The sequence below is a fragment of the Leopardus geoffroyi genome, chromosome C1 (genome assembly GCF_018350155.1).
Source record: "Leopardus geoffroyi isolate Oge1 chromosome C1, O.geoffroyi_Oge1_pat1.0, whole genome shotgun sequence".
NCBI lineage: Eukaryota > Metazoa > Chordata > Mammalia > Carnivora > Felidae > Leopardus > Leopardus geoffroyi.
In genome coordinates this window covers 106,254,005-106,518,006 of record NC_059328.1, presented here as the reverse complement: position 1 = coordinate 106,518,006, position 264,002 = coordinate 106,254,005, and the positions used below count along the sequence as shown (strand labels likewise).

The window sequence follows — 264,002 nt, the reverse complement described above, 5'->3', positions numbered from 1 at the left end:
GACTTTGGAGAAGAGCAAGGTTTTGAGTAGGGCAGGAGTTTAGGGAAAGAGAAGGGGGCAGGGCAGGAGCAGACCATGGAAACCTTCCCAAACCCGGCTAATGCAACTTGAACTTTGTCTTGTAGGCAAAAGGAAGCTTTTAAAGGGTTTAACGTGGAGGCCGGCAGGGGCGGACATAAAGTTTTGTTTTTTAGGAAGACGACTCTGGTGGCAGTAAAGGGGGAGTCAGCAAGCCTGACGGTGGGAACACTGGCTAGGAGGCCCCTGCAAACCCCCCAGCTAGAGATAGGAAGGCTCTGTTGTGAGTCAGAGCTTTGACAATGAGAGAGATGGAAAATGTTACACACACAAGAGTGTGAGACTTTGCCACTTATTATATGTACTGGATTTGTGAAGAAGAATCTTCCAGAATGACTCCAAGTTTCTGGCCTGGGGATGGCGGGTGGCCTTGCTGGGAGAACAGAGGAGCAGTTCTGAGGTGGGGGTAGACAATGAGTTAAGTTTCTCACACATTGAGCCTGCCGTGCCCGTGGTACTTTTGCCACGTGGCAAGGACCAGCAGGAACCTGGATGTTGTGGTCTGGAGCTGAAGACTGGTGAACAACTGACTCGGTTTGTAAGTCATCAATATGAAAACTGACACAGGACAGCTGGGAGAGAAGTCTACAGAGTGATGGGAGGGGAGGGGAAAGAAATGAAGGATAGGGAAGGGCTCAGAGATAGAACCTTTGGTCACACAAAGGGTTAACATTGGGGCAGAGGACCAAAGAGCTACTAGAGGCCTAAGATAGGACAGGAGTGACTATTCTGAAGAGGGAGAGGTCAGCAGTGTCAAATGCTTAAGAGAAAGCAAGACAGATGAGAACTAAAAACAGTCCTTTGCCTTTGGCAGTAAAGAAGGTGAGGTCTTCTTTGCCGGAAGGTGGGCACAAAATCCAAATTATGTTGAATGAAAAATGGATGGAAATGACAAAGTGACTCTAGATGATTCTTTCTAAGAATTTTGTTTGTTGTTGTTGTTGTTGTCAATGTTATTTAAAGAAAGAGGGTTGAGTGTATTTATAAATTGCTTTGGAAGGAGCCAGTGGAGAGAGGCTGAAACTCTAGGAGACAGAGGCATCATCCAACAGAACAGCTGTCTGGTCTTAGAGATGGATCAAGAGCACAAATGGCAACAGCATCAGTGACTCTGATACCAAGCAGGATGGGAGGTTGAGAGGATTCACACCAGAGCACCTCAGCTTCCTCGGTGAAACAGGAGGCAAGGCCATCCGTGGGGAGAGAGGTCTGGAGGAAGGGCAGTGATTGGGATAGGCCACTGTGGGGATCAGGAGAACAAACCAACCAGGCCCATGTGGGCCAAGGCATGCAGAAGGCCCAGGTGCTGATGGAAAACAGGGAAGTGCACTGACCTGAGGTGAGGAGAAGGCATGAGCCAGCTGGCAAGACCACGGGACAATGGCTGATAAATCAGGTGAGGAAACAGTGGTAAAGGAGAAAAGAGAACATGGCCAGAGTAATGGTCTGACATGGAGAAGTTACAGACAGGGGGAGGCACTAGTCATCCAGGAGAAATCAGAACCTCCATCTGAGCTACAGATGAGAGAAGTGGAAAACCGAGCAGCCTCCTCAGGGATAGCAGGATTCTGTTAAGACAACTGGGTGCAGGGGATGCCCAGGAAGAGGTCAAGGACTCGAGAAGTTTTACCAAAGAATGAGAATTCCAAAGGGCATATCACAAATGATTGTTAATTATTAGGTGTGGTGAAGCCAAATACTAAAACAGGTAAACCTTTACAGCTCCATAGCACAACCCATATCTTAAATAGAATGGACTTCTTACGCACATAAAGTCCAGTTGTTGGTGTATAGGAGTCATTCAGGAATCTGGCTGACAAAAGTTCTGCCATATCCAACATATAATTTCCAGACTCATCCTGGGTGTTGATATCCAGTTACCAGATGGGAGAGGAGAGAATCACAAGGGAGGTGTTTGGGGGCCAAGCTTCAAGATATTTCCATTGCCAGAACTCAGTCATGAGGCCCCAATAAACAGCAAAGGGAGGTTGGTTGGAGAATATGGTCTAACTATATGTTGTGGAAGAAAGAGAAAAAGGATTGGTGAGTAGCCAGCAACTACTGTCTCAGTCTGAGAGGAGGATCATCAGAGAAACAAACAGTCTACGCCCAAACCCTTATCCTGGCAAGTGAAGAATTCAAGTTCAGGCCTAGGCTGAGGTTCCAGGATCTGGGTCTGGGGATTCAGGGGATCAGAGAGAATGGACCCTTTTGTGGCATGGAACAGGGCCAGAGAGTTGTACACAAAGTCAGCAGTGGTGGGGAGGTAGGGAAATCAGGTTCTCTTTCTAGTAATTAGACCACACACTTTCTAAGCCACCAATCTTGAATAATGGGTCAAAGATTGGTGGACCTAGATTTGAAGGGCCTTGACCCAGTGGCCCTCAAAAGCTAGAGTCATACCAGAGGCCATAGCCAGAAATCTCGTGGCAGCCAACTTTCCACCCCCCCCCATATATTCACATCAAAACCCTATTTTTCTGTGTTTACAGTTGCCCTGATAATCTACAAACACAGTGCATACCAAAAACTTGATGGACCTGATGGACCTGTATTCACAGTCAAGGAGAGCCTATTTGTCATTAAAACACTTCCAGTCAAGGAAAAGAATAAAAACAAAATAGTTGTACTTAAGTTTCCATCTTAAAATAGATTAGATGCATCTGATACTTCTAAAAGAAACAGGTAGAAATCTACAGAGGTGGGAAGGCCCCACAACCTGTCTGAGAGTGTCAGGCTTCACTGGATAAGACCAGGAGGGTGAGCAGGGACACTGGTAAGTGAAATGTTGTCATTATCTCTAGGCTCTAGGGCTTTGACAAACACCCCTCCCCTCCAGGAGGCCAAGTTGTGCAGCTTTCTAGGCAGAAACAGGGGAGGTGCTGCCTCCACACTTAAAACAAATTTATCTGGAATGCAACTATTCCAGTATTGTAAAAGTAGATGGAGTGGAATCCAACTGGCCATCCAGACAAACGTGGCAGCTTCTCCTGCTTACAGCAGAGGATATGTGTTCTCCAGAAGCCTGAGTCAAGTGTCAAGAGAACTGAAGAGTAAATAAGACAGCTGTAAGAACAACCAGTTCAAGAAGGCAGGAGACATTGGGAGCTCATACCAGCTCTTGAAGAAGGGACCCCTAAGGCCTTCCTGGAACTGCAAAGCTAGATCATTCATCAAAGGTCCTGGGTAAGGAGCCAGAGCTATCAGACACAGTAGATCACCAAGCCCCTCACCTGCCAGCACCCGTAGTGAGCACTGGTGGCCAAATTATGCTACCTGAGGCCACCCCTCAAGGCCATGGGACAGACAGCTTAGCGAGACCCAAAAGCCCAGAGAGTCCTGTAACTGTTGCCTGTCTACCCGGAGGAAAGGCCTGTGCCCTGCCTGCCTCTTCATCAGGCTTCAACCCAGATGAACTCTGTAATGCCCCATCCTCCAGGTGTGCCTCTACAATGGCAGTGGCAGGAAAAAGGAGATGAGGGCCCTCAGTCACATGTAATGTCCCCCAGGAGCAGCAGTGATGGTGCTGGAGGAGGTGAGGAGGTAGCACTCTGGGCCTCATTCAAGGGAGTAGTTCTGCTCAAATCCAAAGACCTCTAGGGTATAAGAAAGAACAATGCTCTTTGAGACAGAAGATCTTGGCTTCTAGTTTCAACTCTGCTACTGTTTGGCAAATCATTTCTTTCCAGGTCTGATATCTTACTGTTCTCATTAAGTCATCTTATGACTACTCAGTGTGCCAGTCATTTGTTTGATGGCTCCCAGATCCCCACTCCTCCCCTACTCTGCCTTAGATTGTGCAGGGCTAGTGCATACAAACTACAGTTCCCAGTCTCCCTTGCCACCTATCTTTGAGAGGCCCTAGTGGCTGACTGGAAGGCGGAAAGTAGAAAGAAGTAAGGGTAGTTCTCCCCTTCTCTTTGCTTTGAAAGGTGACTCAAGTAGTGCCTGTGTCTCCATGGTTCCAGATCCTGGTAGACAGTCCTCACCATCCTATTTGCCTTCTTACCTTCTTCAATACCTTTGTAACAAGTTCCCTGTGTTAAAACTCCCTCTGTTGAACTACCCAGCAAGTGCTGTTTTCCTCACCAGACCCTGACGGATACAGCCAGGCTGTGGATTATTTGTAATCAGTTCTCAGTCCCCGCACTGTGCAGCCCAGGTGGTGTGCACTCTTATATGCACCCCTGATTTCATCCACCAAGAGAAGGAAATGGAAGGAGAGAGGGAGCCGGAAACTGAATCGTCAACCACTGAGCAACAGTCCTAAACCAAATCTCTGCCCATTTTCCCCCTACATCTGTACAGCTGAGCACAGCTAGAGAAAAATCTTGCAGCCATGCTGCCCAGTCTCAGCATAAAGTCACGGTTGCTCTCCTAAAGGCGAGCCTGCAGTACTACCCAGGACCCATCTTGCATTTTCCCTAGAGCATCCAGTCCCCTGTCCTCCTGGGTGACTGTTCCTTTCCTGGTCCCCTCTACTCAAACCCTAAAGCCACCTTCTCCTCCATCAATCATCACTCTCAGCTGGTGACCTGAGTAATTAGAAGCATTCAGAGTAAACAAGTTCCCACTACCCACTCCTCCACCTTCTACCTCTATCCAGTTACTCTATGTTCTCCCCAGTAGCTGGGTGAACTGTTTACACAGCAGGCAAAGGACAATTCCCAGAAAGATTTCTCACACACGACATCTATTTCTTCAGCAATATTGCTGCACCAATTCTCCTCTGTCTCTTCTACATTACCAATTTTCCCCTTCCTATGGGATCTTTCCCATCGGCATACAAACACACCACTATTTCTGTCATTTAAAATTTTTTCTCTTGATTCCACTCCCTCCCACCCCCAGCCACTACCCCATTCCCCCGTGCTCTTCTAGTAAATCCTTCAAGAGAATTGTTTTTGCTCTCTCTTTCCCCTAACCTTTCAGCAGCCCACTCCAACCAGGCTTTTGCTTCCGCCACCCCATTGAAACTGGTCTTCTCAAAGTCACCAGTGACTTTGCATTGCTAAATCCAGTGATCAATTCTCAGTCCTCACCTTACTGGATCTTGTCACAGCATCTGGCACAGCTGGTTCTCCTCCTCTCCCCTCTAAATATCGGCATGCCCAGGACTCAGTTTGAGTCTCAAGCCTCAGATCCTTACTCTTTTCTACCTACACTTCAAGTCTTGTGACTTTAAATTCCGTCTTCATTTCTCTTGGTGCCCACATTTATATTTCCAGTCTGGAACTCTCCTCTGAGTTCCAGGTTCATAAATCCAATTGCTAACCCAGCGTCTCCATTTAGATGTCTGGCATGCATCTCAAACTTAATAGATCCAAAGCTGAGCTCCTAAACTTTCTCTCTTCTCAGCAAATGATAACTCCATTCCTCCAGTTGTTCAGACCAAAAACTTTGTATCATTCTCTTTCTCTTCAGATGGGGATGGGTCCATTTATTGGCTTTAGCTTCAGAATAGATCCAGATCCTGAGTCATGCCCCAATCATCTTGAACAAAGATTATTTCAATAGTCTCCCATCTGGTTTCTCTAATTATGCCTTTATTCCCTTCATTTCGTTCTCAACACAGCTGCCAGAGCAACTCTTTTAATACATGTCAAGTCATGTCACTCCTCAGCTCATTATAAGTAAAAGCTAAAATTGTCACAGTGGCTATAAGCCCCAACAGCATCTGTCCCTGTTATCCCTCTGACTCCCTCTCTTCTTCACTCATTCTGTACCAGCTATGCTGGCTGCTTTGCCTCCTTGAACACTCTAGGCATACCTCCGCCTCAGAGCCTCTCACTGGTAATTCCTTCTGCCCAGAATGCTTTTCCCTCAGATAACCTTCCTCTCTCCTTCATGTCATTTCTAAAATGTTCTCTTCTCAAGATGGCCATCCCTGACCACCCCATTTAAAATTGAGTGCTCCTCTATAATCCTTTCCTACTTTTACTTTCTCCCCAAACACTGATTTCCTTCTAATAAACTATACTATTTTTACTTTTTTTTTTTTTTTTTTGTCTATTATCTTCCTCCACTAAAGCATCAACTTCAGCTGGCTAGGAGATGTATCTCTTTTTTCACTGCTATATCCTCAAGTCCAACACAGTGCCTGGCACATGGTAGGTAGTCAAAGACTGAATGAATGAATGAATGAAGCCACAGAATCAAACTTGTCTGAATCCTACCCCACATCTGGACTTCTTATTATAGAAGCAAAAAATGTCTTATTGTCAAGTCCAGATTGAGTTGGGTTTTCTGTTTTCTTGTACTTTTAGCAGAAGTGAGCTGAACTGATGCCCATGTATTATCTGACTTAGTCCTCATACTAACTCTGAGGATTAGGTATGTTCTCTCTGTCTTCCAGATGGGAAAAGTGAACCCTGGACAGATTAAGTTATATGCCAGAGATCACACAGCTAGTAAATCGCAGAGCTAAGATCCTCAACCCATCTGACTGATGCCAAAGCCATGAGTTCTTGGCTGCAGCACTCCATGCAGACCACCCTCCCGAGAAAGGACACCAGGGCTGAGCTGAGTGAGGAGCTAAAAGGTCTGGGTCAGTACTAAAGGGTCTGGGGCCACCAGGGACCTCCATAAAAGAAACACTTGCTCTTTCAAAACTCTCAAGTATCAGATGTTAAAATACCATCGTGTTTCCTGCATTTCACCATTTGTCTTGTTGTTGTTGCTTGCATCTTTATTGTCTGTCTCTCCCCTTAGACTGCCCCCCATTCTATATATCCCCAGCACATAACACAGTGAATGGAAGACTGAATTGATTCAGGTATAATTCTGCTTAATGTCATTAATTCATTCAACAAATCCTGATTGAGAACTTGCCTGTACTAAGCACTGTCCTCATGATGCTTACAGTCTAGTAAGACACTAAATAATCACATACAAAAATCACAGAGAAAAAAAAAAACCTGTGACCAATGCCAGAAAGGAAAGGTATGGGGCACTGTGAAAGTATACAAGAGAAGTCCCTAATTTATTTTTTTAAGTTTATTTTGAGAGAGAGACAGAAAGCCAGCACAGGAGGGTCAGAGAGGGGGAGACAGAGAATCCCAAGCAGGCTCCACACTGTCAGTGCAGAGCCTGATGCGGGGCTCTAACTCATGTACCAGGAGATCATAACTTGAGCTAAACCAGAGTCAGAGGCTCAACCAACTGAGCCACGCAGAAGTCCCTAATTTAGATGGAAGGCTGTCAGATCTGAAGGATGAAAGGGGGGTGTGGTCCTAGGGGAGGAAATAGCCTATGCAAAGATCCTAGGTAGGGAAAGAGCCCTGACGCCTTAGAGAGACTGAAGGATGGTGGGTGAAACTGAGGGTCGCATCTTGCCAGTGGTGGCCTGTGCTTGCTAGGATCTGCTTGCAGGAGAGGGGAAGGAAAGGCGAGGCAGCCTCCATGTTCACAGTTTAACAGCCTTCTGCCAAAGACAGGGAGCACAGGCCCAGCTTGAGCTTGGCCCAAGGATAGAAGGAGCTTTGTCCTCAGTGTCTCTATGTTCAGACATTTGGATCCTGGTCACTTTTCCTTGGGCCAGTGTAATTCAGAGAACTAGTCACAGAAAGTCACTCTGTCTGGGAAGCTATTGTGATGGCTCCAGAACTGCACAGGGTGTTGGGGGGAAGGGGAGGGGGTGGTCAAAGGATTCCAGCAAGGAAGGCTTTGCAGAATATGTGGTTTGTGTGATCAAGGCGATGGGTTTCACCTGGCAGGGCTAGGGTGTGGCCAGTGCAGCACACAGGGTGGTGGAGGCCACTGCCCGATGATAACGACCTCCTCACTGCAGCCCTCCCAGGGGCGGGGGGAGCAGAGGAGGCTGGGGTCCCAGGACTGGCTTGCTGCTAGAAAGCTGGAGGAAGGAGTTAAGAAGGACGGGCTGATGACCGTGGAGACAGAGCTCTGTTTATCCAGGAAAAGAGGTCGTACGTAGGCAGCGGAGGCCCCTGCCAGCTCCTCCCAGAAGGACTGGGCTGGGGGAGCAAGCCAGAGAGGAAGCTACTCCCCTCCTGGCTCTGAATGCCTGCTGATCAGAGGCCAGGAACCGGCGGCGGCCTACAGGTGAGGCCTGCACCCCGGACGTCCGACGGAGCCTGCCATGGGCTCGGACTCCCAGGCGGACTGCCCGAACGCCGCGGTCCGCGGGTGGGGCGCGGGGGTGCGGTGAGCCAGCGGCAGCGTAGCCTCTGAGAGAGCCGCTCTGGGGGTGGCGGAGAATCAATACCGCCTTTGTGCTCAGTGGTTTCCTGGGGAGAAAAGGAGTGGAGAGTGGGAGTGGCGGCCCAACGGCCCGGCCCTGCCCGGCAGACTCGGGATGCGGCGGGGCGGGGAGGCTGGGAACGGGACAGTCAGGGCTTGGGGTGGAGGGGATTCTGTGTCCCCGAGAGGTGCATCTCCTTGGACGGCCCTGAGTGCTCGCAGGACAGCGGCCAGGTGTGCAGCGAGTCCGCTTCTGGCCTCGAACCGCTCGGAAAGGAGAGGGAGGAGCAAGAGGAGGCAGGTGGGGCTGGGGCCAAAGGATGGCTCAGTCTTAGGAGGATTGAGCCGAGGATTGAGCCGAGGCGCGGGGAAGGCAGCCAAAGGGGACGCCGGACAAGATCTTGGAGGAGAGTGTGCGTCTTTAGGACGCGCGAGGGAGAACGGGATGAGCTTGCCCAGGGCCTCTATGCCTCTTCAGGGGAGCAAGATGTACAAGCGGAGTTTGGGATCTCGGTCCGTGTTTGTGACTACAGACCTTTTGGTGATTCGAGAATGTCCCTCTAATTCTCCTAACAGTAGCTAGAGTTCTTTCTAGTGGGTATGTTGGGCCTTCTTCTCTTTAGAGTGAACACCATTAGCACTAACTGCGGAGTCTGCATTTGCCGAGGCCTGCATCTGAAAATGTAACTGTCCGGTATCCTCCATTTCTCCCCAGGCCTCCAGGCTTCACAGCCCCGTTTTTCCCGCCCAGAGAGGGGCCCGCGCGCTGGGGGCAAAGTGCTCGGCCCACCTGGTGTATGTTCGGAGCGTCACCCACCTCAAGCCCTCTTCTCTCCTCCGAAGGCCTTCCCTCCCCGAACGCTGAAATTGCACCTTCTCGGCCTCGCGGAATTCGGACTTCCGCCATCCTCACCCCACTTCATGTGGCTCTTGGAGAAAGCCGGCTACAGGCTGGGGGCCCCGGAGTCCGGGCCCCGATGGGCGCCGTCCAACCTGCTCCCCAAGCGCCGAGCCCGGGGCCCGCCCGCGCGCGCCTGTCCTAACGTCCTCACCCCCGACCGCATTCCGCAGTTCTGCATCCCGCCCCGGCTCCGAGACCCCGGCGGCGCCCAGCCCCCGGCTGGGCGCGGCCTCCCCGCGGCCTGTTCGCTGCCGCACCTGGCGGGCCGCGAAGGCTGGGCCTTCCTGCCTGAGAGCCCGCACACTCGCCGGCGCGAGTCCCTGTTCCACCCGCCGCCCCCCGCCGCCGCCAGGGGGCTGTCCCCGGCGCACGCCCGGCTGCACGTATCCGCCCCGGACCTGCGCCTCTGCCGGGCCCCCGACAGCGACACGGCCTCGTCGCCCGAGTCGTCGCCCTTGGGCTCGCCGCGGCCAGACCCCGGCCGGCCCCGGCCGCATTCGGCGGCCCCGGAGGAGGCGAGTTCCGCCCGCACCAGCCCGCACGCGCCGCGCCGTGCGGGGCCGCCGCTCTTCCACCCGGACTTCCCGTGCTGCCGGCTGCGGCTCACCAAGGAGAGCGTGCTGCGCTTCGCGCCCCGAGGCGGCCAGCTGCGGCTCTCCGCCGAGTACCTGGCCGGGCCCGGGCGGCTGCGCCTGCGCCTGGTGAGCGTCGAGGGCCTGCCGCGGTCGCGGGCCGGGCCCGGGAGCGGCGGCGGCGGCTGTTGCGTGGTGCTGAGGCTGTGGCCGCGCGTCCGGCCGCGGGGCCAACAGAGCCGCGTGGTCAAGTGCAGCGCCAACCCCATCTTCAACGAGGACTTCTTCTTCGACGGGCTGGGGCCGCCAGACCTGGTGGCCCGCAGTCTGAGGGCCAAGGTGCTAGACCGGGGCGCGGGCTTCCGCCGAGATATCCTGCTGGGAGAGTGTGAGACGCCTCTTATGGCCCTGCTGCCCCCCTTGGGTGGGGAGCTGGGTCCGGGGGCCTCCCTGGCGCCTGGCCATCTCAGTCCATAGGCTGAGAACCTGTCTTTTCCTCAGGAGACCTCCACTCGATCTGCAGTATTCGTTCTTTTCAGGCTGCCTGGCCGGTATTTATTTTTGCTAATAAAGTGTCTGCTTCTAGCAGGGTTTCTCCCCTGTTGGCACCCTATATTCTCAGATCTGCAGCCTACTCTCTTCCCTCTGCCATGGCTGTACCAAGGATGGAAGAAGCGCGTTCACACTGAGTTGGAGCAGACCTCAAGTGGTGGTTCTCAAACTTGAATAAGCATTAGAATATCAGACATCAGCAATGCTGAATGAGTGTGTTAAATATGCAGACTCCTGGGCTCCATCCCCAAGAGACCCTGAAGCTAGTTTAATAGGTCTGGGCTGCGTAGGTCCTAAGATCCTGTCCAAAAAGGCCTCCACCCCTCCTGGGGGCCCTCCAATCACTGAGTCACTCCAGAAAAAAGCTCTGTGACTGAAACAAACATCAGCCACACTCTCCCTGCCCCCCACCAGTCCCCCTATCTCCGGGGATTCCAGCAATCCTCCACTCATCTACTCCCCACTTGTACCCACATCTGTCATGAAAAGAGATGAAATTTCTGTATCTTGATGAGTGAGTCAGGAGACATCAGACACAGTGCTGAGTTAGGTGTCCTGTCTCTTGCTTATTCCTGTGCCATCCTAGGAGGCAAAGCAGGAACCGAGAGTCAGACCAGCACATGGGGACTGAATGATGGAGATAAAATGTCCCAGGGATTCATATGGGGAGGGAGTCCCACCTGAGTGTGAGAGCACTTTTTTTTTAATGTTTTTTAATTTATTTTTGAAGGAGAGAGAGAGACAGAGCATGAGTGGGGGAGGAGCAGAGAGAGAGGGAGACACAGAATTCGAAGCAGGCTCCAGGCTTGATGCTGTCAGCATAGACCCCGACATGTGTCTCGAACTCATGAACCGCGAGATCATGACCTAAGCAGAAGTTGGATGCTCAACCAACTGAGCCACCCAGACGCCCCGAGAGCACTTCTTAAGGATGCCCAGTGAATAGGGGGAGGGTGGGGATGATGGATAAATGTAGGTCAGATTCTGTCTACCTCCTACCTAAATGTCCCGATGTCAGCAGTGACCTTCTTCTCTCTCCACCTTCCCTGGAGTAGGTTCCTCTTGGCTCAGGCCAGGCTTCAGAAAGGAAGGAGGGAGGAGGGGAAGAAAGGGAGGAAGGAAGGGAAGGAGGGGGGGGCGGAGAAGACACTGGGCCAACCAGCTTCTTTCCCCCTCCCCCTTGGGCCCTTTCTCAGTTTCCATGGTGCCCTGAATGGGGGCAGGGAGGGGCGGGAAGAGCCTGCTGGATCCTGATAGCCCTCAGTATGTGTGTGTAATGCTAACACAACACACACATACCTCCATTCAGATCGCCCAGATTCCTTCTCCATCCTCTGATTAGGTACCCCCACCTGTTGCCCCAGCCCAAGACCAGTAAAATCTTGCTCCAGATGTCCACCAGGTGGTAGCATTGACCAAGCAATAATAAGTGCTAACAGCTACCAGGATTATCACCAAGCAAGGAACTGTTCAACAACTTGTCGACTCAGTTTCTTCTTCCCAGCAATTCTCAGGAGAGTTAAGTACTATTGTTATCCAATATGACCTTGGTCTTTACTCATCTACTGAGGAGTAAAGCTAGGATTTGAACCCAGAGAGTATGGCTTGAGTCTGGGCTCTTAATCCCCTCATTATCTAATATATAGGTGCCAGCTGCAAGTTCCCAACCAGGTCACTCTGAAAGGGGTCTCCTCCTGCCCTAGGATGACAGCAGTCCAATTTTTTCAATCTGTGAAGTCACCCATGGGTCTAGCTCTGTCCTTAGAACTGTCCTACTTCAACCCCACCCCACCCCTGCCCCCATAATAACCTTTGGTAAGCAACTGCATTTGATGCCCAATTGAAAGTCCCTGGAAAGAAATGTAGAGGACCTTTAACTTTCATTCCTGCATTCCTGCAATACAAGGTAGGGAGGCCCCACGAGGTGCCAGGCAGTGATCAAAACAGACATGAGGTTCAAACAAGTTACAAAATGAGTAAGTAAAATGTAAAAAAAAAAAAAAAAAAAAAAAAGTTATTTGGTAAGATAGAGAAAAAGAAAGCAGGAAAGGGGCATAGAAAAGGGGAGTCACTGGGGCACCTGGGTGGCTCAGTCGGTTGAGTGTCCGACTTCGGCTCAAGTCAGGATCTCACAGTTTGTGAGTTCGAGTTCGAGCTCCGTGTCGGGGTCTATGCTGACAGCTCAGAGCCTGGAGCCTATTTCAGATTCTGTGTCTCCCTCTCTCTGCCCCTTCGCTGCTCATGCTCTGTCTCCCTCTGTCAAAAATGAATAAACGTTAAAAAAAATTTTTTTAATTAAAAAAAAAGTGGGAGTCAGATAAAGAGAAGGGAGGACTATAGGAATGGAAAGAGAGAGGGATGGACCAAAACATCTTTTGTTAACCACAGTACTTTGTACCAGGTCTCGTGCCTTACCTGTGTTATCCCAGTAATCATCACAACCGCTCAGTAAGGTAGTTATTGTTTGTTAGTCCCATTTTCCTGACAGGCAGGTCGGGGAAAAGCCAGGCTGCAGGGAAGGTTTAGGACCCTGGCTCCACCAGATGCCCCACCCCACCCTGCTGCTCAGAGGCGGCTGTGAGGTGGGAATTCACAGAGCAATTCACTCAGTTCAAAGCTGTCAGCTGGCCCCTGTGATGGGGGCCACAATGTCCCTGGAGAAACTTCCTGGCCAGCTAAAGCCACAGAAACATGCCCTAGGACAAATCAGGTCCTAAGAACCCCTCTTGTGTGCACACAGCTGGGGCCTCAAAGCCTCCAGGACAGTTATTGTTGTCCCCTTTTTACTGATGTGGTAACTGGAGACCAATAAATGGCAGGCCACCTTCTTATCCAAGTCTTTTGGCTCTAAAAACCAGAGCTCCTGCCTTTCAACCCTCCTTGCTGCATCCAAACCTAAGTGACCACAAATGTTAACTGACAGATGAGTGATACAGGCAGGGTCACCATAGAAAGTTCAGGGCCAGGAGCTGGGGTCAAACTCCTGCTGTTCCTTCCACCCACAGTGGCCTTTGTGACAGGAAAGGGGAGGGGTGGAGGCTGTGAGATCTACAGATGTTTATAGAGCACTGGTTGTGCTTCTTCTAATGGTTTGGGGAGGAGGAGGGACAACCCCCTCCTCGGGTCACTGCAGTGGGTTGGTGGGTTGAGGTCTCCCTCCCCACCCCACCCCCTGCCCCGCATGGACCTCCTAGAGAAGACCCAGGAAAGGTTGTCCTAATCAATGAATCAGGCTTCCCAGAGGGGTGGCCCTTGGAGGATGGGGCTGGGGTAGTATGTGGTCCGCAGCCTGCCCAGGCCCCACATATACTTTCCACCTCCACACCCCCAGGCACCCCCTTGGAAGGGCAGGCTTCAACTGAGCTTCAAGTGGTTTCTGTGGCTTAGGGGGTGGGGGGGGGGAGGGAAAACAAGTTGGTGACTGCTCTCCAGTTCCAAGCCACCACCACCACCCTCCACCCTCTCCAGGCTGCTTGCTGGCCCCGAGTTGAGATTCCCCAGCCTGATAAGGGAACTTGGGCACGTGGGGGGTGAAATGATTCTCAGATCCCTATCAGCCTCTTCCTTGCATAAGAATGTAAGAATGCATCGGAGGAAAAAACCACTGCCTGATTTGAAAGGACTGATTCCTCCAGAAAAGGGGCTGTGATTGGAGCAGGAGGGAGGAAGGTTAGGCATGGGGGGAGGGGGGGTACTTCCAAAAGGATGACCATGGTACCTTCTTGCCCTAGGGAGAAAGAGCCCCAGGCATGTATGCTTAGGGCAGGGAAGGAGTAGAGAACTGAGAGTGTCCAGGAGGCTCGTGACTCACAAAGACCCAGAGGCCAGGACCCTGTCTTCCCAACCCCCGACCCCCGGCACTTCGTCCTCACCCCGCACAGTGGCACAATTAGCATGGCTAGGAGAGACAGCCATGCCTGTAGTATCTGGGGTGGGCAGGACCACCTGGCACAGTGCCAGGGCCTCCACTCTGTACCCACAACTGGGATGTCAGAAAAGACCCTGGGAGACCCAGAGTCACAGAGGAAGAGAGGCTGAAAGAGGAGAAAAGATGGAGAGGTACAGAAGACAGACCCATAGACAGGGAGGAGCTGGCAGGGAGAGACACAGATAGAGGATCCTGAGTGGAAGCAAAGCCAATCACTGGGCTAGGAAGTGGGGAGCAGTCCAACACGACCCCAGCCCTCCCCTGCAGCCCTGTCCCTCAGCCTCAGGCTGGCTCCTCCTGTCTGCCAGGGGGCACTGGGTGCTTTGGAGAGTTTTGCCTCCCACTCCAAGCCTGCCCAAGGGGGAGAGCCCCCAAAGCAGACCAGCATCCTGTTCTGTGCAAAGAAGTATATTTAGAGGCATGGACCATGCATTTACCAAAAGGACACGGGCTACTCAGAGGCACAGGCGCACACAGTCAGACTCTCGGCATGAGAAGGTCCCCAGAAGGGTCCACTCCATTCCTCCTCTCTCCCTATCCCCTTGCCCACTATCCTAGGAGTTGGGAAGTCCTCTATTTTTAACCTTTGTCCCTCAAGCTGCAGCCATTGGGAGACACTGGGGGGCTACCCAGGAATGGAGGTGCTGATGGTGGCAAGAGCGTGAAGCCTCCAGAGTGGGGCAGGAGTGGAGAAGGGCACGGTGGGGGGGCAGGAGAGGGAAAAGACAGCTGCCTGCCCTCTCCACGCCAGGTGCCACGTGCTGCGGCATGGCTGGCCCCCACTCTGCTGTTTACCAGCTGGGAGTGAGAGCAGGGGGAGGTGCCAGGGAGCCGCCCCACTGCAGCCTGGCCCCTGGCCAGCCGGCTTGTTGGGTAACCAGGAGAGCCAGGCCCAGCTAATCAAACTCTGGAGAGAAGTGGCATCCAGGACCTGCTCTGCCCCGAGGCCCCTCTGCAGGGCCCTTCCTCAGTGCCGGCCCTGGTGCAGGCCAACCCAGTCTAGGGGCTCTGCTTCCTCCAACTGGTGCAGAGCGCGGCATCTCTCCTCTCCTCATCTCTCCCCTCCCATCTTCCTCTGCCCCTGCACACTCCCCTAGCCCTGCCCTGTGGCCCACCAACAGACCTGTGGAGGCATCAGGGAGTCAGAGAATTCTAGGGAAGGACAGCCAGGTGCAGGAGCTAAGCAGTCAGAGGCCTCAAGGAACTGAAGAACCATGGGAGGAGTCTGACCTCATCCTGGAGAAGAGTCACAGTCCGCGCTCCCCCACCCCACAGAGAAGCCACCCCTTTCCCATCTCCCCTTTGCACGTCACCTATCTTGGTTCAGATAGAAAACACACCATTCCAAAGTCACAAAGTCCTGGGTTCAAATCACAGTGCAGCCACTTATTGTTCTTGGGCAAGTCAGTAATATCTTTGAGCATCACATAGCTTATGGGTAAATCTGGAATAATGGCGGATGCTATGAGAATCATGGGTTTCTAAAGTGACTGGCAAAGGGCCTGGCACACAGTAGGTGATCAATAAATGCTGGCCTCCTTCCCTTCACTTATCCTGTTTCTCTCCAAAGCTCCAAACTCTGTTCCTCAGATCTCTCTCCTTGTCCCCTCCTGGTGCCAGGCCACTCTGCCAGCCACTCCTTTCCCCTGCCTGCTGACAGGCCAGGTGCTCCCTCCCTGCTCCCTCCTCCCTCCCCTGGGCCCTGCTCCCTGCCCTCCTGGGCAGCCGGGGCAGCAAGGACGGCACCAAGGGAGCTGCCCCATGGACAGGGCCCCACAGAGACAGCACCGAGCCTCTCAGGGTAAGAGGCCCATGGCCCTGCAGGCAGGTGGAAAGGACTTGTCAGGAGGTTCAGGAGAGAGAAAAAGAGAGAGAGAGAGAGAGAGGAAGACTCTGGTCAAGAAGAGAGGAGGAGGAGGAGGACAAGACAAGAGAGAAGGAGAGAGATGGATTGGCAGGGGATGCAGGCCAGTCCTGATGGAAACTGAAGGAGAAGCAGGAGGAGGGGCTGGGGACACTGCAGAGGAAGAGACTGTAGAAAGGGGGATAAGCAGGAAACACAGGGAGGGGAAAGAAAGGGAGCAGCGGGGAAGGAAGACAGGTGTGGGTGGTGGGGGGTGGGGGGAGAACAGAGTGAAGGAAGCTAGATCCAGTGAAGGGCCAGAATGTGGGCAGACCCTCCCAATGTCAGCGCCCCCTGCGATGAGGTGGGGACACTGCTTTACTCAGCTGGCAAACAGCAGCAGTAGATGGAAGGCTGGCCACCCCACCTTCTGTTCATTCACCAATGGAGGAGCCCCTCCTGCCTTTAAGGGTGACAGACAAAGGGTGGGGGGAGGAAGCAACCACACCCTGTTCGCTGCCCATGCCCACTAGCCTGGCACTTTTCTCCCCACTGGCCCAGGGGTGCGAGGTTTCATTTGTGCAGAGAACGTGGGGAACCAGGACGGGGGCAGTGGAATGCACAGAGTCAGGCAGTCCTTGTCCCCACCCACAGTCTATAACTCAGAGACCCTCTCAGAGCAGAATCCACGGCCACCTGCTTGGTCAGCTGTGAGCACCCAGGGGAGTGAGTGCCAGCAAGCTCCGGGGCCACCTGGTGGAGGAAGAACACCACCACCTTGGCAGGGAAGCACCCCCACCCCAGGAGGCCAGAGAGAGGGTGCCACGTCAGGGAGGAAGCTGGGTGGGGCCAGGCAGGATCAGTGGGAGGGGGAGGGGCCGGATGGAGTCACTCCCTCTCTGGGCAGTCCTCCCCCACCCCACCCCAGCAGAGCCCAGCCCTTCTAGTGCATTCCCCCCCCCCACCCCCACCCCGCCCCATGAAGGAAACCTGCCTGTGGGGAGCATCTCCTGGGCAAAGGGACAGTGTGAGGGGGATGGTGGAGAGGTGTCCGGGAATGGCCAGCAGAAAGAAAACTCCAGCAGCAGAGCAGATTCAGAGGTTAGGGAGCAAGCCTGTAGGGGGCCTAAGGTAGGGCTACAGGCTTTTCTGGTACAAAAGGCTAGCCTTGTGCTCTATGAGGAGCTGTTGTGTGGTTGTAGGAAATCAACCAACACCTGGCAGGGGAAGCCTCCTCCCAGGGTCTCCCTCGGTAGGTGTTCAATAAATGCCAAAGTGAATGACCATCGCCACCACCAGGTCGCCACAATGCTCTAGCAAAGGCTTGCTCCTCAGCAGCTGCCCCTCCAAGGTGTGTGCATCCCTGCCCACCCCACGTCAAGCCGCTGGGCACCCTACTGTCTGCTCTCTGCCCAGACCTGCCACAGGAAGGGACCCCCTCCTCTGCAGGCTGGTATGCCACAGGAGCCAGGGCTCAGAGGACAAAGTCTGTGTTCCCAGTCTCCATCCTCTTCCTCCAAACATCCTCACGGCCTTACTCTCAACCTCCATACCTCTGGCACTCCCAGGTGCTTTCGGGCACGAAGGAGAGACCACAGAGATGTCACTCTGGCTGCAGCATATTTATTGTGCACCTCTAATGGGCCAGGCGCCACAGAAGGCTCTGGGAATAGCAAGGTCAACGAGACAGACACAGTCCCTTCCTCCACAGGGTTTACCGACCAGCAGGAAAGCGTCATTTCACGGATAGTGACACAATGATAGCAGTTAGGGAACAACGTGGTGAGTGTCAGGAAATCAAATACAAGGTGCCGAGTGTCAGCATGAGGGGAGGGGAGAGGGGCATGTACAGCTTCTCCAACTGGAAACTTGAGGGATGAGGGGAAGTTGGCTACACTGACTAGGATGTCAGGGAAGGGCATTCTGAGAGAAGGGAGAAGGAAGAGCTTGGGGAACTCCCAGAGGCAGTGAGAAGCCCAGCACTTCTGAGGACCTGAAGGGCATAGAGCGAAGAGAGGGGTGTGTGCAGGATGGTCTCACCTTTTGCTCAGACACCAGGTTCAGGAGAAAGGAATGGGGTGGGATAAGGCCAGTGATGGGGTGGTGTTCCTGGTGCCTGTGGTCTTCAACTTTTGGCCCCGACCCCCTCTCTTCTCTTTCCAGAGCTGCTGGCCACAAAGAAGACCCACAGCTGTGAGTAGAGGGTTGGGGCTGCACCTGGTGCTGGGTGTGGAGAGATGGCAGGAGCTCAGCAAGGCTCCGGAGCTGGCCCAGAGACAGAGGAGCCAGGCAGAGGTGGCACCTAGGGAAACAGGGAGATGGGGAGCCGGGGGTGGGGTGTGAAGAAACCTCAAGATCAGGGTGATGGGAGGTCAGGAGGAAGCCTGTGGAGTCAGAGGGAGCACCACAGGCTGAAGGAGAGAGGGATTAGAAGAGACCTGTGGGAGAAGAAGAGGAGGGGTGCTGGACAGAGGCACAGGAGCTGGCAGCTGGAGGGAGGGAGACAGAGAGCAGGGGGAGGCAGGGTTGGCCTTCGGGACTCAGGGAGCCTGCACCGGGCTTTGCGACAGCTGAGCCACATTTGGTGTTCATCTTGGTGGTTAACACATCCTGAGGTGTGAACAAGCCAGGCCGTGCAGAGCTGGAGAGCAGGAAAACCTTCACCTCTGTAGGAAACATGATACACAGGGACACTCTGGACCCCGAAAGACTGAGGCCACAGCATGTAGGAAGGCTAGAGCTCAGGAAGGACTTCCCAATGGACACTGGTGAGGAAGCATCCCCTCTAGGGACCTCTCAGCACATGGGATCTAACCCCTTAGTTTGTGGAGGTCACTCCCCCAGAAAATGCACCCACCCAATCTCAGTCCCAAAGCTTATATCCCATCAGGTCCAGGCGCACCCTTAACCGCCTGAGGGTACTCTGGGAAAGGCCTCCTCCAGAAGCACAGTCCGCGCATTAATGAGAACCACTCTGGTGCCAGAGAGACCACCTGCCTTTCTCCATGCCACTCCCCTGGATTGCCTACCAGTTCCTCCTGAGAACTCACTGACCTTGCTCCGGCTGCCAAGATTGCCTAGAGCCTCCCTGTTCTAAGCAGGGACATCTCAGAGGGCAACAGCGTCCCCTCGTCCTTGAGCTGGGCGGACAGGCGCCAGGGGGCTATCCAGGATGCTGCGTCCTCCTGGGTGGGGGGTTGCTTGGCTCAGCACAATCCAGATCTGTGCCTCGCCTGCCCCTAGCCACAGGGCCCCACGGAAATGCTGAGCAGGGCCCTGGGAGGAAAGCAGGTCAAGGAGTGACGTGCTCAAGAACCGGGGGATGGGAACCAGGGACCATATGTGGGTGGGGGGGGGGGGAAGAAGGGGGACTTTCGGAGCAGCTGGAACTGGAGGAGCCTATACTCCATCCCGACCTTAACCTCTTACCACAGAAACCTTGACCAAGACCACGCTCCTTTCCCCTCTCCCAGCCCCACTGGGCCTGTGCAACCAAGCCCTCACCCCCACCCCAGAGTGTCCTATGAGAAGCCAGGGTGACAGGCCTTCCGTGCATGTGCATTCTGCTGCCCCGAGAGCCAGAGGAAGGCCAACATGGAAAGGTACTGTGCTGAGGAGCTATTAGAGGCCCGGCAAGACCAGAGACCTCTTAGAGGATCAGAGAATCCGGAAGAGATGAGGGACTCCCCCAGGCTGAGAGCCTCAGAAAAATAGGTTCTGAACTGAGACAACCCAAGGAGGAGATCCAGGACAGTCCCAAGAAGGGAGGAGCCCAGGAGGGATTCCCAGACCAAGAGAGGGCCTAATCACTAAAGGGCCCTGAAGAGGGAACCCTCAGGCCCAGGTACCCCACAGAGCAGATCTGAGGCTGAGAGGGACCCTCAGAAGGACCCCCAGGCCAATAAACTTTAGTCTCAAGTGCCAGGAAACCTCCCAAGCTGAGACATCCTCAAGAGCTAGAGGATGGACCAGAGAAGCTCTCCCATCCCTCAGGTGGGATCTGGGGCCAAACTACCTGAGTTTGAATACTGACCCCACCACTAACTAGCTGTGTGACCTTGGGCAAGTTACTTAACCTCTCTGTGTCTCACTTTCTTCAAAATGGGGATAATGGTGCCTACTTCATAAAGTATTTTGTGAGTATTAGATAATCCACATAAGAAATTAATAACCGTTTCTGGCACATAGTAAACATTATTATTATTTTATTACCACCACCACCACCATCATCATCATCATCGTCGTTGCCAACATTATCTGCATTCCAGTTTCAGTAGTTTTGGTCCTGAGGAAATAACCCTACCTGCGGATAATGGATATTTGTCTGATGATTATTACTGCTGCTATTATCTTTAGTCCCTAGCCGAGGGCATATGCCATGTCTGGAGGGAGGTCATGAGCATGGCGGGTGGGGTGGTGGGGCGGCCTCTCAGACTGCACCCCATGGGCGGCAGTTGACAGTCCACAGGGTCTCTGGTGGCACCAGCCACTGCCCCCCCGGGGGCAGACATCCTGTGACTTACCTCTAGAAACATCCCTGTCCCTGGAGTCGCCTGGCAAAGAGGGTCAGGCTCTGGTCCTCAGCGGGAGGGGGAGTAGGAACCTGGCCCCAGGCTCCCGTGAGCTCCATTCTGGCTCCCCAGCCAGAACTACCTTGACGGGTGGAAACAGCTTTTACCGCGTGTGGCTGTCGCATGTGGTTTTGGAATTTTCCAACGCCCCCTGCAATTGGCTGCCCCGCCCCTCACACCCTGCCCCAGGCCCAGATTGGCCACGTGCAGCGCCTGTCATCCTACTCGCTGCACCCCAGAGGGGGTGGGGATGGAGTGGGGGGGTTGTCACTCGGCCACCTGTGTGGTGGTGGCTTCAACCCCCCTGGCCCAGAAGAACTGGGAGGGAGCTAGGTGAGGAGCTACAGGCTGAAGCTCGGCAGAGAGGGCCTCACCCCCAACCCAGCTGCCAGCTGTGCCCCATCCCCGGACCACCCCCCACTGAGGACAGAAAGCCAAGGCAGCAAAGCCCAAGGCTCAATCATGAGAAGTAAGTGAATGGGGCCACCTGGGAGTGGGGAAGCCTAGATGCCACTGTCATCCCTGGGCCTCTGGAACAGAGAGGTGTCTTGGGAACAGCGTGAGCAAAGCTGAGGGCTCTTCCCCCCACCACAGGGTGTGTCCCAGTCAAGGCCAAGTTCTGTTGGGAGATGGGTGGAGTAGCTGTGGAGTCTCACTCCCCAGGCAATTTTCTTAGGGCAGGGTAATAGAGGGGGCTGTGGAGGACCACGTATGTCATGAGCCCTGGAAAGGGTCTGCAGGAGTGTCTGAGGTGCTCTGCCCCGCGTTTAACAAGAAAGGACTGAGCCCCAGCGAGGCCAGTGCTTCACCCCAGATCACAGGGCTGCAGCAGAGGGAGGCTGGTGACTGACAGGCACACTCTCCCACTGCAGCAACTCCCTCCATGCTGCCAACCTGCCTCAGAGTGGGTTCAAAGAGGAGCCAGAGGGGTTGTTGTGCCCTGAAGCAGCAGGACAGGGAGAGGAAAGCCAGATCGGCAGATAGAGAGGGTCAGAACCCAACATCCAGGTCTCAGCATGTGTGTGTGTGTGTGTGTGTGTGTGTGTGTGTGTGTGTCCCCAGTTTCCCTCATTCATTTGATGAGGGGGGATCAGGCAGGGGAGACAGAGCAGAAAGCCTTCAGTTTCACCCCTTCCTGGTGTGAAGCCATGGGCCAACAGCTTGTGGGCAGATGTGTACAGTCCCTGTGCCTTCTAGCAGAGCAAGCACAAGTAAATCAGACAATCCCTCTGTTCGCATCCGGAAAGCTGGAGGGCCTCTCGGAGCACAGGGCAAACGAGGAAAAGGGAAGCCCCATGTCCCTGTGGCCTGAGGCCTGAGGCAGGCCCAGCCTCAACCTGGGGTCTTCCCACAAACCACAGAAGGGAGGCCATATTGGGTCCTGGAAAGACCCATGGGCTGAGAATCTAAAGACCAGATTCTGTTGCCAGCTCTGTCACCAACTAGCCACGTAGTCTTAAACAAGTCACTGGGCTCTGGTCTCCTCATAAGCAAAATAAGAGCTAAATTTAAAAACAAAACTAACTCTGGAGAGGGTCCCAGTTCTTGAGGACCCACGACCAAGGAGAGAGCCCTGGTCCCCAAGGTGAGCACCCCCAAAGCTAGTGAAGGCATCTCAACTCTCCCAGGACACAGACAGAGAGGCCATAGAAGAGAAGGAGCTTGGGACAGAGATTCCAGTGTGGGTGTATGAGCTGGGATGGGTCAGGAGGGGCAAGGAAAAGAGTCAAAGATTTCCACAGGAAGAGGGGCCCTTTGGAGCTTCAGTTTCCTTCTAGCTTCTTCAGACTAGCAGCAAAAGTTAGCAAACCAGTCTTCCCAGAAATGGTCCCCAGTCAGTAAATCCACCCTGGGAAGCAAGGATTGGGTGTGTTTCAGAGCCTGGCAGGAGAACAGGAGTCCCCAGGACTGGAGGAGGGAGCCACTAGGCAGTTCTACATAATTTCCCCCCAACAGCTCCATCCAGGCTGGTAGATAAGAGAAGGGGGTCCCCTCCGATCTGGGGGTAGATGCCACTAGTCCTTCTCACCTGGACATCTCTGGGTATCTCATAGCCCCAGGTTACCTGGCTGCCCCCATCCCCGCCCACACACACACCTAGTGAGTGCCAGCCACCTCTGCTAGGGAGAGTCTACACACTGGGGGCTGGGGACTATGACACACCCAGAGACTGAGGGGCAGACAAACAAGGAGCAGAAACACACCAGGAAACAGAGAGAGGTGCAGAGGCCAAACCCAAAGGACAGAGTCATGAAATACTTGGGGAAAGAATGATGCCCTGATGGAGCTGTAAGTGGAGAACTACCACCCAAACAGCACCGCGTGAAGCCCGACACAGAGCTGGAGCACAGACAATGGAAAGGCACACAGACACAGGGAGAGATGGGGAGGAAAGAGGACGGGCCGCAGAGAGGAGACGCTGAGTACTGAGTGGGTCTAGGAAGGCAGGAAGGGGGAGGCATGGATTTTATGGAGGTTCTGGAAGGGTGATAGGGGCTTCCTGCCATGGCGAGCTGCAGCTAAGCAAAGAGGAAATGTCCATTAGCTAGAAAGACTCCCAGCCAGCCAGAGGGATGGTGGCCCTAGTCATCTCTCTCTGAGGGCACGGCCAGTGTGGAGGCAATAGGCATGAGCTCCCCCCACCAACCACTGAGTGTGCATGGGGCAGTAGGGGGAAGGGGAAGGGGAGGTGTGAGGTAGCATGCCAGTCTTTGCTGTGCCCTGATCTTTCCAAGTCTGGTCATGATAATGAGGAGCCGTGGGCTAGAAGTAGTCCAGGTCCCCAAGGGTGCCACAGCTATTATCCTGGGAGCCCTGGACCACCTGAAGACTTTACAAAGGGCCCCCTCCTTCCCTGCATCACCCCAGAACCTTTGCCTTTTCTTCTCTTCCCATCCCTAACTGGAATCCCAAATACCCCTAGCCCAAGGTCCTAGAGGCCGCGGCGCTGCAGCCTGTCTCATCACACTGAAGCAGTATTGCTGCCCTCCTGGGGGCCCCCTCATCTCCCCTGCCTCTGTGCCCCTGACTCAGACAGGGAACAGGGACTTTCCTATGCTAAGAGCCCTCTAAGGAAGGCAGCTCTGGGGTCTCCTCTTGTCCTCCACGGCCAGTCCTTTCTGAGATCTAATCTCTACTCTTCCTGCTACTGCAATGCTGTCCTGGGACTCTGGGCTCAGAAAAGATGGGGATGTGTGTTCGGGGGAGGGTCGGTTACAGGGCAGGGCGTCAGCACCCCAGCCAGAGTCTCTCTGGGTTCCTGGTCTCCTGGAACAGCAGAGCCCTGTGGAAAGGACGTACAAGCCTGGCGGCAGGGAAGGCCGCTGACTGTGTCTTGGGGCTCCCACTCCTCAGAGCTTCCTCCTGGTGATTCATCCCCTCCCCCCATTCACTGGTTGTTTTCACTCAATTCTTTTGTTTCCCCTCCTTTCTCCTGTCCCAGACTGCGGGGGTGGCGGGGGCACCCGGAGGGGTTTCAGGTGGCTGGCTGTCTTTCGTGGCTTTTCAGAACCCCAGACTCTCCCTCGCCCACCTGAGTTTTAGCTTCACTACTTTCTCAGCCCTGGGATCTGGGTGTATCAGCAGAAAACCCTCGCCCTACCTTGGGAGCAGTGTTCAGCAGATAGAAGTGCTTCTCTCCTGGCCCCCGCCACCCCTCCCCCTCCCGCTCCCTTGTGGGGGCACACACCAAAGTGGTTTCCAGCTTTGCAGAAGCTGCGGGAAGGAGAGCTGAGAAAGGAGGGAGGCTGGTGACAGGCTAGGGTACACTGGGACCCCTGGCCAGAGCTGTGGTCTCCATGGGGGTGGGGGTGGGGGAGCTAAGCTAAGAAAAGAGGTGCATTCCTCTTTCCTGTCCACTCATTCATCCCTGCAGAGGCCTACTACGTTGTATGAAAGCCAGCCCACACCCCCAGAGGAGCTCTGTTGGGTCAGGCGAGCTGGCCTCGGACACCTTGGCCCCAAGACATGAATACAGGCAGGAGGAGGTGGCACGGCAGATGAAAAGCAGGGAGCGAGGGGACCATGTCCCTGGGCGTCCTTACACCAGGCATGAGTCCCGGCTTTAGTTCCCCGGGGGTCCTCTCTGAATTCTGTTCCCAGCCCACCTTTCCTCTGTGGCCAGTAACCTTGTCCCGTATCCCATTTGCTTGGTTCACTTGGGCATCTCATCCTTACAGGGTGTATAGCTTAATTGTTGGGGACATGGGTTACAGAATTACAGAGACCTGGGTTCAAATGTCAGATCTGCCACTTCAGGCCGTATGACCTTAGTCAAGCCACTTACTCTCTCCTAGACTGTTTTCTCATCTGTAAAATGGGGACACTACAAGCAATGCCTGGTCCCTAGGGTTGTTGTAATCATTAATGAAACACGTATGCAAAGCCTGGCACCAAGGAAAATTCAGCCACGGTTTATGTCTATCATTATCATCGCCCTTGAACCCCTGTCGGCTGGAGAAAAGGGGAGAGAAAGAGAAGGAAGGCCCATCTGGAGACTGACAAAGCACCAAGAGAAGATAAGGACCCCAGGGCGCCTCTGGCTGCATCCACTCTACCAGGGCTGGCGGGGCGGCAGAGGGGGGGGGTGGGGGAGTGGTTCTGGGGTTTGAGGGGAGAGATCCCCCTGGGCTAGAGCCCCTCCTTCACTCCTACCACTTCCTCTCTGTGGCATAGGGCACCTGGACAAGGCCCAGAGCTGGCTTCCTAAGAGCCAGGCTCTGGATGCATTCAGAGAGCGCTATCAATGAATCTCACAGCTGTGGGAAGGGTGAGATTAGAGGGGTTGGAGGGAGGGAAAGACCACCTCCTCACTACCGGATTTCCCCCACATCAGAGGTGCACACAGCAAGCTCCCTGGGGATGCTTCAGTCTCTGAAGCAATCAAGAAGGGGTTCATTTTCTTTTCCCAGTGTCCTATCAGAATGCAGCTTTAGAGTCCTCACAGGCTGAGGAGAAGAAATGAAAATGAGCTGGGGGAAAGATGGCCAACCCCACCCTTGTCCCCCAGGGAGGAGCAGCCCTGCACAAAAGCTTCAAGAGGGACTCAATTCTTGCTACTCAAAAATACAGACTGAGGACCAGCAAGCTTGGGCACCAAGCAGAGCTTGTCCATATGCAGGATCTGGGCCCTCAGACCTGAGCAGGGACCTGCTCACAAAATTTTCACAAGATCCCTTGATGGGGGGCTAGAGCCATGTAATCACTAGCTGATTTCAGGAGCATTTGTAAGTGGACACCTCTCTCTCCTGGGAGTGTGAGGGTTTCCTTTGATGGGCCCTGGGAGAGAGCAGCAGTGAGGTGCAAAGATCTTCCTGAAGCAGCGGGGGCCACAGGGGCTGGCCTAGACAGTCCTGACCTTTGCTTGGTTCAAGTTCCTGGCACCATCAGGCCCTTAGACGCTAAGTTCCTGGCAGGCCAGGCTCCAGGGCAACCGTTTGAGTAATCCCGTGATTACTCAGCTCCCCCTCCCCAACCTGGGTTCCCATCACCTGCTGCTGCAGGCAAGGGCTCGGGGGTAGGTTGTGAAGGTGAGGGGTGCGGGGTGCTTTCAGCTCCTGTTCACCTCACTGCCACCTCTGCCGGTTCTTCCCGTTCTCTCCCCTCTCTCTCCACTCCCCGCCTCCACAAGTCCCCCTCGCGCGCGCAACGGGACTTTCTCTTTGAGGTTTCAAGCAGATGGCATTGAAAGGGGTACAGGTGGCAGGGGAAGGAGGGAGCAGGGAGAGCAGGGGCCTGGTGGTGCAGACAGGGCCAGGGGCAGGGCACTGGGGCCAGAACATCGGTGTGGGTCTTTCTGTGTTTCTGCACCTGCATCTCCAGCTCAGGTTCTAAGTCTCTGTTGTCTGCTAGTCCTGAATCTCTTGGTCTCTCTAGCTCAGAAGCTACAAGAGTCTGAGCCTCCCAGCTCGGAACTTCTGACTCTGTGTTCCTTCTCACTGTGTACCTCTGTCTTGGGACTGTGGTTGGGGAGCCCTGAGGAGTGGCTGGCCTGGTGGCTGGGGTCTAAACTCCAGCGTCCCCCTCAAGAATAGGTATTTGTGAAGGGGGTCCATGGCTGGCCACATCAGCCTATGAGAAGAATAAGGTCTTGGTTATAGTGCCGCGAGGCTCCTGGGGCCAGGACCAGCAGTGGGTCAGGCATAGGGCAGGGAGATGTGTCTGGGTCACCTGTGTGGTTGGTGCACACACGCACACGGATGTGGCTCTTGGAGAAGGGAAGAGGCAGGGAGGCCTGTGGTTGACTGCTGGGCTGGAGTCCGAGTTCCCACTGTGGCTTGGCCTAATCTCCCTGCCGCTTACTTTTTTGGGTGACCCAAGGTGGTTTCTCCCCTCTCTGGGCTGAGGGCAACTACAGAGGGAGACCCACACTGTTGAAGGGGAAGGTGTTGATGCAAGCACAGACTCCATGGGGCACGGGTGTTTCCATCAGGCCTCAAATGCCCACTGGCCTTCTTCACCTTTGGCCCTGCTCTGTAGTAACAGCATACGTAGAGTTTTGCCTCTTACACAGTGCTTCCCACAGGTAATGTCATTGCGCCTGCGAAACTACCTACAATCCCCCCATGGACAAACAGTGTTATTTGTACCCCGGCCTCACCGGCAAGGGAACTGAGGCCTAGAGAAGCTAAGTGACTTGACATGCAGTGTCTCCATGTTTTCTGTCCCTTTTCCAGCTACCAATCCCCTGTCTTGTTCTCTCTTCCCCTCCATGCATTCCAATCTACTCCTAATTTACTGGAAAAAATCTGAAAGGCTCACTTTCTGTCACCGCCCCCCCCCCCCCCCCGGCCGCCGGTGATCACAGCCTCTTGCGTGGGGTTTGGGCAGTCGGATGGGGGCTGGGGTGGGGAAGAGAACAGACTTCTCACGGAGGGGTTTCAGATACTCATGGGCCCAGTCCCCCATGAGGAGGTGGCTGCTTATTCTGACTCAGCTCAAAGCTGGCTTGAGGGTCAGTGGTGTAAAGGCGCCCACTTCACATTGGGAGGCCCTACGCATATGTGTGACCAGGGCCCAGGCCAGAGCCAGAGGTAAGCTCACTGGAATATAGGTTTGCCCTATAGACAAGCTGCTGCTTCCACTGACCCTCAGAGTAGGACACGGATGGGGGACACGTCACCGATGAGCAGGGGCTGCAGTCCTAGACCACTTTTCTGGTCTGCTCCACCCCAGCCTCCCTGCTCAAAGGGGAGGCAGCAGGACACCAAAGGCACACAAGAGACCCCTGTCCCTTGGGAGGGACGGAGTCCCCCTGACATAGTGGGAATCCCAACTCCTCTTCAACGACGAGCTGGGAGAAGGCCAACTGCTGGTCCCTGAAATTCAGGAGAGAGCTGTGGGCATTGACGGGCCAGGGCAAAGGAGAGAAGAATCTGGAGCCAGGTATAGGTCAGGGGCCCTGTGGCCCAGAGAACAAACACTAACACGCCAACATGCAGGTGAGACTGCTGGCTCAAGCAGACATGCCCACTGGCTCACAATTATGTGTACCTTCCATGTGTACACACACCCTCAAACATGCCCACTGGTGTGTGTACCCCAAAAGCCATGTACACAGAAGAGCATAATGGAAAGCAGGGGAGCTAGGATGTAGACCGGGCCCTGGGGCAAACTTACCTCATCTGGTCTATTCCCTCACCTGTAAAGGAAAGGAAAAAGTTTAAATGAGATGGTCCCTAGTCCCAGCCAAAGTTAGCATTCATGATGCGTGGACATACGATGGGACCCAGAGGCCCTCATGCACACGTAAACATCCACACTCTCATGTACTGATACACACAGAGCTGCCCACTCTCTGCTCCGGGGCCAGGGGCCTCAGCACCCTATTTGATTCTCTCCCTGGGTCCCCGGCATCTGACAGACCCGGCTTGTTGAACCCTCTCCTGGGCTCTAACTAACTCACTTCTCCATACCCCCTGGGCCCTCCTCTGTGGACCCTGTCTGCTTGGCCCCGGGGCCTCTGCTCAACCCACCCCCCGAGCCTTCACTGCCTTGCCAAGGATGGCTGGCATCTGTACCTGGCCCCCAGTGCCTCCCGGCTGGTTCACCACATCTCCCCCCTCCCCGCCCCCACGCTTCACACTCTTCCCATGGAAGCAGAGCCCTGGTAGGGGAGGGGGGCCTAGAGGAAGCCCCCTGCGCGGGAAGCAGGTGTTGTAAAGCAGCGAGGACTCTTAGGTCCCCAGGCGGGAGGGAGGCAACTGGAGCTTTTCCACTTGAAGGGCTGAACAGGTGGCCTCTCGGCAGCTGCATTCTTGCCCCCTTGGGGCTGCAACAGCCCCCGGCTGCCCCACCGAACCAAACACGGCCCCCCTAGGCCTGTTGTGGAGCAGTGTTTGGCACTTTTTCCTTTCCTTCCATCTTGCAAGAGGGGAACAAGCTGGAGCAGGGCGAGTGAGGGGGCAGGAGGCAGATAAGGCTCCTGGGCTGACCTCCCGTTCTTTCTTTCTTCCAGCACAAATTGAAGTGATTCCTTGCAAAATCTGTGGGGACAGGTCGTCTGGGATCCACTACGGGGTTATCACCTGTGAGGGGTGCAAGGTGAGCACGTGCGCGCGTACAGTCTCTTCCGAGGTGAGGAGAAGGGGTTCTGTGGCCTTTATTCCGGGATGGTCTACTGAAGCAGCTAGGGAGCTGCTTGGGAGGTGCCTTACCTGGGAGGCCCTGTGCACAGGAGGGCCTTGTCCTGAGCTGGGAACATGATGGCAGGGCAAACTGTCATCATGCTAAGACATGGAGGAGAGAAAACTGATGGGGGTTCGAATCTGGGAAAGCTGGGGCCAGAGCTGGGGCTGGAAGCACTGGGGACTGAGCTGGGCCTGGCCAGGAGAGACAGCCAAGGTCTCCTCGCCTGCCTTCCCCAGGGTTTCTTCCGCCGGAGCCAGCAGTGTAACGTGGTCTACTCCTGCACCCGCCAGCAGAACTGCCCCATCGACCGTACCAGCCGAAACCGGTGCCAGCACTGCCGGCTGCAGAAATGCCTGGCACTGGGCATGTCCCGAGATGGTGAGGCCAAGCAGGGAGCCCCCTGGGGTTTCCCTGGAGTCTCCAAAGAGGCAGCCTGGCCTGCTGTGCTAGGCAGAGGTTACCCTGTAGAAATGTCCTTCTGTGGGGCATGGGCTGGCCATGCACAACGGGGATGCCCGGTGGGGTAGGCCCACCACCCTCACCAAAGGACTTTGCCGTCCCCAGTTTTAGGGTCTGCTAGAACAGTCCTCCATTCCCCAACATCCCCGACTCCTCCCTTTCCTCTTCCTGTGATGGATTCTCCTCAGTCCCCTCACCTGTGGCCCAGATACCATCCAGCTTCCACATCCTCCCTGCTGCCCTGCTGCCCCATGGCTCCAGTACTAGCTCATCTCCCTTCCTGGTCTGCCAGCCCTATGATAGGACACAGGATGGTGGCTAGGAAGGGAGCCAGAGTGGGCCTGAGAACAACCCAGAAGTCATGAGCGTGGGGAGGGCTGCTGTCCCTGGCGCTTTCTCGTGTCCTCGCCCCCGCCTCAGCACAGCCCCCCATCACCACCCAGAGGGAGCCCAGGGAGGGGCTGGGGGAGGCATGAGGTGATGAGGAGCCAGAAAGAGTCCGTCAGCACTTTTCAGCGCCCAAAATAACAAAGTGAAAGGAAACACGCTGGGGTGCAAAGGGGCAGGCGGGGCGAGGGGCTGTGCCCCCACACCTGGGAGGGGTGTGGGGGGGGGGAGTGAAAAGGCAGGAAAGAGAGAGCAGAAGAGGATGTTCAGAAACAAGCCGCGGAGCCTGGGTTGGGCTGTGGTGAGTATCTAGGTCACCAGGGAGCCTGCAGGCCTGACCACAGGGAGACCTGTGTTTTCAGCTCTCCTCTTCCTCCGACCCTCCTAGACAGGCGAGGTGACCCCAATACAGCTCGAGGCCCCCGACGTGACCACCCCCAGCCCCAGCATCAGGAGGCCAGAGTCCTCAGTCCAGATTCATGCCATTAGCAGAAGCCAGTTTCTAGCCGGGAGAGTTTGCCTGGGAGACCAAAACGCCTGGGCTGGACCAGCCCTGCAGCAAACACCTAAGAGGTGGCAGAGGTCTCAAGCAACAGTGCGGGCCCCTGAGGAAGCTGTGCTCGGTGCTAGCTATTCAGGGGACAGCAAGTGAATTTGTAATGATCAAAATGCATGTTGGTGCCGCCCAGCACCCAAGTCCTCCTGCCTTGAACACTCTTGGTCCCCGACCTCTTTCAGCTGTCAAGTTTGGCCGCATGTCCAAGAAGCAGAGGGACAGCCTGCACGCCGAGGTGCAGAAACAACTACAGCGGCAGCAACAGCAGCAGCGGGGACAAGTGGCCAAGACCCCGCCAGTGGGGGGCCAGGGAGCAGATGCCCTCGCATGCCCTGTGGGACTCCCAGATGGGCAGCTGCCCCTGGGCTCTTCGCCTGACCTGCCCGAGGCCTCGGCCTGCCCCCCCGGCCTCCTGAGAGCCCCAGGCTCTGGGCCCTCCTGCCCCAGCAGCCTGGCCAAGGCGGGGCCCAACGGGGCCTCATACCACCTGGGACACAGCCCCGAGCGGGGCAAGGCCGAGGCCAGAGACGGCTTCTATGGCACAGGCAGCCAGCTGCCCCCTGACACATGTGGGCTTCATTTCGAGGACCCCAGGCATCCTGGGCTTGAGGAACCAGGACAGGGCCCGGACAGCTACTGCAGCCCCAGCTTCCACAGCACCCCAGAGGTGCCCTATGCCTCCCTGACAGAGACTGGTGAGCAGCTGGGAGGTGGAGAGGGCAGGGACCATGAGGGAGGGGCTTCCAAGAGAGGGGCCCGAGCCAGCACTCCATGTACACCGAACCTGAGCCCAAGGGAGCCGAGGGGTCAAAGGGGGGAGGGAGGCAGAGCAGGGGTAGGCCAGGCCAGGAGTGCCCTTTGTGTGGGTAGGGTGGCAGCTGGCTGACACGGAGCCTGTGCCTTCCTCCTCTGGCCCCAGAGCACCTGGTGCAGAACGTTTGTAAGTCCTACCGAGAGACATGTCAGCTGCGACTGGAGGACCTGCTACGACAGCGCCCTAACATCTTCTCCCGGGAGGAGGTGGCTGGCTACCAGAGGAAGGTGAGGCCAGGAGAGCCCGTGGGAAGGGGGGACATCCCGCCTCCACTGGGGGAGTGCAGAGATGGCCACCTGCACAGGCGAGCGGGCTGGAGCAATGCACAAGGGTGTCCCCGCTTTGAAACATGGGGTGTGTGCGTGCGTGCGTGCGTGTGTGTGTGTGTGTGTGTGTGTGCGTGTGTCTAGCCAATGGATGAGAGCTCTTCCTTGGCCCCTGCTGGTTAACATTTTGCCTGCCCTTCATCCTACCGCCTCCAGCACCCACACCTTGGCGTACAGACCTCGGCATACTCTCCTTCCTCGTCCTCTGATGGTAACAGTAGTCAGAACCCTTATGTTACACACCCCTTCTCTGCCGGGCACTGTGCTGGACGCTTCACATGAATTATCTTCCATTCTTACGACAGCCACCTGGGAGCCTGGCATTTATTTCGGTTCTTAGCAGACCGGGAAACTGGGCTCAGAGAGGTTCACAGATTTTCCTGGGCCACAAAGTCGTGGAGCCAAAGGCACGTTCGGATCTACCGGGCTCCAAAGTTTACACTCTTTTGCATCACACTCTAACAATACAACCTGTTCTAAAAACTTGTTTGGTATTCAGCCTTCACTTCTCTAGGTTATCAAGACCTTTGGGTGTGTCTTTTTGGGAGAGGGATCAGTGTGTCCTTTTCACCCCTACAAAATGCAAACTCTTTGAGGGCAAAGCTGCATCTCAGATGGGTTTTGTTTCCCCATGGACAGCTAACCGGGTGCCAGCTGCTGGTGGGGGCTCAGTGAGTGCAACCACGTGACAGGCATTGACCCCAAGTGTGCATCTGGGCTGAGAATAGGCTAAAAATGCCAGAGCAGACAGTGTGGAAGTTCTGAACCTCACTCCTGATGTTTATCAGTCGGGCTCCTGGGGGCTTGGGAGGGTGACAGGGTCATAAACCGGGCTACAGTGGGACCTCCTCCTTCCTTGCAGTCAATGTGGGAGATGTGGGAACGCTGTGCCCACCGCCTCACTGAGGCCATTCAGTACGTGGTGGAGTTCGCTAAGAGGCTCTCAGGCTTTATGGAGCTCTGCCAGAATGACCAGATTGTGCTTCTCAAAGCAGGTGCCCAGGGAGGGTGGGCAGGCCTGGGGGGAGGGGGACAGAGCTGGCTTCCTGCTTTGCCTGACTCCTGCCTGCATGTCCCTGCCCTCTCCAGGAGCAATGGAAGTGGTCCTGGTCAGGATGTGCCGGGCCTACAACGCTGACAACCACACAGTCTTTTTCGAAGGCAAATACGGAGGCACGGAGCTGTTCCGAGCCTTGGGTGAGGGGCAGGGGGAAATGGAGAGGGAGGGGTGGGATGGCAAGCCCCCTAGAGCTTCAAGAACCAGGGTATCCTCTTTTCAGGTCAGATCACCCCCTCTGCTCCAAACATCAAGAGGGTGGGTGTCCCCGGGCACCGTGGCCTCGTTCACCCGGCAAATCCTTTGGTTTTCCATCCCTTAGGCTGTGGGGAGCTCATCAGCTCCATCTTTGACTTCTCCCACTCCCTGAGCACATTGCGCTTTTCTGAGGATGAGATTGCTCTCTACACAGCCCTCGTGCTCATCAACGCCAGTGAGTGTTGCTGGGCCTGCCTAAGGGACATTCGGGTGGCAGGGGGGCAAGGGATAGTGAAGGGTCTGGACCTTCAAATGTGGTTAAGTCTGGAAAACTGCTTTAAAGAGCAGAATGAAGGGTCAGAGGAGCCTGAGAAGGGGAAACAGCTCCCAAGGTGGAGTTGGGACAAGTGAGGGGCCAGGGAGCCGTGGGGATGAAAGGAAGTGAGCCACATTCCAGAGAGAAATTAGCTGGCCTGTGAACTCACGCCAGAGTGTCCAGTGTGACCATGACCACACACTGTGATCACCCGGAAGCTCTAAAAGTGATTCTTCTCCAGGCTCCACTCCCAGAGACTCTAAGGTCATTGATCTGGGGTGCAGCCTGGAGCACCAGGATTTTTAACAGCCTCCCACAGGTAATTGTCGTGTGCCACCAAATCTGAGAATCACTGCTCTGCGTGAGCTAATTTTAAAACTTTTTTTTATGTTTATTCATTTTTTAAAAGACAGAGAGAGACAGAGCACAAGTAGGGGTGGGGCGGAGAGAGAGGGGGACACAGAATCTGAAGCAGGCTCCGGGTTCCGAGCTGTCAGCATGGAGCCCGACGCAGGGGCTTGAACTCACGAACCGGAAGATCGTGACCTGAGCTGAAGTCGGATGTTCAACCAACTGAGCCACCCAGGCACCCCATGCGTGAGCTAATTTTAAGACTGTGTGCCGTCACAATGGAACTCTGGACACCCTCTCCACTGGAATGGAGTGGGCTGGGCTGAGCCAGGGAATGCTAAGTATTTGGAGAACCTGGGCTAATGAGCTGAGCTACTAACCTGAGTTTGCAGATGAAGACGATCTGTTGTCTGGCTCTGCCAATGAGCAGAGACCTAATCATTTGAACTAGAAATAAAGACTTAAAAGATGACTTCTGGTGGGGTGCCTGGGTGGCTCAGTGGGTTAAGCGTTTGACTTTGGCTCAGGTCATGATCTCGCAGTCTGTGAGTTCAAGCCCCATGTTGGGCTCTGTGCTGACAGCCCGGAGCCTCCTTCCGATTCTGTGTCTTCCTCTCTCTCTGCCCCTCCCCAAGTCACGCTCTGTCTCTCTCAACAATAACTTAACATTTAGAAAAAAAAAAAGATGACTTCTGGCTATCTGATGGAGCCAGGGCAAAAGGTGCTTTGTCTGTTGAAGTTAGCCACCAATTGATGCAGAGGCCTTGATGCTGGCCTAGGAGGCTTCACCAAGGCAATCTCCCATCTGGTCTCAGCCTTGGCCAGGGGGCAGGGCTCTCTTCCATTTCATCCTCCCATAGTGGAATCCCAGCATCGAAGGGCCCATGTGAAATATCAGGGTATCAGGGAGAAGGCAGCTTGGGCATCAGGAAATTGGGTGTTCTTATCCGCCTTATCTCTCCCCAGTTTGCCTTGTAGACAGCTAGCCCAGCCCCAGGCCCTAGAGCTCTTCTTTTAAAAAAAAAATTTTTTTTTTTTTTAAGATTTATTCATTTTTCAGAGACAGAAAGTGAGCGGGGAAGGGGCAGAGAGAGAGAGAGGGAGACACAGAATGTGAAGCAGGCTCCAGGCTCTGAGCTGTCAGCACACAGCCCGATGTGGAGCTTGAACTCATGAACTGTGAGATCATGACTTGAGCCAAGCCTGACACTTAACCGACTGAGCCACCCAGGCGCCACCCCCCACCCCCCAGAGCTTTTCATTATCAAGCCAGGACACATGCGCATGTGCACGCGCACTGGAGGCCGTGCTCCAGCACAGATACCCAACACGACACACCCTGTTGGGGGAATTTGACGTCCATGTTCTTTCTTCTTCTCGCCATGGTGCCGCCCTCCTTCAGACCGGCCAGGGCTCCAAGAGAAGAGGAAAGTAGAGCAGCTGCAGCACAACCTGGAGCTGGCTTTCCATCACCATCTCTACAAGACCCACCGCCAAGGTATCCTGGCCAAGGTAGGAGCAGTCCCCAAGGTGGAGGAGGTCAGGCCTGGCACGAGATCTGGGACCCCGGGGCTCTGTGGGGACAGAGTGCCATATGGTGTTAGAGAGCTTGCAGCAGCAGCACGGAAACCAAGGGGACAAGCAATCGCTGCCATTTGCGTACAGATGGAACATGAGAGAGCCTGGAATTGGCGGGGGGGGGGGGGGGGCCTCCAGGAATCAGTTCAGTTTAATATAGCCATCGCTTACCGGGTATCTGTTTGTGCAAGGCACCATGGAATGGAAAGCTACAGAGAAGCGATCCTTGCCCCCACTGAGGGTTCGTAGTGCGGTAGGAAGAGGCTCGTACTGGTACTCTGGTACAGAGTAGCATATGGTACGTGATAACGATAGTAGTACGATTAACAAGGTGCTGTCACAGACATGCTGTCATCCTCAGGGCAACTCAGTAATAGGACAGGTATTCAAATATCCCTTTAGCGGTGAGGAGACTTAAGTGACTTGCCGACGTTTGCATGATTGGCGAGTAATAAATACAAGATTGAATCCCAGTGCTCTCCCACTGTGTCCCCACGCCCCTGATGAGTTCCTTCGGTAAGAGACATTGGGGAAATGTTATGAGCATAGAATAGGGATTAAAAATAATCTGGGGTAAAAAGAGTGGGTCATCAATGCTTCCTAGGGAAGGTGGCATTTAAGGTAGGCCATGAAGTATGACAGATTTTAACAGACATTCGTGGTGGTAGGACAGGCATGCCAGACTATGGGAACAATATCAGCAAAAATAAGGAGGCAAAATAGTACATATATGGGGAATAGCTCATAGTACATTTTGACTGAAGCATAAGATTGGGAGCTGGCACTGACTTATGAGGGCAGGGAAGTAGCAGAAGACAAGAAGAAGCTGGAAATCAGGTCAGGTAGCAAATCAGAGAGGACTTTGAGTGCCATATTAAGGAGTGAAGGCTTTATTTCCAGGCAATGGAGAGCCATGAGGGCTGGAGGAATGATATCATCAGAGCTATTATTTAGGCAATTTAATTTGGAACCAGTGTAAAAGAACCTTTTATGTAATCATTCAAGCAATGGACCCTTGCTATGTGCCAGGCACAGTGAGTGCTAGGTGCCAAGGATACAGAAATGACTTACACAACGGTCTAGGCCCTAAAGAACTTCAAGTCCAGTTGGACGGGCTGGAAGGAGAGACTGACTGGACCCTGGGGGGGGCAGCTGGAAAGCAGGTCTGACTCCACCTTCAGAATCACCCCCTCCACCATCACCCCCCACCTCCCCCAGCTATCAGTTCTCACTTGGCCTGTTACAGTGGCCCCTGCTCCTCCCTCCTCTGCCCTGCAGTAGCCACACAGCGTAAGTCTCAGCCCTCCTATAGCCACCCATCCTGCTGAGACTCACCTGTAGGGTCTGTCATGGCTGACTGGCCTCACGTACAATATGACCCTGAATTTTTCTCACCTCCTCTCCTCTCCCTGCCCTCTCAGTTGCCTCCCGGCTATTCCTTCAACACATCACACACAGTTGCACCCCAGGCTTTTTGTATCTGCTGTTCCTGCTGCCTAGAAGGTTCCTCCCCTAGTTTTCCAAATGGCTTGCCCCATCCCTCCATTCTGGAGGTTTTCTGATGCAAAAAGCCCTCCACCCCACCCTGCATTACTGCTCTTTAAGAAATGTTCAGGCATATTATATTTTCTGGCTCCCTCACTAGAATATGCATTTAATAAAGCCAGATATTTTATTCTACCTTATTTTATCCATTGATCTATCCCCACACCCCATCACAGTGCCTAGCTGAGTAGGTTCTCAACAAACATTTATTGAATGGAAGGATGGATGGATGGATGGATGGATGGATGGAAGGATGGATGGAAGGAAGGAAGGAAGGAAGGAAGGAAGGAAGGAAGGAAGGAAGGAAGGAAGGATGGAGGTACTGTGACAGTCCAGGCAAACTCAAAGTAAAGCAGTGGAAATGAAAAAAGAATGAATCTAAAAGATATCAAGGGATCCATGTTGCCTGGTCCTCTCTGACTGCCCCTTTCCTTGGAAACTAAGATGGTGGTGGGAGAGGAAGTGGTAGCTGGAGAGCGGTCTTTTCAAGCCTACTTTGGCTATACAGGAAGCTGCAGAAGATGAATGGTTTTCTTGGCCTTTCTTCAATAAGGTCTCCCTACCTCTGTCTCCTCCTGGGTCTCTAGGCCTTTTTTATTCCCCTCCAACTGAGTATTGGTAGCGTTGGGTACCTGCTTCGAAACTAGTTCAAATAGTTACTGAGCAACTGTCATGTGCCAAGCACTCTGATAGGAACAAAAGGTACAGAGAGAGAGGGAGACAGGGAGAGAACCTACCTAAGGAGATTAGACCTAGGGTGGAAAGGCAGACAAATGAGACCGTTTTCCTACAATCAGGTTTAAGTGCTACTACACAGAGAGAAGCCCAAAGGAAATGCCCTTAATCCAGGGAGGGGTAGTCAGGGAAATATTCCCAGAGGCGGTGACACTTGAAAGTGAGGAAGAATTAGCCAAGCAAAGAACTGGAAAGGCATTCCACGTGAGAACAGCATCAATGAAGGCCAGTGATAGTACATAACAGAGTCGCAGGATCCAACCATCCTAAGAGCAGAAAGTGGGAGTTGGAGCACTTAACCAGGTGAGTAGCGGGAATGTGATTGGGGGTTCACTCAGAAAACACACACCTGTCCTGCAGCAGCCCTCGCTTGCCTCCGGCTTCCTGAACACATACTTCCCCTGTGATGGGATCGAATCCGGCCACCCCTCCAATGCCAAGTGCAGAGGGGAAAGCAAGGAGGGTTGCCCTAGCCCGGGAGGGCCGAGAGGACATCTTGGCTCTGGGGAGGAGGCTGGCGTACTGACCCTCCCCCCCTGTTAACCCATGTCCAGCTGCCACCCAAGGGGAAGCTTCGGAGCCTGTGTAGCCAGCACGTGGAAAAGCTGCAAACCTTCCAGCATCTGCACCCCATCGTGGTCCAGGCTGCTTTCCCTCCACTCTACAAGGAACTCTTCAGCACTGAAATTGAGTCACCTGAGGGGCTGTCCGAGTGACCCAGAGTTGGGACTGCTTTTTCCCTTCTCTGGAGCCCGCTGGCCCTCGCCCCAGCCCTCCTCCTACCCTCACCTTTTTCTTTCCTGTGCTCTGAGAGGGTGGACCCTGCCTGTTCTTTGGGGGTGAGCGATTGCTCAGACTGGCTTTCTGCCCACAGGCATGCCCAGCGGTGGGCCAAGAGCCAGAGAGGGTAGGGATGAAGGAACACCGTCTCCAGCCTCAGCTTGGTCGCGTCTCCTTCACCATGACTCTTCACCCCCAGCTTCTGAGAGGCCCAGGGTGGCACATAGGGACCTCTAGGAGGACCACAGTGTCCTCAGGACACCAGGGGGATCCAGGACACCCTGGATGAATGGAACTCAACTCTGAGCTCAGAAGCTAAGAACAGGACTTTAAAATACCTCATTGCATTTCCCTGTGGGCTTTGGCTGGGGAGGTATGTCAAGCTCAGAGACTGGCAGCTGGAGCCCAGAAGGACCTGTATGTAACATGAACACAGATCTTTAGATTTTCTGCCTTCCCTCTTCCTCTCAGCTCAGCAAGGAAGTGGTTGGGCACGCTTCCCTTTACCCAGGGTCTAAAAAAAAACTGGATATGTGGAGGGTAAGGATGAGATGGGGGTAAGGGGCTGGGATAATCTTTTACGGGATTTTATGGGATTTTTAGGGATAAGGTACAATGGAGGCCAAGAGCATCATAGATTGAGTTAGAACTCAAACCTCTTATGTGCACTTTAGAAATAGACTTTAGGGGTCAACACAAACCTGATGAGAGACACACACCCATGCACAGGTGAAACACATACTCACAAACTCAACCTGCAATTATGCACCTCTGCAGTACATTTAATCTGACACAGTCCCTGTCTTCCTTGAGGTCACAGCTCAGAGGTGCATAGTGGCCTCAGGAAAAGAGTCCCAACCCTGAGGGACCCCAGAACATTTTCATGGTGCTCCAGTCCACCAACCTTACACCTGGGGTGGCCCAAACGCCATCCCAGCCCCAGATGTCTTCTAGCACAAGAAATCCCAGGAGAAGAAGAGATGGCTGGACACTGGTCAGTCAGATGGTCCCAGACAGACGTTGGAGGAGTCCTGCTGTCATTATGGAGAAAGGAAACAGACACAATTTCATCACTTTGTGATGGGGCACTACTGACTCTAGCAGGGAGGAGACCAGGGAACAGGGCAGACACCTGCCTCTCAGGCTGCCCCAAAACTTCTCTTGCTTGGCTTTACAAATCGCTATGAGCCATCCTCTGAGGGATAAACAGCAGGTGATGCGGGGGAGGGGGTTGTATTGCTCTCAGGGGAGGGTTTAATAGGCTAGACATAAATCCTAACTTGTGCTATTCTTTATAAAATGATTTTAAAGGCCAGGGGCATGTGTGGTGGGGGCCGGGAGGGGAGAGGGTCTTAAATCAGACCACCGACCAGCTGCTCTCTCCTGTCTCATTCCTGTGTGGAGACCCAGGTTTTCAGCCCAGCAACCCATGAGCATCAAAAGGATCGCAGCCCCCACTCTGAGCAGCCCCCAGGGAGGCTTGGGAGTTGCTCCTCAGAAACCCCCACAGGAGTCTCAAACTAAGCTCCACAGCAGATGTTCTGGATGGAGAACTTTCCCCACAAAATGATACCCATGGGGGGCATTTAGATTGAAAGGCCGCATCTGGGAGAAGAAGGTGCTTGTCCCTGAGCTCCCCAGAGGGGAGTCAGCATGTCCACCAGAGACCCTTTCAGAGCTGCTGGCTGCCTCCACTTCCTGACCCCTCCTAGACCCCAAAGTCTCCGTCTGCGCTCCCTCCCCTTCTCCATCCTGTAGTGGCGCTTGCTGCAGCCCTCCCTGGTTGCTTTATTTATTTATTTTGCACCAACAGGGTTGCTGCAGACTCATTCTCGCCTGGTTTAAAAAGAGAGAGAGGAAAAAAAAAAAAAAAAAAAGGAGAAATGCTTTCTGGCTCTTTTCTCTACCTCGGTCTTGGCAGCAGCGGCCACAGCAGCAACAGCAGCCCCAGCAGGCAGGCAGGCGGGAGGGCGGCGGGGCAGCGGGCAGCGGGCAGTGAGGGGAGTGAGGCCCGGCGGCCCGGGGTGCAGCTTGAATGGGACGGCCCCCAGCCCTGGACAGAGGCAGTGTCCAACTTGATGCCGCCCTCCAGCTTCTCCGGTAAGTGCCCCCACCTCCTGTCCCAAAGCTGCAGCTGTCCTTCTCTACAATATTCTCAGAGACAAGGCCAGACCAGCGTCCCTTTCAGGCTAGAGGGTTTGCGCTCCTCCTGCCCCTCCCCCCTGCCCCACGCCACCCCACCCCAACCAGCCATTGATCCTGGCCCCACCGGACTTTGATGGGAAAACTAAAATGTCCCAGACACCTCTATGGGGAAGGACTCTAAAGAGACCTCCCTCCGTCTCCCCAGGGCTTCGTCTACCTCTGGGAAGGGTTTCTCCACCATCAGTATGGAAATTCCAGAAATCTTTCCCCTAAAAGCCCCCTCCCCACGCAAGTCCCCATGTCTCCAGTCAGGTCTGCTTTAAAGGTTCATATGTGTCTCTGGATTGCCACATAGAGACAAGAAGAAGAAAGCTTCCTACTCCTTGAAGGGTTGATGCCCGAGACCCCACCCCATCTAAAGAAAGAAGTGGTTCTGACACCCATTTCTTCCGGCAAAGTGGCTGGAAGCCAGTCTTGTAGCCATGGAGACTGGCGAGGGAAGTTTGGGATTAAATTAGCCACGTTATAAATAAAGAAAAGGGGTTGTCCCTAGATCCCCCAGCCCCTGGGCCAGCAGGCTTTGGGGACTAAGAGGAAACTGACAGAAGGGGGAGGGAGGGAAGCTGGGTTACATGCTTCAGTGCACTTTTGCTGAGTGCGGAGCACAAAGGAGGAGCAGTAGCTGCAGCGGTAGTGATAAAGAGCTAGCTGTCGAGTGGACTTCCCAGAACAGGAGTAGGGACAACGAGGGAGACTGGGACACGTCTGTCCCTGGAGAACTCTCAGCATGCCAGAGATACCTGCCAGGTCGGTCTAGGGACAAGAGGAGCCTGGTCAGCTGCCTTTGCCTGCCCCGCACCATTCTCTCTCCTCCCAAGCCTCAGGATGGTGTCCTACATCCCTCTGCTCTCCGGGCCTCTTTGCTCTCTGGTTTCCCGCTACTACAGCGGGAGAGGCGCCAGAACAACTCTTCTAGAGGAGGGGTGCAGATCCTCACTCCAATCAGGATCCAGGGATGTGATCCCCCTCCCCCGACCCCCGCAATGGGAAGAAGTCACACCACCTCGTAAAGTTCCACGTGGGAGAAAATGGGGCGTGTGACAGAAAGCTGACCCTTCAGGGCACAGACAGCCTGAAGCCCCAAAGGCCATCTGGATCTGCAGCTAGAAAGAAACCCAGGCATCCTGCCTCCTAGGGAGCATCACTTACCTCTTGGTCCCAACACCTCCCCTCCATGGTTCAATGCCCTGTTGACATTTAACACGGTGAGGTGAGAGTGAGTTCACCATCTATGGGGCCCCTTCTCCTCTGTCACCTCCACCAGTCCCCAGTGGCCATGATACCTGCCATTATCCTGATTCTGCCCAGGCCCTTGGTTCCCAGAAACCCACTTGCAGTCTACATGCTTTGCACACGGCCTGTGCCCAGAGATCAGCTGTGCCAGCCAAGGGCTCCCTTGCTCCCCACCCACACCATCTGGCCAGGTGCTGTCTCTCCTCCTTGTCTATGCCTCCCTGACTCACAGTCTGTCTCTTGTGTATTGTTTGGGGACAAGAGATCTCCCTCAGATTCCCACGTTGGACTAAATCAAAACACTATCGAGGAGGGATATAACAGGAGCCTGAGCCTGAGGACCAAGCAACAACACTCAAAACCCAGGCATCCCTTGGGTCCCTCACACACCACAGTGTCATCTATAGGGGCTGCGCGTAGGGTTCTCATGAGGGACTCGGGTGCCCCCCGGTAGCCTGTGCCATGGCTAACGTGTTGCTTGGCTGTCATCCACACAGGCATTCAGGGAGATTGGGTCTTGCTAATTCAGGGCCCCAGGCCCTGGGCCAGGCTCCAGAAGGGCAGAGGGGCAGTAGGTGGAGTCCAGGGGCACAGAGCTGAGCATACTTCCCAGCCCTGGAGGACTTCGTCAAGGTGAGGACCACGCTCCCATCAGAATCCAAGCATGTGATTCCCCCTGAGCTATGACAGACAAAGCTATGGATAGATAACATGGGAGAACAGGGTGGGCAGAGAGCGGAGGGCAGAGCTTGGGGAAGACAAGTGTCAGGGAGAAGGGACCTGCGGTATTCCTGGATCTCACAGACATAGGAAAATGGGGAGACTCAACATTACTTCCCCGCTTCCTGTCCATTCACATACAACTTTCCCGGCTGAAGTCAGGCTTCACTCACGTTCCATGAGCCAGGAGGCACTCGGCCTGTTACCCAGGGCTGGGAGGGAGAGCAAAGCAGAGATTCCCCAGAGAGGAGGCCTAGGAGCCCCCCAAGGAGGCAGTCCCCCAGAACTGTTCCTGGGTCTGCCCTACTTGCTGGTGATGCTGACACAGGTAGCTCAATCTCCCTCTCCTCTACGGAAGCCCAGGAGGTCCAGGGTCACCATCGTCTGAAGTCACTTTCCAAACAGGACCATGTCATCATCTATTCCAGGACTGAAGAGGGGAAGGCTATGGGTCCAGCTCCAAAGCAAGCCTGGCCCCCATGGCCCCCTCTCCTGTTCCTGCTCCTCCTGTCTGGAGGCAGTTGTGGTGGGTGCCCTGCCGTGTGTGACTGTGCCTCCCAGCCCCGGGCAGTGCTTTGCCCCCTTCGGCGACTGGAGGCTGTGCCTGGGGGACTCCCGGCAGACACTGAGCTCCTGGACCTGAGTGGAAATCGTCTGTGGGGGCTTCAGCGTGGAATGCTCTCCCGCCTGGGCCTGCTCCAGGAACTGGACCTCAGCTACAACCAGCTGTCCACCCTTGAGCCTGGGGCCTTCTATGGCCTCCAAAGCCTCCTGACCCTGAGGCTGCAGGGCAACCGGCTGCGAATCATGGGGCCCGGGGTCTTTTCAGGCCTGTCTGCCCTCACGCTGCTCGACCTCCGCCTCAACCACATTGTCCTCTTCCTTGACGGAGCCTTTGGGGAGCTGGGCAGCCTCCGGCAGCTGGAGGTGGGGGACAACCACCTGGTGTTCGTGGCTCCAGGGGCGTTGGCAGGGCTGGCCCAGCTGAGCACCCTCACCCTGGAACGCTGCAACCTCAGCACAGTGCCTGGCCTGGCCCTGGCCCGCCTCCCAGCACTAGTGGCCCTGAGGCTTCGAGAACTGGATATTGGGAGGCTGCCAGCTGGGGCACTACGGGGGCTGGGGCAGCTAAAGGAGCTGGAGATCCACTCCTGGCCATCTCTGGGGGCTCTGGAGCCTGGGAGCCTGGCTGGGCTCAATCTCAGCAACCTGGCTATCACCCGCTGCAATCTGAGCACAGTACCCTGCCAAGCGCTCCGCCACCTGAGCTTCCTCAGGGTCCTGGATCTGTCTCAGAACCCCATCTCAGCCATCCCCGCCCGAAGCCTCAGTCCCCTGGTCCGGCTGCAGGAGCTCCGGCTGGCAGGAGCGTGCCTCACCTCCATCGCCGCCCACGCCTTCCACGGCCTGACCGCTTTCCACCTCCTGGACGTGGCAGATAATGCCCTTCAGACGCTGGAGGAAACGGCCTTCCCTTCCCCAGACCAACTAGTCACCCTGCGGCTGTCGGGTAACCCCCTGACATGTGACTGCCGCCTCCTCTGGCTGCTCCGGATGCGCAGGCGCCTGGACTTCGGTGCGGCACCCCCTGCCTGTGCCAGCCCCCGGCACATGCAGGGCAAGAGCCTGAGGGAGTTCTCAGACATCCTGCCTCCAGGGCACTTCACTTGCCAACCGGCCCTGATCCGAAAGTCTGGGCCGCGATGGGTCATCGCAGAGGAGGGGGGGCAGGCCGTTTTCTCCTGCTCCGGAGACGGAGACCCAGCGCCCAAGGTCTCTTGGAGGAGGCCTCAGGGCCCTTGGCTGGGAAGGGCTGGGCGAGTGAGGGTCCTGGAGGATGGGACGCTGGAGATCCGCTCGGTGCAGCTGCAGGACAGAGGGGCCTATGTCTGCGTGGTCAGCAATGTTGCTGGGAATGACTCCCTGAGGACCTGGCTCGAAGTACTCCAAGTTGAACCACCAAATGGCACTCTCTCTGACCCTAACATCACCACGCCAGGGATCCCAGGGCCCTTCTTCCTGGATAGCAGAGGCGTAGCTATGGTGCTAGCAGTTGGCTTCCTCCCCTTCCTCACCTCGGTGACCCTCTGCTTTGGCCTCATTGCCCTCTGGAGCAAGGGCAAAGGCCGGGTCAAACATCACATGACCTTTGACTTTGTGGCACCTCGGCCCTCAGGGGATAAGAACTCGGGGGGTAACCGGGTCACCGCCAAGCTCTTCTGACCTTTACTTCCACATCGGAGCTCCAGCCAAGACAGCTTCAGATACCAAAAGGGAAGAAAACCAAGGTTGCTTGAACCAGAACCTAGGCCCACCCCCGCCTGCATCGTGCCAACAGCTAATGACGCCTCTCAAGAAGGTCTGCCTCCCCCCTGCTTTTGCAGTTTGAGGATGGGAGCAGAAGCTGTAGACCTGTAGTCAGTCTAGCCCTCCCCGCACCCCCCTCCACCAAGCAGGAAACATCCCCAAGGCTCCAGTCTACTCGTTCACACACACTGACACCCTTTAACAACCAGTACCAATTGCTAACCACAGCTACGAGATTATTGCAGAGGTGAGGCTGAGAAGCGCCACTTGCTTCTCAACCATGCAGTCTACCTCTCTTTTCTGGTCTCTTTTCTGCTCCTCCCCAGGAGCAAGGAACTAGGGCCAAGGATCTCAGGCTCAGAAGATGTGAGTGTACAATGCAGGGGGGTGGGGTGGGGGGGGGGGGAGACTGCACACTGGCTGTGTCTGCATGAGGCCTCCAGCACCTGCCCCATCTGTCACATCATTAAACTTGCTGCCAAAAGGCCATGACAGCAGCAGTCTAAATTAATGTGATATCCGGAGTTTTCTTTACTTCATTCTTTCTCCCCCCTCATTTTTATCAAATCTCTCCCTTCCTACCCTTTCTGCCTGCCCACTGAGCATGTACCCCAGCAGCCTCCCCGACATATAAGCTTAACACCAAAGGAGGCCCAGAGATGTTCTGGAGAAACTCTCAGTCTGTTTCCATTTCGGCCCTTTCCCTGTACTCTGGAGTTAGAGAAGGAGGGATCCTCCACCTTCCAAGGGATCCCTCTGAAGAAATTCCAGCCTGGGGTACCTGGCTCCTTCCCTACTTTCCAGTTCTTGTTGGGATCCCCCAATCACAGATCCCTAATACCCTAGGGGGAAAGTACAAAGGGAACTCCTAGAAAATGCCTAACAAAAGCACAGATCTGCAGTTGTCCCAGCAGGCAGACCGACAACCCAGCAGGACCAGGCTTGGAGGAACCAGGCAGGAAGGGCACTGCACACTGTAGGGAGAGCAGAGGGAAGGGGCCGCAGCAGGATCTGGCTGCCTAGTTAATTTCCACTGCCCTTCTGCAGGGGCCTCTTGTTCCCTGTTCAGCACAGCCCCGGTGGGAAGCTGTCTCTGGATAGAGGCTACTGTCTAACGGAGACCCCAGACGCAGAGGCAGGCTGAGAGGAGACGCTGACTGCTCTGAGAGTGCTTCAAATAGGTGGCAAAGCCAAGCCAGGGAAAAGGAGAGATTCAAGAGGCAGCAGCTTCAGCATCTCAGAAGGGGAGGAGTGAAGGGACAGGAGGGGCAGGGAGGAAGGACTGAGAAGTGGGGAGTCACGAGGCCCTGGGTCTCTCTGCAGCAGCATCTGCTCCGTGTCCTTAGCTCCCCTCCACCCTCAAGGGCCCCCACCCACCCCTCAGTATGCAAGCATCATCAGCCTCCTGCTGATTCCTGCTGCTCTCGTCCTTGCTCCTTGCTCCGAGGAGACTCTACTCATTAGAAGATTCCCAGCTCAAACTATCCCCACAGGGGAGAGAAGCAGCCGCCATCCAGGAGGCAGCCAGACTTGACCAGCAGGCAAGCTCTTCAGTGGGGCCCTGGTGGGCTTCTGGGGGTGGATCAGAGATGAGAACAGGAGGTTGGGAGAGGGAGGCTGGAGAATCCAACAATCTAGAGAAAAGCGTACCCCTGAGCCTCCAACCCTGCCCCCGCCACACACTCACAATTCTCTTGGCATCCTGACAACCTCCCCTCTCCAGTTTATAAGGCACCGGAAAGATTCCACCACGCTTCCCCCCAGCCCCCACACAGCCCTTTCTCTCCTCTCCAAAACCCTCCATCCACGGCTTACTAGGTTGGGACTTGGGGGACAAGTACTAGAGGTTCTCACTCTCATTGCCCACCCTGCAATGCAGAAGACAGCAAAAACAGCAATATTGTGCAGAGAAATCTCAGGGAAGCCCCCAGAGACAGTGGGGCACAGGTGACGCAGGGAGCAGGGGCCACAGCTGCCGAGTCCCAAAGTCTCCCGAGCAGCTCTGCCCAGAAATCGAACGTGAGGCACCCATGTCATCTCAAATTTTCTAGTATCACGTTTAAAAAGCAAAAAAACCCAGATACAATGAACTTTGATACTATATTTTATTTAACCCAAGGTACCCAAACTATTATCATTTCAGCATGTTATCAATATGAAAATTACTATTGAAATATTTTACATTATTTTTTCATATTAGGTCTCTAAAATCCAGTGTATATTTTACATTTATAGCACATCTCACTGAATTTTCACCAGAAAGATCTGATCTGTTCTTAGATTTCATAAAATTCATTGTTGAAAAAGTAGGTTCACACAAGTTGTTCCAAACATGTTAAAAAGTTTTCCACCAAATCAAGTATCAGTTTTAACATTTCAATTAACTTAACTGAAATAAACTTAAAATTCCACTCCTCAGGGACACCAGCCATCTTTCAAGTGCTCAAAAGCCACACGTGGCCAGTGCCAATCTCCTGGACAGCACAGCTGCAGACACACCACCTCTGGGCACAACAGGGCCTTCTCAGCAGAGGTGGGCGTGGCATCCCTTGAGAGGCACATTCCTGGGGCAGGGCGGGGTGCGGGACGCCAGTGGACTTACCCCCAATTGCCACCCCTTGTTTCCTTAACACGGTTTTTCCTAAAGCCTTTTGATGTGACAGGTCACTGTGATGGGCACTTCCACAGCTTGTCCAATCATCAGCAAGCCAGGTCCCTATCTGACCTGCTGGGGAAGGCTGCCCTTAGCCAAGTGCGACTGTACAGGCTGGGTGTGTGTGTGTGTGTGTGTGTGTGTGTGTGTGTAAACCAGCATGTAAATGCAACCAGAGACATGTGCTAGTGGTGTGTGTTCACGTTCAGGGATGTTACAGGTCACATTGTGGGGAAATCCCCAGGGCTGTGCAGGAGTGGAGAGAGAAGACACTTATCCAGAGTCTATGCTGTGTCGGTGGCTTTGTATTTGTTTTCTTATTTAATCCTTCCACGAACTCTGTAACACAGGACACTTTAACTGATGCCACTGAAGGTCAAATAGATTCACTTGCTTGAGGACACACAGCTAGTTAGTGAGGGAGCTGCTTTTGAACTCGGGGTTGTCAGACTCAAAATCCAAATGCCTGGGGCACCTGGGTGGCTCAGTGGGTTAAGCATCCGACTGCGGCTCAGGTCATGATCTTGCTGCTCATGCGTTCGAGCTCGCGTCGGGCTCTGTGTTTCATATTCTGTCTCCATGTCTCTGCCCTTCCCCTGCTCACATTCTGTCTCTCAAATATAAAATAAAACATTAAAAAATCAAATTAAATTAAAAGCCCAAATGCCTTCCACCACCTGTGCTGTCCTAGTCACTGCCTGCTCTTTCAGCCCATCTGCAGGGCCTCTCAGCCATGGGGCCCTGACCCAGGTGCTCTTCCACTTGCCACTCTGAGCCAGCCCCTTAGGGGGACGAAGCCAGTTGCTGGTGGTGCCCCACCTTCAGGACCCCTGAGGCACCTGACTCAGGAAGCTGAGGGTTGTTTGGCTGGTGGCTACCCTTTCTTCTCAGTGCCCTCTGCTGCCTCTGCCCCAGGGACTGGCCAGAAAGGGGCAGCAATTCCCGGGATCGGATGGGCCGAATTGAAATCCTGGCTGCCACGATTTGGGGGCTTCACATTTCTAGGTCCTTTTCTGGGTTCTAATCTCAGCAAGCTCTTAGGGTACAGGAAGCTGATCAGGAATCTAGTACAGCAGGACAGTCTACAGGCTTTGTCCGCTCCGGAAGAGTGTGCCCACCCCTCCCTGACAGAACCTTCCTGAAGTCACCCCACCCTGCCCTCTCCACCCCCTCTCTTCCATTTCAGAGACAGTCTCACCTCAGCTAAGAGAAGCTTGGACCCCAAGATACTCTGGCAGCATTTGGGAACTCCCCACCATTTTGGTCCCTAATATATTCCTTTTTTTTTTTTTTTTTCTTGAGAGGGAGAGTGTGAGCAGGGGAGGGGCAGAGAGAGAGGGAGACACAGGATCTGAAGCGGGCTCCAGGCTCTGAGCTGTCAGCACAGAGCCTGACACGGGGCTTGAACCCACGAACCGTGAGATCATGACCTGAGCCCAAGTCGGACACTTAACTGACTGAGCCACCCAGGAGCCCCGGTCCCTGATATATTCTAATTTCTCTATTTCCTTTGCTGTGCTGGATCCCTGATTCAAGGATGAAAGCCTTGCGAGCATTTTTGAGTCACAGACCCCTCTGCGAATGCCTGGTGTGAGCTATGAACAAAAATGTGCATGGATTGTTCTCAGTCACCCTGAAGCCACTGCAGCCTGGATGGAAAGCAGGTGAAGAAGGTCTACTGTGAGAAGCATCGGGTGGGGAGGGGAGGCTGAGCACCGGCCTGTCCGCACTCTCCAGGTCCATCACACACAAGGAGAAAAGGCTGGCAAGGACTATAGCACAAAGCACACACTAGCATGGGTCATAGCAGGTCCCTAGGGCCTCCAGCTTCTCCCCTCCCCTGCTCTCCTCCTAGAGCCAGGAGGAGGCAGAAGACTTCGGGGTGGGGGCACTTTTGCTTAAAGAAGTGAGTGTGGTGGTGATTCAGGATGGACAGCACTTGAGACCAGGGATCCTGAGTCCTTCTTCTCCAAACTACTCTAAGGGGAAATAAGTAGGAAGACTAGAGTTGAGTGGTGGAGGCCAGAGAAGCAGCTCTCTCTTATGATGCCCACCACAATCCATCAGCCAGAGCTAAAGAGCAAGGCCAGGGTAATTGCTGATACTAATGCCCACCCTCTGGGTTGCTGCTTTCTGATGCAGAACCTTGAGTCATGGGGAAGAAGGGCTCTGTAAGAACTCTTACAGAGATATGAGTGCTGTTTTCCAAAAACCCAAGTGGCTCAATGTTGTTTGACTGGACTGTTTGCCTGCTGTCCAGGAAGGGAACTCTGGGAGCAGCAAAGGCTCTGGAACCAGCCTACTGCCTTTGAGAACCTCTCACTGCCTGGCCCTCTAGCTGAAGTCTGCTCTCCTGCTTGGCTTATTGAATGGAAACACCTGTTCACTGAATGCTCTGGAAAACACAGACCTTTAACTGGTATCACCTACTCCCACACCCTGTTCAGAACACCCTTCGAGGAAAGAGGACTCTTCAGAACTGGAGATGAGAACACAAAAATTGCAATTTACCCAATCCCGTCCTCATAACCCAATCTTTCAATCCTGACTTGGGCTCTTGGGGGATGCGTGAGATGACAGATCCCAGATAGGATTGGAATCATCCCTTCTACTCCCCAACCTCCCTGCCCAGCCAGTTAGAAGTCAACCCTCTTTCAAAGTGTTTCTGGGAAAAGTGATTACACCTGGCTCTTTGCTGCTCTGATTAAGAAATTCCTCCTGTGGTTTGTTAATTTGTAATCCTTCTTGGACTTTCACTTCATTACTTTTTGCCCACCAAGTCCTGTTGGAGCTAAAAGATAATGGTTTCATAAAGCAGGCCTACACTTTTTATTGTAATAATGGGTCTGAACTACTCGTTTACCTTTTTAAAAGTAAAAATGGATATTGCAATCAAGGCACTCAAATACTTAGGAATAATTTTAACAAGAAATAAAGTCTATAAGACAAAAACGTTAATATGCTACTGATGGGACACCAATGGCTTAAATGTGTATATAATAAGAAGAATCTGTATCATAAATACAATTCTCCCTTGGGTAATCTAACAATATGAGGCTCCAATCAAAATTAAATTAACAGCACAATCAAAAAGTAAATTGTGGTATATTTCCACAATATACTATGTAGTAATGAGAACAAATGGACTAAAACCACACACAACAGGGACACCTGGGTGGCTCAGTTGGTTAAGCGTCCCACTGCGGCTCAGGTCACAATCCCGAGGTTCACAAGTTCGAGCCTCACATTGGGCTCTGTACTCTCTCTCTTTCAAAAATAAATAAAACATGAAAAAAATTGTTTTAAACTACACACAACAATATGGCTGAATCTCACAAAAATAACGTCAAACAAAAAAAGCCAGACCCCAAAAAAGTACATACCGTGTGATTCTCTTTATATAAAAAAACAAAAACAGGCAAAACTAGTTTGTGCCATTAGAAGTCAGAAGAGTGGTTTACCCTTGAGGGGAGTATGACTACCCCCTTGTGTAGAGTGGTTTTGGGTGCAGTGGTAATGTTCTGTTTCTTGATCTGGGTGTTGGTTACATTTTTGAAAATTCATCAAGATGTATTCTTTTCATCTGTGCACTTTTCTGTTATATTGTACATTAGTTTTTTTTATTTTTTTTAATGTTTATTTATTTTTGAGAGAGAGAGATTGAGACGGAGAGAGAGAATGAGCGGGGGAAGGGCAGAGACAGAGGGAGACACAGAATCAGAAGCAGGCTCCAGGTTCTGGGCTCGAACTCCCCCACCACGAGATCATGGCCTGAGCCAAAATTGGACGCTTAACTGACTAAGCCACCCAGATGCCCCATGTACATCACTTTTTAAAGGTGTGTTGAAAAAACACATAAAGTACATTAATTTTTTAAAACAGTATGGAATTACAATGTGAATAGACAGATCAATGGAACATGAAAAGTCCAGAAACAGGTCTGAATACAATTCAGGCAATTGGGTCTTATAAAGGTAGCATTCAAAAATAATGGAGGAAATATGGGTTTATGCAATAAGTAGGAATGGATAAAACAAAGTTGTTGGATCTCTATCTCACACTTTTACACCAAAATAAATGCCAGGAGAATACTTACATATACAAAAAGACACTATTAAAGTATTTTTAAAAACATACACACATAGGAGAATTTCTGGGGCACCTGGGTGGTTCAGTCAGTTAAGCCTAGGATTCTTGGTTTTGGCTCAGGTCATGATCTCATGGTTGCCAGATTAAGCCCCATATTGGGAGCTGTTTTAAGATTCTCCCTCTCCCTCTGCCTCCTCCAACCCCGCCCAGCAAACGTACACGTGTGCTCTCAAAAAAAAAAAAAGTGAAATAAAAACTGAAAAAATAAAAAACAGAATTTCTTAATAATCTTAGTAGGAGATTTTTCTAAATATCATAGGAAACCCAGAAGTTATTTTTTAAATGGTGACAAATTTGGGGTGCCTGGGTGGCTCAGTGGGTTAAAGCCCCCCACTTTGGCTCAGGTCATGATCTCGTGGTTCCTGATGTTCGAGCCCCGAATCAGGCTCTGTTTCAGATTCTGTGTTTCCCTCTCTCTCTGCCCCTCCCTTCCTTTCTCTCTCTCTCTCCCTCTCTCTCTCAAAAATAAACATTTAAAAAATTATATAAAAAATAAAATGGTGACAAATTCAAATACATAAAAAATAAAAAAGATTTGCACAGCAAAACTATCACCATAAGCAAAAGTAAAAAGACATAGGACAAACTGAGAAAAGGGAAAACCATTTTTAACTTATATACGAACAAGGAGCAAATATTAAGACAAAATAACCAATACAAATATGAACAAAGTATATGAACAATTTACCAACAAAATACAACAGCCACTTAAACATTAAAAGATGTTCAACCTGACTTAAAAGAAATGGAAATTAAAATTACAATGAAATAACATTTACACTACGAGACTGTCAAAAATCAGAAAGCATACGTTATCAAACAGGTCCCTTGCATACACGGCTGATGGGAGAGAGAATTTAAAGCTTCTGTGGAAGGCAGTTTGGCAACACATACTATACTTACCAATTGTTTTTTTTTTTTCAAACATTGCCGATGGAACGAAAATGAGAAGAGTCTTTGCAAGGGAGGGATTTTGCAAAATTGTATCTATCCAATTAAAAAACAATGCACACATTTCTTTGACCTAGTATTTGCAGTCCTAAGCATTTATTATACAGATATACAAGAGCCAAATGACATATATTTGGCATCAACATGTGAAAGGATTGACTAAACATATGTTAATATATCCCTTAGGCTTACCGTGAAACATACTATGAAGCAAATACATGTGCTACTATGGTAAGCTATCTAGGCTACATAAAAGGAAATTGCAAAAACAGTATGGACAGTAAGTTATCGACTAATAAATATATATAAATACATAAAATATGTATATATTTACTATAGAATATCTCGTGAAAATTTTACAAGAATCTGGTAAAACTGGTTGCCTCTTGAGGGAAAGGAGACGGTATTCACTGTAATCACCCGTTATGCTTACGAATTTTGTAGAATGTGTGTTACTTATTCAAAATACACATTTAAAAAATTAATACAAAACGAAAACCTGAGGCCCCAAGGCATAGATCTCTTTATTTCACCAAAGAGACAATCTCGCGTTCATTAAACATTCAGAGTGCTTATCGTGTGCCCGGCACAGCAATAGAAGCTAAAGCAAAAGCCCTCCGCGCGTTACCAGGAGCGCCCAACCCAGCGTCCCAGGGTGAGCCCGGGTGCGGAGCGGGGAGGGGTGGGGTGCAGGGTCCGGCTTCGAGGCTTGCGCAGAGGCGGTAGTAGGGCCCAACCGTCCTTAACGGTCGAGGGTCCTGGACCGCGTCTGGAATGCCCGCTTCCAAAGAAAACTCCGCCCCTCCCCTCCCCCCCCCCCCCCCCCGCCGAGAAATGACCCCCGACTTGTGCGTTTGCGCTGATCCCCCGACCCGTTCCCCTCCATCCCTAGGGAAAGGGGAACCCCTGACGCCGGCACCACCCGCAGCTCCCTTACCACGGGGCGCTCGAACTCGGGTCCTCTCCATCTCTCCTGCTGCCTTGTCCGTCCACATCGTCTCTTCACTCCTCCGCGTAGCTCCTTCCCCTCAACCTCTCCAACTCTACGCCGCCTGTTTTAGGTTTTCCCCCAAAAATGTTTCCCATACCACCTGAGTCACTGCCACAGTAGATATAGGGCCAATCAAGGCAAAAGATCGCAGAGGAAACAAGTGGCAGAGCATCGCCCATCATAAGGCTGCTTTCTCCATGGTCACTGGGCTGTGGAGTGACACTGGCTCTGCACAAAGGCACTAATTTTTTGCGAACGATGACACACATGAGTGATTCCACGCTCTCGCACTTCGGTCCCAGCTTCGGGAGCGCTGATTTTCTCCGAGGTTAGGGGAGGTGGAAGCTTCTTCGGTAATTGGCCTAGAGGGAGCCTGGAAGGATTCCATGAAGCCTCTAATTGGCTGTTTAATTCTCAGCAGGTGCAATCTCAATTAACAACGTCTGGTTTCCCGGGCTCCTATTGGCTGACGCGGTGGCCGGCTTTGAATTCCATCCGGGTAATTGGGTCTGAGCAGGCAGCAGCCCCGTCGCTCAGGGGCAGCCCGCTGAAGGATTGGTTGCGGCTCGGCAGACGATTGGTCGGACTGTGAGCCGGGCGTTGATTGGTGCAGGCGGGCTGCGGGGGTGGGGAAGAGGCGGCTGAAGCGGGGCAGGCGGGGCTTGGAGTCGCGGTGCAAGAGGGAGGAGGTGACGGCCGCTGGGGTGAGGTGCGAGGCGGAGCGCGCGACGGCTGAGTCGAGGAGCGGTAAAGGCGGGGACGCGGCGCGGAGGCTTGGGGAGTGCGAGAGGCTGAGCCTGGGGTGCCCGGGCCGCCAGCAGGCGGGAAAGTGGGGCCGAGCGAAGGGAGGCGTCCGAGGGCGTGGTCAGCGGAACGCCGGGGCTACTAACGGAATCCAAAGGAAGTGCTCTGGCCCCACCACTAACCCCCAGGCCAGTTTGGACTCCGCGACTGGTGTTTTTGGTCTTTTTTGACACTGAGAACCGCCATCAGTTTATCGGTTTGCCTTTGATTTTTCTCCAGTGTTTTCTTTATCTCTAATAGGATGACTGTTTCCAGTTGTCAGAAAATAGTAAATTGGGGTTTTTGTTTGTTTTTCCAGTTTCCCTCATTACTAATGCTGAAGACTCCCGTGTCAAAGTTACATTTTTACTCTTTTCACAGCTTGAAGTGGGTTGATGCTTTTTTTTTTTTTTTTTTTTTTTTTTCTCCACTCACTCGTTAAAGATAAATGTAGCAAGGATGGGAAAAACTGAGCTGTTTCAGTTCCACAAGCCTATCCCCATGTTTTAGCCACTTTGTAGGTTCTGGTTATCAGGAGATACTGGGGATGAGAAATCTCCCCACCCCGCCCCCGTGGAGCTTGCAGTGATTTGCTAACGATGTTTTTGAAATGATAATGTAAAAGTAAGTCATAGTTATGCATATCAGGTAGTTAGCAACTGTTTCATGTAAATGTCAAATTTCAAAATCAGTATTTACTGAAAACCGTTATTTAGTTGAATTTCTTCCCTTGAAATGAGCCACATGTCTCCTCTTCTTCACTCTGCTTCCCCTGGGAACTATGGTTCTCAGTTCCAACCTCCTTTTCCCGTTCATTTTTGAAGTTCTAAAATCAAACACAAGCTGGCATTCAGTACATACAGTTACATCTCCGTTGGTGTCGTGTTATTTCCCACTTAAAGAGACACCGTATGAAATATGTATATTATAAATAAAATCATAATTAATCAAGTTGCTACTCCTTCTTTGAGACCGCTAACTCAATTAGCGCAAACTTCATTTGTAATATGTGAAAAGGAGTTAAGTGGAAATTAGCTTTGGATTCAAAGAAAAGCCGTGCAATAAATTTATCCTCGTCGCGGACATTCATCTTCCCATCACGCACATTCCTTCCACCACCAGATCATTAACATTCTCTCTCAAGCACTACACCAGGTGCTCAGATGAAAAACCTGATAGCTCCCTGGCTCACCCTCTAACCTTTCCCTGAATCAGTTGCTAGGTCTTGTGTATTCTACCTGTCAAAACTACTCTCTGTCTCCATCATTAACACCTGGACTAGCCTGTGAATTGGTCTCCTTACCCCCACAGTTGCTGCCTTCAATTCATTCTCCTATAGACCGTCATTAGTCAAGAATTGCAAGCAATGCATGTGTTATGAAGGGATGTTTGGAGAACTATGGAAGCCCATAGTGATAAAACCCCAAGCACAGAAGTTCGGGATTAAGGGGGGTTTGGCTGCAGAGCCAGAGGAATATCATATATTTTTGCCTTGATCTTGATAGTTTCTGAATTGGAGGGGAAATGCTCTTGGGGTTTTTGTTTTGTTTTGTTTGAGTCTCCTTAAAGAGGTGCCATTGTGACTGGTCTTCCAACCACTTTGCATACCGCATTGTATGGAAATGACTGTGTAACCTTAGGGAAATCTCTATTTCCCTGGGCCTTGGTTTCCCCAGTGGGAACATTATTAGTAGAATCAGATCATCTCTTTGGTCCTTCCAATTCCAAAATTCTGTGATTTTTTTTTTTTTTAGGCATGAATTATAGCCAGAAAAGTGGTGTTAAAAGGCAGACAGCACTCCAGTGGAGATTAAGTTACTGCTCTGGTTCACAGGCCTAGATTTGTTTCCCAAAACCTTCAACACCTACAGACTCCTGCTTGTCAAGATAAAACCTTCCCTGCCTAATAGGAAGTCCCGTGAAGGAGCTACCAAGTCTGTCTGGACTGTTGTATCCCCAGGGCCAAGTACACGTTGGATACTCAATGTTTATTGGTTTGAATACAGAAGATAAATTCGTATTTTAATGAAGTGGTTTTCAACTCTGTGCCATCTAAGAAACATTTTAAGTTCTCCTCCAGGCTGCTCCATTAACCAAGTATTTATATTGTCTTTGCATTGCCTGTAATTAGTTGTTTTGGTGTTTATCTTTCCTCCTAGACTTTATTTCAGGGCAAGAATTCTTATTCCTGCTTGTGTCCCCAGCATGTTCAGCCCATAACAAGGAGCCAGCACTCTTTCAGTGAGGCACATAAATAGTGAAGACAAGCTTTGCACTTTAGAGACTGTATGAGAAAATACATGCAGTAACCACTAGATAAAAGAAGGTGAATCTTTTCCAAATACCCAGAATAAACCATCTCGTAATATAAGAAAATAGTTTGAGGTTCAAAAGCTCAAAAATGTAAGCAAAAATCCTTGTGAAACAGTTTGTTTCCTTTCTTTTAGTATATGCAAATATGATCCCACCCAAACTTTTATAGAGAGCAGTGAAAGGGTCTATTTACAGCCTAGGAAAAAAAAAAAATTTTTTTTTTAATTCAGTTAGGAAAGGAATCTCCTAACTCAAACCCATACTAAACTCCATTCTTCCTACCCACTAAAGAAGAAAAAAATTCCCTCATGTCTGTACTGAATCTCCAAGTGATACACTATATATATTGGACCTACTTACTAAATAATTAATTGCCTGGAATAACGACACTCGAAAAGGGTCACTCACCCAGGTAATACAAGGTTTTTTCTCTTCAGGGCATGAGTAGGCAAGAGAGTGAATTAAATTTGTTTAAAACTGTTGGTTGAAAACATAGATCTGGCAAACTTCTGGTGGTTGTTTAAAGAACTTTGTTTATTTCTACTGGTCAGTAAAGCTCTATGAGGCCACATGCAAAAATTCGGTCCTCTGTTTAATAGTAGGAAATCCACCTGTGGTCTTGACATGACTTTTATCTGCTCCTTGGAAGGAGATTTCTGTGCAAAGACTTCTCTTTTCCTTCACTCTTCCTGAAAGGCTTTCAGGAAAAGCCCATTTAAAACCAAAGTTTTATTCCTAAGTAGGTCTTTTATTAACGAGTGTTTAGCCTTCCTACGATACAACTAGTTTTTTTAAGGTAAAAAAAAAAACACATTATTTTCTTGGATATTATAATCATTTGGGTTGAATTTTTGTACCTGGAGGCAAATCATAGCATAAATTATATTTCCTCACTCATTTTAAGGCAAGTTTCATTAAAAGCCATGCTGTGTTATACTAGATTGTACTACCTGGAAATAGACACTGTCTTTAGTTTTTTACCAGCTACGGTGTTTTCAGTGTTAAACAAGTATTTGTTAATTTTGAATTGCCAAAGTAAAGACACCCAAGTACTGTTCTGCTGAAAGTTTATGTGAAAGAAAAGGGGGAGGGGCTCCTAAAGTTACTTTGTAAGGTTCTTAATATCCAAATAATACCCCAGACTCTGGGTAAGAGATTAGGTGACCTCTCTAAGCATATATACTCCTTCCTACCTTATAGGATTGCATGAAGATCAATTAAAATAATGTATGGAAAGGGCCTAGTGGCATAGTAGCTACTCAGTACATTTATCTCTTCATCTTTGTCATCCTTAGTGCCACAATAGCATTTAGGTTTAGCACATAGAAGTGCTTAATAAATGTGGTTGAATGGCACTGCTGAATCCATTAGTCTAGAAGACACAGGCATAACAGGTACACAGTTGCATACAGTGTGAACTAGTGCCATCAGGGAAGTACCATTTACGGGGCAGTATGAACTAAGAAGAAACCCTAAGCCAGCCAGGGGAAATCCTACAGGCCTTAGAAGGAGTGTACCAGTAGAGCTGAGACTTGAGGAAGGAGTAGGGTTTTGCCAGGGAGATCAGATGGGCTAGGGAGTATAAGGAAGACAAGTGACACATGGGTCAAAGTAAGGATATACAGGAGAGCATGTCCTTTTCCCCTAGTAGCAGTGGGGTTAGAATAGAAGGCTGCGAAGGTAGTAGGCAGAGATCAGGTGATAAAGAACTTTCATGCCATTAATGACTTTTCATGAAAGCAACAGTTGTTGAAGTTTATTCATTCAACAAATGATTATTGACTGGCTACTGTGTGCTAGGCACTGAAGAATGAAAACATTCCTGCCCTATAGAATTTACATTCCAGTGGATATACAATCAAAACGAAGACCTCGCAAGTCATTATAATAACTTTGGCTTAGAATCACGGTGAGATTGAAAACCACTGGAAGGTTTTCAGTGGAAGAGCAACATTATCTGACTTACTCCAGCTGTTGAGAATAAACTGGACAATGGCAAATGCTGGGATATAATTGATTGCGATTTGGGCAAGAGATAGTGATGTTTAAAGCAAATGGTGGTCATAGCAGTGGAGTGGTAAAATGTCAGATTCTGGATAATTTGAGGGTAGAACGAATAGGATTTGCTGATAGCCTGGAGGTGCTATTTGAGGGCAACCTGAGCAAGAGAATGGAGTTGCCATTTACTGAGTCAGCCAAGACTACAGACAAGTGTTGCACCTGTTGAGTTTGAGTTTGAGATGCCTATTAGACATCCAGTGGAGATGTTGTCTCCCAGACATTTACGTATACAAATCTGGAGTTCAGGAGAATGGCCCTAATTGGATCTATGAATTTGGGAGTTCTCAGCGTAGATGGGATTTAAAGCCAAGCTGTGAATGAAATTTGGCAAGATCACCAAGGAAGTGAGGAGAGGAGAGGGCAAAGGACAGAGCCCTGGGGCACTGCGGTATTTAGAGGTTACAAGAAGGAGAAGGAAACTGACCAGTAGAGCAGCCAGAAAGGAGAAAGAAAAACCAGGAGAGTGCTGTCGTGGAAGCCAAGTGAAGAAAGGGTCTCCGAGCAGGGGGGATCCCCAGCTGTGCCAGATGTGGGGGCAAGGGCAGGTAGAGTGAAGACCTTAGCAATGTGATGTCACTGGTGACCTTGGCAAGAGCAGCGGGAGTGGGTTCAAGAAGAGAAATTGAGCACAGAAGTATTGGCACTTGTGAGTTTTCCTGTAAAAGGAAGGGAAGAAATGAGAAGTATTTGGAGGAATAAGTGGAATCAAGAGTTTTAAAGAAACTAGAAACAGTGGTATGTTTGCTGATGGAAAGATCCAGTAGAGAGGAAAACCTTAACAATGTATGAGAAGGAAGGAGAGCGACGCTTTTATGAGAGACTTCAGTGCCCAGAACAGAAACGGTTCATCCATGGTTACAGGAGAGAAGGTAGGGATTTGGGCATAGATAGAAGTAGATGGGTAAATGTGGTGGAACTTGGCTAATGTTTTCTCTGAATGCTCTACTTTCTCAGTGGCGTAGGAAGTGAAGAGAACATGATTTGAGAGTGAGGATGGAGAAGGAGGCACTAGCGGCTTGAGAAGAGACCGTATGAATTGCCTGGGAGGGTGAGAAAGACTAGAGAATAAGGAAATATAGTGAAGATGTTAAGATTAGCTAGGCAGCAAAATGAAGGTACAGAGTCAGACTAAGCAAGAAGGCTGTTGCAGTGGTCTGAATGAGATTCAATGAGCTTCTGAATCAGGTGCTGTGTTGTTGGAGTTACTAGCATATAGGTAGTAGTTGAGGCTGCAGGTGTGGATGAAATTGCCCAAAGACAGCAGAGTGACAGTAGCAGTGGATAGAGGCCACAGGAAAACAAGACCAAAACCACAAAGGCACCTCCAGGGCAAGAGAAGGAGAAGCCAAGAGAAGAAGGGCACATAGGGGAGATTAGGTAGGGCTTATACGTGCCATCTCTGTTGGCTACCTGGGAGGTTGTCATTTCAGTAAAGGAGTAGGGCAGACCTCCTTCCAGTGTTCGCTGAGGAATGACTAGAAATCAGGAGTATAGATAAAAGAAAATGAAGTGGAAGCAGCGGAGTCTAGAAGTCGAAGGGAGGAGAGCCTGAAAGGCCTAGAAAGCTATTCCTTGCAGAGACAACAGCTTCTGGAAAGGCCTAGAGACATGGAAGAGCACAGATAAGGAATTTGAAGCAGTCTGATGTGAAATTTAAAGGTGTATTTTTGTAATGTTTGATTCATATAATAATTTTTTTATTCCTTTGTCCTATAAAGTCGTGATCAACGTATAGTTCTCCCTAGGAGGGGGGAAGGAATGAAGTGTGCCTCTGTTGTGTATGTCTCTTAGCAACTTTTAAAAAATACCGAGACCTTTTTACATGAAATAGATTTTGGGAAAAAAAGATTTTGATACTGCTCAAGCTCTTGATATGGGAAGGTAGGCAGTATTCTTTTCAATAATATTGAAGTAGTATTCTTTTCAATAATATTGTCATATGTTCCCATGCTTCTCTGCCAATTGTAAAGGTTGGGATGAAATTGCTTCTTTTCCCTCATTTGCTTATTTCAGGATGTAAGTCAGAATACAGCAGAAAATGTCCACTGAACGAACTTCTTGGACAAGTTTGTCCACTATTCAGAAAATAGCGCTGGGCCTCGGGATCCCAGCCAGTGCAACAGTTGCCTATATCCTATACCGCAGGTACAGGGAGAGCAGAGGTATGTGGACCCCCGGCTGTAAATACGGAAATGTTCAGGCTGTGCTCTGGCCTTGTTAGATTGAAATGAAAATTTTCCTTGTTGGACTGGGTATGTCTATTGGGATGTAATTGGCTTTCTGTGAGGGGGTCTTTGAAACTGTTTGGTTTCTTCTTTTCTATGTTTTTAATGTGAAGCTAGTCTGTGGAATGAAGAACTCCTAATTCTATTCTCTGTTCCCTTCAGCAACAGCAGCACTACAATGGGTTCTTTTTCTTTTTTAGTATCTATAGATAGTAAAGAGTATAATCTCTTTTTTTACAATAGTTTTTTTTTTAATGTTTATTTTTGAGAGAGAGAGCATGTGCCCCCAAGCGGGGGAGGAGCAGAGAGCGAGAGACAGAATCTGAAGCAGGCTCCAGGCTCTGAGCTGTCAGCTCAGAGCCCAGCATGGGGCTTGAACCCACGAACCGTAAGATCATGACCTGAGTCGAAGTCAGACATTTAACCAACTGAGCCTCCCAGGCGCCCCATATACTCTTATCTTTTTTATATGCTTTTTGCATTTAGTTGTTAGAAAGCTAACCATGGGGTCCAGCTTCCACACAGGCTGAACCTAGAGAAAGGATTTAGGTACAAGCAGAAATTCTGAGCCCAGTGTATTCATTGGGCAATTTAGCCTTTGTTCTTCTCCAGGAGTCCTATCTTGGGAGACACAGCTTACCCAAAATCCAGCACCCCTTTCTTGCAGAGCCAAATGCTTTTCCCATTTTAGCATCTGAAACAGTATCCCAGAGACAATGCCTATCTTCTGGGACCCTCTAATTCCTACTCAGGTGCTACTTTTCTTTGTCATTATGGTTGAGATCCTTAGTCTGTCTTGTGGATCAGTCTCTTTGACACCTAGTTTCAGGGGAGGGCTGGGGTACTTGGATGCTATCTGAGTCTGATCTGATGAGCCATGATCTATGCAGAAGAACGGTTGACATTTGTTGGGGAGGACGACATCGAAATAGAGATGCGAGTTCCCCAGGAGGCCGTAAAGCTCATCATTGGCCGGCAAGGAGCCAATATTAAACAGGTAAGTGTGTAAGCAAGCAATTGGCTTTCCCAGGGATTGATTCTGCTTAATAACTTCTTCCCTCCTCTGCCCCCATCCCACAAAAGCCACCTGCACTATGTAGGTCTTTAAAAGAAAAAAAAAAAGGAACATTTAGCTAACCATGCTCTTTTCCTTCTAAAGAAGAGTACTTCCCCCCAGAGCATGCATGACTTAGCTTGAAATGGGGATTTTTTTTTAAATGTTTATTTTAGAGAGGCAGAGAGAGTGAGCATGCACGCGTGAGCAGGGGAGCAGCAGAGAGGGGAACAGCAGATCCTAAGTGGGCTCTGCGCCGACAGCAGAGAGCCTGCTGTGGGGCCCGAACTCACAAAATGGGAGAGCATGATCTGAGCCGAAGTCAAGACACTTAACTGGCTGAGCTACCCAGGTGCTGTTGAATTTTTTTTTTTTTAATGTTTATTTATTTTTGAGAGAGACAGAGTGCGAGCAGGAGAGGGGCAGAGAGAGAGAGAGACACACACACAGAATCTGAAGCAGGCTCCAGGTTCCGATCTGTCAGCACAGAGCCTGACCATGAGATCATGACCTAAGCTGAAATCGGACACTCAACTGACTGAGCAACCCAGATGCCCTGAAATGGGAATTTTTGATTGTGTGATTCTAAACTTGGTGCAGTCTGAACCATTCTTTTCTACTGTGGAATTAATTAGCTCTCATTAATTGATAGTAAATATTGAATTGGCCTAATTTTTCTTATTATCTATTCAGTTTGTTAAGAAAACAAAATACTGGATTCTCTGATCCAAATAAAATGAGAGGGAAAGAGGGTTCTAAATACAAAGAGAGTGGCGCCTGGTTGGTTAGTTAGTTAGTTAGAAGCTTAGTTGGTTAAGCTTCTGACTTTGGCTCGGGTCATGATATTGCAGTTTGGTGAGTTCAAGCCCTGCATCGGACTCTGTGCTTGACAGCTCAGAGCCTGGAGCCTGCTTCAGATTCTGTGTCTCCCTCTCTCTCTGCTCCTCTCCCGTTTGCACTCGTGCACACTCTCTCAAAAATAAATAAGCATCTAAAAATTTTTTAAAAAATATAAAGAGAAACTGTTTTGAATGAACTATTATTTGGGGTTACCTTTGTCACTAATCGCCTTTCATCAGTACAGATAGTTGAGGACAGCTTATAGCATCTTGATTTAACTGATAACTGTCCAGTTCCATCTACTTCCAGGATTAAGTTGAAAGTATACCTAGCTGACCCAAATGGGAGCTATTCCAGAGCGGACTGCCACGTATCCTTTTCTCTGCAGCTGCGGAAACAGACAGGTGCTCGGATTGATGTGGACACAGAGGATGTAGGCGATGAACGGGTGCTGCTTATCAGTGGGTTTCCTGTGCAGGTGTGCAAGGCCAAAGCAGCCATCCATCAGATCCTGACAGAGAATACCCCTGTGTCTGAGCAGCTTTCTGTTCCGCAGAGATCTGTGGGCAGGATCATAGGTACCACTGGACAGCTTCTTCTGCTGGTTCCTTTTTCTTTCACCTTTGCCTTCCTTTCATACCTTCCCAAGGGTTTTTCCTGGCCTTCTTCCCCATCACCTTCCTGAGGGAGCGTGGGGAGACAGGAACATTGAGACCAGAGCTGTACGTTTTTACAGAAGCAGTGGTAAACCCAAACCCCATTACCCCAAGAAGCTATATGGTCTGAACTTTACAAATAGGCTCCAGAAGGGTTCAGGTAAATGTATTTACCTCACAACAGATTTTTAAAGGAGAGCTAAGCCTGCTCATATTTATCCCAGATCTTTCAAGACTGTGCTCTTCCAGAGAGCACCTGCTATGCCTTCCCCTAGAGCAGTCCTTATGCTTCTCCTAGAGTCAGAGAATTGTCCATTCTTGCCTCAGTGCCTCTCACACTGTGTAGGATATCTTCTAATAAAGTGCAGATATAAAGTGCGCTGAGTGGCCAAAAAATGGGAATGACGTGAAGTACACTAAATGTTTAGAGTTTAAGTAAAGCAGAAAGAGAAGATTTTCCCTGTTCCCCTTCATATAGTAAGGATTGCAATAGTTCCTGCTTTCTAGTCAGTATCTTACATTCTGTTCACTTTGAAAATAAAAGACTCTCCTCTCCTAGTATATACAAAATAGTGATTTTTCTGGTGGTTAAAGCTGGCCAAGAGGGAAGGACAGGTTTTTATGTGTTTTTCAATGCAGGGAGGGGTGGCGAGACAATTCGTTCTATCTGTAAAGCCTCTGGAGCCAAAATTACCTGTGACAAAGAATCAGAGGGGACGCTACTACTATCAAGGCTTATAAAAATCTCAGGAACACAGAAGGAAGTGGCAGCAGCCAAGGCAAGTAGTTAATAGACTTGAATTGTGTCTAAGAATGAGAAGAATCCTTTACTCCACCCTGGGTCAAAATATGTGGCCAAATCGATCTCCTCTCTTATTTTCCACAGCATTTGATACTAGAGAAAGTTTCAGAAGATGAAGAACTTCGGAAGAGAATTGCTCATTCTGCAGAAACCAGAGTCCCACGCAAGCAGCCAATCAGTGTAAGAAGAGAGGAAGCGATAGAGTCTGGTGGAGCTGGAGAGCCAGCTTTGTGGAAGAGCACTGATACTGGTGCCGGGCCGGAGCCGGCTACACCACTGAGAGTTCCTCCCCGAAAAGGAAGCGGTGACATGGCTGTCGAAGGGCCAGAAGGTGCTTGGGAGAAACCTAATGGGGACAGCTTTCAGAAATCTGGAGCCCAGACCAGTCCAGAGATGTCCATGTTTGAAAGTATGTAACAAATGGGAACCCATTTACCATATGAAAGGTAGAAATACTGGCTTAGACAACCCAAAAAAGGAACCAGTAAAAATAATTTCTGTTTTCTTGACTGCACTTATGAGCCTCTTCACAGAAGTCCTTTTGTGTGGTGATATTTTACTTGGGTTACTACTAACCATGAATAATTTTCGGAACACAAACCAGACTAGTGATGGAGAATGATAATATACTAGTGAAATATACTAGTTCACTGGAAACTAGTCTGAGTAATATATCAAGTAATTGAATTTACATGGTATTCATTTCTAAACAGATTTATTAAACAAGTAAAATACTCAGCCTGATTTTTTTTTTGCTTATCTCATTACTGCTTTTAAAAATCATCACCATTCAAGGAGGATGAAAAGATTGTGAGCATTCTCTTCTGTGCATAGGTTTGGGGGTGGACGGGGAAGACCAGGCCCCCTAAGAGGTTCATAGACTTGTTTGGGGGTCACACAATGAGTCAGTGATAGAGTAGGATCTGGAACAGGCCCACATCTTTCCTTTGGTCCATGTTGCAGTTATAATTGATGTCTGATTTGAATACATGGTAGATGACTAGAAGTGTAAACTTATTACTCAGTTACATAGAACGGTACACAGCTCAGCTTAGCACCTTTCTTCAGGATGTTCTTATATGAATCATTCAGTTGTCCCTCCAGCCATTTTTTAAATGGTGATAGCCACTTGGTTATTTTTGTAACTCTCGCTTCTGATGCAGTCTGCCTTTTTTTTTTTTTTTTTTTTTTTAATTTTAGAGCACAAGCAGGGGAGAGGGGCAGAGAGAGAGAGAGAGAGGGAGAGAGAATCCTAAGTAGGCCCTGTGCTGTGTGTGGAGCCTGATGCAGGGCTCAATCCCACAACCCTGGGATCATGACCTGAGCTGAAATGAAGAATGGGATACTCAACCCACTGAGCCATCCAGGCACCTCCAGTCTCCCCATTTCAACCATAGTTTTAATATGGTCACCAGGTTAGATGGTGAGGATTCTGTAGCTTAACTTGCTTATCCCTGTGTTTAGTCCCTAGTCCTGACTTCAGTTTCCATGCCGATGAGTTCCTGGAAGTCTACGTGTCTGCCTCTGAACACCCTAACCACTTCTGGATCCAGATCATTGGCTCCCGCAGTCTGCAGCTGGATAAGCTTGTCAGTGAGATGACCCAGCACTATGAGAACAGTCTAGTGAGTTACTGTAGGGACAGGGTTGGGTTTGATGAAAAGGGGGCCTTTTTTATTGTGATATGTTCTCTTCTTTTCCTAGGGAACAACTACTTGTTCTTTCTCCTCCTCGTATTTACTGCTTATCTGTTTTTTAGCCTGCCCATCCTAACTCTCCCAATCCTGATCCCCCTCCTCATGTGCAGCCTGAAGACTTGACTGTGCATGTGGGAGACATTGTAGCAGCACCTCTACCTACAAATGGCTCCTGGTACCGAGCTCGGGTCCTTGGCACTTTGGAGAATGGGAACCTGGACCTGTACTTCGTTGACTTTGGAGATAATGGCGATTGCCCACTGAAGGACCTCCGGGCACTCAGGTCAGTTTGGAGGCCGGGGTGGAGTCCCAGCTGTTAACTCAGCCCTGGCCATCGCAGGTGGTGTGCTCTTGGCACTCATCACTGGGGGGTTGGGAAGAGAGCCTGCTGACAGAGAGCAGATGATTATCTTCTCCCTTGGGTTCATTGGTGATGTCTAGAAACACAGACTGTAAGAGGCCCTTCTGGCACTGGGATTCTAATTTGTTTCTTTCCTTTAGGAGTGACTTCCTAAGTCTTCCATTTCAAGCAATAGAATGTAGTCTGGCACGGATCGCCCCCTCAGGTAAATTGGTCACAATACCTATTGACCTTGCCTCCAAATAAAATAACTTCCTTATAGCACTTGGCAGGATTTCTCACATTCCCAGGCTTTTTGAGTTCTGGGCACTCAGTTGTCTTTTCCCTCCCAGCAGTAGAAAGCAGTAACCAGGAACACGCCTGGCAGGCAGACATAGGTGTCTTTTGGAGTAGTAGAAATAGGTGGGTATAATCTCATCCCATCAGTAGGGACCCCTTCTTAGGTTCTCCCTGCAATCTTTTGCCAGGTGAACAGTGGGAAGAGGAAGCTTTGGATGAGTTTGACAGACTCACTCACTGTGCTGACTGGAAGCCCCTGGTGGCTAAGATCTCCAGCTATGTCCAGACTGGGATCTCAACTTGGCCCAAGATTTACTTATATGATACTAGCAATGGGAAGGTATGACTGGGGTCCACTCATTGCTCACCGTCTCGTCAGTATATTTATATCCTCATTCACTTTTTCTTTCCCAGAAGCCCTTATCTGATATTTGATATTATTCCTGCCTCCTAAGATCCTGCTTACTGAAGGAATGTCTTTAATTTTTTTTAATGTTTGTTTATTTTTGAGAGACAGTGTGAGCGGGGGAGGGGCAGAGAGAGAGAAAGACACAGAATCTGAAGAGGCTCCAGGCTCTGAGCTGTCAGCACAGAGCCCGACACGGGGCTTGAACTCACAAGCTACAAGATCATGACCTGAGCTGAAGTCGGACGCTCAACCGACTGAGCCACCCAGGCACCCCTGAAGGAATGTCTTTAAAGTATCACTCCTAACCCTGCTGTCCTGGTTCCTCAGATATGCCCCTCTCTACAGAGAACATCATTCCCTTTGCATTTTTCTTCTCAGAAACTTGATATTGGGTTAGAATTAGTTCGTAAAGGATATGCAGTTGAACTTCCTGAAGACATGGAAGAAAACAGAGCCATCCCAGACATGTTGCACGATGTGGTGAGTACATGTAATGTGCTGCCCGGGGCGAGTCTGCCCCGGGAGACGGGAGGGCTTCTGGTCACACGTGACGTGCTATGGAGGGCTTTCCTAAGGGGGCATCCTTGTTCCTCTCAGCTATCTGACTCCACTGCCTTAACCAGAGCCTGAGGACAAAATGAGAGGGCGGCCTCTCCTTTCTCACCAGCCACTACAGTCTTCTTCTCTTGTCTTCATCCCTACAGGCCACAGAAACAGAGGTCTCTCTCGGCAGCATGCTCGCTGAGACCAGGAAGAGCCCTGGAGAAATAGCAAATACCCTGTCCTGCCTCAGCTTGTCAGGTACAAACCGCATTTCCTCCCCAGAGCATCTTTGGGAATTACTGGTTTTCAGTGAGTCTCTCCAAACTAGGGACAATGTTAAGACTTAGCTCTTAAAAAGCGGCCATGGGGCACCAAGAAGTCCGTATTCCCTGAGTCTCAGTGGCCATGCCTAACTTCCTCCCCTTTCTGCTAAGCAGAAGCTGCCTCTGTGTCTGGTGATGATAATCTTGAAGAGGACTACTTACTGTGAAGTCAGCTGACGCCGTCTGCTGTGCCGTGTGAGTGCACCTCTCCTCTGTCTAGCAACAGGAAAGTAACCAGGGGGACAGCTGGGGCTTGCTCTGTCCTCCCTTCCCTAGCCCATCTTAGCATGACTACAGCTGCTTTCCTGCAGTTTCACTCGTTCTCAGGTTGAGCCTATTCAGACTTTTGTGTCTATGTGTTTGTGTCTTGGCAGGATTTGGTGCCTGGAGAGAGGAGCCTATGATAAAGGGATCTATGCAGTCCTTCCTCCATTACCTACATGATCTGGCTTGCTGTGGACCAAATGCATGCTCTCCTTCTGTTGGACTACCACAAAGTGTGGGGTGGAGAAGAGGACAAGTACATGTCCCTTCTCCACCTGCCCGACCCCATCTTCTTCGAGTTTGCTTCCAGGCTGCTCAGCCTCTGGTCCGCTGCTCTCTGCCAGGCGATTATTGTATGCTTCTGCAAGGCTGTGTCCTTTTTGAGGCTGGAAAGCAGCCAGGTTTTGGTCAGTGGAAGTGATGATTCTGCAGACTTCTGACTCACCTCCTCAGGTGACTCTGTTAATTAAAGGAGGTTTTTGAGTGGTTAGCTCAAAGACCGCAGTTGAGTTGGGAGGCACAGGCACAAATCAGCATGATTATATTAAAAAAGCCTCAGGAAATGGGAAGAGAACACTGCCTCCCAGCCTCAACTGCTGAAATGTTATTGGAGGTAGGTTTTTTGAAACAGTGCTCCAGCTATTTCCCTGTTAACTTTGGTTAAAATACAAGTTAGACAAAGAGAGGGCATTTCAGGAAATACTCTAAAGTGCTAGTGTAGTATCTATATGTATACACACACACACCTCCATGAAGTCAAAGAGAACTTCCATAGTCGTTTAAATCATTTGGGGGATTCTTTGATGAATAAAGTTCTCAAGAAAGATCTAAAACTAAATGTTGGTTGAATCAAGGTAGAAGCAGGACTATGGGTCCTGGAATTTGTCGCACACCTTACGTGGAGGGCCCATCTTTGAAGCGAGTGTCCATCCCATGCACAGATCCTATCCTTTCCCTAAAGGTATTTCAGAATTAAAACGTTCACTAAGAACCAAACCAGTTTAGGTTTGGGCTTTGTGAATAAGGACCCCACCCAAACTAGGTATTTGGAAGAGGCCTGGGTTCTGGTAGGTCTCCACTATGACCTTACTGTAAGCTTTCCTGGAGGCCATGTCTTCACGCACCCCTGCATCGTGGCCAGTAGCACTCAGCCAGTGAGAGCTGTGAAAGGGACTTGGCAGCAAGTGTAAGTGTGTAGTAATGCGAGTGGTGGGGTAATGGCAGATGAACAGGGAGGGCTTTTTAAGGATCTGTAAGATGAACTACAAAACTTAAAACTAGCACATGAGGATGCTTTATGCAGGGTTTTGTTTTTTTAATCTAGTAATTAGGCCTACCCATATACCGCATGGGTTTTCCCATAGCCAAAATTTTCAAAATTTATTTTCTCAGAAAACTCTCAGTACCATGTGTTAGAGAAAGGCTCCAGTGAAGGAGCATCTCTGATGAGTTTGTGGGATCTTGGAAGAATCCTTGGAGGGCTGCCATTGATTTGACAAGGTTTCGGACCTTGGCTGCAGTGAACTACCGCGGTCTCCCCCCCTCCCCCCCGAAGCAGGCTCAGCCCTGGGGTTGGCAACTGCTCCACAACAGGGTCACGAGGCCCACTAGTCAGTCACCAGGCTCCTCGGCCCCTTGGCCTTCACTCTTAAAGGAGGCCCTGATGTAATTCATTGGTAGGACTTCTTGCTGAGGAGAACAAGCAGTGCCTCATTCTTAGCCATGGCTTCTTCCCGTGAGTACAAGTCTGTTCCATTTATGTGGCCTTTATGTCTCATCAGTTCATGTCCCAGTTGGATGGGCTCCAACACACCCTGTCCTTGTCTGGAACACCCTCTTCTATTCCATATTTCTTATTTTGTCTTTTGAAATCCTCCCCTTGAGCCAAAGCTGTGGGGTCCAGCTACCTTCTTGGATTTTCTCCACATCCAAAGAGAAGGAATTCATACTTGTCTCTAATCCAATCTGAAATATGTGAAGGAAAAATCCCAACAAGGCTTGTCTTTCTGAATTCCCTAGCCCCTGGCTTTTGCTCTTGGCAAGTACACAGTTACTGGTTAGAATAAGTAAATGGATTTTGGAGTAGAGGGGAAAGCAAAGGAACCTAAAATCCTTGGCTCTCTTCCCTCTCTGACTTTTCCATCATTAAACGTTTATTCTATAGTGAATTCAGTTCTGTAAGGCTAATGTTCCACTACAGCCAACCCTGCCTTCCCCCACACCCCCAAGAAATAGTGAACACTTGAGGATTGCACTACCCTTTATTTCTAGGATGAAAGGTGTCCTGAATCACATCCTGGTTTCCACTGGTCAAGGCTCCCAGCCCCTCAACAGGAATAGGCATGTTCAGGGAGGCTCACTGGGCAGGTGGCCAAGTTCCCTTTCAAGGGGATACACCATAAAGATGACATTGTCCCAGGGAGGGAGGACAGGGTGATCTGGTCTGACCACCTCAAAGCCCATGTAGCTGAAGGCCCGTAGCAGGGCACCTGTGAAAAAAAAATTAGAACATTTTTTGAGGCTCTATACAACTTTCCCTGGATTTGGCTTCTTTAGGGAGTGGCTGAAGGGAAGCCATGTAGTGCAAGCATTAGGGTGATCTGCTTTGGACTAACAAACCTACAGTCCACCCCTGGCTCTAAGGCTTGCTAAGCTTTGTGACACTGTACAAGTTACCCTTTCGGAGCTTTAGTTTTCCCATTTATAAGATGGTGATCTTCCTCAGAATTTGATTAAGATGATCATGAAATGCCTAACAATGATGGTGTACTAAGCTCTTGACCATCTTCTGTCCCACAGAAGCGGGGGAGGAGGAGGGAGGAGGTCGTAGTTTTTGGAACGTGTGCTCCAAGCATCCGGATAAACCCATTCCTATCTTCCTGGCCCTATACCCAACACTTTCACACTGTAGGTGCTTAATACATTTGAGGTCCTTTCTGTCCTACCAGCTACATGCCTTGAATAGTTCTGTTAATGTCACCAGTGCTTCCTCGGTCTGGCTTCTGAAATCTACCTTCGAGGCTTTCCTCATAATACAAGTGTAATCTGAGAACAGAGTGCTAGTTGCCTTCATTTCCTTGGAACGGGGGTGGGGATGATGGTGGTTAAATCCCTGAAATGTGTATGAGTGTGATCTTTTTTAAAAAGTCGGGGAAGAGGGTCTCCTACAAAGGAAAAGTTGCTGTCAGCTACTTCAGCACCAGGGGCCAGGAAGGACTGCCAATCCCTACCTCTGTCATTCCGGTTATTTTGGAAGCTTACAAACACCAAGTCCACGTTGGTCTTCTCCTCCACATACTCCAGTGTTGCAGTCAAACTAGGGGCCAGAAAGAGGAATCCTAGTTGATGAAATATTTAGTGAATTCAAAATCCAAACACCTACTTGAGTAGAAGAAACCTCATGGCTCAATTTTTTCCTGACCCAAGCCAGGAAATGAAAGTTGATAAGCTGGTGTTGGTAAATGTTTCTCCAAAGCCCAGGGATTACAACAGGACTGACCTCCATATCCTAGAGGGGCCTGGGGAGAAGGAGCCACTCTAGAAAGACAGTCCGAAGACACATCCTGTTGTTGATCCTCACTTCTGTGTTTCTGAATCGGGGTCCATCAATCTCCCTGGGGGCTCTTCTCCCTTGAAGCCCAGATCCTGGCTCAGCTCACGGGCTTGCCTGCATGCCAGTTCGGTGGTGTGAAAGTATCTAGCTCCTGAATCCACCCTCATGGGTTAGCACGCCCACCACCTGATTATGACATGATGAAAGAAGGGACCCTCCTGCCTCTTCCCCCGCTCACCCACCCCACTTTCCTATCAGGGCTCAGTCACCTTTCCCAGTTGCCTTGATCCAAGGCCTGATATGGGATATCCAGGAAGAGTCGATGATCACAGAGAAGGCCGTGCCAATGGGTAGAGGTTTGGGGGGTGCAGCGGAAGTGGAAGTCTAACTGTACTGGATCCTGGTGAAGCAGGGGGTCAGTAGCCAGCACCGTCAGGTTCCCAGCCTGGAAAGGGAACAAAAGAGTAACACAGTCTCCTGTTCTCATCTAGTCCTCAGGTCAGATCTCAGGCCAATTTGGCTGTGTCTGAGGAAGCAAATTTGGGGCTGACCGAATTGGAGCCAAATCCTCACTCTGTCCCTTAGTCCTAGGACCTAATTCTCTATTGTGGAGTTTTCCTTGATACCAATCTGGAAAGCAGTCAATGCAGTTGCAGTATCACTGCCTGCTAACCTCACCCGAGGGGTGCACCAACACTTCAGAAACATATTTACATCACAGAGCTTTGTTTTTGTTTTGTTTTTAAGATTTTTAATCACACCCAACATGGGGTTCAAACTCACAATCCCGAGATCAAGAGTCGCATGTTCCAACAACTGAACCAGCCAGGCATCCCTAGGGATGCTTATTCTTTAAACAATACCATGTCATCTGTTTACGGACTCACTGACCGTGCTCTTCCACTTTTTTTACATCATGGGGGTTTTCTCTGAATTCTCGGATTTCTCAGTTAAAATGCAGAGGTCACCCACAGGCATGTTATTGTAGTATGGTACAGGGCCAAGTCGAGGAGTTCTAGGTTCTAGTCCCCTCTTGGCATCTAAACAAGTTTCCGTCCCAGAACTCTTAATTCGTTCTGCTCTTTGTTCCAACCTCCTCTTTCCCCATCCTGCTTCTCACCACCAGCTCTGTGATCTTGACTTAATATCTCTGGGCCAGAATCCTTGTTTCCAAAGCAAGTAGCTGTTCTGCGTGAGCCTCGAGATCTAAAATTTGTTCTCCAGTTAGCTAATTATGCCCCTTCTCCCTAAGGTGTCATTACAGCAAGCCAGGGGCTGCCCCCGGACAGCATCAGTGTGCAGTCCACTTACCGAGTATAATTCTTTAAGCTGGTCGTGGTCACCCTGCTCGGTGCTTCTGACCCCCTGGAGGCCTGCTGGGGACTCAGGAGCACTGAAGGCAGTAACGGGGCCGGAGTGTCAAGTCCTCCCGTTCCTTATATATGATGCTGGTTAGGAAAAGGGGGCCCAAATTAGTTTACCTCTGCATCTGAGAAGGGGAGGGGTTCATAACTTCCAGGTACATAGGACCAGGCTCTGGCACTATCTTTTGTGGATGAGCCTATCTGCTTCCATTCTCCCAGGCCAGCCAGGTGGGAAAATTTTAAGTTCCATGCCAGCCTTCCATCCTATTTTGCTATTATTATCTCTTGCCACTTGGGAAGTTCCTTCAAATTCTCTTATTTTTCCTGACAGTTTATGTAAACAACTACAAGTAGAGAGGAAAACAAGTACCTTTTATAACAAGGCAGCATCTTCTCCCGGAGGGTGATCCGGTATTTGTAACAGTAAAGGTAATAGGCGTATGGTGACCAGATCGGGTAGAGGTAGTTCCGTGTTTTTCCCCTCTTGATATAAGAAAGGGAGAAGATAGAAGGGCGCAACCTGTTACAAGGCAGTTTCTCAGTTCAGTGCCTCCCTGCGGCAAAGTGAGGTTCAGAGATGAGTGGCAGGGGTTCAGGCAGCCTGGTGTCATTGTGACCCGGTGGGCACTATGACATGGGCAAAGGGTCAGCCCTATGTCACTTCAAGACTCCACTCTGCTGCTCCTCCACCCCACCCAACCCCCTTAACTAAGCCTCCTACTCACCTAGTATGTACTTCATGGCTGTACCAGTGATTTTTTTTTTTTTAATTGTACCAGTACTTTAGCTTCTGTACTGATTGGTGAATAGCCCTGCCTGAACACTTGTTGAGTGCCCTCAACCTGGCCCCTTATTCCAGCGGCACGCGTGCATGTGAGCACACTCATGTAACACACACCACACACATCCCACTTCAGCAACTAAATGGTTGGTGTCTGACACTGTAAGTTTCCAAAGCCCTGATCCAATGCCTGACTTGATTCATTGGTTCTCAGTTCCTATCCAATATTTTTATTGTCATCCCTACCTTTAATAATCCAGAGGTGCTACACATTGTTGAACTTTCTCATTGCCCTGGAGGGTAGAAATTGCAAACTATAAATGCCTTTAGGAGCCAAGACAGCTAATGGAAATTAATGGAGCTGCTGGGTGGGGCTGTAGCAAAATGGAAAGCTCATATACTGTCTAAAATAAGCTGACAACTCAGTTTCATCCAGTTGCAGAAATGCAGACTCAGTGCTTCCAGATGATATGATTTTTCAACATAAAATGGAAAGATAGATTTTTGTGCTAAATTCCTCCAAATTTTTAAAAGGAGTGGTTATTAAAAAATAAAAGCTGTTGATTAAAAAAATCAACATTGTGAGCAAAATTTGATTCTGGGGCCACCAGTTTGAGACCTCTGCATATTCATTCACTCATTTCATTCAACAAATATTTATTGAAGGCCTACTGAAAGCCAGGCAGAATTCTAGGTGCCGAGATCCACCAATAAACAAAGATCCCTGCCTAATGGAACTTAGCTTCTAACAGTGAGAAGACAAAAGAAAACAGTAAACATTGTAAGAAAACTTAGGATGTTCAATGAGAACTGCTATGGAGAAAAGAGCAGGATAAAGGAAGGTCAGGAGGTGAAGGGGGTGGGGCAGGCTGGGGAAACAAATACAGTGATCCAAGTAGGCCTCATTGAAAAGATGGCATTTAATCGAAGACTTAAAGGAAGTGAGGGAGTCAGCCAAGCCAGCATCTGAGGATAAGAGGATTCCGTGCCTACGCAACAGTGGATGTAAAAGCCCTGAAGAGAGTGCCCGGTGTTTTCAAGAAACAGCAGGGAGGCTGTGGTGTAAGTTCTGAGGAAAGCAGGAGGTGAGGTCAGAGAGCTAATGGGCCAGATTTGGGAAAGCCTTGTAGACTACAGTGTGAGGGAAGTCACTGTGAAGTTTTGAGTAGAGGAGTGATATGATATTATCTATGTTTTTTAAAAGATCCTGACTGTTGTGTTGTAAATAAACTGGGGAGCATTAAAGGAGATTTGCCAAGAGACTAACTACTACAGTGATCCAGGAGAAAGATGGTGTCTTATTCCAGGCTGAAGCACTGAAGGTGGTGTGAAGTGGTTGGATTCTGGAAATCGTTTAAAGATAGAACCCACAGGATTTCCTGGAGCATGAGAGAAAGAAGTTGAGTCCAAGAACTGAAAGAAGTTTCCATCAACTGAGATGGGTAAGGTTGCAAGGTGAGACAGTTTGAAGCAGGCTCTAGAGACGGGTTTAGTTTGGAGCATATTAACTTTGAAGTGTCCACTAGACACACAAGAAGAGGAGTAAGCAGCAGGCTATTCGAGTTGGGCGAAGTTAGGAGAAGTCTAGGATGGAGAACTTTGGAAGTGATCAAGACTGAAGGAGATCAAAGCGGGGGTGTATACTGAGAAGAGTAAAGATCCAAAGACTGTCCTAGGCGGCACCCTAAGAAGTTCGGAGAAAAGGAGAAACCAGGCAAGGAGACTGTGAAAACTGGTGAAGTAGGAAGAAAACAAAAACAAAACTGGTGTCCTGGAAGCTAAGCGAGGAAAGCGCAATTAGGAGGAGGGACAACGTTTACCGGTCAAACAAGTAAAACAACACGATGCTGAGAGCGCCCTTACACAATCTCCGCTGCCAAAACAGACCCTGCTCATCCCATCTAGATGGTCTTCTCTCGAGGGCTTGAGACTCTCGAACGGTCCAGACTCTACCACAGTTTCCTTTTTCTGTGGCTCATCTCCCTTGTGATTTTGAATTCTGCTTTAAACACGAGCTTAAATACCGCAGGTGTAAAGATTAAGGGTTAGCCTCCTCCCGGGGCTGCCAGAGTTTTCCAGAGGATCCCATCCCTCCCCCACTTTTAGGCAGATCTGCAGTAAGCAAAAGGGAAAGCAGCGTCCCTCTTCCCTCAGCATCCGGTTATCACAGAATGCCAGAGCTGGAACCCTCAGAGCTGCTGCAGCTAAACCGAAGCCCTCATTTTAAAGCGAAGCCAAGAGGGACACGGTGCCTTTTCCAGCTCCCTCCATGATCTGCCAATAACTACGGGCGTCCCTGCCCCGAGAAGAAACAGTGAAGAGGGGATGAGGCAACGCTGAAGCACGGAGCGTCGACCCAGACCTTGGCTGGGAGGCCAGGCCGGTCAGACCCGGGCCGGGCCTGCCCCTCGGCTTCGCCGGCGGGAGCAGCGGCGGCTCAGGCGCGCCGCGGGCAGACGCTGGGGCCTTTCCTGCGCCGGCGCCGGGGGCCTCCTCCGCTCTCCCTCGGCGCCGGGAACATGGCGGTGGCTGGGGCGTGGGGGCTGCTGCGAGGAGCCGTCCGGGAGCTGCTGCGGCTGCCGCTCGCGGGGGCCGCCCCCGGCCCGGAGCGCGGCTTCAGCCTCTCTCACAGTCGGGTGAGGCCCAGCTCTGAGCCGTGGCGGTCCTCGCCTCCGGCGGGGCTCTTTACGCCCGAGTATTGCTTCCGAGGGGTTCCGGCCTGAGGGTGGCGGGTTCACATTGTGCCGGCGCCCGAGGGCGCCAGGAGTTTCCCCGGGAGACTCGCTCACCCCCGCTCCCCGACTGCCAGGGCACGGTCATCGTGGAGCGCTGGTGGAAGGTACCGTTGGCTGGAGACGGCCGGAAGCCGCGCCTGCACCGGCGACACCGCGTTTACAAGCTGGTAGAGGACACGAAACACGGGCCCAAAGGCAACCTGGAGCTCATCCTTACCCAGTCGGTGGTTGGTAAGGCCCGGCAGAGGTATCTCCTACCTCAGGCTGGCCCCGTTTGGCGTCAGCTCTTTCCTGCCCTCCCCGTTTAGCTATTTCTCGCCGTTTGTAGAAATGATCTGCTCTGTATTTGAGGAGAGGAAGCCATAAAAAGTACTGTGATTGTGCCTTGGCCTCTTGCATAGAAAAAGGAACGCGAATGGGGCAACTGTGTAGAGGGGAAAGGAGGCCCAACAGCATGTGCTACAATGACTGAAACCCTGTGATGAGACAACTCTCACTTTGTACAGGGAATGTGAAACTTCTAAATCAGGCCGTAAAAAAACTAATTAGAAGTCCTTTAAGTGTTGTTCTTAGTATTAATATTTTTTCTAGGAGGAATAAGTACTGTGAGAGAATAAGAGGTGCATCTTTGATCATCACCTCTTTAGGAGGTCATCTGATCCAGTGTCTGTTCTCCTTGGCAGGACTTGGAGTCCGGGGTGACCTGGTCTCAGTGAAGAAATCTTTGGGCCGGAATCGACTGTTGCCTCGAGGTCTGGCTGTATATGCATCCCCTGAAAACAAGAAACTCTTTGAAGAAGAGAAATTGGTGAGCAGAGGGACTTGAAAGAATAAAACCTTAAGATTTCTTCTAGCAACTTCCTTCCCTTTGATATTTAACTTAAAAACGAAATAGGGATTAGAAGAATAGGAATCCAGAAACCCAGCCTATGTCCAGCATAATAAGAGTTTGATATTTATCATGGACTCATTTTTCTTTTCATTTTTTTCACCTTTAACTTTCTTTTTCTAGCTGAGACAAGAAGGAAAATTAGAGAGGATCCAGACCAGGGCGGGTGAGATGGTGAGTAAAAACATGGAAAGTTCTTACTTCTTTGTCACTTAAGGAGTTACCAGCCTCTTCCTGAGAGGCTCCTTGATTTCCTTGAAGTATCTTGATTGCAGACACACGTGTAGGAGAAAGGGGAAATGCTTGGCTGCCAAAACTGGTTTTGAGACCTCCTGGGAGATCCTGACTTGTTGGGTGAAGTGCCCTAGCTTATTGAGTAAAGCCCCAACCCAGGTAGTAGGGGACCCATGGAAAAGTGTGAGATGAGGGCTCTGCCTCCATAGATGTTTACAGACAAGTCACAAAAAAACATGAGACACATGAGAAAGTGATCAGTAACTTCAAGGCAGTAGATTAGAAGAATAACATGGACCAAAAAGGATTAGAGTGATGGAGAGGGCTTTTCTTCAGATGGGATTAGATTGGCCCCTGTGGGATTAGTAGGCTTTGGATAGGCCAGGAGGGTGGGAAAGGTATTCTTAAGGAAGAAAAAGTGTACGTAGATAATTAAGGCACGCTTTAACATAAAAGGTAGACCAGTCTAGCAAAAACAGAGGACTCATACAGGATAATACTTATGGCTGTAAAGGGAGTTAGGGTGAGATTTGTAAAACATTTTGAATCCTTGGCTGATGAATTTATATTTCATTCTATAAGCAGAAAGGAATTGTTAATGGGATAGAGGTGGGACTGAAGGGCCAGAAGTATTGGGTTAAAATGGTCTACGAAAGCCATTCTATCCTGGGGTGTGTATCAGTGGTCCCCATTGATAAGTCTAACTTTGACATGGCCTGTTTCTCCTTGCTTAGGAACAACCAGGAATAGGTGACATTCTCCTTCTTTGTACAGAATCAGCCTTGAGGCAATAGAAATATTCGCTTTCCTATTCATCTTCTCACCTGTATGCTTGTGAGGCAGACATTGTGCCTCTTTCCTGAATTCAGACCTTGTGCCTTTTGCTAACATGTTTCTTCTCCTTTGATTCCAACTCTAACCTAGCCCCTGTTTATATTTCCTATCAGACAGTGACGTTTCTCAAAAGCTGTCACCTGGAGGTGGGGATGAAAAACAACGTCAAATGGGAACTAAACCCTGAAATAGTTGCCCGCCATTTCTTCAAAAATGTGAGTGTTCCCAAGCACCAAGCACCACTATCCCTCTGAGGGCAGAAGCTACCCCTGGGAAGGAGGCCCAGCATCGATCCCTTCATTAGGAAAGGGTGTGATCGTCCAGCTGGAGTTAGGGAAAGTGTTCTTGGTTGCAGGGTTGAGGAAGGGAAATGACTAAAGAGTAAGGGTGGTCAAAATTTGAAGACTGATAGGAAAAGATGGTGGCATCATTTATTTCCTCTCTAGGAAAAACCTGGGAAATGTGACCCACTGTGGAGTTTCTACTCTTGTGTGGAGGAAGTGATTTTGGTCTCAAGCCCTGTTTCTCTTTGGTGGATCCTCCTCTCTGAGAAATTGGGACTGAGTTTCTCTGCCACTATCTGTGGAGGGTAAACATGGTATCAGCCAGGGTAAACTCAGTTTTATTCATTCCTGTACAGGAAATTCCAGAACCTTCTTTGAGGTTGCCTAGAGTTACATCAACATAAACAGAGCTCCTTTTGGCTTTGACTTTTTTGCAGCTTGGTGTTGTGGTCGCCCCACATGCGTTAAAGTTACCAGAAGAACCCATTACACAGTGGGGCAAGTACTGGTGTGAGGTGACGGTGAGTATTTCACGTCCTGTCTCCTTTTTTCTGGCTGGGTAAAAAGCTTGGTATTAGCTCTTATCTGCCCAACTAACCTCTGAGGATTCCTTTGGTTCTGTGTACAGGTAAATGGACTTGACACTGTGAGGGTACCTATGTCTGTGGTGAACTTTGAGAGGCCCAAGACCAAAAGATACAAGTACTGGTTAGCCCAACAAGCTGCCAAGGGAATGGCCCCCACCGGCTCCCAGACTTTCTGAATCTACTCTCCCTCAAAATCAGACAAGCAGAATCAGGGGCCCCTGGAGGACACAGTCAGTTGAGCATCTGACTTTAGCTCAGGTCATGGTCTCTTCGGTTGGTGAGTTCGAGCCCCACATTGAGCTCTGTGCTGTCGGTGCAGAGCCTCCTTTGGATCCTCTGTCCTCCTCTCTCCCTGCCCCTCCCCCACTCACACTCTCTCCCCAAAATGAATAAGCAAAAAAGAAGAGCCGAATCAGGAGCAGTGGAGCAACGATGGGCCATCACCCTGATCAACTCCCAGCTCTGATGAAATAGTGGAATTTTACAGAGCATATGGAGACAACAGCCGAAACTGCATGTACACGTTGAATCCTCTGTATTTCCCACCTCTGTCTTGGACTGTTACCACATCTGGCCTTACTGGGGTAGTCCTGCTCAAGGAGTACCAGGCTGTAGATTTGATAAGCTGAATATTAACAGATTTTGGAAACAGTCTGGATATTATTTAGCCTGAAATTCACTGGAACAAATGGAAGAGCTAGTCACTGTCTCCGTCACTAGGCTCATTCTCATACAAACTGAACATTTGTATCTCAAGAGGAAATAAAGAGATTGTGTTTTTACTTATTTTTTAGTTTATTACAGTCTTTACAGTTAATTTTATGCAGTTATGATTTACTACTGCACCTTTATGTCTATTTACATTTCTTTCAAGCAAATGGCACCATGTATGGTCTTTACGTGTGTGCGTAAGTTTTGATAAATTTTACCTTTTTAATTTTTAGTTTTTTTTTAATGTATAGTTGACAACACCATGTTACATCCTCAGGTGTACAGCGTAGTAATTAGATAATTCTATACATTATGCTGTATAGCTACCGTTTGTCACCATGCACTGCTATTACAAAACCATTGACTAGAGAGATTGTGTTCTTAGATGCTGTTTACTGGGCATGAGTAGACTGGGGGCAGAACTTCCAAGTAGGTTGTACTCTTGAGCTACTGGGGTTTGGTGCTAAAAAGGAAGGGAAAATAAAATTCATTTATAGGCTATATCCCGTGGGTGCTATGGGCAAATTACTTAACAAGCTGATATGTGTTAGGTCTTAAAAGTCATTTTTGTTAGGTATATTTATAAAGCTATAAATATGAATAAGCACAATGGATTCTACTTTTCTAAAGGGATCCAAATAAGGCCTAAGGGTAATTGTTGGAGAAAATGAAGCTGCAATGAAAAAAGCTTAAAAAGGGAACTTACTTTGTTTCTGTAACCCTGAAATTTTGAAAAAGATGGCATCTTGGTTTCCAGAGCAAGGTTAAGATAGAGGGCTAGTCATTGGGTAATTATGGAACAGGTATCTTGATAGGAGATAAGGGAAGTAGATAATTCTGCCTAAGTTCAAGGTCTACTAGTGGAAAAAAGATCCAACTGCTGACAAATGGATTGTGCTAGTCACTCCAATACAATGTGAGGTCACACAATTTATGACTCTTTGCTGTCTTTATCAGAAGCTCAGAGAGACTAGTTTCTAACCTAATGTTTGAGCTCACCTACCACTATGAGTCCGTTAAGCACTTTGATTCACATGAGGCCATCCCAACTGATAGAAATCTATCATCAGTTGCGCTGAAAACTAGCCAGCAGACTCCATAACTCAAGGTGTGTTGAAACGTACGACTGGTGTTGTTTGAAATCTGCCATTTCAATGATCTTCATCCCTACTGTTACTGGTGAAAAGCTCATTTAACACATCTTTCCACACCACCATGTCCCCATCAGAACATCTCTGAAATTGCCTGAGCAACAACCACAACATTCCACACAGCTCGTCTCAAAAGTGTTTAAATATTTGTCATAGTGTAAGTTCCTGGCGAAACAGACTGAATTGGAAATTTGTGTGCAGGAAGTTTATGATGAAGGGATCTTAGACTGGGTCGACACCTGTGGGGGAGTCCAGGAAGCAGGATTCGGTAGAGGAGGAGGTTAAGCTGGTCTCAACAAAGACCTCCGTCAGTCCCTCACACTCAAGCTAGGATGGCTGTGTGGAAATGTGTACTCTATTGAGGCAAGTGGCCACATACGTACCCCCACATTGGCTAAAAAGGGGCCATGTCCTTGGGTGAGTTGTCTGACTTCGGGAAAAGGCAGCTCCCAAGGGGACTCAGAAGAGCACCGTCCGCATTCTCAGCAGCTTGGGAAATGAGTGCTTCAGTCCTGAAGCGGGGAATCTGGGCAGCACACTAGGTCTTCACTATAGTCCACCTTTCGTGCTGTTCGGATCCATTGTTTCTTGAGTTCTAGAGTGATCCCTTCAGGATTTGATGGGCCTCTTTTCCTGGGAAAACTGGTTAACAGAGGAAGGTCTGGGACAGACCGTAGCCCCTGCTGCTGTAACTTACCCTGTCTGCACTGGTACTCGTCTCCCTTCTCTACTCCCCATCTAGATTCCTACCCACACCCCCTCAACTTGTACTTCTGGTCCAAATAGGTTACCTGATAAGGTACCTGGTCATTATGCCCTTGCAGGCCATGACTGCATCTGTCCATTATCAGAATTGATACATGTGTCAGAACAGTATTCCCAAGTGTGGAATATGCTGTCTGTAGACCCCAGTGAGGTTTGTCAGGCACTGTGTTCCCTTCTTGGGAGTGAGATGTGAGAAGTAAAATTTCTCCTTTACTTTGGAGGGAACATCCTGGCATGGTCCAGACCACTGGACCTCTAAAAACATTACTGGGTATTTGCAGTTTTATGTACCCCTACTTGAAGGATGTTTATCCTATCAAGGCCTCTAGTGTACTTGCCATTTCTTGCTCATCCTGTACAATTACCATGATGTCATCAATGAAGTAACGCGATGATCTGTGGAATGTCCATATGGTCCAGGACATATTATGACAGGGTGGGAGGTTTTACATGGTCCAGGTGCAAGACTATTCCTGCTCATCCCAGTAGTGAAAGTACTTTTTATGGTCCTTTCTTACAGAGATGGAAAAGAATATATTGCTCAGATTAATGGCCACCTATCGTGTACCTGCGGCTGTGTTAATCTCTAGCAAAGACACCACATTTAGCATTTAGCACAGCAGATACAATTGAAATGACTTGAGATGGCTGTCATCCACTGTCATCTTCCAAGAACTTTCTGATTTTACCAGGGACCAGACTAGTGAATTAAATAGTGTTTTAATGGGCCCACCATCCCTGCATCCTTTAGATCTGCAAGAGGGCCACTACTGTGATAGTTTTTATTATCTTGGCCTGAGATGGTAGCAGCAACTTCAGGAGCTTCGTGCTGGCCTTTCTAACCCTATCATGGTTAGTGTAGTTCTGCCAACTATCAAATATATCCATCTCAGTTACCCATTAAGGACCAGTGAAATGACCGCTGGGTGGATCTACGAACCCAGTAGGACCACTGAGAGCTAGACCTGGGTCTGGAATACATTTGTCACCCCATCCCCATACACTGCCACTCTACCAGGGGGCCATGACGATGCTTCAGATCCATGGACATCAGTATCAGATAAGACCCTGTATACAACAGTTTCTCAAATGGTTGTGCCTCTTTCTCCAGCATGTATTAAGCAAATGGTCGTGAGTCCTTATAGGACCAGGGGAATTATTACCTTGAATGAAGTAATGTGATGATCTGTGGAATGTCCATATGGTCCAGGACATATTATGCTGGACCTGCAAGAGGGTCATGCTGTTCTAGGGGCCTAGCCTCTTACATCAGTTGTTTCCAGCTGAAAAACTGGTTCGGGAAGGCTTCTACTTCCACCAACAGAAATCACCTTCCCATTATAAACAACTAAAAAACCAGACAAAATTATAAAAAATGTTTATGGATATTGAAAAGCAAGTAGTACGGAACTTCATTAAATGAGAAAAGGGAAATAAATGAGATGAGCCCTATGATAGCCTCAGTTTACTGAGAGTTGTACCCAACTCTTTTTTTTTTTTTTTTTTGACAAAGATACCAAAACAATTCAATGGAGGAAAGACAGCCTTTTCAACAAACGCTAGAGCAATAGGCACAAAATAAAATTTAACCTACATCTAACACCTTATACAAAAATTAACTCAGAATGGCCACAAACCTAGAGATAGTTTCCTGCACTGTGCTGTAGGGAGCATTGCAGAGGGGGGAATCTTAAAGCCAGAGATTAGAGCTGGTGGAGGAGGGTCATGAAGTCCCACCTCCCCTTCCCATGCCAAAGCAGTTCACAGAAAGTTAAAACAAAAGTTTAAATTTTGATTCAATCTCATAACACAAAAATATCTAGGTTCCAATGAAAAGTCATCATGGGTTGCCTGACTGGCTGTCAGAAGAGCACACGACTCTTGATCTTGGGGTGGTGAGTTCAAACCCCATGTTGGGTGTAGAGATTACTTAAAAAAAATAAAGTTTTGAGGCACCTGGGTGGCTCAGTCGGTTGGGCATCCTACTTCGGCTCAGATCATATCACAGTTTGTGGGTTCGAGCCCCACATCAGGCTCTGTGCTGACAGCTCAGAGCCTGGATCCTGCTTTGGATTGTGTGTCTCCCTCTTTCTCTCTGCCCCTTCCCTGCTTGTGCGTTCTCTCTCTCTCTCTCTCAAATATAAATAAACATTAAAATAAATAAAGTCATTATATATGGGGAGGGGGTCTCTCATCATACCAAGAACCAAGAAGATCTCAAACTGAATGAAAAAAGACAATCATTGGTGCCAATACTGAAATGACAACACAGCAGGGCCTAATCGACATTTATAGAACACTCCACCCAACAGCAGCGGAATAGACCTTTATTATGCTCCAGCAGAACATGTACCAAGATAGACCGTAACCTGGACCATAAGACAAATATCAACTGATTTAAAAATGGAGTCATACAGAACATGTTCTCTGATGACCATGGACATAAGATAGAAACCAACAGTAGAAAGAAAGGAGGAAAATCTTATAATACTTCAAAGCTAAATGCACTTCTAAATAATTCATGGGTCAATAAGGAATTCTCAAGGGAAATAAATTTTAAATACATTGAACTGAATAAAAATGAAAACATACCAAACATTGTTGCACACAGCTAAAGCAGTGCTGAGGAAAAATCAAAGCACTAAATGCATACATTTTATCTAAAGTCCCACCTCAAGAACTTAGAAAAAGAAGACCAAAGTAAACTCAAAACAAGCATGAGCAAGGAAATAACAAAAAAAAAAAAAATAATAATAATAAGGAACAGAAAGCAAAGGAATTTATAAAAGAAAAAAAGAGAAAATCAATGAAAGAGCTAGTTCTTTGAAAAACACCAATAAAATCGACAAACCACTAGCAAGACTGACTAAAAAACGACACAAACTACAAATATCGGGAATGAAACAGCATATCACTAGAAACTTCACAAATATCAAAAAAATGATAAGGGAACACTATAAACTCTACATGCATAAATTTGACAAAATGGACCAAATCCTTCGAAAAGCACAAACTACCACAACTGACCCAGGGTGAAACAGATCGTTTGAATAGCCCTATAACAATTAAGGAGAATTAATTCATAATTTAAAGATGTGCCCCCCATGTCCCCCCAAAAAGCTCTCAGGTCCAGATGGTTTCTCTGGAGAATTCTACCAGATGTTTAAAGAGGAAGTAATGCTAACTTTGTATGATTTCTTCCACAAAATAGGAGGGAATATTTCCCAATTCCTAGTATTACCATGAAAACAAACAAAACAATAGTACAAAAGAAAGTACAGGCCAATATTTCTCATGAATATAACTGCAAAACTCCTTAACAAAGTATCAGCACATAGATTGTATCAAATTGTGGTAAGATTTATATACCATGCTCAACTGGGGTTTATTCCAGGGATGCAAATGTGGCTCAATATTCAAAAGTCAATCTGTGTAATCTACCACAGTAACCCTCCAAAGAAGAAAATTACATGATCATCAATTGATGGAGAGGAATCATTTGGTAAAAGTCTGCACCCATTCATGATTAAAAATATATATATTCTCAGAAAAATGGGAGTATGGGGAAACTTCTTCAACTTGACAAAAGCACCTACAAAACGTCTACAGTTAATATTCTACTTAATGGTGAAAGTCTGAGCACTTTTCTCCTAAGATCAGGAAAAAGGCAAGTATATCTGTTCTCACTCCTCTTCAACATACTGCTAGTAGTTCTAGACAGTGCAATAAGGCAAGACAAGGAACTAAAAAGCATACAGATGAAAAAAGAAAACTGTCCCCATTTACTGATGACATGATTGTCTATGTAGAAAATCTTACAAAAAAGGAATCTACAAAAAAACTCCTAAAAATAAATTCACACACACACACACACACACACACACACACACACACTCATGTGGACACCAAAATTAAAAATACAATACACTTTAAAATTGTTCAAAAATACATAGGTATAAATCTAACAAAACATACAAGATATATATGGTAAAAACTACATGATGTCGATGAAAAAATCAAAGATCTAAATAAATGGAGAGACATACTGTGTTCATGGATCAAAAGACTTGACATAGTAAAGATGTCACTTCTTCCCTATACTGATATGCAGGTTTAATGTAATTACTACCAAAATCCCAATTTTTTTTTGTAAACATATACAAGATTGTCCTAAAGTTTATGTGGAAGGCAAAGGAACTAGCATAACTTAAAGAATTTTGAAAAAGAAGAATAAAGAGTGAGAAATCAGTCTACCCAAATTTTAGATTTATTATATAGCTATAATAATCAATGCTGGGTATCCCTGTAGGTGGAGAGATAAACACATAGATCAATGGAACAGAATTCAGATCCCAGAAACAGACTCACAAATGTGCCCAACTTTTTTTTTTTTTTTGACAAAGATACCAAAACAATAAAATGGAGGAAAGACAACCTTTTCAACAAAGCTAGAGCAATAGGCACAAAATAAAACTTAACCTACATCTAACACCCTATACAAAATTTAACTCAGAATGGCCACAGACCTAAATATAAACTAAAACTATAAAACTTTTTTTTAAAAAAAATAATCTTCAAGATCTATGAATAGACAAATAGTACTTTTTTTTTTTTTTTTTTTTTTTTAAGATTTTTATTTCTAAGTAATCTCTACACCCAATGCAGGGCTCAAACTTACAATGCTGAGATCAAGAGTTGCATGGTCTACCGACTGAGCAGCCCGGCACCCCAAAGAGTTCTTACATTTGATGCCAAATGATCCATAAGAGGGAAAATCAAGAATGTGGACCTCATTAAAATTTAAATATGCTCTTGGAAAGCCCATGTGAAGAGGATGAAAAGACAAGCTACTGGGACACAATATTTGCAAATCATGGATCTAACAAAGGAGCAGTATCTTGAATGTAAAAAGAACTCTCAAACTCAAAGTGAAAAAAATTACAAACAATCTGACCAGAAAATGGGCAAAAGACCTGAACATGTTTTATCAAAAAGGGTATATAGAGGGAAAATAAGCACATGAAAAGATATTCAACATAATTAGCCATGAGAGAAATGCAAATTAAAACCACAAATGAGATCTTACTATACACCTATCAAAATGGCTAAAATTAGGGGTGCCTCAGTCAGTTAAGCATCCAGGTTTGGCTCAGGTCATAATCTCACGATTCTGGGTTTGATCCCTGCCTCGGGCTCTGTGCTGACAGCTCAGAGCCTGGAGCCTGCTTCAGATTCTATGTCTCCTTCTCTCTCTGCCCCTCCCCTGCTCACGCTCTGCCTCTGTCTCTCAAAAATGAATAAAACATTTTTAAAAAATTTTTAATGGCTAAAATTAAAAACTGATAACACCAAATGCTGGTGAGGATTCAGAGAAACTGGTCAGATGTTCCTGGTAGGAATGCAGGATGCGATAGCCTTTGGAAAAGGCTTTGGCAATTCCTTACAAAGTTACACATGCCCTTACCATTTAACTTAGGAGCCCTGTTCCCAGGCATTTACTAAAGAGAAATGAAAAATTACTAATGATATATTAATGTTCATAGGAACTTTATGACCCCAAATGGAAACATGGCCATCAGCATTACATAAACAATGGAATACTGCTCATCAAGGTAAAGGAACTAATGATACACACCGCACTGATAAATCTAAAAATACACTATGTGAGGGGCACCTGGGTGGCTGGGTCAGTCAAGCGTCCGACTCTTGATTTCACCTCAGGTCACGATCTCCCAATTTTGTGAGTTCGAGCCCCACTCGCACTATGTCTCTCTCAAACTAAATAAATTAATTAAAAATAAATATATAAAGATACACTATGTGAAAGAAGACAAACACAAAGAACTACATGCTATATGATTCCATTCACGCAAAACTCTTGTGACAAAGTATCAGCGGTGGCTAGGAGCCAGACTTTGGACGGGGATTGGACTGCAAAGGGGCATGAGCAGTGGTGGGCTAGTAAATGTTTAACAACCTGCTTTCAGTGGGAAGGAAGCCCTGGTTTGTAGCATCTGCCAATTTCTGTGGTGTAAATACCCCTTCCACTGACAATTTCATGTATCCAGTGTGATGTCATTGAACACTGCGTATGCAAGAGGTGTTAGCTAACAATCAGATCTCATTAGACGTTATAAGTTGGCTCTTCTAGTACCTCACTGGGCATAAGGGAATGTTGTGGGATGATGGAAATGTTACCTATCTTGTGGTGATGGTTAATTTGAAAAACTTACTAAAATGTACGTTTTAAATTGGTGAGTTTTAATGTAAATAAATTATACTTCAATAAAAAAAAAACTTTTAATGTTTATTTATTTTGAGAGAGAGAGAGAGAAAGAGAGAGAACAAGTGGGCAGAGAGGGAAAGAGAGAGAGAAAGACAGAATCTGAAGCAGGCTCCAGACTCTGAGCTGTCAGCGCAGAGCCCAATGAAGAGCTTGAACCCACAAACCATGAGATCATGATCTGAGCCGAAGTCGGACGTTTAACTGACTGAGCCACCCAGGCACCCCAATAAAGGATGATTTTTTAAAGCTGGCTCAGGTGTAGAAACAGGAAGGAACTATAAGGTTTTCTCTTTTAATGAATTGTAACTTTTTATCAGGTGGCTGTCCTCAGCCTCCTGATCGTCCATCCTTGATTTCTTTTTATGGTACAGATTGGGCAATAATAGCCTTGTTGAGAGGTGCCTGGGTGGCTCAGTCGGTTAAGTGTCCAACTTTGGCTCAGGTGATGACCTCACAGTTCGTGAGTTCGAGCCCCGTGTCTCTGTGCTGACAGCTCAGAGCCTGGAGCCTGCTTCAGATTCTGTGTCTCCCTCTCTCTCTGCCCCTCCGCCACTTGCTCTATCTCTCTCAAAAATAAACATTAAAAAAAAAATAGCCTTGTTGAGTGCCATCTATCTCGTTCCTAGGAAAGCCATGTTCTGTGAATCATCTCCAGCAATCTGCCAATCAGATTCAGACCCTGGATGCCTGTCCAACCTTCCTGCCCAGTGCAGTAATTCAGTTACTTTGATTCCAACAGTTAGGCACCCACCACCTGCCTGTTCCAGTGCCCTGCCATCCCCACTGCTACCAGTGAGCCCAGTTCTGTGACAGTTCAGCACTAGCCTTTAGGGAGAGGCCATCCCTGAGCTTCTCAATGAAACTGGTGCCTGTCTCACCAGGACATTCTTCATCGCTTCAGTAGATGAACTACCCTTGGGCCCTCTCATGGAACATAATCATTTGGTGACTTTTCTGGCTTTACTTAGCATATTTACTCTAAGATGCCCACGTTTTTTAGCCCTTTGATGTTTTCTTCCACCATCTACCATGACTGTTCTGGCATTTTTGTAAAATTTTTTATTGTTTATTTATTTTTGAGAGAGAGAGAGAGAGAGAGAGAGAGAGACAGAGAGAGAGACAGAGACAGAGCACGAACAGGGGAGGGGCAGAGCCAGGGGGAGACACAGAATCTGAAGCAGGCTCCAGGCTCTGAGCTGTCAGCACAGAGCCCGACACGGGGCTCGAACTCACAAACTGAGATCATGACCTGAGCCAAAGTCAGACGCTTAACTGACTGAGCCACCCAAGCACCCTGTTCTGGCATTTCTGCTTCACTTAATGTGGGCCATGGCTTCCTCTGACTTTCTAAGAGGCACCTAATCCAAGTATTAGCAACATCTCTTGGGGGCCTTGTTAGAGCATTAAGTCCTGTATCACGGGAAGTTACTTCCATATCCATCTTCCTTATCAAACTTTATATCCCACCCTCCTTGATCCAACACTTCATAACCCAGCCCAACACATCTTCAACCATCTGCAGCCAGTACATGCTGGCCAGGCCCACTGGTGTCTGCAGGGCAGTCTTCTATGAGGGGGCACCCAGCTGGGTAAGGGAGGAGGGATGGCCTCTGACAGGAAGAAGTAGGTACTTTCGCAGGCCAGAGGGATGCAGGAGAATGGGGGATTCAGGATGTTCAAAAGCATCGACCCAGATGTCCCAGTCCGTGTCTCCTTCCAAACAGACCTGCCAGAGTTAAGAATTCAAACTTCTCGGGAGCTCTCCTACTCTCATAATTAAATCTTGGAGCTTATTCTCAGGGTCCTGAAGATGCAGGAGGTAAAAGTCTCTTTATAAGTTGCCAAGGAGGGCCTCGGGCTTTACAGTCGGCCTTTAGCTGGTGATTAATTACCCTCAGCCCTTCATCACCTTTTCCCCGAGGTATCAAGAGCCTCCAGCAGAGCAGCCGCCCAATCCCACGGTCTTTATAACTTCTCAGACACGGTGTATTTCCCCCACCGATGCGTTGCCTTTCCCCAGGATCCCATCCTACTTCACGGCCAGTGAGGGTTTCAACAATTGCACTGATCCAGTGTGCGGGGGCCACGCATGCTCTACCTACCACCGGGGATGGGGGGGCCTCACTGCCAGCTGGCCAACAGGTGATTCGGCTTTGAAATCCTTTGAAATCCCCATTTGTTTTCCCATAGTGCGAGGCTGCGTGAGGTGTGCCCACTGCCTTGTCCGGTCGTGTGGCGCTGCTCCAGCTTCCTGATCAAGAGGAAGAAGAAGACACCCAGCACCCAGCCAGATAACCCGAAGGCTCACAACTCCTTCTGCTACAACAGGCTTGTTTCACCGCAAGACTGTGGGCATGGGTGGGCACGGGTGGGCACCGAGCTGCTGACCAAAGGCATGGTGCAGCGGAGATCCGGCCAGCGAAACCCTGCCACCTCCAGCGTGAGGACTGCTGTCAACAAGAATGCCCGGGCCACCCTCAGTAGCACCAGGCACACGACCCGCAAGAGCAAGTACCGCCCAGATGTGTACATGGCTGCCAGAAGCCTGTGCTGGTGAAGAGGGAGCCGCCCCCACCAAGAGCTCCTGAGCACCTGCCCCCACCTCCAAAGCAATAAAGATGTCAACCACACCAATCTATCAGTAAAATATAAAAAATAAAACAAAATCACAGTTTAGATTCAGCTCTCCTTGGTAGTCTTGGCACCGATTCTTGGCAGGTTGAGTTTCCGGGCAAACACATTTTGAGACCGAAATTTGAGTAAAGGGTGCCACTGGCTGGCTCAGTCGGTGGAGGGTGGGACTCTCCATCTCAGGGTTGTGAGTTCCAGCCCCATGCTGGGTGTAGAGATTACTTAAAAACAATAAATAAAATGTGTTTTGTTTTGTTTTTTAAAGAAATCTGAGTAAAGACTTATGAAGCTTGTGTTGGTATCAGTACCACCTGTGAGAGCGAGAAGGCCACAGAATTGGACACAGGAACTCTGGAGCTCTTGTGACCCTTCAGAGTTTTCCCCTCAGCGGCAAGAGAATCAGACCTCTGTCCTCCCACACTGACCAACCGCTACAGGCTGTCTCAGGAGAGGGTGTGGACTTGGATGATTTTTCAATGGAGGGCAATCCCTAGATGGGTCTCAGCTGAGAACTGTTAGCCACCAAAATTCCCAGCAGCATGGACAGGAGAGGGCACAGGGGTGAGTGTGTCAGTCCTGAAGAGGGGTGTCCAGATGGATGGCACAGCATAGCATCCACTACAGCACCTTTAAGCACCGAGGACAGCCACAGACAACTTCTCTTCCCTCCTAGGTGGTCTGGGGTGGGCAGGCAGGGCCATCAGCTGAGGGAAAAAAATCAGAAAGTGGCATAGTCCAAAACCAAACAATGTGTTTGGATTGTATAGATGAGTCCTAACACCACTATGACCTCTTCAGTACATGTGATCAAGAATACACTGGGCAGCTCACCTTCCTAGAGGCGGGGGACTTCCCTTCTTTACACTCAATAGATGTTCCCATATCTCGTTCAAGACGAAGTGCAGAACAGTGAATTCACGAAACTCATGGAGCCGGAAATGGTTTTGAGTGAGATATAGCTAGCACTCAATGTTAGCCGAAGGGATGACTGGATTTTGTCCTCACCTACAGTTAGAAGGCTGGTTAACTACCCAGAGGTATAACACTTCCGTGTTCCTGAACTGTCATGTAGCCGTGCTTTGTTCTCCCAGCTAAATAATTCTAGGTGTATTTTTTCTAGCATGAAATACTGTAATCACATTAGATGGGAAATCAGGGGGTTGCCAGCCCCTCTGCCACTCATCAGTGGGCAAGTTTCTTCATCTGTCACTAAGATCGGACTTGTGGATCTAAGGCAATTTCCACTTGGAGAAGGTCTACAATTCAGTCCTCTTTGGCATTTGGTTTTCTTTTCTCTAGTCATGAAGTGTGGAAATGAATCACAGTAATCAACTGAGCCTCGTTCCATCAGATTCTGTTTTCAGGTACTTGTTAATTGGACAATGAAGCCACCCTACAGCTATCAGACACCTACTAGCATTTTGTTCTCCCCACCCCCAGAGATCCTCACGTCTCTGTACTTCTTTGAGGGCTCTGTGTTGTCACTTCTCCACCCTGATGACGCAAGAATAGGGTACGTTGTGAAGTCCTGCTTCTGAAGGATCTCCGATTCCAGTCCCCCTGGGGCCTGTGAGAGATGGGGTCAGATGTGTGATTACTGAAGCACTGTGTTGGGCCCGGAAGAAGCTTTCTTGAGAAAGCTCTACATCATCAGTCTCACAGTAAATAGTCCTAAACTCCAACATGTTAACTTGCATTTAGTTTACTCACTTTCTTCACCAGGGCACCCACTGTGACCTGTCCTCGGTAGCCAATCCTGGCCCTGGAGAGAGAATGCACTGAGTTCTGCTCCTTCGTTGAAATAATACCACGGGCCAGACATGGGTATGGGTGCCTGGGTGCTTAATGACAGCCCTCACAACAAATCCACAAGGGAATGTTATTCCCCTTGAGAGATGAAGAAACTCAGCAACCCAAGGGAACAAAAAGGGCTGGTTTAAGAACGCTGAGGGCCTGGGTGCCTGAGTTGGTTAAGCATCCAACTCTGGACTTGGGCTCAGCTTCTCTCGGTTCATGAGTTTGGGGCCTCCATCAGGCTCTGCACTCAGAGTGCAGAGCCTGCCTGGGATTCCCTCGCTCTCTGTCCCTCCCCCACTCACACACTCTCTCAAAATAAGTAAAAATAAATAAACTTAAAAAAAAAAAAGAACACTGAGAGTCTATTGTTTTTCAACAAGCATTTAGGGAGAGGCAATGGTACGTAAGGCACATTTGGTTCTTTTGGATCAAAGCTGAATTTTCCCAAGGATGTCCATAGGCACAGGCCGACCTGCTCCCAGGGAGATGTTTTTGTGCATCGAATATTAGCATCCCTAGAGTTCGGTCATGTCAGTGATGCTCAAACGTAACATCTAGTAGCATGCCCCTCTGTGAAAAGCAAGGCCCTGACGGACTGTGTTAAACACAGACATAAAAGTGAGGCAAGACTTCAGCAAGAACTTCCCTTGGAGGAAATGAGAACTGCTCTTCAGAGCTAACAATGGGGAGATGTGGTGTTAGTAACTTGGGCCCACAATCCTGGTCCATCTGGTGGTGTTCTATTCCCACACTGGGACACATTGTCTGCTCACCCCCTTTGCATGCCCATCACGAGTTGCATGTTTCTCTTCCTTCACCTTTGAAACTGTATTATAATTATCTATCTATGCATCTGTCTTCCCTCACTAGACTGTGAGTTCCACGAGGGAAGAGTATTTTATTCCCCAAACTTTGCATCCTGGCTACATAGTATACCTCAATATTTGATGAATGAATGAATGATCAACCTTCCAAGGTTTTTTTCTTCCAGCACTTTTAAGAAGGAAACATTCAGGGGCATCTGGGTGGCTCAGTCAGTTAAGCATCTGACTTTAGCTCAGGTCATGATCTTATGGTCCATGAGTTCAAGCCCTACGTCGGGCTCTGTGCTGACACCTCAGAGCCTTGGAGCCTGCTTCGGATTCTGTGTCTCCCTCTCTTTCTGCCCCTCCCCCAGTCACACTCTGTCTTACTCTCAAAAATAAACAAACGTTAAACTTAAAAAAAAAAAAAAAAGAAACATCCAGGAGTTCATGGAACAGGACTGCTAGAGACGAGGCCCTGGGTGTTGTAACTTCTGAAGAAACTTCCTTCTACAGGAATCTGTGAATTTGTGACTATTTCCCCATTCCTAAGCCCTGTTTCTCTTGAGCTGACCGTTTCACTCAGGCCTGGAACGGGCGGTCTCCAGGGGCGTCCCGGCTCCGCAGCCATGCCCAGGAGAGGGCGGTAGAAGCCCGTCTGGCTGGAAGGAGAGCACCTCACCCTCTAGATGCTGCCCTTTCTCCTTGCCACCCTGTGCCTCAAGCCTGGGGCGATCCAGGGGCGCCTGGGTGGCTCAGAGCCTGCTGCGGATTCTGGGTCTCCCTCTCTCTCTGCCCCTTCCCCACTTGTGCTCTCTCTCTCTCTCAAGAATAAAATATTAGAAAAAAAAAAAAAAGACTGGGTCGATTCTTCCTGCAGGCCTGTGAGAGCCACTGCCCCAAGTGTGAGGAGGAAGAGCTGACACAGGTCATTCCGGGTCACAAGGTGGCATAGTTAGGTATGCCTGTTAGTCCCCATTACCTCCGATATCAGGTCCAACCTGTGCAACATTTCCAAGAGGCTCCTACTGTTTTTAGCCCGAAGGTAAACCAGATCTCAAGAGATGAAAAATGCCAGATAGCTGGATGCCCAACCAGCTCCCCTTACAAGAGCCCACCCTTGACCCGGCTGCCACGGCTGACTACCGCCCTTCCTCAGCGGCAGCGTCCACCGCCACGCTAGGTGCATCACACCCACCTCCCCAGTTCACATCCGCTAGGAAGTCCGCTCAGCCGGACCCCCATCAACCCCGCTGCAGCGGTTCACACTAACTTCTCCCACAGCCCAGTTGTAAACCCAGTGGACACCTCCGGGTCTGAATCCATCTCCGTTTCCCCTGCCCCCTGCTTCCCTTCTGTGTGAGTGATCCCGTCACTTCTCCCTCTGCCCATACAAGAAGCCAGGAAGTCATTCTAGAGCCTGTGCCTTCCCTTAGAACTCCACCACATTCAAACTGCATCCCGCCAACTCCTCCTCCTAACACTAGACTTCATCTATTTCCAGGCCCCTGCCCAGATCAGCACCCGCCCCCCACCCCGAGCCGCAGCCTTGGCCGGGCGGGACAATTAAAAATGTCTGGGGAAGGCTGGACAGTTGGATCCCTAGGAAAGAACTCGGAGAAAGTGCCTATCTCAGGCGTCATGGGTTGACTAAACACTGGACTTCCCAGCCTCCCTTGAGGAGGAGGCCATGTACACAGGTCTGGTCGATGAGATGGTAGTGGGAGCTGGCGGTGGGGGGCAGAGTGTTCTGGGGAAGACCCACTTTCCAGAAAAGAAAGACAAGTATCCCTGGTATAGTCCCTTCCTGCTGATGCTTCAGCCTTGCGGGAAGGGGGAAACTGCAGAGGCAGGTCCTGAGACTACTCTGGACCCAACATGTGTGAGAAGCAAGGCCTGCGCCCTAAATAGAGGCTTCCTCTCAGAGCAGGTGATCCCAGCTGGACCGCCAGCCCCATGAAGGCCTGGAGAAGAGAATCCAAGCAGAGTTCAAAGGTCTTGGCTTGGGAGCTCCTCTGGCACGTGTGAAGGAGAAAAGACCTGTGTGTCTGGAACACGGACAGGCAGGAGTCAGGGGGCCCGAAAAGTCCGAGAGGGGGAGGGGGTCTTGCAAGGCTCCAAGGCTTCTGGAGAGCCATCTGGATTTTAAGTGCCTGGAAGACCACGGGAGGGTTTCAGGCAGGAGAGTGACAGTCTGACTCAGGTTTCTTAGAGGATCATCCTAGCCAGGACATGGAGGAGGAACCATGGAGACCAGACACTGCTTTGGGGCTGACCCAACAGCAATTCCCACTCTTCTCTGGACACGTTCTTCTCTAGAAGCTAGAGGAATTAAAGGTTCCCTTTCCTGGTCGCTAGAGCACCTGGGTAGACCTCACAACCCTGATCTGGCCTGTGAGAGGAAGGTGACGGGGACTTCCAGGAAAACTTCTCTTCTCCTTCCTTCTCCCCGCCTGGAGTACAGAAGCAGCCCCTCCCAACAGTGAGGCCCCAGGCTAAGGCAGAAGACACGGAAGCCCGTCTGGGTGCTGGTTGACACCACTGAAATTTTGGATCTTGCCTACAGCCTGGGGTTCTATTGGGTGAGAAGAATAACGCCCCACTGGCGAGAGCGGCTGTAAATTGATTTTCTCTTCCACGCAGAGCAGCTCACAAAGCGGGCAGGAGTCGGCACAGACCTGCTAAAATGCGGGTGGGGAGGTGGTGTGGACTACGGGGCTCTCCATTTCTAGTCCGAGTTTCCCCTAGTTGGTCTTCACACTCTGACACTTCCTAAATGCACATCTCTTCATGAACTGTTGGTTTAAAATCTTTTGCTGGCTCTTCATTGCCTGCACGATACAAATCCCCCTCCCGTGCCCAGCAGGCAGTGCCCTTTGTGACTTGTCCCACCTTCCCATCTGGCATCTTCTCCCACCACTCCCGCCCCTGCACTGTGCCCACCTCCAGTCAGACCCCCTCGTGAACACTGCCCACGTGCCAGGCACTGTCCCTGCTTTGTCCCTAACCCAGCAGCCCCAAGAGGAACAAATTACATGTTTTGGTTTATAGGTGAGAAAGCTAACCTCACGGAAGTTAAGTGCCTTGGCCAAGGCCACACATCTAGTAAGTGCTGGGTCGGGACTTAAACTCTGGTGGCCTTTCAAAACCACTGCTGCCCTCAACAAAGCTGATGCTCCATTAGCAAGAAAGGGGCAAGGATGGGGCACCTGGGTGGCTCAGTCGGTTAAGTATCCGACTTCAGCTCAGGTCATGATCCCACAGTCCGTGAGTTCAAGCCCCACTTCCAGCTCTTTGCTGACAGCTCAGAGCCTGGAGCCTGCTTCGGATTCTGTGTCTCCCTCTCTCTGCCCCTCCCCTGCTCATGCCCTGTCTCTGTCTCAAAAATAAATACATTAAGAAAAAGGGGGGGGGGGCAAGGATGAGCCAGCAACAAACAGGGTCTGCCACCACCACCCTCAGCAAAATGGAAGCACCTGTGGCACCCTGACTCCCCCACCCCCACATCTCCCTGGCAAATCCCTTCCCACCTAGCACATGTCAGTCCCCCTGAGGCTTCCCTCACTCCTGCAGACTGACAACGTATTCTCTTCCCTCCTCCTTTATATGTACCTACTTCTGTCACCAGTGTCTAACTTTACAGTCTGTGTTTGTGGTGTTGTTTAGAGAAAGAGAGAGAGTGAATGAGTGGGGGAGAGGGACAGAGAGCACGAGAGTCCCAAGCAGGCTCCACGCTCATCTGAGCCCGATGCAGGGCTTGATCCCACCACCCTGGGATCATGACCTGAGCCAAAATCAAGAGTTGGACGCTCAAACGACTGAGCCACCAAGGGGCCCTACATTCTAGCCTTTATAGTGGCTGATGTAACACGACTGCTCACTCAGTTATGCAAGCATTCATTCTTTCCACAGATGGTCACTGAGCACTAGCTGTGTGCCAGACACTGGGCCGGAAGTCAGAAACTCAGCACTGAACAAGTCCGGTTTATAGATTTGGTCCCTGCTCTGATGGAGCTTTCAGTCTAAAAGGCGAGAGATCCAAACGGTTAAGGTTTGGGGAGAAAACCTGCACATCTCCTCCCAGATTTTAAGCCATCACGTGGCAGGATGGCCTCCCCATCGCACCCAGTGGACCTGGCAGACTGTGTCCCACAGAGCAGGTGCACTGTGACCACGTGCCAAACACATCCTTTCCTTGGCTCGCAAATACATGCTAATCAAAATGCATTTCTTCTTCCTGCCAGGAAACCCCCCAGGAATGAGCCACTGTACCCTCACAGGATCGCATCATACACTCAAGCATCTGAAAAACACCTCGTTCTCTCCCCACCTTGCTGCAGGCCTCTCCTCCCAGGAAAGTTTCTGAGTGTCTAATTTAACACTTCACATCAGAGGTCCTCAGCACACGTGTGTTTTCTGCTGAAGACTTCGTTCAGATTTTCTAAACAGGGACACCTCACTGTCGGAGCCACAGCTGCTGAAGTGTGATTCTGAAAGTACCCAAATAACTCCTCAGGTTCCTGTTCTATAGCTTATCATGCATAGTTTTAATAGTTCTCGAGATGCTCTTCTACTACGGCAGGTGCTGGCAGCTGGGAACAAGATGGACGAGACTGCTTGTGGCTGTGCCTGTTGCTATGGTGATGTGGACACAAGACACACAGGTGAGAGGTCCTTCAAACAGTGGGATGTGGAGGTCAGAGAGGTGGGGCATAAACACAGGAAACGTCTATGCCTTCTGGGCCTGGAAAGGACCTCTCAAGGCCAACTGGCCCACTCCCCTGCCTGTTAGATGAAAACCAAATGGACGGGTAAATCCTCAAGAACAAATTCCACCACCTCGAGTCACCTGTTAGAGTCATATTTCACAAGACACATTACCTTAAATAGGCTTTCTCGGTCCCATCTTGTTTTCTCACCGTCCTTCAAGCGGGTTCTGGTGTCACTGCTAAAGAGGTTTGTCATCGCCCGCACACTCTGTACAGTAACCCAGTAGGGAAGATGAAGGAAAAAACCCCAAAGAGCCCCGCTGAAGCGTGGGCTCAGCTTGTTTCCACCCCAATCAGTTGTCTACAGGGTCCCCACAGGACCCCCCCCGCAGTCTCCACAGGGTCCCCATCCCTGTTCTGTCCAGCCCTGGCTCTGGGAGCAAGAGGCGGGCTGGCCTAGTGGGTCAGAGTGGGAGCAGAGCTACCCCCACGCAGAAGGACTTCCTCCTTTGGAGTGAAATACAGCGGAAACATCTGTTTTTAATGAGTAGCTTTGCAAGCCTTTGTAACAGCGGACCAGGCCCGAGGCGGCCTGGAAACCCACACTGATGGCACCAGGGCTCTCCTGCTTCCAGGCAGTCCTGCAAAACACAAACGGTGCTGTTAAATCAGGAACGTGGCCCTGTCCCACCTCACACCAAACAATTCCAGCCCACAAAATCACTTCAGAAATCATCCTGCCTGAAACATGTGAGATGGCCCTCATGGCAGAGCCTGGTATAAAGATGTCCCCCCTCCACCAAGCAGGAAAGCCCCCAGCCCAAGATGCAAGGAGGGAAACTGCTCCTGCCCCTTCCAGAAGCAATGGGAAGCCCCCGCACCAGGGGCTTAAAGAAAAGGGCACTGTGGGAGCACTCGGGGCCCTGCAGTCCCACAGCAGGGTGCGGGCAGAGCGGGCCCTACCCCATTTCCCTGGCTCTCTTCACTCCCTTCACTCCCACACGCCTGCATTTCACTAGGCTCAGAAGACAGATGTCTCTTCCTGCCATGGACATGCCAGACAAACCCTGGGCCGCTCTTCACAGTCCCTAATTCCCCAAAATAGTGTCAAGAAAACTAAACACTGTGTGAAACTTCTCTGCAGCTTCTCCCTTTGGTTTCCTTCCCACCCAGCCGAGAACACGGGAACACGGTGCTTATTTTGACAGGAGTAAAGAAGCCTCTGTCTGTAAGTGAGGTTAACACCCACCCTGAGGCTGTGTTCTTGCTGGTCTCTCTCAGCAGCTGAGCATCAAGATTCTGCTAATTAAGCTGCTTTCTTCTCCTTAATTAGCTGCATGTGAATCTTGTTGGGAAGTCTTGGATCCGTGAAATACTCTGGGATAAGAATCGAAAAGAGAAAATTATCTAAACCCAAGGGGAAAAGGCAGGGAGGGAGACGGCTTACTCGGCTCAAAAGCCAGCATGGCTCGGCCTCAGTAGGGCTGTTCCCGGCAGCCCAGCTTTCCGAGGTACAGGGAGAGGTCACAGCAGATCCTGAGGTCGCTGTCCCTGCCCGAGCCTGCCAGCTCAGGCCTTCCCAGGAAGGGCTTACACAGGATGGCTCCGGTCCATTCCCCGCTGCCCGGCAGCCTGTCGGTGTGCTGAAACACAGGGAGCCATCAGAGGGCTAAGGGATCTCGGGGTTTTCTGCTCCCGGCCCATCCTGGGGCCCAAACAAATGCCAAGTGTTATTCTTGCCTCAGCTTAGCTTGCCAGCTCGTCTAGGAGACATCACGCCCTCTCCTCTCTGAGAATATCCTCTCCGAGGAGAGCCAGGCTCTCACACGATGACGCCAGAGGAGGGTTTTCATACACCCGGCATGATGTGAATCAGAGGCGGCATCTGCTGTGGCAGCAAAGACACACTAGACTCACTCAGAAATGGTGCGAGGCCAAAACCACTCCCTGGGCTAACAGGACCCAAGAAAGTGTCCAACCCAGCCCTTCCTTCTAAATACCTTTGACCTTAAGCCAGCGGCTGGGGAGTGGGAGGTAGTGGAGCCCATTAGGATAACCTGGGGAGCCTTTACAACTGCGGGGCTGGGCCCCAACCCTGGGCTAATTAAATAATCACCTCAGGGAGTATGCCTAGGCATCAGCATTTCTTAAAAAGCATGTCTTAAAACCTCCCCAGGTGATTCTAATGCGTAGCCAGGGGGGAGAACCCTGCTTTAGGATTCCTGGGGTGGGGAAAGAGCTGCCAGTATGCTCAGTCCATTAAGCGTCCGCTTAAATACAGGTTAAGCCTTCTTGAGTTCGAGCCCCATGTCGGGCTCCCTGCTGACAGCTCAGAGCCTGGAACCTGCTTCGGATTCTGTGTCTCCCTCTCTTTCTGCCCCTCCCCTGCTCATGCTCTGTGTGTGTGTGTGTGTGTGTGTGTCTTTCTCAAAAATAAATAAACATTAAAAAAAAAAAGAGCTGCCAGTATGTTTCTCTGGGAATCTCAAAATTCTTCATGGTTCTCACCAGGAGGAAGCTCCGCCTCCTTTCTGATCTGTCCTCATTTTGAGGAAGTGACAGTGGAAGAAAGGGCCTTCTGAACAAAGCTCCCTGGGGGGACATCAGGTGAATAGGTACCCAGACTCCCAGGGAGAATCGTGGGCTCGTCCGGAGTCCAAATCTGCGATAATACAAACGTGCTGGTTTCTCAGACACCAAAACCGACGCTGCCTTACCTGCAGCAAATTCTTGGATGTCGTCCGGTCTTTTCAAAAACATTTCTCTAGAAAACATGAGGGATAAGGGCAGGAGTAAAGCTGGCTTGAAGGCAGGCTGTGCTCGGGCTGGGCTGTGGGTCCCGCACTTTCAGGGAATGGACACGCCCAGGGGTCAGTCAGCCGGAGGGCTCCTGACAAAGACCCTCCCACTGGTGACTGTCCTTTGGGTCCTGCTCAGAGGCAGGGGGCAAAGTGTTCCAGATGGCACTAAGCCCGGGCATTGCTTGCCCCCCCAGGACAGCTGCGTCACAGCCCAGCGAGGCTTGTCATTCATTCAACAAACATTTTCACAGAACCGGAGGCCAAGCCACAGGTGGGCGGTGAAGGCCCGCTGCCTAGTCCTCGAGGCACAGATACACAACCCCACAGCCCGAGGATCACGTTCAACCATGGATTCCCACAGGGGCCAGGGGACAATACCATCAACAAAGCCGAGAAGATGAACTTGAGCTGCCGGTGGGGCCTGGTCCCTCACAGAGTTTTATGGTTCATAAAGAATGTTCACAAATGTTATCTCACTTTACAATCCTGGGAAACAGCAATGAGCCCACTCCATTTTACATATGAAAGAAATCAAACCTTCAAAAGGTTAATCATTTGCCCAAGTTCATAAAGTGAGTAAATACAGGGCCAAGGGCCCAGGTCTTGTGGTGCCAAGGTCAGTGCTCTCTACATCACATCTCGTCGGCCACAGATGCCCTTGCCCACCAGCCTGGAAGAAGGCCTCCCCACCCAGAAAGCCCTGCCTCCCAAGCTTTAAGAATTTGGCCTCCCTCCTCCTTGAATTCCATTTGAGAATTACTGAGCACAGATTTTGTGTAAGTAACTATACTGGATACGAGGGAATGATTTTTTTTTTTAAAGATAAAATACAGCACCCCCTCAAAGAAATTAGTCAAGTAAAAGAGAAGGGGTAAGGTTTTTTGTTTTTTTTTTTTTTTTAAACGTTTATTTATTTTTGAGACAGGGAGAGATAGCATGAACGGGGGAGGGTCAGAGAGAGAGGGAGACACAGAATCTGAAACAGGCTCCAGGCTCTGAGCTGTCAGCATAGAGCCTGACGCGGGGCTCGAACTCATGGACCGCGAGATCATGACCTGAGCCAAAGTCGGATGCCTAACCAACTGAGCCACCCAGGCACCCCGAGAAGGGGTAAGTTCTCAAATGTCCAAAAGGCCAAGCAACCTCCAGGAAGGGCTATAAGAGGGTGTTAACAGTGTGCTGCAGACAGGGAGAAAGTTACTGAGAGTGGCAGGGGGAATCTTCACAGAGCAGCTGGCACCCCTTGAGGTGCACGTGAGATTTCAGTAGACAGGACAAGGGCATCCCACACCGAGGGGGGCAGCAAAGGCCCAGACATGAAAGGAAACAGCTCGTGTTCTGTGGATGGTGAACTCCTCAGGGTAGGGACTGGGTCTTGTCCACCTTTGAAACCCCAGGGTCAGAAGAGCACTTGGAGTGTCAGCACCCTCGACAATGTCAATGGGGTCAGTGGAATGATGACGTTCCGTCTGGCTGGGTTGGGGGCCAGGCACATACAGCAGGGGAAAGCAAAGGGGCCGTATTATGGAGAGCTGGAAGGCCAGGGAGAGACGATTACACTCAGTTCAGGAGGCGAGGGGGTGGGTGAATAACACTCAGACTAGTCCCAAAGTGGAACATACCCGGCATGAGAATGGGGTGGGGGGGGGATCTAGGAGATACCATTGAGCAACTGTCACAAAAGAGCATGTACTGTAGAATTCCACTTACTAAAGTGCAAAAAAGGCAAAACAAATCTGTGCTAAGACAAGTCAGGATCCTGGCTACATTTTGGGGGGGGATGTGCTTGGAAGGGGCCAAGGGCCCCTTGGAAGGGTCTGAGGGGCTAGTCAGGTTCTATTTCTTGATCTGGACCCTAGTACCATGTATATTCTACATCTTGTGAAAGTTCACTCAGGTTAGGGTATGCTACTTTTTATTACATTTCAACAGAATGTTAAAAAAAAAAAAGGCAGAGGGGGCAATACTGTGGAGTCACTGAAGATTTTTCCAGCCAAGGAATGACATTATCACTTCTAAATTTTGGGAAGATTCATTTGCCTAGCTATATACTAAAATATTTAATAATGCCTTTCTACAATTTCCCTACTCTTCCCATTTTTCAGGTCCAAATTTCAAGATATTAAGAGTTCCATACAGTGTGTACAAGTATACCCTGGAAAGCTGTGACTGAATGACCATAAATCATTAGGATCTGGAAAACCCAAGTGGAGATCTTGCTTCCCAACAAAAACACTTTGGAGCTTCTCGTGGGTTAGAGTGAGTCTAGAACAGAGACCTGAAGAACAGGTGAGGGCAGGTATGCTGTCCAATTCCATCCCCTCCTCTCCCTTCCTCTTTTCCCAAGGGGACAACCATCTGAAGTATCCAGTACACTTCCTCTCCTCCTCCCACCTCCACCTCAGAAAGAGAAAGGCCTAAAATGGACCAGGAGAATTTCCTGTAGGTAGCTTCAAGATCAGCAAAGGGAAAATCCTGGCGGCTTCCCTGGCCTGGAAGGTAGGAATAATAAGGAAGAGAAGGGGCTATTCTTGAAGCAGCCAGGCAGACACCCAGTTCTTCCTAGAAACTTCCTGGACAGAGAAGTTGGGCCATCCCTGACATGTGACTAAAACACCACCCTTTTCATTCACCATCACCTCCCAACACCTTGTGTTTGTGAACAATGCAAATGATTTAATTCAGGCTTTTAACATCTCTCCCTAACCTCCCTGCTGGAGTCATTCCTAATGTGGACTGCAAGCTCCCTGGATATGAATGATGTCAACCTTTACTTCCCTTTAGAAGAAAAAGTACAAAGGGGCGCCTGGGCAGCTCTGTCGGTTAAGCACACAACTCTTAATCTCGGCTCAGGTCGTGATCTCACGGTTCGTGATCGAGCCCCACGTGGGGCTCTGCATTGACAGCACGAAGCCTGCTTGGGATTCTCTCTCTCTCCCTCACTGTCTGTACCCCACCCCCACCTCCTCTTATGCAGGTACACACACACTCTAATGATTAAACTTTAAAAAAAAGAAAAAGAAAAAGTGCAAAAGTGATGGCCTGCTCCCCAGGACTGACATTGACAAAAGACCCCTAAACTATTTTTTGCCCAAGCCTTATGCCTGGCCCAAATAAACCAACCTTCACAGAGAAGTTTCTATTTTCCTTTTCTCCATCTCCTATCTGCCCTGTGAGAATCTGCTGCCATTGGAGAAATGACTAGGATATGAAGAACAAACGGTAAGATCCAGGAAAGACAAAGGAGTGTCAAAAATAACAAAATAGTGTCCTACACCCAATGGCTGCCTGTTGAGTTTCTCAATGCCAAATTACCTCTTCCAAGTGTCAGAAGATACGTACTTACCCTTACAGCTAAAATGACTGAATATTCATATTTTTGAGAATTGAGAGATAACTGAAGAAAACCTCTAGAGATAACTTAAGAACCCTCTGGGTGCCACAAATCCCAGAGTTAGAAAAAACTCAATTTTAAAATATTCTCTAACTTTTGAGGCGCCTGGGTGGCTCAGCCAGTTAAGCGTCCAGCTTTGGCTCAGGTCGTGATCTCATGGTTCATGAGTTTGAGCCCCAGGCAAAGGGCTCTGTGCTGACAGGTCAGAGCCTGGAACCTGCTTCAGATTCTGTGTCTCCCTCTCTCTGTCCCTCCCGCTCATGCTCTGTCTCTCTCAAAAATAAACATTAAAAAAAAAACTTTTAATAAAAAATAAAATATTCTCAACCTTTAAAATATATTTATATGTGTACACACACACACACACACACACACACACACACACACACACAATACCTTTCTGACCCTAAAGGCAGCAATAAGGAGTGCTTAAAGAAAGAAGCGGTCAGTCACACTCATGTCTCCGCAGCCAAGATCTGGTCATATTTCCCAATAGTTGTGGCCGGCTGGGAAAACCACCTACCTGAAGAAACCACTTATGAGCAACTCCACTTCTTTGTGCGTCCTTAGGTATTTTTCGTTAGCAATCCGAGTCTGAATCTGGGGGTACGAGAGCAAAAAGGTCACGCTCCATGAGGAGCCAGATTTCAGGGTTCAAGACCTGCGGGGGTGAGGCCTTGGGGAAACAAGATGAGCCTCTGACCTGGGTCTCTCCCCGGGATGTGTGACATTTTAAGCCGCCTGCTTTCTTACAGATCAACACCCCCACGCCGCCGCCTGCTCGGGCTCAGGGGCCATTACTAAGGCCGGGTCTCCACCGCCCGGAAGTTCTTGTCTGGATCGAAGGTACTGTCTCCGGCAATAACTTCGATCCACTTCCCCGTCTAAATGCCCGCTGTAGTTCTTCCTGCAGGCGCCTGTCGGGCTCGGTTTAGGGCCCCCGAGCCCAGGGGTCCGCCGGGGGCCCCCCAGCCGTCCGCCCCTTTACCCGGGAACTGGCCCTCGCGCTCCTCCTCCTGGACCTCCCCCCGTTTGCGGCCCCCGTCCTGGGGGAGCGGCCCTTTGACGGAGGCGGGAGTGGGGGGCGCACCCACCTTGAAGCGGCTTAGCTGCTCCTGCTGCGCGGGGCTCAGCGCCCCGGGGTCCGGCCCCAGAAACCCGCCCTGCAGCGTCGCCATCTTGTCCGGGTCGTCAAGGCGACGGGCCAAGCGGCCGAAGAGGCCCCGCCCCCCCAAATCCGCTCTCTGCCGCGCGCGGGGCGTGGTTGGGGCAAGCAGTGTGGGGGCCGCTCCGAGGCCGAGTAGTAACTTCGGGCCGCTGTCCGCGAGATCTGCTTCCCCAGAGTGGGGGGCTCATTTCCCGTCGTGGTTGTATATGGAATGGGCCCTTCTGGACCCCACCCAGCCTCACATAGTGTTTTTTCTAGGCTCTAGAGGAAAACTGGAAAAGGGATTCCTAAGTTAGCAGTCTCCCAGAATCTGGCTCCTGACCCTCTCCCTTGTTTGGCAACTGTTGAAACCTAATAGTAGGGAGAGAGGATTCAAGCTTCTTCCCCTTCCGCTGAACCCCTCCATCAGTCCTGTAGACACTTGACACTTAGCAGCCTGAAAGCATCCCAGAGACACTGGAAAGGATGGGGGGGGGGGGGGGGCTCTTGCCAGATGTTTCCCCTCTTGGACTTTCTTGTGGTGACAACGTGCTCCTCCTAAATTCTAAATTATCCCTCCCACTCCCAGTTGAACAGAGGAGGGGAAAGCCAGTTGGTCTTCAAGGTGGGTTCTTCTAGTGTCTAAGAAAAGAAAGTGAAACCTAAAGCCAGAGAGCTGGAAATAGGCCTGGAAAGGGCAGGAGCCTTGTCAACACACACCATGCTGGTTTCTGCACACCCAGAGATCATGCCCAGGAAAGGCCTTCTGGAGAACAGGGAAAAGAGCTCAGAAGGAAGGCTGGTCTTTCAGATTTGGGAACCACTGCCCAAGGAGAAACAAGCCCACCATTGGGCCATGGCCTCTGAGGGGGTCTTTCTGTGGTCTGCCTCTATCCTTCTCAGCAAAGATGGAGGAGAAGAAGTGAAAATGTTGGCAGTTCCCAAGACAGGGAAAAATCACTGAAGGTAGATTAGGTAGTGAGCTACAGGCCTCTTCCCAGGAATCTCATTCAGGTTAGCAATCATTGTGGTTGTTTGTCTGGTTTTTAGGAGAAAGAGTTAACAGAGAAGTAGATAAGCTGCCATCTGTCACAAGTGATTTTTTTCAAGCAGGAGCAGAGGTTAATCAGAGGTGGTGGTTCTTGTTGGCCAAGACCTGTCTCTTCCTGCCCCTGCACCCCCAAGAGGAGCTAGTGAGGGAAACCCTTAAGCTGCATCACCTGATATGGTCACCACGAGACACCGGTGGCTGTTGGGCACTCAAAATGTTTCTGTATCAGATGTGTTATCAAGTGTAAAATACACACTGGATTTTGAACACATACTTTGTTTTAAACTTATTTTTAGAGAAAGAAAGAGAGCATGAGTGGGGGAGAGGGGCAGAGAGAGAGAGAGAGAGAGAATCTTAAGCAGGCTCCATGCTCAGTGTGGAGCCTGACACTGGGCTCTGTCCCACAACCCTGAGATCATGATCTGAGCCAAAATCAAGAGTCGGATGCACAACCAACTGAGCCACCCAGGTGCCCCTTGAACATGTAGTTTTTGAAGAAGTCAAACCTCTTAACAATCTTTATATGGATGACATGTTGGATAGTTTAGATATATAAACGCTTGGAATAATATTTAGGATGTATCAGTTAAGTATAATCTATTATTAAAAGTGATTTTGGGACACCTGGGTGGCTTAGTCTGTTAAGCGTCTGACTATTGGTTTGGGCTCGGGTCATGATCTCTTGGGTTCATGATTTCAAGACCCGCATCAGGCTCTGCACTGACAGCACAGAGCCTGCTTGGGATACTCTCTCTCCCCCTCTTTCCCTTTCCCTCTCTCTCTCTCTCTCTCAATAAATAATAAAAACTTAAAGTAAAAGTAATTTCAGTTGTTTCTTTAACTTTCTTAATGTGGCCACTAGAAATGTTTGAATTACATATATGGCTCACATTGTATTAAACAGCGCTTGTCCAGGGGCGCCCGGGTGGCTCAGTCGGTTGGGCGTCCGACTTCAGCTCAGGTCATGATCTCGCGGTCTGTGGGTTCGAGCCCCGCGTCGGGCTCTGTGCTGGCAGCTCAGAGCCTGGAGCCTGTTTCAGATTCTGTGTCTCCCTCTCTCTCTGGCCTTCCCCCATTCATGCTCTATCTCTCTCTATCTCAAAAATGAATAAACGTTAAAAAGAATTTTAAAAAATAAATAAACAGCGCTTGTCTGGACTGGGAAGTGCGTGCGCACACACACATGCATGTGTAAGCATGTAAAAATTTCTCCATCTTCACACCCCATGCATAAAATAAGTACTATCCTCCTTCTGCTAGTCTGGGGTCTCCTTGTGCTTTGAGAAGCAATCCAGCTTTCTTGACTGATCACATCCCATGGCCCAAATACCCTCTTGTGTACACAAGACAGGCTACTTCTAACTACTTCTGCTTTCTTACAGCATCTCAGTCCTCGCCGTTGCACCTGATGTTGGCCTGTCTTCCCTCTCCATTTGAGACAGAAGCCCCTTGACGGACGGAAGATTATATAATAGGTTGCTAGTACGGGCTCATGGTTTCTGTTGCAGATGGCCTCCGCTTTCAGTTGTTGAGGGCAGCAAGTGACTAGCAGCTCTGCCCACCATTTCCACCACCACATTTTGCCCTTTCTGAAAAACATCTCAATTATTCAGCATTTCTCATTTTCTAAGAATCTAAAATCAGTAGTGGAACTCTCCCTTTATAAAGTCAATCATCCTTTTTATGTAGGGCAGCTTAGCATCCAGTGCAGAATAAGAAGGAGGGTGAGCCTGGGGATGGCAGGTAGAGAAAGAACCTTGGAAGACCGAGGGCTGGGAAGCCTCATTTCCTCCTGGAGAGCAGCTCCCCAGAATAGCCTCCGAGTGGTAGGATTTACTCCCCGCCAGAGTTAACTCCCAGGGCAGAGATATGCCCACAGTCACCCAGCAAGCATAGCCTGAGGCAAGCTCCCACCTCTTCTCCCCTTACCCCTGCTTCTCCTTTCAGATGGAAACCTTCCAAATGGGAACCACAAGCTAAGCAAAGGATTGGAGGCATTCTGCTGCCTGCGGCTGTCTCCCCAATTGCTGACTGGGAGGAGGAGTGAGGGGAGTTCATTATAATTCATTTTTGTAAATGTTGAATATTTCAATTAATGTGATTAGCCCCAAGCCCAAACGGGAGGCAGGGCAGCAGACCTGCTGACAAGACATCCTCAGAGGGTGTGATCTATTTAGCATCTCCATAAATACCAAGATCAGATTAAGAGGCAAGAAAAGGAGCAGTGAGGGTGGAGTGTGGGAAGTTACTTTCCAGATGTGTCTGTACTCTTGGTTCCCTGGCACTGTCATCAGGTGTTCTGACCACGCAGAACTGGGTCCTCTACCAGCTCCCCTCAATATGCCCATCTTAGGGGCCCAACTGGGAGGAACTGAGCATCAATATGACGAAGTGTAATCGTTTCTTCACACACACACACACACACACACACACACACACACTTCAAACCCAGGCCAAGGAAGAATGAGAGGTGGTCAACAGAGAATCAAGCAGTAGAAAGAAGGCCATCTCTCAGGGCTGAAATGAAGACCAGAGGAAGAAAGACCAGGGTTAACCACTGTCCCCACTCCCACAGGGAGCATTTGATATGGAGGTTAAACTCAGGACTGAGGAGCCAGACCGCCTGGGCTCCACCCTCACTGAGTTCTCTTTCTAGCTGTGCAACATTGGGTAAGCAATTTTATCTCTCAGTGCCTCGGTTCCCTCATCTTTATTTGGAGATAATGGTAGAAGCTTTCTCATAGGGCCATGCTGAGATTTAAGCAAATTAGTAAATGTAGAGCACTTGGAACAATGCCCGGGACACCATAAGTGTCATCTAAGCACTGGCTATTACTATTACTTCCTGTCCAGAGGAGAAGCCTGCCTGCTGTGGTAGCTGAATAATGGGGGCTGCTGGGACTGAGTCGGGACATATTTCAGAGACATCAGTGCCATTGTGGGGACATCAGCCACACTCTGGGGTGAAGAAGGGAATGACGGGAGACAGGGTGTTGCACAAGAGTTGCAGGCAAGGGCTGCCCTGTCCAGAAGAGTCCATGTCAGCAGGTACTCCCTGCACCTAGTGGTGCTACGAGTGGCCCCAGTGCATGGAGAGGTTAAGCTCCATGGAGATTATGGGGCAAATAGATCACCCACAGAATAGTTGTTAAGAGAGTAATGGCCCACAAGTGTGCTGCCCCTGCCCGTTTTTGCTACCAGACTCACTTTGAGAGTCCCACTCAAGGAACCTAACTGGGAGAAGGAGGCAAAAGGAGGAGAAATTGGGTTTCTTCGGCCCTACAGGGGAGCTTGCCAGCTGTGGTTCTTCCCCCTAAAGGAATCAGGAATCTCCTCTTACCAGAGGTGCTTTGTATCAACTGTTTACTCGAGAAATAACCGTTAAGCAACTAGGTATGAGCCACACACTGTGATAGACACCAAACAGTAAAATGCTGAATTAAACAGTGTCCTGGTCTTCAAGGAGCTTCCAAGCAATAGCTCTCCAAGTGGTCACCACTGCCGCCTCCCTGCCCACGCACTTAAACACACAAACCACCAAGAGGGAGAGAAGGGGGCGTTGGCAAATGCCAGCAAGACATAGTTTTTCTTGGATCCTTTTCTGGAAATTGCACAGCTCTCTCTTTGCGCTCATTTCACCCTGGCTCTCCCCTTCCCCACCCCCCTTTCCATCTTTCCTCTCTGGGTGCCCTTCTGCCCTTTCCTTCAGGCTCTGAGACCTGCTTCCCGCCCCATCTACACCTCCCTCCTCCCCCCACCCCCAACCTGCCCAACTGTTCCCAAGCCATTTTCGGTTCCCTGGATTCTTTCCTTGGATCCCCACACTCGGTATCCCCAGATGCCGGCTTCCCTCTCCTCCTCCCCACTGCGCCCCTCTCCTGGGTCTTCGCCTCCAGCACCGGGGACAGCTCCAGCCCCCGGAACAATGGACCCCACTTAGGGCTCCTCTATAAATTCTCCATCTTAGTGTCTTGCCCAACTCGTGATTGGGGAGTAAGATGGGGGAAGGGTTATTATCAACAGGACCAGCTGCTCTTCTGGGGGCGGGAAGGGAGTCAGAGAGGAAGGAGATAGAAAGAGGGCGTGGCTCTTGTCTGGATTGTGCGTCCCTCTCCAGGGTAGAGAATTTGTATTCCACCCCTGAGACTGACATCACTGATGTCAGGGGAAAGGAGGTGGGAGTGGGGAGGGGGGTGTGGAGGGGGGAGGTTTTTGTTGAGGAGAGCGCGGCCGGAGAGCAGAGCTCCGGGACCCAGGTGACCGGGAAAGCAGGCAGCCCCAGCAGCGGGAGCAGCCGGCAGCAGCCCAGGCCCGGGGACCAGGGTGGGGGTGGGAGGGGGGCTGAGGGGAGGAGCTGAAGGGGGGCGGCAGGGCAAAAGGGACCCCCGGAGCCCTGCCGCCATCAGAGATCCAGCATCTGGCATCAGGGATCTTCGGACCCAGCAGAAGGATCAGCCACAGGGGAGGTGTCCTCCCGGGAAAGCCAACGAGAGCTCCACCTGCCCCACATCAGGAGTGCCCCCACCCCTGAAGCTGCTGGCAACCTACCAGGCCCCTCCCCCCTAAGCCTCCTTCTCCATCACCCTCTGCAGGCCCTTTCCCCCCTCCAGCTCTTAGCCCCCAGTCCCCAGCGCCCCTGATACCACCCTGATCCTCCAGGTCCTGAGCACACTGACCCTCATCCTGGGATATCTGCCAGATCTCTGGGAGGGAGGTCATTTGTCTGGGCTATGCCCCCTGGTGGCATGACAGTGTCTGCCTAGACCCCTGACCCCTAGCCCTCAACTCCCTGGGCCTCCTTTGTGTGAAGACCTGCCCCTCTGCTCAGCACTGTGGTTGGGGGCCAAAGGGAAAGCCAGCTCCGGCTGGGCCCCGGCCCCCACCACTTGCCTCCTTGCTGGGCAGCTCCCCTTGGCCTTTGGGCCTCTCCCTGATCCCTTCGGCCCCTTCTCCTGGGCCGCCCCAATGAAGGAGCCGGATGCCATCAAGCTGTTTGTGGGGCAGATCCCGAGGCATCTGGAGGAAAAGGACCTGAAGCCCATCTTCGAACAGTTCGGTCGGATCTTCGAGCTGACTGTCATCAAGGACAAGTACACCGGGCTGCACAAGGGTGAGGGGTCAGGCCAGGCTGGAGAGGTGTCAGGGGTGGGAGGGGAGGCTAGGAGGAGGGGAAGCCAGCCTGGAGGGCCTGAGTGGCTGGAAAAGACGAATGTGGAAGGAAAGAGTTCAGGGGCTAAGGAGTCGATGGAAGGGCTGGAAAAGAACAGCCAGGGTGAGCAGGGACTCAGATGCAGGCCCGAGGAGGGCCTCTTTGGGGGAAGAGTTGTGGAGGGGGATGCAGAGATGTGGATCCTAGAGATGGGGGGGGGGGTGGAGGGGTGGGGGTGGTGGTGGTGGTGGTGGTGGTGGTGTGGATGAACTCAAAGAAGGATGAAGGACCAAGAGATCTGGTTTGGGAAATAAGGAACCCAGCAGGTGCACGCGCGCGCGCGCACAAGTGTGTATGTGTGTGTGTGTGTGTGTGTGTGTGTCTGCGTGTATGTGTGCACACGGGGCTGCGAATGTTAGTGACCTCAGACATTATTGGGGTGGGGGTCAACGTAGTAAGAGTGGACAGGGACTGGGCAGGGCAGCTCCAGGACCCAAGAGAGGGACCTGAGAAGCAGGGTATGATGGACAGAGACTGGTACAGGTCTGGGAAGTATGGGGGCAGGAAGTTAAGAGCGCTGGGCCAAGAGGCACTCCTCTGGCCTGTCCAGGGCTGTGCACTCTCACTAAGCAGGGTCAGGCCCCGGTCAGGACTTGGAGAGCTCCAGGCACTGGGGGTGGTGGTGGGGGTGGGGGCCGCTGTCTCCCCCTCCACCTGCCTAGAGACTTGTAGGGAACTGCTCTCCCCTTTTCTTCTCCTCTATCTCACTCTCCACCCTCCACCTGCCTCCCTCAGAGTTGGAGAGAGATGAGGAATTGGGAAAATGGAGAGGAGAGGGGTGATAGGGACCAAGATGGAGGGAGGTGGAGGCGAAGGAGAAGGGGAAAATAGGCCAGCTGTAAGGAAGAGAGGAACACATTGCACACTTGTCTGGCCAGCACATGCTCCTTCTACCCCAACACCAAGCCCCCTCTCTGGATATCACCACCATATAAACCTCCCAGGCTCTGGGGCTCTGCCCCGAGACTCCCTGGGGCGAAATGTCTGGGCCCTCAGACAGGTCCCCACTCCCGCAGGCAGAAGGTGGAAAGAAGAGACAAGCCTCCCAGTCCTTAGTCTCACGGTGCGGGGAGACTTTTAGGGAGAGGAGACCAGGGACTCACCCCCACCCGGTCTCTTTGCCCCTGCCCCTCCTCAGGATGTGCCTTCCTGACATACTGTGCCCGCGATTCAGCCCTGAAGGCCCAGAGCGCCCTGCACGAACAGAAGACGCTTCCAGGGGTGAGTCCCGTATTTGCAGGGCCAGGGGGCTGAGAAGGGCCCTAGAAGGGACAGGGGGCTCACCACCTTCCTGAGACATGGAGCTCATTTTCTACCTCCTCTCAACACCAGGAAGCACCCCTCTCCTTCTAACACCCCTCTTTATTGCTGAAGATGCATGCATTTTTCTACCTGGAGAGAAGACAGACAGCAATTAGCAGAGCAAATGTGACCTTTGTAAGGAGGAGATGCAGCCCTGTCCCCACTTCCCAACCTGCTCTTGGGGCAACACTTAGAGAGAGAATTCAGCTGGTTGGGAAGCGTGGGGATAGACTTTGATTACCAAGTGTGCAACAAAATGAGCAGGAGGCACCCAGGCACTCTTGTGGCTCTGCAGGGGCAGCTGGTGCCTGCTGGACTTCCATCTTTGTCTGTGCTGGCTTCTGAACTCTAACAGACTCCCCCATGTCTCCTAGGAAGAGCCTCGGGCATCAGAGTGGAGTAGGGCCCCGGTGGGCCCCGGGCTGGGGGTCAAGCAGGGGCAGGGGCAGGCCTCATTGCGGACGATGCCCAAAGTGTGCCCAGGGTAGCAGGGGTGCCTGCCCTCCGCCATTGCCTCTCTCCTGCAAGGTCAGAGCTCTTTTTCTCTTCTTCTGAGACAGGCTTGCAGATTGCCCCAGGCCTGGGCTGGCAGGGATGGAGAATCTTGGGCTGTCCCCAGTCATGCGCCTGGGGGGGAAGGATATACCATTCCATGCTGCTGTCTGTCCGCTTCCGCTGTCTTCCGCCCTGTGAGCTCAGGATGTAGTACTGAGAGCTAACCCCACCCCTACCCTCCGCAAACATTTGCTGAGCACAACCTGGGTGCTGGAGACACACGTGTCGCAGCCTCTGCCCCTTCCCCCATGTGGGAAATGGAGAAAAAGGCTGATTCCCCATCTCTTCCTGGGAGGGAAATAGACAGATGGGCAAAGAGGGTGGGGGCATCCAGGAAAGTTAGAACTGCTTCAACCACTCCCAACTTCAAACCTTCAGTAGGCCTGTGCCCCACCCCCTCCCCGTGGCCCTCAACCCTTGAATGCACAGGAGAGCAAATCTTGCAGCCAAGCCGGCTTTCAGCCCACCGCCTCATCCTAGCTGGTGGCCAGGCAGCCAGGACAGCCATTGCCCATGGAATCAAGGACCTGGGCGAGTGTGTGAGAAGGCTTGGGATCCAGGGAGCCCACAGGTGTGGGTGTGCATGCACGTGCGTGCGCCCTGCCAGGCTGGGTGTGTGGGTGTAGGTACACACGTCCCCGGGCAGCCTGGTTTCCATCACGTCACATCCCAACTTTCCTTTCCTTCCTTTTCTCTGTGGACACCCTGACAGATCAGTAGTTTTCATCTCTATCACCGTGTCTCCGGCTCTTTCTGTTGTCTTGCTCTCGGAGCCCCCCACCACGGGAACCAGAAGGGGCCAGGGAGAAGGCAGAGAGAAGAAGGGAGCCTAGAGTGCGGACTTGGTGACAGGGATGACCTGGGGGTGGACATAAGCCCCCAGGGCCTTCTGTGCCAGCCGGGGCACCTGTCATGGGTCTGCCCCCTCCAGCTGCCTGTGTGCTCAGGCAGGGCTCCAGCTGCCCAGGGTGTAGAAAGGCGCCACCTCCCCTTCCAGAAAAAATAGGCCCAGGGTGGGAGGTAAGGGAGAAGAGCGACTGGTTAATGATTGTCTAGCCCTGCCCCTGCGTGAGCTCTCAGGTGACACTGAGGCCTCCGCTTTGGCCCTTGCCTCAGGGGACAGAATCCAGGTTGTCCTGACAGAGCCTTATCTAATAGGAAATGGGGGACTCCGTCCTCTATAGGGCCCCGCATTCTGGGGGTTGGGGGGAGCAGATCAGGGCAGTCTAGGGGAACAGATGTCTGTGACCAGGCTCTGCCTACCCCTTTGTACCCCCCCAGGTCTTTTCTCTGCCACCTGCCATCCTGGCAGTGTTGTTTGTGCATGTGTGTGCACGCAAGTGTGTATAGTGTGCCAGCTCTGTGGGAAGTTCTTCCTGCTGTCTAACCTCTACACCCTCCTAATATGGGCTCTTTCTGTTTTTGTTTTTTTTAAGAGATTTTATTTTTAAGTAATCTCTACACCCAGCGCAGGGCTCGAACTCACAACCCCGAGATCAAGAGTTGCATGCCCCACTGACTGAGCCAGCCAGGCGCCCCAGTACAGGCTCTCTTTTACTGGGAGCATTTAGCTCTCTCTCCTTTCTCCTCATCTTTGTCACCCCAGAATCTGGAAGGTGCCACCATATTAGGGTGATGCTTAAGCTGCAAAGAGGAAGAATGGAGGCTGGGCCTGTGGCTGTCAAGCCCCATTTCCTTTTCTCTCTCCTGAGTATTCCCAGGAGGGGCTCTGCCAGAAGCCCCTGGATTCCTCCTGCCAGCAGGGTGTGGCCTCCTGGGGAGGGACTCTTCCTGCCTAGCCTGCCCTACCCCCTTTCCTTGGGCCCAAATCCCACTCTGGAGACATGGGCCCTCACTGTCGGCTCATTGTGGGGCCAGTGGACTCTGCCCCCATGGAGAGGACCCGTGTGCAGTCCTGGACACTTGGAGGAAGGAAGTCTGGAGCCAGGGATGGTAGAGCAGCAGGCCTGTGCCCTTGGGAGAATCAGATTTGCTGGAAATAATGAGCTCTTCCTGGAAGTGGGGTCTTTGCTACTGGGGATGAGGATGAGGGTCTTATGAGTGACCAAGCTGGTGGGGGCCTGAGTGATACTTGAAGTATAAATAGCTTCTTCTTCTTTGGGAGGCCCTTGGGAGGGCTTATCACCTGGCTGGCGGTGGCTAGGGAAGAGAGGCGCCCGGCTCCTGGTTGCCAGGTAAACAGGGCCCAGCTGGACTCAAGGGAGGGGGCAGGTGTGCCCGAGCTGAGCTAACAAAGAGTGAGCTTCCCACAGGAAGTGCCAGGCCAAGAAGGAGAGGCTGGGCATGGGGCAGCTGCCTGTGAGCGAGTGAGGGGACCCTTCCATTCAGTGTGGTCTGTGCTGTGGCCTGTGCGCTTGCGTGTGTCTTTGTGTGAATCTATATCAGCTGATATTTATTGAGGTGCTATTTTTGTGCCTGGGAGCCTGTGCAGCAAGGGAATGGCATCCTTTCTCTCTGGGTCTCAGCCCCCCTCCCCCCAACTGGAACAGCAAATCCTCGGGGGCTTTTGGGAAGGGGTTAGTGTCAAGGAAAGAATTCCCTGATGCTGTGAAAGCACCCTGGTTAGGATTCTACCTCTTCTGTAGGGGGGTGGCTGGTGCTGAGGAGCACAGCGAGGGGGAGGGTACATGACTGAGAGCCCTGAGCATCTGACACCCCCCCACACACCTCTCTGTCACACGCGCGCGCGCGCACACACACACACACACACACACACACTCCTGAAGAGATTGAGTCTCTCGATGGGATAATCCCAGATTGCTGGAGGATAAAGCTGGGGGCAGATTGGCTGGAGGATTTGGGGGACTGTGACCCACCTCCCCCAACCAGCTGCTCTCAGATCTATACATGGGGGTAGGGCAGGGCAGGAGTGTCAGCTGAGGTGGGACTTAGATTGGATCCAGGGCTGGGGATACCTCACCAGCAGAGTCCAGTCAGGCTGTCTGGGATGACCTGATGCTGGGGAAGAGGGTCCAGGATGAGAAGGGGCAGGAGGCAATGATCATTCCTGCCCTTCTTTGTGTGAGGCACACAAGATCTCCAAAAGGCTACAACACTAGAGCTGAGGGGAACCTGACTCACCACCACCGGATCTGCCCCCACTGTTTTAGATGAGGAAATTGAGGCCTTGAGGAGAAAAGTGACTTATCCAAGGTCACCCAGCTAGTGAGTGGTGGGGCCAGTCCTGAGCCCCAGGCCAGTGCCTTTCCTGCAGATACCTGTAGCCCCCCGAGAATGTAGATAAATGGTTTCTTTTGTTAATATTTATTTTTGGTCGCTGGAGCTAGGACTGCCCCACCATCCGATGAGCGGGGTGGGGTGACCAGGTGTGGCCCCGATGGTCCTAGTCCGCAATAGCAAAGTATTTTCAGACGTGAAACACTGACTCCTTCCCCTCCCTCCAGTTCCGAAGGTGCTTCCCACCCTAGTTAAGGAAGTCAACCTGCAGGAGTCATTGCTAAGTCCTCTCACCAGACAAGAACATGGAGAGTGGAACTGGGGGGTGTCTGCATTTCCACGGGAGACTGAACAAAGGGAGTGAGAAGGCAGAGCTCTGGAGGACTTCAGAGTACAGGGAGGGTCTCACACAAGCACGGGACAGCGGTTCCTCCTTCAGAGCCCTCTCAGCCGGGAGACACCAAGGATTTGATCTAGAGGAGGAAGGCAGGGGAAGGGACAGTGTGGCCCAGCAGAGCCTTCTGGGCACACAGATCAGGAAGCTTGTCCTGGCCCCTCCCCCACCTCCCAGCCCCCACTGAATCTTCCACCCCCAGCACACCCTGTTCCCACCCCCCCACACACAGGCTCCTTCTCCGGGTGTGTGGAGCAGCAGAAGTGATGACGTCACCACGGTCGCCAGGGCGACGGGAGGGATAAATCAGGCTGAGTGGGCGGTTGCCATGGCGCGCATTCTCCCGTTGCCACGGAGACTGGGCATCTGCTCCCTTTGTGCTGCCCGAGTGCCTTCCCCCTGGGGTCAAGGGGTGTAAGGGGGCAGAAAGAGAGGCAGACACACCTCTAGGGGTCAGAAGGAAGTCGGGGCATCTGTGGGGTGTCCTTGGTCTTGTCTTCTTCGGGGCTGCTTGATGGAGTGGCCTCTGTGGCTCCTACTTTGTAAAATCGAGGCAGCTCTTGCCGAATAGCCCTTTGGTTGGGCTCTGACTCCGAACCCAGGTCCTATGGGCAGTTCCATTCTCCCCCCAAAGAGAGCATCACTTATCCCTGGCCGTGTCACCTGAGGCCTCGCCGGAGCCTGGAGCCAGCCCCAGGAGCAGCCTCCTCTACATCCTCGCCTTCCACTGCCTCTAATCCGCTCAGGTCCTAATCCTAAACAAGATTAGGCCCATCCCTTTCTTCCCATCAGCAATTTAGGGCCTGGGGTTTACTCCCTCTAGCCTCTCTGCAGGTCCTGGCCTGGGGAGGGCTCTTGGGGGTGTGGGGGGGAGCTCCGAGCGGGTCCCCAGCAGTTGCCTTCTCTTCTCCCCTTTTAGATGAACAGGCCGATCCAGGTCAAGCCAGCCGACAGCGAGAGCCGAGGAGGTAGGTTCTGGACCTTTAGACTTTGGATTCAGTCGTTCCCCGCCAACCTGCAGGCCCCGAGGCTTGGAGAAGCTGAGGGACAGCCTCTCTGGAGGAAGAAAATCTGAGAATTCCAAAGGGTTCCCAGGCACGGTGGGGACTGGAGGCAGTGTGGCCGGAGGGGATGTGATCCAGCCCACTGTCGAGATGCCAAAACCGAAGCCTGGGGAAAAGTACAAGTCCTTCAGAACTGGGCTGAGCGCTCAGTGGAACTGGGCCCCATTGCCCCAGACATCACCAGTGTCACACGCTAGAAGCATTAGTCCCATGGTGAGGGGAGCCTCTGCAGCTCCAGGGAGTTGCTGAAGTTCATGAAAAGGCTGGATGTCTACCTGTCCCGAGAGGAAGTAGCCAGAAGGCCCTGAACATGCCCCTCCTCCTGTGCCCTACCCCCCAGAAGACCGGAAGCTCTTTGTGGGGATGCTAGGGAAGCAGCAGACAGATGAGGACGTCAGAAAGATGTTCGAGCCTTTTGGGACCATAGACGAGTGCACTGTGCTCCGGGGGCCAGATGGCACCAGCAAAGGTACCCAGTCGCTACCCCTTCCCCAACTGGGCCCTCTGGCCTTCCTGCCCCTCCCCCATCGACTCCCCCGGGGCAACGGGGATGGTGGGGACCCATGAGGGTGGGCACTCACCCTTTTCCTCATTGCTCTTGAATCCTGTAGGCTGCGCCTTTGTGAAGTTCCAGACCCACGCTGAGGCCCAGGCAGCCATCAACACCCTTCACAGCAGCCGGACCCTGCCAGTGAGCACCCCCACTTACATTCACATTTCAGATGGCATCTTCCCACTGTGACCCCTAGCCCTGTCCCTTACCTCCTAGCCTTGCCATCCTCTCTGGCCTCCTCCACCACTCCGCCTCTCCATCTCCCGTCTCTTCTCCCACCTTCCCGTACCCTCATCCCCACCGGCTGGGCATCTGAACACTTGCTTAGAGGCCCCACGTGCCCTCTGCACATTAGCAGAGGGTCAACCCAAGGCACCTGTGGAGGGCTCTCCAGCAGAGCACACATCTCAAATGGAACTAGCTGACTCCGAAGCTTCCTCGGCAGAGGCAGGACAAGGCTTTAGCAAGAACTTGGTCCAGACGATGCAACACTGGGGAGAGCACTGCATTCCAGATTCTAAGATTCTACAACAGTTCTTGCAAATGTTCTTGGGCTGGGTTTTTATTTATTGCAGGGTGGTATTAAAATGTGAGGCTTCATCCTCCGAGCACACCGCGAGGACTGGGGTGTGGGGGTAGGAGTCACGGTGAGGGGCTGCGGCAGCTATAGGCATGACCAGCCTGAGATTAAACATTTGCTGTGGTTGATCCACCCTGGGGATAACTTCTGGCCCAGATGCCTCAGGGAGAGGCCAGGGATGCCCTTTGGATTCTAGTCAGCCTTTCCCTTTTCAAGCACATGCCTTCAAGTTCCTCAACTTTTTCTAGTGTCTGGCACACCCTGGCACAGGGGGAGAGTGGGATTAAAATCTCCGCCTTTGCCGGAGGCACAGTGATGGCTGCTCTCCCAAAGAGGCCAAGCCTTCATGGGCGGAACTGAGGCTGGGTCCTGAGGGCTCTGGGAAGGAAAGACCCCAACCCTGTCCCTCTGACCACACATGCGGCCCACGCCCAGGGTGCCTCGTCCAGCCTGGTGGTGAAGTTTGCTGACACAGAGAAGGAGCGAGGTCTCCGCCGAATGCAGCAGGTGGCCACCCAGCTGGGCATGTTCAGCCCCATCGCCCTGCAGTTTGGAGCCTACAGCGCCTACACCCAGGCCGTGAGCACTGACCCCTGGTGCTGGGCACAGCCTGTCCCCAGCTCCTCCTGGCCTCCGTGACCCACCCCCATCCTCCCCGTGTCAAGGCCCAGGGTTGGGAGGGGAGCCGGGCCAGGCACAGGGGACCCAGCCCCGCTGTCCTCTCTTCCCCACCCCCCAGCTGATGCAGCAGCAGGCAGCCCTGGTAGCGGCTCACAGTGCCTACCTCAGCCCCATGGCCACCATGGCTGCCGTGCAGATGCAGCACATGGCTGCCATCAATGCCAATGGCCTCATCGCCACCCCCATCACCCCATCCTCAGGTAAGGCCCGGGCAAGGCAGGCTGGGCTGGTGTGAATGGGACGAGTCGGATGAACTACCACATGGTGTGGGGGGCAGTGGGGGGTGGGACACAGGGCACTCCTCGAGGGGAGGCCATGGATAGGGTCTGGAAGGGACTTCGGGGCTGAGAGCAGCCTGCTTCCTCCCTTCTGCCCTCAGACTTGCTGACTGGTTCTCTGCGTGTGTGTGTGTGTGTGTGTGTGTGTGTGTGTCTGCGTCTCTGCTCTGCTCTGTCCCTCCCTCCTCCCCCAGGAACCAGCACCCCTCCTGCCATGGCCGCCACGCCCGTCTCTGCGATCCCTGCCGCCCTGGGTGTCAACGGCTACAGCCCGGTGCCCACCCAGCCCACCGGGCAGCCTGCCCCCGATGCTCTGTATCCCAACGGGGTTCACCCCTACCCAGGTGGGGGTCTCCGCCTGCCCACCCCTCTCCCCAGCAACCATCCAAGCCACCACTCCCCCTGCCGGCAGACAGCTGTGACACACCTTCCGGCCCCAGGCCTCGGGGTTAGAGGGTGCTTTCTCCTGCTCTGTCCTCCCTGGGCCGGGATGCTCCCTCCTGTCGCCAGCCAGAGAAGCTGAGGCTTCGGCCAGGGTTGCACAACCAGTCACAGACTCCAGGCTCTGTGTGTTGGCGCGCTGTCCTGTCATGCCCGGGCCTGCGTGGCCATCCCCCCCTGCTGTCCCCCCCCCCGCCGTCCCCCCCCCCACCCACTGCCATCCTGCCCCTCCGGCCGTCTCCCCCCCTGCACCCCCCCCCCCTGCTCTGCACCCCGCCCCACCCTCACAGTGGGTGCCACCCTCCCCAGCCCAGAGCCCCGCGGCCCCCGTGGACCCCCTGCAGCAGGCCTACGCGGGGATGCAGCACTACACAGGTGAGGAGCCCCGGGCCCCTGACAGAAGGAACCAAGCGGGACGGGGGCTGGGCTTTGAGGCACCCTGCCAGCCACCCCGCCAGCCACCCCTTCAGGCTTCCTGACCACGGGTCCCACCTTTAGGGGCAGGGCACCCAGAGTCACAGGCAGCCCCTTTCCTGCCTCCTCTCGGCCCTGTCGACCTCACTGGCCTGGGCTATCGGGGAGGGAGATGGGGTGGCCAGAGCGCACTGGAGGCCAGGGGGATCCCGGGACCCCCATTAGCTCTGTCTGTTTTCCTACCCCAGCAGCCTACCCAGCAGCCTACAGCCTGGTTGCGCCCGCGTTCCCACAGCCTCCCGCCCTGGTCGCCCAGCAGCCCCCCCCTCCTCCCCAGCAGCAGCAGCAACAGCAGCAGCAGCAGCAGCAGCAAAGGGAAGGTGCGGCCTGGGCGGGTCCCCCTGGCTGCCAGCCTTCAGGGATGGAAAGTGCCCTTGTCCTGGGCTGGGGACTCCCTGTCGCCTGCTCCAAGCCTGGCTCTGTCCCCTCGTGTGGGAAGAAATCGAGTGGGGATGAGGTGTCTGGCACCACACGTTCGCAGGGGGCTGGGACTGGAGGGTCCTTCAGGGCCTGCTTTCCCTGGGGCCAGTCACCGAGCTCTTCCTCTGTCTCTGCTGCTGCCACCTAGGCCCTGACGGCTGCAACATCTTCATCTACCACCTGCCCCAGGAGTTCACGGACTCAGAGATCCTCCAGATGTTTGTCCCCTTTGGCCATGTCATCTCAGCCAAAGTCTTTGTTGACCGGGCCACCAACCAGAGCAAGTGTTTTGGTAAGAATAGGACGATCCCAAACCCGAAATATGGCACGTGTTGGCCACACTCCAGATGAGGACAAGGTCTGAGACGTTGGAAGGCATTTAGGGTCGTGGTGGGCCCAAACTTTGAAACCCAGATTGTCCCAGAGTTGGAAAGAACCATTCCTTACGCCCGCGACATCCCATACCAGCTGCTGTCCGGGCTCAGCCCGTCCTCCAAATGCCACAGCTTCGCCCTTTCTCCTTGAGCACTGGTCACGTTCATGCTCCGTGAGGTCTGGAAGAGGCTCAGCAAGTGGAGTTTTTTGCCTTCGAGTCTTTGAAAGGTTGCTTCAGGGGAGAAAGGGCTTTGTCCTCCTTGCTTGAAGGGTCACATAGGGCCAGAAGGGGTGTTTGCAAAAGGCAGGTTCAGAGTTATCCAGGCTAAGGCAGGGGCTGCCCTTCAAAGAGTGCCAGAAAGACTGTCCTAGTGCATGTGACCGGCTGGACTGCATTCATTCACTCAACCCATCGATCAGCAGCTATCCATCAAATGCCTACCATGTGCCAGGCAGCTCTCCAGGCATCCAGGATCCCTGGAGGAAGTAGGGTGGTGCCCGGGAACCAAAGAGCACGTTCTGGCCCTAAGCACAGGCGAGTGAGGCGAGCTTGGGCCGGGCCTTATGCCCCTCTCACCTCAGGCTTTGTGAGTTTCGACAATCCGGCCAGCGCTCAGGCTGCCATCCAGGCCATGAACGGTTTCCAGATTGGCATGAAGCGCCTCAAAGTCCAGCTAAAGCGGCCTAAGGATGCCAACAGGCCCTACTGAGGGCCCCCAGGTGGGTCTTGCTCCCGTCCTGTGACCTCTCCAGCTCCCGCACACTGAAGCCAGGCCCCTCACTCGGACTGCCCCACCCCCTATTCCCTCAGCCTCGGGGATGCCCACTCCCACCCCGCCCCTGATGCTGGGCACTTGAAGCAGGGATCTGGTATCACTCCCTCCACTACTGTGTTTCAACCACCTGAGTTATTCTCTCTCTCTCTCTCTCTCTCTCTTACACACACACACACACACACATACACACACACTGTGACCCCAGAGGGAGCCAAGTCTGTCTATATCTGTGTCTACTCCCCAGATCTTCCTCAGTATCTGGTCTCGTTTGTCTGGTCAGTGTCCATGTGTTCGTGCGTCTCTCTCTGGTTTTCCTTTGGGTCAGAGTGGAATTAGGGGAGTAGAGTTGGGGGGGGGGGCAAGGGGGCTGGCTGAGGATACTGGAGGGTCCTAGAATCATGGCTCCTGGAATATACATTCTCCTGAGAGTGGGGACATCAGACCTTCGGTGCCCTGGACTCCAGGTAGTATAGACTCTGGATTCTTATGTAATACAGACCCATGGGACAGTGGAGAGTTCACAGAATAGACTGGGGGGAGTCCAAGCTTCAGGCCTCCCAGGAGCAGCTTCAGTTCAGGTGGAGGAGGCCAAATAGAATGCCGGACTGCCTGAATTTTACTGAATGGGTCCTCTTCCCCACACTGCCCATCACCATCCCACAGCCTCATGGCCTCAGAGCTGTGAACTTTGGTGACTTTTGTGTTTAATTTCCTTTGGGCCAAACCCCTGAAAAAACACAACCCAAGAACAATACCCACATTTTCTGTTTCTCCCCCTTTCCCCCCAATCCTGGCTGCTTAACTCCCCCCACCCTGGGGGCCCCCCAGCCCAGGGCCCGTGTCCATTGTCGGCCGAAGCCCCCATCCCCGGACCCCTGCTCCGGGCCCCTGTAAGTTGCATGGAACGAGCGTGTTGTCTTTGGAGCCGATTGTTTGTTATTTGGGGAGGGGGCCGTGGAGGGAAAGCGCCCTTCAGCCCAGGGTCAGGGCCGGGGGCAGCTCGCGGGATGTGCTTGGTCAACAGTGGTTGGTGACTGTGGTCTGTGTTCTGTGCATTTCTCTCTCGCTTTCTTTGTTCCTTTCTGGAAAGGAATGAGAGCGCTCTCCAGGGGCTGGGGGGGTCTCAGCCCTCAAGTCTGCAGCCCCAAGCCCAGCCCCAGGCCCTCACCTGGCCGCCTTGCTCTTTCTCCAGGTGTCTGTCCGCTGCCCCTTCTCCTCCTTTCTCTTAGCTGTCTCTGCCTGCCTGCCTGTTGTCTTACTCCTTTGCTTTGTTCCCTCCAGTCTCTGTCGCCGTGTCTTCCAGCCTTTCTCTCATGGGCTGTGTGAATATCTCTTTCTGAATGTCCTTTGGTTTCTTGTATCCTGGGCCCTCTCCCTCCTGTCTCCTCAGTCCCTGCCCCTTGTCCAACAGCTGGGGGGCTCCGTTTGGACTGAAGCCTTCCCGATGACCTGCCCCAGGCGGCCCCATCCTGTACTGCGTCGGCCAGCCCAGCTACCTCTTCCCCCGCAGGGCCTGCAGTGCACTGGCTCTGTCTTCCCCGCAGCTTCACCCACGTCTCCTTCCTTCGCAGGTCTGGAGACACCAGAGGAAGGGGCGCCACACCCCGCTCCCCACGACTGGCCCCAGCCCTCTCTGCACACCTGCCCAGGGCCTCCATGGGGCTCTGGGGCAAAAGCTGCTTCATAGCCCTGGGGGAGCAGGACACCGGCCCATCCCAGCACCCCGCCCCTCCTGAAGGGCCTGTTTCCTCCCAGGTGCCCCTTTGGCCTTTGTGAGGGACCAAGGGACAGGCTCGAAGGCTCCGGGGGATCTGCCTTCTGCTGGGGCTCCTGTGGTGACCTTCTGGCCCAGCTTTCGCACTTGCGTCCCCCACCAGCGGGCCTGTGGCCCCGGGAGGGCAGCGGGGGCCTCCCACAAGCTCCCCACCTCACCATTGCCCCAGCCTCTTCCCCACCTTAGGGGTTTCTCAGAAGCTGGTTCTCACACTCCCTGCCACCCTCAGCTAGAGGTAGAATATCCCTGGACCCTGGACCCTGGGCCCCCGGCCCTAAAACTCACTGCCTCCCCCATGGGCCCCTCTAAGGAGGGTGTGGGGGAGCCCTGAGGGCTGCCTCTCCACCAGTCAGCCACAGAGACCCTCCTCCTTTCACGAGGAAAAGACTTCCCGCGAACCCCTAAGAATGTTTACAGTCTCTGCTGGTCCCTCCGTGTAAATACCACTACCACCGTGCGTTATCCAGCCCGGCCCGGCCCGGATGCTGCCACCTCTCTTTCTGGGAGTTTAGACAATGTTTCCCTTGGATTTTTTTCTCTCTCTTGATTTCTCCCTTTGCTTTGGGGGTAATTGGGTGTTTGGGAGGAGGGGTGTGGGGAGGGTGACAGGGGTTTATTACCTGATCATTTTCTTTAGAAAGAGGTTTTAGGGGAAAGAAACGGGTGGGGGGAGGGAGTGGTAAGGGGAGACTGGGGAGTCCATTTCAGACACTTCTCTATGCTTAACTTATTTATTTATTGCATTTTACTTTTAAAGAGTTGGTCTTTTCTGTCTAAATAAAGAAAACAGTTTAAAAGCATCAAGTGAGAGTCTTGGAAGATTGAGGGTAGGGGATTTTGTGCACTGGGGAGGGGAGGAAGGGAGGCGTAGGAGAGAAGCTTGTCAGGAGGGTCCAAGACCTTTGAGCAGGCCCAGGCCTTGGCTGGCTTCACGATCCCATTCTTCCACCTTTCTTTAGGGCTTAATTCTAGAATGCTCTGTGGCAAGAAAGCAGGTCAACAGGCCTCTTGTGTCCAGTCCTGCCCCTCTGAAGGCTGTGGACTTGAGTCTCACGTTCCCGATCCCCATTTCTCCCTTGTTCACGGGGGTGAGCTGTTACTGCACCCACCAGTGGGCATATAGGGAGCTAAGCCTTTGCTCTGTGAATTCTGTGGAAGGCCCTTCACGTGCATTTCCTCATCTAACCTCCCAACAGCCCTGTGAGGCAGGATATAATTTTACAGACAGGTTAAAAAGGGCTTTGGAGGGCAATTAACTGACTTCCCCAGAGTCACAAAGCTACTAAGGGTGGCTGCAGGAAGGAGGCCCAGTCTGTCAGACTCCAAAGCCCACTTACTCTCACAAGTAGCAGGCTCAACCACAACCACCTGTTCTTTGACCCAAGGCAAATATCCCAACAAACATCAAGCAGGCTGCTGCAGGGACTCCCATCAAGCCGAAGTGGATTGCATAAGCCCTAAGGTCCTCCGCTTTGGTTCTTAGATCCTTCTCCGTGAACTACCTTAGGGCTGGGTTCAGGGCACTCACACAGGTGCTGTAGTCTGACTTCACAGCACCTGCACCCTGCTCCCCCGCCTCGTTATGCCCCCGGCTTTAAACTTGTTTACTTACCTTCCAGCCCAGCCAGCCTTAGGCCAGAGCTGTTCCATCAGGATGTGTAAATCCCCACCAAGTCCCCCCACCTCTCCCCCACACATTCACTTTCTCTTAAACCGCCCCAAACTGAGAGCAACATGTGAAGTATTATAGAAACATACCTATGGACATTGTTTCAGGAAGAAAAGTTTCTTAGATTGGCAGAGATGAGGGATGGGGCCTTAGAAGGAAGAGAATCCAGCCAGGAGCATCCAAAATCTCAAATATAGGTGTGTGTGTACGTATGTGTGGTCACAGGCAGGCAGAAGTGTATGTAGGGTATCAACACTAGAACTTTTCCCTGGGGCTGTCTCGCCTAGGCCTCACAACAGTTTCTGGGTCAGGACAGAAAGATGGAAGGTGAATTGTAGACCAAAGGGCATGTCTCAGAGTGACATGCTGACTGCTGGGTTCTCCCGGGATTTGGGCTGTGGGACCTGGGAGGCAATGGGACTGGGAAGCTTCCCACTCCCAGCATGTCCCCTGATGTCAGGCAGCCCCTCACCAAACACTGAAGACCACTGTCCCTGCTCACCGCTGTGCCCCTCCCTGCAAGGCTGCAGCCAGATTTTCTCAGAGAAGCAGTAAATATAAGTTGAATGAAGGAGACACAAGAGAGGTCTTTGGGGAGGAAACAAAACATTTTGGGGCAGGGATTCTCCAGGTTCTTCTTATTATTTTAATTCCAGTATAGTTAACATATAGTGTTATATTAGTTCCCAGTGTACAATATAGTGATGCAGCAATTCCATACATCACCCAGTGCTCATCATCTCCAGGTATTTTTTTTTTAATGTTTATTTTTGAGAGAGAGAGAGAGGGCACACAAGCAGGGGAGGGGCAGAGAGAGAGGGAGACACAGAATCCGAAGCAGGCTCCAGGCTCTGAGCTGTGGGCATACAGCCAGATGCGGGGCTCGAACCCACGAACGAGGAGTCCATGACCTGAGCCGAGGTCAGATGGACACTTAATGGGCTGAGCCACCCAGGCACCCCTTCTCCAGGTATTCTGATGGCAAAACAGGACGCTCAGAGACAGAAAGGAAGCTCTGAGCTGTTTCTTGTATAAACAGATTCCTCGGGCATCACATGGGCTTCAGATAGAGTAGGAAGGGTGCACAGGAGGGATAGTTCTGTGAGCTCCTGGAGTTCACTACCACCTCTTCTGAGCAGAAGAGGCTGGCAGTAATAAAATGGGACCATAGAAGAGATAAGAAATGAGGACAATGGGATACCCTAATTCAGACCAAGCAGGATGAAACTCCACTTCTTTGAAAATAATCAAGTTACTGTTCAAACGTTAATGGCAACATAAAAAGGAGGGAGAAGGGAATGAACCTCTTGAGGCAGAAGAGTGGAGCTGACAGGTTAATAGCAGGGATTGGGAGAAGCCTTCCATTTATAGAAATGAAAACAGACATTTAGAAAAATATCCTGAGCTAGGGGGGCTCCAGGGATGGGAGTGTGGCAGGGACAAGCCAGATAATTCCTCCAATGCATCCGTGTGCCCCGGCCATATTTTTAGAGCTTAGAAATGTACAAATGGCAGGCGAGGGGTCTCCCTTTCCCCCACCGCAGACCCTGCACAGCCTGTCCGACCTGCAGGGTGCCCTTTGTCTTTTCATTCTCCAGCTAAAAGTTCAAAGCCTTCACAGCCTTGGCTTCTAGTATTTATGACTGCAGGAATTCCCACTCACGACCAAGACTTACGCTCTTCTCCAAGTCTGACAACCTGAGCCAAATGTCTGGTCCTTTGAAGATTCTCGTTCTCTGGACCTTATCTTGGTCTACTTCCCTGAGTAATCAGGCAGCTTCCTCTTGCCCCCCACAAATGGAGTCTCCCTCCAATATATTGCATTCATCCGCTCAATGATAAGGACTCCCAGGTGTGTGTTTCTAAGTGAACTTTTGTCCTGAACTCAGTCTAGGTACGGCCTTCCTCACAAGCACCACTGTTTACCCTCTCACGCCTCCTAGCCAATCCAACTGCAAAGTCCCACTCGTCCCCTCTCTCAAATCTATTGTTGACCTAGGCACACGTGCCTCTCCTCTCCATTGCCACCAAGTCCAGGCCACCCTCGTCCCACCAGCACCCCCTGATATCTTCATCTGTCTCTGCATTTCCCCTTCTATAACCACCGACCTACAAATTCATTCACAGGCGGATGTTGAGTACATATTCCACTTTGTTCACCACTGTTTCCCCATCACCCTCAACAGTGCCCAGAACATTGGAAGGTGCTTAACAAATAAGAAGTAACTGCTACAGGGCGCCTGGGTGGCTCAGTCAGTCAAGGGTCCGACTCTTGACTTTGGCTCAGGTTATGATCTTATGGTTTATGAGTTCGAGCCCCAGCCAACAGCCTGACAGCACAAAGCCTGCTTGGGATTCTCTCTCTCCCTATCTCTTTGTCCCCTCCCCAACTCGCACACACATATGCTCTTACTCAAAATAAATAAACTAAGAAGAAAAAAAAAAGTAACTGCTGGACATCTATATACCTAGATTTCTTATTCACGCCTAAATCATAATAGGTCCAAAGCTAAAACATTTTCTCCCTGTTTCAACTCTGAAGTATTTCTATTTTCTAGCCACCTAGACATGAAACCTTGGGAGTCTTTTACTCCTGATACATGCATTCAATGTTATTCAATCACAAAAGATTTTACTTCCATAATTTTTTTCTCACACCTATGTTCTTCCTTTCAATCAGCACTGACCAACTAATCAGAACAGGGTCTTAATGGATTCTTCTGCATGTATTCTGAAACAGCAATGTTTCTAAACTGCAGCTGATGAAAAAAACCACAAACTACTTTGGCTCTTTTTTTTTTTTTTTTTTTTTTTAATGTAGAACGCTTCATCCTGGCGTCCGTGGCTCTCCAAAGGCTCCCCTTCCATCTTATTCCTACACATTCCTGATTTCTAATCAAATGGGACTATTCACTGTTCATCTGGACAGGTTTGATCCTCCCCCTCCCATGGTTTTTCATTCCCAATTATAAACATCAGGCACATATGGGCTCAGTAAAGTTTGCTGAACACCTTGTTGAAATCCTGCTCATCCTGGATGATTCACCTCAAACGCCACTTTCTTCATGAAGATTTCCTTAACTGCTCCCCTGCAGAGGTCCCCCCCTTTTCCCAGTCCTTATGGCACTCCCACCTTCCACTGCCACACACGGTGTCATCGGTTCGTCTCTCATTCCTCTGCTGGACTGAAAGCTGACACAGTGGCTCTTATGTCTCCTTTGTTCTGCTGCCGTATCAGACACGATGTCCTGCATGTGGCAGGGAGCCAATAAATGTTTGTGGACTTAAGCTTCTGTAATTCAACTCCGCAATTCTATTTCTCTACAGATTCTTTCCTTGTTAAAGGAAACAAATTCTGCATCATCAGGTTCCACAGATTCCAATTATTCAATGCTGATGGCCAAGTGAAGGAGACCCAGAACAAATGTCTTTTCCCAGACTGTCAAAATAAATGTCAACCTAGTCCTTGCTTTCATGGTCTTCAATCAAGGAGCAAAAACCCCTTCAATCAGGGGTAAAAAAAAATAAAAAATAAAAAGGTTTACAAATATATCCAGCCTAATACCAACACTGAGATTTTGAGAACAGATTTGGCCTAGGAGCTCATATACAGAGAGGAGGGGGCCAAACAGGCCACAGCACCTGAGATTCCTTGGTAACAACAGAGGACATCCAGGGCTACCCTGTCGGGGCTGTGGGCAGAGGAGGGGCACAACCACCCAGCGTGCCTGTCACTGTGCTGGCACTCATTAGGTCCCAGACCCCAGTTTCCTACTGAACTTGAACAATGAAACAGTGCATCACGTGGCTGGGGCTGGGGACAGTGGCGGGCTCTATTGGCAGAGGCCAACGAGCTCTGTAAGCCTTGCCCGTGGCCCAGGGCCAGCCGGCACAACTAATACAGACACACCTGAGGGAGGAGAAGGCATTTTCATAGGAGTCACTGGAAATGGAACTTTAGGCAAAGGGCCTTCCGGCTTCTCCTCTTCCTGCCTGACTCTATCTCCTGCCCTCATAGGAGGACCAGCCAGGTGTTCCTTCCCATCTTCAGACGGATCTTTCTAACCCCAATCTCAAAGGCCCCTCCTTCACTCCTTCCCACACAACCCAAAGGATTGGTAGTCTAGGAAGGCATAGACTAGTTTCATCAATAAATCAATTTATTTAAAAGAATATGTTACAATTAATTACACTAAGTGACATTACCAAACAATTTTAGAGTGGTTAGCTGTAGAACAAGGAATGAAAGAAACACTGTTAGCCATTATGTGTCTGTGTATTTTCTCTTCACATTTCTTAAATCACAAATAAAAAATACAAGATACTGCAGTGAAAATACAATTAGAGTTTGTCAAATAAATTAAAAGTGTGCATGGCCTGGGGAAAACTGAAGCCCAGCTCACCGGCTTAAAAAGGGGGCATGATATAAAACCGGGGTCTAATTTAGCAGCTGGCCAAGTGCCTCCAGCCCACAGCACTGCCCTCTTTGCTCCTGCCCTTCCCCAGAACCCTAAGCACCCCCACACTCGAGATTATTGCTGAGGACTGAGCTGCCGCCCCGGGGTGGAGCCTGGCACGGCGCTGGGGGGCAGAGGGGAGGCAGGCGGGTGGTAGGACTGGAATGCACGAGTTCCGCCGCTGTCGCTGTCGCTCTTCTCTCTCCGAGCACCAGCCACACTGTTCCCCCACCCCCCTTCAAAGGGAAGCTAATGGGACACACTGACTCTGGCAGGGGAATCTAGTGGGGTGCTGGGCTCCAACAGTCCAAATGGTCTCTGAACTGATCCAGTCAGAAAGCACGATGGAGACAAGGGGGGCACAGTAGTCCCTCCAGGTCTGGAGACTTTGGGTCAGCCAGGATACAGTCCCCTTGAGGAAAACTGCTTCCTCGGAGCCAGGCTGTAAGGGGGCAAACTCTGAGAGGAGAGAGATGTGTCCCCTCCTGTCAATGCCCTGTACAGCAGCTCCAGGCACTAGGTTTGGAACTAGAAGGGGATAACCAAAGCTACTAGCCTGGGTGACGACAGGAGAAAACTAGACAGGCCAGGCCTAGGAGCTGCCCTCAGCAGACAGCTGGGCTGAACTTAGGCAGAGGGCAAGAGGAGGGCAGGAAAATGGAGAGTAGAATAAAAATATAAAGAGCAGAGAGCCCAAAGCATGGCCCAAGGGAACCTTTCTGCAGGGACAGGTTTCTCAGGGCCTGCATTTTTCCCTGATCTATACAAAACTCTGAGCTTTTACCAGAGGATAGAAACTGAGTGGTAGAGGGGAGGACAACAGATCAGGAAGACCCTGCTGGCTCTGCTGGGGCAACGGAGGGGGGGAGGGGAGCCCCTCCATTTTCCAGAGACAAACTGCAAAAGAAGACTGGGCAGAGGGCTCCCTGGGCAGAACCCAGGACTGAGAACCATAGCAGGGATTAGGGAGAGGAAGTACAGAACAAGGGTGTGTGTGTGTGGCGGGGGGGTGGGGGGTGGGGCGGGGAGGAGTGTCACACTAACACTGCTTCATGCAAAAAAGAGCTTGATCCTATGGAGCCACAGTGACCTCTGCGCGCCGGTCCAAGAGGCCTGCTGTGGGAGGAAGGGGGAAAGGTACTGTTGGCCAGGGGCTCCCTCCTTCCCCGTCCTCACTGCAGCTTTTACTGGTACAGCCAGTAGGGGCTGTTTCTAAACAGATTCTGCCAACAGGCCAACCACCCATGCGTGGGGCCCTTGCCCAGTCTCCAAAGCACCAAGTGCGTGCTCTGCCAAAGGAACAGAGTGGCACCCACTCCAAGGGGCCTCAGACCCAAGGGCACCCTCCCCCCACCTGACACTTCACACTCAGAGGTCAGCAGTGGGAACATTGCACGGACTCCCAGATTTGTCCATTCCTCTCCCAGTCTGAGGGCACAGGGGCAAGCCGCTGCTGTGTTTGCAGTGGGAAAAAGCTGGCACCAAAAGCCTCTTTGGTGTCTTGGAGTGGGGAAAGAGATCTCCTTTCTAGGGCCCTCTGGCTCATTATTAAATTCACTTAAGCCAAAAGAAGCTAATTCTGTATCAAAACTTTCAAATCGGGGATCGCTCTCTGCACCTTTAAACATTGAGCATTCCTACATTCTGCACTGTGATCCCAACTGGGTTTGGAGAAAGGGAGGGAAGACAGATGTCCTGTATGATGGACAACTGTCCTGGGGCAAGCAGCCGCCAGGGTAACAGAGTGAGAAAGAAAAGTGGCCTCACAATGGTCTGCAAAATCAAGTCACCAAAGAGAAACTTCAAACCACCCCGCCACTGCTCAGTGGAGTGACTAAACCTGGTAAGGTGGCCTCCCAGTTAGACAAAGCCAAAGACGCCACCCAGTGGAGGTTTTGTGTAGAGAGTGGAGAAGGGAAAAAGAAAAGAAGGCTCGTGGATGTGTTTCAGCAGCATCAGAGTCTGACTTGGAGCTCCCAGTGCAGTATCTACAGAGCCTGCCTGAGAGTGTTGCCCCAGCTGGTGAGCCCGGCCCCCCAGGCCCTGGGGTGCAGCTCTTAGGGCTCAAAATCCCAACATGAGATGCCAGCTGGTAAGCCTGGCCCCCCCAGGCCCTGGGTGCAGCTCTTGGGTCTCAAAATCCCAAGGTGAGACGAGGAACTCTTTGAGAGACAGAAAAGCTTTCCTTCAGTCTCCTTTTCATTAGAAGTTGAGATCCAACCCAAACCGACCATATCCCTACTGGTGCTTCCTGGGTCCTCAGCTGGCTTGGATGGGCACTGGTTTGGCTGGCCCAGACCACTGACTAAATTTCCCCAAGGCCTCGGGGACACTGTCAGATTCCTCCCCAACACAGCTGTTTAAGGAAGTCACAGAGAATGTAATGGTTATGGATGGTTACTGGTCAGGAATGGAGTGGGGAAAAGCTTAGGTACACAAGGTATTCCTTCCTTCCTTTCCCCTAAGTCCAATCTTTGTGCCTAAAGGTATTGGCTTTAACTCTGGTCCCTAGTACTCTGCCTGCTTCAGAAGGAGAAATGGGAAATGACAACCATGAAATGTTTCAGGTTCCTGTGGCATCAACCTCCTGAGCCCACCTCTCCCCTCCATTCTAGGTCAGTGGAGAGCACACAAGGGGCCCTCGGGAAGCAAGAAGGAGATGGGGAGTGTGGCTAGAAAGCCGTGAGTGGGAGAGAGCTGGGCCAGGAAAGCTGTCTTGGAATCGAGGACCACACCAAGTCTTCAGACTCTCCCTGCAGATCTGCAAGTCTTGCTGCCCTTGAGAAATACACCTCGGTCTCCTCCCAGCAGCTTCTTGGAAGATAAAGAAACTATGCTCCTTGCTCCTCAGACTCTATGCCAACCCATAAGCCAGAATCTTCACTCAATACAAAAAAGGGGGAAAAAAACCCAAGCAGGTTGTAAACTTTTCGAGTCCTTCATGAGGAGAGGTATTTTCCCAGTAAAATATTTTTTTTTCCTTTTTAAAGTTTGTTTCAAAATAAAGAGAGCAAGAGAGAAGTCATGAATTCTAGTGAAAGGTGTGTAAAAACACAAGCTAAAAAAGGTACTGCCATCAATATGAAATTTAAAAAGAAATATATATATGTATATACGTGCAACTAATTTGTGTATATATAATTTTTACATACATACATATATATGTCTGAACAGTGCAAATGGATGGAGTTCATAGTTCCAGTTTTAAAAATATAGTACAAGGAGAGTCTGTTGGTGTGAGGCCCAGGTGAGAGGATAAAGACACCTTTGGCGTGTGGTTGGGCTTAATTTCCTGTCTGAACTCAGCTGCTCCCGGTGCGGACCAATCTGTCGTTCTCTACCAGCTCAATTCCAGAGACATGAAACTCAGAGGGATTATTAATAGTATTTAGTTTAGGGCTTTTGAACATAATGACTTTTTTCCTTTTTCTCTTCTTTTGTGTTAATGGTTACTCTGACACAGGAGACAGAAGGGGTGAGAGGATGAGGGTGAAGAGGAGGGGTGAGGGAAGGCTAGGTGGCCACATCCCTCTGCTGTGACCTCGCCATCCGGAAAATGTTCTGAAAGGAAAACAGAAAACAGTCACTGGGAAGCCTGAGGTATCTGCATCTCTCCCCTTCTGGAGGCCAGCCTCAGACACACAGACGCATGGCTGGATGACTCCACCTCACTGGCCTCCACCTCTGCTACAACTTCCCATGTGGAAGCATAGCCTTTTAGACCCAGAGAGGAGCTTAACTATTAATAATCTGGTTCAGCCTTCCCATTTTACAGATGAGAAAACTGAGATCTAGGGGAGGCTCACTTGCCCAACACTGCAGGGAGAAAAAATGCTGGGAGAGAATCGTCGTCTGATTCTCAGAGCCCAGTGTTCTTCCTACTATACCAAGAATATGAATTTTATGTTCTTGACTTTACCTTCTGAACTTCAGAAACATTTTCTTTGAGAATAAGTAGCTAATTATTCAGAATCTTCCAAATTTTCCAGCACTGGCATAAGGACAGCAGTAAAGCAATAGTGGAAACCTTCCCACACACATGCATTCCTGGTTAGCCCCGACGGGCTCTGTCAGCAGTCATCTAGTCAGAACAGCTAAAACTGGGGACAGCTGCCCTTCTGGGTCAGGAACAACATAGGCAGTGATTGGATTAAAAAACAAAAACAAAAACCAGGCAGAGGAGGGTCCATGAAGTCACAGGAGGTGGAATAGCCTGCAGCCAACAGCTACCCTCTAGACAGAGGAAGAAGCAGGGCTTTTCTCGTATAGTCTATTCAGCATCCAAAGGCTGGAAGAATAACCAGTCTCTAACTAGTATTCCTAGAAAGACAGATGGAGGTGAGGGTCCCGGGTATCTGGCCACAGGCCTATCATTTTATTTATTTATTTATTTATTTTTTAATTTATTTTTGGGACAGAGAGAGACAGAGCATGAACGGGGGAGGGTCAGAGAGAGAGGGAGCCACAGAAGCGGAAACAGGCTCCAGGCTCTGAGCCATCAGCCCAGAGCCTGACGCGGGGCTCGAACTCACGGACCGCGAGGTCGTGACCTGGCTGAAGTCGGACGCTTAACCGACTGCGCCACCCAGGCGCCCCATCATTTTAAACAATAAAAGATGAAAAGACCAATTCAAGATTGCTTCGAATTACCTCTTTTCTCCACTTGAGCTCACAGAACACCCTCTCGAAGCATTCGTGCATATAATTAAACTGAAAAACAAAACAAAAAACATAACAAAGAGAAGATAGTGACGCTGACTTCTTATGACCCACTGGGCACCACAGGGCCATGCCTCTGAACCCCTGCCCCCAGTCTCCCCACCTTCCCAACCTTGCTGAGCACCACAAGAACCCCTTCACTAGTCTGGGGCCCCTCCTAGTGGCAGCTGTGAGTCAGGCGGGAAGTGAAGCTGCCACTCCCAGTCTGTCCTCAGGACAGCCAGGAAGAACCTGGGGCTCTAAGGCTCAAAGACAACTGCTATGGCTGCAGCCCTCCCCATTTACGCTCTCAGCTGGAGAACATCAAACCCAATATACTTTCCCAAGAGTGCTTCCGGTCTACCACTCACATATGGTGTGAAGATTTTAACCCATCGAGGCTTCTTCTCTCCTCGTGCATACTCGAAGCAGAAGGCCATTCCTTCTTCATCCGTATCCCATCGCTGCATCTCGTCCCATTCAAATGCTATTACCTGGTTCTAAACGACCAAGAACAGAGTGTTAAGTCTGAGAATGCTGGGCACCTGAGCTGAGATGGTTCTGGGCCAGACAGCAGAAGACAAGGGAGTGAGTGTCTGCATCATGTCAATAAGACTGAGGGAAGAATGAGTCCATGTGAGCAGCCAGGAAGGTGAGGATCCTTGTGGACCCAGTGCTGATTTACCTGCCCCATCACCATAGTATGGATTTCATCTCCCCTCCTGACAGGAACGAAACCAGAGTGGGTAAGTGGCAGTGTCCCCAATGCTCCCAGCCCTGGCCCCATGCTGAACTGTCACCTCCAGCTGTCCTTCTTCAGTGCAGGCATGCAGTTTAAAGTGCGTGATGCTGATGGCTGTGATAACGTGCCCCTTCCTCCTGGAGTCACAGGCGCAGTGGGGGAAGATGATTTCATTGTAGCCCTCACAAGTCCTCAGCATGTTGAGATACTGGAAAAAAAAAAAAAAAAAAAAGGTGTGTGTGTTTGTGCGTGTGTGTGTGTGTGTGTGTGTGTGTGTGTGTAACAGGGTTACTATGGAACTAAACCACCACGAAGAGCTGCTGGGATGTCACCAGAGAAAGAACAAAGAGAATCCTCTCACCCAGCAACCTGAAGACTGTGCTCTGGTCTCACAGCATGACCAGCCCTAAGAAGGGCCAGGACTCCAAGCCTATTCTTTGTTCCACTTCCAGCCCCACCTCCTTTCTCTGCCTCAAAAAGTACACAAACGAAGCCAGAAGAGGTGCTGTGACCAAGACCTGTATGTCGAAAGGTGAACTCACAAGGCTGTTTAGGCTGCCCCACCTTTCACTAGCATCCAGGAAGGGAATCAAACCGATCTACATGACTGAGTAAAGGGAGCTCATGTCTCCTCACAAATCAAAAGTTACAAGAACCTCAGTGACGAGGAGTAAGCTACCCCCAAATCCCATACTCATAACATGTTTAAGCCAGTCATTTTACAGAAACCCAGAGTCACAGGAGACTTGCTGAAGGTCACAGGTAATAGTAAGTGGCACAGCCAGGATTAGAAGCTAGGTTTAATTTCATGGCCACTGGTCCTTTCTCTATCGCCAACTAGGCCCCAAATCAGCACCACCATCCCCTGATCTCCAGTACACATGCCTCCTTAAAAATCATGTGGACCAAAATCGAGTGGCATATATGACCCTCAAAGGTACAATGCTACAAGACTGATTCAGAGAGGACTCTAACTCAGCTCTCTGTCCTTTCTCCTCTACAGTGAAGACTGGCCTCTCTTTCACTCAACTCACTATTTTGAGTTGAGATGGGAGAGTAAAAGATGAGTGGGAAGGAGAGTAGAAGAGAAATAAGGAAAAGATGATTAAAAAAAAAAAAAAGACACATGGACTCTGAGCCGTTTTCTCCTCAGGGACTGCCTAGGAAGTAAGTAAAGAACCTTGAGTCCCTGTACCCTCGGCTGCCCAGCACACAGGCCAACAGGACGCACTAGGAACATGTGGGGAGTGTTGGGAGAGAAGACAGAGGCACAGCACCCTAGCTGATTTCAGCTAGATGGGCAGGGAGACTGGAACACATTGGAGGGTCACCTTTTGCCCAAGAAAGAAGAGACCAAGGGACCTAGGTACAAAAAAGGCCCTGGGCAACCGGCAGTTCTAGTACCAATGAATGGCACTAAAGACGGTCACTACTGCCCCAGAGATGGTCTGGGAGGACTTAAGGACCTAGGGAAAAATCAGGCCACATACTCCCTTTCCTACCTTGTACTTATTTCTGTTTAGGTAAAATAATGGCAACCTTGAAGGGGAAACATTATAAAAGGACAGCAAGAACACAGCGACAGGATCAATTCAGAAGTGCCACAATAACCGACTTGCTTTTCTCAGTTCTCCTTCCTTCTGTCCCACTCCTCCACCCCCTAACTCATCACCCTTCCTGTACCAGGGAGAAAAGTAGCCACTGCTTGGGCCTGCCAGTGGCACTATGAACAAAAAATATCTCTGGCCAGGGACAGGCAGTGCCACAGAATAGAACTCTTCTGGGGTTGAGACAGGAAGCGGTACGAGGAGTGGTCAGGAGCCTGGGCCCAGACCACCCTGGGCTTGAATCCTGGCTCCACCACTTCCTGACTCTGTCACCTTGGATGAGGCACTTGCACTCCAGCCAAATTACTAACTCCCAGGAGCTCTAGTTTCCTCTTCTATAAAAAGAAAAGAATAACAGCACCTACATCACACAGTTACTTGTGACCATTAAAGTATTTAGCACAGTACTTAGTACATAATTAGGTATTCAATAAAGGATAGCTTAAAAAAATAATTTTAAAGGCTCCATTATCCCTAGCCAGAAGGCTCAACTATCTTCTCTCCAGGGAAAAGCGCATGCGAGTGAGACGGATGAAACAGGAGTGGTAGAGAGCAGAAGGTTGCTGCAACTGATTAATGGGTACTTGGGGGGCTAAATGGGACTATTCTTCCAACTTCCTTACATACTTGAAATTCTCTACAATAAAATATTAAAGGCAAAGAGAAGAGTCCCTGCATGCCAATGCTCAATCCAAGGCGCCCCCCCCTAACACAGTCATGGGGAAATTTCTGTGTGCTCAACAAGCAGCAGGTACTGCTCAAAGGGGCTCAGGGAGGCGCCTGCGTGGCACAGTAGGTTAAGTGTCTGCCTCTTGATTTCCGCTCAGGTCATGACCTCACAGTGTGTGATACTGAGCCCTGAGTAAGGCTCTCTCTCTCTCTCAAAATAAATAAATAAAATTTAAAAAGAAAGAAAACAGATTTCAAAATTGCTTTAAAAAAAAAAAAGGGGTGCTTAGGACCTCTGCAAACGCTGGAAGGTGTCACACAGCCTTGAGACTGGTTCTGCTCACGTCCTTTACCAAAAAAGCCTTATGTATAACACATTTCCTGAGAGTTCTCCTCTTTAAGAGGCATCACTACTGCTCTAAAAGTATCTCTGGAGCACCTGGGTGGTTCAGTTGGTTAAGCATCTGACTTTGGCTCAGGTCATGATCTCACAGTTCGTGAGTTCGAGCCCCGCTTCGGGCTCTGGGCTGACAGCTCAGAGCCTGGAACCTGCTTCAGATTCTGTGTCTCCTTCCCTCTCTCCCTGTCCCTCCCCACTCATGCTCTCTATATCTCTCTCAAAAATAAATATTAAAAAAAGTATTTCCGCCTTATTCCTAATGGGGAGCTTGACTTTATTTATTAAAAAGAGAAACATGCAAACAAAGGGAGGGATTAGGAAAAGACACCAGGTGAGGCCTGGTGCTCAGCATACCCTGAACTCTCTGTGACTCTGTAAGTTACTCTGCCTAGGGGCTTCCCCCTGCCATCTGGAAATAAAGGACACTGCTGTCAGCTTCTTTTCCCTGTGACAGCAAAGAACACATGCTTTGAAGCAAGACAGAAACAGGTTCAACTTCTAGTTCCACTTCTGATAAGCAATATGATCTTAGGTAAGAATCGTGATCTCTCAGAATCCACTTCTCCTCTGTAAAGTGGGGATAACACCTGCATGGTTATCAGGAGGAAATGAGAATACACATACTGTGTCTGGCACAGTACCAGGCACAAAGTATGTGCCCCTCTCTCTCACCTTTGAATCAAAACACTGATTATCCCTCCGTATTCAAGAATGTAATAGTCCTCAAAAGCAAAAGACCTTCAGAGGACTTCCTTTTTTTTTTTTTTTTTTTACATTTTATTTATTTTTGATAGACAGAGACAGAGCACAAGTGGGGGAGGGGCAGAGAGAGACAGAGACGCAGAATCTGAAGCAGGCTCCAGGCTCCGAGCCATCAGCACAGAGCCTGACATGGGGCTTGAACTCACAAACCGCGAGATCATGACCTGAGCCAAAGGCTCAACCAACTGAGCCACCCAGGCGCCCCCAGAGGACTTCCTAATAGCATTAAGTTCTAAAAATAACCTGAGTGGAATTTGGTGACAAGACAGAGGTAAAGTCTCATTTGGGAAATATAAGGTTTTTCAAAGATTCTCAGGTCAGGCAGTACTTCTCAGTTTTAGACAAAGTTCTACATTCCTAGATTTGCACAAAGTGTAAAGAGAAGAAATATTTAAATTTTTATATACATCTAAAGGTTGTTTATTTTTTTTTTTTGAGTTTATTTATTTATTTTGAGAGAGTGTGTGAGCAAGGGAGGGGCAGAGAGAGAGAGGGAACAGTGGAGAATCCTAAGCAGGCTCCACACTGTCAGCACAGAGTCTGACGTGGGGCTCAAACTCATAAACCATGAGATCATGACCTGAGCCCGAAACCAAGGGTTGGATGCTTAAGAGCTACCCAGGCGCCCTCTACATACATCCAAAGTTTCTTTTTTTTTTAATTTTTTTTTTTTAACGTTTATTTATTTTTGAGACAGAGAGGGACAGAGCATGAATGGGGGAGGGGCAGAGAGAGAGGGAGACACAGAATCCGAAACAGGCTCCAGGCTCTGAGCTGTCAGCACAGAGCCCGACGCGGGGCTCGAACTCACAGACCGCGAGATCATGACCTGAGCTGAAGTCGGAGGCTTAACCAACTGAGCCACCCAGGCGCCCCATCCAAAGTTTCTAAAAGAAGAGTGAATTTTTGTATTCAACCACATTTATTAAAGTTATATATTTAAAACACAAAATTGTCCTGTCCATTCTCCTTTCTTATTAAGTTTTGACTGGCTAAATATGTATCCTATACTATCTTCCTTGATCCACGTATCATTTAGATGAGGACCCACATTAGGCCAGAGATGAGGAAAAGTATAGCACAGGACATCTTATAAATGTTCAGTGTTCAGCAAGATAAGTAAATATAGAAACGGGACAATTATTAAAACAGAGACTCAGTACTTAACAGAATAAATACTTTAGGTTGAGTGGGCTGAGATCCATTCTACAGAACTCTCTGTTCTCCCAAGCAACCTACTAAGAATCAAACCAGGTCTAAAATTGAAATAAGGGCTTGAAGGGAACCTCAGGAGCCAACTCTCCCAAGCCCCTAGAATAGCGATTCTGAAGCAACTAAAGTTTTAGAATCACCAGGGTGCTTCTGTAAAAATCTTTACAAAGATTCCTAGGTCCTACCCAAGATTTTGGCTTAGTAAATGTGAGATGGGGGTCCAGAAAGCTGCATCTTAAGTAGGTTTCACAAGTGACTCCCATGTAATTGAGGTGAGGACCACACTTTGAAAAACACAGACTTTCACATATATTGCCTTATGTGAAATCTTAATTAAAAGTCATATTGAGAGGGGCGCCTGGGTGGCTCAGTCAGTTAAGCGTCTGACTTCACTCAAGTCATGATCTCATGGCCCATGAGTTCGAGTCCCAAGCTGTGCCAACAGCTCAGAGCCTGGAGCCTGCTCTGGATTCTGTGTCTCTCTCTCTCTCTCTGCCCCTCCCCTGCTCGTGCTCTGTCTCTCTCTCTCTTAAAAATATATATTTTTTTAAATAAAAAAATTATATTGAGAAACACTAACAGAAATTTTTTTGTCAGTTTAACAATGGTAAATATCAGGCCACTTAAATACAAGAAAAACGTAAGTTTTACACATCTACTGTTTGTGTGAGAGTCAAAAAAAAGAAAAAAAGAAAAAGAAACAAAATCTCTCTTGTATATTATATTCTCAACCATCCAAATTTGAGATTCAATCTACCTTTGTAAATAAGTAGAAAACAAAACCATTTTTTTATCACACTGGGAATGTTTTAAGAATTTTGGGAGTTTTTGTCAAGATTCTACTTGACAGCTGGCAATCTGAACATCCTCATTTTAAAGAAAAGAAACTAAAACTGAGAAGTCTGTTGAATTGTTGGAGGCCTCCCAGTAATTTGGCAACTAACAGTGATTTGGCCTAATCTTAGGCCTATCAACCATATTAAGTTGCTACAGATAATGGAATCAAGGTGTATGGGCTTGGAAGGGTCCATCTGAGTTGGAAGTTTCAATGCACTGAACATGACCGCTGGCTAGGCTAATGTCTTTGAACACTAATATTTGAATACATTGAATACAATTTAAACTTTTCAAACTCTGGTGGGACTTTATATAAAATCTGATTGCAGTATTATGGGGCTAGTACACACTTGTTTGTTGGCACTAGGTTTTTAAGATAATAGAATTCCATTAATGTTTAAGCATATCTTATACTCATTCCAATGACTCAAAAGGAAAACATCAACTGTACTCAGTTCTTAATTGAGTGATAACAAGATACAAACTTGAGTCTAAAAGTAATTTTGTAATAGATTACCATGCTTGTTAAATTCAGATTTTCTATATATTGCCACAGAACAACCCAAATCTACTTATATATTTTTTTAGCACTTTGTACTGTGCCTGGCACACACTCAGTACTCAACAAATATTTTTAGTTGGATACATATATGGAAGTTATTGTGTTTGAAGTACTATATGTACAAAGAAACAATATATATCCCATACTGTCATTATCAGTAGCCCTTATGAAATTACTTTGATTTGCCGCCTTTGGCAAAGGCAAAGAAATATTTCAGAGGCTGATGATCCTTCAGTATTCGGTCCTTTTCGTCAAAAAGATGCAGAAGTGCTGATCAGAATCATGCATTAATATACAGAAGACAATGCCATGATCTTTAAGAACAGGTGGAAATCGAGTTTTAAAAGCCTGTTTCTCACATAGTAAAATTGCCTTTACCAAAATTCTGCCAAGACCTAATTCTATTTAAAAGATTTTTGTGTCTATTCTAGCCTGCTGGGATGCAGAACATTGATAAATGGTTCCCTCATCTCTGGCAGTTTTCTAAGGCAAACAGATTTATTACTTTTTGTCATATAAGTGATAAAATAACTATCTAGACATAAGATTAGGGGCTGAGTTCAATGGCTGACTTGTTTGCATTCTTATTCCAACGCAATTAATTTAGACAGAGAATGTTCCCTCATAAAAAATGCACATGGAGAGGGTACAAAAGAAATTCAAGTGACCTATCAGAATCATCACGAATACAGTAATTGTCTTGTGAGAAACCATGAAAAATTATAATTGGAAAAGTTTCAACTATATGTGAATTTGCAAAGAAAGAAAATTTAAAATGCTATGAGTGAAAGTTTTTGTAAGCAGAGCGTCCCTTACAAAATTTTTTTTGACAATTTCCATCCCTGTATTTATGGCAGGTGCAAATTGAAAAATAGTTTTATTTTATTTTTTAAGTTTATTTATTTATTTTGAGAGAGGGAGAGAGCACACATGAGTGAGGGAGGGCCAGAGAGAGAGGGAGAGAGAGAACCCCAAGCAGGCTCTGCACTGCCAGTGTGGAGCCCCACATGGGGCTCAAACTCATGAACGGTGAGATCATGACCTAAGCCGAAATCAAGAGGTGGATACTTAACCAACTGAGTCACTCAGGTGCTCCTGAAAACTAATTTTAAAACATTTACTGGGGGGAAAACAAAAACAAAAACAAAACATTTAGGTACTACTATAGGCAGCACCCCCTCAGCACTCTGTGATGATGAAAATGTTCTGTATCTGAGCTGTCCGGATATGGTAGGTACTTAGTACTCAACACTTGAAATGAGGCTGGCACATCTGAGGAACTGGATTTTAAATTTTATTTAATTTAAATGAGTTTAAAATTAAACTTAAATAGCCACATGATGCTAGTAGCATCTATCAAATCAAACAGCACACATATCACACTAACCAAAGACACTATTGAGCATTTTAAGCAACTGTAGAGAAGGAAGTTGTAAAGACAATTTTGCAATTGCTAAATCACAAATAAAACAATTTCTAATGTTAAAAATCTAAATATCAACTCTTAGAGAATTGATATCTATGAAATGTTTTGTACATCTTTTGTTTTAGAACTTTCTATCAAAAAATAATACTCAGTTATTACTAATAATAAAGCTATATACACATATATAGCAACATATCTTCTCATGTGCTAATGGAGGAACATAATGGGTATGTTACATCTATATCCCCTCCTTTTTTTTTTTTTTTTAAATCAATTAAGCCACTGACCAGTTGTATTATCTCTCAGAAATAACTGGAACAACAGGTTTAAGAAATATAAGGAGGGGCGCCTGGGTGGCGCAGTCGGTTAAGCGTCCGACTTCAGCCAGATCACGATCTCGCGGTCCGTGAGTTCGAGCCCCGCATCGGGCTCTGTGCTGACCGCTCAGAGCCTGGAGCCTTGTTTCCGATTCTGTGTCTCCCTCTCTCTCTGCCCCTCCCCTGTTCATGCTCTGTCTCTCTCTGTCCCAAAAATAAATAAACGTTGAAGAAATATAAGGAGATTATGGGGACATAAACCTACCATGACCATTTTCCTTTGTTCATACAGCTTCTGTAACTGGTAGGACTTTTCCTCTGCTTTGATATAACCTTTTTTCACATCATCAACGGCCTGTCACCAAAACAAGGGCAGGGAAGAAAGGAACATCAAAGTCATTATCAAGCACATTCTTGACAAAAGAGATACAGATTCATTTCAGAATAACTTTTACCCATTTGGACCATCAGAATCACCACCAGTGAACTCTGCCAAGTGGATGTATTTATTAGAATAAGCAGCACTTAAAGAGTGCCCAGTATGTGCTCAAGAACCGTTCTAGGCACAGGAGGGGTCTTGTTTCTCATGTTAAGAGATTTAAATTCCACTTAATTTATACAGTGTAAAGATGAGAGAACACTGAAAGATAGTCCATAATTGTTAAAGGTAACAATGAGGTAGCAAAGATGTATGATAGTAAGTGATACATGTAGTCAGGATAGCAGAGCTTTTTGCTAATTGTAGTTATCAGGAAAGCCTTGATTGGACTCCAAAGGTTAGGCAGACAGAATAAACTACAAACAGAAGTCAGGAATGTGTTTGAGCTTAAATACATTCAGGAGACAGATCTGTCTGATTTAAAGAAAGGGTATGTGTCAGGGGACAACAAAAGATAATGCTGGATGGGTAGGTTAACAGATTATGAAGGATCCCAGAGAACAGGGACAGGAATTTAAACTTAAGGACAGCAGCACTAAGACTACTGGAACTAAAATAAGCAATAAAAATGTGTGTTACTTTTAAAAGAAAGATTGATTTGTGTATGAGTGCCAAATGAATCAAGCTAAGGAGAGAATGAAATAAGGGAGAATGACAACGTTATAGTGCTTTAAGCATGAAGTGAAACAAGACTGTAAACTAGGGTGGTAGCAACTGGAAGAGAGGAAGTAATAAATCTGAGACCCCACACGGACAAAAGTCCCCAACAGGACTTGATACAGGCACAAAGGTACCTAGATATAATACGCTAATTCTAAACTACTGCTGGCTCAGCTATACGAAACGTGCATCCCCCTCCCAACTTCACTCTACCCCAAGAAAAGCTTTTAAAATCCAATAGAAGGGAAAACTCATCTTTGGAAGAAAAAAAAAAGGAAGGAAAAGAACAAACACAATCATTTGTCCAGGGCACTCAGAATCTAACCTCAGTGTTTTACTACAAGGACAACTTTTGCAGGCACCAGGCAGGGACCCGCCTGACTCTTTACCAGAAGGCTGCTAATTTCCTTAAGGTAGAAATCTATCCCTATATTTAAGGGAAACTATTTGCATAACACAGTGAGTTCAGGGTGCCTGGTGGCTCAGTCAGTTGAGTGTCTGACTCTATTTGGCTAAGGTCATGATCCTGGGGGTTGTGGGATCATGCTCCGTGTCAGGCTCTGCGCTGAGCATGGAGCCTGCTTGGGGTTCTCTCCCTCTCCCCCAGCGCCCCGCCCCTCTCCCCTGTTCCCACTCTCTCTCTCAAATAAAAAATAAAAAATAAAAATAAAATAACACAGTGAGTTTAGAGTTAAAGTCAAAAGACTAGTTCAACTTCTACCTCTGTCACCTATGCTTGAGTATGGGTATGGGTATGGTATGTAGCGGGAATGGGGGAGGAAATGTATCTAGAGTCTCATCTTCTATACTAGGAAATCAAGAGATACTGCTTGATTAAAAAATCAAGTAGGAGGGGCGCCTGGGTGGCGCAGTCGGTTAAGCGTCCGACTTCAGCCAGGTCACGATCTCGCGGTCCGTGAGTTCGAGCCCCGCGTCGGGCTCTGGGCTGATGGCTCGGAGCCTGGAGCCTGTCTCCGATTCTGTGTCTCCCTCTCTCTCTGCCCCTCCCCCGTTCATACTCTGTCTCTCTCTGTCCCAAAAATAAATAAACGTTGAAAAAAAAAAAATTAAAAAAAAAAAAAATCAAGTAGGAGCAATATAATCAAGTTATAACAGAGAAATGGAAGTAAATATAAAACAAAACCAACAATAACAAACAAAAGCTAAGGAGGTGAAAATGGTTGCCTAAGGGAGGGGGAGATGAAGACAAACAGGGTAACTAGTATTTTTCACAATAACCTATGTAGAACTATTTGATGCTTTAAACTTTATGTATGTATAATTTTGATGAAAAAAAATTTTTTTAACAAACCTGGTTACTTTTTAAAAACGGTGTTTTTTTAAACATTTATTTTTTGAGAGTCAGAGAAAGACAGAGCATGAGTGGGGGAGGGGCAGAGACAGAGGGAGACACAGAATCCAAAGCAGGCTGCAGGCTCTGAGCTGTCAGCACAGAGCCCGACATGTGGCTCAAACTCACAAACCATGAGATCATGATCTGAGCCGAAGTCAGATGCCGACTGAACCACCCAGGGGCCCCTTGATGAAAAGTTTTTTGAAAGGTATATAGCCATATGCTAATTTCCTGTTGTTTAAAAAAACAGTAATAAATTTATTCTTTTTAAAAAAAATTTTTTTATGTTTTACTTTATTTTGGGGGGGGAGGGGCAGAGAGAGAGAGAGAGAGAGAAAGAATGTGAAGCAGGCTCCAGGCTCTGAGCTGCCAGCACAGAGCCCAACGCGGGGCTCGAACTCACGAACACTGAGATCATGACCTGAGTCGAAGTTGGAGGCCCAACCGACTGAACCATCCAGGTGCCCCAGTAATAAATTTATTCTTAACTCCAGCACATCTTTACTTCTTAAATTTATTTATCTTTTGTTAAATGGGTTAGAATATTTTATTTGATTCTTTTTTATTTTTTACAGATTTTATTTTTTAAGTAATCTCTACATACAATGTGAGGCTTGAACTCACAATCCCAAGATCAAGAGTCACATGCTATACTATAGACTGAGCCAACCAGGCACCCCAGGATAGAACATTTTAAAAATGTAACTTAACTAAGATCCAGGAGGCAAAGCAGCTTGTCCAAGGATTCATATTGAATTGGCAAATAACTCACTACATACAAGCATAAAAAGAAATCAGGCCTTTCCAGGAAGATCAATTCACCCACCTGATGAAAAAAGTAGGTAACAGCAAGGTCATTGTCATTTAAGAGGATTTCTTCTTCTGTCGTAAAAAGCCACTTTCGAATGGTCAGGCAGGTGCCTGGCACAGCTGATGTGTAATTCTGGACGTAGAGTTTATGAGGAAATTCATTAGGTGCCAGCTTACGTACTGAAGAAAAGACCAAAAAAAAAAAAAAAAAAAAAAAAAAAAAAGGAAGAAAGCTAGAAGATTAAAGATATATAAGGAATTTCCCTAGCATAAACTGTGTAAAGCAGACTAAGAATGGCAGGCTATCTTTAACCAGAACATCAGGTTAGATCCATCAAGCAGCCTGCTATGGGACCACAAAATAACTATTTCTCTACCTAAATGTATCCCTTCTAACTATGACTATGGCCAATTGAGTCTTAAACTGACTGAAATCTATCACCTGTATGACACATCCTTCAGTTAACATGCAGACTGGGCAGACAGCATCTATTCCAAAGTCAATTAAAATATCTTATCTATTATCTGGTAAGTTACAGTGATGTCCACTGAACATCTTTAAAGCAAGCCTCTCCTCTTACCCAGCTATGGAGCAATCAGAGTCTCTCATGTGGCAATTCCCTTGTTTGTTAAGAGCTGAAAGGCTCTCCCCAATCCCCATCCCCAACTCTAAGACATTCATCAAAGTGAAAAATGTCTTCTGAGTAACGTTTCTTCCTCTTCCTAACAATGCACAGGCAGGATAAAACACTATCACATTTAATTTCAATATTGCTTTTCTTAAGAAAGGCTCAGAGTTTTTTTCTTCTTTTGATGCTTACTTGACTTTGTAACACTGCAAAAAACAGATTTAATATTTCCCATTTTATTTCTTAACTAAAGCTTAGAAAAAAAGGATAAGATTAGAATCCAAGTGCCCGGTTCCCTAGCAATCCTTTGTAACATTTATATCTGCCTAGTTAGACCATAGGGAGTTGGGAAGATGAAAAATAATAAAAAGATGGCTGCTTCACAGAGAATCAACCTTGTTTTATCTTGACCAGGGATGGCAAGGTCTGATCAATCAATATTATCTATCGTTTCTGGCCTTAGCCCCATGTATATGTGATGTGGAAAAGACCCATAAACTATAGGAAATCTATGTCATTCATAGCAAGCACTCAGACTTCCTCCCTTTTGTGATCTCAATGCAACCAATGTGGCCACCATCCCTAGCTTTTATAAAATAACATGAGAAACTTCCTGCCAACATGCAATAAAATTTCCTAGAAAGAGAATGTATATTTACATGGAAACTTAAATATATGCATCAACGCAAAGACTTTTAAGTAATGTATCTTTTTCTGACTCCTGAAAATAAAAAGCTATTCTTAACTATCTACAAAAAGCATAAAGTACACCAAAATAAGTTGTGGCTAGATAGAACACCCCTCTTTTTGGCTATTTCATTGGAATATATTACTTTTGAACCCCTGATTTAAAATAAGTTCATGAAGTATCTGTTTCAGTGCTAGGTATAAGTAAGTTATACTTACAAAAGAGGAAAAAGGATCATCAGTGATCAGACACCTTTCTGACTTGGGCGTAATAAGATTTGCCTGGTCTGCTCGTGGGAGACAGTCCTAATGAGTGTGATCTCCCCTTGCTTTCAAGCTCTTCTTCTCTAAGCAAATAGTTTCAGTCTGACGGCTTCCGGGAGCTTCAGTCTGATAGTATTAGAATAAAATACTCACAAACAAAACTCAGTATTAGCCGACTGACACTTACCAAAGGAATGATTGATCACTTCAAATAAGGCAAAGTAATTCACCGTTGTACTGTCCATGCCAACCTTTGCTGCAATAGCCTATAGGGTAAACAGGATAGATTGGTTTCAGGGTAACTAAATCAGACAAGCTATGGGAAAAGACAGGTATGTGCATGTGCAGGGGGGAGAAGGGAGGAGTTTTGCCATCTCGGCTTCACATGAACTAAATTCATGGTCTATACCTTTTATTTTTGTATGTACGTGTGCACACACTCATGCATACATATGTATGACATAAAAGGGGGAAAATACCTATATTTGACCAAAATAGATATAATCTCTAAATATGAGTTTCCATGTCCAATTCAAGCTAATAAGCTATCCTTAAATATCATCTTCTTTCTCTGAAATATGATTTCATCCCACAAAAGTCTTTTTTAACAGCACTTACAAGTAATGTGCTTCACAAGAACAGACCTTAAGAAGAAAATAAATTCTTAAATATCCAGTCTCATACATATAACCTACATTTATATTTATTTATTTGTTTGTTTATTTACTTATTTTCATTCAACCTACATTTCATACAGGCTGTTAACATGCAAAATCTTTATCTTTGGTTCTTGAGTCGAAAAGAGTTTGTCAATTTTGTTCATGCTTCACAAATTGTTCTTATTTATTTTTTGGATGATCCATGCCTCAGGCTGAGGATCTCCATTTCCTAAGAATTACTATCATCGATATCCACATGAAAACAGCAAAATGTTGTGACAACAGAGACATATTAAACAAGTATCAGTCCTCCTCTCTAGGAGCTAATATGACAAAAAGCAATTGAAAGACTCCATGTACAAATAAAACCAAAATTACAAATATCAACAAAACTCAAAAAACACAAAATAGTACCACAATTTCTTTTCAAGATCAATCCCAATATAAATAAGGTATTAATTGAACAAAATACAATTGTGGAATGTCAGTGGCTCAGTAGACCAAGTATAATTATACCATTCTCATTCTCATCCCTGATGACACTATAAACGTTCTAAGTTACCATTCTTTACTGCAGTGAATGGAAACTGAAATGCTCTCTGGGGTTGGAAAATGGTTTATAGCTACAAGTCTCAGTAAGCGGATGAGGAGAAAAGTGTTGCTCCTCACCAAAAGGCCTTGCTAGAGACAATTTGGGGGCAAGAGGGAGAAACAAAGAATACAAAACAAAAACATCAGCAACTTGTAAAATTAACATTTTCCTTGCAATCACTTCACCCTTTTATAATTTCAGAAATACCTTGAATTCTGCACATACCCTTTGCCATGGTATACAGTACATGAGTAAATGTATGGGGAACACATTTTTTGTTTGCTACAAAGGAACAATAAACATTAATATCCAGAAACCTGTTAGCCTCCCTGAAAATCTTGATCACATCAGGATTAAAGACAAAAAGGCCTAGGCCTAAAAGCAATGATTATATCTAGCACCCAGATCATGATCTTTAAATGTAATTTCTCACTGAAAGAAACCAGGACTCCTTGAGGGAAGTGGCTGATTATAGATCTAGGATAGGAAATACACAAAGATGAGGCCAGAACACCTTGTTGTACCAAAAAGCAAGGATGCTATCATAAACAAGTAAGTTGCATCAGAAGAATACAGGAGCAGATATGAAGGAGCTTCCACTGGCCAGAGATGAAACAATCTGAGCATCAAAGATGATACACATGATTGATTAAATAATACTGAATGTCTAAAACCCACAAATACTAAAATAAAATAAAAATAACATAAAATAAAATAAAAGTAAAATAAAAAAAAAAATCTCATTGGATATCATTGGAATCACCAACATCACATTCCAATGCCAACATTACACTCTGAAAACTGGCAATTAAAAAAATTAAATATTTATCCTCTCTTTCCTACAAACTATATTTTAGGATAACTACATACATAGCTTTAGTTGGTAAGGAAAAGTTCTGTATAGAAAAATTCTACCTAACAAATATGAAGAAATGACAGAATTAATGAAATTACTGGTTAAGGCAACAATCATCAGTGTATACACTCATCTGATTACAGGCCAATGGGGAATTTTACAATAGAGAGCCCAGGTTATCACCATCTAAATAAATGCACCGATTAATCTCAGTATCACTAAAAATGGGACAACCAGACAGATACTGTGTACCTCCTGAAAGCAATAGGAAAGATGTATCTCACCAGTTAGGAAGTATTCTTATAAAAAAGCTGAACCTTGGGGCGCCTGGGTGGCGCAGTCGGTTAAGCGTCCGACTTTAGCCAGGTCACGATCTCGCGGTCCCTGAGTTCGAGCCCCGCATAGGGCTCTGGGCTGATGGCTCAGAGCCTGGAGCCTGTTTCCGATTCTGTGTCTCCCTCTCTCTCTGCCCCTCCCCCGTTCATGCTCTGTCTCTCTCTGTCCCAAAAATAAATAAAAACGTTGAAAAAAAAAAAAAATTAAAAAAAAAAAGCTGAACCTACTCGAGCTCTCTAGACAAAACTTCCATTCATGCAGAATGTAAGGAGATGGACATATTAAATGACACACATAAAAATAAATAGATAAATTCAGAATGTGGGACACTGCACAACACAGACCCAATTTCTGCAACAAACTAATAACATCTAAATAAAAAGGTGGGGAAGGGAAGGGAAGCTGCTTATATTCAAACAAACATAAAAACTGGGGCGACTGGGCGGCTTAGTCAGCTAAACGTCCAACTTCGACTCAGGTCATGATCTCATGGCTCGTGGCTTCGAGCCCCACACTGGGCTCTCTGCTGTCAGCACGGAGCCTGGAGCCTGCTTCAGATCTCTGTCTCCCTCTCTCTCTGTCCCTCCCCTGCTCGTGTTCTCTCTCTCTCTCAAAAATAAACATTAAAAACAAAGATAAAAAACAAACCTTGTTTAGATCCAGATTTTAACAAACAATAAAAAATCATTTTTAGACAGCTGGAAATATTGGACTATGGATTTGTTATTAGTTAATGCCAAGGAAATACTGTTAACTTTTTAGGTCTGATAATGGCTTTTGTGTTTATGTAAAAAGAATGCCTTTATTTTTTAGAAATTTATACTGAAATCTATATAGGCCCAATAAAATGGAATTTGCTTTAACATATTTAAACAGGGGCACCTGGGTCGCTCAGTCAGGTAAGCATCCTGACTCTTGATTTCAGCTCAGGTCATGATCGTGGGTTTGTGGGTTCAAGCCCTGCATTGGGCTCCGTGCTGACAGTGCAGAGCCTGCTTGGGATTCTCTCTCTACCCCTCTCTCTTTGCCCCTCCCCCACTTGTGCATGCTAGCTCTCTCTAAATAAACATTAAAAAAAAATAAAACATTTAAACAAAGGAAAAGAAAAAAAAGATACACGTATAATGCAAATGTGGCAAAATCTTGATGGTTATTAAATATGAATGATGCGTAAATGGAGGTCCACTGTTCTGTTTATATTAAAGTTTTCTACAATTAAAAAGAAGCAGGGCTGGGGCACCTGAGTGTCTCAGTTAGTTAAGCATCTAACTCTTGACTTAGGCTCAGGTCATGATGATCTCACAGTTCATGAGTTTGAGCCCTGTGTCAGGCTCCGTGCTGAGAGCGCCGAGTTCTAGAGATTCTCTCTCTGCCCTTCCCCCACTGGCACTACCTCTCAAAATAAATAAATAAACTTAAAAAAAAAAAAGAAAAAGAAAAGAAAGGGGGGGGTGCTAATTACAACCACTACAACCCAGGATACATACTGTACTTTTCTTTAAAGGAGGGCAAAGTACTTTCACATTAATAACAATATCAATAGTAGTAGCTCACATTTAATAAATTTATTATGTACCAGATAGCCCAAGCACTTTATTAACTCATTTCATCCATCCTCCTTAGCTTCATACCATCCAATGTTGAGTCTACTTGTTCAAGTTTAATTTACCTGATACACTTGGTCTGTGGTACTGTTCTTTTTAACCCTGACTGTAACTGTTGTTCCATCTGGTAATGCTACTCTCAGTTCTACGTCGGACACACCATTGTAGTTCTGTGGGAAAAGACACAGAGACATAATTTGTAACTCAGCATATCCTCACTCTCCTTATAACATGCTGACTAAGCAACAATCTAAACATGTGATAGAAAGTTAAGTTCCAACGAAAAGGGGAAAAAGACACCTTAAAGTCAATACATTTTACAAGTCAGAAAGCTGACTTCAGGCTGCAGCAAAAGTTAACCTTTAAGATGAACAGGGAGGAAAGAAACATGTTAAAGCCAGTGTGTCCACATTTCAAAATGGAACACTTGTGTGAGGCAGTCTAGGTCAAATACAGATGACATTTTTGGCCTACTTCCAAACATTCAGAACTCACCACTGAGAAAAGAAAACAACTGGAAGCAGTAGTTTTGACAAAAATTTTCTGGTTTTAAATGGTTAGGCATGCTAGATTGGCTCAAGTAGTATAAGTTCCTCCCTGAACTCAGAAGGAATCATGACACCTCTGACAGGAAAAATGGATGAAAGGCAGGAATCTGAGTTAACGTGATGCCTAGTTTTCTTCGAAAGAGTAAACAATTCTTATCCCTTAATTCAGAAGATACTTCTTTCTTATTGCTTTTGATGATTAATACATTCCTCTAGCTTATAAATTTGATTAGAGAGAAACTATTGAGGAGCAAGTCCATCTTCGTTTATCACTTAAAAAATGGTGCTATCTATTGTCTAAAACCATCCTAAGCATTAATTATAAGCACTTGTCTATAAGAAATTTATAACCTAGTTGAGAAAATAAGACATACACATATAAAATAACTAGTAGATAACGCACTATTTAATATAGCAGCATTACATCTTCATTCTTTTATTCAATTAGTATTTATTAAGCACCTCTAATATGCTTGACATTATTGTAAGGCACTGGGAATACAAAGATGGCCAAGATTTAGCTCTTGGTCCAGAGCTCTAATGTATAATACCATGGTGACCAGAGTTAACAATACTATAATGTATACTTGAAATTTGCCAGGAGGGTAGATTTTAAGTGCTCTCACCACACACAGGACAAAGAGAGAGAGAGAGAGAGAGAGAGAGAGAGAGAGAGAGAGAGAAAGGAAGGAAGGAAGGAAGGAAGGAAGGAAGGAAGGAAGGAAGGAAGAAAGGAAGAAAGAGAAAGAAAGAAAGAAAATGGTAACTATGAGGTAATGGATAGGTTCGTTAGCTTGACTGTTGTGTTCTTTCACAATGTATACGTACATCAAAACATCAAGTTGTACACCTCAAATGTAGATGATTCTTATTTGTCAATTCTAACTCAATAAGGCTAGGAAAAAAGACTTAGCTCTTACCTACAGGTAGTTCACACTGTAGTGAACTAAAAATATAAAGTAATAATTTGATTATATGTACACAAAATGGGAGAATAGGATAGCAACAAGGTGATGATTGAGTGGTCTGACTGCAAAGGTTCCTAAACCAAAGACTTGAGGGGCACCTGAGTGGCTCAGTCAGTTGAGCGTCCAACTTTAGCTCAGGTCATGATCTCATGATTTATGAGTTTGAGTCCTGCATCAGGCTCTGTGCTGACAGTGCAGAGCCCACTTTGGATTCTCTGTCTCCCTCTCTCCCTCTGCCCCTCCCCAATCATGCACGCTCTCCCCCCGCCAAAAAAAAAAAAAAAAAAAAAAAAAAAAGATAAAGATAAAGAAAAACCAAGGACTTGAGTATCAGGGAAGGCTATGCAAAGAGAAAGTGAACCTAGTGCTAGGTCTTAAAAGATAAGCAGGATACATAAGAAAGGCAACTTGAAAAAAAACAGTCATTGGGGGAATTTACAGCAATTCAACCTATAATTGACATCTTTATCCCCCACCCGCAAGAAGCCAAGGGGTGAACAGTCACTGTGGGGAGTATTTACCTACCTCATCTGATTCTGATAGGAATTCCTGCATGATGTCACTCTCACCAATGACACGTATTGAGCATACTGTAGAAAACAAAAATTGAATCTGGTGTGAGACCCAAAAATGGAGACTTTAAAGTCAACAATGTATCAAGGTTTAAGTATAAATCATCAGTAGCAGGCAATGCTGAGGTGGTCATTCCTGATGTATAACACATTAAGGCACAACAAACATTCATATAAATATGAACCACAACAGAGGAAAATTAGGATGTTCAAAGATGTAGCTTGCTAAAAACATTATACATAGCCAAAGGAAGTCATTCAAAATAACACTTCAGTAAATCTAACTTTGCAGTCTCATGTGAACGAAGACCAAGCCAGACAACAGAGCTAGGGTAAGGTCAATCAGGAATAAAGCAAACACAAAACTGAAATACAGAAGGAAAAATGTATACTTGGTCTACCTAGGAACGAGGTCAGTCAGAGAACCATAAGCAGTTAAAAACACTTTGGGAAAAATGGGTAGGTAATTAAGTATTAAGCTCAGCGCATCTTCTCACCTCGCTGACTTAAGCTTCAAAACAACAACCTTTAAAAGGAAGGAAGGAAGGAAGGAAGGAAGGAAGGAAGGAAGGAAGGAAGGAAGGAAGGAAAGTAGCTAATTGTCTAAATCTAAGAAAGTTAATTTCCTGACACTCTCATGAGGATAATGAGTTATACTGATGACTTCACTTCATTTTATTAAAAAAATTTATACCCTTTTTATTTCCCAAGGGCTGTGTTTAGAGGCCATTCCATGTTAGGAAAAAGCTAAAAACAGATGAGGAAGTCTCACTACCTTCTACAGGGGAAACAGTTTTTCTTCAGGGATAAGGCTCTCCACTAAAATTTTAAAAAATTCAACTAGGTCAATTAGTTCTTACACAAGGACACAGAATTAATAAATATCACATAAGACTATTTTTCTATTAAATTAGTATTTTAAAGAGAAGCCTGTTGCACAACTGGCAAATTATATAACTCTATAATGTAGCGAAGCAAGGTCTCTTCTCTGAGCCACAAAATGAACTATCTTATTCCGGAGATCTGGGTCATTTCTCCTTGACTTTCCGATAACCAAATGTTTCAGCATCCACATCCACAAACTCCTGATGTACTATTTGGAAGTCCTGAGATAACAAGTAAAGTTTAAATACTTCCACCTATAACCTGCTTAGATCAAGGGGACTTTAGATATCTACAACTCGGCAAACCTATCCATGGACAACTGTAAGACGAAAAAGGACTTCAAGTAGGATATGCCAGTGAACTAAGAGTCATTTCAATAAAAATGTTTTAAATACAGCCCACTTAGTTGCCAAATCAATTCAGCATGTTGATGAGTAGGTCTGTACGTGTTTGCTGGCAAATAACATAACCCAATAAAGGTCCCTAATTCATCAAAAACTAATTATGCATTTTTCTGTTTTTAAGTGCTCAGCAAGTCAATAACATAGGCTATTAATCCTTGTATTGGACATTTCAGTTTTGGCTTCAAAGCTCACATCATTCAACACCAATGGTCATAAATTTGATTTACTTTCACTATTCAGTTTCAGGAAACTTAGCCATGCGGTTTAGGAGTTGCAACACATACCTAGAATCCAAGTCTACTTAAGGTAGTAGCATTTAATAGGCCAACTTACCTTTTTCTAGATATTCTTCCAACCCCCGACGTCGGGCATCTAATTGCTGTTCTGATAAAGAGAATGGCCACTTCCCTGGAAGTCGGGGAAATGTAAAGTTGGCAAACTCTCTCTTCAGGTTCTGGTGTAGGATAGCAAACTCCCGGTACCGCTTAGAACACAGCTGCCTCCCTGCCATATAAACATTGTATACCTGGTGAGGGGGAAGAACAAAAAAAAAAACAAAAAAAAAACAAAAAAAGCCTACTTACTACCAATTAAATCACAGAATCATCTAAAGTCAAGCTCAGGCTGATACTGGTGAGGTATATTCTGCTATGCACTTAACACAGAACATGTTCAAAGTCACTGTCAAGTAAGGCTTACTTTCAATAAGCATGCCAGAAATGATGTGGACAACAGAGTGCTACTCTTTTCAAGTGGCCCATAATCTAATTTTTGCTATTAAAATTACCTCCAACACAGTGTTTTAAATATCTTCAAAGACAATTTTCAGCTTTTAAGGGTGGATCTTTATTTTTAGAAAGTTAAAAGTCATTCAAAGCCAATGGTAAATCTAGTGAATGAATAAGCAAGCAAATTTGGAGAGAGATGGATGTACAAAGCGAAGGTGGATTATAAAGCATTGTGACTGATATTTGTGTGTGGTCCAAACTTCTAAAGGAATGTCTAAAAATGATGTAACAGTGGCATTTTGTTAGCAAAAGGTTTCTGTGGCAAAAACTCCTTTCCTGAAGTCAGGTATCCTTAGTTTTGCTCTTCCTTAAAATCGGGTTAACAAAAAGTGGAATAAACGTATTCTAAGGACCATCTTGTAATAACAAAGAGTTAATAATCCTCATGAAGAAACGGTTAGAGATTTTTGTTTATTGTTCATAGATGCCTGTCAAACTTTTAGAACAGGGTGTGGAACATAGCAGGGAGTAAGTATTTGATGAAGAAATTAATGCATATATGTGAAGTTTCTGAGTATGCACCCACATAAAGGAAAGTCTTGAATATGTACCCTCATAAAGTGACGGAATGTGTAATCCAAAAACATCTAATAATCCAAGTTACCCTGTATTCTCAGAACATATCAAATTAGGCAGAGATGGAAAAAAAGGCCCCAAATCACATTTACTGGTTTTGCAAAAATCATTCTGAATTTTAAATGTGCACAAAACAGATCATCTACACATGGAATCAAGAGTTAATCACTGAGAATGTGTGGGCCAAAGCCTTCCCTTAAAGCTCAAAAAGAATCTTTACCATGCTTCTGTGATTTAGGAAGTATGAGTTAAATGCAAAAATAAAATAATTTACTCATTCAAGACTCCTCTCCCATAACTCTCCAACTATGATTCCTCCCCCAATTAAAGGCAAAATCTCTAATCACTATGAAACAGTCTCCAGGGAAGTGTATGATCCTGATCAATGAGCTTTCTTCCTGTGATTAGCACTCAAAGTTGTGACTGTCTGTGACGAAGCACATATATTACCAAAGTATTCCCATCACTTCCTCCTGAAGTACAAATGCATAAGAAAACAAGAGTCCCCTTACACAACACCACCTGTTCTCTTTGGAGCAGGCAGTCTTTAAATTTTTTTTTTTAATGTTTATTTTTGAGAGAGAGAGAGAGAGAGAGAGAGAGAGAGAGAGATGGAAACATAAACTCTGAAGCAGGCTCCAGGCTCTGAGCTGTCAACACAGAGCCTGACACGGGGCTCAAACTCACAAACCATGAGATCATGCCTTGAGCCGAAGTTGGACGCTCACCCAACTGAGCCACCCAGGCACCCCTGGAGCAGGCAGTCTTAAGAAGTCTTATTCAGTTTGGTCTTATATACTTCCATCTCAAACTAAACTATCCAAATTTCTCACTAATATCACCATTCCTTTGCTTAAAAAGCAAGTCCACAATACTATAGGTGATATATATCAGCCTGAATTCCTCATACAATGAAGAAAGGAGGGGAGGTAAAACTAGTTAGTGACACTGCCGGCTCAAAGATCTGCCCCCAAGTCTCTTTCCAAGGAAGAGTACAGTAGGTCCTTGATAATGCACATGAAGACTATGACTGCATTTCCTCAAAGGTGACCACTTGAGTGATCTCCAGTCCAGTAAAATATTTCCTAGGGTAGAAAGAACCCTAGAGCTTGAGAAGCCTTTGTGATAAGTTTCAAAAAGAAATCTGAAAAGTTGATTCAACTTTCAGTTTCTTGATAAAGTGAGAAGAGTTAACATTAAATAGCCTCTCACCTACCTCCTACCAATCTCTATTTAAATGTGGCATCACAGGAAACAGAAATATAAACAGGATGCCTGACAGTTCTGTAATATTTTAATGCAAGTAGAAATGGCTTCCACAAGAGCCAAAACCACTTTTAAATTAACTGTGCTTAGTAAATGAGAAATATACAGAAAGATCACAACAGGAGCACCTGGGTGGCTCAGTTGGTTAAGCCTCTGACCGGCTCAGGTCATGATCTCACAGTTTGTGGGTTTAATCTCTGCATCGGGCTCTGTGCTGATAGCTCGTAGTCTGGAGCCTGCTTCAGATCCTGTGTCTCCCTCTCTCTGCCCCTCTCCTGCTTGTTCTCTCTCTCTTTCAAAAATAAACAAACATTAAAAAAAAATTTTTTTTTTAAATCACGACAGAGACTGCTTTGTTCTTCATTGGTCCTTAAAATGAACCAAGATCTATTAGTATTCATATTTCCCTGGTTTGGATACACTCATTTGCCCAAAAAATGACCAATTCACTTAGTGCATGCTGAGATCTTCTGCCTAAAACTCATGAATGTCCATGATCCATGAGAAACGCCCAGAGCCTCATTACAAAGGAGAAAGTCCATCAAAAAATATATTCTCTGGGGGTGCCTGAGTGGCTCAGTCGGTTAAGCATCTGATTTCAGCTCAGGTCATGATCTCACGGTTTGGGAGTTCGAGCCAACTGTCAGGCTCTGCTGTCAATGTGGAGCCTGCTTTGGATCCTCTATCCCCTTCTCTCTGTGCCCTTCCCTGCGCACATGTCCTCCTTCTCTCTCAAAAATAAATAAATGTTGAAAAAAAAAATATATATATATATATATTCTCTGGACTTAAAGGAGAACATAATCAAACAGGAACTAAAGATATACATAGGCAGGCCGTGCTTCTAGGATCTTTCCATTTTAATTTAAACCCTAAGACTGGTTGGCTCATAAAGGAATTAGATGAAGTTAATCTAGCTTGTGATAGTACACTGAATTTAATGATCACTGGTCACCTTCTTCTCCAACTGACCATAACCTACAAGACTTCAAGTTGGAATGTTCAGACTGCAAAACCAGTTGTCTGAGTAAACAATTCTTTCTTCCTTTTTTTTTTTTTTTTTTTTTTGGTTTATACTAGTTTATTTAGGGATTCCATTTTCATTCCTCAATAGACTTTATGTATTTCTTATATTTTTCTTCACTCATTAATTCATCCAATTCTGAAGGATTACTGTTATCTTGATCAGCCAACCATCTTCCTAACAAGATTTGTTGACAAGTCCTGGATTTTCTCTAAGAGCTTCATTAATTTCAGTTACTTCTTCTGATAGAGGAGAATAAGAGTTCACCAGCAGCTTTCACACTGTCCAAAGCACCAAACTCATTTTGTTTGTTCAGTTTGGTCCCAACTTCAGGCAGACTACATTAAACAACATCTCCCAAAGCTTCCTGTGCAAAATTGCTGATTCCCACTGTTCCAACATCATTTCTGTTGTTTGTCTGTGAATTCATGCATGGATAGCAGAGCCCACCCTCAGCCCCAGGACCTGGGCAGGCAGGGCACTGCAGGCATGGATTCCGTGCACAGGTTATAGGCCTCAGCCCGCATGCTCCACACCACTCATAGCACCACTGAGGGTAACAAGTTTCAGTCCTCTTGAGATAGTCTTTGTTCAGTAAGAACCCAATACGGAAAAAGGCATGGATTATAGGTGGGGAAAGTGTAAAACTTACCTGATCAGTGATCTTATTTTGTTTCTCTAGATTCTGTAAGTCAAAGTTCCAAAATTCAACTTCAAAATGACTTCTAAATATGTAAATGCTGAAAATCCATGCTGTGCCATTTATCTCTCCAGCCCCATGATTTAATGCTATGTAATGAATACCAGAAGATGGTAACTGGTAAGTTCTTTTTTCTTTCTTTCTTTCTTTCTTTCTTTCTTTCTTTCTTTCTTTCTTTCTTTCTTTCCTTTTCTTTTTTCTTTTCTTTCTCTTTCTTTTTCTTCCTTCCTTCCTTCCTTCCTTCCTTCCTTCCTTCCTTTCAAGTAGACTCCATGTGCAATGTGGGGCTTGAACTCACAAACCCAAGATCAACAGTCTTGTGCCCTACTGATTCAGCCAGCCAGCCGCCCTGTAACTGATAAAGTCTTACAATGAGCACAAGCCACTGTGGGAAAGCAATTCTAGTAACATCTGGGTATTCAATAGCAAAACTGAAATCCCAGATATCAGAGATCTTCATTTTGTTGGTTCCTTAACCCTCCCACCTACAGATAAGGCTTTTAAGTGATAACGTCTCAACCTATGTAGGATCTAGATATTAAAAAGTTCTCATTTTTTCAAACCTTTAGTAAACCGACAGGAATTGTGCTACTGAACAGAGAATCTCCATACATAATGCAAAAGTGAAAAAAAAAAAAAAAGTAGAATGATGACATTTTGGCCATGGCAATATCACTCAAGTTCAGCTTCCGAAAGTCTAGTAGACACTGTCCTGGTTCCTGCCGTTGATCTGGATGAATCTTCAATGTACGTTATGACCAACAAATTGCTTCCAACACCACCCTGCCATTTAATCTTATTTTTAGCTGAAAATTCATCTTAAGAAAACCACATTAGGGGCACCTGGGTGGCTCAGTCAGTTGAGCATCTGACTTTGGCTTAGGTCATGATCTCACGGCTTGTGGGTTCGAGCCCTGCGTCAGGCTCTATGCTGATAATTCAGAGCCTGGAGCCTGCTTCAGATCCTGTGTCTCCCTCTCTCTCTGCCCCTCCCTCCCTCATGCTCTGTCTCTGTCTCTCAAAATTGAATAAACATTTAAAAAAAAAATTAAAAAAAAAAAAACACAAACATTATTGCCATTCATAAGCTGCCTATAAAAGCAAAAGGAGATACAGCACTCTTAGCTGATTTCTGAGTAAAATGGGTGAGATCCTTAACAATGGAACACTGAAATATTTTTCCTAAATGCTGAAGTATTAGGCTCCTTCTTGGGAAGAAAAAAGCATAAAGGCCACAATATGCTCTTAAATAACTTCGGTTTCTTGTGTGTGTAGTCTCCCTAACATGGATCATAAATGGTCTCTGTTACTTTTTTTTTTTTTTTTTTCTTTATTTGGACCTTGGGTATACAGAACTGGATTAATCATAATCTTTGGTTCACAACATAGTCTCATGGCAAGCTCTTTGGATATTAAATTAGTTATTTTTAACCTTGCAAAAAGTAAACTATAAACTAAGACCCTGACACTTATTTCTAACCATAGTCTCTGCCTCCTTCATCCCCTCTCCCTGCTTCCCTGACCCCCAAAATGATCATAATCATGTTCATCATTCCCTCGCTTTTCTTTTTATAGTTTTTTCCTGTATTTATATGTAATACTTAAATTCTTTTTTATTTTAATTTTTAAAGGGCATTTAGGTTTTATAAAAAGGTTACCATGCACAGTGAGACCTTCCAGGGCTTATTTTTTCCCTTAGTCTCATCCACAATGTTACACACCTTTGTGGTTTATTCTGCTGTATATAACAGTTGTTGTTTTGCTTTTTATTTATTTTTAATGTTTATTTATTTTTGAGAGGGACAGACAGAGTACGAGCAGGGGAGGAGCAAAGAGAGAGGGAGACACAGAACCTGAAGCAGGCTCCAGGCTCTGACCTGTCAGCACAGAGCCTGATGCAGGGCTTAACCCCACAAACTGTGAGATTGTGACCTGAGCCAAAGTCAGAGGCTTAACCGACCGAGTTACCCACGCACCCCTGTTGTTTTGCTTTTTAAATATCTGTTCTGTTGATGAGCACTTGGGTTGATTCTGGGTTTTTGCTATTGTGAACAAATACTGCTATGAACTTGTACATATGTTGTACGTATATAAGAGATTCTCCTAGATGTACTCCGACTAGAACTGCAGGGTTATAAGGTATGTGAATATTCAACTGAAAGAGATCATGCTAAACTGTAAGCTAAAGTGGTTACATCAAGTTATACTCCTTTCATAATACATAAAAAAATTCTTTTACTTCTTGCCAATGGGGAATGGGTGGGAAAAGATTTCCTACTGTGGTTCCAATTTACAATTCTCTTAATGTTACATGTAATGATGTCAATCATCTCTTCACGTATTTATTGGCCATGTGAGTGTCCTCTTCTGTAAAAAAACATATTCATATATTTTGTCCAGTGTTGCATTAATTTTTTGTGTTTTTCTCACTGATTTGTAGAGTTCTTTGTATGTTCTTGACATAATCTTTTTCATGTTGTATACACTGTATCTTCTCCTACTGTATCATTTGTTTTGTCACTTTATTAACTTGGTTTTTTTTTCTCTTTAATTCTTTTAAAGTTTATTCATTTTGAGAGACAGTGCACATGAGCAGGGGAGGGGCAGAGACAGAGGGAGAGAGAGAATCCTAAGCAAGCTGTGTGCCATCAGCAAGCACAGAGCTGGACACGGGCCTTGATCTGATGAACTGTGAGATCATGACCTAAGCCAAAATCAAGAGTTAGGTGCTTAACCAAAGTAAGCCACGCAGGTGCCCCCCAAATTTCTCAGTTTTAGAGTCCAATTTATCATTATTTTTATAACCAATGCTTTCTGTGTCTTTTAAACTCTTTGCTATACCCAGGATCAAAAAGCTATTCACCTATACTTTCTACTAAGAGCTTTTAATTTTTTCATTTTGTCATTTAAGTCTTAATCCATCTAGAATTGATTTTTCTAAATAGTATGAAATAGGATTCTGTTGGTATGTCTTCTAAAATCAAGAAATAAAATACCCATAAATAAAAATATTCTGCTTTTATAGGATAGTCTGGAAATTTTATGGATGGTCTGGAATTAACCTTCCACTGTAAACACTAGAAACTAGGCAAAACATAGGAAACAACTATTTTTGGACACTGGACAATAGGCAGCTAAGAACTGTGATCCCTGAGAAAAGGAAAACAAACACGATGAGCCCTACCTCAACCTAGGCTTCCTGTCTAGAGGTAACTCCTGAACTACAACTCAGACAGAGGCATCCAAACAATCTGGCAACTTCACGGAGTTGTGGAGACAGAGACTAGAGTTTAGGGAGGCTAAAGCAGCTAGACTTTGCAGAACACAAGAGGAGGGAGCTAAAGAGAGACAGAGCTCTAGAAATCTGCATAGGCTCCCCTTGAATTTTGGCTGAATAGCAATTTGAGGAAAAGAACTATTACCAGAGTGAGTTGTAAAAATAACAATTACCTGAGTTCAAAGACCATCTTTAATCATCTGACTTTCCTCCAACCAGAATAGAGAGACCTCCCTTGAATTTCTATAGCAATCAAAAGAACTAAAAAGGGCTATGCTTTAGGAGTAGGGCTAAATTAGTTCTAGAGTAAAAACTACTCTATGCTCACACTAAAAGAGCTTAAAAACAAACCTAAAAAAGAATCAAAGTAATCTATAAGGAACTTAACTGCATGCCAGCAAAAAAAAGAAAGAAAAAAAAAAAGAAAAAGAAAAAATTTCAACGTTCTTTAAAGGAATGTAACAAAATCTAACACACAGTAACATTAAATTAACAGTGTACAGGGGGTGCCCGGGTGGCTCAGGACTAAGCGGTCAATTCTTGATTTCAGCTCAGGTCATGATCTCACCTGATGAGTTCCAGCCCCACGTCTGGCTCTGTGCTGACAGTACAGAGCCTGCTTGGGATTCTCTGTCTCCCTCTCTGTCTGCCCCTCTCCCATTCACAATCTCTTTCTCTCTCTCTTTCTCTCTCTCAAAAATGAATAAACATTAAAAAAAATTAACAGTGTGTGATACCCATCAAAAATTACTAGACATACAAGGAAACATGAAAATTTAACCTGTAAACCAGGAAAGAAATCAGTCAATAGAAACAGACTCAGAAATAACAGAAACAAAAGAAATAGCAAATACATTAAGCAGCTGTAGGATTTAGGAAGGTGCAAGAAGAGTAATCTCATTCCAGACATAAGAGAGCTCCTATGCACATGCAAGTCTTCCCCCTGGGCCTCTTGTGCTCACAAGAAAGACTAGGGACAGGGCAGGAGCCTAGAAATGGTCTACCATAGCAGCCTAGGCATGAGAAAGGTGATTGGCAATTGTTAGGGGACAGACACAATGCTCCACCCACCTCCCCTAGACCTTTCTCTTCTATTAAGCAAAAGCCTTAATCCCTTGGGGATGGGCAGCAAACCCTTTCATCTGGAGGGCACTGGTGAAGATCCCCTGCTTCTGGGAAAAAAGTAAAAGCAAAAACCCTCCACTCCTGGTGAGAGGCAGGAAACCATCTTAGGCCCAAGTTCCTGATACTAAGTAGAGATTGGCCATAGCTGGGGGAGGGAGAAGAAACTCTTCAAAGACTAACCACAGATACAAGGCAGAGTTTAGTTGTGATAAGGAAGAAGGGTAGAAAAACTAAAAGTCTCACTCCCAAGACATAGGCACAGGGTCTAAGTAGACTGCCTAAGACAGAAGCAGGACCAGATAACAGAGAACCTTATTACAAATCTAGCCTACATAAAAAGCAAGAGTGATTCACCAGTGGAAGAGAGGCAAGAGTATGGAGAGAATTTGTCTGTGGTACAGGCATGCAGGGGTGGCTAAAAGTTGAGAGAGGGAAGAGGAGAACAGTGAGAAAATACAGAGCCTCTGACCCCAGCCCCCAGTCTAAGCACAAAGCTACTTACTGTTAGAGGGATTTGAACTTTACAGCACAATAAAGGTACCAAAAGCCACAACAACACCCAAATTGAGCTTGACTGGCTCAATCCCCTAACAGAAGAAGATGCCTGCATATTTTCAGATTCAAATACTACTTACCTCAGTTGCTACTGTTCTACACATGATGCTTGGCATATTCAATCACATATTACAGGACAAAAAAGCAAGACATAAAAAACACGTTATGTCAAGAGAGAAGGTAATCTCAGAGATATCTAGATGTTAAAACTATCAGACAGGGATCTTAAAATAACTATGATTCAGGGGCACCTGGGTGGCTCAGTCAGTTGAGCAAATGACTCTTGATTTCAGCCCAGGTCATGATCTCGTGTTTCATGGGTATGAACAGCATGATGGGCTCCACACTGACAGTACGGAGCCTGCTTGGGATTCTCTCTCTCTCTCTCTCTCTCTCTCTCTCTCTCTGTCTCTTCCCTGCTCACTCTGTCTCTCTCAAAATGAATAAACAAACTTAAAACAATTTTTTTAATAAAATAAAATAACTATGATTCATATATTAAAAGATCTCATGGAAAATGTACACAGCATGTGTAAATAGATGGAGAATTTTAAGGGAAATAATAGAAATAAAAAAACATGATGCCAGAGATGTAGAATTTCTCTGACAAGCTCAACAGTAGACTGGACACAGCTGAGGAAATAATCAGTGAACTTGCAAATAGGACAATAAAAATAATCTAAAGCAAAACAAAAAAGAAAAACAGAATAGAGCATTCAAAAGCTAAAGGCCAATATCAGTCTAACACACGTGTAATTAGAATCTCAGAAAGACAAAAGAAAAAAAATACAGCTGAAGAAATATTTGATGACATACTGGCTAAGATTTTTTCAAAAATGATAAAAGATATCAAACCATAGCTCTATAAAGTTTAGAAAACTCCAGTCACAGGATAAATACCAAAAAATACCTAGTTTTGAAGTTTAAAAACTTTGACAGTAACTAGAAGGGGTTAAAACATTACATAGAGAGGAACAAAAACTGGCAGGCTTCTCACTTCTCTAAGTGACACTTAGTGACACTAAGCAGGCCAAAAGACAGGAGTCACATTTTAAAGTATTGAAAGAAAAAACTATCAACCCAGAATTTTACACCAATAAAAATATCTTTCAAACGTAAGAATGAAATAAAGACTTCTTCAGACCAACAAAAGCTAAGGGAATTCATTGCCAGCAGATGTGCCCTATAAGAACATTAATGGAAATTCTTTAGGCGGAGGGAATAAGATAGCAGATGGAAACTGAATTTACACAAAGGAATGAAGGACACCAGAAATGGTAAATATGTGGTTAAATATAAAAGAACTCTTTCAATCTCTTTAAACAATCTCTTGATTGTTTAAAACAAAGAAAACAACAAAGTAATATGGAATTTATAACACCTTTAGAAGTAAAATGTACGACAACAGCACAAAGGATGGGAGAAGGAAATGAAATATACTGTTGTAAAATTCTTTCATTATATGAGAAATAATATTGTATTATTTAAAGATAATACTTATAAAGATGTATAGTGTAAAGTGGGAACAACTGCTAAGAAAATAAAACAACAAGGAGCGCCTGGGTGGATCAGTCAGTTAAGTGTCCAACTCTTGCTCTTGGCTCAGGTCATGATCTCGAGGTTCACGAAATTGAGCCCTGCACTGGGCTCTGTGCTGACAGCGCAAGGCCTGCTTGGGACAGTCTCTCTCAGTCTCTCTCTCTCTCTCTCTCTCTCTCCCTGTGTCCCTCCTCCGCTCGTGCTCTCTCTTAAAATAAATAAATAAACATTAAAAAAAACCCAAATTGGGGCGCCTGGGTGGCTTGGTCAGTTAAGCGTCTGACTTCGGCTCAGGTCATGATCTCACAGTCCGTGAGTTCGAGCCCCGCATCAGGCTCTGTGCTGACAGCTCAGAGCCTGGAACCTCTTTCAGATTCTGTGTCTCCCTCTCTCTCTGCCCCTCCCCTGTTCATGTTCTGTCTCTCTCTGTTTCAAAAATAAATAAACGTTAAAAAAAAAAAAATTACAAAAAAAACCCCCAAATTATATCTAATAATACAATAATGGAGATAAAACAGGATCATTAAAAAATACTCCATTAATTAAAAAGATGGCAGGAAAGGAGGACAAAAGGAATAAAGAACAGATGAGATACAGTTCATAAAGAATAAGATGATAGATTTAAACCTATTTCAATAATTATATGAAACGTAAGTAGACAACACACTCCAAATAAACGACCAAGATTGCCAAATAAAAAGCAAGACACAAGTATATGCTGTCTGTAAGACTTACCTTAAGCACGGCTATATAGATAAGTTAAAAGTAAAAGGATGGGGGCGCCTGGGTGGCTCAGTCGGTTGAGCGTCCGACTTCAGCTCAGGTCAAGATCTCGCGGTCCGTGAGTTCGAGCCCCGCGTCGGGCTCTGGGCTGATGGCTCAGAGTCTGGAGCCTGCTTCTGATTCTGTGTCTCCCTCTCTCTCTGCCCCTCCCCCATTCGTGCTCTGTCTCTCTTTGTCTCAAAATAAATAAACGTTAAAAAAAAATTAAAAAAAAAAAAGTAAAAGGATGGAAAAGATATCCAATGAGAACAATAATCAAAGGTGAAGTAGCTATTAGCGGCCATATGTTAATATCAAAGAAAGATTTCAGAACAAAGAATATTACAAGAGATAAAGAGATATTTCACAACATTAAAGGGGCCAATTCATCAAGAAGGCAACAGCTTCATTATATATGAAAAAAATTGATAGAACCGAAGAGTCTCCTATAGACCAACCTTTCCAGTGATAACAACTACAAACTCTGGACCAAATGCAAAAATCAATTACCCGAGAATTCTGAATACTACACTAACTGCAGGCAGATTGCAGAGGGACATTAAAATATGGAGCACACCACTGAGAGGGGTGGGGGGAGGTGTCCTGCTTTTAGGGGGCTTTGCCCAGACAGTGGGCATAAGTTACAAAGTAGCCTAACTTAGGCAACTAAAAACTCCAATAGAAACCCTGACGTCTTCCTGCCTGGAGGAAAGAAAGGATTCTAGGCAACCATGGCCGCCACCAGAAAGAGTAGAGAATTCCAGAAGAGAGAAACACAGAAAAGGATGCCTTAAGTTTGTGAATGAACACCAAGTATCTCATACTAATCCCTCCCTGAATGATACACATGCAGAACAGATTCAAAGTAGTACAGAAAAGCCTGAAAGAATTGAACTGAAACATGAAGTACAACCCACAAGCGGGCATAGCTTGTTAATTGCCAGGTAAAACAAAACATCAACATTCCTCAGCGAATATCACAGAACTCAGGGCCTACACAATGCAACATTCACAATATCCAGGATACAATCCAAAATTACTCACTGTACAAAGGAGGAGGATATGACCCATTTTCAAGGGAAAAGACACTGAACAGAAGACAATCTCAAAATAACAAAAATATTGAAATGTTCAGACATAACCAACAGAATACAGAAATAGAACCACATGTTCAATTGATTTTCAACAATAAAGCCAAGGTATTTCAATGGGGAAAAGATATTCCTTTTCAACACAGGCTGCTGGATATTAAAATGGGGAAAAAAAAAATCTTGACCCTTATATCATTTAGTATTGACACAAGAATCAACTCAGAACGGGTCCCAGACCTAAACATAAGAGCGAAAACTATGATGCAGCCATTTTGGAGAAAAGTCTGGCATTTCCTCAAAAGGTTAAACATAAGAGTTACCATATGACCCAGTAATTCCATTTCTACGTAATATCCAAGAGAAATGAAAACACATATCCACATCAAAAATTGTACATACATGCTCAAAACAGCATTATTCATAACAGTCAAAAAGTAGAAATAACCCAAATGTCCATCAGTTGAAGAACAGATAAATTAAATGTGGTATATCCAGACAATGGAATATTACTTGGTTGATACACGCTACAACATGGATAAACTCTGAGAACACATATGATTTCATTTACATGGAATGTCCAGAAGAGGCAAATCCATAGAGACAGAAAATAGATTAGTAGAGAGCAGATGGGAGGTTTGGAGGAGGTGGCTAAAAGGTACAGTGTTTCTTTCTGAGGTGAGGAAAACGTTCTAAAATTGTGGTGATCATACTAAGAACCACTGAATTATATACACCTAAGGTATACAACTGCTGGTATGTGAATCATACCTCAATAAAGTTATTACAGAAACAGAGAGCTAAAACTATAAAATTTTTTCAAGAAAACAAAGAAGATTTGTATCCTTGGGTTAGGCAGGTTTCTTACAACACGACCCATAAATGAAAATGATAAACTGGACTTCAAAAAAATTTAAAACTTCTGTTCTTTGAAAGACACTATTAAAAATAAAATAAAAAGGCCAGCCACAGCCTGGGAGAAATATTTCACAAAATATCTATCTGATAAAGGACTCCAAATACATAAAGAACTCAACAACAAAATAGGACAATCCAAGTTTTAAAATGGGGGAAAAAAGTTGAACTCTTCACCAGTAAAAATATAAGAATGGCCACTAAATACATGAAAATAAAGCTTTCATCATGAGTCTTTAGGCAAATGCAATTAAAACCAGACAGAGAGGGGCGCCTGGGTCGCTCAGTTGGTTGAGTGTCCGACTTCAGCTCAGGTCATGATCTCATGGTTCATGAGTTCGAGCCCCACGTCAGGCTCTGTGCTGACAGCTCAGAGCCTGAAGCCTGCTTCAGATTCTGTGTCTCCCTCTCTCTCTGCCCCTCCCCCACTCACACTCTGTCTCTCTCAAAAATAAATAACCATTAAAAAACAATTAAAAAAAAAAAAGTGGGAATGCAAGCTGGTGCAGCCACTCTGGAAACCAGTGTGGAGGTTCCTCAAAAAATTAAAAATAGAACTACCCTATGACCCAGCAATTGCACTACTAGGCATTTATCCAGGGGATACAAGTGTGCTGTTTCGAAGGGACACATGCACCCCCATGTTTATAGCAGCACTATCGACAATAGCCAAAGTATGGAAAGAGCCCAAATGTCCATTAATGGATGAATGGATAAAGAGAATGTGGTATATATATACAATGGAGTACTACTCAGCAATCAAAAAGAATGAAATCTTGCCATTTGAAGCTACATGGATGGAATTGGAGGGTATTATGCTAAGTGAAATTAGTCAGAGAAAGACAAAAATCATATGACTTAACTCATATGACGACTTTTAAGAGACAAAACAGATGAACATAAGGGAAGGGAAACAAAAATAATATAAAAACAGGGAGGGGGACAAAACAGAAGAGACTCATAAATAGGGAGAACAAACTGAGGGTTATGGGAAGGGTTGTGGAGGGGGGTGGGCTAAATGGGTAAAGGACACTAAGGAATCCACTCCTGAAATCATTGTTGCACTATATGCTAACGAATTTGGATGTAAATTTAAAAAAATAAATAAAAATTTAAAAAAAATAATAAATACAGTATTAAAAAAACAAAAAGACGAAGATACCACTACAATGCCTAGAATTTTAAAAACCGATAATACCAAGCATTAGAGAGATTATAGAGCAACTGGAACTCTCCACTGCAAATGAGAATATGCAAAAATGGTACAGCCTCTTTGGAGAACAGTTTGACTATAAGGTTAAACTTTTACCATATGACCCTGCAATTCCACTTATAGCTACTCAAGAGAAATGAAAACATGTATCTACCTAAAGCCCTGTATATTAATGTTATTTCATGGCAGCTTTAATCATAATAGCCCCAAACTGGAAGCAACCCAAACGTGCATCAACAAGTCACTGGATAAACAAACTGCAATGAAGTTATCCAATTAAAAAGTAATTGCAATTAAAAGAAACAAACTACTGACATACACAACTATAAATCTTAAAAGCACTACACTAAATGAACAATGCCAGACACAAAAAAGCTACTTATATGATCCTATTGATTTGACATCCTAGAAATGGCAAAATAGAGTAACAGAAAGATGATCAGTGGTCAACAGGGGTAGTGCTACAGGGAAAGGGCTAACTATAAAAGGTCACAAGAGAAGTTTCTGGGTGGTGAAAGTGTTCTTCTATCTTGATTGTGACAGTGGTGATTATAAAACTATGTACATTTACCCAAACTCATGAAACTGGACATGTTAATGCAGGTAAATTGCGCTCAATAATGTTGATTTTCTTAAAAGGGACAATCAGTTTCACTACTTTTCTAAAAGGGACAATCAGTTTCATTCCTTTTCTAAAGACTACAAAGGTCTCAAGATCCCAGGTAATTCCCAAAAGGTCTCAACATCCATTGTGCTCTAATTTTAGGACCTGACCTTGATTTTTACTCTTTACATGCCTTATGACTGAATGGATAGCACCTCTGAAATATGAAACTCTAAACTGTGTACATGGCTCTGAGAATCCATAGACCAGGCCAACCTAGACTGTGCTCTGTACTACCATCACCAGCTAAATTACAGATGCAGTTGAACATTGTTTGATCTTTCTGAATTTTTCTGGCTTACTTGCTTGCTTTTCTCATCTCTTCACTAAAAAGAATTTACCACAAGTGTCCTGTAGCTCATTCCTATACAGGGAACAAATCTCAGTTTCAGAGACAGCAACTTGAGTCAGCAGTTCAGCTTGAAACATGTGTAGTCTATTTGTCAATGTCTAACAGAACCCACTGCACTTTCTACAAAGAATAATCAATTTCTCATTATATCAACACTCCCCAAATAATCAAAGGCAAATAAAGCATACCGCAATCAAGAGAAAAAGTAAGTAGATTGGGCTATCAACAGCAACTGGGTTTTGAGGAACAAGCACTCAGAAAAGGGGCGGGCACCCAGAACTCAAGGTGGGCTTTCCCACACATCTACAACAGGAACAGACTGGAAATGTAATAGAGCAGTTCATGGGAACTGTATTCAGAGTATAATTAGGACCTTGGGAAAAACCCACATTAATCATTCACACAGACATCTCCAAAGAAAATGAAAAAGAACAAGATGTGGAGAGAAGGGTAGGGCACTTGTAGGTTCTGATGTGGACAAACTCTGTATTACCAAAATGTTTCGGAAGACACCACCTTTTAAAATTAATCTTGCTCTACAGCTCAGCAGAGTCAATAGTGAGACACTGCTAGTAGCAAAGAGATACAGCAACTAATAAAAGAACAAACAAAACCAACTCACACGTGTTTACAACCAGAATACAAATACAAATTTAAAACTGTCTGGAAATAAAATGGAATACACTTAAGCAGAAAGAGAAATCTTCTTCATTACTGTAGTTCACCTCCTGCAAAAAAAATCACGGTCAGTGTCTTTTATTTATGTGTGAACCCATCTTCCTGGTAGGCAAACTGACCTAGGTTGAGGTGATTGCATCTAGTGCTCTAGTATAAATCATAAATGATAAGCCTGGGGGAAACAAAAGCTAGATGTTTTGAGGACTGAGTTGGGCTGACACTCACCACAAACTTCTCACCATTCTGCTCCACATGTTTGTATGTGGGGACCGATATGGGCACAGCTTGCTTTTCTGTGTAATCATAAAATGATTGTCCCAACGAGTCTTCACTGGGATCTAGGTTATCTGCCTCATGTGGAGGCACAGACAACACTGTCAAGATCAATTCCTTCTCGCCTGCTCGGATCAGGTCCACCACCTGCTTGTGTGTCGCCCCCTCAACATTCACGCCGTTCCTAAGGGGAAAAAGGGAAAAAGACAATCCCATAAACAAGAAGGGTCCAAACACCTTGTATCTCCATCCTCCTACCCCACTCCAGTGTCATGCAGTATGAACCATAAAAACAAAATTAATTTGGCTCCAGAAAGGCTGTTTATATTTTTATAGATCATAATGTGAAGAACTGTTTGTAAACTTACAGCAGGGAGAACAAAATGGAAACGTTGGAGAGGACCTGACCCTCCAAGCCAGAATCCCACACTTCGTTTCAAGAAAGCACACGGGAAAGAGGGCACAAAGCTTTCAAAGCTAATTTCCTCACCCTAACCAAGCATGTATACTATGCAGTCAAAGTAGCTTTTAACAATCCTGCCATTTGAACTGTACTTAATCCTTTTTAAACTTTCTGAAATTTCTGTTATCAGAAAGTTTTTACAAAATGTATTCCTTTAATTTGTAAAGACTCAAAAAGGATGACTTAAGATAATTTATATATGTGTATCTGATTTCACCCCATATCTTCAAATCATTCAACTTAACTTTCCTTTATACTGAGTTTCATCACCTTGAGAGTTAAATGGTATAGATATTCATACACACTAGTCTCGTTTTTTTTTTTCAACATTTATTTATTTTTGGGACAGAGAGAGACAGAGCATGAACGGGGGAGGGGCAGAGAGAGAGGGAGACACAGAATCGGAAACAGGCTCCAGGCTCTGAGCCATCAGCCCAGAGCCTGACGCGGGGCTCGAACTCACGGACCGCGAGATCGTGACCTGGCTGAAGTCGGATGCCTAACTGACTGCGCCACCCAGGCACCCCTAGTCTCGTTTTTTTTTTTTTTTATTTTTTTTTTTTTCAACGTTTATTTATTTTTGGGACAGAGAGAGACAGAGCATGAACGGGGGAGCATGAACGGGGGAGGGGCAGAGAGAGGGAGACACAGAATCGGAAACAGGCTCCAGGCTCTGAGCCATCAGCCCAGAGCCTGACGCGGGGCTCGAACTCACAGACCGTGAGATCGTGACCTGGCTGAAGTCAGACGCTTAACCGACTGCGCCACCCAGGCGCCCCAGTCTCGTTTTTAAAAAGGCAAGGGGATGGGGCGCCTAGGTGGCTCAGTTGGTTAAGTGTCCAACTCTTGATTTTGGCTCAGGTCATGATCTCACAGTTCATGAGATCAAGCCCCATGTCGGGTTCTGCGCTGACAGCATATAGCCTTCCTGGGGTTCTCTCTCCCTGTCTTTCTGCCCCTCCCCTGCTTTCACATACTCACTCTCTCAAAGTAAAAAAAAAAAAAAAAAAAAATTTAAATAAAAAAAATTTTAAAAAGACAAGGAGATAACTAAATTTTCATTATCTTAACTAACTTCTTTGTCCTCCCAATCGTGTCAATTAATCTCTCTTAGCATTCTATCTTCTTTCTGTGCTATCTCACTTAAAACTCTGTGTAATCAGTTCAAGATAAAAAAAAAATGTACATCTAAAGTTATATAGGGGCACCTGGGTGGCTCAGTCGGTTAAGCGTCTGACTTCGGCTCAGGTCATGATCTTGTGGTCTGTAGGCTCATGCACTGCACCGGGCTCTGTGCTGACAGCTCAGAGCCTGGAGTCTGTTTCAGATTCTGTGTCTTCCTCTCTCTCTGACCCTCCCCCGTTCATGCTCTGTCTCTCTCTGTCTCAAAAATAAATAAACGTTAAATAAATAAATAAATAAATAAAATAAAGTTATATAGTAAATCAACCTACTCATTCTCCTCCCTGTTTCACTGTACATGAAAAGGCTGCAACTAGGAAAAGTACAAGGTTTGGAAGAACAATAATTTTGTCAAAAAAGATGCTGAGTCTCACAAAACTCACTCAGCAAACTGAAGTACCTTCCCACAATGCTGACCCTGCCTGCCATCTCAGCGAAAACCACTAGGCAGCTAGCTGACCAAAGGTTCCCTCCATGGCTATCCCATGAGAGTTAGGAAACACACACCTGGCCTTTAGTCAATTTGATAAAAGCTTATGTACCCTTTAGAGTTAAGCTCTTTTTCAGTTACAAACCATTAGGATTTTTCCTTCCTGAAAATGATGCTAAGTTTAGTAACAAGCCTTCCACAAATGTTTCAGTCACTGGAATTGTCTCTGTCAGACTCTGGTATCTGAAACATCCATTTACATAAACAGAAAAGGCAGGAGATCATCCAGCTAAAGCTCTTTCCTTTTGGGTTAACAACCTAGTCAGTAAATCAGCACGCTAGACATTTCACAACCTAAAGTCTAACTTATACACACAAAAATTCAATAACTTTACAATTGGCTACCTGTAGAAGAAAATAAAAGCACCCTCACCACTGATTGGGAACTAGGACTTCTAAAATTTGAATCAGGTCAAACTAGTAATCAGGAAAAAGTGATCAACTCTGATCACAGAACCAGATGGTAAAACAGAGAGAAAATAGGCATTGAAGCTAGATCTACATGGGTTCAAATCCTGACCCTGCCTTTAGTACTGGCACTGGTCTTAACTAAGTCATCTAATCTTTCTTAGCATTGATTTCTGCATCTGTAAAGTGGGGACGATAATAAGTCCCAAACAAGGTTATTGTGAGGACTGATGTAATGAAACATGTAACCTGCTGGGAACACCACCTGAACACTCGCATTAGAAGTACTGTGTAGATGCCTGATACAAAGAAATTCTGGTTGAAGAAGAAATGGAAACTAAAGTTGGGGACTGCCAAAGGATTTCATCTAAATCTTAGCCTTATACAATCAAAAAGAATGAAATCTTGCCATTTGCAACTACGTGGATGGAACTGGAGGGTATTATGCTAAGTGAAATTAGTCAGAGAAAGACAAATATCATATGACTTCACTCATATAAGGACTTTAAGAAACAAAACAGATGAACATAAAGGAAGGGAAACAAAAATAATATAAAAACAGGAAGGGGGACAAAACATAACAGACTCTTAAATATGGAGACAAACACAGAGTTCCTGGAGGGGCTGTGGGAGGGCAGATGGGCTAAATGGGTAAGGGGCGTTAAGGAATCTACTCCTGAAATCACTGTTGCACTATATGCTAACTAATTTGGATATAAATTTTTTTAATAAAATGATAAATAAATAGATAAAAATAAAATTAAATCTTAGCCTTATTAACAGTTCTGAGAAAATGTTTTGCTGGTAGAAGAAAAATAAAATTGAAAAAGCAAAAGTTAGAAATCAACAGAAAACTTCATTTACCCGTGAGTCTTAGCTTACTTATGAACAACCTTAATTTTTATTGTTGTTATTTTGTTTTTTAAGTTTATTTATTTGTTTTGAGAAAGAGGGAGAGTGTGCATGTATGGGGGAGGGGCAGAGAGAGAGGGAGGGAGAGAGGGAGAGAGAGAGACAGTCCCAAGCAGGTTCCGCACAGACAGCATGGAGCCCGATATGGGGCTCAAACTCACAAAGCAGGAGATCTTGACCTGAGCCAAAATCAAGAGTCAGACACTTAACCAACTGAGTCATCCAAGTGACTTAATTTTTTTAACAAAGTGGGAAAAACTCACGTTTTAGAGGCCGAATAAAACATTTTAGATACTAAAACAAGATTTTTATGTTAGTAAAATCAATCTTATGAGATGCACATCTATGAAAAAACGTTTAACAGCTCTGCTCAAATCTTATTTTCAGCTCCCTCATTTTTTTCCTTTAAAGGATCTTTAACCTGGGGTATAGTTGTCAATAGACTTTGGGGGTTACATAGCATTATATAGACTATAGCATTTGTATGAAAAACTGTATTTGTGTGCATATATGCATTTTTTCCAGAGGAAAGGCTTCAAAAGGGAGCAATGTGACCTCCAGAAAGGTTAAGAACTACTGCTCTCAACACACACTTCCTCCACCCATTGAGTTTTCGAGTTAGAATGCACTGTTCCCAGGGTCACTCGCAAAAGCAAGCCCAAAAGTCATCAAAGAAACTGAAGTAAGGCTTATTCCAGGAGCCAGGGAACTTGCCTATTTTCACTTCTTTATCAGAAAGACCAAGCTTCAAATTGACTACCATCCCAAAAACCTCTTTAAAAATAAATTAAAAAATAAAGACAGGAACGAACTACCAGTCTCACATTCTAAACACACTTGCTGGAAACCAATTTGACAGTAAATTTCATATATTGAAAAAAAATAAAAAAAAAATAAATAAACACACTTGCTAATGTTTATTTGGTTCAACTATAGAAAGAATGCTATACATTCTGCAATTTAGTACAAGGCTGGAAATTCCTTCATTCTTCAGAGAATGAAATGAAGTTAGTAAAAAATGCTAGACAACTAATTTCAAAAAGGGCCCTCCGTCAAGAATTAAGAGACCTTTACAATCATAAAAATGTTTACATGACATCCTCTTTTCCACTAGAATTCCTCTATAACTAAACTCAAATTAAGTGTGGCCCAATTTGGACAATTCTAAAGACATAAATAAATGCAAACAATAAATTCTGCAATAAAGGGAATTTAGAGCAGTAGACTTCTGGTTCAAAGCATGGGTTTTAGAGTCAGACAGACTTGGGTTTGGTACCACTTGTACCATTTAACAGATGAGAAATTAGGTAAGTTATTCAATTTCACTAAACCTCAGTTTCCTAATTCATAAAATGGCACTAATAATACCTATAGCTAACAGAGTGAGAACCAAAATGGGATAAAGCCTTAGAACATGGTAACCATTCAGTAAATGATAGCTATTGATTGGGGTGCCTGGGTGGCTCAGTTGGTTAAGTGTCCAACTTCAGCTGAGGTCATGATCTCATCATCCAAGAGTTCGAGCCCCGCATCAGGCTACATGCTGATAGCTCAGAGCCTGGAGCCTGATTCAGATTCTGTGTCTCCCTCTTTCTCTGGCCCTCCCCATTCATGCTCCGTCTCAAAAAAATAAACATTAAAAATAAATAAATAAATAAATAAATAAATAAATAAATAATAGCTATTTATATGATAGTATTTGTGTCAGTTGGGTAAACAGGTTAGTAGCATGTTAGCCTCCTGATGACACAACCCTTTCCACCGCCAATTTCCCTCGCCTTTCTTCTTCTTGTCTTTATAACATGATCTATGGGCACCTGCATGGTTCAGTGGTAGAGTGTCTGACTTTGGCTCAGGTCATGATCTAGCAGTTCTTGAGTTCAAGCCCTGCATCAGGCTCGCTGCTGTCAGCACAGAGCTTGCTGTATCAGAGAGATCCTCTGTCTCCCTCTCTCTCTGCCCCTGCCCTGCTTGAGCTCTCTAAAAAATAAACAAACATTAAAAAAAAACTATTATAACATAATTCAGCTGGAATTCATTTGAAAATAAATGACTCAGTTCTCAACCTATGCTGATGGGGATCACAAGAAGGGTATCATTTTCGTAAGACCACTGCATCAGAGAACCACCTAGTCCTACACCATGCAGAAATAACTCTGCCCAATAGGGTCTTACTCATGTATGTTCTTCCAGAAAGAAAGGGAATGGCTTAAACACACTATCAAAACATTTTCATCAGATAATGATTAAACAAATACAGCTAAATGTTAATTATAAAATCTAGGTGGCACATATGCAGAGGTATGCACTGTTCATTTCCTTCAACTTTTCTGTATGTCTGAAATTTTTCATAATAGGTGAGGAAACAAAAGGCTACCAAAAATCTCCCAACAATCCAAATAAGACCAAATTTTGTTTTCTTAGGTAACTAGGTGATACCCAAAATTTCCTTTGTGTTTTCAGCACTATAAAGATATACCTAATAATTTTTTTTATGTTTTTTTAATTTTATTTTTGAGAGAGACAGAGCACAAGTGGGGGAGGGGCAGAGAGTGAGAGAGAGTGAGAGAGAGTGAGAGAGAGTGAGAGAGAGACAAAAATCCAAAGCAGGCTCCAGGCTCCAAGCTGTCAGCAAAGAGCCCAACATGGGGCTCAAACTCACAAACTGTGAGATCATGACCTGAGTTGAAGTCGGTGCTTAACCAACAGAACCACCCAGGCGCCCCAATTACACAAAGGTTTTTAAACAACCTCCCTATTTTCTCTACAATGTATCTTCTAGGAAACTGGGTAAAGGCTCACAAGTTGGAGAAAAACAGACTCTTGACACATGAGATGAGGGACACTGCTTTGACTTTTCACTGCTTAATTGCCCAGTTAGTGGGTACAGCAATACTAGACACTTAGACTATAAAAGCAAGGAACTATTCTACTGAAATCTGAATATCTGTCCTTTCTAATTTTGCAGTTCAGTCATTTGACTGGCTTAGATTAGCTACTTTTCTTTCTTTCTTTTCTTTTTTTAAATTTATTTATTTATTTTGAGAGAGACAGAGAAAGAGAAAGAGAGCAGGAAAGGAGGGGGGGAGAGAGAGAGAGAGAGAGAGAAAGAATCCCAAGCAGTCTCAGTGCTGTCTGTCAGTGCAGAGCTGGATGCAGGGCTCACAACTGTGAGATCATGACCTGAGTCAAAGTCAAGTCAGATGCTTCACTGACTGGACCACCCAGGCGCCCATCTTTTTTTTCTTTCTTTCTTTCTTTTTCTTTTTTTATGAGCAAGCTCCAGTGTGGGGCTGGAAATTATAACCCTGTGATCATGAGTCACATGCTCCACCAACTGAGCCAGCCAGGCATCCCAGATTGGCTCCTTTTCGTCGAACTCTGCCTTCTTACTATCTTACTTAGGCAAACAATCAAGCCAGAAAATATTTTTATTGACTAATAATCTTAACACTCATGCTGTACTTTGCCTTTAAACTCTTGAGATAAGAGATTCAAACACGCATAAGCCATGAACATAGCCACATGAAGTGTAGCTTGGATATGTCTACACAAAATTACTATTCTGGACGACTAAATACCAAGAAATTTTTGGAATTTTGTTTCAGAAATAATAACATTTTCATCTTACATTTTATTGTAATTTATTTATCCTAATTTATTGATAAGAAAAGAGAAGTATAATTAGAGAAAAGTAAATGGTCAAAGGTTTCTAAAATGTTTGAGCCTTGGGGCACCTGGGTGGCTCAGTTGGTTAAGCATCCGACTTTGGCTCAGGTCATGATCTCGCGCTCCATGGGTTCCAGCCCCGCGTCAGGCTCTGTGCTGACAGCTCAGAGCCTGGAGCCTACTTCGGATTCTGTGTCTCCCTCTCTCTCTGGCCCTCCCTCGTTCATGCTCTGTCTCTCTCTGTCTCAAAAATAAATAAACGTTAAAAAAATAATAAAATAAATACATAAATAAAATGTTTGAGCCTTCTCTATTTTCTTTTTTATTTCAGAGAGAGAAAGAATGCGAGCTGGGGAGAGGAGCAAAGGGGGAGAGAGAGAGAATCTTAAGCAGGAGCCCAATGTGGGGCTTGATCCACGAACCTGGGATCGTGACTTAAGCAGAAATCAAGAGTCAGATGCTCAACTGACTGAGCCACCCAAATGCCCCGAGCTTTTTCTAACTGTAAATCTTGTCAACAACTTAAAAAGTGCAAAATTATCATGGCAATTACTTTTAATGTTAACTTACATGGAAAATGAGATGATGACTATGTAAATAGGTAAAAATGCTTTTGAATGTAATTTCACTGGTAATATGCACTAAAGTTATAAAAATGTTCACATTTTTTTCAACTAAAATGGCATTATGAAAATTTATCCTGGGGCGCCTGGGTGGCGCAGTCGGTTTGGCGTCCGACTTCAGCCAGGTCACGATCTCGCGGTCCGTGAGTTCGAGCCCCGCGTCGGGCTCTGGGCTGATGGCTCAGAGCCTGAAGCCTGTTTCCGATTCTGTGTCTCCCTCTCTCTCTGCCCCTCCCCCGTTCATGCTCTGTCTCTCTCTGTCCCAAAAATAAATAAACGTTGAAAAAAAAAAATTTAAAAATAAAAAAAAAAAAAAAAAAAAAGAAAATTTATCCTAAGGAAAACATCAAAACAAGAGCTCCAAAAGGGAAAGAACTTCACCGTGGCATGTAGACCACTCTCAAGTCTATGTTGAAAGAAAAAATGAAGTAACCCTAAACAAAGAAAAAGGTTGTTTCCAAATTTGTTCTTATAAAAAGTCACCAACAGAGGGATGAATGATTAAGAAAATTAAAGCACAAATTGAATATAAAACAGTTATTTAAAGTTGTACATATGAAGAAAATAATCTGGAAACATGTTTGACCTGATGTTAAAAAGTGGATTATAAAACGCAACTTCTAAAAGGTAACATAGAAGAAAATCTAGGGTATGGCAAAGAGATTTTAATACAACAATAAAAACATGATCTATGAAAGAAAAAATTGCTAGGCTGACCTTTACTAAAATTAAAAACTTTTGGGGCATCTGGGTGGCTCAGGCAGTTAAGTGTCTGACTTTCGCTCAGGTCATGATCTCATCGTTCACAAGTTTGAGCCCCATGTCAGGCTCTGTGCTGACAGCTCAGAGCCTAGAACCTGCTTCAGATTCTGTCTCCCTCTCTCTCTCTGCCCTCCCCGACTCGCACTCTGTCTCTCTCTCTTTCTCTCTCAAAAATAAATATTAAAAACAATTAAAACTTTTGTTCTGTGAAAAATACTGCTAAGAGACTGAAAAACAAGCCACAGCATGGAAAAAAATATATGGAAAATGCATATCTGAAAAAGGACTCATATCCAAAATACAGAAAGAACTCTTAACAACAAAAAAAAAACAACCCTAATAAAAATTGGGACAAAAGATATGAACAGAAACTTCACCAAAGAAGATACACATAGGGCAAGTAAGAGTATGAAAAGTTGGGGCGCCTTAACTCTTTTATATACAACAGTCGGTAGAGCATATGACTCTTGATCTCTGGGTTGTGAGTTCAAGCCCCACACTGGGTGAAGAGATTACTTAAGAAAAAAAAAAAAAAACAAACTTAAAAAAATATGAAAAATTCATCATTAGTGAATTGCAAATCAAAACAAGGTACCACTACACACCTATGTGAATAACTAAAATCCAAAAAACTAACGATACAAAATGCTGGTGAGGATGTGATACAAGAGCAACTCATGTTTGGTGAGAATGCAGAACAGTATGGGCACTCTGGAAGACATACTGACCAGTTTCTTAAAAAGCTAAACATAGTGTTAACCATAAGATCCAGCATTCACACTACCAGGTGTTCACCCAACTGAGTTGAAAGCTTATATTTACACAAAAAAACTGATGAGTGTTTTTACCAGCTTTATTCATAATTGCCAAAAACTGAAAGCAACCAAGATAGCTTTTATAAGGGAATGGATAAAAAAACTGTGGTACATGTAGACAATGGAATATTATTCAGCTATAAAATGAAATGAGCTATCAAGTCACAGAAAGACATGGTGTGGGAGGAGAGATCTTAAATGCATATTGCTAAGGGAAAGAAGCCAATCTGAAAAGGCTATATACTTTTAGTAATTATTTAATTGTGTGTATATATATATATACATATATATATATGTATATATATGTGTGTGTGTATGTGTATATATATATATATATATATATATATATATATATATACATACACACACACATATATATATATATGACTCCAATTATATGACATTCTGGAAAACCCAAGATCAGTATGTTGCCAAGGGCTTAGAGGGAGGGGAAGGATGAGTAAGTGAAGTGCAGGATGTTTTCAGGGCAGTAAAACTATTTTGTATGACACTGTAACAGCACATGACATTATGCATTTGTCAAAAACTATGGAACTTTACAACACAAAGAGTAAACCTTACTGTATGCATTTTTTTTTTTTTTTTTTTTTTTTTGCAGAAATCAACTAGTAGGGTGGGAGAATCCCAAACTGTGACAAGAGAATCTAACTGTATTTCAAATATATTTCAAACAACCTCACCGAAGGGGGTAGGTAATGAATGAATTCTGTAAGATAAAGACAAAAAAGGGACTGCACATTAAGTACTACACTCTAGTCAATACAACTGCTTCCCAGGGTTAACAATTGCTATCCATATATACTGGAGTTGAGCAATTAAGTAAATGAACGGTGAATGTCGGGAGCCAAACTTCTTATTGTTGAAGTGGAAATGTACAGATCTGCAAGAGGAGGGTAACAAAAGATCCATATGGAAATGGAGTAAAGCTAGAGACATCGATAAGAACTCATGTTTAACTTAATATAAAGATGATTACATATAGAAATATTTATAGACACGTGTATACACAAGAGTTAATGTACACACACTTTTTTTTTTTTTTTGCTTTCAGCTGGGAGGAAAAAAGAAGCTACATCCAGTAGCAACGACAACACCTATCACCCTGCTCTTGGTTTCTAACACCATCCCCTAATAAAAAGAACTAGGACTCCTTGGAGAAATGGTTGATTCAGGACTGAGGCAGGAAATACACAAGATGAGCTCAGAGCTCATCTTCTGTAATAACAGAGAGTAAAGAAGTACTCAAAAACAAAACAAAAAACCCTACACATTAATGGGGGTATGGCAGGGTATGGCAAAAGTGTAAAGGAGCCAACTGAAAGAGCTATCCATGGTCAAAGCTGGAACAATTAGAAGGACAAAATAGAGCAGCACTGGATTATATAATCCATATTATATAAAATAAGTATCCAGGAGCCCATAATGATATAAATGACTGAATAAATTAATACATGGGGGAGAACAGACATCCTTCTCCTATGCAGAAGAATTCTAAATAAATTATATAGATACTATACTATAAAGGAGGGAAGCATCACCCCCCCCTCAAGTGTAGACTGCACATAGTGTGACTCCTATCCAAAGGGTACAGTAGGGGAGGTAAATGAGAATAACCTTACAATGAGAATAACGTTACAGTATAGAAACCTGACAAACACAATTTTGGCCAGATGATCAACATCACAAATCATAATGATAGTATGTACTCTTAATGTGAACTGATGAAAATGGCACTTTACCTCTAATATTCTTCACCCAGAAACCAAAACCCCAGTCTAATCTTGGAAAAAGAAAAGAAAAGAAAAGAAAAGAAAAGAAAAGAAAAGAAAAGAAAAGAAAAGAAAAGAAAAGAAAAGAAAATTCAGGCAAATTCCAATAGTCAGGCATCCTATAATATACCTCACCAATACTCCTCAAAACTGTCACGGTCATCAAAAACAGAAAACAGAAATTGTTGCAGCTAAAATGAGCCTAAAAAGACACGATGACTAAATATAATGTGGGATCCTGGAACAGAAAGACATTAGGTAAAAACTAAAGAAATAATAATAAACTATGAGCTCCAGTTAGCAATAACATATCAACATTGGATCATTAATTTAAACAAGTGGACCATACTCATGTAAAATGTTCATAAAAGGAGAAACTATATGGTGGAGGTGGGGGAAGGATATAAGGGAAATGTCTGTTTGATTTTTCTGTAAATCAAACTGTCTGGAAAATAAAGTATTAATTTTTAAAATGAGATTACAAATTGTATGTAATGGTATGATTACCGCATAAATGCATAAATGCATAAATAAAAGACAGATAAAATACCAAAAGTAGGTACGTTAGTATGATAAGATGACGGGAATTTTTTTTTCTTTTCTTTAATCTCTAAATTTTCTCTAACCTATTTACAATCCTTTTATAATTTAAAGAATCAATTTTATACCACCACATACCTATTAGAATGACCAAAATCCAGACAGACCACTAACAGCACCAAATGATGGCAAGGATATGTATTAAGAAAAACACTCCTTCATTGTTGGTGGGAATGCAAAATGGCACAGCCACTTTGGAAGACAGTTTGGCAGTTTCTTACAAAACTAATATACTCTTACCACCTGATTTAGCAATTGTGCTCCTTGGTATTTACCTAAAGGAGTTGAAAATTTATGGGGCGCCTGGGTGGCTCAGTCGGTTAAGCGTCCAACTTTGGCTGAGATCATGATTTCATGGTTTCGTGGGTTCGAGCCCTGTGTCCGGCTCCGAGCTGACAGCTCAGAGCCTGCAGCCTGCTTCAGATTCTGTGTTTCCCTCTCTTTCTCTCTGTCCCTCCCCCACTCTCATGCTCTGTCTCTGTCTTTCAAAAATAAATAATAAGGTTTAAAAAATTTTTTAAAAAAAGAAAATTTATGTCTACACAAAAACCTATAAACAGATGTTTACAGAAGTTTTATTCATAATTACCAAAAACTGAGAAACAACCAAGTATCCTTCAGTAGAGGAATGGATAAACCCAGACAATGGAATATTAAAGTTTATTTTTGAAAGACAGGGAGCATGAGCCGGGGAGGGACAGAGAGAGAGAGAGGGAGAGAGAGAATCCCAAACAGGCTCCATGCTGTCAGTGCAGAGCCCAACACAAGGCTCAAACTCACAAACTGTGAGATTCTGACCTGGGCCAAAACCAAGAGTCGGACACTTAGCCAACTGAGCCACCCAGGTGCCTCCCCGCACAATGGAATATTATTCAGCACTAGAAAGAAATGAACATCAAGCCATGAAAAGATATGAAGGAAACTTAAATGTATATTACTAAGTGAAAGAAGACAGCCTAAAAAGGCTAAACACTTTATGATTCCAACTATGTGACATTCTGGAAGAGGGAAAACTATGGAGAAAGGTAAAAAGGTCAGTAGTCACTAGGGCTCAGGGGAAGAGAGGAATGAATAAGCAGAGCATAGAGGATTTTTAGGGCAGTGAAACTACTCTGTGTACTATAATGGTGGATACAGGTCATTAAAATTTGTCCAAACCCAAAGAATGTACAATACCAAGGATGTACCTAAGGTAAACTATGGCCTCTGGGTGACAATGATGTATCAATGTAGGTTCATCAATTATAATAAATGAGCCCCTGTGGTGGGGATGTTTATAATGGGGGAGGCTATACATGTATGGGGTAGGAGGTATATAGAAGTCTCTGAATCTGTTCCAGTTTTGCTGTGAAACTAAAACTACTTTAAAACAGAAAAACAACTAAATGTTTTAAATTTTAAAAATCAAGAACGAAATCTCAAAAAAATATATGCAAAAGTGGATCTGACCTTAGATGTCAAACACTGAAATTCCAGATCAGAAGACTAGAACTCTATCATGACTCCTTAGTAAATAATTCAATAACAAGATGGAGTGTGCTATTCTATTTCTGTCATGAAAATCAAACCAAGATATGAAATCTTCAAGTCAAAAAAAATGCTACACCTTAGGGGTGCCTGGTTGGGTCAGTCAGTACAGCATGCAACTCTTCATCTTGGGGTTGTAAGTCTGGGCCCCACATTGGGCATAAAGATTACTTAAAAAAATAATGATTTTAAAAAGCTAGAAAAAAAATGCCACAGCTTAAAAGAGTTAAACAGTATTTTATTTCCACTTAGGAAGCTAGATTCACAAAATAATTTCAAGAGTCCTTATTTCTTTCCCTGTCCATCAATTAGAAAAACAAAAACAAAAACAAAAACTATCTTTCCTCTCCTCAGTTAGGATTTAATGTAACCATTTTCCAGCCTGAACAACCGCTGAATATAACTGAGCAGAAAACTACATCAGGGTCTCAAAATTACAATCAATTTGCTTTTTCTTCTTGATTTTTAAGAGCATTATCATGTAATGTAATAATTCTGACGAATTATTTGTTACTAGGAAAAGAAAATATTAAAAGTAAAATGTCTGGACTCAAACTACAGCCAAAAACAAAAAAAGTAAAAAACAAACAAAAAACCTCACCATGGGGAGCCTGGGTGGCTCAGTCATTTGAGTATCCGACTACTGATTTCAGCTCAGGTCATGATCTCATGGTTCATGGGATCGAGACCCTTGTTGGGCTCCATACTGGCAGCAGGGAGCCTGCTTGGGATTCTCTCTCTCTCTCTGTCTCTCTTGTTCTAAGCTTATCTTTGGTTAATGAGGGGAAAAAAAAAAAAATGTCGACTACGTGTAAACCAAATTAAATGATTTCCAGCATTCTATGCAAAGCCCTAGCTCACAAATTCCTTGGTGTATTAAGTATCAAAAGCAAAATTCAATATTTATACCAACATTTTAAAGCACTTATACCCAGGAATTTTAACACTGGGCAAAAGAGAGTATTAATAACAATAAAATATGGCTCTGACAAAGTTGAGAAACAGAGAAGCGTGTCAATCACGTCTGATCTTCCCAAAGAGAGAAAAAAATAAGAAGTACCTTGTCAAATAAGCTGCTTATCATCAACTGGACTCTTCACCCTTAGCTGGGTGTTCTATTCACAGAGAATACTGCCCGAGGCAGGAAAAGTACAAATAAGGCTCACATGTATTTCAACCTTAATACCTCCTGCCAGAAGTAATAAGGGCTTATTACTTGGGAAGAAGTAACAGATTCCTCAAACTTTCTAATTCAAGGCAATTCAGTATACAAATATTACCTATGCAAGTAGATTTATTTTTGAAAAAAGTATAAAAAGGCTTTTAGATATTGTTAAAATAAGTATAAAATTACAATCAAGCTATTCGAAAAAAGCTCATTGTTATTCAATAATTACATGTAAGGCCTATGTAACCACTAGTCCCCAAGAATACAAACAAACTTGTTCATTTCCCTCCTTAACAGAACCCCAGTCTTATTTTAAAACAGCCTTCCAGAGGGGGAAAAAAAAAAAAAAAAAGAGTGAGGTTAGAGTGGGAGAGAGACAAAGCATAAGAGACTCTTAAAAACTGAGAATAAACTGAGGGCTGATGGGGGGTAGGAGGGAGGGGAGGGTGGGTGATGGGCATTGAAGAGGGCATCTTTTGGGATGAGCACTGGGTGTTGTATGGAAACCAATTTAACAATAAATTTCATATATTTAAAAAAAATTTAAAAATAAAAATAAAACAGCCTTCCAGGGGTGTCTGGGTGGGTGGCTCAGTCGGTCAAGCGTCCAACTTCAGCTCAGGTCATGATCTCACGGTTTTTGAGTTCGAGCCCCATGTGGGGCTCTCCGCTGTCAGTGCAGAGCCCACTTCAGATCCTTTGTCTCCCTCTCTCCACTCCTCCTCCACCCTCTCTCTCTTAAAAATAAATAACATAAAAAAAAAAAAAAAAAAACAAACCAGGGGTGGCTGGGTGGCTCAGTCGGTTGAGCGTCCGACTTCGGCTCAGGTCATGATCTCGTGGTCTGTGAGTTCAAGCCCTGCGTCGGGTTCTGTGCTGACCGCTCAGAACCCGGAGCCTGCTTCCGATTTTGTGTCTCCCTCTCTCTCTCTGACCCTCCCCCCATTCATGCTCTGTCTCTCTCTGTCTCAAAAATAAATAAAACATTAAAAAAAAAAAAAAACCAAAAAACCCAACCTCCTATATTTAAATCATTTAGGCTATAGACCTGTGTTCTAGGTTGCTAAGACACACCTAGTTTATATCTGTTGTCCTGGAATAATTAAGTCCTCTTTCATTTTCAAGTGCCTTGGTTTGGGTGATAAATTACATAATCCTTATAGTTTTAGTACATTTTGTCTGGGAGACTTCTGCTAAAATGCACAAGGTTCCTGGGCACTTGCATTTACTAATTTAGATAACTAAGGGCAGAAAAGCACCTAGGGGGATTTAAGGATAATTGTTCATCCCATTGGCAGACTAGAAGAGGAGAGGAAGGTTGAGACTTCAGGTCAACTGGGCTTAAGAAATGACCTGAGGCTTCTGTCCTTCCTCCCCTGCCAACCCCAGTCCAGGCAGGTACCATCTTTATTTCCTTGGCCCTCCCAAGGTTTACTCCAACAACAAACTGTTAATCTTCCCATTCCCCACCATACCATAAATTTCCTAAAGGCAAGGACTACATGTTATTCAGCTTTCTATCCGTGTCTAATCCCGTGTTCATCAGGTAGGAAGCGCTCATTAAAATTTTTCCCTGAATAATGAAAAAAAATCATTAAGGCTAGCACAAAAAACATTCAATAATGGTTTTCCTCCGTGCACTCCTTATTTTTAACTTTTACATTGGTTTCAGTGTTCAGGGGGAAGTACTAAAACCATTATGCAAGCTCTACATTTTTCAAGTTTTAGTACTAGTGATCATTTTGTTTTCTATTATAGGAGGTAATAAAAATAATGCTTAAGAGTAAAATATGGCATTCAATTATGTAAGCAATTTCAAAGTGGGCTATGTTTTCTTTTATTCAAATATGTTGAAAATAAAAGTAACTAAATTGTTTTTATTAATTTTTTAAAATATAAACACTGACTCCAAGGATAGCAAATGAGGTTAGAAGGAGTAAGAAATAAACATGCTGACATTTAAAAAGCAAGTCTATATTTCATGTGAATTCTGGGAATAATCTATTGTAATTACACTATTTCATCTCATGAAAACTAAATGCACCACACTTGGTATGAAAAAATTTAAGCACAATAGGTTCCTTCACATGACAGATATGAATTACCAATAAGGTATTAAAGAAAGTTCTGATACTAAAACTATATACAACATTGACTTATTTTGATAGGATTTTGTTTTTAAATTTTTGTCTTTAAACATATGATCAACAAGTAGCAACTCATGGTTCTCTTGAAATGTAAGGCTGGATGTGAAAATGGGTTACTTCTTTATGCTGTGGGATGATGAATGTTAGGGGTAAGAAAGCTACTAGTTTCTCTAGCCTGACAGCCTCCTCAGTACACTATTGCTGAGAACTTCTCCCTCAGTTATACACCAGAAAACAAACATAATTAGTCCTAAATCATTTCCAACACCAACTCAAGAGTTTGAGATCTGCTATATTTTGAACCACTGCCTACATGGCAAATTTAAATGCCACACCCAGATGTTTTTAATTTGGTATACTGATCACAATGAAAGTTAATTAAAGAATAAAATCCACCAGCTTTATCAACAACCTTAGTTTGCAAGTGACATAAATTACAAAAGATGGAATCTTAATTTTTTTAAGTTCTATTTCACGACTATTTCTGGATTACTACATAATGTGTTTTAAAGCATGACTCCACATGACTCCTCCTGTGATCTGTTCTAGGGTAACAGCCCGCACCCTGAATCCCAATACTTATCTCCTAAATATTCAATTACTCTCAAGAGGTACTATACATGAGTGCACAAACAAAAGTGTAAATCTATCACTACTGGGGAAAAAAAAAGGCTCAAAATACCTTCACCTATGACAGCCTTTAAAAATTAGTAACAACAACAACATTTAGTTATTAAAAGATATACTTTTGAAGGGATATAGCCCTTTAGCAGTCAAATAACACTCTTTAATTCAAATTAATTGTGGCCAATGTCTTTTGGAAGCTGAAGAACACAGACTACAGCTTCTGTAAACTGTGGTCTATTTCAACACATTGAACAAGAAGAAAGGTACAGTAAGACCTTCCTTTTCTAATCAGCAACATAAAGGACAACTGGGTATGGCAGGGAAATCTAAAGTAATCTATCAACACATAACTCGTAAAAGCGTCACACTTACTTAGATTCAAAATACCAGCTATAGAACAAAACTCATTGCTGTTTCCAAGTAAAGACAGATGCAGGTTACATCTTTAGAAAACAGATCCAAAAAGTAGTTTTTAACCCTACCAAAATACTGGGTTAAAAAAATTCCAGTAACCCATGGTGCATTCAGTAAACAAACTAAACACTTTATAAGTTACAAACTTTATAGATGATTAAACTGATCAGCAAAAGAAGTAGAAGCTTCCAAAACTTTCACATTTTCCAAGATCACCAAAAATTAATTTAATCAATCTCCCATTTAAAAAAAAATTTTTTTAACATGTATTTATTTTTGAGAGACAGAGCATGAGTGGGGGAGGGGCAGAGAGAGAGGGAGACACAGAATCTGAAGTAGGCTCCAGGCTCTGAGCTGTCAGCACAGAGTCCAAGACTGGGCTCAAACTCATGAACCGTGAGATCATGACCTGGGCCGAAGTCGGACCCTTAACCGACTGAGCCACCCAGGCGCTTCAATCTCCCAATTTTTAAAACATGCTAAATGAACAAACTAGACAGACCTAAAAATATAAAAGTACCGAGGTCCTGGCCAGGCAGCAGGGAGATAACTTCCTGGTTTGTCCTGAATGGTTGTCTAGGAGTAATCAGTTGCTTGAGCACAGCTGGGAGAATATCCACAAGCAGCTGACTCTCTGCAGACACTCTGTAGTTTTCCAAAGAGAAGTAAACTAATTACTTGTGTTTCAAGTCCACAGAATACATAGATCTGTCAGTCTAGCTTTGCTCTGAGGTCTGACAGCTTGAGCGAAAATAAATCATTTAAAAGATGCTTTCATAACAACGGAAGTTCGTGGAAGGAAGTACATATAAGAATACTCAAATACAGGGGCGCCTGGGTGGCGCAGTCGGTTAAGCGTCCGACTTCAGCCAGGTCACGATCTCGCGGTCCGTGAGTTCGAGCCCCGCGTCGGGCTCTGGGCTGATGGCTCAGAGCCTGGAGCCTGTTTCTGATTCTGTGTCTCCCTCTCTCTCTGCCCCTCCCCCGTTCATGCTCTGTCTCTCTCTGTCCCAAAAATAAATAAAAAAAACGTTGAAAAAAAAATTAAAAAAAAAAAAAAAAGAATACTCAAATACAGTTCCTTACTCTGCAACTTTAATACCTTGTAGACAGGTGTATTTTCTCAACTATCTCAACCCTTACTTGGTTAGCAGGGAACACTGAGTAATAAACAAGAGACTACACACATACTACCTAGCATGTGGCTAATACAATACCACACAATTTAATCCTAAAGTACCCCTCGCATTACTGAGAGAAAGCAAAAAGACACTTTTTAAGTGTCTCTGTAGGGGCACCTACATGGCTCAGTAGGTTAAACGTGTGACTCTTAACGTCGGCTCAGGTTATTATCTCCCTCGTTTGCGAGTTTGAGCCCCGTGTCAGGCTCCTCCAGAGACAGTGAGGAGTCTGCTTGGGATTCTTTCTCTCTTCCTCTCTCTCTACCCCTTCCCCACCTGCTTAAAAAAAAAAAAAAAAAAAAAGGTCTTTGTATGAATTTTCATTCTGAAGGCAGACAACGGGTAAAACCTTTGTATTATGTTAAGTTGCCTGTCTGTCTTCAGTCTCCTCAACTCCCAACAATATGCTATATACAGAAACAAAAGATTTAAATTAAAGGAGGTATCTTCAAACACCATAAGCAGGGCAGGGCACACTGGACCTCCAGCATATAACTTGATCACTTATCAACTATAAACACAATAGTATGTATACTCACTTAACACTTGAAAGAGAAGTGGATATTCAAGAAGCTAGATTGTGAGGTAAAACACACAAAATAAAGGCAACCAGCTCCTCATCAGCTGTTCCCAGCTCTGGGTGTTAAGAGCTTAGTCGTTCTTTGTTCCCTTCTTTATATAGTACAAGACAGCCCAAGAGACTAGATGCTCTGAAATTCTTCTAATTCTAATAGTGATTTTCCTCTTTGGCCTTGGAAAAGTTAGTCAACCTCTTCAGGTAAATAATTAAATAAAAAGTAAATTCACAGGGAGTCCTAAATATTAACACACATATTATATTCTGATCTCAAAAACAGAACAGAATCCAAATTTGGTAGCATTGCATTCAAAGCCCTTTTTATTTTTAAGTTTTTTCTTAACGTCTATTCATTTTTGAGATGGAGAGAGACAGAGGGGGAGGGGCAGAGAGAGAGGGAGACACAGAATCCCAAGTAGGCTCCAGGCTCTGAGCGGTCAGCACAGAGCCTGATGCAAGATCCTGACCTATGATGAAGTCAGCCACTTAACTGCTTAACCACCGACTGAGCCACCCTGGCACCCCTCAGAGCCCTTTTTAAATATTTTTTAGAGAAAGAGAAAAAACACACACGTGGGGGAGGAAGGCAGAGAGAGAGGGAGACAGAGAATCCCAAGCAGGCTCCCCACCGTCAGCACCTGACTTGGAGCTCCAACTCATGAACCACAAGACCATGACCCGAGCGGAAATCAAGAGTGAGACGCTCAACCGACTGAGCCATCCAGGTACCCCAAAGCCGTTTTTGATCTAACTTCAAACACAACTGTCTACACATAAACAGCAACTTTAGATTCCTTGTTATCCTAAGAACTTTTCATATCTTCCTCCCTTTGGTCACACAGTTTCCTCAGCCTATGAAATCCTTCCCCCTTTTCTGCCTACTGAAATTATACTTGTCCTTCAATCGCCATTTAAGTGCCTTAAATTGACCTATCTACCCACCAATCATTTCAAGCATATTCACTTTCCCCTTTAAACTACCATTGTATTTTTCCTTTATCTCCATTAATTCATTTTGATTTACACACAGTAAATTGTTTATATATGTACCTTCTCTGCTACAGGGAATGCAGGGACTGTGACTCATACAAGCCTAACGGTAATTTACACATAGTTTGTGATGGAACCAGACTGAACATGAGGTGATATCAGTAGGCCAACATCAGAAAAGTGATGCCCAAATTACTGTTTTTCAAACAATGGACCATAACCTAATAGTCATGAAATTCATGACTATTCATTCACCACCAGCATTCAAAATACAAAAAAATTCCAAAATACTGAACAGACTAAAACTGTCAGGAGGCATGATACCAGTAAATACAGTTTAGTGAAACTTGTTTCACATGGATTTTTTTTTTGTATTTATATTGGGTTCTAATATAAAATGTATTTCTTACAGAGAATTGAAAGTTTTTAAATATATATATAATGTTCATTTTTGAGAGAGAGAGACAGAACATGAGAGGGGGAGGAGCAGAGAGAGGAGGAGATACAGAATCTGAAGCAGGTTCCAGACTCTGAGCTTCAGCACAGAGCCCAACACGGGGCCAGAATCTACGAACCGTGAGATCATGACCTGAGCCAAAGTCAGATGCTTAACTGACTGAGCCGCCCAGGCCACCCCAAGAGAATTGCAAGTTTTTAAGAAATATTTTAAAACTGTGCATTAAGCATCCAAATCTTGCTTTTGGCTCTCGTCATGATCTCACAGTCCGTGGGTTCATGCATAGCCTGCTAGGGATTCTCTCCTCATCTCTCTGCCCCTCGCCCCACCCCCTTTCTCTCAAGATAAATGAACAAACTTAAACTGCCTATATATTTTTTTCCACACGTGGAGCTGGAGTCATACCACCCATACATATGTTTTTTTTTTTTTTTACAGGATTGCTAGAGCAGCACAGAAATCATCTACACAGCAGATAGTCAAAGAGAACGATTCTAAATGCCTCTAACCTAACCCACCACAATATCCAGTGTCAGAAATGCCACCATCTACCGAATAAATTCACCACAGATCATGCTCCCAAAGCACCGTGCAGTGATCAAAAATTGTAAGTGTCTGCTTGTCAAGTGAGCCTCTTGCTTATCCTAAGAATCACTCCCAACAGAACTTATCTTAAAAAATAATTATCCTTGAGAGCATGGTAACAAACCCTCACCTGGAACAAACTAGTCAGTGGGTGCTGACTGAACCCTTCTTCACAATCATTTATATGACCTAGACACATCTTCATGTTACTAAACAACAGGTTTGTTCCTGGTAATGGCAATGTTGTGGAAGTGATTTCCAAGGGGAAGCTAATGGTATTTTCAAATTTAGTTTTATTTGTTTGCTACCTCAACTACCTAGGGAATTAAAAGCGTGTCCTGGGACTGCAATTACGATTATGTCAGGCTCTCCTCACTGATAACCAATAAAGATAGCAACAAGCAAGGGCAAAGAATAACCACTTTGTTCCCCCGTCACCCATTCAATTTTACAACCAGAGAGACGGTAAATAAAGATATAAGACAGTTATATTTTGTAATAATAGAACCGAAGCTCAAGCTAATATCCAAGTTTATAAGGATGTGACTGAATATTAAGTGACTATTTAGTCAAGAATAGTTGACTACTAAGAGTCAAAAATAGCTCAGAAAACAGGGACACCTTGGTGGCTCAGTCTTTTAAGCAGCCAAAACTCTTATAATTTCAGCTCAGGTCATGATCTCACAGTTGTGAGATCAAGCCCTAAGCTGGGTTCCACACTGAGCACGGAGCCTGCTTGGGATTGTCTCTCTCCCTCTCTCTCTCTCTCTCTCTCTCTCTCTCTCTCTGACCCTCCCCCACTCATGCTTGCTCTCAACATAAACTTAAAAAAAAAAAAAGTTAAAAAAATAGCTGAGAAAACAAAGAAATGGAAAATATACCAGATTTAAAATCCAAAGACCTGGGTTTAATTCTGGTTAACACCCATTAGTGCAACACCCAGTTTCCTCTCATAAAAAAGGGACAAATAATGCTCATACATTCATTCAGCAAGTATTTATTGAATAATACCCTCTACGTGCCATTATGTTGGCTAGGGAAACAACATAGATGAACACAGTCCCCAACCTCAAGGAATTTGTATTTTCCCTATCTCACAAGGCTATTGTTAAGATAAAATGTAAACACACTATGCAAACACACTACATGAAGTGCAAAGTGATATAATGATTTTATTAACTTGTTTTACCTCTTCATCACCCATCTTTACTACGACATTTAGAAAGATTCAATAAAGTCTAGATGAGCAGATGTAATAGTCCACTATCTTACTTAACTGATTTTCTAAGGGCTGGAATTCAGGAGCCTAACAAATCACCATTAGTACAGTCTTTGTTCATAACTCTCAGTATAATCACGAAAATAAAATGAAACGAGAATTCAAGGCCTAGAACCTGTAGTGTCATCCAGGTCTGGGCTGGGTATGTGGGTTGTATTACCCACACCTGCCTGGCAAAGGGAGTAAAAAATAAACACTTCTAGGCCCCATGCAAGACCTACTGAATCATACAATACCCTTAAAGGGTGAGCCCAAGAATCTACACTTTTGACAAGCACACCTAGTGATTCCTATGCTCACTAAAGCTCAAGAATCACTACCACAAAATTTTCTTTTGATTAATAACCATGATTTCAAACACTATTTCCAAAATCTATCTGGAAACTCTGGGCCAAATAGAAGTCAGCTACAAACGAGAAAGCAGTTCCTGGGAAGGTACTTAGCAGTCAACATTAAATGACTCACACTTAACTCATAAAAATACTTCTTGTGGCACCAACCTCTTTTTAATCCAAACTTTCACATAAAATGAAGCCCCACCCACCAAAAAAAAAAAAAAGGAAAAAGAATGCCCATGAGATATCCCTCAATTATTAAAATTAACTCCAAATAAACAAATTTATATAGATACATATAACTTCAATTTTCTTTCTTTCTTTTTTTTTTTTTTTTTTTTTGAGAGAGAGAGAGAGAGAGAGAGAGAGAGAGAGAAGGGGAGGGGTAGAGGGAGCAGGAGAGAGAGAGAATTTTACGCAAGCTCCACGCCCAGTGTGGAGCCCTATTCAGGGCTTGATCCCACCCAGGACCCTAGGATCAGGAGTTGGATGCTCAACAAACCTAGCCACCCAGGCCCCGCTATAGCTTCAATTTTTCTTATGGTTTAACTTTAACAAGGGGAAGGTGATGGGAATATTATCTTGTAGCTATCAAGAGGGAAGGCATATACTCTACCGGGCATGAATATAATCATGATTTTGAACGCGTGCAAACCAATCTTTATCTTATTAAAGAGCACACTACCCAAATACCAAACTAGCCAAAAGACAAATATAATTCCTCAAAAATATGATGGTACCACAACCATATCCACTGTATGTTTAAACTCTCCTAAGGTCACCTCCAAGAAATCAGTCAGGAGTCCTTAGACTCCTACTTTAACCTTAAGAAAATTAACCTGAAATCAAATGTTACTTCACATACTATATAATTAGTGCAAAGATATATTTATTTTGGTTCTATTTATTCAAAGTATCCCTCCAGGTATACAGAGATCAAAAGGAAGACATTCAATATATGCTACACTGGGAAAAATTACAAGGTGGAGACTAACATTGCTAGTAGAAATCTTACCATCTGCAATAAAATTTAGAGCCCAGAGGGCTTGTTCATACTCTAGTACCAAAGAAATTGATGTTCTTCCTTTTGTCCAAGCCTTTCGTCCCTTAAATCTCAAAGTTGCACTCTTTTTTCACATCTCAGACCTCTATCAGTTGTCCAAACAACTGCAACATATGAAAACTGGAGTAATCTGTACAGAAGGAAAACATCTAAAATAGGGACAAATCTCAAACAGCAATTATCAAGGTCCAGACATGCACCTATGACTTCTTACAAACTATGTCTACACAGTAATAATCTACCTGTGCCTAATCCTGACCCCACTTGGCACTTCATCAACATGCAAAACTCTCCTGGGACAACAGAGAAGTTAACTTAAGGAACTTGGATGGGAGACAAGAGAAAAGCTCTAAGGAGTGCTGTCTAAAGAATGCTTTATGAAAATTAGCATCAACCTAACCAAAAGCAAAACAAGTAGCAGGCACATATATCCCTCAAGAATCATGTCTGTTTGACCTCTGATTTCTTCCTCTCACGTGAAAACCTAAGGAGATAATAGAGACTTTGGAGAAGGGAAGAGACTCTAGAACTGAGGTCTCAGAGAACTTGCTAACTTGCTTGACTCTCTGTTGCAACTATCACCATTTCCACTCCAGTAGCAGAGAAGCTTCACAGAATTTGGAAATCAAAATAGTTGGAAGGTAAGAAACCACTGCCAGTAAGACGTCTGATCACCACCGCCTTCCAAAGAAAGGTTCTCTAAACAAAGAGGATTATTTTACCCTGCCCACTTTCTTGTCTCTTTTAAGACAAAGTTCTCCAGTCACCACCAGAATGTGCGAAAATTCAATGTTTTCTCCCTAGAAGGAGGGATGGGCCTGGACTGGAACATGGGCCTGAGGCAAGTCCTTCTACTTGTCCTAGCAGATCTGAGGTCTCCCAGTACCTAATTTAGATCTAGACTCTGCTGCAGAATCATAATAAAGGCAAAAAGCTACTATGTTATTTCACATATATATACACATGTACGTTTGAAATGGTTGATCATGTTAGCTGTAGTCTTCCTCAGTTATTTACTTTCGTTTAGTTCCTTTAGCTCTTATAAAGAGTAAATGATTTAGAACTTTATCAGAAATTTACAATTTTAAATAAAGACTTCAATTTTAAATTTAAAAATAAACAAACAGCTGGATCCAAAGTTAACTTCCAAAGGGAAAGGAAAATGACAATTCCAAGAGCTTCTACCAGAAGGAAACATCAGCCACAGATTTTGAGTTATCTAGAAAGAAAAGAATTAGATGCCCAGGTATAAAGCAAAAGGTCACTACTGCATTCTTTATCTGAAGGCGCAGACGCCTGAGGATTAAGAATGTATTGCCAGAGAATAAGAAAAGAGCATACCAGACACTGATGAAAAAAGAGAGCATAAACGGAAGGTTTAATAGCTCCAAACACTTACTCTAGTGAGCCGCTCTTTCTTCAGAAGAGGAAACAGAATGAGTGGATACGGTAAGAGTAAGAATGTCCAGGATAAGGGCAAGGGGCATAAGGTGGGGTGGATAAGGGGTGGATTCCTCTTTGGTCCAGATCTTCAAGATACTAACCTCTTTGAAACCCTGACCAAGCAAACCTACCATTTTACTAGAGGAGAGGCTGGAGGTTGTGGAAATTAGAAAAAACATTTATAAAAAATGAGAAAGACTTCATGAGGGCAAACCCAAGCCCTGAGGGAGAGGGCAAAAGTCTGAAAATCAAACAAGGTTCAGTGAAAAGGCGAGAGATCCAGGACTGAGGACTGCTGAGGAGAATGTTGATAATGAGAGCGTAAACCCCCCCACCAGTCCACCCGCAATCACCAAACGAATTTTTTTAATACAAAGTACAAAGTACAAAGCCACAACACCTGGATAAAAGGGTGGAGCGGGTCTGCGCGGAAACTGCAAGAAAGGCTGCATCCGGCTGGAGCTTTATAGGGATGCGGTGGGGAAGCGAGGATGGAGTGTGAGGGGGGAGGGGCTGCAGCAGGGAAGAGGATGGGTTGCAGCAGCAGAAGGGGCCTAAAAAGAGAAGGGAAAGCAGCCTGGAGGAGGGAAAGAACAGGATAAAGTCAAGCGCGGGATCACAAGAGGATAGAGCAGGAGAGAGGATGGAAAGACATGCCAGGGAAAAGGGAGGAGGCTGGAGACGCCAGAGAGGGGCATAGTTTGGGGAAGTGAGAAGGAAGGAGAGCTTCACCGTAAACTGACTTTTAGTAGGAGCATGGAGCGAGCAGGAGTGAAGACGGGGAGCCAGAACAGGGACTCTCGAGGGATGTAGTGATGGGAGACTCTAGATTCAAAATCCTGGTGTAATACGGAAAAGAAATGACCGTGTCCAAGACACCCTCCCCCACAACCACAACCAAAACAAGGGCATGTGAGCCAGGGTCAGAAAAGGAGGTACACTCTAGGGAGCGTGCATCCAAGAGGGAGGGGAGGAAAGGGACACACGGCAGGGTAGAAAAATGCAGGGGGTGCGTAACCAAAGGGAAAGGGTATCTAAGGAAAGAAAAAGGAGTGCAGCGGAAGGGTGCTGTTCCCAAGGGAAAAGTGGGAGCCGACCAGAGGTCCCGCCTACTTGGTCTAGGGGACAGAGGGGAGGTCCACAGGGGCGGCCGGCAGTAGTGGAGAACAAGAAACTATGATGCTGGAAAACTTGGGGAGGACACGACAGGGGCCGGGTCAGAAAAGGAGACGCTGTCAGCGAGGGGCAGAAAGCAGCATGCTCAGGGTGGAAGCAAAAGAGCAGAAAAGAAGGCGAAAGAATGGGGGCAGGGGTAAAGCGGCGGGGGCGCAGGGACGTAAGCTAGTTACAGGGAGGGAGGTGGGGGTCGCGGAAACCCAGGGTGCGGGAGATGAAAGGGTCAACTCCCACGGAGGTGCGGGGTCTGAGGGGGACCGAGTTGCGAAGGCCGGTTCAGGGTCTGGGGGAGGGGGGGTGCGGCCTGAGGGCGACAGGAGTAGAGGGAGATGCAGGGACTGGCGGAGGAGACGGGGCGGGGCGGGGTGGGGCGGCGGGCAGCCCAGATACTCACACCTCCAGGATGCGGTCCCCCTTGCGCACCCCGGCCCGGTCGGCCGCCCCCCCGGGCAGCACGGCGCTCACATGCTGCAGCGGCGCGTACAGCTCCCCGTTGATGCTCCGCAGTTGCCCGCCCTCGCTCACTTGGCCCCGCACGTTGAAGCCGTAGCCGGACTCGGACTTGACGATGCGCACGACCCGCGGGCCGCCGCCTCCCCCGCCGCCGTTCCCCGCGCAGTGGAGCCCAGAGCCCCCACCGCCGCCGCCACCTCCGTTCCTGTGAGGGGCTGAGGGGTGAATCCCTTCCCCGTCCTCGTCCGCCATCTTGCGAGCGAGCGAGCCGTACCCCCGCCCCCCTACGCCTCCACTCCCTCCCCGCGCGCGCTCGCCCTTCTCGGCAGCCGCGCGACCCCCGGAGCGCGCGCCCGCTCCGCCGCCCGCGGAACCCAAGTCGGCCACAGAGCTGCCGGGGGAGGTAAAGGGGAGGCCGGGGGCGGAGGGAAAACGGACGGTTGGTATCCGTGGAGCCTCCTGGGAGTTGTAGTTTCTGGACGGTGGGGGCGGGGGAGGGCGCCGGGCCCCGGCCGGAGCGGAGGTTATGTGACGCAGTTGGGGAACAAAGCCTGCCGGGAGTTGTAGTTTGAACAGCTAACCCAGCGCCGAGTGGGGCATACTGATTGAGGTCATCACGTGGAACGAGTTTTTTTCTTCTTTCCTTTCGTAACTCCGTTCGTAGTCTTTAAAGCAATAATTTTAGGATAAATTGACCTTTGTGATTCAACAGACTTAAGTTACAGTCTTAAATGATAATAGCTCATTTGTTCAGTACCTTTTGTGTTCCCATACGTTAGTTTATTCCATGGCCCCAACAAACTTGTGAGCTGACTGGATCATGAATTCATTTGTCTGTTTCACTTATTAGGAAGCTGAACCGTAGAGAGCCCAAAGTCACCCAGCTATTAGGTAACAGGAACTAAGGCCCGGTTTTTCGCAACTTTTTTTTCATGTATTGCAACTACATAAAAACTATGCCCCAACTGTACAAAAAGCATATGTGGAGGAAACATGTCTCAGCGATTTAGAACTGGATATCAGAGGGGCCAAGTAATAATTTAAGTGGGGCAATGATTTTGAAGTTACTTTAATTTCAAATTTATTTTGTTTCTTCCAACAGCACAGTAGGATTCTTTGCCAATGGCAGCAGTTGATGTTTTTTGGCAAACTACCCAAACGCAAACTCAGTGTGCAGAATGCCAGGCAAAGGCAAGTAAAAACAGTAAGAGCAAAAATAATGAAAATAGCTTACTTAAGCAATTAGTACTCAAGACTTGTATTTGATTTTATGGTACTGATGGGCTAATGAGTTAGTCTGTTACTGTTTCGTGGATGCTGACAAAAGTCCCAGAATCCCTGGGTGGGAGACAACGGGACTGTTATGACACAGGAAGTAACATGAACTTCAGCACGTTTGTGTCAATTCCTCTTCCCCCAAGTCTATGGGAATGACACCAATGGCTCAGATGAATGCTGTGCATTTGTTTGGTGGATTTACACCACAGCTGAGAAACACTGAGCTTGGGGAACCTGCCATTTTATAGGGAAGCAGTGAGCAAACCTGTTCTTTGTGCTGGAGGGAGACATTACTTCATTCCTTAAAGTTGCTCATTATAAACACAACCCTGGGGAATGATCCTGGTAAAGAGCAGTCAGAGTCTTGAATTTTTGGCATACCCAGGAAGATGGGTAGAAGCATGACAGACTCCTGAAGGCCTGTCTCTCAACATTACCGTGTGTCAAACACTTCTAAGTGCTTTACATCTATAATCTCATTTAATCTTCACAACCCTGTAATGTGCCCTATTTATAGATGAATAAATAGGCAGAGAGAGGGCACAAAGCTAATGAACAATCCAGGAGAGGGGCACCTGGGTGGCTCTATCAGTTGGGTGTTGACTCTTGATTTCAGCTCAGGTCATGATCTCATGGTTGGTGGGATCAAGCCCCACGTCAGGCTCCATGCTGACATGTGGAACCTGCTTGGGATTCTCTTTCTCCCCCCTCCCCACCCTTCTCCCACTCGTCGTCTCTCTCTCTCTCTCTCTCAAAAATAAATGAATAAACTTAAAAAAAAAAAGACAATCCAAGAGAAGCGACAGGAATGCATAGTTAAAAAAAAAAAAAACAGTAAAAGTTAACTTGCAGAGAGAGATCTGATGACTCATAAAGCAACAGGTGGGCACCTGGGTGGCTCAGTTGGTTAAGTGTCCAACTTTGGCTGGAGTCATGATCTCCTGGTGGGTGGGTTTGAGCCCCACGTCAGGCTCTGTGCTGACAGTTCAGAGCCTGGAGCCTCCTTCTGTGTCTCCCTCTCTCTCTGCCCCTTCCTCTTCCTCTCCCTCTCTCTCTCTCAAAAATAAGTAAACATTGGGCCGCCTGGGTGGCGCAGTCAGCTAAGCGTCCAACTTCAGCCAGGTCACGATCTCGTGGTCCGTGAGTTCGAGCCCCGCGTCAGGCTCTGGGCTGATGGCTCAGAGCCTGGAGCCTGTTTCCGATTCTGTGTCTCCCTCTCTCTCTGCCCCTCCCCCGTTCATGCTCTGTCTCTCTCTGTCCCAAAAATAAATAAACGTTGAAAAAAAAAATAAAAAAAAATAAGTAAACATTAAAAAAGATTAAAAAAAAAAAAAAAAAAAAGCAACAGGCAACCCCCTGAAAGAATTTGTGGACTATGTACAGGTTTCCAGTAGTTGCTCAGGATGTGGGGGAGGGGAATAGTGGAATAATTAAGACATTGCAAAACTGTGGCATAAGGATTCAGTTATTAGAACATAAAAGTTAGGGGTGCCTGGGTGGCTCAGTCGGTTGAGCATCCGACTTTGGCTCACGTCATGATCTTGTGGCCTGTGAGTTCGAGCCCTGCGTGGAGCTCTGTGCTGACAGCTCGGAGCCTGGAGCCTGTTTCAGATTCTGTGTCTCCCTCTCTCTCTGACCCTCCTCTGTTCATGATCTGTCTCTCTCTGTCTCAAAAAATAAATAAACGTTAAAAAAAATTTTTTTAAAAAGAACATAAAAGTTAGTATGCCCTTATTTTATAACCAAGCTAATGAAGAAGAGTGTCAATAGTTACACAACTATTACAGCAACACAGCATTACAAAGCTGCCATGCTGTGATTAGAGAGTTCTAGACTCTCTAATAGTGGCTAGGGATACAAAGATAAGTCAGATGGTATCTAAACTCCATGAAGGGCAATATGACATGGTGAAACTCACAAATGCACACACGCTTTGATCGGGCAAGTCCACTTCTAGGAATTCATTCTAAGGTCCAACTACTACATGTGTGAAGTGACATTTTTGTGAAGATAGTCGTTGCAGTATTATCTGTATTTGCAAAAGACTGGAAATAACCTAATGTTTATGTGTTAACTTAGGAAACAACCACAATGGAAAATTGAAAACTGTAAATAAAGAATAAGGAAGCTCCTTAGGTACTGAAATGATCTGGTGGATACAGTACATAAGTGGAAACAAGGTACAGTACAGTCTGTAGAACATGACACCATTTTGGTATAAAAGGGGCACCATAGGTATGTTTTCATCTGTGGAAGTATTTGTATCTCTGGAAGTATTCACCAGAAACTGCTAATATTGATTGCCTCTGGGGAAGGGGACTGGGCAGCTGGGGTGGGGACAGGGGTTGGAGGGAGACTTTTCATTATATAGTTTTTTGTAGCTTTGGAATTTTTAGATGAATGTGTTGCCTATTCAAAAAATAAATACATAAAATATGTAGAAAGGATGAGATTGGAAGAAAAGGTGATCAGAACATCAAAATAAGAAACGAAGACACCATTACTCCTCTCAAGAACTCACTATGTAGCAAGAGAGACAGCTAAAGAAGGAATTACAACACTGGCCTTGGGTCTCTGGAGTAATGAGAGCTGTGATACAGAGACCTGCACAGCTGACAAGAGTGCCCATAGGAGCGGGGCCTTCAAAACGGAACCGCTAAACTGAGTAATCATGGGTAAGAAGGGTTAGTAAGGCAGAGAAGGATGGTGTGGAAGGGCACTTCTGACCGGGGGAACAGTGCGTTCAAACAGAGATTTGAAAGAGCAGGGTGCAGAGTGAAAGCCACCGGCAGTTCGGTAGGACTGCGGCCGAGGGGACGGGGCAGGTGGGCCAGAATAAAGGGAGGTATTCAGATATTGATCATCGTGTCCAAGAGTTCGAACTTCATTCCCAAGTATTTAAGGGGCCTCTGAATACTTTTTTTTTTTTTTAATTTTTTTTTTTTTCAACGTTTATTTATTTTTGGGACAGAGAGAGACAGAGCATGAACGGGGGAGGGGCAGAGAGAGAGGGAGACACAGAATCGGAAACAGGCTCCAGGCTCTGAGCCATCAGCCCAGAGCCCGACGCGGGGCTCGAACTCACGGACCACGAGATCGTGACCTGGCTGAAGTCGGACGCTTAACCGACTGCGCCACCCAGGCGCCCCAACCTCTGAATACTTTTAAGCAGAGCAGACATATTACTATATTTGTGTTTCAGAATGTTCATCCTGCAGGAAGCGTGAACAAAACGAGGTCGTATCGACTGAGACGTTGGTGGCGTGATTCCCGCGAGAATTGACGAGATCGAGTCTTGGGCAAGGGTGGTGGGAGGAGGCCCCCGGGGCGGAAGGCACGTGGCTCCCCTCCGAGACCCTCTGTGAGGGCGGGGCAGGAAAGAATGGCTAAGAGCCTTGACTTGCAGGTGTGATTGCCCAAGACCGAGGGAAGAGGAAGAGGCCAGCGGGGAGGACAAGAAATTCAGTTCCGGGTGTGGATTGGAGGGGTTTGGGGGAGATCCAGGCAGGATGGATGACTAATTGGGTGGACACGTGAATCGCGCTGGGGAAGGGGTCTGGCCCGAGCATGGATTGGTGAGCGTGGGCGCCAGGTGGTAGGGGGTGGTGGATGATGCACCAAAACAGAGCGGGTAACAAAGTGAGAGGGGTGCTAAGTCCGAAACCTGGAATGGTGCCCCCTCTAGCCGGTCAGGAGACTTAAAGAGGAAAGAGGCCTGGTGACGGACTGAGAAAGAGGATTCCCAGAGTGGGGGATGGGGGTTAGGGGGCTAGGAGAGAGTGGGGTCTTGGAACTCACCGAAGCTGCCTTTGGAAATGGGACCCAGACCGTTTGCAGAGCACTTCCAACCCAAGAGTTTACGTGGTCCTCACAATAGCAAGGTAAATAGAAGTACCTACTGGAAACCAGGCTCAGCTAACCAGCAGGCCCCACTATAAACTGCTAGTTGATAGCAGTACTGAACCCAGATTTTCTGACACCATGGCCAGGACTCTCTTCACTACCCAGCTTTCTTTTGGTTAAAGAAAAAAAAAGTTCCTCCTACCCTTTATGATGTACAAAGTCAGCAGGTTCTCTCAACCTGCTGGTTCTCCCCAACCCCACCTTCAAACCTTTGCTTGTGTATAGTCCTTTGATCCTAGATGGCCCACCTCTTTTCCTCTTTGCTGGTCTAAATTCTACTCCTTCAAGCTCTTGCTTAAATCCCTCTGTAAAGCCTCCACTGAGGATTCCAATTCACTCTGACTTCTCTTTTTTTTTAGATTCCTGTGGCAAATACACCTTCCAGTGACATCACACACACACACACACACACACACACACACACACACACCTTCCAGTGAGTCACACACTTGTATAATCTCCCGTTGCCGGCAGGGGGGGGGGGGGGGGGGGGCAGGACTTGTGGCTTGCTTTTAGGCAATAGAACATGACAAAGGTGATGTGTGTCACTCCTATGACGACAGTTACATTATATAACACTTCTTAGGAGACTGGGGTCAGAGAGTCTCCTGCTGGCTCTGAGGAAGAAAGCTGCCATGTTGTGATTTGCTTATGGAGAAGACCCATGGCAGGGAGCAGCAGGGGCCTCTGGGAGCTGAGACTCGCCCCTAGCTGACAGCAAGAAAACAGGACCCTCAGTCCAGTGTCTGGAAGAAATTCTGCCAATGCCTGCATCAGCTTGGGAGAAGATCCTGGGCTCCAGTAAGAAACAGAGCCACGCCAGCATCTTGACTGCAGGCTTGTGAGATGCCACAGGGGACTTGGCTAAGTTGAACCCAGACTCCTCACCCACAAAAACTATGAAATAACAAATGTGTGTTGTTTTAAGCTGCCAAGTTTGTGGTCATTTGTTACGTGGCAGGTAACAAACATAGCTCCTATTGCATTATCGTGTGTCCCTCCGTTCAGACCATAATAATTTAATGTCTAGTCTAGCTTTACCTTTCCAATCTGAACAGAAGCTTCTTGAAAACAAGGAACCTGTCACACGTGACTTGTGTTCTCAGAGGGTAGGAGAGTGAAAGGCACAAGAGAAAGTATTGATGGAATCTTAGTCCAGGAAAGAACCATAAAGTGGCTGATAACGTGTGCTGTGTAGGGATGTGGTGGGGCAAAATGAGGAATGTGTGGGAAACATGTAAACTGATAACTGGATAGTTATCATTAGATGTATTAATAAATACCACATCCAGCCCCATTCCCTCATTTTAAGGATGAAGGAATAGCTCCCTCCACTACCACCCTCCAAAAAAAGAAATAGACCCAGCAAAGTACCATGACTTGTCAAAGTCACTCAGCAGTTCTGAGGCCAGAACTCACCACTCAGAAAAAATATTAAATGGGTTAAATGAGGCACTAAGGCATGTCATTACCCATGAATTCACGGGTTGAAGAAAACAAAAAGAAGGCCCTTTTTCTTAGACCCTTTCCCTCATTCTGACTCTCCTCCTCACTATTTTTCCTGTACTTTTTCCATGAAGACCACATGAAAAATTACTTTTTTGGTAAACTGAGTAACTGATTTGCAATAGTTGATCATATGTACAGACTAGAGGGTTTCTTCAAGATTCCTTTAGTTGCAAGGGACAGAAACTCAGTTCAAACCAGCTTAAGCCACAAAGAGAATCGATTGGTTCATGTAACTAAGAATGACACTGGGTATCCCTGTTAACCGTAGCTGCATAACAAATCATCCCAAAACTTAGTGGCACGAAACCATCATTTTATTACGCTCACAGACCCTGCAGGTCAGGAATGCAGATAGAACACATAGAGATGACTGGTCTCAGTCCCGTGGTGCCTAGGGCTTCCGCTGAGAAGCCTTGAAAGCTAGGGTGATTTGAGGGCAGAGGTCATCTAGGAATGTCTTAGTCCTGGCAACAGAGGCTAGCTGTCTGCTGGGACTTCAGCTTTTGGCCTGACTCCCATACATGGCCTCTTCATGAGGCTTCTTCTTGGCTTCTTCAAGCATGGTGAAGGTTACCAGGACCTTTCTTCTAGTCCTCTTTCAGTACAACTGGCTCTCCCCACATCTGCGCCAAGAGCCTTTGAGACAAGGAGGCAGAGAGGAAGACTCGGAGCCAGTGAGTCACATGAGCACTTAGCACCAGCAGGTGCTGGCAGCTCTCACAAAGTCTATTTACTGACAACACATATCTACTAATATTAACTAATCCCTCAGATGTTTGCAAATGAGGCAAAGCTGTGAGGAGCTGTGCGGAGAAGCGGCAGCTGGGCATCCAACCCCAACACCCATTCGTGGAGGGCCACATCTTCCACCGGAAGCTACCAAAGCCCAACCCCATGTCCAATCCCTGGAGCTGAGCAGTTCTGTTACATAGACTTGAAACCCGGAGTCTCTGTTCATATTTAACCTACTCACTTCAGTCTTTTCCAAAAAACATAAAGTATGAAGATCTTCAACAGAGAGCACCCACCATTCCCTTAAATTCATGTCCCAGAGACGTGATCAGACAATTTTCTCCTCATGTGTAATGTTCCATAACTAAAATAAATTCTGGGCAAATGGCCTCCATCAAGCTGTGAATGCTGTGTGCCCTCCAAAGCACAAACATTGAACATTAGCCATCAGTCCTCTTCATTTAGCTCCTGAAACCAGGCAAATGCTTCACAGCTCCCTTCAGGGACAGCTCAATCCCTACCGTCACTCCTCCATGGCCCTGAGGGTGGGGGCAACAAGAAATTGAAGCACCAGCTCTATTGCCAGTAGGTAAGCGAGATTATCTTTCTATATAAAGTTCATATCCTTAAGTCTTGGTTCTTGGTATTCTAGAACTTTTGCAAGACTATAATCTAATGGGAACTGGCTTCTCAAGGAATCAAGGTCTATTATGTAATTGAAAGGCCCTTGGACACATCATCTGGACCCTATGGGCATTTGTGATGATCTGGAGTGTGATTATTGCTGATTGGAACTCTGGAGGGGATGGGCCGGTGCCAGTGCCCAACACACCTCACCTCACTGGGCTTCCTCTCCTTTCCACACCTTAAGGCACCCAGTCTGGTGCTTTTCATGCAATAGACACATGGTAATTTGGGCTATTTTCCCCTCTCAAAACAAAACAAAACAAAACAAAACAGTGTTGGCTTTTCAGAAACTTCCAGAACCAATTCTTTCCTGAGTAAGGGCTTGCTAAACATGAGCAAAAGAAACGGACACTTCTCAAGTAGCTCTAGGAAATACTACTGGTCTAACACACGAGCCTTACAAATGAGTTTTTAAAATCGCCTTTTAGCCTGCCAAACTTCCTACCAGCCTGTAAAATGCTCCCGGCTCTTCTCAAAGCTCTGTCTCTGATGATGTGAGCTGTAGGCAATTTAAACGAGGACAGCGATACATTTTCAATTTTTCATAAAATATTTACTTTCCTAGAATCCAATTTCTTTTTTAGGCTTGGTCTTTTATCTTTTTGGTGCTAGACTTAATTTGCAACACCGCTGCCTCGGCTCATCCCAACCTGGCTGGCAGCCCTTTGCTAAAGAAGTGAGTTTGGCATTCACAGCAGGAAAACTTCAGGGCCCCAGGCAAGGTTGGAGGAGAAAGCCTGCTTCTCTTCCTGTGGGCCTCCCCGCCCCCCAGCCCCCTACGTGGCCACCTGCCCAGGTGCTCAAGGCCCTGCTGCTGCCCTCTGGTGGCCGCAACCTAGGGTGCGGCGGGACCTCCCCTTGGCAAACAAAAAATCCTCTAATTTTCAGGTTAGCCAGCTGAGTAAATATGCTCTGAAGGCATTCCCCACGAGACCCAGGTCATTTAAAAAAAAATTTTTAATGCTTATTTTTGAGAGAGCATGTGTGCCCACGCTGAGTGCGGGAGGGGCAGGGAGAGAAGGAGACAGAGATTCTGAAGCAAGCTCTGGGCTGTCAGTGCAAAGGTGGCCGTAGGGCTCGAACCCATGAACGGGGAGACCATGACCTGAGCTGGAGTCAGATGCTCAACCAACTGAGCCATCCAAGCACCCCAGACTCATGTCATTTTAGAGCTGGAAGGGACCCTAGTCCAGCCACCAGTTTTTATGTTTTTTTTTTTAAGAGAAGGACCCTCAAAATGAGAGAGATTCCATCATTTAGCCAAAGACACATCCTAGTGAGAAAAGTAGCTTGGAATGGGACCTCCATCCTCACTGGAAGACAAGGAGGGAAGAGGAAGTTTTAGACACAATGATACTGAAGAGTTGCAGACTTGGGGAGCCAGATGTGCAGAGAAATCTGGTGGGCTTCTCTCCACCTGTCAGCAACCCCCTCCCCATCTGCTGCTCCCCAAGGAAAGCTGCTTTGTAAGCGCACATAGGCCTTGGATAAGGACCATCTCCTCCTTTTTGGAGCACTTTCTTATACCTAGGACACAGCATTCTGGTGTAGGAGATCTAGATTCTTGTTTTGTTTTTTTTTTTTTTTAAATGTTTATTTTTGAGAGAGAGAGTGAGAGCGAGTGGAGGAGGGGCAGAGAGAGAGGGAGACCCAGAATCTGAAACAGGCTCCAGGTTCCGAGCTGTCAGCACAGAGCCCGACGCGGGGCTCAAACCCACAGACCACAAGATCATGACCTGAGCGGAGGCCCAACCGACTGAGCCACCCAGGCACCCCCTGGAGATCTAGATTCTTGTCCAAGCTTCCACCTTGAGTCACTCACCCCCTCACCCCCACCTTTGGGCCTCGACTTCCTTACTTGTAAAGTGAGGAAGTGCTATGCCTTCTGTGGTTTCTTTTAGCAGTGCTAGTTTATGATTGTCTGTTTGCCTCTTGGCCCAAAATATCTGGTGGGACTAACGTACTGGGAGCGACTTGAGGGCAGAGTCTGTATCTCTGTTCATCCCCAAAGCTTAACTCTATACTTTTGACATATTAGATGCTCAAAAATATTTGCTAACAATAATTAGCATATTCAGTACCTGCTGTGTACCAGACACATTACACGTGATCCTTCCATATGGCCTTGTGCTGACCACCGCCACACCTGTGAGGTTATAAAGCACCACACTAAGCACAAGAGCCATGGGATCAGATCACCTATGACCACCTCCTGGTTCTACACTTCCTATCTATGCATCCTTACTCTCCGTGTATCCATTTCCTCATCTGTAAAGTGGGATTTAAATGGCAGTGCACACTGTAAGCACTCAGCAAATGTTATTAGGTAGACGTTATCATCTTGATTTTATGGATGAGTAACCTAAAGCTAGGAGACGTTAAATAACTTTTCCAAGCCAGCATGGCCAATAAGTGACAGATCTAAGATTATAAGCAAGACCCAAAGCCCATGCTGAGTGTAGGCTCCATGCTACACTAGTTGCCTCTGACTAACCCAACATAAGAACAAATGAATGAATGAAATTATTCATTGTTGGTGGCAGTGCTAATAGTTGGTACTTGACTTTTCCATGGGGACTATTCCATGAGGACATGAGTATTAGTATTCAGGATGTGCCTCCTCCTTACTCCCTGGAAACAACTAAGACAGAAGATGAAAACAATTTAACAAAACAAAACAACAGTAAAGGGCTCTCTTCAGCACAGAGGCAAATACGGGTTTCTTCTAAAGCAGTGAGGACTTCGTGAGCATGTACTATGTGGCAGTGGTAGGACCAGGCATTGTGGGGACTGGAGATACCTCTGACCTTTAAAAGCCTGCAGTCTAGTTGGGGAAACAAACCCAAGTCTGGATTATAATTTGTTTCTAATGTTCATTTATTTTTGAGAGAAACAAAGACAGAATGCAAGTGGGTTATGGGCAGAGAGGGAGACACAGAATCTGAAGCCGGCTCCAGGCTCTGAGCTGTCAGCACAGAGCTGGATGCGAGCTCAAACTCACGAGCCATGAGATCATGACCTGAGCCGACGTCGGACACTCAACTGACTGAGCCACCCAGGCACCTTGCAAAGTCTGGATTATAATGTTTATGCCCCAAAATGGGGTAATACAGATTATTTGTGTTGAGTTCAGAAAGGGAACACACAGCCCAGTCTTGAGAATTCTGGGAAGCCCTCCTGGAAGGCTTGAAGCATGAGTGACTTTCCTTGATGTTATCTTTGATTCCTTTCTATGTCCTGTGTTCAGTTGGTCAGTCACCAAGACATAACCCTTCTTTCCAAACTGATTCATACCAGTCCCTTACTTTTCGGTTCCGTGGCCACTACCCCAGGTCAGTTTCTCATTACTTCATGTCTGGAGGTGCCCTAACAGTCAGCTAACCTGTCTCTTTGCTGCCAGCCTTTACCTTTTCAATCTGCATCATCCACCTCTTTGGGATTAGCCTTCATTCCAACTTCCCTTTAACCAGTATTTTTTGAGCATCTACTGGGCCAGGTACCACTCCTCTATGCACTAGGGATTTGGTGTTGAACCAGACACACAAGAAGATCCCTGCCCCCCAAGAACCTACATGCTAGTTTAAAAAAAAAAAAAAAAAAAAAAACTCCATTGGAGAACTGTTGCTGTCAAGATTAGAGTCCACCAGACCCACCCTATTTCCCCCTGCCTCCCCTCCCCACTACTTTCCAGGAGGACTTTTCAGCTGCACTCACCAACCCCCACACAGGCTGATTATTTCCACCTCGGGCTTTCTTCTCGCCCTTTCTCCTGGGCCTGCTTCTAACCCCATATACTGCCCCACCTCTTCTCTCACAGCACTACTCACCTCTCTCAGGTGAGCATCCACGTGTTGTTTTCCCCCCACCCACCTGACAAGACTGTAAGTTTCTGGAGGCCACAGTTCTGTTCTGGATTTGTCCGTTCTGATCTCCCTTAGCACCTGGCACAGTGCAGTGCAAATAATAGGGTTTTTTTTTCTTCCTCCTCCTCTTCTTCCTTTTTAATTCCTAACAGTAAAAACTGACATCTATAAAGCACTTTACAAAGTGTTTTCATGTAGGGTGCCTGGGTGGCTCAGTCGGTTAAGCGTCCAACTTCGGCTCAGGTCATGATCAGGTTTGTGAGTTCGAGCCCCGTGTCATGCTCTGGGCTGACAGCTCAGAGCCTGGAGCCTGCTTCAGATTCTGCGTCTCCCTCTGTCTGCTCCTCCACTGCTTGCACTCTGTCTCTCGCATTGTCTCAAAAATAAATAAACATTAAAAAAAAGTGTTTTCATGTACATTTTCTATAAACTGCACAATATCATTGTATCAATTATCAGTCAACATCAAATGGGTTACTAGGTCAAAAGAGAAAGGCATTCTAGGTGACGGAAATAACACCAACAGATGTACAAGGACAGGAATGGTCCCAGCCTGAGCAGAAGGCAGTATGGGAAGCAGCCTTGCTGGAGAGAAAAGAACAAACACATAGGAAACTTGGAAAATGAAGGGTCAAGGTAACAAAAACCAAACAAAAACAAATCACACGGCACTAGCACGGTAAGTGGTTCAGAGTATTTATTTCTAGTCTTTTTAGAAACATTTTTTTTCTTTTGCAAAGCTGTAGGAAGCGTCCATATAATTTTGTGTCCTACTTTTTGTCACTTAACATTCTAAGCACTGCTCCCTGATGTGACATCGTCTTCGTAAAGGCCATTTGTAGTGAATGCATAACGTTCCAGGGTAGCTGTGTCCTCACGTCCTTAACCTGTCACTGCTGTTGGACGTGTCGTTTCCCGTTTAACACTGTTACGAGAAGCACCGCAACACAACTCTTGTGCAGAGAGAAGAAATAGAATGAGTCGTCTTTAGTGACACCCCAAAGTACCCTATGAGCACTCACCTGAGCTTTTGGTCACCTGAGCCGTAAAGGACTGATCCTTTATTGCTTAAGCCAGTTGAACTTGCAACCCGTATTGTCATTCCACCCACCATGCTGGTCTAGCTCACTGCTGTCACCAACCCGAATCCCCGGTCCAAGGCTCCGTGCCTTACACACAGTAGGAGCTTAATAAATACACATATGGGGGCATCTGGGTGGTTCAAACAACCGACTCTTGATTTCAGTTCAGGTCATTGTGAATTCAAGTCCTAGGCCTGACAGCGCAGAGCCTGCTTGGGATTCTCTCTCTCCCTCTCACTCTGCCCCTCCCCTGCTCTCTCTCTCAAAATAAATAAATAAGCATTTAAAAATACATACATACGGGGGCGCCTGGGTGGCTCAGTCGGTTAAGCAACCAACTTCAGCTCAGGTCACCGTCTCACGGTTCGTGAGTTCAAGCCCTGCATCGGGCTCTTTGCTGTCAGTACAGAGCCTGCTTCAGATACTCTGTCTCCCTCCCTCTCCTCCCCTGCCCACGTTCTCTCTCTTTCTCAAAAATAAAAAATTTTGGGGGGTGCCTGGGTGGCTCAGCCTGGGTGGTTGAGTGACCAACTTTGGCTAAGGTCATGGTCTCATGGTTTGTGGGTTCGGGCTCTGCCTCGGGCTCTGTGCTGACAGCTCAGAGCCTGGAGCCTGCTTCAGATTCTGTGTCTTCCTTTCTCTCTGCCCCTCCCTCTGCTTGCAATCTGCCTCTCTCTCTCTCAAAAATAAATAAACATCAACAAATAAATAACATTTTAAGTTTTACATTTCTGTGAATTAAATTTTTTGAGGTACAACTGACATATTCTTTCATGACCTATAGTACTAAAATTCTAAATTGATCTCTCAGAGTTGATATTAAATTATATTTTTTCTACTTTTTTTTTTTTTTAATTTACATCCAAATTAGCATATAGTGCAACAATGATTTCAGGAGTAGATTCCTTAGTGCCCCTTACCCATTTAGCCCATCCCCCCTCCCACACCCCTTCCAGTGACCCTCTGTTTGTTCTCCATATTTATGAGTCTCTTATGTTTTGTCCCCCTCCCTGTTTTTATATCCTTTTTGTTTCCCTTCCCTTATGTTCATCTGTTTCATCTTTTCAAGTCTTCATATGAGTGAAGTCATATGATATTTGTCTTTCTCTAATTTCGCTTAGCATAATACCCTTCAGTTCTATCCATGTAGTTGCAAATGGTTCTAGTTTTTCTGAAGTCAACTTATGATTTTTAATTCACTTGGAATTTAATTTAGGTGTACTGTTTAAGGATAGAATCCTTCCACCCCAAATTTTAACCAGCCATTCAAATGCCTTTCTCCCCATAGTCCTTTTTTTTTTTTTGGGTGGGGGGTGGGGGGAGAGGGGAGAGTGGCAGAGGGAGAGAAAGAGAGAGAATCTTAAATTTTTTAAAAGATGTTTATTTGTCTTTGAGAGATAAAGACAGAGTGTGAGCGTGGGAGGGGCAGAGAGAGAGGGAGACACCGAATCTGAAGCAGGCTCCAGGCTCTGAGCTGTCGGCACAGAGCCCAACCAGGGGCTCGAACTCACGAACCACGATATCATGACCTGAGCCGAAGTCAGATGCTCAACTGACTAAGCCACCCAGGTGCCCCAAGAGTGAGAGAGAGAATCTTAAGCTCCACGCTCAGCATGGAGCCCAACACGGGGCTCAATCCCATGACCCTGGGATTATGACCTGAGCCGAAATCAAGAGTGGGGAGGCTCAATCAACTGAGCCACCCAGGCACCCCTCCCCATTGTCCTTTTTTTAAAAAAAATTTTTTTTAATGTTTATTTATTTTTGAGAGAGACAGAGATGAATGCGAGTGGGTTAGGGGCAGAGGGAGAGGGAGACACAAGATCCAAAGCAGGCTCCAGGCTCTGAGCTGTCAGCACAAGCCTGACGTGGGGCCTGAACCCACAAGCTGTGAGATCATGACCTGAGCCAAGGATGCTCAACCGACTGAGCCACCCAGGTGCTCCCCGCCCCCACATTGTCCTTTTTAAATGCTAAATAAAATTGGGTCTGTTTTCACCTAGCCAGTCTGCTAAACTGATGTACAAGCTGTATCATGATTTACTATCTGCCAAGGCTAATCCTCCTCCCAATCAAGCACTGTCTTCAATGTTTTCTTTACTATCTCCCCTGTTTACTCTTCCAGATAAATTTTAAAATAATTATATCCAATTCTAAAAGGACTCTATTGGGATTTGCACTGTGATTACACAAAGCCCAAAATTAAATTAAGAAAGAATTGACATCTTTACAGTTTTACTTTTGCCATCTGGGGAGGTTTTTCTTCATTGACTTTTCCTGTATTTCTCCACAAAATTTGGTCATTGTCCTCACGTCGATCATTGACATTTCCAAATAAGGTGATTCCTAGGTATATTATATTTCAGGGTGTTTTCCAAACAGGCTATTACCGGTGTCTGCGGGGAAACTTGCCGACTGGACCCAACAATCCGGTCGACTCTCTCCTTGTCAATGCATTCTTTCTGTTCCTTGGCTGTCTCCCCCCAAAGCCACCCACAGATTTGAGCTCTGTCCTTTGGGGCCAGATGGAGAACTGCCCCTCCTCCCATGGAACACATGTTCATCTCTGGAGACTGTCCTGTTTCCCATCAGCCAGTTTTTTTTTTGTTTGTTTGTTTTTTGTTTTGTTTTGTTTTGTTTTGTTTTGTTTTGTTTGGTCCTGCTGAATAACCCCAGCTGGTAGGATGAAACTAGTATTGGGGAAAGATTCCAATGATGGTGGTAAGGAGGATGGGCTTGGGGTAGATTAGACTATAAGGTAGGGGAGCAGCAGGCACTGGCTTCTGCAGCAATCCAGACTTCAAGACTGGCTGAGACAAGGTTGTGGACACAGAAGGGGAAAGTCTGAGGGATTTTTCACATGAGGAAACATCAGGACATGTTGGCCACTGGACACAAGAGACAAATGGAAAGAAGGGTCAAGATGGCTTTAAAGTCTCTAGCCTGAATCACTGAAGAGAGGGACTCTCTTTACAAAGAGAAAGTGAATAGGGGAGAGATTTTGGAAGGGAGTCTATTTCTGTCCTCCTGACCCTGAGATTACAATATATCCAAGGAAAGAGGTCTGTCCTATATACCAGTTGTGAGATGTGTGTGTATATATATGTATATATACACACACATACATATATACATACACACACACACATACTCACAGTTCCTGGCACAGAGCTCCTAAAACGCTTATAGTGTCCTAAGTGATAAGAGCATTGGAACATTTCTTGTTCTAAAATTTGTCTTGGGCCCTGGTTCCTAATGCAGAGCTCCTGAAACCTTTGGGAATTCCTAAGTGATGAGAGCATCAGGAACATCTTTGGTCCTAGTGAGGCAACTCTGGGCAGGCCCCTGGATGAGGCGAGAGCCTGGAAATGGAGTTAAGAATTGACCGTGCCTATGTGGGAAAGCCTCCATGAAATCTCACCAGCATGGGGTTCCACGAGCTCCCAGGCTGGCAGACGCATGCACACCCGGAGGGTGATGCACCCCAGCTCCATGGGGACAGACGCTTCTGCAGTCAGGACCTTCCCAGACCTCACCCTAGGTATCTCTTCATCATCTGCATCCTTTATCATGTCCTGTAATCAACTGGTAAACTTAAATGTTTCCCTGAGTTCTGTGATCCACTCTAGCAAATTAATCAAAGCCAAGGAAAGGGTTGTGGGAACCTCCAATTTGTATCCAAGTCAGACAGAAGTCGTGGGAGCCTGGGGGCCTGCTACTTGTGATTGGCATCTGAAGTTAGGGGCAGGCTTGTGGACGGAGCTTTTACCCTGAGGGATCTGACGCAATCTCCAGGCAGGTGGTGTCAGAAGGGAGTTAAATTGCAGGACACCCAGCTGGTGTCCTCAGTGGCTTGGTGTGGGGAAAATCTCACACTTTTGGTGACCAGTAGCATCAGAAGTGAGGTGTCCTGTTTGAGCAGTAGAGTGGAAAGACAGATGGAAAACTGAGTTGTTTCTAAACAGCAGTGTTTTTCAAATTTGTCCCCCCACAACAGTATGTTTTACGTAGGCCAACTCACACAAACAGAGAGAGACACAGTGCCCAGAATACCAATGACAGGAAGGAAAGGCCTAGGCATGTAAGCAGCACTGAATGGGTAGATAAGTGGTGAGCATTGGTTTTTCACCCCTCCGCTGGCTGAGATCCTGTGGTCTATGATTTGGCAACCAACCCCTTGTCAGGAAATTAATTATCCTGTCACCATCTAGCCTCAGTCCCATGTCCCAGAAGGCTCCAGGGGAAGACAGATTCCAGTAGAAAGGCCACACACATTTTAGAGTTCAAAAAAGTCTCACCGCCAACCTGCAGAGCGCGTGGAGCTAGAAATGACTCACCTGTAAAAAAACATCTCCTTTGTCCTTAGCCTGGAGGAAGAGGGTCTAGAGAATATTTAGGTCTCCAACTTTGAGTTTCAAGGCCATGGTGCTTAGAACTGGGGCAGGGAAGCGAGGACACAATTTCTCCTTATAAAGCCAGAGTGCTAAATCGAAGCATGGAAAAGAGGCCAAGGGCTCTGGGCTAACATCTGCTGTTGGGTCAGAGCCTGAACAAGCTCAGACCCAAGCCCCGGCACGTGTGGCTCTGAGGGATGAGGGAGCCCAGGGGACTAGTAGAGGCCCCACACAAAACAGCAATACATACTGAAGAGTTCACTGAAGAGGAAAAGCTGTTTTGGAACCCCAAGGGACATTGCCCTCCTCAGTCAAATTAAGTTGCTTTAAGCCATATCATAGCAGAGCATCTTTCCAGGGTAAATCTTAGAACATTTCATAGTGAAAGATTCAATTTTTTAAAAAATGTTTATTATTTATTCTTGAGAGAGAGAATGAGATGGAGTGCAAGCAGGGGAGGGGGAGAGAGAGAGGGAGACACAGAATCCGAAGCAGGCTCCAGGCTCTGAGCTGTCTGTCAGCACAGAGCCCGACACATGGCTCGAACTCAAGAACTACGAGATCATGACCTGAGCTGAAGTCGGACACTCAACCGACTGAGCCACCCAGGCACCCCAAAAGATTTAAAAGATTAAATAGAGATGAAAATGTGCCAATCAACTTTGCGCTTTAGAAATTTAGTTTTAGGGGTGTGTGGGTTGCTCATCAGTTAAGTGTCCAACTCCTGATTTCGGCTCAGGTCAGTGATCTCAAGGTTCTTGAGTTTGAGCTCCCCATTAGGCTCTGCTCTGACATCATGGAGCCTGCTCAGGATTCTGTCTCCCTCCTTCTCCAAGTAAACTTAAAAAACAAACTTCATGAAAAAAAAAAAGAAATTCAGTTATTAAAGTTGCCGTGGGCAGGGGGATGGGGGAAATACGTGATGGGGATTAAGGAGGGCACTTGTTCTGATGAGTACCTGGTGATGTATAGAAGTGTTGAATCACTGTATTGTACACTGAAAACTATTATTATGTTGTATGTTAACTGGAATTTCAATAAAACTATAACTAACTAAATATTTAAAGAGTTGCCATGCACCTCGTGGTTGAAATACCATGTCCCTCTCAGACTTTTCTGTTTGCATTAGGGGACACGTGAAGAGACGCAGGAACAGTGGCCCTTTTCGGGAGGCAAGGAGTGCTTCTACGACCTTCCTTTCCCACGTTGGGGCCAGGCCGACGCTGCAGGTCTGTAGGGAGCTGGCTGCCGCTGGCTGCGTGTCCAGGCGGCTCTTAGCACCCAGCTCAAAGAAACAGGCCTTTGTGGCAAAGGTCCCGGGCAGGCAGACTCCATCTTCCCTCCACAAAACATTCAAGCAGGACAGAGCTGCCTTACAAGTGACATAACAGGCAGAAATCAGGAGCAGCTTGTTCACCACGCCCTACTTCAGGCTCCAGTCCCTGCTTTCCACTGAAAAGGTCGCCAAGATAGAAACGACATTTCCCTCCACTACTTCCTCTTCCCATAGACCCTCCTTAGTCTTTGGAACAAGCCCCTGCTCCTTTCAGAGATGATACCACTAGACCGTGGCAAATACACAGCAGGGGCACGTTTCTGCCCTGGTTCTAGTCTCCAGACCACTTCATTATCTCCAACCCAAGTCTCCGCTCATCCCACCAAGCCTTCGAGGCCTGGGTTGAGAGCCTCCCTTTCCTGTATGGCAGTACACTCACTCCTGCCTTCCAGCCTTGCGAGTCTTGGCACCATAAGCAGCCCCACCCTGCTTCTACCCTCTTCATATGCTGTGAACAAGCACAGTCTAGCTATACCCATGCCAAGCAAGGCTGCCAAAGATAGACGAGAGCCCTGGGCTGCCAGAAGACAAACCCAGGTCTGGAATGGAAGGCTTCCAACGCATTCTGAAACCTGGAGTGTGAATTAGCTGACGAGCAAAAAGGGGAAGGACAGTCCGAAGAAAAAAAATTTCCATTCTTTCCATTAAAGGAGAAAGGAAAGCTAGAAGGAAGTGGCCAGGGATAAAGGGGGCTGTATTTCCAGTTTTTTTGGTCTAGAAAAGATTCATGTAAATTTAGCTATGCCCCGGGGAGGGGTGGGGTGGGGTGGGGGTGGGGGTGGGGGTTGTACATTCAACGGCATTCTTAGCATAAAGGAAAAAAAAAAAAAAAAAAAAAGATCACCGCACTAATTGAATGAGAGAGAGCCCAGAGCAAGCCAGAAAGGAGACCCTTGAACAGCTGCAGTCAGCATTTCCAGAGTGCCTGCTATTTCTGCAAAGGACCTAGAGTTGCTCCCATTTCCTCCAGTGCTGGTTGGTGAATCTCTAAGTAATGACAGGGCCTCTGCCGTAACCACTTCTTCTCCAGTCAAGGAGGAAACACACTGGCCAAGCTTAGGGGGTCCCACCAGGCCACCACCCCAGACAGGGTCAAAGTTAGGGGCCACCTCCAATAATGAAGACCCAGACCATGAAACGGAGCTGCTTAAGGGGGACATTCTAACTCCTCTGAATGCCACAAAGTCCTTCAGTGTTTGGATTGTCTGCACCACACCTTCCAGATGTGACAGCGGGGTGCCCATCTTTCAGACACTAAAACCATCCTCTTTCTTCCTCCCAGAAAAGTGTTGGGGGGGTTGGCGGGGAACAGACCAGCAGCTCAAAGAGACACATTAACATATTTTATTCAATTCGCCATACAAAGAATATGCCACAGGAAAAAAAACATCAGAACTGGAAGGGCCCTTGGAGTCCATCTGATCTGAGCCCCCTGGTTTTACAAATGAGGAAAGTGAACGCATAACACCTGGACAGCGCTGGTACACCAGCCCAGTCCTGATACACAGAAACACACACAAGTTCAGCCTTCTGGCTTTGAGCCAGCTAGAACCCCAAGACTTGATCCATGTTTATCTTTAATGTTTCTGTGCCCTATAGTACCACATCCTGATACTTATCTCCTTCTTGAGGCTGCAGGAAGAGCCTTAAAATTTGGTGAGGGTCAGGGTCATTCAGAGCCAGGAAAACCGACCAATTGTGGAGCAGAGGGTGCAGAGGGTTTAGGGGAAGAATTTAATCCCTTCCCCCAAAGAGTTCGGATCACCCTTTCTCCCAAACGGCATACACTAAGACTCCAACGCCTCAGGGCAAATTTGTTTGCCTTTCTGAGGTTCAAATCATGTTTCCAGGAAGAAGGGAAAGAAGCAGGTAGAAGAAAAAGAGGAAAAGATTTATTTCTGAAATTAACAAGTCCAGCGGGAACACATTTTTTCCCCAGCGTGGAACAAATCCAAACACCGCAAGAGAAGGCTATAAAACTCTGGTATTAAATCAATTGTGAGATGTAAAGGAAAAACACCAATAACTTAGCAAAATAAATACAACAAGAGTTTCGCTGAGATTGATGTAGCCCAGTGAAAACAGTTTTTAGGCTCCTGAGTCAAGAAGACTGAGGTCTACCTGGCACTGCGTCTTAGGGGAAAACCCTAAGACATGCTGGGAACCTTCCCAGCAGACAGAAGTCACTTGCAACTATCTGTGGCCCTACAGAATCTTTACACTAACAGTTATTCCCGGAATGTACATTTCCTTCTCCCAGGAAGACAAGGCTGGCCAAAGCTGAGGCTCACTGACTCTGCCCAGGCCTTGACAGGTCACCTGTGTCTATCCGTAGGAGGCCCGGGTCAGCAGTGGAACAAGTAGAAAAACAAACAATGTGTTGCTAAGAATGGATCTGTGTTTGCAGAGGGAACTTCATTCCCCCAGGACACCCTCCAATCGCTGTGGACATCTGTGCCTCCAGCTTGTAAGGCTGAGGCAAATCTTGTCACCTCCCCTGACTCTGGGGCAGCTGAACTCCAGTCTACAAGAGAAGGGAGGTTCTGCTACAGAGAAATAATACTACAGGGATAAGGATACTGCCCTGGCCCTTGCCGGCAGGACAGCATCCTCCAAAGGGCTGCAGTGTCCCCAGGAGGTGCTCGTCCTCTGTCCACCCAGCATCCAGGGGTCAGGAGTTTAGAAACAGTGGGACACATGAACCCCAAGCCTCGAGTACAGCCAGGGATCAGTCAGGAAGTCAAAGTTGGGGCTAACGGCCTACAGGGGTGGTGGGCTTCTCCGCAGGCAAGAGGCAGCAGCAACAGCGGCATCTGGCTCCTTCCGCTCATGTTTCCACCACTCGGATAAGAGGCATGGGCTTATTAGGGCTGGGGGCTTGGATATCCTCATGCTGAAAGAAAGTGGGAAACGCTGAGTGCTTCATGTTGCCTGCCCTGCACACAGCCACCCCCCACATTCGCCTCTAGGGTTCCACACTCCAGTGTTGGCTGATCTCTTGGTTCTAATGCCTTGAACCACTGACCGTCAGCACCGTCTAAGAAAAGATGAGGAGAGCAGAAGTACTGCTTGGGGGCGGGGCGATAAGAAAACAAGGAGCAGTTACACAGCTGAGAGGTGGGGACAGCTGTGGTTCTGGTTTTTTTCAAAGTGTGTGATCTTTTTGTGAATCTCTTGGAAACAGAAGTCCCTCTCCCTAGAAGTAATGTACTCATTATACACTCATGACTTTTACAAACAATTTCAGGGGGTCCATTCACATCTAGAGGCTGTTCATGGGCCTCCTTGGGGTTGTGCTATCAGGCTCTCCGCTGATCTGGGTGGAGAATGGCTCTGGTGGAGAACAGGTGAAATTAGAGACCAAGAGCCTAAGATGGATTCACAAAAGCCTCTCCCTGGCCTCAGCACTGTCCTCACTTGCCTCACTTCCTCCCTGGGCCCCACTGCGTGCATGCCCACTCACCTGCCCAGGCTCTCCGTCTTGGCCCAGGTCTGGGTGCTGAAGTTGCCATGACTGACCTGTTTTTCTATCAGGTGTTCCATCCGGTCATGCATCTCTAAATTCTGTAATACGAGTTGTGCAGTCAGCGTTGGCCATTTTCTGCCTTGTCACGTGTGACATTTAACTAGATCATTATGCTCTCCCCACCTGTTTGTGCTACTGTCACAGCCACCCTGACCCTGCGTGCCACTACCGGCGTGCCCTCTCCCCCCTTACCCCCCATTTTCACCACTCCAGATCACCCTCATCCTGCTGTTCTTGATCCTACCTCCCTCCTTCAAGAACTGTGTGCAACACTGATCGTCCCCTGCTGTCCTTCCTATACATTTCCTGTATATCATTTCTTGTAGCCACTTGAGATATTTACTTGCCTTTTGTTGACATGCATTTATATAAGATATTCTTGGGTCTTTGTTTTTTCACTATTGAAGTATAGTTGACACACAAGGCTACCTTAGTTTTAGGTGTAAAACACAGTGACTCCACAACTCTACCCGCTACATTATACTCATCATACAATGTTAATAGTAACACTGACTATACTCCTTATACTATACGGTCTTTTTTTTTTTTTTTTAAACATATTTTATCTCTAAATTTAGAGTGTGAATTCTGGAGATAAACAACCCAGGCTCCCGGTTTTTTTTATATCTCCACTGCAAAGGACCTTCACACAGTGCCTGAAAAGCAATCTTCAGGTAGTCTGCAGGCAGGAAGGGTTCTGAGGAAAGGCGGAAATTAGACTAAGAACTTATGAGAGGATCAAGACCATCACCTTAGGCATGGAGAAGACCCCTCCTACGGAAAGCCCCCTGCTTCACAGCCCAGCTCTGTCAGCTCCTTTGCTCAGCTCATGGCGCGGGGCTCACACCGTGATGACGCGCCCCTCTGGAGTGGGGACAGGTCTTACCGGTGTGACTCCCTGAAGGTTCTCAGAAAACACTCGACTTGGCTGAACTGAACATCAACGGCCATCCCAGATACTCACTTCCGAGCAGGCAGCCAGACAGGATGAAGACCCCTCCAGAATCTCTCCCTCCCTAGGTACAGTCCTGTCTTCAAGAGCCTGCTCCCTTCCCAGGGCTGCTCAGGGCACACACCTCTGCTTCCAGGTAGGCGATTTTCTCCTTGAGCTCCTGGATGGTGCTGTCCTTTGACTGGACCACAGCTTTTGAATTCTGGAGCTGCAAAGATGTGGGGGACCATGGGGCTCATTTTGAAATGACTCAGGACAGGGGTGCCTGGGTGGCTCAGTCGGTTAAGCGGCCGACTTCGGCTCAGGTCATGATCTTGCGGTCCATGAGCTCGAGTCCCGCGTCGGGCTCTGTGCTGACAGCTCAGAGCCTGGAGCCTGTTTCGGATTCTGTGTCTCCCTCTCTCTGACCCTCCCCCATTCATGCTCTGTCTCTGTCTCAAAAATAAATAAACGTTAAAAAAAATTTTTTTTGAAATGACTCAGTACACACTCATCAAACTTCTCCCTGCTACTGGGGAGCCAGTAGAGACATAAGGCAGTCTTTTGCACCTCTCCCATGACTTGCTTAGCTTGCTTTCTTTCTTCCTTCCTTCCTTCCTTCCTTCCTTTCTCTCTCTCTCTCTTTCTTATTTTCTTTCTTAATGTTTATTTTATTTTTGAGAGAGAGAGAGAGAGCACAAGCTGGGGAGGGGCAGAGGGAGAGGGGAACAGAGAATCTGAAGCAGGCTTGGCACTGACAGCAGACAGCCAATGTGGGGCTCGAACTTGTGAACTGCAAGACCATGACCCGAGCTGAAGTCGGACACTTAACCAACTGAGCCACCTAGGCGCCACTTGCTTTTCTATAAAGGCCTCATTTCAGTCAATATTGAGCTCTTGATTATCCCAGGTGTGTGGGTGTGTGTGTGTGTGGGGGGGTGGTGGTGAGGAGAACACCACTCTGATGATCCCAAATCATAAATGGCTCAAAACCCATTCCATTTGATGTTGGGAAATACAAATTACTTATTCATTCAAGAAATATTTGGGAGCGCCTGGGTGACTCAGTCGGTCGAGCCTCTAACTCTGGATTTTAGCTCAGGTCTTGATCTCAGGGCTGTGAGTTCAAGCCCTGTGTTGGGCTCTGTGCTGGGCATGAAGCCTACTTAAAAAAAAAAAAACAATTGTCGAGGCCTTACTGTGTGACAGGCTCTGTCCTAGACACTGGGAAGGAGTAATGAACTAACCAGAAAAATCCTGGCCCTAATGGAGCAGACATGCAGCAAATTCATCCTCCCAGTTAGGGGGTTTTAAGTTCTCAAAACAATTCCACAAAATGGCACATCTTTTTTTTTTTTTTTTTTTTAATTATAACTTTTTTTTAATGTTTATTTATTTTTGAGAGTGACAGAGACAGAATGCAAGTAGGTTGGGGCAGAGAGAGGGAGGCACAGAATCTGAAGCAGGCTGCAAGCTGTCGGCACAGAGCCTGACGTGGAGCTCGAGTGCACGAGCTGTGAGATCATGACATGAGCCGAAGTCGGACGGTCAACAGACTGAGCCACCCAGGCGCCCCGCAAAATGGCACATCCTGACTGTGCTACCCTAAAGCTCAGGTAGGGGAAGGCAGAAAATCTGCCATGAGGTACAAAGGTTGATAATCCACACACAGATACGTGAGTATATTGTGACTTAATTATTCATTTACCAGCACTCTTCAAGGTGTACAAGTGACAATCCTCTTCCTTTTTTCCCCATTGGAAAGCAGAAGGCAAATGACCAAAACCAAAGGGGAAAGATGGGAGAAAAGCGAATCCCAATCATTCAAACCTTGTAATTGGTAGCCGTAAATGTTTTATGGGACATGTAGGAATATAAACCAAGCTCCCCAGGAGAATGAACAGCAAAAGTGTGGATGTGACAGGAAACCGGGGTTGGGTTCCATGTGGTGACCTCCTAAGGGGGCAGCTGAAGCCGCAGAAGACCAGACCCTGCTTACCTGCTCTATCATCTGCCGGACTTTCCGCTGCTGGCTCTTGAGCATATCATCTAAGTGGTGGATCTTCTCCCGCAGGCCGGCCACTTCCTTTTCCAGGTTAGCCGCCCTGGGGATCAAGACCAGGAAGCTGAGGCAGAGGGAAAAGATGCTTTCTCTCTACCCAGGCACAGGGACAACCTCAGGCTTGGGGGCTTCCATGAACTGGGTTCCCTCTGCCCAACTCCCTGGTGCTCTGCCATGAGGACAAGGTGCAGGGACACCTTGGAAGGGCACAGCAGAGGCGCCACTACAGATCAGCTAGGAAGCTCAGCAAGGGGAGGTTACACAGGAAAGCTCCAGACAGCACAACTAGAACCGACAGGTAGATGTCCAGGGAAGTAGTCCTTATGACAACACAGGATGGACTTGCTCAGCATGAAAGCTGCCAGAAAGTGGACTGCCTCAGGTGTGAGGAGCTCCTCATTCCTGGAAAGATTCAGGTGGGAGCTGTATGTTCCTAAATCTCCTGATTCCCAGACATTGCTGTTTCCTCTGCCTCTTCTAAACTGGCCCAAGATCCCCAGAGGTCAGGTGACCGGGCAGGGTGTCTAGGAGTTCAGGCCTCTGAGGGTGGGAGTGGGGTACCATACAATCTGAGCCCCTTCACATCCTCCCTTTGCCTCAAACAATCTGAGCCACCCTCAGCTCTCCAGTGCCCTATTTCTCAGGCTCTTTTTATTGAGAAAATCAGCCTTTATGATGCATAGCTATCGTTGCCATTCCCAAGCCTCTGTTTTGGATTATCTGGGTCTTTTTTGTTTTTCCTGCTGCTTCCTCTCAATTGCCTGCCCACGAGCACCACTGAGAAAGACGGAGTGCTGAGTAATTTAAAACAATTCTATGAAATCAAGCCCAAAGGAGGCTACAATAAAACGTCTGCAATTTTCCATGCCCAGACTAGTAAACCTAGAGGTTATTCCTCCAGGTCAGAAAAGACGATGTCCCCAGCTGACTGAGGGGCCCAAGAAGGCAAGGATCATGTCTTAACAGACATGGAACTCCTTAGAAGGCCTTCCAGGTGATGGCTGTTGAACTTAAAAAGATCTAATTTATACCATGGAGAATAGACCCCATATGCTGATGTTAACTTTGACTTATCATTTGAGATCTTATTTATTAATTGCCAGCAGCATAAAGAGTTTCCAAATTCTTAAATGTCCAGAATGACCCAAACTTTGCCCTGTAGGTTTCAATAGTCTGGGGCCTCTGATCCCCTGTGATCAGAGGGAATTTGTAAAACCCTCTAACTTGGAGTGGAAAGGATCCCAGAGATCCCCTACATGTCGCTGCTGACAGGTGGGTCTCAGTTTGAGCTTCAAGTGACAGGACGTTCAGCATCTCTTCACGAGGCTGCTCATTGTATCTCTCAATGAAATGACGAGTGAGGAAGTTACTTGATTTTACCCTCAAATAATTTACCGTTGTTCTCCGTTCTGGGGGAGGGAACTGTGGCGCCATAATACCACATCTATACCCCGTGTGAAAAGTGGTGGAATAATGTGCCACGGCGAACAGCAGGTGTTTTACCAGCTTACTTGACCTTGGCTCTGACACCATGAAAGCATTTTCTTTAGTTCCTACTCCACAGAAAATGAACTCCCCAGAGATGGCAGCCTCCCAAACAGTATCTCCCTGGGTGGGGCCCCATCCCGAGCAGCCACATGGTGAGTCACGGCTGGAAGATCTGACATCAGCACTAGCTTCCTCCCCAGGTCTGGCCACCATGGGAGCTGCAGGCAGCATGGCCCGCCCTCCTCTCCCTGCACCCCAGCTTCACAGTGAACAAGGGCCCTTACTTTTCTCGTTCTGTTTGGCAGTCAGTGTTCTTGATCTTCAGTTCCTCCAAGGCCGTCTCCCCCTCCCTAACCTTCACCAGTAAGGCCTGATGCTCCTGGACGGGCCAAAGGGAAGAAAATCTAGGATGAGGATGCGAAAGCGGTTTCTGTGTTTGGGGTGAGAGGGGCCCGAGGGCTCGAGCTCAGTCCCTGCCGGGCCTGGACAGCTGCCAAAGAGCAGCAGGCCAAGCTGGTTTGATGGGGTGCCCTCCCCTGTCAGGGATAACCCTTCCCACCCTCAGCACACAGAAACTTCCCAGCCTCACCCAGCTACCCGGACGGAGAGCCCAGCCTTGCGTTATCAGGCCCACCTGCTGGCTCTGGCTACTGGTCCCTGGGAAACCAGGCCCAGCAGCTCCTTCACAACAGTCTTCAAAAGCCCATAAAGGGCAGCTGTACAAGAACCCGACTGAAATGGAAATGGGTTCAGCTCTTGTTAGGGAGGGCTGAGCTGAGCTGAGAGGAAGACCTCTTGTTCCTTAAAGGCGAAAAGGTTCTCGAAGGTATTTGCTGAGGAAACCGTGAAGTGTGCTTTTCTGGAGCTGGTCAGAAAAGGAGACTGCAGCCATCTCAGTGAGTCCCGGGGCCCCCACTCCCCAGCGCGGGAGTCAGGCCCTGAAGGTGAGACTCCCACAGTCACCTCCTGCACGCCCAGCAAGCGCTTCTGGAGCTCTCCAGCCTCTGCCTCCTTCTGCTGCACTCTGTCCTCTGCTCTCTGAAGGGCCACTCGACTCTGTTCTGCTTCTCTCTGGCACTGGCTGAGTGTGACCTAAGACAGGACAGGGATGGGTGAAGGGGGTGGAGGACAACAAGCAAACATGGGTAAAACACCTCAGGAGAGACCCCGGGACCCTGCGCACAGTGAGAGGAGAAGGGAGGCAACTCTCTCTTTCCCATTCGAGATTCTAGGATGACTTGGGAAACTAGCAGGGTATCTCCGTTTCCAGGGCTCACCGGCACAGGACTGATTGGGCACTACTTTAGAGTCACACCTGGAACCCAAAAGCACTTTCTGGATGGAGGACTTCTTCGACACCCCCACCAGTCCTCCAGTGCCACCCAAGCTTAACCCCGTGCCACGGCTTTCCTACAAATGCAAACGCAAAGAACCTGGGGGCGCACACCTTGCACATCCTTCCTTCAGTGTCCCCACTCTTCCTCCCATCAAGCAATCCTGCAGCCTGCATATAAAGGACAATGTGGCACCTAGAAGGGCAACTAGTAAGCACCAGAGAGAACTGCTCTTTAGCACAGATGATAAGCCAGTTTGGGAGGGACAGAGGCAGAATTTGAGAAGGAAAGTAAAGGAAGAACTTGCCTCCCGTCCTCCACATGCCAACTACAGGTCTTAGCTTAGACGCCCTTTCTTCCAGAAGCCTTCACACCCAGGCGAGGGGTCCTTCCCCTGTGTGCCTTTCTTTCTTGTAGCACCGAGTGGATTTGGCCCAGTCACTCGTGTGCACCCCCCAGTGGGCCACTAGCAGGGAACTGGAGCACCATTCCACTTCCAGAGCTCAGCACAGCACCTGGCACACAGTCACTGCTCAATGACATCGTGAGTGGAACTGATATCCATCTGTCCAACCCTCTCCTGTTGCAACTGAAAGCCAACCGATCTCCCCGGGGTACACAGCTAGGGAATGACGGAGCCAGTGCTAGAACAGTGACTTCATCATCCATTTCAATTCCTCCCAGCTACCCCACACTGACTCCCTAGTCACTTAGTGAAAAAGAATCCCCATAACCTCTCAAAGAGGGAGCCCTGGGGAAACAGAACACTAAAGTAGACAGTTTGTCCGACTCCTCCCAAAGTCAGAATCGGGGAAGAGACATGTGGTGTACGCATCCAAGCCGCACACCAGCCCTGTCCAGAGCAAACCCACTGCAAACCCTGACAGCAAGCTGCTAGTAGAGCAGAAAACCCACGCTTATGGGCACGTTGTATTCACAGTAAGTGGCAATCTTGCCCCTTGCTGATCCCTGGTTCAGAAAAGTAGATTGGAGAGTCGAGTTTACCAGCAAAGATGAGAAAATCCTCCAGATGTCCCATATTAGCCTGGAACAGGCCAGCCCCACAGGCAAGAACATGGAAACAAAACCTCTCCTATCTGTACACAACACTGCACCCAGGCTGATGTGCACTCAGAGCAGGGCATAGAGGGCCAGGCCCTGACCCTCACACTCTGCTGTAGGATCACACTCTCCTCTGCCACATCTGTCCCTGTTGCTCCAGTCAGCACTTCCCTGAAGGTCCCTCTTAGTCGTAAGATGGGGTGCCAACCTACCCCGGTGGTGGGAACAACCCAGGCAGGTGCTATGGACCAAGGGCAGCCCTTTCTAAGAAACTGTGGGCAGGGGGCTACAGCTGTCAGGACCTTCTAGCCTCAGGCTTTTACTCAAGACACTTCTTCATTCAAGCTTTGAAACCCAGAGCTAACAGACCCTTCCATGTATGGCCAAGACCAACAAGTACTTCACAAGGCCTCTCAATGTAGAAATTTCTTTCCAAAATCCACAGTCTGGTCAGCGTTACAGCCTCAACATCCCCTTCCTCCTGTAGCGAATAGCTGGTCACCAAACTGATATATCATCAGCCAAATTACCCAAATTGTGGAATCTGAAATCAATGCAGCAAACTCCTTTACTGCACAGCCACTGTATTCTGAGACCAAACTAATCTCAGTATTACACTAAGTCCCAACTATTTAGGATAGGAAAACTCACTAAATGGATCACTAAGGAAAATATAGGTTATCTTATATTTCTAAAAACCTTCAAAACAGTAAATAGACTTACATATCTTACCTCACTCAATTCACACACCACACTTGTGAAGTATATTCCATGACCCTTTTTACAAAAGTTGGAACCAATACTTAGAGAGGTCAAATTAATGGCTCAAATAATTGATCATCTCTAAAGGCGAGTGATCATTCCCTGTGCTTTCTTCCTCCCCCTCAATATCTCTCTCAAAAATTCTTAGTCCCATGAAAGAGAAGCATTCAGGCTGGGCTTCCTCCTACCACCAGCTCCTGGCATACCTGGGCAGGGCATAATCCTATCATTACATATTTATGATACAGAAATACTTTACATGTGGATGAACAATAGCAGATAATTAACAGATGGTTAATCTTACATAGAAGCCTAGTGTTTGCCCAGTGTACCTCATTTTATACTCAAAGAATTTTCTGTAAAGTATGGAAGACCTCACACACTTTTATTTATTTTTTATTTATTATTATTATATGTTTTTGAGAGACAGCACATGCAGGAGAGGGGCAAAGAGAGAGGGAGAGAGAGAGAGCGAGCACACATAGGAGAGGGGCAAAGAGAGAGAGCGCATGCAGGAGAGGGGCAAAGAGAGAGGGAGAGAGAGAGAGAGAGAGAGAGAGAGAGAGAGAACACACAGGAGAGGGGGAGAGGGGGAGACGGGGAGAGGAGGAGAGAGAGAGAGAGAGAGAGAGAGCGAGCACGCAGGAGAGGGGAAGAGAGAGAGGGAGAGAGAATCTTACACAGGCTCCATGCTCAGCACAGAGCCCGATGCGGGGCTCGATCTCACCACTGTAAGACTATGACCTGAGCCAAAATCAAGAGTTGGATGCTTAATTGGTTGAGCCACCCAGGTGCCCCTTCTCATGCTTTCTGTAGTGGAGGACTTTCACTCTCTACAGACCTTGGTACTTTTTAAATCTTCCATCATAATAATTCAGTATTACTTTTGTAACAATAACTAAGATACTCATTCAAGATCGCAAAGTTCTTCAAAGTAAAGTCAAGACTTGACTTCAAGTCCTCTGACTCCATGGGCACAGATCTTTCTACAACCACACTGCTCCATCCACTCACCCAGTCCACACTTAAGAAGTGCCTACCACCTTACGCCAGGCATTATGCCAGACATGGGAATGCAGGGTAACCTTGACAGCAAAGTCCTTGCCTGCATGGTGCCCAGAGCCCAGTAATTCTTGTTGTGGTATTCAGAGAAATGACTGAGCTTCCTGCTATCCCAAACCAGCACCACCACCCAACTTCACCAGAGAACCAGTGCTGATCTTCAAACTATGGCCTAGCCTTGAATAGCAAAAACTCTAAGTGTCCAGGAATGGGAAAAGCAGACAGGAAAGTGCCCAGGCCTCAAAGCCCAGCCTTTCCAATTGATGGCACCTGGCCAAGAAGACATGAAGTCCGTGCTAAGTCACTGGCATCTGTATCTGGCAGCCCAGCCCTTGGGGCACTTTCTCCCCCAATCCCAAATCTCACCTCAAAAGCCACACGGTCTGACTGGTGCTGCCGCTCGGCCTCCTGCAGCTTGACAAGCAGGTCCCGCACAGTCTTCCTCAGGCTCTCGACATCTTCATTTATATAGGTGTCTGCCTACAGTCAGAACAGGGAAGAGAAGGTGAAGCCACTGTGTTTGTGTAGGAGAAGGTCCCCCACAACACATACTTGGGCCCTCTTGTTCAGACCACCCTCTCATATCACTCAAGGGGACAGCTAGTCTTAGGCACCCAGGAGCGACGAGTTAATCACACAAAAATGCTCTCTCTTCATATTCCAAGGAACTCAACTAGCCTCAAGTCATCTGAGGATTTTAGGACACACTCAATAATTTTTATGCATGTATCAATTCATTAATGGGTATCCTCACATGTGTGCCCTGTTTCCGTGAGACCAGAGCTCTCTGAGAGCAGGGACCACGTTCCCCTTTAGACTACAGCATCCCAAGGCAGGGACAGTGCCACACCCATCACGAGGGGCACTTCCCAAAGGCACATCTTTGTCTTTGCATCTGGCTCAGGGTTATCTGGCTATAGGGTTACTGATGAATGAGCAAAAGCACCCAACGAGTCCAGGAATCTCATTCAATGTGGAAAAAGGTGTCTTCATTAAGGTTACTGTGAGTCTCTCCCCAGACACACCCAGTTGTGGGTTGGTGGTTAGTGCTGAGCTGGCATGTGGGGTCTTGCCCCCACCTCTGCCGCACAGGCACCAGACACTTCAGTTACCAGCTCCCAGCAAGTCTGACAGAAAAATCTCTCCCTGCCTCACATAGTGGGAAGCAGCAACACCTTTAAACCAGAGCACAGAGCTTGCAGCTGGGAGGACGGTGCCAGGGTCCCAGTAGCTGCGCTATCACTGAGTCCAGACCACGCCCCGCCTTACAGGCTGCCTCAAAACCAGGATAATATCCGCTGGGCTTAGAGCTTGTGAGAAGACAGAGTTGAACAAACAGTACCAGGTGTTATTGTAACGCGGTGCCAGAAGCACATTTGCCAAATATGGTAATTCAGGAGAAGGGAAAAAAATCCAAACTGCACATCTAAAGTGAGTAGTTAGGATCATCACAACATGCCAAAACCTAGCCGTGAAGTTACCCAGCCACCTCCCCTCTATCTGTACCTAAGCTGCTGGGCAGGTGAGAACGATTTCAAAGGCTCCTGGAAGCATAACTACTACGTGTTTATTTCAGATGGCGTTCTTAGAAGACTATTTAATGACATGGAAAATTTTCAGTGTGGTATGAACAGAAAAAAGGTAGTTATTAGAACTTGTAGAAGTTAGAAACACACTAGATTTAAGCATAGCAATGTGGATAGACCCCAGGAACATGGTGTTGGCTAAAAAGGGAAAAGATAAAATATAGCACAAATTCATTATGAAAATTGAAAACACACTTATAGGCATACTGAAATCATACATTGAATATATTAGAGTTGGGGAGGGGAGAGGCAAAAACAAAACAAACAGTAAATCCAGTGAGAGGTCTTTACTAGATCAGAGATGATAATGTACCCTGGATTTTAAGAGATTACTTTAAAAATATAAAATCTTTAAAAAAGCAAGAAAGAAAAATACACTGGAACATTGGTACTCAGGTTTAGCTAAATATTAGAATCACTTGAAGGGTTTTTTTTTTCTTTAATTTTTAAGTACTCTCCATACTCAATGTGGGGCTCGAACTCACAACTCTGAGATCAAAAGTTACACGCCCCTACCCACTGAACCAGACAGGCACCCCCTGAAGAGATTTTTAAAGTGCTGCGGACCAGCCCACATCTCAGATCAATTAAATTACAGTCTCTAGGTCTGGCACCAGGCTTGTCTCCTTTAAAACTCCCAAGGCTGGGGCACGTGGGTGGCTCAGTCGGTTAAGGGTCCAACTTTGGCTGAGGTCATGATCTTGCGGTTTGTGAGTTGGAGTGAGCCCTATATCGGGCTCTCTGCTGTCAGCGTGGGGCCAGCTCTGGATCCTCTGTCCCCACCCTCCCAGCCCCTCCTCCACTCATTCATTCTCTCTCTCTCTCAAATTAAATAAATAAACTTAATTAAAAATTTTTTTAAAAGCTTCCAAGCCTATTTCAATCGGTAGTGAAGGCTAAGGGCACTGCTCTAAAGGGATCCACCTACTTCAATCCATTCACAGTGGATCCTTTGAAGGAAAAAGATTGGAGAAGGAGGATTTGGGTTTGTATGTTTCTCCGTTGTTTGAATTTTTACAGCAAATGATACTCTTCTATTTAGTAAGACAGAAAGAACAATAATAAAGATAATAAAGAGATCAGGGAGGACGATACCCTGCCTCCTGGCAAAGACATAGTTACCACTGCTTTCCCCGTTACCTACCTTACTTACCTCAGGTGGGCTGCTATACAGTGTTGTGGGGTTTGGATTTAATCCATTTGGCTTTTCCAGCACCACCTGTTCAAAGAAAAATAAAATCGGTAGTTAACACAGTCCAAACAACGAACTTCGAAACATTAATTTCCTAAGATCTCATTCTTAGGAAAAAAAGAAAGAGGTGGGAAAAGACAGAGAAAGAAGGAAGAAGAGGAGGAAGAGGTGATGGAGAAAGAGGAAGAAGAAAAGGAAAGAAAGAGAAACAGAAGGCAGCAAGGGAAAAAAAAGACTTCAAGTGCTGGGTGGGAAATGGAGAGGAGAGGTAAGGCGTGGAGAATGTGTATGGCCGTGGGGGGGGGGGGGCAGTGCTGAAGGGAGCCCCAGGCTAAAAGCTTTCAGCCCAATGGAAAACATGCAGGCTGACTCCCAGAAGCCCAGGGGATACAAGCAGCTGCCTGCCACCAACAAAGAGTCTGCCTTGCCCCTTGGGGATCCTGACAAGGTTTGACAAAGCATAAAGCAAAAGGTGAAGTGGCTTTTGCTGCAATTCTTTCCAACCCAAAGCCTGATTATTCATCATACGACCGCTGGTCTGTGCAAACAAGGGCCCTGGACTTTGGGGCTGGTCTCTGAGCAGATCAGATTCCTCAGCCACCTGGCAAAGCACCTCCCAGCAGCCAGATGGGAGCTCGGGCGGGGAAAGTCCTACCTTCAGCCACAGCAAAGTGAATTAGGGGGAATCGCCACACAAGCCTAGTAAGGGCTCACGCCAAAGAGGAACCTTGCTGCCACTAGCTACTGAATCCCTGTTTCCCTCAGGGGAACGAGGGCAGGGGCTACTAGAGAAAGACAACTCCCCACCCCCCCCCACCCCCGACTCCAGCCAAGTGCAAGTGAAGGAGATATAACTCTGAATCTAAAGGAGGACAAAGGTGAAATGGAAGAGACTGTTCTCCCCTGAGGACCCTTCCAGCCTCCAATTTTAGAAAAGCTGAAAAGCAGGATCCCAGGCTTATTCGTCCGTCCCAAGAAGTACTCTTCAGTAGGTTCACTATGACATTTACTGGTGACCTTCTGCATCCCAGACACAGGGGTGGGGGTGAACCCTAACCTCAAGGAGCTTCTGATGCCGGGGCAAAGACAGCTACTGACACAAATAATGGACCAGGACCGAGACTTCCAATTCACAGCCCGGGTGTTACCCCAATTACGCAAGACCAACTATGAGAAGTTGATTTACAGGTAACTGTCTGCTTTATAAGATTGTACTCCAAAAATACTGATCCCAGAATCCTTACAGAGAAGAGGTTTTGCCAATAACGGTCATTTTGTTCACATGAATTCCACTTTTATGCAGTGTGTGGGAACAAGTGTACCTTATACCTAGGCTGACCCATGTCAATGCCAGTGCCCATCTGCTGGAGAGCCCCATTAAGGCTGGGAGTGCTCCGAGAAGCCAGCACTGCCTGTACGCCCTCCTTTTCTGGCAGCGGTGGGAGATTCGGCACCCACAGCGTGACCGGCAAAGGGGACTGCCTGGCACAACCTCCTCAGTGAGGACCCAACCACTGACCATTTCCTATTACCTGTATCTCCTGTCCTTGGAGAGAGTCTCCTGGATCTCTGTCAAGCTTGCTACTTATGTCCTCCCGCAGCTTCTGTAGGCAGTTCCGGGCCTGGGAAGGGATGGCAAGAACCCTTAGCTCTGGGACAAGGAAAGAGAGTGGCCCGACTCACCCAGCTTTGTGCCCATCCCTGACCCGTACTCCTGTGAGCCAAGCTCTGGCTGGGGGAAGGAGGGACCCCAGGCAAGTGGGGCTGCAGCACAGTCCCTGCTACACGAGCAGGAAACAAAACCCCATCCCGCTGGAGCTAACACTCTTGCTGCAGAGACACACGACACAAAGGGCAAACAAGTGGAACATGTAATATGTTACATGGTGACAAGTGCCAAGGAGCAGCTGAGGCCAGGGAGAGGGTCAAGAAAAGTTAGGGAAAAGAGACTGTCAGCTTTAGAGAGGAGGCTGGGGTACAATGGGTACAGAGGACACGTGGGAGTTAATAAATACTTGCTGATTCATGGATTGGTTGAGTAACAGGAGGGTCAGAAATGATACCTGACTCAATGGAGGACAGTGGCAGATTGGAGAAGACCAGACCCCACAAAAGGAGGGAGCCAAAAAAATGTGAGCTTCCCACCAAGGGAGAGGTGCCCACCTCCTGGATATACTGCACCTCACTCTTCAGCTGGTTGATGTTTTTCTCGTGGATCATCTTATCTCCAGCCCTCCCCTTCAGGTACACCTTCAACAAGGAGAACAACACTACTGATTAAGAAAGCTCCTTATAAGTTAATTCCACCTAGGCAGGCTCATCCACTGGTAAAGGTAAAACACTACTGCCTTCTGGGTGGCACTTGGAGGATTCAAATCAGAAGGCTTAGAACTAGCTAGGCTTGCTCTTTGACCTATCAAATCTACTCCTGGAACTTTATCCTAATGAAATAAATTTAGCCAAACTGATATAAGCACTCACACGTACATGTAAATTCATGCAAAGGGGGTTGTAACAAGGGATTTACACATTTTTCTCTATACATGCTTGAATCTTTTACAGTCAAGAAAATATTTATTGGGACACCTGGGTGGCTCAGTTGGTTAAGCTGAAGCGTCTGACTCTTGATTTAGGCTCAGTTCATGATCTCATGGTTGTGGGATCAAGCCCCAAATCGGCTTCTTGCTGACAGCATGGAACCTGCTTAGAATTCTCTCTCTCCCTCTCTCTGCCCCTCCCTCTGCTCACACATGCACGTGTGTTCACACATGTAAACTTGCTCTCTCTCTCTAACTAAACTTTAAAAAAAAGTTTAAAAATATTTATTACCTGTATTATAAAACACATACACAATTTAGTAACAGATGTTCAGCAAAATATTCTTTATAACTGCAAAAATGAAATAGGCATAATGTCCAACAATGAGGGATTACTTACATAAATTATGGTATGTCTATAACAGAACACTGTGCAGTCATGAGAATACCAGACACTTACATTTATGGACACAGAAGATTTATAAACCAACATTAAAGTGTAGGGGGACAAGCAAATTGTAGAATAGAGGGTATATAATATGATTTAACTTTTGAAAAAATACATATGTGTAGGAAAATGTTTGAGAGGATACACGATAAAGTATTAAAAACAATGATTACATTGACAGAATTATAAGGTAGTTTTGCTTTCTTTAAGGGCCATGAAATGACTTTGAATAAGAAACAGAAATTAAAGGCATCTGGATTGAAAAGAAAGAGGAAAAATCACCATTTGCAGAAGTGATCATGTATATAAAAATACCCTAAGGAGTCCACTAAAAAATTATCAGAGATTATAACAAGGTTGTAGGATATAAGATCAATATACAAAAAATAGTTGTATTTCTATACATTAGCAATGAACAATCCAAAATGAAATATAAAAACAATTCTATTTACAAGAGCAACAAAAAGGAAAAACACTTAGAAATTAACAAAGTTCAAGACTTGAATTCTGAAAATTATAGAACATTGTTAAAAAAATGAACAAACATCCCATTTTCATGCATTGGAAGACTTAATATTGTTAAGACAGCAATACTCCCCAAATCAATCTACAGATTCAACACAATTCCTATCAAATCCATGCTAGCTTCTTTGCAGAAACTGACAAACTGATCTTAAAATTCATATGGAAACACAAAGGACCCTGAGTCCCTAAAACAATCTTGAAATATAAATCTCAACAATATAGTAACAAAATGTTAACAAAAATAACAAAGCTACAGCCAGTAATCAAGACAGTGTGGAACTGGCATAAGGAGAGACACATAATTCAATGGAATACAAATGAGAGTCCAGAAACAATAATACAATAAAAATACACTAAGCTAATTTTTGACAGGGTGCCAAGACAATTCAATGGGGGAAAAAACAGTCTTTTCAACAAATGATGTTGCTATAAATGGATATCCACATGTAAAAGAATGAAACTGGATGCCTTCCTTATACCATACACAAAAATTAGCCCAAAATGGATCATAGACCTATCTGTAAGAGCTAAAACTATAACTCTTTGAAGAAAATATAGAAATAAATCTTTGTGACCTTGGGCTAGGCAAAACCTTCTTAGATAAGACACTAGAAGGACAACAAAAGAAAAATATATATAAATTGGATTTCATCAAATTAAGAACTTTTGTTTCAAAGGACACCATTTAGAAAGTAAAAAACAAAATACAGAAAGGACAAAATTTTGTAAAATATTTCCAAATCATATATCTAATATGGGTCTAATTACTATCCAGAACCTATAAGGAACCCTTATATCTCAAAAATTAAAATCATCTTTTTGGTAAATTTAATTAATCATCAAGAGTAATTCTTTTGGGGTGGCTGGGTGGCTCAGTCAGTTAAGCACCTGACTTTGGCTGAGGTCATAATCTCTCTGTTCATGGGTTCAAGCCCCACATCAGGCTCTGTGCTGACAGCTCAGAGCCTGGAGGCTGTTTGGGATTCTGTGTCTCCCTCTTTCTCTGCCTCTCCCCACCCCTCTCAAAAAAAAAAAATAAATAAACATTAAAAAAATTTTTTTTAAAGAAGAGTAATTCTTTTGGACTATTTACTGCTATTTTAAAATTCAAATATAGGGGCACCTGGGTGGCTCAGTGAGTTGAGCATCCGACTTCAGCTCAGGTCATGATCTCATGGTTCATGAGTTTGAGCCCTACGGGGGGCTAGCTATTGTCGGCGCAGAACCCTCTCACTCTACCCCTCCCCTGCTTGTACTCTGTCTCAAAAATAAATAAACATTGGGGCGCCTGGGTGGCTCAGCTGGTTGAGCGTCCAACTTCAGCTCAGGTCATGATCTCACGGTTTGTGAGTTCGAGCCCTGAGTCGGGTCGGGCTCTGTGGTGACAGCTCAGAGCCTGGAGCCTGCTTTAGATTCTGTCTCCTTCTCTCTCTGCCCCTCCCACTTGTGCTCTGTCTCTCAAAAATAAATAAATGTAAAAAAAAAAACTTAAATAAATAAATAAATAAATAAATATTATTTATTTATTTATTTTTTAATTTCAAATACAACAAAAATAACACCGTGGAGAAAGTGTGGTGACATTCATCCGTTATACCTACATGTAAACTCTCAAAACACAATTGAATTGAGCCTGATGTGAGGCTCAATCTCACAAACCATGAGATCATTACCTAAGGTGAAATCAGGAGTTGGGTGCTTAACAGACTGACCCACCCAGGCACCCCTCAAAGAGCTTTAAAAAAGAAATAATGACGTGTGCCTGGGTGGCTCAGTTGGTTAAGCGTCCGACTTTGGCTCAGGTCATGATCTCGTGGTCTGTGGGTTCAAGCTCCGCGTCGGGCTCTGTGCTGACAGCTCAGAGCCTGGAGCCTGTTTCAGATTCTGTGTCTCCCTCTTTCTCTGACCCTCCCCTGTTCATGCTCTCTCTCTCTGTATCAAAAATAAATAAATGTTAAAAAAAAAAATAATGAACATTCTTTTATTTAAAAAAAGCTCCATAAACACACCTCCCACCTGACTCCACAACCTCCAGCAGTTAAATATGGCCAGTGGGATAGGCACCTAGGAAGATCACCACATCCATTTTCATGCCCGGGTCTGGACTGCACCAAAGTCACTACAGACTGATTGTGGTCTCCTGGTGTTAATTAAGATCTTTCCAGGAAATGACCAGGAACTCGCATTACAGGTCTGGTTCTTCCAAGTCAAACCACAATGTCCCTGTGGCAAAGTCAGCTGCCGCCTGTCACATGCCTGTAAGGAGAAAGAAGGGAGGGAGGAAGAGTGGAGGTGAGCAAAGTTTACCTTAATGATCTCCTCATGTCCATCATTGGACTTCACCAGTTCTGAGGCCAACGAATGGCTGGTTGAGCGGCCAGACACCATGGCAAAAGTCCTCCTACCCGCCTGTCAAAGAGAAAGAGAGAGAGAAATGGCTCAGAAATCATGACAAGCCCAGAACTTCTTCTGTCCCTTGACCAATGCAGAACACCTGCTCCTCGAAAGATTTAAAGGGTTAGTCTCATTTTCCCTCCAAAAACTCATTTCAACCTCTACCAGAAGCCACACAGCAGCAACACCGGACAGGGAAAATTAGCAGAAATTGCAGGTTAGTTTTACTTTTAGTGGGGCCTCCCCACCCCCAAAGCAGTGCACAAGGCTGAGGTCAGGGGGTGTGTCTGATAGGAAGTGACCCTGAGCAGCAGCAGGGATGGCTCCAGACAGCACTGTAAGGAGTCAGCAGCAAGGAGGGAGAACTGGCTGAGGGGAAGAGGCCTCACCCCACCAGAAACCTCGATACCTTCTCGGCTATGTGTTCAAGTTCATCTCCTGTCAGTTCACTCTGTAGAGTCAGCCTTAGAATGTCCACGCTCCCCTAATAATGACAATGACAGCAACAGTCACCCCTTACCTTTACAGTCCACTACCGGTACCAGTGCACTTTTGCCAGTCCTGTGGGGTGGTCCTTATTATCATCATTTAACAGATAAGAAAAGCTGACGTCTGAAAAGGTGACATTAGCTTGCCCAATATCAGTTATTCCTGGGTGGCAGGAGGTCTCGGGATCCTCTGACAGTGCTCTTTACACCACACCAGAGACTATTGCTCTGTGTAGCTCCAGAGGGGCTAGCCGCCTTGGTCCTTACATTACAGGAAGCACATTACGTGGATTCCCCTCTCCCCAGCCTTGAAGAGGGAGATGCCCTCATCCCCATTGTAGGGTTCCTGCACCTGACAGGCAACCAGGAGTTACTGATGCACTTCACAAGACTGGGATATCCTTCCTGAACCAAACTATAGGACAGTACTTGAATCCAAACCCCTAGTTCTCTAAGGCATACAGAAAATATCCAAATGAAAGAAGGCAAGACAATAGGTACTTATCTATAGATGAGCCTAATTTCAAAGGAAGAAGCACATTTTCTTTCCTAACTCAAAGAAGGTTTAAAAAACACACTGTGAGGGGCACCTGGGTGGCTCAGTCGGTTGAGCGTCCGACTTCGGCTCTGGTCATGATCTCACAGTTCATGGGTTTGAGCCCCGCATCGGGCTCTGTGCTGACAGCTCAGAGTCTGGAGCCTACTTTGGATTCTGTGTCTCCCCCTCTCTCTGCTCCTCTCCCACTCGTGCTCTGCCCCTCTCCCACTTGTGCTCTCTCTCGCTCTCAAAAATAAACATAAGGGGCGCCTGGGTGGCGCAGTCGGTTGGGCGTCCGACTTCAGCCAGGTCACGATCTCGCGGTCCGTGAGTTCGAGCCCCGCATCGGGCTCTGGGCTGATGGCTCAGAGCCTGGAGCCTGTTTCCGATTCTGTGTCTCCCTCTCTCTCTGCCCCTCCCCCGTTCATGCTCTGTCTCTCTCTGTCCCAAAAATGAATAAACGTTGAAAAAAAAAATTAAAAAAAAAAATAAATAAAATAAACATAAAAAAAATTTTTTTAATTAAAAAAAAATACACTGTGACACACACACACACACACACACACACACACACACACACAGCGGAGAAAATAGAACACATTGAAGGGGAAATCATATGGTAAAAGGAAAAAGTGGGGCTGGAGATTTGGAGAGATAACAACATTGAGGGAAGGTAAGCAGGGCAGAGAGGACCAAACCCTGCCAATAACCTGTGTTATGTGTAGAGTTGGACAAGAGGTTTAGGTACACTGGGCCTCTGGCTTGCACCAGAAAAATAATGGGTTGTACTAAGTATCTCTAAGGCTCCTTCCAGCTTTAACACTATGAGAGCATAAAAAGGGAATATGTGCTTCTCCCAGGCAATGAAGGGAAGATGGATGCTGAACTACCCAAGGACAAAAGTGACCTTGAGGTACAGGAGTATAAATGCCATCTTACCCTTAACAGGTTTTAAGGAACCCTCCTAATATTCCAAATGGCTGTTGGAAGGAGCAGGAAGAAAAGAATGTGTCCCACCCAGGGAGTTGTGAGAAGGTTCTCTGGGAAGGGAACAGTCCTTCCTAAATAAGGAAAAGAACTTGGTGGAAAAGAAATCAGTCTCTGTGGTCAGATACTTAACTCTCAAAGACCGCACTGTAAAATGGCAACATTACCATCCGACATGGGGGCTTTTCGTTGAAGATCAACGGAAAGTGTCTGGAGGTCTCTGCCACATAAAAGAGAGGTACTCAAATATTAGCCTCCTCCCACTTCTTGGAATGAACCCAAATTTGGGACAGGTGGAAGACACTCCCACATGGCCCTTCACCCTCCCTAACTCTGGCAATGTAGCTGGTTTTACAAAACACTCAATTCCTACCAAATACAAGAGAGATCCTCAGTGGGGGGGGGGGGGGGGGGGGGGGGGGGAGGGGGGGGGGACGTTCAGGCCCTCCAGAGTCTGGGTCAACTCACTTCTGTTACTGCTCCTCATTGCTCCCTGTCTAATACCTCCCAGGCTTTCCCACCTTTGCCTTACATGTCCTTAAATGTCCTTAAATGCCTTAAATGTCCTTCCCATTGGGCATCTTTAAGGCCCTCGAAAGTTCACATTCAAATGCCATATTTGTGACACGTCCCTACATCCTGTGGGAAACATACCCTCACCTCCTTGAGCTCCCTTGGCATCACAGGGCCTCCTATGGCACCTGCCTCTCAGCTACTTATGTCCCACGAGGAATTGCCCTTTCTGTTAACTCACGTGGGCTGCTGTGTGCCACAGCCCTCTACCCGGGTTAAGTATTTTCTGAACAAATACGAGTGCTCCATGATATCTAGTTCAAGAGAACATTACACCAGAAAGAAGAGGAAAGGATTTCAAAATAGCCAGAGCGGCTGCCAACTCTTCTCCCCAGGACACAGACGTGCACTTTGGTTAAAACAACATCCTTCCATACCTGGAGGCAGTTGGGAAAGCTGGGGCATCCCTCAGCCAAAATAAAGAAGTTATCAGCCAATGAAGATCATCAAGTCTAGTTTATTATATGGACCCAGGCATTCTAATTGGAAGAGCATGGACAACCAGGCTAGATCGGGGCAATGAGGGATCATCTCATCCATACATGTCATCAGAATCCCAGATGGACAGGAAAAAGTGGGAAATTTGCAAAAGTACTAAAAAAAAATAATGTCTGAAAGCTTTCCAAATTTTACAAAAGACATAAACCCAGAGATTCAAGGAGCAAATCCCAAATAGGATAAACCCCCAAATCATGCCAAAACACATAATTAAATGTCTGATAACTAAAAACAAAGAAAAACATCTTTTCACATCAGAGAAAAATGACAAGTTACCTATATGGGGGAAGCACTTTCATTAAACAGCAGATTTTTCATCAGAAGCTAGGAAGGCCAGGAGGAAATGGCACATTATTTTCAAGTGCTGAAAAAAACCTCTTAATCAATAATCCTATGACCAAAAAAACATTCTCCTTCAGGAATAAGGGGGTAAATTAAGATGTCCTCATGTAAAGAAAAACTAAGAATTTCTTACCAATACAGCTACATTTAAAAGGCTGTAAAAGATCTTTAAACAGAAAGGAAACAATATGAAAGGAACCTTAGAACATTAGAAAGATAGAAACAACATGGATAGAGATGCCTGGGTGGCTCACTCAGTTAAGCTTCTGACTCTTGATCTTAGCTGAGATCATGATCTTGGCTCAGATCATGATCTAATGGTTTGTGAGCTCCACACTGAAGCATGGAGCCTGTTTGGGATTCTCTCTCTCCCTCTCCCTTGCTCGTGTGTGCACACGCTCTCTCTCTCTCAAAATAAATAAATAAACTTTTAAAAAAAAGAAACAACATGGAAAACAAAAATATTGATAAATACATTAGGCTTTCTCTTTACTCTTGGGTAATCTAAAGTATGTTTGATGGTTGAAGCTAAAATTAGAACACTGCCTGATTTGGTTCTAAGTATACACGGAGGAAATTATTTATTTATTTATTTATTTATTTATTTATTTATTTATTCATGAGAGAGAGAGAGAAAGAGACAGAGACACCACGTGCACAAGTGGGGTAGGGGCAAAGTAAGAGGGAGACACAGAATCTGAAGCAGGCTCCAGGTTCTGAGCTGTTAGAGCAGAGTTCAACGTGGGGCTCAAACTCACCAACTATGAGCTCATGACCTGGGCCAGAGTCAGACACTTAACCAACTGAGCCACCAGGTGCCCCGGAAATATTTAATTATATTATGAATGGGAGAGGATAAAGGGATGTAAAGGAAGGTAAGGTATATATACTTCATTCAAACTGGTAAAATGACAACACCAGTAGACCATGATAAGTTATATTTATACAAATGTAATACCTGGAGCAATCACTAAAAATCTATACAAAGGGATGACATTCAAAAAACCAAATGAATCAAAATGGAATCCTAAAAGGCTTTCAAGTAACCCACAGGAAGGGAGAGAAAAATAAAACAGATTAATGAAAAATAGAGAACAAAAACCAAAAATAAAATGGCAGACTTACCAATAATTGCATTAAACGTAAGTGGTCTAAATATACCAATTAAAAAACAGAGATTGGCAGAGTTGATTAAAGAACATGAATCAGGGGTGCCTGAGTGGCTCAGTCAGTTGAGCGTCTGACTCTTGATTTTGGTTCAGGTCATGGTATCAAGCCCCACGTCGGGCTCTGGGTGGGCCATGGAGCCTGCTTAACATTCTCTCTCTCACTCCCTCTGCCCCTGTACCTTACTCATGTGTTCTCTCTCTCAAAAAAAAAAAAAAAAAAAAGTGAAAAAAAATCCATGAATCAATACATGCTATCTACAAGAAACATTTAAACATAACCATATAGGTAAGTTAAAAGTAAAAGGATGGGAAAAGGTATATTATACAAACATTAATTAAAGGAAAGCAAAAGTGGCTATATTAATATCAGATAAAGTAAACTTCAGAGCAAAGAGAATTACCAGAGATATTATATTACCAGATAGATATTATATTACCAGAGAGAGATATTTTTTTTTTTAATTTTTTTTTTTTCAACGTTTATTTATTTTTGGGACAGAGAGAGACAGAGCATGAACGGGGGAGGGGCAGAGAGAGAGGGAGACACAGAATCGGAAACAGGCTCCAGGTTCTGAGCCATCAGCCCAGAGCCGGACACGGGGCTCGAACTCCCGGACCGCGAGATCGTGACCTGGCTGAAGTCGGACGCTTAACCGACTGCGCCACCCAGGCGCCCCCAGAGAGAGATATTATATCATGTAAAAGTGTCAATCCACAAAGAAGACATAGCAACCCCAAATGGATATACACCAAACAACAAAGCTGCAAAATATGTGAAGCAAAAACTAAAGAGCTGAGGGTGCCTGGCTGGCTCAGTCAGAATAATGTGCAACTCTTGATCTCGGGGTTGTGAGTTTGAGCCCCATATTAGGTGTAGAGATTACTTAAAAATAAAATCTTATTAAAAAAAAAAAACCCAAAGAACTGAAAGGAGAAATACACAAATACACAATTAAATATATTTTTAAATTTTTATTATTTTTTTTCATTTGAGAGAGAGAGAGTGAGAGCGAGCATGCATAAGCAGAGGAGAGGGGCAGAGAGGGAGAGAGAATCCCAAGCAGGCTCCATGCTCAGCTCAGAGCCCAACATGGGGCTTGATCCCACAACCCTGGGATCATGACTTGAGCGGAAATCAAGAGTCGAACACTCAACCGACTGAGCCACCACCCAGGCATTCCCCCTTCTTTTTTTTTTTTTTTTTTTTTTTTAACAAACCCACAATTATACTTAGAGACTTCTTCAACACCTATCTCTGAGAAATTAATAAAACTAGACAAAAATCTAACAGGATCTAATCAACAGTTATGGAACACTCCCCTCAATAGCAGAGTCTACATTCTTTGCATGTACCTATAGAACATAACCTATAGAACATAAAGACAGACAATAATTTGGGCCATAAAACAAACCAACAAACTTGAAAGAACTGAAATCATTTAGAGCATGTTATCTGACCACAATGAAATAAAATGAGAAATAGAAAGAGGGGTGCTTGGGCGGCTCAGTTGGTTGAGTATCTGACTTCAGCTCAGGTCATGATCTGACAGTTCATTTTTTTTTTTTTTTTCAACGTTTATTTATTTTTGGGACAGAGAGAGACAGAGCATGAACGGGGGAGGGACAGAGAGAGAGGGAGACACAGAATCGGAAACAGGCTCCAGGCTCTGAGCCATCAGCCCAGAGCCTGACGCGGGGCTCGAACTCACGGACCGCGAGATCGTGACCTGGCTGAAGTCGGACGCTTAACCGACTGCGCCACCCAGGCGCCCCAGGATCTGACAGTTCATGAGCTTGAAGCCCCCACTCAGCTCACTGCTGTCAGCACAGAGCCCACTTCAGATCTTCTGTTCCCCCCTCTCCCTGCCCCTCCCCCACTTGCACGCATGTGTGCTCTCTCTGTCAAAACTAAATAAAACATTTTTAAAAAGAGAGAAATAACAGAAAGATAAAAGGAAAATTTCTAAACAGTAAGAAGCTAAACTACATGAAGAGCTGGTTCTTTGAAAAGATCATTGAAATTGATAAACCTCTAGCATGATATCAAAAGCATGAGGTAATACTATGAACACTACGAACAACTCTACAAACAACACCATAAACAACTCTATGAACACTATGAACAACTCTATGAACAACACCATGAACACTATGAACAACTCTACGAACACTATGCACAACTCTATGAACAAGACTGCAAACAACACAATGAACAACACTAAAACAACTATGAACATAAATTTGACAATTTAGACAAAATGGCCCAATTCCTCAAAAAACACAAACTACCACAAATTACCTAATATAAAATAGGTAATATGAATAGCCTTGTAACTTTAAAGAAATTAAATTCATCGTTTTAAATTTTTTAGAGAATTTTTTTTAACGTTTATTTATTATTGAGAGACAGAGCATGAGCAGGGGAGGGGCTGAGAGAGAGGGAGACACAGAATCCAAAGTAGGCCCCAGGCTCTGAGCTGTCAGCACAGAGCCCAATGCAGGGCTCAAACTCACAAACCGTGAGATCAGGACCTGAGCCGAAGTCGGACGGTTAACCGACTGAGCCACCCAGGTGCCCCTTTTTTAAATTTTTTTAAAAAAAGAAATACCCAGACCCAGGTGCTTCCACTAGAGAATTCTACCAAATATGTAAAAAATTAGCACTAATTCTACATAATCTCTTTTCAGATTAAAAAAGACTTTATTAAAAATGTATTTATTGAGAGAGAGAGTGTGCAAGTGTGTGTGAGAATGAGAGGGGCAGAGAGAGACAGAGAGAGAGAGAGAGAGAGAGAGAGAGAGAGAGACAGAGAGAGAGAATCCCCAGCAGGGTCCACACCACGAGTGCACAGCCTGATATGAGGCTCAATCCCCTGAACCGTGAGATCATGACCTGAGCCAAAATCAAGAGTTGGATGCTCAACAGACTGAGCCACACAGGCGCCCATAATCTCAACCAGAAAACAGAAGAGGAGAAAACCCTTTCCAGTTCAGTTCATGAAGCTGGTCTTACTCTGGTACCAAAACCAGACAAAGACCATTTTATTATTATGTGTTTGTTTCTTTGTTTTATTTAGTTTGAGAGAGACAGAGAATGAGCATGTGAGCAGGGGAAAAGGATGGCAGGGGGGATAGAGGAAGAGGGAGAGAGAGAGAGAGGGGAGGGAAGGGGAGAGAGAGGGGGAAGGAGGGAGGGTGGGAGGGGGGGGAGAGAGGGAGAGAGGGAGAGAGAGAGAGAGAGAGAGAGAGAGAGAGAGAGAGAGAATCTCAAGCAGGTTCCACACGGAGCGACACCGGGCTAGATCCCACGACCCTGGGATCATGACCTGAGCCAAAATCGAGTCGGACACTCAACTGACTTAGTCACCCAGGTGGCCCAGCAAATTTTTTTTTTTAAAGACAGAAAAGAAAACACTACAGACTAATATCTCTCATGAACATAAAAGATTCTATTTTCTTTTCTTTTTTTAATGTTTATTTACTTTTGAGAGAGAGAGAGAGAAACAGTGTGAGTGGGCAAGGGGCAGATTCTTTTTCCCTTTAATATTTCATCTTTAATTTCCATCACACTAAACAGTCTTCAAAATTGGCTTTTAATGGCCACCAGTACTCCATTGAATAGATTAAACTAATTAAACTTAGGTATTCAACCTAAGCCCCTTTCCCTGCCCTCCCTTTTGTAGATTACTGTCAAATTCTCTTTTTATTTCTTATATATTTATTTTTGTATTTTAGAAAATATATTTATTTTGACAGAATGAGATGATATACAACAGTGCCTACATCACCCCCAAATTTACTGCCTGGTCCATGACCCCTCAAGCCCAACTGACTTTCTCTCTTTGCAGAAAAAGAATCGTATTTGGAACCTGGGCTCAAACACTGACTCTGGCTTTTATTTGTTGTGTGTATTGATTTATTCTCCCTTAGCCTTAGTGTATTCATTGGTAAGATGGACAGTATGATGCTTAAGTGAAAACACAGTGACTAAAACATGTAGATACACAAAAGTGTCAGTTCCTCAAAATTTGACATAATGCTCCTCTTCAAAATATTTTCCATAAGCATAGGCTTATAAGTTAAAGTACAACTTCTACCTTGCGCTGTATACAAGTATCAGTTTCAAGTGGATTGCAGATTTAAATGTAAAGAGCAAAACTAAAATTTTGCAAAGGCAAACCTTTTTAATTTCAATGTTTATTTCTTTTTGAGAGTGAGAGAGACACAGAATAAGAGGATATCCAAATGGTCAATAAACATATGAAAAGGGTTCTGTCTCATCAGTCATCATCAATGAAGAATTAGAAATTAAAATCACAAGGCAATAATACTACAAAATACCCATCAGAATGACTACAAATGAAAATAAAAAATAAACATTGGGGGCTATGGAACAGAACTCTTATACACTGATGGCAGGATTGCTCATTACCATAATCTCTTTGGAAATATCTACCAAGATGAACATTTGCAAACCCTATAATTCCTAGTTATCTACCCAACAGAAATGCATACCTATGTTCCCCCCACCACCCACCCAAAAAAATTCTCATAAAAAAATGATGCTAGAATGTTCACAGTAGCATTTTTCATAGTAGCCCCAAATTAGAAATTATCCAAATGTTCAAGAATACAATGGATAGGGGCACCTAGCTCAGTTGTAGGGCATACAACTTTTTTTTTTTTTTTCTTTTGAGAGAGAGAGAGCGAGACAGCATGTGAAAGCAAGGGAGCAGGGGAGGGGCAGAGGGAGAGAGACAATCTTAAGCAGGGTCCAAGCTCAGCACAGAGCCTGATACACATAGGGCTTCACGGTGGGGGGTAGGGGGTAGGGACTCGATCTCATGACTAAAAGATCATGACCTGAGCTGAAATCAAGAGTAAGCCACTCAGGCACCCCAGGGCATGCAACTGTTAATCTCAGGGTCGTGAGTTTGGGCCCCATGAAGGTATAGAGATTATAAACATACATATATAAAACCACATTTTATTTTTAAGATTTTATTTTTATTTTTTTGAGGGGGGGGGCAGGCAGAGAGAAAGGGAGAGAGAACCTCAAGCAGGCTCCATGCTCAGCACAGAGCCTGAGGTGAAGCTTGATCCCACGACCCTGGAATCATGACCTGAACAAAAAATCAAGAGTTGGATGCTTAATTGACTGAGCCACCTAGGCGCCCCTAAAGATTTTAAAGTAATCTTTACACCCAAAGTGGGGCCAGAACTCACAACCCCGAGATCAAGAGTCACATGCTTTTCTGATGAAGCCGGCCAGGCACCCTTAAAACCACATTTTTTTAAAAAAAAGTAGAATGGACAAATTAATTGTGGTATAGTCATGCAATGGAACAGTATATAGCCATGAAAAAGAATGAACTACTGTACATGCAACATGGATAAATGTCCCAGAAATGTTAAGCAAAAGAATTCCAACACAAAATGTGTTCCACTTATAAATGATTCCACTTATATAAAAAGTATCAAAACAAGCAAACCTAATATATGCTTTAGAAGTCACAGTAGTGGTTACCCCCAAAGGATGGGGGTAGGTAACAACTAGAAGGGGGAAATGACTAGAAGCAGGAGCTTCTGTGGTGCTGGTAATGATTTGTTTCTTGATCTGAATGCGGGATAGAGGAATGTGTCCAGTTTGTGAAATTACTTGACTGTACATTTATGATCTATGTACTTTTCTATATATATGTCATCATTAAATAAAATCTTTAAAAGGAATTAAAACTCCTCATGGTATTAAATCCCCTCAGGATTAGGCCTATCATTACCTATACCACATAACATGTGGACATCGCCCACTATCCTACCTGTACCCTACACTCTAATTATCCCAAACTTTCCTGATCCAGTTGTACCCAAATCTACATCTCTTTTGTTGACGAGTCTTCCAATGTAATACATGTTTCACCACCCCATAAATGCACATGTTGTTTTCTCTTTCCAGGTCCCTTCCCCTCCCTTTCCTCTTTGGAGAATTCCCAGCCCGGGCATCCTTTCTCTAAGGGTTTTACCCCAGCACTCCTCAGTCAGAGCCTCTCCCTGCACCCACTACACCCTATACTACACTATAACACTGACCTCATTTCTTTATAACTACTTATTTATGCAACTTCCCCAGTAAAATCATAAGCTCCTTGAAGACATGGCTAGCTTATTTAGCACAGTGCCTGGCTTAGAGTAGGTTCTCAAAAAATACACACTGAGGAGTGCCTGGGTGGCTCAGTCAGTTAAGCATCGACTCTTGAGTTTAGCTCAGGTCATGATCTCACAGTTTATGAGTTTGAGTCCATCAGGCCCTGTGCTGATAGCACAGAGCCTGCTTGAGATTCAATGTGGCCAGTCCAAATAGAGATGTTCTGTACAAAGACACAGTACAAAAAGATCAAATAATTTCTTTTTATGCTGATCACTTGTTGGAAGGATAGCCTTTGCCTATACTGGGCTAGACGAAATCTATTATTCGAAAAAATTTTTAATGTAAAATTTAAAAATACAGGAAAGATGCTCAACCTCACCAGTAATCAGGGAAATGTAAGTTAAAACAATGAGTTATCGGGACACCTAGTCGGCTTAGTTGATTAAGGACTGACTTCGGCTCAGGTCATGATCTCTTGGTTTGTGAGGTGGAGCCCCCAGTCGGGCTCTGTGCTGACAGCTCAGAACCTGGAGCCTGCTTCTGATTCTGTGTCTCCTCCTCTCTCTGCCCCTCCCCTGCTTGCCCTCTGTTTCTGTCTCTCTCTCTCAGAAATATACATTTAAAAAAAAATTTAAAAACAAACAAAACAATGAGTTATCTTTGGAGAGAATTTCATTAGACTCACATATTTAAGAAGGGTGAGAGGAAGCATGCAGAGGTATTGTTCATGCCAGCATTGTTTGTAATGGCTAACCACTGACAACAGCCCAGATGGTCCACTGATAAGAACATGGATGAATAAACTCTGGCGTATTAGAACAATGAACTAGTATTCAGTTGTGAAAATAACTGAACTACAGCTTCATGCATCGACATGAATGAAGATGCATGAATCTCCAAATTAATGTAAGTTTAAAATTAAGCTACAGAAGGAGCACCTGACTGGCTCAGTCGGAGGAGCACAGGAGTCTTGATGTTAGAGTCGTGAGTTCAAGCCCCACACTGGGTGTAGATACTTAAATAAATAAATAAATAAATAAATAAATAAATAAATAAACAAACAAACAAACTTAAGGGATGCCTGGGTGGCTCAGTTGGTTAAGCAACCGATTCTTGATTTCGGCTCAGGTCATGATTTCACGGTTAATGAGATTGAGCCCTGTGACGGGCTCGGAGCTGACAGCATGGAGGCTGCTTGGGATTCTGTCTCCCTCTCTCTCTGTCCCTCCCCTGCTCTTGCTTTCTCTCTGTCTCTCTCTCTCACAATTAATTAATTAAAAAATAAACTTAAAAAAAAAAAAACTATAGAACACAGACAATACCATGAATGTAAAGTTCAGAACATGCCAAGCCAAGCACTATATCACTTGTGCATGTGGGAAAAGTATAACAAAAAGCAAGGAAATAAACACAAAATTCAAGACAGTGATCACTTCTGTGAAGGAAGCAGAGGGTTATGAACTAGGAGGGATCCCAGGGACTTCAGAAAGATCGGTAATGTTCTATTTCTTAAACTGAGAGTTCAGTGCACAGCTGTCCATTTTATTGCTTAGGCTTTAAAACTTCCCATACAGGGGCGCCTGGGTGGCACAGTCGGTTAAGCGTCCGACTTCAGCCAGGTCACGATCTCGCGGTCCGGGAGTTCGAGCCCCGCGTCAGGCTCTGGGCTGATGGCTCAGAGCCTGGAGCCTGTTTCCGATTCTGTGTCTCCCTCTCTCTCTGCCCCTCCCCCGTTCATGCTCTGTCTCTCTCTGTCCCAAAAATAAATAAACGTTGAAAAAAAAAATTTTAAAAAAAAAAAAAAAACTTCCCATACATACAAGCCTTCTTTCTTGCTTTTCATAAAGCAATGTACTTTTCTTCATGTAAATCCTGCAGAAATATCATATTTAGACCAACAGATTGGCAAATAGTAAAGATCCTGATAATATCCAGGATTGGTGAGGGTGCAGAGAAAAAGAGTAATCTCATATATTGTTAGAGTGTAAGTTTATACAAGTATTTTTGGGAGTTAATTTGGCAATATTAATGAAAAGTGTTTGTATATTTTGTAAACCCTTTGACCCAGTAATGCCACTTTTAGGAATATGCTCTATGAGGGACACCTGGGTGGCTCACTTGGTTAAGTGTCCGACTCTTGATTTTGGCTTAGGTCATGATTTTACAGTTCATGAGATCAAGTCCCAAGTCAGGCTCCCGCACTGACATCCCAGAGCCTGCTTGCGATTCTCTCTCTTCGTTCTCTGCCCTTCTCTCTCTCTCTCTCTCTCTCTCTCTCTCTCCCCCTCCTTCTCCCCCCCAATCAATAAACAAACATTTTAAAAAAAAGGAATATGTTCTATGAAAATCCACACACATTTGTCCCAAGATATATGTGTAAAACTGTTGACTATGATACTGTTTACAAATAGTTACAAACTGGAAACTGCATAAGTACCCTCTAGTAGAAAAGTATGGATAAAGTATCACCCATACTCTGGAATACTACACTGCTGACAAATAAACTTCTATGAACTGACAGAAAATGATCTTCAAGATAGCACAGAAAAAAAGCAAGTCGCCAATTCATAAAAAAAAATGACTTCTTATTTATTTAACTACATAATATGTACATTCACAGTAATTGCCAATTCCTATATATAACAATTACTATGTACTAAGCCCTACTGGGCTCTGTTCTAAGGGCTTTATATATACTAACTCATGTAATCCTCACTATAAAACTAGATGGTAAATATTATTATCAACATTCTCCTTTTATGGATGAGAAAACTGAAGCACAGACATTAAATATCTTGCCTAAGGCCATATACCTCATAAGGGACAGAGCCAGGATCCAAACCCAGGCCCTGTGGCTCTAGAGTCCTTGCTCCCAACCACCATGCCACAGAGCATTTCCAGAATACAAGTACATGGGAAAAGCACTGCACTTACACACATTAAACGAGAGACGGACAGGGGAGTAAAGGGACCTTCAGTCCATACTTGCACAGTGTTTTAAACTTTAGCAACAAAAATGTATTTGTGCAGCACCAGTCTCATATGTAAATGAAGAGAAGGCAAGAAAAAGTGCTAAACTTGGAGTTGGAGGTGGGGTCTGAGTCCAACTGACACCTATTAATCCTTGAGCAAATCACTTTATCTCTCAGGGCCTCAGTTTTCTATCTGCAAAATAGGACTGATAATAACCTACCATGCCTACGCTTAAGGCAGGGTAGGAAGATATGTAAGATAGCGTGAAAGTGCTTTTCAAACCATAAATCACTTCACAAAAGTGAGACAGCATTACTTTTCTGAGGAGCCCCAGGGAGGGTGGGGGAGCCCAATTGTCTAAATGAAGCCCGTGAACAAATCTAGATTTCTCTCTGGCACCTCAAGCCCCCAGAACCAGAGAATCCAGTCTGCAAGGCCACGAACCTCAACCCACAGCCCCAGCCCAGAGGCCAGGAGGAAAACCAGCCCTTCTCTGGCGCCTTTGGTTGTCTTCTGGAGCCAGAGTAATCTCAGGGCTGTGAGCAAGTTCCGGGGAGCTGGAGGAATGCCCCAAAATGTCTAGCAGTCCCACTGGGGACTCCCTGAAAGTCACAACAGAAATAGAGCCTTCTTCTCTAGAGAAAAAGAAACAGCTAATCACAAGGTAAGCAGCCTCTAACCTCATAAACATTCTTGGGGAGAAGCCCAGCCACCTCCAAATTACAGGCAGCCTCTCACCTCTGTTCAAACAAATCTCCAGCTGTGAGTCACTCCTCAGTGCGGGGAGGGGATAAACACATAGCTGAGGGGTTAGAGATCAAGACACTGGGGAGAAATGATAGGGAGATCCCAGAGGTTCTCACACTCCAGGCTCCTGTGGAAAGGGGCAGATCTGTCCAAGATCTGTGGATGTATGGGAAAATAAGCTTCCCCTGCTCCCACTCCCCAGGCTGCTCTGGCGGCCACGAGAGATGGGTGGCAGGTGAGAGTCAGGGTCTTTCCAGGAGGAAGTAAGCACAGTGGAGATCATCCCTGAGCTGGAAACCAGCATCCTCAATACGTCTGCACTCTATAAACCACTCCCCCATCACCTGGTCCTTCAGTCCTGTCCCCTCTCCCACCTGAAATGTATGTGGTCTCTCAAACCACTGCAGGTTTGAACCTCAGGGTTCCCCTCTGAGAAATGGGAATAGCCAGCCACTTAAACACGGTTCCCAAGAGGCCAGGACAAGGAAAGACCCGAAATGTCAAAGAGGGCCAGATGGGGGTGGTTGGGGCCTCCCCTCTCTTGGCTGAGGCTCCCAAGCCCCTCCACTAAGAGGTATGTGGCAGCCTTGGTCCTGCCTTCTACAGAGCTCTCAAGCCCAGAAATGGCCTTCTGTTGAGTATGACACAAAGAATTATTCTCGCTCCTCCCCACAGATTAGCCAACAAAACAGGTGTCTGCCTTTTGTCTGGCTACCTGCCCAGAGGCATGGGCTGGACAAGCACTATGCAGAGGGCTGATGGGGTGATTGGGAGGTGAAACAAGAAAAAGGATTTAGGGTGGTACCCTAAGCAGGGCAGCCCTTCTCATCACCCGGACACCCGGCACAGGGAACCACTGCGGCCTAAGAGGCCTAACAGTGAGTGTGTACAAGGAGGGAGGTGGGCTCCTGAATGCCCAACTCTGAAGGAGATACCCTTTTGCTGAGCCAGTCTCTTTTCAGGAAACCCACTAGGGGCTCAGCCAGCCTGGAATGAAGGGGCAGTTCCTCAGCGCCCCCTCCCCTCACTTTTCATTTTGTCATTTTTTTGCTTTTGTGCCCCCAGATCCTAGAAAACCATTTCCTTTTTCTTCCTTCATCTACCCATCCCCATCGTACCCTATATTTCTTCTCCTCTTCCTGCCTCTGCTGGCCAGGCTTAAATCTAGGCCACCAGCCTCCTTGGCACATACCTCTTCCCCTAACTAAACCTCCCCACCCCGAGGAAACAAAGGTATTTCACAACTCTGCATTGTGACCCAAAGAGGCATGTACCATAATTACCAGCAGGCGGGGAAGCTCATCTCACATTCTCTGAGCACATGTGTCTGGAACCGAAATCATCTGGGTGAACACCCCACCTCCCACCCCAGAAAAATATGGGCAAACGCTGGCGCTAAATGCCAGATGATTGGGTAAGCCTCCTATCCCAGATCCCCTGGTAGAGCTCAGAATTCCCCAAATTCCTGGCAGGCTTGGAGATGTGAGCTATAGTGCTCTGGAAAGTAAGAATCTGGCAATGAATGGGGAGTTGGAATGGTGTGAGGAGGAATTTACAGGCTGAGATTGGGCCAGGTGTCAGGAGTGGAAGCAACAGGCAGCCACCAAACTTGAAAGGTTCCTCTGCCCAGGAGCTTCTTCCCCACCCTGGTGTCAGAGAGACAGGGTCTTCACCATTTTAGACTTTATTCATTCCTTTGGAGTAAGCATCAATGACTCCAGTGGAATCCTCTTTCAAAATGCAAATATTCTGACCCAGCAATTCCACTCCTAGGTATGTCTCTCCAAGAGAATTTAAAATATATTTACTTACAAAAATTTGTAAGTAAATGTTCACAACAGCATTAGTCATCATAGACAAAAAGCAGAAACTACCCAAATGTCTACCAACATTTATCCATGAAGAACATATCTGAAAATATATCCATACAAGGGAATATTATTCATCTATAAAAAGGAATGAGGGGCACCTGGGTAGCTCAGTCGGTTGCGTGTCTGACTTTGGCCCAGGTCATGATCCTGTACTTTGCAGGTTCAAGCCCCGCATCGGGCTCTGTGCTGACAGCTCAGAGCCTAGAGTCTGGAGCCCGCTTCAGATTCTGTGTCTCCCTCTCTCTATGCCCCTCCCCTACTCTGTCTCTCTCTCTCTCTCCCCAAAATAAACACTAAAAAAAATTATTAAAAAAAAAAAGGAATGAAGTATGGATTCATGTTACAACATGATCGACCATAAAAACATCATGCTAATTGAAAGAAGCCAGTCACAAAGGATCACATATTATATGATTACATTTACTAAAATACCTACAACAGGAAATCTCAGACAAAGAAAGGAGACTAGAGCTGAAGGGGTTGGGAGAGAATGGAGAGTGACTGCTAATGGATCAGGATTTCTTTATAGGTAAAGAGAATGTTCTAAAATTGATTGTGTTGATGACTGTATAACTCAGTAAATATACGAAAAGCCACTGAATTGTACATTTTAAATAGGTTATTTGTGCAGTCCATGAGTTATACCTAATTAAAGTGGTTACAGAAAAATTAGGCCCATAGTAAGCCTTCAATAAATCACAACTTTAGTTTAAAAAAAAAAAATTTTTTTTAAAGGAATGGAGCTCAGGAAAGACTTTGGTATTAAACTAACTCAGCTTCTGAGATCCTAAATTAGGCATAACACCTAGTCCAGGGTAAAGACAAAGGTTCAGACGGTAGGTGATGAAAAGATTCCAAATCCACCTAGGCATTGAGAGAAACTCTCTAGCCAAGATTGATCAAGACCAAAAAAATTAGAGAAGATGAAAATAATACGAATATTCTAAGGAAGGGTAACACTGATAGATTACTTAAAATCCTCTTACCAAGGGGCCCAGAGCATCATAGGACACCAGCTGCCTGAGCCATGAGTCAGAAAAAGGAGGAGGAAAGGGCCCTTGAGAGGGATGCCAAGATACAAACGCTGACTATCACTCATCTAAAACCTGTCCTAGCTGAGTTGGTGCTAGCAAAGGTTACTCTGGGTAAGAGAGTAGTTACACTACTACAGGCCCCTTCGCATCCTTAAGACCCTCCACTGGTACAAGAAAGGGGAAAGGAACAGATAAGAATAAATATTAACATAATGAGAAGGAGCAAACCTTGACCAGACCAGAGAGTTCTCAGACTCTCCCTCCATCCCTTGGGCAGGGGTCTCATGAGAGGCTAATATAGTCTCCTCTAAGCCATTAAGTAGAGCAAGCAGAAAATAACAGCCAACATCTGAGCACTTACCATGTGCCAGGCCTTGTGGTTAATGTTTCACATGCATTATCTTATTTAATCCTTATAACAATCTAATGAAGAGGGTGAAATTATTATCCCCACTTTACAGATGAAGAAACCAAGATGCAAGAGATTAAGTAATTTACCGAAGTGATCTTGGGCAAAACAAACATCAAAGCCCTGACTCCAGCCCACTATAGGGTCAGATTCCCAGGACCAGGCTCTTAACCACAATGCTATTAACAGAAATCATAGTTTAGACAAAAATTGTTATGTAAATACACTGGGAGGATGGGAGAAGGGAAAGGGAACGTGTAAGGAGTGGGAGCATAAACTTTTCTAGAATTCCTACAGCAGGAAGTCAACAGACGTTTAAAACTGACAAATCAAGAAGTATCACTATAAGCATATTATTTAGAAACAAGGCGGGTAAACCCCAACAAAAGAGGTAAGAGTTGAAAGTGGCTACTTCCATGGGGCAGGGCTTGGGGTAGGAACCTGCCTGCTATGTTCTTTTAAAAAAGCCTTTTGATATTATTAGATCTTTTAGAAATCATGAACATATATTCCTTTGGTTGAAAAATTATTTAAAAAGAAAAAGAAAGAAACCGAGATCATTCGAACCGAAGTCCAATGTAGTGAACATCTGCTGTTTTTTTGTTTTTTAATCTTTTTTTTTTTTTTTTGAGAGAGAGAGAGACAGAGTGTGAGCAGGGGAGGAGCTGAGGGGAGGGAGACACAGAATCAGAAGCAGGCTCCAGGCCCTGAGCTGTCAGCACAGAGCCCGACGTGGGGCCCAAACTCACAAACCGTGAGATCATGACCTGAGCCGAAGTCAGATGCTTAACCGACTGAGCCACCCAGGCGCCCCTGAACATCTGCTGCTTTTGCCACACAGTTTCCATCCTCCTCTACTGATAAGAGCACTTGGGCTTTGCTTTGGAGAACCTCTCTCCTTTCCTGGGTAAGCTGGTGCACCTGTCCATCAAGGACCTCCACAATGCCCTGGCCAAGGCAGGTGAGGGGCCAATGATGCCCTCTCCTTGGGATCTTGGGTAGAACTGCAAAAAGGTCTGGAACCAATTCACCCACCTGTAGAAACCCTCCATTAGTTCCTTCCACTTATACAGACCCGGAGTCACACTTTTTTTTTTTAACTGAAGTACAGTTGACACACAATGTTCTATTAGTTTCAGGTGTACAACGTAGTGATTTGACAACTCCATATAATATGCTGTGCTCACCACAGTGTGGCTACCATGTGTCACCATACAATGCTATTATAACACCACCACACACAGGGAACACTTCACCAATTTGCGTGTCACACTCGCACAGGGGCCATGCTCATCTTCTCTGTAGTGTACCAATTTTAGTACATGTGCTGCCAATGTGGACAGCCTTGGTTCACATTTTTTTAATGTTTATTTTTGAGAGAGAGAGCAGGGAAGGGGCAGAGAGAGAGGGAGACACGGAATCCGAAGCAGGCTCCAGGCTCTGAGCTGTCCGCACAGGACTGGCATGGGGCTTGAACTCGCCAACTGTGAGATCATGACCTGAACGAAAGTCAGACGCTTAACCAACTGAGCCACCCAGGTGCCCCTGGCTCACACTTTTTAAGCTTTCCCTTAATTTCTGTGAGCTGCCCATTTCCTTCTAATAAATTCCTCTTCTGCTTAAGTTAGCTGGATAGTCTCTGTTGCTTACAACCAAAGGAACTTAATGCGAATGTCTAATAAAAATGTCTGAGGTTTGTTTGTGCTTCTCCTTGCCAGCATAACTCACTACAGTGGCTTGCAAGCTTCTCTGACCTAAAACAAATTTTACCTGAAGATCTAATAAGCAGACACACACATATATATAATGTGTATACATACATATAACTGAAACTAAACTTTTGCCAAAAATGTCCACTGTAACACTGTAATAGCACTAATTCTATTTCTTTTTCTTAAAGGACCTTATTTAGTTTAGAGAATTTTTAGATTTACAACAAAATCAGCCAGAACATACAGAGATTTTTCATATACCCCCTGCCCCAACATATGCATAGCTTTCTCCATTATCTATATCATTCACTGGAATGGTACTTTTTTTTTTTTAAACCAAGGATGAACCTACACTGACACAACATAATCACCAAAAGTCCATCATTCCCCTCAGGGCTCACTCAAGTAAAGTGAATGCCATACATTCTGTGGGTTAGGACAAAAGGATAAAGACTTCTATCACAGAGTTTTTTCACTGCCCCCCAAAAATCCTCTGTGCTCTATTCATCTCCCCTCTATGCTCAAAACTCCTGGCAACCACTGATTTTTTTGTTGTTGTTGTCTCCACAGTTTTGCCTGTTCCAGAATGTCATCTAATTGGAATCTACTTATTTGCTAATGCTCGGGTCCAACCCCCTAAGTTGATTTCAGGCCTACTGGTCATAGTGGCGATCTGCAGTTTGAAAACCACTGGCTCACTGCACCTGCTCCGTCTGCCTCCAACAACAACAATCCAGGGTGCATTAGCCATGCTTCCATGTCCAAGTGTGATGCACCAAGGCACACAGCCTGGCTGGTCGGGAAACACTAACAGAGTCCCAGGGTCCTGACTCCCACTAGGACACACTAGTTGGTTAAGTTGTCTACACTGCTGACACAAGGAGACACATCCATTCATTTATATACTTATCCACTCACTTTGCACATGCACTGAGCACTCACTCGATGGTGTGAACATACACTACAGCCTCCTGGTGACTGTCCAGAGCAGTAAATTCTTTTTTTTTTTTTTTTTTTTATTTATTTTTTTTTTTTAATTTTTTTTTTCAACGTTTATTTATTTTTGGGACAGAGAGAGACAGAGCATGAACGGGGGAGGGGCAGAGAGAGAGGGAGACACAGAATCGGAAACAGGCTCCAGGCTCTGAGCCCTCAGCCCAGAGCCTGACGCAGGGCTTGAACTCACGGACCGCGAGATCGTGACCTGGCTGAAGTCGGACGCTTAACCGACTGCGCCACCCAGGCGCCCCCAGAGCAGTAAATTCTATCTTCAGGCTGGCTCAGAGGAGAGGAATCCCAAGACAAAGCCTGTCCCCGACTGATTGTTTACTACTGCCTCCCCCTCCGTAAGAGCTCAGGAATGTCTCCAAGAACAGATACAGGCCATGGTCATTTCATTCACACCTTTGAAGTAAAATACCTCTCAAGTCCAGCCTAGGAAAAAAGAATAAAGGGAATTTCTGTCTCCCCTTGTTCTAGAAGTCTCTGATTAGCCTCAAACTAATCCATGGCTGGAAACTGACTGAATTCCTTGCTCACTATTTTCCTACTGACTCTTTCTACCCCTCGAGGCAAGCAAGAAAATATCAAAGGACAAAAGAATATGTCAAAATCATTTTGAACAGTACCAACATCTTGGTCTTAAAATCTTTCTGGATCTCTTTTTCACAGCAAGCAAAAAGAAGCCCAGCACACTCCTTTCCTTTATTTTCCTCATACTCTTTCTCCCTGCCTCAACCATTCCAAAACAGTGAGCAAGAGAATGGAGTAGGACTTGGGGCTGACACAATAGATGGATTTCTTCCCTATCTCTTGAGTTCCATAGCTGGGGGAGTAAGAAACTACAGAAAATGAGGGACTGGGCTTGGGCAGTAGCCAGACCTGAAATATGGCAGAAATACTAACGGACTGGACAGAAACGGAGAGGGGACTGGGAACACAACTGACGGTCTGTACTTGAGATGAGAAACTACTCTAGGGAATTGTTCTGTGAGGAAGAGCCATAATCCAGGGGCCTTAGCTCCCCAGGGGGCATGCTGGGAGTGGAAGGGAGCAAGGGAAACAGATACAGAGTGGAGGGAGGAGGAATGGAGGGATACAAACTCCCCATCACCTCGGCTCCATTTCACTCTCACCCACAATAGCTTGAAAAATGGATGGAACAGTACACACCCGTTCTGGGTCAAGTTCCCTAGCAAAGCCTAGAAACATTCAGACACAAGTTACCCTCCTCGGTCAGTGAAGAGGGAAAATCATATGGTCACCCGAGTGAGGAGAAGAATAGGGACCGGGAGCCAAGGGAGTGAGGGCAGCAAGGCAAATGTGTTAGCCCTGGGGAACGCCCCTCTCTCCCCCACCCTCACTTCTCCGGAAGCCCTCGCGTGGGTCACGACCCTTCCCTTCTCAGCCTAGGTTCTAGCATCTCCCTCATTCCGGAGCCTGGAAGCTGGACACGTAAACAACGTGAATAAAACAGTCCCAGGAAGCCACCGATTGGCCGATGGGGGAGGGAAGCCAGGAGAACTGCTAGGGGAAGGCGAAATCCGAGCCGAGAGGTGACCCCCAAGCGGAGAGCCCTAATTCCCTCCAGCGAAAGGTGGCGTTCCGGGCCAATCTCGGCGTGCCTGGCGTCCTACCACCCCACCCCGTCCAAGCCCTGGGCTGCACTCTGTCTTCTTACGACCACCAAAGCACCAGTAAATTCTGTGAAGGGCCTCTGAGGCCATCAGGACCCACAGAAAAGCCTGAGGCCCTCGTCGGGGACCCAGCCAAAACCCACAGAAAAACCCAAGCCCCTCGTCGGAGACCCAACCAGGACCCACAGAAAAGCCTGAGCCCCTCGTCGGAGACCCAACCAGGACCCACAGAAATGCCTGAGCCCCTCGTCGGGGACCCAGAGTCCCAAGAGCGCAGGGATCCTGTCCCGGGAGCTCATTTCTCCTCCCACCCAGTCCACCTCCCGCAGGACGCCCGAGTAGCGCGCCCTGGAAAGCCGCGCGGAGTCGCTGGCAGGAGCCGCAGTGTCCTCCTAGAGGGCAGGTACGCCCCGAGTCTCCGAACAGCCTTCCTCCCGCGAGCCCTCGCGGACCCCCGCTGCCCGCCACCAGACGGCAGAAAAAAAGAGGGAGGAGCGCGGCGAGGAGCCGACGGCCCCCAGCCGGCCCCAGGTGATGTCAGCGAACTCGGCGCGGGGCACGGGAGGGGCGGGACTGGGAAGCGAGGATACCGGGCGGGGGAGGCGGCGTAGCCGCTTCGTCTTACCGCGGTCTGCCCCTCTGGGTGCACGTCCACCAGGGTACACCAGTTCCGCGTCCCGTTCATCTTATTCCCGCGGCGGTAGCAGCGCGGACACCCACCCCCGGCCCCGCGGTCCGGCTCCTACTAGGCAGGCGCGCGCGGAACCTTTCCCCTGTATAGGCGCGTCGGGGGCGGGGACTGCTAGTTGGTTACGCCCCCAAGATGCCGTTCGCCAATGAGAGTGAGCTAAAGAGCAGGGTGGGCGTTACCGAGAAGCACCGGGACACGCCCACCGGCCCTCGCTTAGATTTACATAAAGGTGGGGCTTGGAGGCTACCTGAGGCTGCTTGACTGAAATTTTGTCCAGCGTTGCGTGGCTGTACCTCAAACGTGCATTAGTCTTGCACTTCTCTCCTTTCAACTCCAAGGTCAGTGTTGGTAAAAGAGAATCACCCTGTCTGCCCCTCAGAGGATAGTTGGGGAAAAAACTTCCCTTACACTCTCCTCTCCCCATATATAAGGCTACCTTAGTGTAGCTGAGCAAACCTTTCCTCCATCACCGTAGAAATGCAGGCACCAAAGGCCAACTCACTCAGACTGGCCTAAGCCAGTCTGGCAGGTGCCCTGCCCTGGCAGGAGGCCCAGGCCAAAGTCAAAGCCAGCTTGGCTCTGGGTGGGGCTTGTTTTGTAGAAGCTATTATACTAAAGCTGCCCTTATATGGTCTGGAAAGGCGGGACACGTTGCCTTAAAAGGATTTTGTATTCTTGAGAAACGATGAACCTCAACTTCTCCAGTGGCATTTGCTCCCAAAGCCCAGACTAGCATTTTAAGGACCTAGAGGAGAGGATGGACAAGGATGGGGTCTCTTCCAGCCCAGCTTCTCTCTTCAGGTTGGCGGCTCCCCTGGGCTGTGGTCCACATGGAAAGCACGCGGGAGGTCTGACCCACTCAATACCCCTGAATTTGGCAACAGGCTCTGATGAACAGCTAGGTCCCTCTTCAAGGCAACACAAAAGCAGGAATGACAGAAACTTTGCTACCTCCCAGGTAGGGACTGAGTCCCATACCAGGTGGGAAGGGATGAGTGACTTTGTACCTGGGAGGTGAATGGTGGGGATATCCCTGGGCCCCAAGAGAATAAAACCCAATTCTAGTCTGTCTCTTTTAACCTTCAGAGATGGCATTTACTGGCCTTCTATTCCCAAAAGATTGTTTAGGAGAGAATGGAGGTGCTAGAAACATAGGTTCCCTG

General features: G+C 46.9%; 11 protein-coding genes, 4 long non-coding RNA genes and 1 other non-coding gene across 32 annotated transcripts; 9 read left to right on the top strand and 7 right to left on the bottom strand.

Moving 5' to 3' along the window:
- Positions 1-7,572: 7,572 nt before the first annotated feature.
- Positions 7,573-10,363, top strand: C2CD4D (C2 calcium dependent domain containing 4D). Its single transcript, XM_045479247.1, has 2 exons — positions 7,573-8,139; positions 8,993-10,363. Exon 2 carries the CDS (start codon positions 9,199-9,201, stop codon positions 10,225-10,227), a length of 1,029 nt encoding a protein of 342 aa, XP_045335203.1. The 5' UTR covers positions 7,573-8,139; positions 8,993-9,198; the 3' UTR covers positions 10,228-10,363.
- Positions 10,364-15,913: 5,550 nt separating this feature from the next.
- Positions 15,914-38,819, top strand: RORC (RAR related orphan receptor C). 2 transcript variants are annotated; one of them, XM_045479244.1, is made up of 11 exons: positions 15,914-16,031; positions 18,237-18,266; positions 29,100-29,185; positions 29,509-29,650; positions 30,857-31,369; positions 31,594-31,715; positions 32,677-32,809; positions 32,904-33,011; positions 33,194-33,304; positions 35,139-35,248; positions 38,149-38,819. In XM_045479244.1, exons 1-11 carry the CDS (start codon positions 15,992-15,994, stop codon positions 38,308-38,310), a joined length of 1,557 nt encoding a protein of 518 aa, XP_045335200.1. In that variant the 5' UTR covers positions 15,914-15,991; the 3' UTR covers positions 38,311-38,819. The 2 variants fall into 2 exon arrangements, with proteins under 2 accessions (XP_045335200.1, XP_045335201.1); XM_045479245.1 differs by lacking the exons at positions 15,914-16,031; positions 18,237-18,266 and adding an exon at positions 20,940-21,113.
- A 120-nt stretch (positions 38,820-38,939) lies between these two features.
- Positions 38,940-45,355, top strand: LINGO4 (leucine rich repeat and Ig domain containing 4). Of its 2 annotated transcripts, XM_045479242.1 has the most exons (3): positions 38,940-40,474; positions 42,310-42,445; positions 42,961-45,355. In XM_045479242.1, exons 1-3 carry the CDS (start codon positions 40,258-40,260, stop codon positions 44,753-44,755), a joined length of 2,148 nt encoding a protein of 715 aa, XP_045335198.1. In that variant the 5' UTR covers positions 38,940-40,257; the 3' UTR covers positions 44,756-45,355. The 2 variants fall into 2 exon arrangements, with proteins under 2 accessions (XP_045335198.1, XP_045335199.1); XM_045479243.1 differs by lacking the exon at positions 42,310-42,445 and having other exon boundaries at positions 40,305-40,474.
- An 8,857-nt stretch (positions 45,356-54,212) lies between these two features.
- On the top strand, positions 54,213-70,361 carry TDRKH (tudor and KH domain containing). Of its 5 annotated transcripts, none has more exons than XM_045479234.1 (14): positions 54,213-54,292; positions 60,754-60,902; positions 61,856-61,962; positions 63,248-63,437; positions 64,155-64,294; positions 64,402-64,726; positions 65,782-65,942; positions 66,125-66,297; positions 66,516-66,580; positions 66,843-66,994; positions 67,442-67,543; positions 67,768-67,864; positions 68,044-68,124; positions 68,304-70,361. In XM_045479234.1, exons 2-13 carry the CDS (start codon positions 60,779-60,781, stop codon positions 68,094-68,096), a joined length of 1,689 nt encoding a protein of 562 aa, XP_045335190.1. In that variant the 5' UTR covers positions 54,213-54,292; positions 60,754-60,778; the 3' UTR covers positions 68,097-68,124; positions 68,304-70,361. The 5 variants fall into 5 exon arrangements, with proteins under 5 accessions (XP_045335190.1, XP_045335192.1, XP_045335188.1 ...); XM_045479236.1 differs by having other exon boundaries at positions 54,217-54,330; positions 64,402-64,648; XM_045479232.1 differs by having other exon boundaries at positions 54,217-54,330.
- A 74-nt stretch (positions 70,362-70,435) lies between these two features.
- On the bottom strand, positions 70,436-75,864 carry OAZ3 (ornithine decarboxylase antizyme 3). The gene is given in 8 exon segments (XM_045479240.1): positions 70,436-70,682; positions 71,424-71,509; positions 72,016-72,191; positions 73,058-73,132; positions 73,134-73,194; positions 73,481-73,593; positions 74,138-74,184; positions 75,755-75,864. Coding segments are annotated over 7 exon segments (681 nt in total). The 5' UTR covers positions 74,165-74,184; positions 75,755-75,864; the 3' UTR covers positions 70,436-70,539.
- On the top strand, positions 73,546-83,961 carry LOC123598708. The gene is made up of 3 exons (XR_006712755.1): positions 73,546-73,651; positions 80,223-80,229; positions 83,948-83,961. It is a non-coding gene; the product is annotated as an uncharacterized LOC123598708 (long non-coding RNA).
- Positions 76,393-80,240, top strand: MRPL9 (mitochondrial ribosomal protein L9). 2 transcript variants are annotated; one of them, XM_045479238.1, is made up of 7 exons: positions 76,393-76,527; positions 76,701-76,857; positions 77,310-77,434; positions 77,639-77,689; positions 78,697-78,798; positions 79,305-79,388; positions 79,473-80,240. In XM_045479238.1, exons 1-7 carry the CDS (start codon positions 76,411-76,413, stop codon positions 79,497-79,499), a joined length of 663 nt encoding a protein of 220 aa, XP_045335194.1. In that variant the 5' UTR covers positions 76,393-76,410; the 3' UTR covers positions 79,500-80,240. The 2 variants fall into 2 exon arrangements, with proteins under 2 accessions (XP_045335194.1, XP_045335193.1); XM_045479237.1 differs by having other exon boundaries at positions 76,409-76,527; positions 79,496-80,240.
- LOC123598709 lies at positions 80,539-83,932 on the bottom strand. Its single transcript, XR_006712756.1, has 2 exons — positions 81,700-83,932; positions 80,539-80,628 (listed from the first exon to the last, which is right to left on the bottom strand). It is a non-coding gene; the product is annotated as an uncharacterized LOC123598709 (long non-coding RNA).
- Positions 83,962-90,477: 6,516 nt separating the features above from the next.
- On the top strand, positions 90,478-90,924 carry LOC123596854 (60S ribosomal protein L28-like). The gene is made up of 2 exons (XM_045475121.1): positions 90,478-90,509; positions 90,558-90,924. The coding sequence occupies exons 1-2, from the start codon at positions 90,478-90,480 to the stop codon at positions 90,922-90,924; spliced, it is 399 nt and encodes a 132-aa protein (XP_045331077.1).
- Positions 90,925-98,827: 7,903 nt separating this feature from the next.
- Positions 98,828-105,729, bottom strand: RIIAD1 (regulatory subunit of type II PKA R-subunit domain containing 1). The gene is made up of 5 exons (XM_045479241.1): positions 105,597-105,729; positions 105,026-105,102; positions 101,025-101,071; positions 99,557-99,684; positions 98,828-98,948 (listed from the first exon to the last, which is right to left on the bottom strand). The coding sequence occupies exons 1-4, from the start codon at positions 105,678-105,680 to the stop codon at positions 99,614-99,616; spliced, it is 279 nt and encodes a 92-aa protein (XP_045335197.1). The 5' UTR covers positions 105,681-105,729; the 3' UTR covers positions 98,828-98,948; positions 99,557-99,613.
- A 5,159-nt stretch (positions 105,730-110,888) lies between these two features.
- Positions 110,889-125,574, top strand: CELF3 (CUGBP Elav-like family member 3). Of its 6 annotated transcripts, XM_045479230.1 has the most exons (14): positions 110,889-110,956; positions 111,705-111,810; positions 113,048-113,130; positions 118,278-118,326; positions 118,763-118,891; positions 119,034-119,113; positions 119,991-120,134; positions 120,295-120,436; positions 120,709-120,858; positions 121,265-121,330; positions 121,618-121,749; positions 121,998-122,141; positions 122,807-122,944; positions 124,572-125,574. In XM_045479230.1, exons 4-13 carry the CDS (start codon positions 118,278-118,280, stop codon positions 122,932-122,934), a joined length of 1,164 nt encoding a protein of 387 aa, XP_045335186.1. In that variant the 5' UTR covers positions 110,889-110,956; positions 111,705-111,810; positions 113,048-113,130; the 3' UTR covers positions 122,935-122,944; positions 124,572-125,574. The 6 variants fall into 6 exon arrangements, with proteins under 6 accessions (XP_045335186.1, XP_045335183.1, XP_045335182.1 ...); XM_045479227.1 differs by lacking the exon at positions 110,889-110,956 and having other exon boundaries at positions 111,022-111,810; positions 118,766-118,891; XM_045479226.1 differs by lacking the exon at positions 110,889-110,956 and having other exon boundaries at positions 111,022-111,810; positions 121,621-121,749.
- On the bottom strand, positions 117,044-118,118 carry LOC123598702. Its single transcript, XR_006712754.1, has 3 exons — positions 117,803-118,118; positions 117,259-117,437; positions 117,044-117,130 (listed from the first exon to the last, which is right to left on the bottom strand). It is a non-coding gene; the product is annotated as an uncharacterized LOC123598702 (long non-coding RNA).
- A 5,008-nt stretch (positions 125,575-130,582) lies between the features above and the next one.
- On the bottom strand, positions 130,583-200,803 carry SNX27 (sorting nexin 27). Of its 3 annotated transcripts, none has more exons than XM_045479221.1 (12): positions 200,272-200,803; positions 173,147-173,378; positions 156,733-156,925; positions 155,064-155,128; positions 153,088-153,192; positions 149,163-149,241; positions 147,412-147,575; positions 144,398-144,487; positions 136,399-136,548; positions 135,970-136,098; positions 135,551-135,610; positions 130,583-134,461 (listed from the first exon to the last, which is right to left on the bottom strand). In XM_045479221.1, exons 1-12 carry the CDS (start codon positions 200,580-200,582, stop codon positions 134,414-134,416), a joined length of 1,626 nt encoding a protein of 541 aa, XP_045335177.1. In that variant the 5' UTR covers positions 200,583-200,803; the 3' UTR covers positions 130,583-134,413. The 3 variants fall into 3 exon arrangements, with proteins under 3 accessions (XP_045335177.1, XP_045335179.1, XP_045335180.1); XM_045479223.1 differs by having other exon boundaries at positions 130,583-135,274; positions 135,502-135,610; positions 200,272-200,712; XM_045479224.1 differs by having other exon boundaries at positions 130,583-135,220; positions 200,272-200,712.
- Positions 200,804-203,685: 2,882 nt separating this feature from the next.
- On the top strand, positions 203,686-206,004 carry LOC123598700. 3 transcript variants are annotated; one of them, XR_006712753.1, is made up of 3 exons: positions 203,686-203,788; positions 204,123-204,283; positions 204,811-206,004. It is a non-coding gene; the product is annotated as an uncharacterized LOC123598700 (long non-coding RNA). The 3 variants fall into 3 exon arrangements; XR_006712752.1 differs by having other exon boundaries at positions 204,050-204,283; XR_006712751.1 differs by having other exon boundaries at positions 203,990-204,283.
- A 14,433-nt stretch (positions 206,005-220,437) lies between these two features.
- On the bottom strand, positions 220,438-262,920 carry TUFT1 (tuftelin 1). The gene is given in 14 exon segments (XM_045479220.1): positions 220,438-221,980; positions 221,983-222,007; positions 222,578-222,678; positions 223,717-223,800; positions 225,571-225,676; positions 227,406-227,500; positions 228,085-228,213; positions 231,708-231,821; positions 234,081-234,146; positions 235,652-235,741; positions 236,283-236,369; positions 239,937-240,038; positions 240,433-240,507; positions 262,774-262,920. Coding segments are annotated over 14 exon segments (1,173 nt in total). The 5' UTR covers positions 262,834-262,920; the 3' UTR covers positions 220,438-221,941.
- On the bottom strand, positions 259,037-259,141 carry LOC123600162. Its single transcript, XR_006713537.1, has one exon. It is a non-coding gene; the product is annotated as a U6 spliceosomal RNA (small nuclear RNA).
- Positions 262,921-264,002: the final 1,082 nt, after the last annotated feature.

Coding starts and splice junctions, on each gene's coding strand:
- C2CD4D (XM_045479247.1), top strand. CDS start 9,199: ATGTGGCTCTTGGAGAAAGCCGGCTACAGGCTGGGGGCCCCGGAGTCC.
- RORC (XM_045479244.1), top strand. CDS start 15,992: ATGGACAGGGCCCCACAGAGACAGCACCGAGCCTCTCAGG. Junction 18,267..29,099: donor CACAAAGAAGACCCACAGCT/GTGAGTAGAGGG, acceptor TCTTTCTTCCAG/CACAAATTGAAGTGATTCCT. Junction 33,012..33,193: donor GGAGCTGTTCCGAGCCTTGG/GTGAGGGGCAGG, acceptor TCCATCCCTTAG/GCTGTGGGGAGCTCATCAGC.
- LINGO4 (XM_045479242.1), top strand. CDS start 40,258: ATGCTTTCTGGCTCTTTTCTCTACCTCGGTCTTGGCAGCAGCGGCCAC. Junction 40,475..42,309: donor GCCGCCCTCCAGCTTCTCCG/GTAAGTGCCCCC, acceptor TCATCCACACAG/GCATTCAGGGAGATTGGGTC. Junction 42,446..42,960: donor CCCTGGAGGACTTCGTCAAG/GTGAGGACCACG, acceptor CATCTATTCCAG/GACTGAAGAGGGGAAGGCTA.
- TDRKH (XM_045479234.1), top strand. CDS start 60,779: ATGTCCACTGAACGAACTTCTTGGACAAGTTTGTCCACTATTCAGAAA. Junction 66,581..66,842: donor GGCACGGATCGCCCCCTCAG/GTAAATTGGTCA, acceptor ATCTTTTGCCAG/GTGAACAGTGGGAAGAGGAA. Junction 66,995..67,441: donor ATGATACTAGCAATGGGAAG/GTATGACTGGGG, acceptor TTTTCTTCTCAG/AAACTTGATATTGGGTTAGA.
- MRPL9 (XM_045479237.1), top strand. CDS start 76,411: ATGGCGGTGGCTGGGGCGTGGGGGCTGCTGCGAGGAGCCGTCCGGGAG. Junction 76,858..77,309: donor CCTTACCCAGTCGGTGGTTG/GTAAGGCCCGGC, acceptor TCTCCTTGGCAG/GACTTGGAGTCCGGGGTGAC. Junction 77,435..77,638: donor TCTTTGAAGAAGAGAAATTG/GTGAGCAGAGGG, acceptor TTCTTTTTCTAG/CTGAGACAAGAAGGAAAATT.
- LOC123596854 (XM_045475121.1), top strand. CDS start 90,478: ATGGGGGGGCCTCACTGCCAGCTGGCCAACAG. Junction 90,510..90,557: donor CACTGCCAGCTGGCCAACAG/GTGATTCGGCTT, acceptor GTTTTCCCATAG/TGCGAGGCTGCGTGAGGTGT.
- RIIAD1 (XM_045479241.1), bottom strand. CDS start 105,680: ATGGCGACGCTGCAGGGCGGGTTTCTGGGGCCGGACCCCGGGGCGCTG. Junction 101,072..105,025: donor CTCATAAGTGGTTTCTTCAG/GTAGGTGGTTTT, acceptor CATGTTTTCTAG/AGAAATGTTTTTGAAAAGAC. Junction 99,685..101,024: donor CATCCAAGAATTTGCTGCAG/GTAAGGCAGCGT, acceptor TTCTTATCCCAG/AGTATTTCACGGATCCAAGA.
- CELF3 (XM_045479225.1), top strand. CDS start 111,666: ATGAAGGAGCCGGATGCCATCAAGCTGTTTGTGGGGCAGATCCCGAGG. Junction 118,892..119,033: donor GCCAGATGGCACCAGCAAAG/GTACCCAGTCGC, acceptor TGAATCCTGTAG/GCTGCGCCTTTGTGAAGTTC. Junction 120,135..120,294: donor ACAGCGCCTACACCCAGGCC/GTGAGCACTGAC, acceptor CCCACCCCCCAG/CTGATGCAGCAGCAGGCAGC.
- SNX27 (XM_045479221.1), bottom strand. CDS start 200,582: ATGGCGGACGAGGACGGGGAAGGGATTCACCCCTCAGCCCCTCACAGG. Junction 147,576..149,162: donor AGTGATCAATCATTCCTTTG/GTAAGTGTCAGT, acceptor TCTTTTCTTCAG/TACGTAAGCTGGCACCTAAT. Junction 136,549..144,397: donor AACAAAGGAAAATGGTCATG/GTAGGTTTATGT, acceptor TTTTTTTTCCAG/TATCTCAACATGCTGAGGAC.